This window comes from Hemicordylus capensis, chromosome 11 (genome assembly GCF_027244095.1).
Source record: "Hemicordylus capensis ecotype Gifberg chromosome 11, rHemCap1.1.pri, whole genome shotgun sequence".
NCBI lineage: Eukaryota > Metazoa > Chordata > Lepidosauria > Squamata > Cordylidae > Hemicordylus > Hemicordylus capensis.
Window position 1 is genome coordinate 48,261 of NC_069667.1, and position 273,183 is coordinate 321,443.

At 55.4% G+C, this 273,183-nt stretch overlaps 8 protein-coding genes across 11 annotated transcripts; 2 read left to right on the forward strand and 6 right to left on the reverse strand.

Annotated features, from left to right (window-relative positions):
• Window positions 1-4,910: 4,910 nt before the first annotated feature.
• LOC128335668 (diacylglycerol O-acyltransferase 2-like) lies at window positions 4,911-35,304 on the reverse strand. Of its 3 annotated transcripts, none has more exons than XM_053274303.1 (10): window positions 35,057-35,304; window positions 34,755-34,846; window positions 30,683-30,811; window positions 28,938-29,045; window positions 26,790-26,860; window positions 25,656-25,860; window positions 23,643-23,817; window positions 21,557-21,759; window positions 12,919-13,033; window positions 4,911-5,157 (listed from the first exon to the last, which is right to left on the reverse strand). In XM_053274303.1, exons 2-10 carry the CDS (start codon window positions 34,792-34,794, stop codon window positions 5,007-5,009), a joined length of 1,197 nt encoding a protein of 398 aa, XP_053130278.1. In that variant the 5' UTR covers window positions 34,795-34,846; window positions 35,057-35,304; the 3' UTR covers window positions 4,911-5,006. The 3 variants fall into 3 exon arrangements, with proteins under 3 accessions (XP_053130278.1, XP_053130280.1, XP_053130279.1); XM_053274305.1 differs by having other exon boundaries at window positions 5,066-5,157; window positions 12,867-13,033; XM_053274304.1 differs by lacking the exon at window positions 4,911-5,157 and having other exon boundaries at window positions 12,134-13,033.
• Window positions 8,536-10,781, forward strand: P2RY4 (pyrimidinergic receptor P2Y4). Its single transcript, XM_053274306.1, has 2 exons — window positions 8,536-8,666; window positions 9,642-10,781. Exons 1-2 carry the CDS (start codon window positions 8,643-8,645, stop codon window positions 10,767-10,769), a joined length of 1,152 nt encoding a protein of 383 aa, XP_053130281.1. The 5' UTR covers window positions 8,536-8,642; the 3' UTR covers window positions 10,770-10,781.
• Window positions 35,305-36,809: 1,505 nt separating the features above from the next.
• Window positions 36,810-42,598, reverse strand: IGBP1 (immunoglobulin binding protein 1). Of its 2 annotated transcripts, none has more exons than XM_053274299.1 (6): window positions 42,059-42,598; window positions 40,944-41,255; window positions 39,375-39,570; window positions 37,799-37,872; window positions 37,468-37,580; window positions 36,810-37,272 (listed from the first exon to the last, which is right to left on the reverse strand). In XM_053274299.1, exons 1-6 carry the CDS (start codon window positions 42,265-42,267, stop codon window positions 37,142-37,144), a joined length of 1,035 nt encoding a protein of 344 aa, XP_053130274.1. In that variant the 5' UTR covers window positions 42,268-42,598; the 3' UTR covers window positions 36,810-37,141. The 2 variants fall into 2 exon arrangements, with proteins under 2 accessions (XP_053130274.1, XP_053130273.1); XM_053274298.1 differs by having other exon boundaries at window positions 36,810-37,275; window positions 42,059-42,583.
• Window positions 42,599-43,648: 1,050 nt separating this feature from the next.
• LOC128335665 (protein Wnt-11b-2-like) lies at window positions 43,649-50,878 on the reverse strand. The gene is made up of 5 exons (XM_053274297.1): window positions 50,382-50,878; window positions 49,584-49,825; window positions 47,951-48,231; window positions 46,896-47,188; window positions 43,649-45,239 (listed from the first exon to the last, which is right to left on the reverse strand). The coding sequence occupies exons 1-5, from the start codon at window positions 50,489-50,491 to the stop codon at window positions 45,065-45,067; spliced, it is 1,101 nt and encodes a 366-aa protein (XP_053130272.1). The 5' UTR covers window positions 50,492-50,878; the 3' UTR covers window positions 43,649-45,064.
• Window positions 50,879-55,796: 4,918 nt separating this feature from the next.
• On the reverse strand, window positions 55,797-64,815 carry LOC128335561 (transforming growth factor beta activator LRRC32-like). The gene is made up of 4 exons (XM_053274071.1): window positions 64,678-64,815; window positions 64,009-64,098; window positions 60,399-60,548; window positions 55,797-57,797 (listed from the first exon to the last, which is right to left on the reverse strand). Exons 1-4 carry the CDS (start codon window positions 64,813-64,815, stop codon window positions 55,797-55,799), a joined length of 2,379 nt encoding a protein of 792 aa, XP_053130046.1.
• Window positions 63,842-140,010, reverse strand: EDA (ectodysplasin A). Its single transcript, XM_053274072.1, has 10 exons — window positions 139,738-140,010; window positions 131,253-131,286; window positions 125,595-126,508; window positions 92,613-92,718; window positions 74,100-74,129; window positions 72,502-72,699; window positions 70,153-70,187; window positions 69,190-69,241; window positions 67,155-67,276; window positions 63,842-66,416 (listed from the first exon to the last, which is right to left on the reverse strand). The coding sequence occupies exons 1-10, from the start codon at window positions 140,008-140,010 to the stop codon at window positions 66,165-66,167; spliced, it is 2,016 nt and encodes a 671-aa protein (XP_053130047.1). The 3' UTR covers window positions 63,842-66,164.
• Window positions 140,011-141,933: 1,923 nt separating this feature from the next.
• NALF2 (NALCN channel auxiliary factor 2) lies at window positions 141,934-198,169 on the reverse strand. Its single transcript, XM_053273760.1, has 3 exons — window positions 197,356-198,169; window positions 153,328-153,499; window positions 141,934-150,308 (listed from the first exon to the last, which is right to left on the reverse strand). The coding sequence occupies exons 1-3, from the start codon at window positions 198,136-198,138 to the stop codon at window positions 149,899-149,901; spliced, it is 1,365 nt and encodes a 454-aa protein (XP_053129735.1). The 5' UTR covers window positions 198,139-198,169; the 3' UTR covers window positions 141,934-149,898.
• Window positions 198,170-198,490: 321 nt separating this feature from the next.
• LOC128335563 (translation initiation factor IF-2-like) lies at window positions 198,491-207,579 on the forward strand. Its single transcript, XM_053274073.1, has 2 exons — window positions 198,491-202,203; window positions 204,725-207,579. Exon 1 carries the CDS (start codon window positions 198,491-198,493, stop codon window positions 199,913-199,915), a length of 1,425 nt encoding a protein of 474 aa, XP_053130048.1. The 3' UTR covers window positions 199,916-202,203; window positions 204,725-207,579.
• Window positions 207,580-273,183: the final 65,604 nt, after the last annotated feature.

The following is a 273,183-nucleotide window of genomic DNA, read 5'->3' on the forward strand; positions in this document are numbered from 1 at the left end:
TGCAGCTCTTTCAAAATGGGGGTGATATGTTCCCAACGGGCAGCTCCGGATAAAACCCTCGCTGCCGCGTTTTGCACTAGCTGCAGTTTCCGGATATTCTTCAAGGGCAGCCCCACGTAGAGCGCGTTACAGTAATCCAGCCGCGACGTGACTAAGGCGTGGGTAACCGTGGCCAGATCTGCCTTCTCGAGAAAGGGACGCAGCTGGCGCACCAGCCGAAGCCGTGCAAAGGCACCCCTAGCCACCGCCTCCACCTGAGCTTCCAAAAGCAGAGCCGGGTCCAGTAGTACCCCCAAGCTGCGTACTTGCTCCTTCAAGGGGAGTGCAACCCCATCCAGAACCGGTAAAATCTCCTCATCCCGATTGGCTCTCCTACTGACCAACAGTACCTCCGTCTTATCCGGATTCAATTTCAGTTTGTTAGCCCACATCCAACCCATCACGGCCTCCAGCCCCCGATTCAGGACATCCACCGCCTCCCTAGGATCAGATGACAAGGAGAGATAGAGCTGAGTGTCATCCGCATATTGCTGACAACTCAGTCCAAATCTCCGGATGACCTCTCCCAGCGGCTTCATGTAGATGTTAAACAGCATGGGGGACAAGACCGATCCCTGCGGGACCCCACAGGCCAACGGCCACGGGGCCGAGCAGTAGTCCCCCAGCACCACCTTCTGAACCCTCCCCTCAAGAAAGGACCGAAACCACTGCAACGCAGTGCCTCCGATTCCCATACTCGAGAGGTGGCCCAGAAGGATACCATGGTCGATGGTATCGAACGCCGCCGAGAGGTCCAGCAGAACCAACAGGGACGCACTCCCCCTGTCTAGTTCCCGGCGTAGGTCATCCACTAGGGCGACCAAGGCAGTCTCAGTCCCATACCCGGGGCGGAAGCCAGATTGAAAAGGGTCCAGATAATCCGTATCATCCAAGACCCTCTGCAGCTGGGACGCCACCACACGCTCCATCACCTTGCCCAGAAAGGGGAGGTTGGACACAGGTCTATAGTTGTCCAGGCTGGAGGGATCAAGGGAGGGCTTTTTTAATAGAGGTCTTACCACCGCCTCCTTAAGGCACGATGGCATCCTGCCCTCCCTTAATGAAGCATTAACGATCACCTCCAGCCATCTACCTGTCCCCTCCCTGGCAGCTTTTATTAGCCATGAAGGGCAAGGGTCAAGAGCGCACGAAGTCGCCCGCACACTGCCCAGGATCTTGTCCACATCCTCAGGCCGCAGCAACCGAAAAGAATCCAACACAACGGGACCAGATGGTACCAAAGGCACGTCTGCCGGAACTGCCAAAACTCTGGAGTCCAGGTCAGCACGGATGCAAGCGACTTTATCTGCAAAGCGACAGGCAAACCGATCACAAAGAGCTGTAGATGGCTCCTCCCCCATTGTCTGGGGGGATGTGTGGAGCAAGGTTTTCACCACACGAAACAGCTCTGTTTGCCTGCACTGAGCAGACGCAATGGAGGCGGAGAAAAAGCATTTCTTCGCCGCCCCCACCGCCACGGCATAGTCCCTAAAATGGGCTCTAGCCCGTGTTCGGTCAGATTCGTGACGACTCTTCCTCCAGCGTCGCTCTAGCCGTCGCCCGAGTTGCTTCATCGCCCTAAGCTCCGAGGAAAACCAAGGAGCCAAACGGGCTCCACCAAGCCGGAGAGGGCGCTTGGGGGCAACCGTGTCAACAGCCCGGGCCATCTCTCCATTCCAGAGATCAACCAAGGCCTCGACAGGGTCACCAGCTCTGGACACTGGAAACTCCCCGAGGGCTGTCTGAAATCCAAGCGGATCCATAAGCCTCCGGGGGCGGACCATCTTAATCAGCCCACCACCCCTGCAGAGGGTAGACGGAGCAGTCAAACTAAACCCCACCAGGTGATGATCTGTCCATGACAAGGGAGTGGTCTCAAATTCCCCCACCTCCAGATCATTTATTTCCCGGTCGGCAAAAACCAGATCCAGAGTGTGTCCCGCCACGTGGGTAGGGCCCGATACCAATTGAGACAGGCCCATGGTTGCCATGGAGGCCATGAAATCCTGAGCTGCACCCACTAGGGGGGCCTCAGCGTGGACATTGAAATCCCCCAAAACAATAAGCCTGGGGGAACCCAAAGCCACCTCCGAGACCACCCCCGCCAGCTCAGGTAGGGAGACTGAAGTGCAGCGGGGTGGTCGGTACACCAGCAGAATCCCCAGCCTATCTCGGAGGCCCACCCTCAAGGACAAACACTCAAAATTCTGAGATTGCCTGACCGGGCACCTGGAAACGGGAAGAGTCTCACGAAAGATGGCTGCAACGCCTCCTCCCCGACCCTCGAGGCGGGGCTGCTGCACGATCTGGAAACCTGGAGGACAAAGCTGAGAGAGACCAACCCCGCCCAGCGGATCCAACCAGGTCTCCGTCACGCATACCAGGTCAGCATACTCATCCACAATCAAATCGTGGATAAGAGATGTTTTTGTGCTAACTGACCTGGCATTCAGCAGCAGCACCCTAATCCTCGAAGGAGTGTTCCCAGCCCCACCCGTCCCCTCTTGGGGTGCTCCCTCACAGTGGACCCCTTTTCTCTGCGTCCTTGTCGAGAGGGACGGGGGACCAAGGCAACAGGAGCAGCAGATCAGTCCTGAAGCCGAGACTAGAAAGGCAGGATCAATAAACCTTGAGGCTTCCTGTTTGTATTGTAAGCCACTTTCACGAGGAAAGGGGCTATGCGGAGTAAATCAATGAAAATACCACGCGTGTGTCCCAGAAAAGGGCACCCCTGCGGCTGTCAGAAAGGGGGGGGAGGTTTACCTGCCCCCACCTCCCCCCCCGCCAAGTTTACTTGCTCTGGTCCTGAATGGCCAAAGCAGCAGCAGTAGGAGGGGGGGTGTAGTTCACTTTCACTGCCCTGACAGCTTCTGAACTGCTGCTCTCGTGCCCCTCCCTTTTCATTGTTTTAATTTGTGATTTACCTTGTAGGTTGCTTAGAATGTGTTTAGTGCAAAGGCAGCGGGCTAGAAATATTTGTTATGAATCCCTCACAAATGAAGAGCAAGCAGATCCAGAGGCACCGATCCTCCCAGCCACCTTGCAATACTGCCCGCCGCCCCCGCAGCTCTGGAGAACTGTTGCTCCTGTTGTTGGACAGGCACTTTTGCTGCCACAGACAGAAGGAACCTGCCTCCTTCTCCTCCTCCTCCGCTTTGGCCTACCGCTGGTTTCTGTGCCTGTGGCTCCTCTCCTCCCTGGCCCTCCCCTTCCTTGTCACTCAGTTTGCAGAGAAGAAGTTGCCAGCAGGGGGATGCGCGCATACACACACGCACACCCACACGCACACAGAGGGCAAGGAGGAGATCTTGCTGGGCTCCTGCCAGAGCAGCAGTTCCTGCCATGAGGAGACTAGGCTCAGCGCTGGACCGCCACTACGGAGAGCAAAGGTGAGGACAGGCAGTGTGTGGAGGAGGAGGAGCAGCAGCAGCAGCAGCAGCTCCGTTCTCCACAGCAGAGAAGCCCGAGCAACAACCTGTAGAGAGCAGAGTTGGTCTGGTGGCAGCAAGCAGGACTTGTCCCCAGGCTCAGACTGGCCCATAGGTCAACAGGGCATATTCCCGGTGCGCCCTACCCACACGGTGCCCATGCGCCCCAACTCTCACCCTTAATTACCTATTCTGCTCAAAACCTGGCACCCTCCCCACATACATTCCAGCACCCTCTCGGTGCCCCCAGTCCAGCCCTGCTTGTCCCCTTAGCTAAGCAGGGTCCACCCCGGTTGCATTTGAATGGGAGACTAGAAGTGTGAGCACTGCAAGATATTCCCCTCAAGGGATGATGGAGCCGCTCTGGGAAGAGCAGAAGGTTCCCAGTTCCCTCCCTGGCAGCCAGAGGTGGATTAATATAGTAGCAAATGTAGCATTTGCTACGGGCCCCGCGTTTTTGAGGGCCCTGCATGCCCGGCTTCCAACTGGGAATTAAAGTTAAAACTTTACCTGTTTTATTTAGTCCATGTTAGATAAAATATCCCTTTTCTGCTAAATGTGCCTTTTAAGAGAAGGCCCAGCTCAGCATCTGTCCAATGGCTGTTGCTGGTGCCTACCACATTTTTCTTTTTAGAGTGTGAGCCCTTTGGAGATAGAGAAGCATCTATCCACTGTTTATTTTTCTATGTAAACCACTTTGAGAATTTTGATTGAAAAACGGTATATAAATGTTCACTGTTGTAGTAAGTGTGAGTTTGTGGCTTGGTCTCCCATACTCCAAAATATAGCAAATGGAAAAAATTGAATTACTTTACTGTGCAAGTAAATAATTTACGTTTTAATATTTATTTGCATTTTTAAAAAATTTAGGGCCCCTTTATAACATATGCTACAGGCCCCGCACTGGCTTAATCCAGCCCTGCTGGCAGCATCTTCAACGAGATCGGGCTGGCAGAGAGACTCCTGCCTGCAACCTGGGAGAAGCTGCTGCCAGTCTGCGTAGACAAGGGCTTGGACCCAGGGTCTGACTCAGTCTATGGCAGCTGCCTATGTTCCTCTGTAAACTGGGCTGCTTGGTGTCCTGCATGATGGAAACCACCCCCTGGACAGGGGGAAGGTGGCAGAGGGAGGACGCGGTGCAGCTCCATTCCTCGTCCTGAGCGCAAGGGACTTCCTTCCCTGCCATAGACTTTCTGGCAAAGATCCAGGATTAGCACACCTTTATTTCTTGAGCTAACAGGTCCAAAGTGTATGTGACAGCTTGGTAGTGTGATTTAAATTATACAGGCATTTATCTATCTATCTATCTATCTATCTATCTATCTATCTATCTATCTATCATCTCTGATTTAGTTTGAATACTGGCTTAATAGTTAAAATGTGTCATTATTTATTTATTCTGGAGAGAATCTATCTATGTGGTCGCTAAGAGTTGACACCGACTTGACGGCACTTAATCAATCAATTTATTGGTTATGTAAGCCACCTCAGACATGGAAGAAGCAAGATACACATATTAAATGAATAAGTGGTGCTAGTTCAAGGAGTAGAACCGCATAGAGAGAGCACTTGGACATCACCCACTTCTGAGCTTCTCTCCTGCTGATGATGTGAAACACAGTTTTGGATGGGCTTGCCTTGGAAATTTAGACGGCTTAGTGCAGAAAGGTAGGTTTGCATTTCAGTGCTCCTGGATGGAGAACAGTCACATTAAATCTGAAGCATTAAACAAACAGACAGACAAAACCCACCACCCTCTACCACCATTATGTGGGGCAGGGTGGGGGGCGGAGTTGAACACACTTGAGAACAGCCCTTTTCACAGTTCAACCACTCCTTCCTGTGTGGGGATGTGGTGGGGAAACCTCTTTGCTGTCTGTCCCCACTTCTCTGCTCTCCGCTGAACCTGACAATGATTGCCCTCAATTATTTCCCATGTCAGTTTCACTGAAGGGGCTAGGTAGGGGAGGTGGCTTCATACCCACATCTAATTGCAGGGTATTGTGAGGCAGCAGGTGTGAGAGCATTTTCTTCTGCAGGAGCAGGGCAGGGATACCATAACATATAATGCACAGTAATGCACATTCACTGAAGCAGAGAAGATTTCCCAGTGATCCTTTAGGCACGTGTGATTCCAGCCACAGTGGAGCAGTAGCAGCAAGGCCAGGGGAGGGTGTGGCCACCTTGCCCAGAGCATCATGCAAAGGAGGCACCTGCCTTTCCCAGGCATACCTCCCATGCTCTCCCATTCCAAGGGTACAAAAATGCCAAAGCATAGTAAATGTCAGCATGTCAGTGCACTGAGTGGAGGGCTGCCTGTTCTGCAGACAAGTTCTGGGGAACAGCATCCACCAGCTGGTTAATCCAGATTGTGTGTGAAACTTAAGTATGTAGTGCACCGCTCTGGGCTCCTCGGAGGAAAAGTGGGATATAGATGATGATGATTGATGATGATAAATATAATAATTAATACAGACAAACATTTGCCACACAATACATCAAATGTAACTGTAGTTGAGAAGAAAGAAAAACAAGTTAAAATAATCGACAGAGCAATACCAGGGGATAGCAGAATAGAAGAAAAAGAAATAGAAAAAAACAACAAAATACAAAGATCTACAAATTGAAAGGCTGTGGCAAAAGAAGACCAAAATAATCCCAGTAGAAATTGGTGCCCTACAGTAGGTGCAATTCCAAAACACCTTGAAGAGTACCTTAACACCATAGGGGCCACAGAAATCACCATCAGACAGTTACAAAAAGCAACTTTACTGAGAACAGCCTATATTTTGCGACAATATCTATAATGATAACAACTATATTGATAATAAAATTCTGGCATCCCAGGTCCTTGGGAAGGACTCGATGTCTGGATAAAACAAACCTGTCAATAACACCTGCCTGACTGTGTAAACAAGAAATAATAATAATTCCTGGACTGTGGCATGTGAGCCATTTACTCGCACGCCAAAGTCTTTGCTGGAAATCTGCTAGAGTGTCATTCTGAATGTGATGTTGCATCTGTCACAAAACCTTAACTGAGAGAAAGTATGAAGGGCCTGTCCACTAATCCAGGCCGTGACCCTTTCTGGCTGTGGCTTCCTTTCCTGCTCCGGAGGCAATTCCTCCTCACCACCTCCTAGGTGGCCCGAAAGGGAAGTGCCATTATGACTTGGCTTCAGTGACTCATCCCTTCTCCAGAGATAAGGAGTGGGAGGCAGCTGCCATCTCTCATCTTTATGAAGGCCTCACGCCAGACCCCACCCACTGATGGGCGAGGCCCTCCACAGGCTTGGCTGCTCCAGGGCTGAGGGCTCTGGAAGAATGAAGGCTTCAGGGTCACTCTGGCCGAGGAGGAGGAGGAGGACAAATGGGAAGGCAGACCACTGGCACTGTGGCCACTTCTGCCTCCTTCCAAGGGCAGCAAGAGCCTCAGCCGGTCAGGAGAGGGAGAGGACTTGGCAAAGCCCAGAACGAGACTGTTGCTAGGCAAGAGCTGGGTGGTGGCCAATGCCCACTAGCCAGGCTCAGTGTCTCCTGAGGCCAAGGAGAGGAGTAGCCCCCCCGGGGGGGGGAATCTCAGCCCCAGAGGTGGAAAGATGGCACTCAAGCAGCTGCCTCTCTTCATCAGCTCAAGCTGAGCTCATTGTGCTTATTTAGATGCTGCTTTACAAGGGGGGGGGGAAGTGTTCAAAGAGATGTACATAGCCAGCGAACAAGAACTGAAGATGGTCCCCTGTCCCAAAGGAGATCCCATTCTAAAAAGAAACACGGGGGCGGGGGGTGTGGCATGGTCAGCAACAGCCACTGGGGATCCTGCTCTGATGCTTGCTCTCCGCCTGCTAAATGCATCGAGCGCCTCCTTGAAAAGGTGCCCCCCCCGCCCAGTTCGCAGGTGGCCAATTGATTGGGCCTCTGAATGGGACCAGGAGGGGAAAGCCCAGGGCAAGGAAAGAGGACCATTTCCAGGGTTTTCAGGGGAAGATTCACCCGCGGGAGGTTTGGCCTCTGGTTGCAGGGGAATGTACCCAGTTCCTTGTGTTAATATTTGATCAAGAGCTGCCTGCCTGGATATGCTCGCTGAATAAGGAGCACGAGCTCTTTAGGGACATCACATGGATTCTGTCATAAACCTCAGCAGCCATCTGTCCCTGGAAATTAGTGTGATGTAATTAACTGCATTAGCGGGATTTATTTCCTTTGGGTTCAAAAGAGAGAGCACCAGAGACTTCTCCTATCTCTGAAATGTTTGTTTTGGTTATAAATAGACAAGCAGAGCTCAGGGGAGCCCAGTGGCAAGGTCCCTGCTTTGGATTTAAAAAGCCCCTGTCCAGCCCCTGGGAGCACCTCCAGCTTTGCTTGGTGCAGTGCTGCCAGTTGGGGTAGACATTGCCAAGCCAGAGGGCCCAGAATCCTGCTCAGCAGCAGCGTCGTCATGTATGCATATGTGGAGCAAAGAGACTCTTTCCGCAGGCAGTGCAGGCACAGTTCCTGCCTCAGACTGGCCCAGGGCGGCCACCCTGGCTGGCAGTGAGCCTCAGGGCTGTCGCCCCTTTCTAGCAGGCTCCCTCCTCCCTGCAAGGTGCTTCTCTCTCCCTCTCTGTGAGATCACGCTGACCAACCAACTGCCTCCCAATGGGGGCCACCTTGCCAACCTCCACTCCCACCTCTCCAGGGACTGGCTGGGGCTGGAGTTCAGCAGCCTCCCCCGACCCAGGGCAGCCCTTTAGAGCAGCAACCGTAATGCAGGGCAGGGAAATCAGTTTCCAGATGGTTGCAATCCTTAGTGCAGAGGTATTCCAGACTGGTCTCTCCCACCCTTGCAAGCACACAAACTTCTTCCTTCTAAGGTTTCGAAGGATTTGTGTGGACCACAAAGAGGCCTCTAAGAGATTAGTTCCTCCTGGGCGACCCTGCATTTGGGTGACCCCAATTAAGCCCAGCCATTTCCAGAAGGGCCGGTTTGCGCAGAATCCAGGTCTGGGCACAAAGATCCGATTGTCAGCACAAACAAGCAGGGCGGCGGGAGGTATCCGAGAAGCCGCTTGGTTTAAGAGGGGCTTAGAGGGGGAAACAAGCGCTCCCATTCACTGTGGACATCCCAGAAGGTTGTGCTTATTTCCCAGCACTCTGCCTTGACCATTCTAGCAGGAGGAAGTGACTGAGGAGGGGGCGATGGAGCCCTTTCTGCCAAGAGGGGTAAGTGGGGGGGGGGACCTGCACAGGCACACTTAGTCAGAGCCCTGCCCCGCATGGGCACCCAGCTTTCTTAGGCTATGCCCTTTCTTTAGATAAGCCATTGTAAATGAATATAGTCTAAATGTTTCTCTGAGCGCATCAAGAGTGCCTCAGCCCTAAGCCATGGCAGCCTGCCCCCTACACGGAGGCTTGAGGAAGGGGGCTTCCGTCTGCGGCGTGTGGCGGCAGAGCTCCTCCCAGCAGCATGCCTCTCCTTGCATGAGCACGACTGCACCCTGCTCTCCCATCCCCTTGACAAGATCCCACGAGGCTGAAGAGAAGAGGTCAGGCTGGGCTGGGCTACACTCAGCATCCAAACCCTGGAGAGTTCCCAGCAAGCTTGCTGCTCACCATCGGGGGGGGGGATGGGGGGGCTGCTCCAAGGAGGTGCAGAGGAGGAAGGAGGCCTTCAATAATACCTCCAGGTTCACACCCAGGCTCCGCCTCCCTGCCTGGAGAGCAGAGAGCTTTAAAGGGGCAGCTTCTCCCCCCCCCCAAGTCCCTCTTGGCTAGTATGCAGGCTTGGAGGATGCTTGGAGTGGAAGGAGCTGGTTTGTGGAGGGGCTCAGGCAGGCTCCATTCAGGACTTCTGGCTCCGTTCTCTCCAGTATTTGGGTTTCTGGGCTGCGCAGGATGGGGGAGCTTTCTCCCGGCCAGCTGGGTCCAGCTCTCATGACCTGACTGCTCCCCACTCTTCAGGGCCAGACTTTGTGTGTGTGTGTGATGACACCTATCTGCTTCCCGTGACTACTTTCTAGTCACACCTGGAAAACACTGTTTGGGATTCTGAGAAGTCCTAAGCGCTGAGCAGGGCTAAGAGGTGGGTCGAGACTGTCCCTCAACGTGCCCAGCTCCCCGCCACCAGGGTCAGGTCCACACACACAGGAAAGGAAGGCTCCTGCCAAGGATCTTGTTGACTTCCTTTCCCATCTTCAGGAAATGCCCACTTTCCCAAGAAGAATGACGCCCGCTTCCCCGACCTCCCTGCCCAGCTCGCAGCTGGCTGGAAATGGCACCGGGGCTGCAGCGGAGGAGGAGTCCTGTGTCTTCAACGAGGACTTCAAGTTCATCCTCCTGCCTGTCTCCTACGGGATCGTCTGTGTGGTGGGCCTCGTCCTCAACGCCAGCTCCCTCTGGCTGTTCCTCTTCCGGCTGCGGCCCTGGAACGCCACCACCACCTACATGTTCAACCTGGCACTCTCGGACATGCTCTACGTCCTCTCCCTCCCCACCCTGGTCTACTACTATGCTGACCACAACAACTGGCCCTTCGGCGAGGCCCTCTGCAAGGTGGTGCGCTTCCTCTTCTATGCCAACCTGTACAGCAGCATCCTCTTCCTCACCTGCATCAGCGTCCACCGCTACGTGGGCATCTGCCACCCCATCCAGTCCCTCCGGTGGGTCAAGACCAGGCATGCGCGCCTGCTTTGCTTGGGCGTCTGGCTCACGGTCACGGCCTGCCTCACCCCAAACCTGATCTTCGTCACCATCAGCACCAGGGGCAACGACACCCTCTGCCACGACACCACCAAGCCCTCGGAGTTCGACCACTACGTCCACTACAGCTCGGCCGTGATGGTGCTGCTCTTCGGCCTCCCCTTCGTGGTGATCGTGGCCTGCTACTGCCTGATGGCCAAGCGGCTGTGGGTCCCTGGCGCCCACCTGGGCTCCCCTGTGCCGGCCTACAAGCGGCGCTCCACCAAGATGATCGCCATCGTCCTGCTGGTCTTTGCCATCAGCTTCCTGCCCTTCCACATCACACGGACCCTCTACTACGCCGCCCGGCTCCTCAAGGCCAGCTGCCACACCCTCAACCTCGTCAACGTCACCTACAAAGTCACGCGGCCCTTGGCCAGTGCCAATAGCTGCCTCGACCCCATCCTGTACTTCCTGGCCGGGGACACCTACCGGGCTCGCATGTGCCGGGCCTTGGTCAAGAGGCCCAAGGCCAAACCCATGCCCACGCTGGCACTCACGGGCCCCTGCCAGGACAGCAGCCTGGCCCCCCAGAGAGGGAGCAGCTTCTGCTCCAAGGAGGGCAGGGAGACCCAAGCGGGCAACTAGGAACATGGCACTGAGCCCGGGTGGGGTGGGGTGGGGTAGTGTGTGTGCCTGGCTGATCCCCCCGCCCCCCGTTTCACACCCTGCCAGGGCTCTCTACGGACACCTTGCGTCCTCATCATGGTGAAAGAGGCTCGTCCTCAGGGCGGGGTGTGTGTGAATGGGGCGAAGGCTGCCCAGTAAAAGCAGAGGAGCAGAGAAATGATCCAGAGGGCAGGAATCTCAGGGCTGTGGCACCTTTGCCACCCCACCCCCCGGCCGTGCTGGGCGCCAGCTAGAAAGAGGGACAGGCCCTCTGGGATCAACGTGCAAGCTGGCAGCTCCTGACCAGAGCCTGGAGGAGCCTACCCAGCAGGGGCAGAGCAATGGCAGCCCTGGAGGGGGACAAGGCGCCAACAAGGTGTTGGCCAGTCAGTGGCGTGGGGTGGGCTACACCTGAGCAGCAGCCAGCGAGTGGGGTGGGGGGGAGGAGTGCTTGACTCCCTCCGCCTTCCAGAGGAGAACTGGCGGGGGGGGGGGCAGGTTAGGCTGGCAAGGCGGGGGCTGCCGCTCACCTGCAGGGGCCAAGGGCTGGTTAATCCCCCCTCCCCTCCCTCAGTTTTTCTAGCCGCCACAGCCATGCTAGACGCCCCCCCCACACACACACCCCGGTGAGAGACGGGGAACAAGCGGGGGGCGCCTCGGGCTGGCTCTGCCGGCAGCGGGAGCCTCCCGGAGAGTCAGCGGGGAGAAGTCGGAGCTCGGGGCCAGCGACGAGGCTCCTCCGCATGAGCGCCTGCAGGGCCGCCGGGGCGGGAGGGGGAGCCGGGGACCGAGCTGGCTCAGGCAGGCGGGGGGGCTGCCAGTTCTCCCCCCCTCTCTTTGGGGTGCTGCTGGCAAGGACCGGGGGGGGGGGGCGGGCGGGGGCCGCAGCTCCCACCCCCGCCCGACCGCGGAGGCCCCGCCGCCCCTCCTCGCCGCGCCTCTGGGGAGGGAGGCCGGGGCGGGGAGGACTCCAGCAGAGCGCCCGCTCAGGCGGGGAGGAAGGGGAGGGCCGCGCTCGGCGGCTCCAGCGCTGCTCCTCCCAGCCCCGCAGCGGAGACGCGCGCGAGCCTCGTCCCCGGCGCGGCTTGATCTGGGCGGGGCGGAGGGAGGGAGGGGGCGGCCGTCGTCCATCGCGCCCCTCCCTGCACCGCCCGCTGAGCTCGCAGGGCCGAGAGCCCCGGAAACGCCGCCCCCGGCCGCTGTGGAGCCGAGCCGAGCCGGCGGCCAGCCACCCGGCACAGGGAGGGACCGGCGGGCTCTTCGCACGGGCACAGGCGGCGGCAGCGCCTGCTGGGCACGCATCCCGCTGCGCCCCAAGGAGCCTCAGGCAGGACGCGGGTCAGTCTCGGTCGAGGCTCTTATTTTCCAAGCAAACAGAAACATTTGGGGTCAGGCCATTTCCCGCCCCCGCTTTCCGGTACCCAGAATCCCTCCCCGCCTAAAGGCAGAAGCCCCCCAACTCCTCCTTCCAGCCCCAGCCCAGAGGCATCATGAATGAGGGGGAGGTGGCCAAGTCTGGCAGCTCTCAATGCTCTTGAAAGGGGGCAAACCGCAGCTTCGGGGGCTCAGTGCTTCTTGCAACTGCAGCATGATGAGACCGGTCCAACACCTGCCGCCCCTATTTACCTTCAAACGCACCCAGGGCCAAACTGCCCCTTAGTTTGAGACGAGGAGTGGTTTGGGCCTGGATGCTGCTGCACCCTCCACCGGTTATCAGGCAGGGAAGTGTCCCAGGAGCCGAGGGGAGGGGGCCATGCTGCCTGCAGCACTTTTAGTTCCATGCCCAAGCCATGCCTGGCTGCGGTGCCCCCTTTACTTAGCCCCCCCCCCCTCCACTCCCTCTTGCATTGCCCGGCAGGTTCTGGAGCCCTCTTCCACTCCTTGCCACAACTGTGGGTGGGGGGGGGGAGGAGGGCCTCTGTTTACTGCCACGCCAGTCCCAGCCCGGCAGGGGGCCTCAGCCAGAGGGCCCCCCCGCCCCTTGCCCAGGCAGGCAGGGAGGCTCCATCCCACAGCCCCCAAGCAGGCAGTCCCTGAGGGTGGGGGGGGGATCCGCTGCCTTGCCTCCCTCCACACCTCTGGCCTCAGTTACAGGATCCGCAGCTCATCAGCCGCCGACAGCCCGTACTTGACTTTGTGATCGTTGAAGAGTTTGAGAAGAGCCTCCATGTACAGAGCGTGGTACAGATCCACCGTCTCCCGGGTCGGCTGCTCAATCTTCGGCACTGGCACAGGCCCTCCAACTGGTGGGGGAGGAGAGAGCGGGGGGGGGGGTTAAGCAAAGCTGTGCATCCCCCCTCCCTCCCAACAGCCTTCCGCTGGCAGGAGCAGGGAGCAGCCGCTCCTCTCAGCTGCTGGGCAGGTTCTTGGGTGGAGAGGAGGCTCTGCTTTCTGATCCCCACTCACGATGTGAAGAGCCTGGACTGTCAGTGGGGAGGAAGCCTGGAAGGCGGCAGCCGCAGCTGTAAACAAACGGCTGGATTGCCATCTAACTCTGAATAAAACAAGTTCAATGGTTATTGCTGATCTGTCCTGACGCCCATATATTGAAGATTTGATCATCTCCCGCAAAGTGAAGTAACTCACTTTTGTTTGTTTTTATTTTCATATTGTAATCTGGATTGTGTACACCACCTAGAGATGTACATATCAGGCAGTGTCGATAAAAAGCATAACAGACAGACAGACAGAGTCAGAAATGCTGTGCTGCTGCCTTGAGGATGCCTCCCCACCCTCCCAGAAAGGCCGTTTAGAAGGAGTGGCTCTGGGCTGAAGGGCGAAGGGGGCAGAGGAGACCTGGGCCTCTGCTGTGAGCCAGACCAGCAAGGGGCACCGAACAACCTGTCTGGGGTGGGGGGCTCTGCTTTGCATGCAGAAGGTCCTAGATGAGCCCCTGCTGGCGCAGTGGTAACCAGAAGGTTACAAGTTCGATCCTGACCAGGGGCTCAAGGTTGACTCAGCCTTCCATCCTTCCGAGGTTGGTAAAATGAGTACCCAGAATGTTGGGGGGCAATATGCTAAAAGTCATTGCAAACCGCTTAGAGAGCTTCCAGCTATAGAGCGGCATATAAATGTAAGTGCTAAATGTAAATGTAAGTGCTAGATTCAACCCCCAACAGCATCTCCAGGAGGGCTAAGGAAGACCCTTCTCTGAAAACCACTAGAGAGCTTCTGCTGCCAGTCAGTGTTGATAATGCTAGGCTAGTGGATGGACCAACCTTTATATTCTGCTTTTCCTCCAAGGAGCCCAGAGCAGTGTACATAGTTAAGTTTCTCCTCACAACAACCCTGTGAAGTAGGCTAGGCTGAGAGAGAAGTGACTGGCCTAGAGTCACCCAGCAAGGCTCATGGCTGAATGGGGATTTGAACTCGGGTCTCCCCGGTCCTAGTCCAGCACTTATGAAGCAGCTTCCCATGTTTATTAATTGATGACATTAGCTGGCAGAGCAGATGAGAGCATCCCAAATCAATGGGGTAGTGTTGCATTTTGTCCCTTTGCTCCTGCCGAAGTCTGAAGTCAGAGCTCTCCGTCAGTGCACTGCAGGCACCACGCAGGGTGTGCAGACACCCCACCAGGTCAAGACCCTGAAACGTGGGTTGCTCAGCCCAATGAGCCCCTCCAGCCACAGGCAGGCTCTTGCCTGCCATTCTGCACACAGCTGGGCTTCTCCTGGCCGGATGAGGCCATCTGGGGGGCCCCTCCTCACCCGGTTCAAGCACCAATTCTGCACCATAACGTGTACAGGCGGTCAACACAGGTGGGGAACCTCAGTCGGGGTGGGGGTGTTGAGGCCCTGTTGGAGCCCTTTCCAGCAGCTCACAGCTACATTGCCAGCAAAGGGGCGGGGCGGGGGGGGAGCCCCACCCAAGCAGGGTGTTTTGTTTTGGAGTTAAGTGGTCTGAGGTTAAGCGCCATGGGGAAACTTTCAGCTTCCCAAGGGCATGTATCTTGGGTATAACTGGAAGTGGGTGGGGGTGGGGGTTAGCCTGACTTATTCACCTTCCTATAAGCACCCTTTTTGGTGGGGGAGGGAGGCAGCAGGGGAAGAGGGCTGCTAGCCCCTGGGGCCAACCCCAAGCTCCCAGTAGGTGGCAGCAAGCCTGCACCTCAGAGTAGGTGTGGGAGTGGAATTGGGGGTGGGGGGGAGGGAGGAGGCTGGCCTATCAGCCACCACTGGCTGGCTCAAGGCTGATGATGCCAGGAAGTGGCCACTGGGCAACCTCTCCTGGGAGACAGGCTGACTCTGCCCTTCCTAAGGCCAGGGGTGCAGCTGGGGAGAGGGGCCCCGTGTTCACCCCCCTCCCTGGTGGCCCCTCAGAGTGAGGGAGATAATGAAGAGAAGAGGGAGGAGTGGAGCTGGGGGCCCCTCAGGAGCTGGGGGGGGGTCCTTGAACCCACCCACTCCAGGATAGCCACACCCCTGCCTAAGGCTCAGCAGCAGACGGAGGGAGGGGCTGAGTGCCCAGACAGCTCCACAGGCTTCACCCACTGCTCTGCCCCACTAACCAAGCCCCCCTGCAGGGTGGATCGTGGCCTGCTAGATGTTTTGTGGACCCCAAGCAGGCAGCTGGCCAGAGCTTCTCTGGCTCCTGGGCTGCGTCGGCTTCGGCTTTCCTCGAGGAGCCCAACTATCCTAGTTATGGCCATCCCCACCGTTACTTTAGGGCACCATCTCCCATATTGCAGGCAGGGCGTCCCCCACAGCTGCCCCCCACCCCTGGCAGCAGCATCCAGGGGGCTAAATGTTGGTGTCTTCATGAAGCACCCTGCTGTGGCAGGGAGTGGGAAATATGAAAGGTACATTGGTACTCACCGTGAAGGTGTCTTCTGGCTGGTGTAGAAGAGGTCACCCAAGCTTGGGATTACATCCCCCCCACATGCTCCAAAAGGCAGGAAGTAGTCATACTTGAAGATCCTTAACCCAGTGCATGTGGGCGGATCTCCTCAGCTCAAGCTACGGAATGAAAACCACAGAACACAACAGAGAATATACCACAATATACAAACAATAATGCAGAGAAAGACAGAAAAACTGTCCCCCTACAACCAGATCATCAGCTCCAGCCTAACACAACCCGGGCGGGCCTTGGGTGACCTCTTCTACACCAGCCAGAAGACACCTTCACGGTGAGTACCAATGTACCTTTCTCGGCTGGTGTAGGAGGTCACCCAAGCTCGGGACATACCACAGCACCAACCACGGGAGGGAAAATACCCAAGCTGGAGCTACTGACCCGGAAGGACCTGTTGCAGGACCCTCCGACCAAATGCTGCTCTGGCAGCTTCATGTTCATCCAACTTGTAATGCCTTGAAAATGTAAAAGGCGACGACCAAGTAGCCACCTTGCAAATCTCTTCATGGGACACCAGTGAAGATAACACGGCGGAAGTGGCTGCCGATGTAGTTGAGTGCGTCGTAATCTGACCAGGCACCGAAAGTTTCTGGGCTTCATACAACATCGTAATGCATGAATGAACCCATCGAGCAATAATGGCTGAAGAGACCTTGCATCCCATCTTAGAAGCCTTAAAGGCCACAAAAAGAGCATCTTACTTACGAAAAGCCTGCGTCCGGTTGCACTCCTTCTCTGCAGGGTGACGAGCATCCGGACAAAAAGAAGGTAATTAAATGACCGCCTCACGATTAAACTGAGACTTTACCTTAGGGATAAACGAAGGATCCGGGATAAGTCTCACAGAGTCCTTAGAGAAAATACACAAATTACTCTTAACTGACAGAGCCTGCAATTCAGAAACCCTCCTGGCTGATGTTACAGCTACTAAAAAGGCCACCTTCCAGGACAGCATCTGCAATGATACAGATCAAAGTGGTTCAAATGGCGGAAACTGCAGACCCCACAACACAATATGCAAATCCCATGACAGAAAACGATGGCAGACCAGAGGAGACAACAAAGCTGCCCCCCTCAAGAACTTGCGAAGAGGATGCCACGCCTGAACAAACGCTGATGAGGAAACAACATCTGGATCAGGCACACCGCCTGGTGTTTAAGCGTGTTGGGTTTCAGACCAAGCGCAAGGCCATCCTGAAGAAAACCTAGTAATCCCCTCGACCTGCACTTGTCCAGCTGCAGGGAGAGCTTTGCTGTCCAGCGCAGAAAACTACGCCAAGTCGATTGGTAAATCTTGTTGGCTGAACACTTTCTAGATGCAAGGATGGTATATCGGACCTTGACACAGCAGAACTGGATGGTCTGGCAAATTGAGTGGATGACCTACAGTCAAGTCGACGATCTCGGAAAACCAAGGCCCTCTGGGCCAAAAAGACGCAATCAATATCAGGGATGCCCGGGAACCCCGCAGCTTCCTGAGGCAACGGGAGAGCAGCGGCACTGGAGGAAATGCATTCAGCAGACACGGAGGCCATGGCACCGATAGCGTATCCGTCTCTTCTGCCCCCAACATCAGGAAACGTGAGTAAAACCTCTGAATCTTGGCATTCTGAGGATATGCAAACAAGTCTATCTGGGGACACCCCAGCCGCTCTGTCAGCCACCTAAATACTTGAGGGTGCAGGCCCCATTCTGCCGGCTGGATCTCCTGCCGTCTTAGCCGATCTGCCCGAACATTGGAAATTCTGTTTACATGATGGTCCAGAATGGATATTAAGTTGTTCTGTACACATTAAGATATTCCTTCCCCTCACCAAGGGCGTGAAGGCTCTTAGGGCCAGAAAGACAGCCCGCAGCTCGAGCCAGTTTATGCTATGGAGCAACTCTTCCACTGAACAAAGCCCCTGGGCAGAACTGTTCCAACAGTGAGCCCCCCAGCCCGATAGACTGGTGTCCGTCGTGACCATCACTCTCTCGGGTTCTATGAACAGCTTGCCCTTGTCTAGGTTCCCCGGGCCGTCCAACGAATCGACTCGCGAAGAGACACCTAGAGAGGAATGTTCTTGTCACGTTTGAGGGCAATCCTGTGCTGGTAAGGGAGGAAAGCCCACTGTAACTGGCGTAGATGAAAACCTCGCCCAAGGCACCGAGTCCATAGCCGCCACCATGAGACACAACAAACTTGCTAGATTGAGAAGGCTGGCCCACAGTCTCGAAGCAATCACACGAGCCAGTGACGATAAGACCTCCATCCGATCCTGTGGTAGAAACAGTTTGCCTACTGAGGTGTCCATTACCATGCCCAAATGACGAAGGCTGTGTGTGGGCATCAGGTGACTCTTGCCCACATTTATCAGAAGCCCATGGGCACGTAATACAGACATTGTTCTGGACAGAGCCGACTGAACTGCCCCTTCTTGAGCAAGTTGTGGAGGTAACAATACAGGTGGACCCCCTCAGTGCATAAAGTGGCCACTAGCAGACTAGAACCTTCGTAAAAACTCGGGTGGCTGATGAGAGCCCAAAAGGAAGGGCTCTGTACTGATAATGCCTCCCCATGTAGCAGAAGTGGAGTATATGTCGACTGCGTGGATGAATGGGGATGTGTAAATAGGCCTCCTGGAGATCTATTGAAGCCATGTAGTCCCCCATCTGCAATGCCTCTGAGATGGTACAAAGGGTTTCCATCCTGAACCTCCTTTTTATCACAAAACGGTTGACTGGGCGTAGGTTGAGAACTGCCCTGGCCGATCCGTCCTTTTTTGGCACTGTAAAAATCACAGAATAGATGCCCTTGCCTCTCTGAAGAGGTGGGGCCTCCTCTATGGCCCCTATAGCCACCAGATACTGAATGGCCATGGACAACCCCTTGTGCTTTTCCGGTTTCCTGGATCTAGGGGTAAGGAGGAATCTGTTTCCTGGGGGGCTGGCCAGCTCCACTTCGTACCCGTGTAGGCTAATGGAAAGAACCCACCTGTCGATGGATTCTTTCCAAACGGGCCAAATGGCAGACCCCCACTTTGCCTGAGTGGGAGTCAGGACTGCTGCTTGGGGGCCCTGCTGCTGGTTTCCGAAAGACTGATGGTTCTGCTGAGTGAACCCTTGCCTGCCTTGGCCTCTGGATCTGTTCCACTGCGATCGAAAAGGCCTAAAAGGCTCCCTCTGACAAACTGAGGTCTAAACGCCCTGAAGGTTTGCGTCGGTCTACGATTAAAACTCTTGTCCTCCTTCCTAGGGGCTGATGGCAGTTTCAGTGAGGACCTCTTTCAGGGCCTCATCCCCAATTAGCTTCCCCCCCAGCATAGGGAACAGCAGGTAATTTAGCCCTAGACGTATTATCAACTTCCAAAATTTTAGCCATATGTTGCTTCTTGCCAGGACACCTGCACTGACCGCACGTGCGGAGAACTGAACACTGTCCAGAGTAGCATCCGCTGAAAAGGCAGCCGCCCTCTGCAGACGAAGTAGCTTACGCCACATCTTAGACTGATCAGCGGGAGGGTCATTGGGTAACTCGCCGATCCACAAGACCGATGCTCTAGACACCAAGGACGCAGTGGTGTCAGCTCTGATGGCTACTGCTCAAGCCTCGTGGGCCCTGCGCAGTGCAGATTCTGCTTTTCTGTTTCCTGGCTCCTTAATAGAGGAGTCCCCATCCTTGGGTACCCTATGCTACTAAGTAGGGCCCCGAAGGGAGCATCCCTAAGTGGCACCTTCAGCAAGTCCAGAGTCTCCTCCTCAAAGTTGTACAATTTGCAAGCCAATGCCAACATACGCTTTGGGAGTCGCAATAGCCGCCCATTCCTCCTTGATGGTATTAGTAAAGCCCTCAGGTATCATTGATTTAATCTGTGGTACCTTAGCCTTAGGCAGCACCAAGGAGCCCTTGGACACAGGAGAGATCTGTTCCTCTGTAACTGGCTACAGATCAAGCGCAGCAATAGGCTGGTTAATTAGTGGCTGAAAATCCACCATAAGAGAGAGCCTCTGACTGTGTAGGTTTGCTGCAGAGTCCTCAATCATCTCCCCCTCTTCCGAGGAGGAGGGCCCCTTGTCTGGGTTGCCCAGCAATGTCTCCGACCCACTGACCCTGGGTCGCAATAAATCTGGGGAGTCCTCTCCTGACTAGTCTGAAGACCTCCCCCTCCCCCTGGGCACAGAGTCCTGGCGTATAGCCACCCTGGGCTGCTTAGCGGGCACCGTCTCCTCCTTAGAGTCTGAGGGCGACCCATGGATCACAGCCTGCCTTGCAATGCCTTGCAGGCTTCCGCACTTTAAGCGCCGCTGCCAGGGAGACCTGAACGGCCTCCTGAATCCAGCCCTTTACAGTGGCAGCATCGGGGGGAACCCCACATTCCCTGTAGGAGTAGGCCCTGAGGGAGGGGCCACATAGGGGGCATCTGCACCCACCTCCTCCCCCCCCCCGAGCTAGTCCCGATCTTACCGGGGGGAGCTGTTCATGGCCTTCTGGGTGCTCCGACGCCCTGTCCACGGGCTCAGCACCGCCTGCCTCATCATCCTGCACGTCCTCCCCGTCTGATTCCGACAGGCTCTGGGGCGGCCACTCCTGCTGACGTTCCTTTCGGCGCGGCCCCAATACTCGCTGAGGCAGTCCTCCTCCTGCACGCCCAACTGCTAGGGAAAGGAGTTGGGGGGGAGGCCAAACATCACAGGCTTACCTTGCTCGCGCTGCCGGGCGAAAGCTCTCTCACCAACGGGGCCTCCTTGTCGGGAAGCCTCCGATTCTGGTGCCGCCACCTGCGTCCTGCTTCGGTGGATTGCTGGTGGCATGGATTGCGCCCAGTCTCCTCACCGGTATCTGGCGGCAGAGAGGACCGCTGTGGCCCACAGGCGCCAGCAAGGTCATCTGATACATCTGCCACTTTCCTTACAGGATTTGCGCAGTCCCGAGTTTTTGGCGGGAACAGGCGCTGATGGGCGGATCTCTCCCTAATGGCCAGGAGTCCGAAGGTCTTTTTAGCGGACATCGGCCAAAAGGTCGGCAAGAGGTGAGGAGAGGTAACGAATAACAGAAAGGACAGTAGAAGAACAGATATGAAATTTTTATTTTTTAAAAAAATTTAAAATTATTTTTTTTTCTTTTTTCTTTAGTAACTAGAGAGAACTAATAGTAGTAGAATACCAGGTGAAGAATAGATTGGAAATTGTCAAAAACAATAGGAATATAAGCAGAAGAAAAGAAGAGGCCTAGTTAACAAGGCCAAAGCCAGCGAGCTGTAATGCGAGCCTTCTGGAGCAAAGGCCGGAAGTAGGACTGAGGATGAGATCCGCCCACATGCACTGGGTTAAGGATCTTCAGGTAGGACTACTTCCTGCCTTTTGGAGCATGTGGGGGGGATGTAATCCCAAGCTTGGGTGACCTCCTACACCAGCCGAGAATGGACTGACCCTGCTGCAGGTAGGGGTGTGTGTGTGCTTGTGCGCGTAGGCTGCCTGAGCGCACACGTGTGACGATCACGCTCTTCATGGGATGCTCTCGTCTGCTCTAACAGCCAAGGTCATTCAAATCGATAGACCAGGAGTGCCCCCCCCCCCCGAGCATTTTGCCCACCACCTCATCCCAGACAACCAGGGCTGGGGCCTGCGATTGCTTACTACTATGAGTATTTATTTCCTGCTTTTCAACAAAGGAGTTCTCACAGCGGATTGCAGGGCAAAGGGATGCGAGGACGGCTCTCTCCTCCCCGCAAGAGGCACATGCATTCGAAGAAGGGAGGCTCAGCAACAGCCGCTGGAGAGACACAGCCGTGATACGGAAAGGGACAGCTGCTCTCCCCATGCTAAAGGGAAGGGGACGCCCCCTTGAACAGGACCTCTTGGCCCACCTTGCAGGGGTCCCTGGGCCGACAAGTGAGAGGAGAACAAGGGCAGGGCAGGCAGTGGGTACTCACTGACAGTGGTCACTGGTCTGGGGAAAGGCAGGAAGCCTCGGGAGTGGATGGAAGTGACTCCTCTGCCGTAAAACAAACAGGGAGAAAAGCCCAGAATTCTCCGGAATCTGTTCTGAAGGGCCTTCATCCAGGTGCCTTCCTCAAAGACCACTTGCTGGAAGAGATCGTTCTCTCCGAAAGAGAAGGCTGGAACCAGATGGGCCCTGTGCGGGGTGGGAGGGAGAGAGAGAGACACCTCAGCCAAAGTCTGGATAATTATAGGGCAGTCTCCAACCTCCTTGGGTGGGGGCAAGGTAATCGAGAGGGTGGTGGCTGACCAACTCCAGGCAACTTTGGATGATACTGACCATCTAGATCCATTTCAAACTGGCTTTGGTATCCTTGGGGATCGCTTGGGGGATCTGGGAATAGGTGGTACTGCTTTGCCGTGGTTTCATTCCTATATCTTAGGTAGATCCAAGATGGTTTTGCTTGGAGATAGTTGCTCTCTGAAACAAGAGCTATTGTATGGTGTCTCTCAGGGCTCCATCCTATCTCTGATGCTTTTTAACATCTACATGAAAACGCTGGGTGAGATCATCAGGAGATTTGGTGCAGGGTGTTATCAATATGCTTATGAGGAGGGGAGAACTGGTCTTGTGGTAGCAAGCCGGTTAGGGTTAGGCAGTTTCCTATGTTCCTATGACACCCAAATCTGTTTCTCCATGACATCATCATCAGGAAATGGCATAGCACCCCTAGCCCCAATACCTGCCTACAGCCAGTAATGGACTGGGTGAGGGATAATAAAGTGAAACTGAATCCGAACAAGATGGAGGCACTCATGTTAAAGGCTCATACTTAGAGGGACATGATAGAGCTTCCTGTTCTGGATGAGGTTGCACTCCCCTCGCCCTATCCACCCCCAGCACAGTACTTCCAGTGACTGTTGCTGGTGTGTGTCTTATGTTTCTTTTTAGAATGTGAGCCCTTTGGGGACAGGGAGCCATCTTATTTGTTATTTCTCTTTGTAAACCGCCCTAAGCCATTTTTGGAAGGGCGGTATAGAAATAAAATTATTATTATTATTATTATTATTATTATTATGTAGAGCTTGTTAGTGCTTCTGGACCCAGGCCTCACTCTGGTTTCTCAGGTTGAGGCTATGGTCAGGAACGCTTTCTATCAACTTCAGTTGATATGACAGCTGTGTCTGTTCCTTGAAGATAATTATCTCAATTGTGGTGCACTCTCTGGTAACTTCTAGGCTTGACTACTGCAATGCACTCTATGTGGGGCTGCCTTTGTATGTAGTTTGGAAAATTCAGTTGGTTCAAAAAGCAGTGGCTAGATTGGTCTCCAGAGTGTCTTGGAGAGACCATATTATGCTTGTTTTAAAACAACTGCATTGGCTGCCAATAGGTTTCTGGGCAAAATACAAAGTGCTGTTAATTACCTTTAAAGTCCTAAATGGCTTAGGACCAGGTTACCTGGGAGAGCACCTCTTTCTGCATGATCCCCACTGCGCATTAAAATTATGGAGAGAGGTCCAGCTCCATATACCACCAGCTTGTCTGGCAGTGACTCGGGAGTGGGCCTTCTCTGTAGTTGCTCCTGAGCTGCCGAATGTGCTCCCTACAGACATTCCTGGTTTAACATCTTTACCAGCCTTCAAAAGAGCCCTTAAGACACATTTTTCAAGCTAGGCTTTTAGTAATCTCTGATTTTTTTAAATTTTAAATTGCTGTTTAGATTTTTTAATTGCTGTAATTTCTGAATGTTTTGAATTGGTTAATTCCTTTCTTAACAACTGGTTTTGTTCATCTTTGTGAACTGCCTGGAGCCTTTGGAGTCAGGCCATATAAAAAATAAATATAAATAAATTCCCCCCCGCCACTGCCCTTATCACAAGCTTGATGAAAACTCCACCGCATCGCGAGGCCTGGGCTCTTTGATGGTGCAAGCCTAGCTGAGGGAGAGACGGCGGCCCTCCAGTCCCTCAGAGCTGAGCCTGGGATCACTAGGGAAAGGGCCCAGAAGACCCTGGAGAGTGGAGGTTGCCTGTGGGCATGCCGGGGCCCGCTGGCCCCTGACGAGGGGCACGCACCCATGCTGGAGTGCCATCCGGACAAAGCCCTTGCGCTTCTTGAGGACGAGCGTGATCACGCCTGGCTGGCAAGAGAGTGCCTCTGCCGCGCCTCCAACGACAATGGCCACAGCATTCCCAGTGCCGTTCCTGGAGATCAGGTAGCTTATTGCCCGGCGGGTCACGGGGCACAGACCTAGAGAGCAGAAGCGAAGCAGGAAGACATCAGGTGTAGCACTCCCAGAGAGCTACCTCGGTTCCTCCCATTAGGGCTCTGCTGCTTTACTTCCTTTAGACCTGTAGCAGACACCTGCCACGGCCCTCCTGACAGGCCAGCCCCAGAGCGGCTCCCTTTTCACACCAACGTGCCCCGGACAGTTGGAGGTTCGAGACACGAGACACAGACCAGCCGTGACCAAGTCAAGAGGTGGCTTGTTGGAGCAAAGGGGTTGGGGGGGCTGGGCTGGAGGCGGCGTGTGGCAAGTCTCCACCTCACCCTTGGGTTCCAAAGGAGCTTGGACTTCAGGAGTCCAGGCAGATCTCCTCCCCGCTGCCCTCCTGGGGCAGAGCCCAGCCGATCTCTGCCAAGCTGTGCCAGGCATCCAAGGCTTGGCTCACTACTTGTTGCTAGCCACAAATATGAAGCAGCTGCCCAAAGCCCAGGAGCTGAAGCTTTACACTCCGCCAGTTGCAACTCCTACAACCGAGTCATTCTCCAGACCCGGAGGGTTTGGGATACAGAAAAGCCACATCCAGAGAGAATCGAGGCTGAACACGCCATGGTCTGGCATCAGACTTAATGTCACCATGGTTAGCCTTTTCTAGCCAACAGCCACGGGGGCTGCAACACTTTTGCTGGGTGGTGATCCAAGCAGAGGTGTGCTCACCGGCTCACATTTGCCTCTGGCTTAAGCCATCCCCCTCCCCCACCCGACCCCCAACCTCTGATGCCTATTGGGTGGAAAGGAAATCTTGAAAAGTGCTCAGAAATGCAAGCTTCCATTGCAGCAGCCAGACTCTGGGCTGGGGCTGCCCACAGGGAGCCTCTTCCGCCAGAAGTATTCACTCTGCATGGTGGCCTGTCCTTGCCACGCTCAATTCCAGGCACTGGTAATCAGGGCTTGAGAGGCTTCAGGGCCTGGGTGGCTTCAGGGCCCAGGACAAGCTTCCCCAGACACATCTATGGTGCGGCCACATCTGGAGTACTGCGTACAGCTTTGGTCACCGTCTCTCAAGGAGGATATTGTAGAACTGGAGAAGGTGCAGAAGGGGGCAACCAAGTTGATCGGGGCCTGGAGCACCTTCCTTATGAGGCCAGGCTACAGCATCTGGGGCTCTTTACTTTGGAAAAGAGACGACTAAGGGGAGACATGATCGAGGTGTATAAAATTATGCATGGAGTGGAGAGGGTGGACAGGGAGAAATTCTTCTCCCTCTCTCACAACAGAAGAACCAGGGGTCACCCCAACTGAAGGTTGGGAAATTTAGGACCAACAAAAGGAAGTACTTTTTCACACAACGCATAATTAATCTATGGAATTCTTTGCCATGGGATGTGGTGATGGCCACCAGCTTGGAGGCTTTAAAAGGGGCTTGGACAGATTCATGGAGGACAGGACTGTCCATGGCTGCTAGTCTGGTGGTGGCTGTGGGCCACCTCCAGCCTCAGAGGGAAGATGCCTCTCACTCCCAGTTGCAGGGGAGCAACCGCAGGAGGAGAGAGGGCAGGCACAGACCTCTTGCTTGTGGGCTCCCCAGAGGCATCTGGTGGGCCATTGTGTGCAACAGGATGCTGGACTAGATGGGCTTCCTTGGGCCTGATCCAGCAGGGCTGGTCTCATGTTCATGGACCCCATGCATCATCTGAGTCTGCTCTTGAACCATTTCTTATGTGCTGCTGAGGTTGTTAGTGTTGCATTTTGTTAACAACAGTCCGTATTGTGTGGATGTCTGGTTGAGGCTTTGGTTGAAACCATGAGGGGGAAAGTGGGATGCGAGTCCTTTGAACAGAATAAAACCCGCGTCAAGACTCACCCCCGCTCAGCAGATACTCTCGGAGTGCTGGCAGGTTGAAGTTGCCAGCCAGCGTCGCCAGGAAGGGGTTGATGCCGGGGAACTTGTCGCAGAAGCCGGTGGAGCGAGTGACAAAGTTGCAGAAAGCGCCGACTGAGAGAATGCCGTGGGGGTGGACGCCAATGATGTAGTTGTGGCTGGGGGCCAGATTGCAGGTCTTCACCAGCTGCACAGAGGGAAGCAGAGGCCGGTCAGGGAGGGGGGCAGAACGCGTCCACCCCTCTACACACAGGCCTCTGGGACTCGTGTCTGGATTCCGTGGACAGGCCAGACTGGCTTAGCCCCATTCTTGAGCAAGGCAGGTCTACCACCGGCAAGGGGCGGGGGGCAGGATCAGGGCCCGCTGCTTCCCAGAGAAGTCTGGGCCACCCTTCCTTTTCTACTTGGAGGAGCTTTCGAGTTCTAACCGCCGAGTGCCCAGGAATACAGCTTGCAATCTACTGAGTGAGGAGCGGGGTTGCTGAGCATCTCCAGTCCCCAGGGCTGAGCGCCAGGAGCCACAGGGATTCCTCCCCGCCAGTGCCAGGGTGGTGCTGCTCCTGTCCTGCTGGGTCACCCGTCCACAAGGGAGGAGCCTTGGCTTGCAGGCCCAGCCCTTGGCTGTCGGGGACAGCTGCTCACCCGGCTGCTCCCACCAGCACTGCCAAGTGGGAGGTTGGGAGCCACAAGCGAGTGAGAGAGCCAGAATCGCTCTGCCTTCCAGCAGCCCAGTCGGCTATCAAGAGAGGTGGGAGGCTGCCCCAAAGGCACTGGGGCAATCGCCCTGTCTTAGTGAGCTGGACACAGCAGAGCGCAACTCTCATGCACCAGTGAAGCGCATGGGATGGCGGCACCACCAGGCTCAGTGGGGGAGAGAGAGGGAGTCCAGCCCCTCTCTGCCTGGGGCCCCCTAGTCAGGAAAGGGCTTCAGAGGCCCCAGGAGGAGGCAGGAGCCCTTTGGGAGTGTGTGCGCGTGTGTGCGTGCAGGGGGATGGAAGTGGGCACAGGTAGCCGGGCTCCTTAGCTTTTGGGGCACCCACTTGAACATTTCTAGAACACTAGCAGACTCCATGCTTTGGCTGAAGCTTGGCTGGCCCCTGGCAAAACATCACCTACCTGGACAGGAAAATAATCTCGAAAGTGGTTCCAGATGGACCAGTTCCGGACCCAGGAGGAACTCCTCCCACCTGCAAGGCCCCACCGGAGAGGGGTGTGAAAGGAAGAGGAGGACATGAGGGGGTGAAAAGCAGCAGCAGCAGCAGCAGCAGCAGCAGCAGCAGCAGCAGCAGCAGCAGCAGCAGCAGCAGCAGCAGCAGCAGCAAGGAACAAGGAACAAGGAACAAGAGTCACATGGCTTGGGGTGCAGCTCATTGGCCTCGTTGCTCGTGCATTTTTGAAAACTGTCATCATATGAAGAGAGGCAGCCCTTCAACCCACTAGACTCAAGGTGGAGAACTGCCAGCCAACCTCTCTTCATTTGTCACTGTACACTGAACGAGTTCTTCCCCACTCCAGCTCCTCTCTGCTCTGCCGCCAGGACACACATAACTAAGAGATCCCAGGAGCAGCAAAAGAGGGAGAGAGAAACTCGCGGAGGAAGAAGAGTCAGCCGGGCTGGGGGGCAGCTGGTGGGCATGAGAGGGAGCAAGTGGCAGAAGAGCTTCTGGATGGGACGGAAGAGAGTGGGAGGGGAGGAAGCCGGGGCGCTTGGGGTGCAGCTGGGGGCAGTTCATGCATACATGGCTTGTGTTTTCCAGCTCCAACTTAATCTCTGTGCCTGACATTGCAATGGATGAAGCTGCTCCGAAGCAGTTCACCTCTTTGGTTTCTGTCCTGAGTTTGGTCTGGATGGCTTCTCTGGGTGGCCGGTTTGGTTTTCAGACTAGAAAGCAAAGCAGAGCAGGACAGCCAAGCCTCCTGCTGCTGAACCTCCCCAGCTGGACTTCCCTCCCCGCCAGGGCTTCTCTCCTGTCCTGGGAATGACCCAGAGTCCTCCATGATTGGGGCCTGCCTAGATCATCATCTTCTGGGCAGCTGCAACCTGGGAGCCTGGCTACGTGGACCTCCTGGGGCTCTCAGGGGTGATGCTCAGGAGGGGGCCGTCTGCTGGATGGACTTTGGGACGAGGGCTGAGCCAGGCAAATCTTATCAGCTGGGGAGGGGGCAGCAGAAGCCGACACACCCCGAAGGAGAGTGTTTTAATTATCGACAGGAAGGAGGCCCTGGATGTGCCTGTCCTTGCCCGGTCTCTGCAGCTGCTGGCCTGGCTCCTCCTTCCAGGGGTGGGGGTTTGCCATCTGAGCATTTCAGAACCAGAAGGGAATCTTGAGCCGTTTGCCAGGAGACTCTGCCAAGGGAATTGTGTCTTCGTGGCACCATTTAAATCCCAGCCTTCACAAGAGCAGCTGAAGCCTCCCCCGCAACACACACACACTCCTGACCCTTTAACAAACTCTTGCAATATAATCTGTGCGAAACACCTGCCCACCTCACTTTTCCTCCCCACCTGCCACAAGGACAGAAGGGTCCCAAGGAGGAGCCTTTCATGACTGGTGGCTACACCAGCCCCTGGGAACCATTTCACGCCAACCTACCTGAGCAGCGACTGACAGAAACAGTGCCTGCTGCAATCTGAATGCAAGCAGAAAAGGAAGAGGGCCGATCGATAGGTTTCTGCTGGCTTCTGGGTGCCATGATTTCCCCCTGCCAAGAGGGCCTAGAATCCTGCTAGGAATCCGCCCCCCCCCCCCAGGACACCGGAGCAGGCCAAATCTGTAGCGCAGACAAGCCCCACGCCCTGAATCTGCAGCAAGGCTCTCGGGGGGCCAGACAGAGGCAGCCTGGGAAGGAGAACTGAGCGAGGACATGCTGCTCGTCAGCAAGCACTTTGACTGAAGAGACACTGCACATCTCGAGGATCCGCTCCCCTCTGCCAGGGAGCAGAACCTGCGAAAGGCTGTTCCAGAACTGCGCCCCCCCCGCCATGGGGGGAGTTGGCATCAGGGCCCTTCAGCTATAGCAACGGGGACTAGGCAGCCTCACTGTGGGGCAATGCCCTCTTTGCCCAGTGCCACCAAAATGGCCACATCCCATTTTGAGGAGGGGCCCAGCAACAGCAGCTGCCCACGAAGCAGCCCCTGCAGGTTGCAGGCGCCTGCCCCTCCGGGGCAGGCGCAGCTCAGTGGCCCCCCTGGCTTAATGTTTCACATTTAGTGCTGGCAGGTGCTGCAGCTGAGGCTCCAGCCAGGCTTTACCTTCACTTACCTTTCTCAGGTGTGTCCCAGTCAAAGATGACCCAAGCCAGGTAGAGGGCAGAAATGGGCCAGAAATTGGTGAAAGCCAAGTAGATGAGCAGCAGCAGGACAGCAGCCCCTGAAGAAAGAGCCCAACGAAGGTCAGCCCTTGGCTCAGGGCACAGGAAGCTGCCATCGACGGAGTCAGACCCTGGGTCCACCTAGCTCAGGATTGCCTCCAGAGACTGGCAGCGGCTCCTCCAAGGCTGCAAGCAGGAGTCTCTCTCAGCCCGATCTTGGAGATGAGATGCCAGGGAGGGAACCTTTGGCCTGCAAGCAGGCAGGTGCTCTTCCCCAAGCAGGCCCCATTATCCCCCAAGGGGAATCTCTTGCAGTGCTCACATCATGTAGCCTCCCATTCAAACGCAAACCAGGGTGGACCCTGCTCAGCAAAGGGGTCCATTCATGCTTGCTACCACAAGGCCAGCTCTCCTCCCTTCCAGTCTCAGACAGTCTTGACTGAGCCCCACATCTCCCCACTGCGACACCCTGCGTTTGGAAATGGGGGTGGGGGTGGTGAAGCGTAGATGTGATGCTGGGAGATTTCCTGGCCCAACCTCTGCTCAGTGCAGAAGCAAGTCTGAACTGGCGGTGCCAGTGTGCCCAGCCGCTGCGACAGACACTCCCTTTTCAAAGCACTGTGCCAGGGAGCTGCTGCCCGGCCACCTGCTGGCCACGTGGGGGGGGGGGAGGAGGAGAGGCGACAGCCCACTGCCAGGCAGACACGGGGTCTTCTCGGTGGCAGCTCCTCTCCCACCTCTGCTGACACTCCTCTGCTTGCTGCCCAGCTCCAGCCTCTGGGGCTCTGCCTCCCTCCACCCTCTCTCTTCCTTAATGAGGGCCAGACTCCTGCGCTGGGAAGAAGCTGCTGCCACCACCGCACTGGAGGCGCCTTCGAACACCACCAAAGGAGCAGAGGACTGGCAGCCGAATGCCATGGGTCTGGGCCTCCCCTTTGGGGCAAGCGGGGGGTCTGCCATGGTTCCTGGGGGGGGCGCAGGGGGACGCAACACAGCTGAGCACCCTGGGAATGTCAGCTTCCATTTAGCACCCAAAGAGCAAGCGCCGCTCTCTAGCCCCTCTGAAGGTGAAGAGGCAATGCAGAAGAGTCCACGAGCAGCAATGAACAGTCAGAGAGGCATCTTCTGATGGCCACTGTCCCCGCCCCCCCCAGGGCTGAAGACTCCTGCCCAGCCTCTTTGGCCAGAGACAACCAGGGACCAGAATGCCTCTGGCCAACACCACCCATGCCATGGAAATGGACACCTGCCTCCAGCCAAAGGGGTTCGGGGAGGAGGGCAGCCACGTCACCCGTCCATCCGGCCTCATGTTGGCTCCCACTTGAGGAGGAGCCCAGAGAGCAGCAGCCCTCTCTGCAGGCAACCCATCCCCCCCCCCCGCCTCTCTCTCTCAGCAAAAGCACGCTCTCTGCTTTAGAGCAAGCGGCCCATTTCTCTAATGGCTGCTGTATTCCAAAGATAAGCTGGGAAACAGTTCTTTGGGGTGGGGTGGGGTGGGGTGGGGGGGCTGCCTTGCTGGTTCAGGCCAGAAGCCCACCCAGTCCAGCATCCTGGCTTCAGGATGCCCCTGGAAGCCCCCAAGCCACGCCCCCTCGCCTGCAGGCATCTTGCCTCTGAGCAGGAGCTTTGCCCCAGGACTTCACCTCCCCCCCTTTTCTCAAGGGGGCCGCCCCCCGCCCCCCCCACTCCTACTCACCCATCACCAGGTAGCTGAGAATCCACTGGAGGACGGAGAGCAGCTGGAGGCAGGCCTGCACGTTTCCCCTGGAAGGCCAGGGCGCAGCCGGGAGCCTGCGGAGGGAAGCCTGGACGCGGACGCGGCTCCCTGCCAAGGGAAGGTCAATATGCTTGGCTCCCTCTCCTGGCGACCAGCTGCTGGTCAGGTCACAGCCGCCTGTTGACTCAGCTCTCCCGCCCGCCCAGCCGCCTCCCTCCCAGGCTGGGCCAATCCACAGGGACAGCCCACCCCCAGCTGCCACCCACAAAGCATGCAAGATGCACGTCTTGCCTGGGCCGCCCGCGTCCCCTCTCTGGGCGGGAAGACATGGACAGGCTGCCAGGGCTCCTGCCACTCTAATCCCATGGGGCGTGGGGAAGGGGATTGGGGTGTCTCCCCCCCCGCCAAGAGGAGGGCACCTGCACCCAAAATGGGCCAGCAAGAGGGGCCAGCCAAGCATGCTGTCCTCCACAGGGAGCCAGGCAGCAGCCAGTCTAGTGGGCTTAAAGCGAGGAGAAAGACGCCAATGGGGGGTGGGCCTCTGTGCCATCCGAAACTCAAAGCGGGGAGCGGGGAGCAAGCTGGAGGGGTTGAGGGGGGCATGGCCGGGGGAAGGGGGGCATGGCCTGCCTGGCGCAAGAGAGACCTGGCCGGATAGACCTTCCTGAGCACGTCTGCCGAGAGCTCTCCCTGAAGGGCCCGTCTTCAAAAACACGCCACCCCTCTCCTTATTTGCAGCCCACTCATCCCTCCAAGGAGCTCAGGGCAGCCTAACCCCACCCCACCCCCACAACCACCCTGCAAAGTAGGCTAGGCTAAAAGCTGGTGACCGACCCAAGCAGAGTTGGAACCCAGGTCTTTGTGGCCCCAATCCACTCTATCCACATCTCACAATTGGGAATGTGGTGGGGGAAACCCATCCAAAGAACGTGCACAGCACACTCCATGTCTTGCAGCCCTATTCCCGCTATCCTTCCCGCTCCCCGAGTGCTTCGCTGGCCTCTAATGATGAGAGAGCCCCCACCCCCAGCAAAGGTTACGCTCGCCATTGGCACAAGCAGTGTTTGGGCGGCCTGCCTGCACCCCGGCCCTCTCGGCTGGCGGCCAGGACTGACCCCGGAGCTGACCTCTGCAGACAGGAGGAGAAAGGGACGGGCCAGGCAGGCACGCCTGGGCCACAGAGAGGCTCAGAGGGGCTGCTCTGAGCATGAAAGGCCTTCCGGATCACCAGCGGGGGACAAACTCCAGCCGGGCAAGGCAGTGCCGGGTGGGCCACTTGGGACCGGTGGGAAGGGGCAGGAAGACCTTCTGTGACCCTCTTAAGGCAGAGGTGGGCCTTCATGGGGTGGCGGGGGCGGTCTCTCCTCTTTGGACAGACAAGTATTTTCATCTTCATCATCACAAGCTTGTAACGACGCACTCGCTGGTGCCAAGACCGAATCATATCCTCCAAGCAAGGAACGTTTTTGTAAGTTAGAGACAAAGCTCTGGCTCTTTTCAAAAATCTCCTTTTGGGCCATCAACATGCCCCAAGTGAAGGTGTGGGGCAGGTGGGCCAGTCGCCTTCTGTGGGCTGGTAGCCTTCCCCGGGCTGGCACCACTGCCCTCAGCTCCTTGGGGCAGGGTAGAAACAGGAGACCTGCCACAAAGGTCCTCACTTTGCAGCTCTGAATAGGCACCCCACATTGGCGGCCTGCTTCCTGCCTGAGACCAGGGGCAGGCCCAACACACACACCCCGGCTGTGGGTCAGGAGAGCGATGCCCGAGGCAGCAGCTCCGCCCCCCCCGCCAGGTCTGGGCTGCTGCCCCACTGTGACTGATAAGACGGCTGCAGGCCAAGGTCCTTGTCTTGCCTCAGCCTTGACCCCCTGCCCCCCAGCACTGGTTCTTCCCTTCTGACCTTGGTGAAACATTAACGTTCAAGGCGGCAGCCTCCACTGGCCTGTTCTTAGGAGGCAGCAGCCGGATTCCTAAGCCAGGGAACGAGTCCGGCCCTCCTCCCAGGCCGCCACCCCCCCCGCCAGCCCTTGCCCGAGGCAAGAGATGGCCCGAGGCAAGAGATGGCAGCTGGACCGAGAGGGCATGGCAGCGGCCCAGGACACACACACACAGCCCGCCCATGGCTACAGTGCCCCCTTTGGGGGGTGCCCAAGGAGAGACCCCGGATGCTGCTATCCTGCCCTCACTGGGTTACAGGCTGAGCACAGGGGCCCTAGGAGGCCAGGGACCCTTCAAACCATCCCAGGGCCTGGGGGCGGGGTGGGGAACACCCCCCGCTAAATGAGCATCGAGGCACCTTTTTGAAGTGGGGATTCTTTATTTGGCAGGGGGAGAGCAACTGGCCCTACCCGTCCCCAGCACAGCATCCCTCCAGTGGCTGCTGCTGGTGTCTAACTTATGTTTCTTAAGGATGGGAGCCCTTTGGGGACAGGGAGCCATTTTATTTATATCTATGTAAATATCTTTGGGAACTTTTGTTGAAAAGCGGTCTATAAATGTGTGTCGTATTCATATTCATAGAAGGCAAAGCAGGCTACTCAAGGGCTGGACCAGTCACTGAGCCGGCCCTGAAGCTACTTAGTCTTGGCAAGGGATGGAAAGAATCCCAGCAAGGAGGCCGCTCTGATGGGGGAAGTCCTGTCAATGGGCCCATCGGCAGGGGGTGGGCCAGGCACAACGTAGTTTTCCAAGGAAGTTTCCCCAGTTTCCCTGATGAAGAAGAACTCCCAGCCCCCGCGGATTCTGCCGAACTTTGTCTCAACTGGCTTACATGAGGGGGAAGGGAGATTAAAGGCTCTTGCTGGGGCAGGGCAGACACCCCTTTCCCCAGACCCCCAGTTCTGTCATGAGAGGAAAACCACCACACAGTAAGGTCCCCATCCCTGGCCAGCCCCACATGATTTCCTCCCAGCAGCCGTGACGGGGAACATGGCCAGGAACGGAGCTGCAGTCAGGCGGCAGCCCTGCATGGCCAGGCGTCTCATGGGACTATGAGGAGAAAGGGCTCCTGGTAGCTACCGAGGCAGCCTCACCCTGGGGGGCAGACGCCTGCCTCCCCCAGCCCCTGCTCATATTATGGCTCTATCCTGCTGCTAGCCAGGTCTTCCTCCGGCAGGCTGCTGTGGAGGCAGCTCCAAGGCCAGAGAGGGAGAGCTGAGCAGGGATTCGAATCTGGGTCTCCCCCTTCATCCAAGCCTGGCCCTTCAGATGCAGCCTGTTGCTGCACTGCTCTCAGAACCAGAACACTTTCCCTGGAGAACCTCCTTCCTGGTCCGTCTCCTGCCTCAGGCCCACAAGTTTCTACGTGAATGCTTTAGGATAATGAGCAGGAGCAGAGGACTCTGCTCCTACTAAGTGAAAGCTTATGGGGCACATACAGGCCCTGTCCCCCAACAAGCACAGGCTGAGCACAGGGGCCCTATGTGACTGCTTCAGAGTCAAGGAGGCTCGCGGGAAACAGGGATGCTGAGCACAGAGTCCCTTCAAAGCAAACCAGGGCCCGGGGCGGGGTGGGGAACCCACTGCAATTCACAACAGCCCAGGACCCAGTGGAAACCAACAGGAATCACAAGACACCTATCCGAAAAGGAAAAGAATAACCCTACTTTGGAGAGAGGTGAGAGGTAAGAGGATTGTTTTTGGCAGGTAAACACTGAAGAGTGTTTCAAAATTAACCAGACATATCATTTTAGAAGTATCCGCTCAGCACAGACACACTCATATTTCAAAGGGGGGGGTGGCCTTTAATTCTGAAATCTTTGTTGAAGTTGTGTGCAATTTCCCTTTCATTGCCCTCATTTTAATCACCGCCATCTGATGTGGGAGTGGGTAGCTCTTGCATCACAGCCAGCAGCGTATGGCACCCACTCCTGAACTTTAATAGCCCCCTTTGCTGTCAGAAGGCTGAATGCAGCCCTCCCTCAACACAATGCGAAGGCCCCGTTTAAATGAAACCCCACAACACGGAACCACCACAACACAATAAGAGGCAATAAAGCCACAGGCACCGATCTGGCCGCAGACCCAGCCTTGGAGGGGCTGGCTCTCTTACCGCTCTGCTCTTTCGAGAAGGCAGCCATGAGCGTTTTCATGGTGCTCTCCGCCGCTTGGGCTCTCCTCTTCACTCTTGCTCAGACTTTGGCTCTGCAGGTTAAAAGGCAGCTTTGTAAACAGTGAGCTCTGCAATTAAGCTTTTGACCACTTTCAGGCTCCACCAGCTGGTCATAGGAAACCTGAACAGGTGGGAGGGGAATGGAAAGGATGTGAAAGGGACAAATCCTGACCCTGACTTTAAAAAAAAAAAAGAGTTGGAGCAAGTAGAAATCAAAGGCTTTCGAAGAAGCCATGACTTACTTGGAAAGACAAGGTAAAACTGTCCACCAGGAATCCCGAGAAGTGTTCCAGTCCGAGAAGAAGTCAAGTGAAGTACTGCACGTTTCATTCTTGAACAGAAGCCACCCGTGTGGGAATGCAACTCTCCATATTCCTCTGGATGAGAGTCACTTTCCTGAGGACGGGGCCAACATCACAGTCCCCGTTAGCAGCAGAGCAAAGACACTCCGAGATGAAGCTGACTTTGGGCTTACCTTGTGGGGAGGCAGGGTGGTAGCAGACAATTGCACACACACGAAGCAATCCAGGAGGAGAGCTGCTGAGAGATCCAAAAGGACAAACAAAGTCACACTCCCTCTGCCAATTCCTAGTGAAGGTGATCTGTCAGGGTGACCAGGGCCCTCTCAACCCCATAGCCTGCCCTAAAGTCAATTTGAAACGGGTGTGGAAGAAAACCCATTTCCTCCGAGACTGTTTGAAACTGGTTAGCCATCACCCTCTCGATCACCTGACCCAACCACTGCAGGTTGGTGACTGGCCTACAATCATCCATCACCAAGGGATCTAGGGCAGGTTTCTTAAGAAGAGGTCTAACCTTTGCCTCCAAACAAGCACACATCCTGCCCTCTCTCAGTGAGGCACGAATGGTGTCAGCTCAGTCAACTCCTACAACTTCTCCACACTAGGAGATCAGCCACGATGGGCAAGGATCCACAGAGCAGGTGATAGGGCTGTACCATTCCAAGCAGCTTGTTCACATCCTCAGAAATCGCAGACAAACTGATCCCATCAAATCCTATGAGAAGGATTGCTGGGCACCCAGATAACTGACCCTGCAGAAATACTGGAGACCAGGTCAGCCCAGAGATTTTACCCACAAAGAACTCACTGAAAACATCACAATGAAATGTTTCTGGGAACAGATTGAAATCCTGGGGGCTTGAGTTAGACCCCAACAACCCAAAACAGCGATGCTGGTCATCAACTTGCAGATGCAACACGTGCAGAATTTTTAAAAATCACTTCTTCAGACCTTCAAAATGGGCTCTCTGCTGTGTCTTAGAGAATTCAAGGTGAGCCCTCCTCCACTGCACTGTCGTCATCTACCTTGCCGCTTTAGCTCCCGTAACTCTTGTGCGAGATTGTAACTTGCAATCTAAGAAAGGGCATGACAGACACTGACTGGAGAGTGAGAAGAGAACTCGCCCGTCCCTTTAGAACTCTAGATAAACCAGTGATGCAGATTTGCAGCAGCTGCAGACAAGCAGAAGGAAGCATTCCTTCTCTTTTTTCCAAATTCGATTTTTATTGATTTTAACAATAATATTATTATCATTCATAACAAACAGAATAAACAAAGGAAGCATTCCTTCTAAGCATGAAGGATAAGAGAGTCTGTCAGCACACCACACCATCAGACCTTACAACTTTCCCAGAGGGATACCTGCCTGGCCACAGTGTGGGCCTTGGCCTGATCTACCAACTCTCTCTCTACACACCTGCCTAGGGATGATCATCCCATAGTGGAGGATCGTTTCAGACCACATGGATGAAGCGAGTCCTTCAAGGGCATTTGCCCTTTGCCTGCACCCCACCCCATGGCTGGAGTGGCTGTTCTCACAGTCAACCCACGGAGGGCTGGAGAACGTTTCCTGCACCAAAACAGTTAAATGCTTCCATGGCAAGAATCCAGCTCCCAAGACAGTGGCTCTGACCTTGTCCAGAAATAAGGAGGCAAAAGAATCGTATTGAGAAAGACACACAACACCATGAGTGATGCACTGACAAAGGCCATTTATTTCTTTTTTAGGGAAAAATGTGTCACAGCCGCCGCCACCGCCGCTAACAGGAATTCCCAAGAGACCAGCTTATCAAGTCATACTTTAGGGAAGGGGGACACTGCCAAGTTTCAAATCCAGCCCTCTGTGAGGCCTCCACGGGGTGAAGTATTCGCTGCTTCCAGATCCGTGGCACATGCACAAGTCACGCCTGGCATCCAACACAGCGCACAAGAGCCCTGCCCCGTCCTGCTCTCCTCTGCTGCTTCAAGGGAAGGAGGTCTTGCCCAGGACGGACAGCCAAGTCCCTCGTTTGGGCAAGAGATGGTCAGCCCATGTTCTTCCGGTTGCCGTAGCCCCTGGGGTGTGTGTCCTTCCACTCATCCCATTCTCGGGCTCTCCAAACAGCTGTTTCGCTCTCCTCCTCCTCCTCTTTCTTTTCTTCCTCCTCTTCTGTACCTGCTACAGGCAAGAATAAATCTCAAGAATGCCAACCTGAACACCTGGTCAGGGGAGAGGGGGGCAAAGTCCAGCTAGGAGAGATCCAATACTGAATAAGACCCGCCTCCGCTGCTGCTGCCCCCCACTTTGTGTCCTCTTTGGGCTTGAGATCTGCCTGCAAGCCCCCTTCCACACCCTCCTCCTCCCACATACCTGCTGGTCTTTGTGGGATGCCCTGATCAGGCAAGACCCCTTGCTTCTGGCGCTGCTCGTACCAGTCGTCCACCGTCATGGTCGCCAGACTTGGGTAGCCAGTCCCAAACACCCTGCAAAAAACAGAAGCAAGGCCCACACTCCAATGCCACACAAGCCCAGAATGCCTGTGGGCCTGGAAGCAGCACCCAGCCTTCCCAGCACCTGAAGCCCGGCAGGCAGGCAGGCAGCCAGGGGAGAGGAGGGCCCCCCGGAACAAGCTGAACGGAGCCACCCCCACCCCCCAGCAGAGGGCCTCGCTCTGCCACCCCCACCCCCCCGGGCAGCATACTTGGCCTGGGCAGCATCCCGGGTGAGGATGAAGGGCTTCATGGGAGGCCTGGCCCGAGTGGAAGGACGCTGCACCTGGAGGAAAGAGGCAGAGGGAGAGGGGCGCCTTCTTCCAGCACCTGTTAAGGGCTCACTCCCTGTGCAACAAATATGGACCGGCGGGGGGGCGGGGCGGAGCAGCCTTCCAGATCCCTCCGCCCACCCCCAACCAACACCAGGCCCCTTTTGCTCTCCAGAGCATGATCCCCTCCCACCAACTTCCTCCATTAGTCTGATAACCCAAGTTTGATTTTCCTGCAGAAACGCACACGAAATTAATGCTGCAAAGCTCCGATTCCCCACTTCTCTGACCAGGAGATTCACCCGGCCTTACCCACCCCTATTTCTCCTGCCCTAGTGGGGGCACAGGAGCTTGAAGTAGCTGGTCTGCCTCCCTCTGGCCACAGAAGGGCTCCAAAGCGCTTCGCGGTCTAGTCTGCTCTTCCTCACAGTTGCCAGCTCTTGCTCCCATCACTTGACAGATGGCAGAGGCGAGCAGGAGAACTGGGCCTTCAGCCCTGGACCCCAATTCGGGGCCACACTAACACTCGGGGGGGAATGCAGTGATGCTCTAGGACCCGAGTCATGTGGAACATAGGGCGCTGCCATATACTGAGTCAGGCCATTGGCCCACCTCGCTCAGTATTGTCTTCACAGACTGGCAGCAGCTTTTCCAAGGTTGCAGGCAGGAATCTCTCTACCAGCCCTATCTCGTTGGAGATGCTGCCAGGGAGGGAACTGGGAACCTTCAGCAATTCCCAGAGCAGCTCCATCCCCTGAGGGGGAGTTTCTTCCAGTACTCACACTTCTAGTCTCCCTTTCATTTGCAACCAGGGCAGTCCCTGCTTAGCTAAGGGGACAAGTCAAGCTTGCTACCACAAGACCAGCTCTCTTCCACAGACCAGCTCTCTGGGGGACCTGCTGCGGATGGCACCAGTTCAGCATCTCAGGTGGTGGATTCATCATGTGGACACTCTCCCATAAAACAACAACAACAACTTTGTTCGTTAACTGTCCCTGTCCCATAACAAATTGTTCTCTGGGCGGCTCACAACACAGCATTAAAGCAGAGTAGAAACACATTCATTTATTATTAAAAATGTATTATATACTGCCTCCTCCAAAAACCCTGGGCGGTGACATCACACACATCAAAAAGCCAAACACAAAATACAGTACAAAACAAACTTTTAAAAAACCAAATTAAAACGTTCAAAGGCCTGAGTGAACAGAAAGGGATTTACCTGGCATCTAAAAGAATGAAGTGATGATGCCAGGCAAGCCAGGGACAAAACAAGAACCGCCAGGGCTTGCAGCACCTGAGCTGCATCAGGGAGAGAGATTCTAGCCAGGAGCTCTCCCTGACCCGCTTATTGCCCAGGTGCAGGGATTGTTTTTCCATAGGGACCATTCAAAGACTTAATCCATCACTTGCAGAGCTAGAGCTGTCTATCAGCCAGGCTGTACACCTCTGAGTTCCAGACCCAACACAGGCACAGGATCCATCCCGTCCTGTTAGGCCTGCTGTGCTCTCTCACCTGCTTCAGAGCTTCCCGCCGGCTGAGGATTGCAATTTCTTGATCAATGCTCTCAATCTCCTCCAGGCTCGTGCTGATCCACTTCTTGATTTGCAGCAAGTAGTATTCCCTTATCTGCTCTTCATCGGCATGGCCACCATCAACAGAAGTTTTCAAAGATGCCAGCCTGTTCTCCACCTCCTTCTTCTGCTTGTACCTATTTGTGGGATGGGAGGAAAAATCAGGACAGAGTGAGCTTCTCACATGGGTTGCTACCACCACCACCTGGAGATCCAGAAATGGCATCAAAGATCATATGGAAGAATCTCATTTCCAACTGCTTTTTGCCAGTAAGTAATGTTGGAAAAGTTCTTTTTCAACGCTGAGATGATTTCAAACACTAAAATATAATTAATGCCTCTCTGAGAGAGTGTAGAATGCTTCCTTGTCTCAAGGAATCAAAATGGTCCATTAGTAGACCATTTTTGATGAAACCTACATTGGACCCCTCAGAGGTAGGCAATTATAGGCCTGCCTCCAACCTCCCATGATTGGGCAAGGTAATTGAGAGGGTGGTGCCTTTGGACAGTCTTGGAAGAAGCAGATTATCTGGACCCATTTCGACCAAGGCTATGTGGTTGGGGTGGCCTCAGTTGGCCGGCTGGATGAACTCCAATTAGGAATTGACAGGGGGAGCGTGAACTCTGTCTGTCCTCTTGGATCTCTTAGCAGCTTTCAATACTATTGGCCATGGTATCCTTCTAGAGCGCCTGAAGGGGTTGGGGAGCAGGAGGCACTGCTTTGGTTCTGCTCCTATCTCTCTGGTAGACACCAGACGGCAAAGCTCGCAGATTGTTGCTCTTCAAAACAAGAACTACTGTATGTGGTCCCACAGGGCTCCATTCTCTCTTTCTCTCTCTCTATATATATATTTATATGCAGCAGTATAAATGAATGCTAAATAAAATAAAATATCCTGCTTTTTCTTGGTTTGGTAAAAATAGTTTGCGTAGTTTTTAAACTGAGGTAGTTAAAAGTCCTCGTTTTACTCAACAGAGGAACAGGGCAAGTCGTGCAGTGCAAATGTGCTTTAAACACCTTCCTCACTTAGCATCATCAGCTATGGATGACTCACACTGGCAACCATCCCACTAGATGGGGAATATGAGGAAACCCTGGAACTTGGTAACCCCAGGCTTGGCCACACATGGGAATGCGTGAGAGGAAAGGGGGAAAGTCACATTAATCCAGATGACCAAGCAACCACATGGTAGAGACCTGTGATCAGCAGGTTGTATTACACTTGGAGGCTGGGGAATGAGTTCAGTGCTTTCTCAGAGACAGAGCATCTGCTCTGCATGCAGAAGGTCCCAGGTTCACTCCCAGGCGGCATCTCCAGGTAGGGCTGGGAAAGAAGACCCCTGAACCTGAAACCCTGGAGAGCTGCTGCCGGTCAGTGTAGATGATAATCAGGTAGATGGACTGAGGGGCTGGCTCCTTATAAGGCAGCTTCTTATGTTCCTTTCGATGGCTCTTTGCTCACTGATCATTCAGCCTGGCTTGCAGAGCCAGCTCTGTGGGGCTGCTTACCTCTCAATTTTTGCTTGTCTATTTGTCGCCATGGCAATCAGAGCTGCCTGATCCGAGGTGGGACCAACTCTCTGGGAGCTCCCTGCAGATTGGTCTTCATCCAGGTGGTCTGACTCCTGTGGGAGCTCAAAGTGGCCAATCCCATAGTCCTTGCAGACTTTCAGGAAGTCCATGAAAGAGGCCCGGGCTCTCTGCACGTGCTCCAGGCGCTTGTCTGGGCTGACCTGCTTCAAGATAAGTGCAGCCAGCAGAGCTGGGACCAGCATGAACTTCAGGTCAGCTGATGCAATCTCCTCCAGCTCTTCATTGTGGCTGAAAGCAGAGAAAGAAGTAAGCCCAGAGTAAGTCCAGAGCCTCCACAGCCCCTGGGCACCCCCCCCTCCTCTTTAGTCTGTTCCAGGTGGAGTGGTCACCCAGCCAAGCGTGAGGATGCCTGACTTGCATGGGAGGGAGGGCCTCCAAGGGCCTTGAAGTCCAGGCTCCAACATGGCCTAGGTGCGCCTCTGGCTGTGGGCCATCCTGGCAGCCCCAGTGAGCAAGTCCATGCCCTCCGAGGCCGGATGCCCCAAGTGGGCAGGGGGTACATTTGCAACAGCCCCGTTCTCTAGGCCAGCCCGACCCTCCCCACCATCACACCTGACCGGGCTGAAAACTGGACTTCACCCACTGCAGGCGACAGGCTGCTGCATCGCCTTGTGTGCCCCAGCACTGACACACAGAGGACCGCCTGGCAAGCGGCAGGCCCAGGGAGGGGGGGACTCCGGGGCCAGCACGGGCGGCGCCCCCGCGGCGAAAGGGGCCGGGCGGGCGACCCAGCAGCAGCGGGAAGGAGGCAATGTCGGTCTTCCGCAGCCTCCTCCTCCTCCTCCTGCAGTGGCCTCCGCCGTGCTGAGCGGGAGAACCCCAACCCCTCGCAGAAGCAGCAGCAGCGCAGCCGGGCGCGGGCAGGAGGCGGCGCCGGGCAGTGAGACGGGGGCGGCCGCCCGCCAGCGACGGAGGACCTCTTCTCCTGCTGCCGCCGCCACCGCCGCCGCCACCACCGCGCCCGGACTGCTCAGAGGGCAGCCTGCGGGCGCGGCGCGGTAGACTGCAGCGGCCCAGGGAGGCTCGGGCACCTGAAGAGCTGGAGCTCGGCCACGGCGCGGGCGGCGCGCTCGAGGAGGCGGAGGCCCTGCTGGACCTGGCGTTGGACGGGCACTGCCCCCGAGGAGGGCTCGTGGGCGCTGCCCGCCTCCACCTCGTCGAGCAGCCGCCAGCCGCCCTCTAGCAGCTCCGGGAGCCGCAGCGGGGGCGGGCCCGGCTGGCGCTGGTCCTGGTCCGCCATCTTGGGAAGGGCTCTGCGGGCGGAAGCGACGCCGGAAGCGCCGCCATCTTGGGAAGGGCCGGGCGCAGAGTTAAAGGTCCTAGAGCCGGGCGCCCACGTGTTGCACGCGAGACCCCGAAGTCTGGCTGTCTCTGTTCCCCTGTCTGGAAAAGGACCGGGGTGTCTAGACGTCGGAAGCCCACTAGTTGGGGGGAGCGCCAGCACCGGAACATCCCTCGGGCAGGGTTCTAAGCCGCCCCGGAAGCAGGGTGTTGTGTTTGAAGCTAGGCATCGCGTGTCTCTACGTCACGAGCGCGCTCCGCCAGCGGGATGGCCGGAGCGGCCCCCGCCAGCCGGATCCTCCCTAGAGCTAGGAAAACGCTAGAGGCCGGACAGGCAGCACTGGCGCGGGCGGAGCTTTTCTCTCTGGGGCCTGAGCGCAGCCGCAGCAGCGGGGGCGGCGGCGGCGGAGGAGGAGGAGGGAGGAGGAGGCGGCGGCGCTCCCCGCCCAGGACCGGGCGGCGGTGCGGGGCTGCTGGACGCGACTGCAGACCGCCCGCCGGTCCGAGCGAGGGCTCCTCCCGAAGCCAGAGAGAGAGCGAGAGAGCGCGCAGCCCGCCCCCCCGCCGTCCGGCCTCCGCCTGGCACTGCAGCCCCCGCTCAGGCCTTCCGCGGTGGGGGGGGGCGGCCTCCGCAAGCGCCCTTGCAAGGGGGGGGCAGGTTGGGCTCTGGGAGGGGGAGGCGGCAGCAGCAGCAGCCGCCGCCGGGACCTCACCAAGGAAGGGCTGGGCCGGGCCGGGGGGCGCGCGCGGAGGGAGCAGCGGGGGAGCCACGCCCTCCTCCTCCCCCCTCCTCCATCTGCAGGGGCCGCGCCGGAGGATTCCCACGAGCGGCTCGGGCGGCGGGGCAGGAGGCCGCGCTGGGGATGGCTCCGCTGCTGCTGCAGCATCTCCTCCTCTGCCTCCCGGCTTGCAGCCCAGCCCCGCGTCGTGCTGCTCGGCGGCGGCCTTTGAGCGGGCTCGGGGCTGAAACCATTAAAAATGGGAGGGAGGGAGCGCCGTCGAGTCGGAGTCGGGGGTTTAGCGACCACGTAGCTGGATCCATTTATGATACAATGACACGAGTCAAGATAAAAGATGAAGAAGTGATCTTGGTGAAGTCCATTAACCCGTCAAGGGGGCTGAGGAATCTGCTTTCTGCCACCAGAGCCAAGGACCAGGGTAGCGCCAGACATCGGAGAAGCAAGTACAGAACCAGCACCCAGGAGCCTAGGAAGGGCAGGATCAGGCCGGGATGGAGGAGGAGGAGGGAGATTTCCTAGATGTTGGTCAGCAGGATTCTGCAGAGCCTTTCTTAAGGAATGGGGTGGGGGGGCGCACACAGGCCAACCACACTTCCAACCTGAGCTTAACTGTATTTATTATTTATCTAAAACATTTACCGTATATCCCACCCAAAACACAAGTCTCTGAGCAGTTGTATGCAGCTCAAGATACAAAATGGATCACATTTAATGTTTTATTTTGCAGAACAAAAAAAAAAATCACTTTCATGAGCTTGCTCTGTAAGCAAACTATCAAACAGTTACAAGTTAAGATGGTTACCACCAAGAGGCAAACGTTTCCATCCTGCTCCGCCTAAATTGTGCATGGACGACTCCTGCTTGCATATTGGTGGTGTTTTGTAGGGGCCAGAAGTCTTCGTTGGGTGAAGATGTTGGTATCCTGGGACAAGCACGGATGATCCTGGCAAACAGGTTCCAAGAAAGAGGCAACCGGCGTTCTGAGCACCAAGGGGCAGAAGAAGGTAAAGGACCAGGACATGCAAGGAGAGGAAGATGAATGAGCAGCCAGTCACTAGAGTCCCGCCTCAAAGGCCACCTTGGATTTCCTCGGAGGCTGGCTGAAGAGGCTGAACAGCCCACTGAGTAGCAGATTGGTCAAGAGGCAAGTCTGAAGCAGACGTAGAGGGAGCCCGTCTGGACTCCTAACATTTCTAGCATCAGAGCTTCTGGTATTCTAAGCAAGCTTCTCCTCCCAAAGTCATGGCAAACCGACCAGTTTCTGCTCAGCCTCTTCATCCTACAAATGGCCGCACAAGTTGGCAGGCAGCGTGCATACCTCCCTCCCAGCCTCACCTGGAAAGTGGGGCCCACTTGGCCACTGGCCCTCGTTCGCCTTGGGAGCTGGTGCTTGTGTTCTGCTGCAGCACTGCAGCCGGGCAAGGGGTGGGGGCTTGCTGCCCAGGGTGGGGCTGCGCTCCTGTTTGGCACCCTGCCCCCGCCCAACTCCTTGTGCAAGCGCAAGAGGCTGCTGGCTTGGAGCTACACTAGGCCACCGCCCCGTTCGTCACAGCACATCCGTGCAGAAGGCAGACACCGAATGTGTTTGTTGTGCACTAGAGGGAAGAGAAGCTGTAGGAGGTTCTAGGCCTTCAGAGGCAAACTGCCAACTCCTGGCACCAAAGGGCTCTTGGACTCCGCTCACAGCGGCCTTGTCTGTGATCCTTTCGTGGGGGGCTTGCTCTCGCTCTCCCTTCCCAGCCCATCACTCCAGGCTTAGAGAAGGCATCAGAGTTGTCCTGCTAGGTGACCACCTGAGCTCATGTTCCCATTCACTGGAGAATAATCAAGCTGTGTCCACAGCTGGAGACTTGGGATTTGGGACAAAAACTGGGCCAGCTTCAAGCAGCCCTTTCTTTTGCTCTGGAAGGAAGGCTGGCTGCACATGTTTCCTCGCATGTGTTCTGGAGCACCAGCATGGCGGCAGCCACAGCCCAACTTCCCAGCATGCAGCTGGCTTCAGGGCCCGCCTTCCAGTCACTTGCAGATGTATCTTTCCACCACCCTCTGGCACTTCTTGCACAGTACATAGCAACACCAGTAGTATTTGCATTGGCATCTCTCCTCCATGCTCTCCCTATAGGCGTTGTAGCCTCGCCCACAGCACAACAGGTTGCAGCTGTCACTACCCGCAGAAGACTTGTTGCAGTGTCTGCCGAAGGAAAAGGGAAAGCATCAGAAGGAGCTGAGCACTTGGACCCAGGGCAGGACTGCAGACCTGCGAGCCAGAGGGCAACTCCTCTTAAAGAGGGCCTGCCGGCAGTGGGGCTCTCAGCCCTGGAACAGAGCCCTGCTCAGAGGTCTCACCCTCTGATGCGCCATAGTAGCCATTCGCTTCCATGCACAATCCAAGGCAGGCACCACACCATTGGGAGTGAGCAGCTGAGAGCGACCCAAATGCTTCAGAGGGGGAGATTCTCCAGCAAGAGGGATTGAACTCCAGCTATGGGGCCTGCCCGTGTTATTACCACCCAGTCAGGAATGGAGGGATCCTTCTGGTATTCGTCCTTCTTAAGCAGAGACAAAAACCCCAAGGTGGGGGAATTGCATATCAGGCCCAACAAGCTTGTAGGAAGAGTTTGGTTTGCTTGAAGCTGATACAGCAGGATCCTCCCAGGCCAGAATGCACATTCCTGAAAATCCCATCTTTTATTTCTAAACACAAGTGGCCAAACTTTAAAATATAATAGAGAAAAGGAAAAATACTTGCAGCAGCAATGAGCAACTGATAGCGAGGAAGAAAGAGCTCACAACTGCTCATTCTTGATCTCCTTGGAGAGGAGAGCTGGTCTGGTGGCAGCAAGCATGACTTGCCCCCTTATAGCTAAGCAGGCTCTGCCCTGGTTGCATATGAAGGGGAGACTAGAAGTGTGAGCATTGTAAGATATCCCCCCCCCCCTCAGGGGATGGAGCCACTCTGGGAAGAGTATCTAGGTTCCCAGTTCCCTCCCTGGCAGCAGCATCTCCAAGACAGGGCTGAGAGAGACTCCTGCCTGCAGCCTTGGAGAAGCCGCTGCCAGTCTGTGAAGACAATACTGGGCTAGATAGACCAAGGGTCTGACTCAGTATATGGCAGCTTCCTATGTTCCTAATTCGAAAGGAGAATTCCTTAAGAATCAAGAGCGAGAAAAAACTGGCATTTATGTGAAATGGAGAAATAAATACACTCTCTTAACACATGAATAGAAAAACCTCTTAATTATCTATTAGATGCAATATGGTCCTCTTTGTAGAATGGGTAGATGCTCTCAGTTTCCCTAGCAGATCTCTCCAAAGTTGTTGCATTCTTGCATATCTGCACTAGAACAGGTTTTGTACAAGCACATCTAACTGATCTTTGAACTGCAATTGTAATTTGTTTGTAGTTCATTGTCATTTGCTGTTATATAGGCCTGACCACCTTTTTGCACTGCTGCATATAAAAAGAGTTCTTTAAACAAAACAAAACCCTAAAGGGAGATACTACATTACATCGTGGAATATCCATCTCTCACAACTACTGAAAGCAACCCGCTTCTTCCTTAGGGAGAAAAGAGTGGGCAACGTTTTTGCCAGCCCTGGATTCAATGGGATGGGGCTGCTGCTGGGCCCCCCAATAGCATGGCTTCCTGGGCTGGATGTGACCTGGGCTGGCTGCTGCCCCTGCTCGGGAGAAGGCAACGGGCAGACAGAGCACCACGCATGAGGGCTGTGAAATTCCCTACTGATTCTCAGAAGGGAAGCCGTGGAATGGGGAAGGAGAGGCGAGCAACTTGCTTCCCTTGTCAAAGGGACCTGGGCGCCTGTGGATTCTGAAGGGCCGACTTACCTGTCTTGAGTCCCCAGGGAGCCCAGCGTGGGATTCTTCACACAGTAGTCAGGGGAACTGATGAGATAGATCAACTCGGTCACCTTTAGTGGTCGGAAGTCCAGGTCTTTGGGCACCAACTGCTTCCTGCTGCCCACATGCCGGTAAGTCACTTTAGTGGCGGCCAGGTAGTTGGCTTTCAGCTGCCAGGCGACTTCTGCTAGATCTGGCAAGCTTTTCCAGCAAGTCTGGACCGAGCAAGAGCCCGAGACCCCATGGCACTTGCACTTGGTCTCCATGGAGTCCACCAGGACCTGGATGGTGGGGCAGGAAGGGAAGTGAGAGCCTCAAGGCTGGGGGGGAGCATTAGCCTCCCTGAGACATAACCCACAAGACTGGTTTCTCCAGGACCGAAATGAGGGCGCAGCCACTGGGTAGCTCCTCGCCAGAAGTGCCTCATCGACACCACCTGGCCACAGTGCAGGAAGGGGCCTCTCTGCTGCTGCTCTCCTGCTACTCTGCCCTTTTCCCTCTGGCCTCTCCTCTGGCCTGAAACACTGTTCTGAAATGGCAGGCTGCCATCTTGTGCCCATCTTGTGCCCTGGCAGTCCAACCATCATCATTCAGGCACTCGCAGAACAAGTCTGATGTTCTGCAGCCAGAACATCAGACTTGCTGTGCTCTGCTGGTCCATGCTAGACAGTCCTTCCAGTTGGTAAATGGAGCCCTGCTTGCTGAAAATGCCAGCTGGGTGCACGTCTGTTCGCAAAGGCAGGACTGCTGCCATGGCCTAAGCTCTTGCCCTTGTGTCTGCCTGCTGCCCCCAGAGCCAGCCGGCCTTCGAGACATCCTCCACCCCTCACCTGCAGGCCCACTTCCCCAGCAGAGCCCATCACCGTGGCTGCTCCAGACCCATCCCCACCTGAGCATGCCACACCAGGCGAAAGCAGCTCTCGCCCAAAGAGGCTCAGAGAGCCACAGCAGAGTCGCTGGCCTTGCGGGGGGAGGTCCCAAGGCCGAGCCCCCCTCCTGCCTCCCCCCCCCCCGGCACAGCTCATCACAGCCCCTACACCCACCTGGCGGCCGGCTTCATTGTTGTGGAGGTTCACCTGCCTGGAGACTTGAGGGCCTGCCTTGCTTGACTTCATGGCCCCATCTGCAATAGCAGAGCCCAGCTGGAGGCCAAAGTGAAGGTTGTCCCCACAACCGCCCCATTGGGAGTTGGGCTCAGGCGCCTCCTCGGAGGGAGCGGAGCCGCAGGAGCAGATGGGGAGCTGCTCAGAGGCGCAGGCCCGGGCGATGGCGTGGCTGACGGCTGCTGCCGCCAGAGCGTAGACAAAGGCGGATTCCCTGGTGCCTGCGAGGGGGAGGGGGGAGGGGAGGAGAAGGGGGATGCTTTCACACGTGGTGCCTGTTGGCCATCCCAGTTGCAGCTCATCCCGTGCAGCAACAGCCTGACTGAAGAGAGCTGGTCTTGTGGTAGCAAGCAGGACTTGTCCCCATAGCTAAGCAGGTCCGCCCTGGTTGCATATGAATGGGAGACTAGCAGTGTGAGCACTGGAAGAGATTCCCCTCAGGGGATGGAGCCATCTGGGAAGAGCAGAGAAGATTCCCAGTTCCCTCCCTGGCCTGGGGGCATCTCCAAGATAAGGCTGAGAGAGAGCCCTGCCTGCAACCTTGGAGAAGCCGCTGCCAGTCTGTGAAGACAATACTGAGCTAGCTGGAACAGTGGTCTGACTCAGTATATGGCAGCTTCCTAGGTTCCTATGGGGATCACTGGACTTCTGTGATCTGAGGGGCAGTTCACCAGATCCCAGCCACGGTATGATGCGAGGCCACGTGACAAAACACAGCTCTGCATGTGCAGGTGTGAATCAGTGCTCAGAGGAGTCACCTGAAGAAGCAGCTCCCGGCAGCACCAGCAGTAACTGGATGGCATCCTCCACACAACAGCGGAGACCGAAAGGACTAATTCTGCCCAATCCAGCAGACCCGCCATGCAGCCACCGTCTCCTGGGCCGGCTCCCCAGCAAGTGGTTTGGGGGAGCAAGAGGGGCGGGGTCTCCCACCAGAGCCGCCGCCACCCCTTGCTCTATTGATACCTCGCCCCTCCAGTACACGACTCTAATAAAACAGCTACAGTGTAAAATAAGACTAGTGAAGTTAACCAAACTAAGCTAAAAGCAAACTAACTTAACCCACCAGATAGAAGCAGCCGCCGAAACATTTAAAAGCCTCTTGTAAAAGATGTGTTTTGAGTTGTGATTCAGGGAGCATGGCGGAGCTCTTCTTCGCGGGGAGGGCTTCTCCAGGATTCCCTCCTCCCCTTGGCATGGGGCTTCCGTGAGGGGCCCGGGGCGAAGCAGCCCTTTCTGGATAGGGGCGGGCCAGTGATATCCGCCCCCCACGCCCAACTCAGCTAGCAGCCCTTCACCGGCGGGGGCGCGGGCTTGTGACGCGAGAGTGCCGCCGGGGTGCTCTCGTGGACGCTGCCCTGAACTTCTCGGAGCAAGGGAGAGAAACGTGACCGAGAATCCAAGCCCCACCAGGGGGCAGGCGGCGGCGGCGGCGGCGGCGGCCGGAGCATCGAGGCCCGCCAGAGAGACAAGAAGAGCCGCGCCAGGATGTCCCCGGATGCCGCCGCGGCTTTCTCCGCAAGCGCTGCTGGCCTGATCAAAGGCGCCAGGTGGCGCTCAGTCGCCGCCTTACCTTTCAAGAGCTGCGGGGCGAAGCGCGGCCCGGCGACGAAGGAGCAGTTCCAGCGCATGCCGGCGAAGGTCTTCCGGCAGAGGCCTTGGGTCTGCCTGGCCGCCTGCACCACGCTGGGCATGAGCTCCAGGTGCCTCCGGCACAGCTGCGCGAGGGGCTCCGCCGCCGCCGCCAGCCCGTCCAGCTGCCCGCAGTGCTGCGTCTCGTTCCAGGCCAGGCCGCCCCCGCTGGCCGCCAGCCCCCTGCAGAAGCAGAAAGCCAGCCCGGAGAAGAAAGAGAAGCGGCGTCAAGCGGGCGAGCGCCAGCCCTCCTGCTCTCCGAGGGGGCGCCTCCGTAGCCATTGGTCGTACTGGCAGCCGAGGAGAGAGCCTCCAAGCGCCGAGGAACTCTGCCCCCTTTTCGCACCGCGGAGACTGCTTGTCAAGGAACCCCCTGGAGTGGCAGAGACAAGCTCCGTCGTCAAGCCGCTTGGCGGCCGCCTCGATGGGCTTGCCGAGATCTCCAAGGGGACAGAGCCTCGGCCTGCCGTCGGGCCAGCGCCCCAGACCCCACGAGGGCCCGACCGCCCTCCCCCTGAGCAGCCTCTGCACGACCAGGCCAGGGACAAGCGTCCCGCCGAGGAAGAGAGACAGGCGCTCCCCAGAAGCCCCTACAAGGCCGGTGCCTGGCAAGCTCGCGGCAGGGCGCGAGGTCCCTCCGTGGCATGGCTGCCTGTCCCGCCACAGCCAGGGGAGGCGGGAGTCCTGCCAGCAGGGAAAGCCCCCGCGCAAGAAAGGCTCGCTCACGCCCGCTACTCACAGCCACTGGATAGGCGCGCAGAGGCGTAGGGCCAGCAGCAGCAGCAGCAGCGGCGGCGGCGCCGGCGGCGCGCAGGGTCCGAGGAGGAGGCCTTGAGGAGAGAAGCGCATGGCGGGCGCAGGCAGCAGGCAAGGAAGCAGGCAGGCCCTTCAGTTCTGGGATGATCATGCTGCTCGCTCCGAAACCCGGCTCTTAAAGGGCCGCGGTGGGGGTGTGCGGAGCACAGCCCTCCCCTCCCCGGCGGGGGGGGGTGCGCGCACACAAACCCTCAGGGTGCGATTCGCAGGCCCTTCGCACGTCGGTGGCAAAGCTAGAGAACCGCCTCCTCCCTCCCTGGAAAGGACCGGCGGCGGGGAGGGGGCCAGTGTTGGTATCGTCCCTCCAGGCGCAGACATCCCCCGCCGCGCGCATCTCCGGTTCTGCGGTTCATTCAAGCCTCGCCCTCCCCCGCGGCTCGTTCCTGCGAAGAGTCAGTCACCCCTCCCGGCCGCTTGGAGCAGGTGGGACACGGAAGCCCTGCAAGGCCGTCCAGCTTGGCAGCATCGACCTCTGGAGCGGGGCGAGCCCTGCGCCGCCGCCTCCTCCCCCTCGGAGCCCCTTGGCTAGGGGAAGCGGCGGCAGGGCTGGTGCCTGCCAGGGCCGCCCTTCCTCTAAGATGAAGCGGGCGAGGCTGGTCTCTTCCTTCAGGACTCCAGGCCAGGGAGCGAGCTGGTCGGGGCGGCGAGGGTCCCGCTCCAAGCCCATCGGCCCCGGGCACACGCGGCGGCTTGCACTATTCGCCGCCCTGCTAAACCACAGGAAGAAGAACTTCAGGTGTGGCGCGGCGGAGGCTCCGGCCGGGCAGAAGTGGAGTCTCCGGGAACCGCTGCCTCGCTGAGCATGCACAGAGTGCAAGGAAGGCTTCCCGCTGGTAGTTAAGCAGGCCCGAGCGGGGACTCGATTCCTTGCAGAGCAGAGAAGCGGCAGGGCCTAGGCCAGACCCTATCCCAAGCGGCCTTCCTCCTCTCCCTTTCTCTTCCGCCTCCTCCCACAGCGAAATTCATTCATCCATCCATTTATTTTTACATTTATATCCCGCTCTTCCTCCAAAGAGCCCAGAGCGGTGTACTACAGCCTTAGCTTTCTCTTTCACAACAACCCTAGGCTGAGAGAGGAGGACCGGCCCAGAGTCACCCAGCAAGGATCCTGGCTGAAGGGGGACTTGAACTCGGGTCTCCCCGCTCCTAGTCCAGCACTCTCACCACACCGGGCTGGTTTCGCTTGCGCCAATCCACTTTCCCTGCCGAGGGGCGGGCGGTAGGGAAAGGAGAGCGGGATTTCCATGTGAATGGAGGCAGAGGACGCGAAGCCAAAGGCCAGGCGGGCGGCCACCCCCACCCCCGACCCGAGGCCACCAGCTCCCTCTTGCTGCAGCCTCGCGGAAGAGCAGCGAGCTGGCGCGGGCGGTCTTTATCACAGACTCGCCGGCTGGGAGACGAGCACGAAAAAGGCTCGCGGCGGCGGCGGCGGCAGCGCGGAGCTCCACGGAGCGGGAGAAGAAGCGAGAGCCAGGTAGCGCCGCCGCCGCCGCCTCCCTTGGAACGACGGGACGGACGTGTCAGTCCGGCAGCTCCAGGAAAGCCGCCGCCGCCGCCGCCGCCGCAGGTGCCAGCAAAGAGCCAGCCGGGCGCGTCCCGCGTCAGTCGCCGCGCCGCGCAGCCCCGAAGGGGACCCGGCCCGGCCCGCAGCAGCCCTTCCCGTGTCCGCTCCTCCGGTCTGCGGGGGCCCGGCGGCGGGTTAGCCGCCCTCCGCTCTGCAGCCTGGAGAACCGAGAGCAGAACGAGAACCGCATTTACACATGGAAAGTTAAACCGGATTAAGCTCGCCTTGGTCAGTTTTTAGCAAGAAGGGGAAAACCTCATCTGTGACCTGGAGCTGGGCACCTTAAAAGACAACTTTAGAAAGGGACTCCTGTCCTGGCTGGGGACGGTGACGAGACTGAGGCTTGCAGGAACCAGGAGACGCCCCTAGGCCCGCCACCCTCTTCTCTGACTCTTCTGTAAGGACTAAACAGCCAGTTCCACAGGTGACGTTTCCCTCTGGTGGTGGGGAATGCATCACCTGTGGAATGGTTGCCTGGCATTAAAGGCGAGAAGCTGGGTTAAAAACAACCACCCAAAGGTAGCCCCTGCCCAGCGAAGCAAGAAAACTTCAGCCAGGTTAATGGGCGTGAGGAAAGCCGCTCTTCGGAGCCCTGGTGTTTCTTTCGTGGTGGCCCGCAGAGAGGCAGGGCCAGCTGCACCACAGGCAGAAGATGAACAGGTGAAGCTCTCTCCGAGATGGCCGCAGTGCCATGCGAGGAACGAGCTCCCGGCGGGGGGGTCGTTAGGGTGGGGGGCGCCGCCTCTTCCCCCTCGCTCTCCTTTGCCAAGAGGGTCGCCCTTTGAGGGGCCGTCCCCTTGGCCGCTGCAGCTCAACGCAGTCCCAGCAGATCAAGAAGCGCTGCGTCTCTTGGGTCAGAAGTCCTCGAGGGAGCGGTCCGGCCAGCCCAGCACCCTAACATGAGCAAGGGAGCCCCCCCCACTCCAATTCATTCATTCATTCATTTCATTTGAGAGCCCAGAGCGGTGCACGACATACTTAGGGTTCTCCTCACAACAACCCTGTGAAGTAGGTTAGGCTGAGAGAGAAGTGACTGGCCCAGAGACACCCAGCAAGGATGCTGCGGCTCTTGCAAAGTCTGGGACGTGCTGCTGGACGGGGGAAGCCAGCGAGTTGTTGCTGCTGTGGGGGTGGGGTGGGGGCGCAGGGGTGTAGCTATAACTGAGCAGATGGGTTCAAAGAACCGCCCCCCGCTCCACCCCTCCCTATTTCCTCCATTATCACCCTCACTCTGAGGGGCCGCCAAGAGAGGGCTGAACACGCGCCCCCCCCTAGCTACGCCGGGCGGGGATGATGCGCTCCAGGGAGGAGGGCGCCTGGGGGAGCCAGCAGGGGGGCCACGAGAGGCGCCTCTTCCGGGCAGGGACACCCAGCAGCAGCGAGGGGGAGGGGGAGGAGCAGGGGATGGCCGAGGCGCGGGGCCCCCAGACTCTCCTTCGCGCCCTGCCTGCTGCCCCAGCCGGGAGTGAGGCCCCCCTGGGCGGGCGGGGCGGGGCGGGGGTGACAACTTCCCAGTGGGGCCGCTTTTCTTTTCTGTACCAGCAAAGAGCTCATTTGTAAAACCGATAAAGCCATAAGAAACATCACACGAATAATATCCCAGGAGCATCTCTGGCAATAGGCACACTGAGAATGGGACGTCATTTCTTTCAAAAACCAAAACCAAGAGTGTGGTGGCGGCAGACTGCCTTGGAACACGGACCTTTTGCCGTAGAGGAAGAACTCTTCTGCCTAAGAAGAGGAGGACTCCAAATGCAGCAGCATGGGAACGCTCTTCCCCATAAGAGCTAATCAGATTTCCCTTTTTAAAAGTTTGGAAATTCAGTAGTCCAAAAACCTTCAGGTTACCAGTAGAGTGAAGATGCTTTACATTTTCAGGCATGCTCTAAACAGAACGGAATTGCAAGTTAAGGTGCCCATGTTAACTTCCATGCCATATATGCTGTGAAGACCTTGGACAGGCTGGCTGGTATCTATTGATCTGTTTAAAATGTTTGTGGCCCGCCCCTCCAGTACACTACTGCACAAGCAGCTCACAACATCAACAAAACGGATACAATATAAAGTAAAAGAGTAACAAAGTTGAACAAGTTAAAAGACCAAGCTAAAACCACATTTAAAATTCCAATTTTAAAAAAGTTTCAAATTAAAAGTTATTAATAGAAAGCTAAAAACTGAGAATAACAAACCCCTATCAGATATAAGCAGCAGAAAATACATTTAAAAGCCGATTTAAAAAGATGTGTTTGCAATTGTTGTTTAAAAAACGCGGAGGCAGGGAGAATGGCAAAGGGGGCTAAGGGAGCTCAGGCCCGCTTTGCACAAATGTGTGAACTGCTGCCGGGCTCAGACCCATCCGGGGGCACTGCAGCGGCCTCTGTAGCCTTCCCTCAAAACGGGGAGCGAGCGAGTGCTTGCAGGGGAGGGGGATTCCCATGATGCAGTGCGCACTCCCGGGGTGCATTAGGGCATTTCCGCTGCCTGGGTGCACAGGGGATCGCCTGGGCGCTCCGGTAGCGCAGCCTTCCCCACAGCCCACTCTGGAGCCCTTCTCACGGGTCATGAGAAGAGGCTCCTTGTCTTTAGTCCCCTCCAAGCAGATCCCTGTTAGTGGTGCCATGAGCAGGGCCGGAGAGGCCGGTTTGGGAACCCGAATCCTAACTGGTCCCTATGTGCGGCAAATGCGGCCTGACAGGTACCCCGGCCCCAAGCCATGTAGAGCTTTAAAGGTCAAGACCAGCAGCTTGAATCTCGCCGGAAGGGGGCGGGCAGGGTGTGGCCCTCATGAAGTGCCTCACACCCATCAGCACCCTCCAGCAGTGCTTGGGACCAGCTGAAGCCCCCGAGCCCCTTTCAAGGGCTTAGTACATTCATTCATGCTCTATACCACCCTTCCTGAAGTGGCTCAGGGTGATTAACATTTCTATAAACACACATAATAAAACCATTAAAATGAGAAAACATTGTAGCCAGCTTAAAATTAAAACTCGATATAATTAAAAGCCAGGCTAGAAGGGTGGGTCTTTAAGGCTCTCCTGAAGGCCTCCAAGGAGGGTAAGCCTCTTCTATCCAAGGGTGGATATGATGATGATGATGATGATGATGATGATGATGATGATGATGATGATGATGGGTTTAGAAATGAGGCTCTGTGCACCCACACTTTGCCTTGATCAGAGATGCACCAGGCAGAAATTCATCAGGGGCATCTCTAGGAAGTGAATAAAGAAGCTGCACCTGCTAAATGTCTGCTTGGATGCACGTCTCCCCAGCCCAAGGTCCAACTGAGGCCAAGTGTGGGTGCATGGAGCCTCATTTCCAAAGCCGCCATCATTTACTAGACTGTGCAATGTCTTTACAGCTGATATGTGGTGCACAGCCCATGTGGTGCAGTGGAAGAGCCAGTGTGGTGTAGTGGTTAGAGTGCTGGAACAGGACCGGGGAGACCTTGATCAGAGAGGAGTTCAGATCCCTGTTCAGCCATGATCCTTGCTGGGTGGCTCTGGGCCAGTCACTTCTCTCTTAGTCTAACCTACTTCACAGGGTTGTTGTGAGGAGAAACTTAACTATGTACATGGCTCTGGGCTCCTTGAAGGAAGGGCGGGATAGACATGTAAATTAATAAATAAATAAGTAAATAAGGCATGGAAATGAAGATGGGCACCTTAACTTGCAATTTCCATTCTTTTTAGAGCACGAGTGAAAATGTAGAGCATCTTAACTGTCTTCTTAAACCAAAGGTTTTTGGATTACTGGCTCATCCTCTTCCTTGGACTATACAGTCGTACTGTTGTCCTCTGAGTTTTGTCCACTTGCCGTCTCTGGGCTCAGAGGAGGAGCAGGCTCCACCTGGTGGCTTCTGCAGCCCAGACAGCAGGGCAGGTGCTCCTTCCCCTTTCCCAGGACACAGCAGATGCCACAGGTGAGGCACAGCGTGCAAATGCCAACTGCCCCCAGCAGCGCTGCCACCAGGGAGCCCCCCGGGCGGTGTGCGTCAGGAGGGCAGGGCTGCCCGTGTGCGCTGCTGACCTGAGCCGTGACACTCTGGTTCCCATCTTGGTAAGAGCACAGCGCTTCCTCCCGGTCCAGCACAGTGACGGCGGCAGCTGCCTCGAAGACCTCCAGCCACCCTAACTCACAGCAGCTGAGGGGGTTGCCAGCAACAGACAGGAACTGGAGGCTACGGGACAGCTTGACAGCGACAGCTTCTTCTAGGCTCACGAGCTGGTTCTGCTGCAGGTTCAGCTGCTCCAGAGGAGCACAAGGCAAGCCAGAAGGCAAAGCACTCAGTCTGTTTTCAGCCAAGTCCAACACCTTCAGCTCCCCAAGGCAGGGGAAATTCATGCCAGAGGTTTGCATCTGGTTTCTTCTCAAAGAGAGTGTCTGCAAGGAAGATCCCAAGCCCTCCAGCGCTCCTTCCGGCAGGAACAAGCCCTCGTTCTCCGAGAGATCCAGAGAAGCCAGAGGGGTTTGGCGGAAGAGACCCTTGCACACCATGGCAAGGCTGTTCCCCCGCAGACTGAGGAGCTTCAGCTGAGGGAGGTGGTGGAAGGTGGTGCAGTTCCCTCTTTCTGCGGAAGGAGGCGCTCTCTCACAGGCACGCCACGCCCCACACAGGTGGATGTTGTTGAGGCTGAGGTCCAGGGCCTCCAGGTTGGGCAGAACATCAAAGAAGCAGCGTGGCAAGGCCTGGAGAGCGTTTCCTCGGAGGTCCAGCTTCCTCACGGTCAGCACAGCCAGGTCCCGCAGCAGCTGCTGCCCAGGCGCCTTTCTGTGGGCCTCAGGACCTTGCCAGGGGCAGTGGGTGGGCAGCTCCCCCGTGACACCCCTGAGGCAGTTGCTGGCCATGCTGAGAGTGCGGAGGGAACGCAGCTCACGCAGGAAGCTCACCGGGAAGGAGCTCAGCTGGTTGTAGCTCAGGTCCAGCTCTGCTACCGTGGCCAGGCCAGCCAGGGTGGCATGGAGCCCTCTGGGCCATGGAGGGGGCTGCCCCACCCCAGTGGCCTTGGCAGCCCAGTGGCCTTGGCCTAGGGCATTGTGGGAGAGGTTGAGGTGCCGGAGCCTGCTTCTGCTGGGCAGCAGAGGGAGGGAGGCCAGCTGGTTATGGCTCAGGTCCAGGGCCTGCAGCCGATAGGCCCCTCCAACCTCCCCTCCAGTCCCAAAGAACTCCAGCGCGTTATAGCTGAGGTTCAAAACCCGCAGCTGCCTGAGGCTGAAGCCTGAGATGCAGGGGAGGCAGTTCATGGCCAAGTTCAAGCTGTGTAGGCCCCTCAGAGGCTCGAGGGATCCTTCCGCGATTTCCATGATGTAGTTGTGGTTCAGGCGGAGCTCCCTCAGCCTGGGCACTCCCTGGAAGATGCCCTTGGCGAGGCGGGTCAGGTGGTTCCGCGACAGGTCCAGCTGCTCCAACGAGGGGAGGCTGTGGAGGTACAAAGCGGCCATTTCACTGTCCAAGCTGTTCTCCGAAAGGTCGAGGACCTCCAGCCTCAGCAGGGACAGGAATGCTTTCCCATTGGAGACATGGTTCCGATGCAGGCGATTTGTGGCCAGGAGCAGGGAGCGGAGGTGGCCGAGGGCCTTCAGAGCTCCCTCCGATACTGCCTGCAGCTGGTTTGAGGCCAGGTCCAAGTGCTCCAGGCGCGTTAGGCTGGACGTGTCGCTCTCTGTCAGGCTGGAGATGAAGTTATGGGAGACGTCCATCTGCCTGGCTTCATGGCCAATTTCCTGCGGGAAGCCCGGCAATCCTTGGCCGCGGCAGGACACAAACTCTACACCCTACAGAGGAACAGTGGGGGGTGGGGTGGGGGGGATAGACACACACTGGGGTGCTGCTCATACATTCATTTATGTATTTAAAATATTTCCACCCCCACCCATCCAGTGCACTGCTGCGCAGGGGGGCTCACAACATTAATAAAAGAGTCACCACATTAAATAAGGAATTTTTTTTTAAGTTAGAAGACCAAGCTAAAACCACATTTGAAGTTTACACATTTTAAAATACTCAAATTAAAAGTTATAAGTAAAAAGCTAAAAACTAGGAACAAAGAAACCTACCGGATATAAGCAACAGATAGCCCATAAAAAAACCCTCTCTAAAAAGACGTGCCCTTGATTTTTTAAAGACGCCTTTGGTCAGGAGGGCCTCTCTGTCTTCCTCTATTTCCCAAGCGCTGGGAGAATTGGGGCCCAATCCTCACAAGCAGTGGCTGTGGTAAGGATGTGGCGTGAGGCCCTACGGCGGCTGTGTAGGGAGGGCTGATGCCGAAGAAGCAGAACCCTCCACACTGGCTGAGTCTGGGGTGGATTTCAAGCACTGACCACCCCAGTCACAACTCTTGCCAGGGACGACTTCAAGGGGCAGCCCAGCTTTTTCCCCAGCTCCCCCATTCCCAGGCTGGAACTGTACAGCAAAGTGTCAGAGAATGCAGTCATCATATACCAGTCTAAAAGGCCTCCATTGTTGAAAGACCCCACACTTACTCCCGCCTCTACTCCAGAGCAAGCAGCAGAAGTCCGTGCAGCCAGCAAGAGAGGAGACTCCTCCAGACTCTCAGGAGCCTGGCCAACCCTGGGCTTCCTTCCCGGCCAGAAACAGCTCTCTGTGTGTGCGGGCTGCTGCTGCTGCTGCTGCAGGGTCAGCTCCCGTGTTCTCACTAAATTTGTTCATCTGTGTGAGGAATTAGTTTTGTTCTGGGTGGGAGTATCAAAGCAGTTTGTGTGCACTGCATTCAGAGGGGGGGCTTCCTGAGTCAACCTGAGCGGGATCGAACATTAACTGAGCGGACATCCAAAAACTTGTGAGCGCCGGCATAAGAACATACAAACATGAGACCAGCCCTGCTGGATCAGGCCCAAGGAAGCCCATCAAGTCCAGCATCCTCTTTCGCACCGTGGCCCACCAGATGCCGCTGGAGGCACAGGCAGGAGTTGAGGGCACACCCTCCCTCCTGCCGCTGTTGCTGCCCTGCAACTGGCGTGTGTACACGCCTCGGAGGGAACACTGTCAGCTCCCCGGCAGATTTCGGCTGGCCTGGTACTGACCTCTCCCCTCCACCACAGTTTGTCCAGCCACATGGTCTTTGACAAGAAGAGAAAACAAGCCTAGAAAGCAGGCAAAAAAGTTTGGCCCAGTTCAAAAAGACAGTATTTACGAAGAGGAATCTGGCCCATTTTCTGAAAATGTTTGAAGAGGTCCAGAAGGCAGCTTCATTAATGAGGTCAATAAGCAAACAACATTCCTTCCCTTCCCTCTCTTAGTACTTTGTGTGCAACACCATCTTCATTCCTTTAACAATGTTCTTTGCCACTCCTTTGCTCCCCAAAACGTGTTCTTTTACAGTCACCTCTGCTCCCTGCTCTTCACCACCACCCTGGCTTTGACACAGTCACGGCCTGAAGCCCCTCGGCCAGGCGTGCTTCTCTACCCTCTGAGAGCCAAACAGCCGTTGAGAGTGGCTCTTGGGTGGGTTTTTTTGTTCATGCGTTTGCTTAACTGAGGATGGTGTGTTACGCCAAAACGTTGTATTTATGTATAGCAACGTTTAGTTTTTCTTGCTCAATCAGTCAAGGGTCTTTTTGTTGACTTGTTCCTTGTTGTCAAAAGTAAGGGGTGGGGTGCAATGTTCTATCTAAATTTTTTCATTGGTGTGCAGAATGAGCTTTGTTTTGGGTGGCTGCATCACAGCAGTGTGCGCGGCACAAGTGCATTCAGAGGGGGGACTTGCTGGTTCAAACTGAGCAGGATCTAAAATTAACTGAGTGGGCATCGAAAAGTGTGTGAGCAAGCACAACATGCACACCTTCGAGGGAACTCTGGTGGGGTGTCCGCCATGCCAGATCCAGCCTGCAGTAAGGTGGAAGGAGGCATTTCCCCCCTTCCTTCTGCTGTAGTCCCAATCCAGATCAGGTCTCTCTGCCGCTACAGTTTTCCCTGGAGGGAAGTTTAATTGTCACATCAGTTGTCACCAATGAAGATTTCTCTTCTACTGATAGGCCCCCCGCCCTGTATCCCACCCAATCCAGACCAGGACATCGGCCAGGAGGCATCATCCTAGCATGGCAATGAATTCTATAGGAACAGAACCTGGATGTGGCCACTTTGCCACCAGCTGCATGTCCAGCACCCACCCCTGTTCTCAGCACCTGGGAAGGCAGTTTCTGCTCCCAGCCCCATCCCCACAGCTGTCCAGGACAAGCATCATGTGAGCACAGCCTGTGGGGGGAGAAGTTGCCTTTTCCCAGGACATTTTTGCCACTTCCAGATACATGCTCAATGTCTGAAGTGCCTCCCTCTTGCCTGGGACAGGAGGCCAAGTTTCCTGGGAGATCCACTTTCAGTCCCTGCTTCTTTCCCACCTGTGTTGGGGCTCTTACCTTTCGGCAATGCAGAGGCACTGCAGCCTCCTCCCTCTTGGGCTGGGCTTCCTGAAGGGCTGGGGGCAGCCAGAGGAACAAGCACCCTGCCCCCAACAGCCAGCAGCACCCCTGAAAAGCCATGGATGCTCTCACCACGCCTGCTTCTTCCTGGACAAGGGTAAAGGGAGAAAGCAACTGGGGTATAAATAGGCAGCAAAGGCTGACAGGGAGAAGATAAAGCCACGGAAGCATGAAACATCAAATAGAAGCCAGGAAGCTGGCGGAGAATGGGAAGTCCGCTGGAGGGAAAGAGAAATGGGAGGAGGGGAGGAAGGCGAGGCTCATGAAACCCGTGTCCAAGTGAACCTTTGAGACCCAACAGGAAAGGGGCCAAGTAGGTTAGGGAAGGCCAAGGGCTTTTGCAGGGAATACCCAGGCTGGAAAGCACACGGCTTCCCAGGACACCGTCCTGTGTGTCATGCTAGGGCCACCTAGGGGCGCCCCAAGGAGGGCGTGTTCAGCCACCGCCCTGGGCACGCGCACACACACACACACACACACACACACACACGTTTGCTGGGACAGAATCCAGCATTTTGAAGGCTTTAAAAAGGTCAGCTTGAAAGCAGGTGGGAAGCAGAGAGCTGCTCTGGGTACAGGTGAGGTGCACAATCCTCAAAGCCCTGTAGAAGACATTTGTGTCTCTCCGTTCCCGGCAGGACTGGAATTCCAAAAATAAAGGGCTTGTTTACACCTCCCAGAATCCAGGTTTGGGGATGATCTTTAGTCTGCATTTCCATTTTGGGTGCGTAGCCTGTACACTGCTCTGTTTCTTTAACTGCAGCTTATGCAAGGATTGTGTTAATTAAATTAAATTAAATTAAATTATTTATTATATTTTTACACCGCCCCAAACTTGCATGTCTGGGTAGTTTACATCAACTTAAACAAATTAAAACAGAAATTAACAAAAATAAATATATAAAATGACAAGTCTAGTTAAAAAGCTTGGGGGAATAAATGTTTCTTTAGTTACTTTAAAAGCTGCCAGAGATTGAGAGGCCTTTATTTCAGCAGGGAGTGCATTCCAGAGTCCCGGGGAGAAGGCCTGACCATGAGACAAGCTGGTGGCAGCTGCAGACGAACCTCTCTAGATGATCTCAATGGGATCATTGTGAGGAAGATGTTCTCTTAGGCAGCCTGGGCCTAAGCTGTTTAGGGCTTTATAGGTTATAATCAGCACCTTATCTTTTCCACGGAAACTCTCTTTTAACATAGGTCTCTGAGATGACCCAGAGACCAACCTGGCTGCCGCATTCTGTACCAATGGCAGTTTCTGGACGGTGTACAAAGGCAGCCCCACATAGAGTGCATTGCAGAAGTCAAGCCTGGAGGTTATCAGCACATGACCCACTGCTGAGAGATTGTTTACCTCAAGAAACCGACGCAGCTGATGTGAATGCAGCCAAAGCTGACCAAAAGCAGCTCTGGCCAAGGCCTCAGCCTGAGACACCCTGGCGAGCTCTGGATCCATACTGCACACCTGTCCTTCCTGGGGAAGTGCAACCCCACCCACTGAGTCAATGTGTTAACTCTATGGCCAAGCAGAGAGCAGCAGGCCAGAAGAGACCACCTGGAAGGGGGAAAGAGCAGGCGAAGGGAACAGGCGATACAGCCACCGGGTGAAAGGCACAACTGCTTGCCCCAGAAAATGAAGCCAGAGAGCAGGCAGGCCCCCCACCCACCCCGGGCATGCAACTGACTGGGCTGCAAAGGGCCCCAAGGGCTGCTCCCTCAGTCTGAGGCGGCAGCCCCTGTGCCTTCCTGTCCCAACAAGCCGTGCTAGTCGCCGTTTGGCCGTCCGACGGCACCAGCACCAGATGGCAGGGCGCGGGGCACGGCAGAGAGGCCGAGCAGGCCTGGTGGGGATCGTGCCCCTCGACTCCCGGCATCACTTCGCCAGCCTAGACTGTCATGAGCAGTTGCACCCGAAGCCCAGCAAAAGCCGCTGCAGGGGAAGGCGGTGACTGGCGGCTTGGCTCTTGGCGCTGAGGCCAGCGGAGGCTGGGCTTGCTTCGTCAGTGGCCAGGAGAGCACTCCCTTTCTGGCCAAATGCCTGGCCTGAACCCTGGCCACCAAACCTCTGTTCAGGGCAAGTCCCAGACCGCCTGGTTCAGTTGACACGTCTGCTCTGCAGGGGCCCCAGTCACCTCCTGCAACCTTCAGGAGTGGCGAGCAAGGCAGAGCCAGATTCCCCCCTCAGCTCCCCCTCTCTGCAAACATTTTCCTGGTAGCTTTCCAGATTATCCCAGACCAGTTCATGATCGAACGAGACTAACCAGTCTGTCTCAGAGAAGGGCCTCTTCCCTTTGCTTCCATCTGTGGTGCTGGAAGGCAGGGACAAAAAAATTCCCTTTAACAGCCAGATATATCCCTGCGGTCAGGCCACTGAGTCATGTTCTTTTATATTGCTCATTTTACAGAGATATTTATTTCTCTCATTTCCCCTCTCTTAATAACTATGCCTTATAGAATGGATGATGAATGCTCTTCTTTCCTTTTAGCTGATCACTATGCACCCATAACACTGTGTATAGCGCCAAATTCTGTAAGGCTGCATGTAAGGTTAGGTTTGGGATGGTTTAAGTTATATTTAATGTAAATTGTTGTAGTGTTTTAACTTTTCCCGCTGTCATTTATTTTGCTTTGTTTTAAACTGCCCAGAGATGTAAGTTTTGAGCGGTATAAAAATATGTTGAATAAGTTAATAAATAATAATGATGTATTTGTACTATCTGTACAAATTCTGTGTTGTTGGGTCAAAGACCGTAATGAAGTATTCATTCAGAACACTCTCTGTGCATGATAGCAGTGAAGGTGGATGCCAGTGACAGGCGTCAGATGTAACCTGCCACTGGAGTGACGAGGGGTCCGGCTGGTCCCTGGCACGTTTTATTGTGGATGTGTCTGGAATCAGCCAGTGGCCACTTGGGGGCAGCACTGGCGTCCCAGGAACACTTCTGTCCTCCTCACAGAAAGATCGCAGGGCAACACCAGCGGCTTCCTGCTTTTGTTGAGAGAAAGCAGCCCAGCAGAGGCTTGCGGGTGGGAGTCAGTCATGCACCAGTGAGTTAGCCACAGTGCCGGGCTTCTTGCCCTCAGCGGCATCTGCTTGTGCACCCTTCTCTTACCAGCCCAGGATTTGTGCATCTGTAGACATCCTGGTCACTGCTACGATGCTTCCTCACTTGTGCCATTGAGAGAGGAAGAGGGTTGTTGTTGTTGTTTTTAAAAAGGACAACTGATGCATAATGCTTCATTTCCATTCCAAAGGAAAATGGTCCAGGGAATTTCTTTTCCAAAGTGTTACGTCAGAAATCTCAGCCACCCCACACCTGCGACCCAGGAGCTTAATTTGGGCTCTGACTAAAAACATTCCAAATGTAGCAGTGGAACCGAAATGGGTCAGCAGTGTTTTATTTGCAAAGAAACACTGACAATTTACGTAAACTTACATCCCAGTTTATATACACTATGTATATGTTATATACAGATAATGTTGAGAGGAAAAGGTGCAGACCAACAGAGCAGCAGCAGCAGCAGCCGGCCGCTGAGCTCCGGCTCTCACGCCCTCGGCAGACGGGCTGTTGGTCTTGTGCCGGCAGCTCTCGGGCCACTCAGCGCTCCAGGCCAGCCATAATGAAGCCTGTTGCCAGAACTGTCAGGAGGAGGGAAACCCGCAGAGCTGGGCAGTCTGCAACCCAACAGAAGACTCCCCAGAAGATGCATGCTTGGGCAACCCACACAAGAAGCCCGCTCCACACCAGGTGGAGTGCCGTTTGCAGGTGTCAGGGTAGCCGGGCGGCTCTTTCGGGGCGTGTTCTCAGAAGAGAGCGCAGGAAACGAGGGGCGCTGGCTAGTCTGCCAACTTCCTTGACAGGCTGTGGATAAGCCACAAATGGAGGCAAGGCGCTCCTGGCAAATCCTCCGGCTACATTTCTGCACCTTCTCACTGGGAAACATGCCCAAGACAAGACAGCCGAGTCAAGGCCTTTGGGCACAGCAGCCTAACAGAGCCTCCCTGCTGTCTGCATCCCATCCCTCCCACATGAGGCCTCCTGTCTCACCTCCGGCTCAGCTCAGGACAAGGAGCCCTCAGAGGGCAGGTGCCTCCTCCACACCCCTTTGTGCCAGGAGCTGGCGGTCCCAGGGGCTTCCTGGCCAGTTCAGAACGGAGGCCTCTCTGAGTGGGGTGGCGGGTCTCCGGCCGGACACACATTCCCAGGACAGGCCTCACCTTGCACTGCTGTCCCACCACGGGCACACTTGAGCACGCACCCTTCCTCTTGCTGGGGGAGAAGAGAGGTCTGCCTTCCCGCCAAGACGGCCAGCACACACCACTCTCCGAGTCCCGCCAGAGGACCTGCTTTGCCATGCCAGGAAGGCACTCGGGTCAACCACCCAAAGCAATCAAAGCCTCCTTGGATGGCAAGCTCCCTGCCTCAGCAGCTCTCTTCCAGACAGAGGAAGGCTCTGCTGTGCTGGAGGTTTCTGGCAGGGATGCAGCAACAGACTCCTGCTCTCAGCAGGGGACCAGACCGCCCCCTTCCCACTGTATGATTCTATGGCTTACTTATTTTAAGCTTGGTTGGAATTCACCTGTACAGGTAATTTCCCCTAGGGATGGTCTAAATGGAAAGAGAGAGGTTCATTTTGGACACCCCTTGACCAGGACTTCAATTCAGGTCTCTTTCACCGCTTTCCAAAGCCTGGCATCATGCCAGACATGGAAGCAAAGCCCACGTCAAGCTCTAACCCACAACTCAGCTTGCCCATGACAAGGAAGCAGCGCCAGCAGCTCAAAGGAACCTCCTCCAGCCATGCTGACAGGCCACCTGTCCAAGCCCAGAAGGGAGACAGCAAAGGTGTCCTTAGAAGACGGAACAGCTGCAACATGGAAGAGGCCCAGGAAAGGTGGTCACGGCACACCCGCCCTTGGGAAGAAGCTCCCCAAAGCATTTTGAACCTGGGCAGAGCTGCACTGAACGGGGCGGAGGCAGGCCCCCTGCAGTGAAGCTCCCTCACCAGCAAGACTCTTTGCTACAAGAAAGACCTCCAGAGTGATCTGGGCATGAAGCTGCTGAGGCACAGGATTGTCCAGCCTTGCCACCACTTCACATTCGCTTGTTAAAGAATTAGGTTACTGGAGAGCAATTTATTCTGTGGCCAAAGGTCAGCGCCCTTCTGCTGTCCCCAGCCTCCACGGCCTGCTTCAGAAACCTTGACCCACTTATCCCTCCTGTCTGCAGAACGGGCCCCATCACCACCCCTCCTCTTGTGCTCCTCCACCCACAGGGGGCAGCCCCTCAGCAGAGAAGCCTCGACACCGCGTCCCCCCCCCGCCCACTTCAACTGGCATGCCCAGAAGAGCTCAGCTGCCCAGAGGCATCTCTTCTGTCCTCTCCTGCTACAGGACATTCCTGCTCGTGCCACACAGAAGCAGGAAACAATCACCACAAGTCTCAAGTGTGAGCTGCAGAACAGGTGTCAGTGCTGCCATGTGTGAAACAAGGAAGGAGGCCCCTGGAGGAGTGTCCCCGCCTGCTCCAGCATCCATCTTTCCCCACATGACTCCTGTACAAACTGTAGGAGACCTTCCTCTCCCTTCCTGCATTTACATAAATCTCTCACTGATCAGTTCTCTTGGTGGCTGGGCCACACAGCCACGGGCAACCCTCTGGAGCAGAAGCCCTGTGCAGTTCTGGGTGTCTCCTCCAAGTTTTTTTAGGACGCGGGCGCATCTCCTAGTCGGATGGCTCCAAAGAAGGTGGTATGCCTGCTCATGTTGATGGAGATGTCAGCATGGACCATCTTCACGGCGATCTTCTGCCTGGCCTTGAGGAGACAGACCCCAGCCGTGTAGCAGGTGTTGAAGTTGGTCTTGCCCGTCTCAATGCTGCGTGTGCACTGCAGGAAGGGCTTCTCATCCACCACCACCTCATAGCTGGCAAAGTCCGTGAAGTTGATGTAATACACCTGATCAGTGGGGGATAGGAAGGAGGATCCCGTTAGGAGAAAGTCCGGGGTGTGCAGGCAGACGTTTGCCTATCTGTATGTTCCAAACAACCAAATCCTTCAGGGACTCCTTAAGCAAACAACCAATTCTGTCAGGAGCCCGATTCACACATCCTGTGTACAAATGTACAGGTGTGTGTGTGTGTGTGTGTGTGATCAGTGCATGTGCAGCAGGGATGCTCCCAACCTGTATTCTGCATTGTGTGTGTGTGTGTGTGGGGGGGGTGCATCTGGGGTCTGGACCCAGCAGAGCCGGAATGAGGGGTAGGCAAGTATGGCAGCCACCCAGGGCACAGCATGCAAGAGGCCACAATGAATGCTTCAAGTCACAGGTGTTAAAATGAAGGCAGGTTTTGGTGGGTGGGGTGTTGTTTAGAAGGGACTTTGGACAAACTCTCAACGTGGGGAGTGACCCCACAAGAAGGCTGGAGGGAGAGGGCAGGGAAGAGGCCAAGCCACCTCTCCCGTTGCGGGAACCAGGCTCCAACTGCAGCTGGTCTGTGGGTGGCACCAATGGCACAGAGCACCCCAAAGCTCACCTCTCCTCCCAGGATGACCCCTTAAGCTCTAAAATACCAACTGGGTCTTAGAGCACAGACGTCGCCCTTGCCTTCGTTCGCTCTGGAGCCCCTTTCTGGTCCCCAACCCTCTTTGCATGCTGGACTTAGGAAAAGGAGTTAGGCCTAAGACCGTACTCACTTCTACCTGACTATAGACGAAGTAGGTGCCGTCCACCAGTACCTCCAGCTCTCCACTGCGCGTGTGCAGCTTGAACACTCTGGGGTTCATCGCGATGCGCGACCAGTCATTGAGCACTCCACCTGAAAGATCTCAGTATGAGAAAACGGCAGTCACTCAGTACCCGTCAGAATGAACAACGCAGCAGCAGCAGCAGCAGCAGCAGCAATACAGAGGCGATCCAGACTTCATGGCTAGGATACACAGGCACAGCCAGGGAGCCAAGGGCACACAGAGCCCTCCACTCTCTCCTCCCTGCAGCCCAGCAGAGACTGCAGCGGAGCGGCTCCCACCTGAGCAGAGGCCAAGCAGGGCTCCGAGACAAAGAAGGAAGGCCACGTGCCATTTTGACTGCACAGAGCTCAGGAAGCCCCCTCTGGATGGCGGGAGGGGCCGGGAAGACACCGAGAAGACGCCTCCTGCTTTGGAGGGGGCATGGCTGGCACCAAGAGCACCAGCCACACGGAACTCCAGCAGGATCAGACGAGAGCCGGGGGTGGCAGCCCTACATGTGGAGTCAGGCCTGCTACTGGTTCCTGAGGAGGCTGGCAGAGGGGTGGGGATGGGTGACGCAGAGTGAGTGCAGCACGGACAGTGCGAACCGCCCCCCCCCCGAAACACCTCCCCCCAGTAGCTGGTTTACTTCTGGTGGAGAACCAAGTCAAGTGGGGAGGAAGAAAAGCGGTTCCCAATATGGGAGTTTGGCTCCCCCTGCTCTGGCCACGATGTGCTTTGAACAGTCTCCACCTTCCCCTCTTCCTAGGGAATTGGCAGGATCCCGATTGGGTCCTCCCTAGGTAAGGTCTCACTGCATCTTTAGCCACATTCGTCTGCAGGAGCAAAACCCATGCAGTCCAGCGCCGCCTTCAAGATGGCCTGCGGTCTAGAGGAGCTTCTGGAGGCTTTTGCCTGCTCTGGATGTGTGAAGCACCTCCTGCCCCTGAGCCAAGAGGCAGCTCACAAAGGGGCCATTCTCTGATCTCCAGGAGGGGGCCGGCAACCAGCCCTGTCCAGTCCCCGGACAGCATCCCTTTAGGGGCTCTTGCTGGTGCCCATCTTAATTATTTACCTATTAAAGGTTTCTGAGCCCTTTTGGGACGGGCAACCATCTGATGGATTTCTCTATGTAAACTGCTTTGAGAATGTTTGTCGGGAAGTGGTATAAGTAGCCGTCCTCTGGAAAGTGCCAGCAGGTTGATCAGCAGCGGAGGAGGCAGACACTGGAGCTGCCTCTGGGAGCCAGGCAGGGCCAGGGCGGAGCGGAAGGACACAGAGCCACACAGGGGAGCCCGAGGGAGGGAGGGAGGGTGCGATGCAAGCCAGCTGACGGACGCTCCGCTTTGGGATGAGCCAAACACAGACGGGCCCTCCAAGCTGCTCTGAGGTATCCAACTGGCTGGCATTGAAAACCAAAAGCACTGTGAATAGCAATGGGACACTTTTTTATTTCACACTGGAACACGATGGAGTTTGGAATCTACTACCTGGCTGACTGGCAGCGGGAGGGGAAGAGCATGGAAACAGCCCAAGCTTCACAGCTCAGAGAATGGCGGCGGGGTTAAACTAATTCGAGGTCCCTCAAGAGCCAGAGCGGCTGATGGGTCAGGAGGTCCCTGGGAGTGGACTGAGAAAGGGAAAAGGCTGGTCGGTTTGAGGCTGCAACTTGGTTTGCCACTCACTAGGACAGAAGATGTGGAGAAAGAGGAGGAGGAGCAACTGGGTGAGTCAGCAAGTGCTGCAGCTCAGCAGTAGACCAGAGGCTTTACACGTAGGCAGAAGGTCCCAATCCCTCCAGGCAGGGCAGGGAAGGCCCCATCCAAAATCCTAGCGAGGGGCTTCCGGCCAGTACAGAGCATACTGGACTAGATGGACCGAGGGGCCGACTCCGGACAAGGGAGCTCCCTGCCTTCATGTCTCATGGTGGCATCAAGCAATGCTACGTGGAAGGCGGGGAGGGAGGGGGAGTCTGCAGTGGCCAGTTGCTGGGGATTCTTACCATTCTTGACTTGAATGGCTGACCCTTGTCCTTGGAGATGAACCACAGCTGGCTGCAAATCAGAATACAGCCGATTAAAATGAAGCAGAGGCAAAGCCACACTTGGCCAGACAAACACCATCAAGCTGTCATTTCAGAGACGGAGAGACCAGCAGCCTGATCCGAATGCAGAATTTGCTAGGAGGGCCCGTCATTGCTCTCTCTGTGTTGGCTTCAGGTGTGCTCAGAACTTCATTTGCTTCTCTGAGCTGGAGACATAAATGCCCAGGAGAATGGGGGCTAGATTAAGACCTATCTGTTCGGCCTGGCCTTCCAGGGTTTTAAAATTGTTTTTAAACCATAAAGGGTTGGCCTGGTTTTCCAGGCTTCAAAAAACTGTTTTAATTGTTTTAATAATGGTTTTATGTTTTTACAGTTTTCAATTTTAATAGTTAATTGATTTTAGTTTTGTTTTGATGTAAACTGCCCTGAGCCACTTTGGAAGGGCGGTATAGAAATGAAATCAAATAAACAAACAAACAAATAATAGACTGAATATCTAAGGAATAAGGTGTATTGAATAGGACTGCTACAGGATCCGTTAGAAAGCTACTCAACAGAGCTTCTGAGGGAAATGGCTTTGGGAAAATAGGACCCTGTTCAGTTATTCAGGTATTTATTGATCAAATTTGTAGACTGCCCCAAACCTCTGTCTCTGGGAGGTTTACAAGCATAAAGGCAGATCAGCACAGAGAGACTTGGATGTAATCAAGAAAGCCACCTCTGGTCTAATAAAAATGCACATTTAGACAATGTAACTTTTTCAAAATAGAAAAAAGGAGAGCTTAGATTCAGCTGGATCAAGGTGCGCTCTCTCTCTCTCTCTCTCTCTCTCTCTCTCACACACACACACACACACACACACACACACACACACACACACACACACACACACACACTTTCTCCCTAAGAGAGTCAACTTACTTGGGCATCTCTGGGTCCTGCTTTATCTGTGGTACCTGCAAAACAGAGACGTGGGACATGAGGCCGAGTTCACCATGGCCGTGCAGAACGAGCTGCACCAAATCTCTTCCACAGGCTCCCTCAGGGCTTCAGAGACAAGAGTGTCTTAGTCATACTGGAGAATGATGCCAGCATTTGGGGAGACTTGGCCCTTCCTGTCTCTGGGTTCCCACTTCACACCCCAACGCCACAAGGTGGCTTTCATGCAAAGAAGCAAACTGGAAAGAGAAACTTGGTTCCAAACTGATTCCCAGGATGGTAATAATTTAAGTTAAACTGAAAAAGCCATACAGTCCGTTCACACTGATGGTAGGCTGGGAGGCATATGAAACCAGCCACCTGGAACAACCTTTTGGCAGAGAACAGCCCTTGATGACTCTGCCCTGATCTCCCCCACCGGGAAGAGCCCCTTTCTGAACCCCTTTCCGTCTCTTGCTCGACAGCCACTGATATGATGATCTGAACAGAGGTTGATCCAATGACGACGTGGCTGAGGGCCTCCCATTCCCCCAGAGCATTTAGATAGTGAAAGGACAGAGGAGACGACAAGAAAGCCTCCCCTCTCCTGTAGAGGCTGCATTTGGTTTCTTTACAAAAAGTCAGGAGCTGGACGCAGGTACTTGTCGACTGGATCTTTGTCTCCTTTATTCAGAGTGTCACCTTTGTGACAGTGTCAGCTTCACACCTGGGTTTGGCACCTGGGGTTATGTACTTGCTACTCTAACCTTGTTCCAGCCAGTCAGCCACCTCCAGTCTTCCAGAAGCCAAGAGCACCCCTTTCCCCACAGGCTCTTAAAATGCACTTCACCCCACCCGCAAGCCGTGCCTCTCCCTGCACATCCCTCTTTCTCCCAGTACGGCGCATACAAGCCACCACGAGAAGCTTCCTAACATCTGAGGTTTGTTTCTTGTGGCATCACAAAGATATCCAAGAGAAGTCTCCGTGCACAACAGGGCAATTCATTTCCTGAAGCATTTCAGAGTGCCACAGTCATGCCTTTCCAGAACGCTGATGTGTTTGTGGGTTCACCACGTATGTGTTTAAACTCTTCATGGCTATAATTGCCGTACCACCAACTCTGGACTGAGCAGAACTACACATTCTAATTGTGCATATCCCCACCAGCAACAAAGCAAGAGGGTTATTTTATTTTATTTTTATTTTGACAGTTTGTCGCGAGAGCAGAGGTAGACAACCTGTGGCTCTCCAGATGTTGCTGAACTATCCCCAGCTGCTGATGGGAGTTGTAGTTCAGCAGCACCTGGAGAGCCACAGGCGGCCTCCTTCTGCTCTAGAGAGTGTCCAGGGCCGGCCAACCACCGAGGGTCCCGGGGTTCATGAGACAGACTGAGTCAGAAACCTTTCCCACCTCAGCTTGTGGGGACAATGCTGCACTGAAGTACTTGTCAGTGCAGACAAGCAGGACTCCTTGGAGGCTGCTGCCCTGAGGACACCACACCCACCCCACATCCTCCCGCCTGTCCACGTCAGGTGCGCAGCCTTCAGTCTGAGGTGGCTTAACATGGAAGCACACAAGGGCAGAGAACAGTTACATATCAACAATGCAAAGACAGATAAAGAGCCCTATTCTGTTGGTTCTGAAAAATACCCAACTGCAGATCTCAACCAGGTCCTCCACAACTCAAGTGGAAAGCCACATTCTCCGAATGGATGGAGCCACCTCATCAATCCCACTGTCCTGCCGGCTGATGACAGAGCAGCAGGAACCAGAGAGCCTTGTGTCCGGTGACTGTGCAGAAGCTTCACCCTGCTAACGGAGCCAAGAGGCACCTCTTTAACGCGGCGATTCTCTTGACTGAGCAGGGGGAGGGGAACCAGCCCTCTCCAGCCCCAGCACAACATCCCTCCAGTGGCTGTTGTTGGGTCTCTCTTCGGTTTGTTTTTTTAAGACTGTGAGCCCTTTGGGGAGAGGGAGCCATTTTGTTTTATTCTATTATTGCTTTGGGAACTTTTGTTGAAAAGCGGAATATAAATATCTGTCATGTTCACCACAGGCATACGCCTCAGGAGTATGACGGGCCGATGCAACAGCACAAAGAGGAACACCCACATCCCACAGACAGGCCCACTCACAACCAGGAGGCCAAGACTGCCTGCAGTTTCCTGCCCAGCGCAGAGCTGGGGGCCAGCTCCGGGCTGCTGCTCTGTCGTGGGGGGCAGCCCTCAGAAGGCAGACCCTGCTCTCAAGGGAACTCCTTTCCCAGCCCATTCCCAGGTCTGTGGGGGCCCCCAGTGAAGCTGCACCTCGTGGGGCATGCTTGTGGCAACACACCCTTCTGAGCACTTACCAGATGGGCCCTGCAGGCCAGGTGGTCCCTGGGGGCCAGGAGGTCCAGGGGGGCCGGGGGGCCCCATCACTGTGGTACCGGGAATGCCAGGAATCCCTGGGATCCCTGGGGGTCCTTGAGGTCCAGGGGGGCCAGGGGGGCCTGGTGGTCCGGGTGGCCCTGGGGGCCCGCTGGGTCCTGGAGGGCCCACTTTTTTGCCTGAGGAAACAAACAGGGGAATCCATGATTATGTTTACCTCTTGACTCAGGAAGGCAAAGAGCCCACCCAGCAGCTCCTGATTCTCCCACCCACAAGCAGTTGGAATTTTATTTTATTTTATTTTTTTATTAATTACTATTGTTTACATAGTCAGACAGGTGTTATAATTATAATTAATTATTCAATTTCTATACCACCCTTCCAAAAATGGCTCAGGGCGGTTTACACAGAGAAATAACCAATAAATAAGATGGACCCCTGTCCCCAAAGGGCTCACATTCTAAAAAGAAACATAAGACACACACCAGCAATAGTCACTGGAGGGGTCCTGTGCTGGGGGTGGAGAGGACCAGTTACTCTCCCCCTGCTCAATAAAGAGAATCACCACGTTAAAAAGGTGCCTCTTTGCACAGTTAGCAGGAATTGAGACTGGGACTAATTCAAGAGTTCTCCAAAGACCTCAAGATGCAGATGAATCGGTAAGAAGAGAACCCTTACTGGACCACGCTGGAGAGTAAATACACCGTGCCACCTAGAGATGGATATATCAGGCAGTACTTAAATAGGATGGACAAATAAATAAATAAATAATATAAATGTGCACAGACTTTGGTTTCACTGGGTCCCTTGGCTGAGAAGCTGGTGGCCACATGGGCCAGCCGTTCCTGGGGGAGGCAGACTCTTCACTTGAAGGCCCTGGGAGGACACAGCCTTGCTGGGCCGTGAGGAACAAGCCTTGCTGGAAGGAGGCGAGGCCAGGCAAAGCACCCATGCATGTGGAAGAGGGCGGCAGCCCCCATCCAAAAACTTCATCGAGGAGAGACCATATTACTCCTGTATTGAAGGAGTTACACTGGCTGCTGCTATGTTTCCGGGCAAAATACAAGGTGTTAGTTATAACCTATAAAGCCCTAAACAGCTCGGGCCCTGGGTATTTAAGAGAACAACCCCACCACCCACGGAGATCATCGGGTGAGGTCTGTCTGCTTTCGCCACCGGCTCGTCTGGTGGCTACTCAGGGACGGGCCTTCTCCGTTGCTGCCCCAAGGCTTTAGAGTGCACTCCCTAGTGAAATAAGAGCCTCCCCATCTCTGACAACTTTTAAAAAGTCTTTAAAGATGCATCTGTTTACCCAGGCTTTTAACTGATATTGTTTTGATTGTTTTAATGTTGCTTTTAGAATATTGTTTTAAAATTTTAAATTGTTGTGTTTTAAATTTCTTGTTTTTGTTTTTAACAAATGTTCTACTTTTGTTTTTATCTTGTTGCAAACCACCCCGAGACGTAAGTTTTGGGCAGTATAAAAATATATTAAACAAACAAACAAACAAACATGTTCCAATGCCATGCTGGTGCTTTTCTGTCTGTGTGGTAAGAGGATGGACAAACGCACACTCACCGCCTTTTTTCTTTTTAGTTGGACTTGTGCCTATAAGGAGAAATGGGAGATATTTTAGCAGCTTGAAATTAAGCCTGACATTTATAAACCCCAAAGAGACTGACAGCAGTTTTCACAGGCTAAAGCCTCAGAAGAGAAGGGACCCTCCCCTCCCCCAAGGGCAATTATGGAATCCTAGAAAGATCTGGAAAATGTTGTATACAATTCAACTCATTTGTTTAGAACCAATGATAATTGAAAACCTATGGGAAAATCCATACAAAGGCCACTATTCAGTAACCAGAGAGGCGAACCTTTTTAAATTAAATTTCTGAGTGGAAACCATGCTACCATACCTGCTTTTCAATATGACCATATCTGCCTGCTTGATTCCTTTAAAACATAACTGTTAAAATATTTGCCATTAAAAAGTCACAGTTTGAAAGAGGACTGCTGATAAGAGACTGGACAAGTATCTTGTGGTCTGAAATACAGAATGCAGGAATGTCAAAGCCTTCCCTGTATCGGAGCTCTTTAATCAGTCCAAGGGACACTTTACAGATTCAGAAGAGCAGACTCTGCCAGGTTGATCCAAGGACAAGGAGTACGTGAAAGATGGAGAGGTCAGCTGGGACACCGCTCAACTGGCTCCGCCTAAACAGGTGCCGATTACAGCTGCTGCTGTTCTAGACATCTTTGTAATTGAAAACAACAACCCCCCAGAGTTGGCCCAACAAGGAACCCTGCATCACTTCCGCATTATACATTTACTGGCAGGTGGGTGATGGAGCACCCTTTGAAAGGAGTTTCCTTCTGAGGATGCCAGAGCAACGTTTTTACTCCTTCAGTGAAATGGCTTTCATAAAAGGGCGAAGTTTTCATGGGTGGGGGAGCAGGCAAGAAGTAGAGCGGCCTTGGGCCCAACGTGTGTGTGTGTGTGTGTGTGTCCTTCATGTGTACCTGCAGGAGAGAAGCTAGAGCACATCAGACAGCTGGGCACACTTGAAATCTTTTCAAATGTTTAAGCGGTTTCCTTCCAATTTACTTCAACTCATCACAACAGAAAAGCCACTTACAACCCACACGTGCAGCATATGGGAGCCCCACTGCAGTTTAGCGAAAGGGGACGGACGCGACAAGGAAGCAACCGCCTTTCCCACGGCCGGCAAATCCACAGGCTTCATTTCTCAGACATACGTTCCGAGGAGCCCATCGTCATCGGCCCAATGGCGGCCTGTCTTAACCTGGGGCTCCCCCAGGGCCACCTTTGCACTTCGCAGGGTGGAAAGAACTGGGAAATGTTTTTCTCATTTTGCGAAAGGGGTCAAAAGGTCTCTCCAGTGCTGGGTAATTCAAGCCACCTTCTCTGGAAGGCCGTGTCAAACCCTTCACAAAACGCTCCGCTAAAAGCTCGGTTTACTGCAGTCCACTTTGCCAAGGGGAAACCAGAGCTGGCGCTCAGCAGGCCTGGGGGTGCCAGCCTCCTTTCAGGACGGAAAATGGGAAACATCCTCCCCCCTCCCTTCCAGGGCTGGATTTGGCTCCCTGCTCTTGAAAGAGGAGCAGGGATTTCCTCCGACAGAAACCCCTCAGATACATCCCTAGAGGCGCCACAGGACCACAGCCCGGCCCAGGGGGGCCTGAGCAATCCAGGTGGGCTGTTGATGCATCTGGCCAGGAAAGGCCTCCTGCTCTGGATGGATGGAACTGCACATCCCTCCAAAGGGCCAGATTTGCATTTGGGGGCAGAGTTAGATCCAGTCTTCTGGGATGAAAGCCAGCGTGAGGGAGTGGCTAGAGCACTGGACAATGACTAGTGAGCCCTGGGTTCAAATCCTTAGTGCCAATCCCTGCTCTGCCACGAAGCTAGCTGAGTGACTTTGGGGCAGTCATCATCTCTCAGCCTAACCTACCTCACAGGGTTGTTGGAAGGATAACTGGAATGCACTGCTTCTGAACACTCAATGTTTAGTTGTCATGCCTTTGATAGACTCATTGCCACTTTGATTACCACACAGGTCATTAATTCCACAAACTCATTAGGCTTGCAGAATGTATTTGTCTACACTGAGCTTGCCGCTGTCAGTTTCATTGGATGACATGAAGGCCTAGCACTGGGCCAGTTCCGAGTGCCCGACTGGTGCCTGGGGCATCATTCAAGCCAGCCCAGTCCGGAGGGTGGGTGTGATGGGTGAGGAATGGCCAGGCACTCTCCACAGCCGTCAGAATGTTAAAAGACTGCAGGGATTCTGGGACAAAACTGATTATCCAGACCCATTTCAAAGTGGCTTCTGGCCAAGTTTGGAACCAAAACTGCCTTGGCGAGCCCCGCCAGGAGAGAAGCGGGAGGAAAGGGACCCCGTTAGTTCGCCCCCAACTCTCGGGGCTTTCGTGACCCTCCACAATGGTAGAAGCACCATGGCAAGCGATTCTGTGGGGTCTCAGCCAAGTTGGGTGCCAGGAGACGGCCACCAACCGTTCCAGCCATCCTTCCCGGTACAAACAAGCCTTTAGAAGCCTTGTCTTCTAAACAGCCACGGAAGCATCTGCAGCTGCCAGGGCTGCTGCCTCCTGAGAACAAGCGCGGGAGCGCGCATGGATGGCTCCCAGCCCTGCCCAGCGGCTTGCCAGGTGCCTCTGGGTCATTCCAGCGGGGCTCAGAACCACGTGGCTGGGTGAGGCAGTCCTGGTGTCCCACAGCTGGCTCAAGGGTCTCCTACATTCTGCACCAGCAGAAGTTTTCAGACCCTAACCCTATTTATTCAAGATAGTCACACCTGGCCCCTCCAGGACACCACTGCTGCTTACTGTTAGATTAAAGATTCACAACATTAATAAAAGAGATACAATATAAAGCCCCCCCCAAATCATACAAGTTAAAAGACCAAGCTAAAATCACATTAAAAGTTATAATTTTTAATTTGAAACTTTTAAAATTTGTAAGTAAAAAGCTAAAAACTAAGAACTAAATAACCTAATAGATATAAACAGCAGATAAAACATTAAAAAAAAAAAAAGAATTGCCTTCAATTGTTTTTTAAAACACTGAGGGAGGGAGCTCTTCGGGGAGGGTGTTCCAAAGCGGAGGGGGCCACAAGCAAAGAGGCCCTGTCTCTAGTCCCTGCCAACCCCTCTGCTACCAGTGAGGCCATGAACAGGTCCTGAGATGCTGACCGGAGGACCCTGGCAGGTTCATATGGGGGAATGCGGTCTGACAGATGCCCCGTCTAGCCTGGAAGCAGACCGGTGACCAATGAAGCTGCCGTGGGATGTGGGTGACACTCATGAAGCGACTTACACCCACGGGCATCCTTGCAGCAGCATTCTGGGCCCAGCTGAAGCCTCCAAACCGCCTTCAAGGGCAGCCCCACGTAGAGCACGTTGCAGTAATCCAATCTGAATGTCACCAGAGCATGAGTGACTGAGGCCATGTCTGACTTCTCCAAGTATGGTCGTAACTGGCGTACCAGCCGTCAAGGGCAGCCCAAGGTACAGCATGTGGCAGCAGCCCAGTCTGGAGTAAACCAGTGTGAGAGCCTCTTGGAGGAGCATCATCCTGCCCCGGAAGAGAGTGCTTGAGTTGTATCCAGCCAGGTCTTTAGTGGTGGTGGGGTGGGGGAGGAGAGCAACGGCCATCCTGTCTCCTGCTCCACAGGATGGGCAGCTAACCCCAACTCAGCCAGCGGCACCAGACTAGACAGATTTCAAAGCTCCCCCACCCCTTACAAGGCAGCTCCAATCTAGGATTCTTCTTCACTATGGCCTGGCCTTGTATTCAGCCAGATCTTCCACTCTGGAATCCTGGAGGACAAAACGCAACCCTCACTTTCAGGCCATGAGCTCCAACCTCGGCAGAGGAAGAGGTTCCTCAAGTGGCTCAAGCACATACAGGGCTTAAGAAGTGCTTTGTTGCCTCCCAGCCAAGGAGCCCCCCCAGCAGCAGGAGAACTGCCTTCATGCGGATCAAAGCTGGCAAGATGGGTCTGCTGCCTGCAGGGCGGGGTCTTCGTTCAATCTTTGGCCCCAAACTTCTCCCCTCCCAGCTGGCCCCCCAAAGAGAGTGTTTAGTGAATTCCCAAGAGGCCCCCCCCGCCCCACCGAGGAAAGCAAAATGGCCCACCCCATTTTGAACAGGGTCAAATGCTCAGCCCCTGACTGTGAGGACAGCAGCAGCGCAGGCACAAAGAGGCAAGAAGTCTGTTACACCTCGTCTTCCGGATATGACTGGAAGTCACGGGCGTGTGCAGGTGTGTTGGCGACTTCCGGTCATATCTGGAAGACGAGGGCAACGGGGTGGCAGGGAGGTGCGCTGCCGCCCCCCCGATGGGCATTGAGAAACACGGACGCTGGCGGGGAAAAGCGGCGGGAGGGCGAAGTGCACCCTCCCCCGCTCTCCAAGGGAGACCCCGGCCACCTTCAAACCGGCAGAATCGCCGGTTCTCTGCACATCCCTCTTGCCGGCATTATACGGTGCAAAGCGAGGAACGTAGGAAGCTGCCTTGCGCTGAGCCAGGCCCATCATGGTCCATCACGGAGCTCAGGGCTGTCTGCACGGCTTGGCAGCAGCTTCAGGCACGAGTCTCGAGCTGGAGACGCTGCCGGGGCCTGAACGGGGGGCCTCCTCCTCCTCCCCCCGCCGCACACGCGATGCAGGGGCTCTCGTGTCGGGGTTGGGAGTCCCAGGAGGAGAGCCAGGAGGGGGGGCCTGGGGCTGGGGGGGCCGCAGCCGGGGGGTCAGGCACAGGGCAGGCAGCTGCAGCCCAGCAGCAGTTCCCAGCATGCGCTGGAGAAGGAGGCGGCGGTGGCAGCATCGTCCACGCTCCCTTCGAGACTTCCTGCTTTTCGCATTTGCAAACCATGCAGTATGGAGCCAGCTGGAGCGGGCCGCTGCCGAGAGCCAGGGAGTCCAGCCGGCTGGCGGCGAGGAAGAAGCCCGAGGGCCCAAATCCACGTGGAATCTGATCCCGGCATCCCGGTCCCTCCCGGCCTTCCAAGTCAGGAGGGCTGATTTCATGTTCTATCTCTCACACCATTAGAATTACAAACAGAGTGAAAGTACAAATAGCTGTGGTGAGCCCAACACATCTGAAGTGCATGGAACCAATTACCTTCAAAGACACGCAGAAGGAATGAGAACCGCGCGCCCCGTCCGTGTGTGCCGTCTCCCTGACAAGGCGTGCAGCTGCTCCCTCCAAGCAGGGCCAAGAGACACTCACAGCCTGCACAATGCGCCCCCCCCCAACCCCACACCCCCCCTCCAGTGGTAGCAGCCCCAGAAGCAGTTCCCGAGCCTCTTGCCTCCAGCAGGAGATGGCCAGCTGGGGGCTGCTCCTTCCTCTCTTGTGCCCTTGGACTGGTTCCTGATGCAACCATCAGCTGCTTTGCCAAGCCAGCCGGGGGGGGGGGAGAGGGGGGATCTGCCCTCTTGAGAAGGGGGCCACTGACCTCCACAGGCTCTCATGCCGGGTGTGGGGGGGGGCCAGCAACCAAGTGCCCCCCCTCTGCCAGAGCAGCTCTTCTCTCCGCTGGGCCTTTCCGGCACATGCCCTGCTTGCCTTCCCACAACGGCCAGGGCAATGACGCAGCCACAACAGCAGCTTAGAGTGCCACAGACGGGACCAATGCCTAGCCATGCTGCAGAGGCAACCCAGCACACTGAATAACGAATGCTGGATCAAGCAGAGCTGCACTCAACTTGGCCCACCAAGAACATCCTGGAGCAGCAAACGGTTTCAGGGGACACAGAATGGTTTTTAAAAGACTCAGGCCAACATTCCCTCCCCCTCCTCTTCCCAGAGGTCACTGTCAGAGCCTCTGCCCGCAATCATGACGTCAGACTTTATGAAGCACAGGAGCTCCCTGGGATCTCACTGGACCTCAGCCTGAAGCGAGTGGGTACAGAACGGCCCATCTCCTGGGCTCACTTGGCACTTCCCAAAGATGCCGCTCGGGGCCACAGACAGCCTGCAGAAGAACGGCAGGGAGCTGGCGCAAAGTGAGAAGGAGCTCAGAAATGCTTCTCTGCCAGTGCTTGTGTGCTGGACTTCACCCTGGTTGAAACGGTGCCTCGGCTTTCTCCTTTGTCGGTTCGTTCTGACATTGGCTCCTTCTCTGCCGTTTGCCAGCAGTTGAACTCTTGCATGCCAGATGAGAGCGTTCATAGCAACGTTTTGTCTGCTGAGCAGTAAACAGCTGACAGGACACAAACAGGGCTTGTTGTCAATGGAGCTTGGAGGTGAGGGGAAAGGAGGACTCAGCGGCACCAATGGCAAAAGAAGCCAGGAGAGGCGAGGTATTTGCCTCTCCCAGTGAAAAACTGAAGGAAGAAGCAGCCGCGAGAGACCTTTATGAACGAGCACCATGATTCCATTTGCAGGCAATGCAGACACACGCTTGTTAACAGTCCAATTCCAAGGCAATTAAGTGAGACGAAGGATCCCTGTCCCGTAGAAAACATGCTTGCGTTATGCAAGATAGCACCTGTGGCACAGAAGGCTGGAGAAGACGCAAGTCAGACAGTTCCTCCAACTTCAGAGAACAGGTTCTCGCCTCCAGCTCACACAGACCTCGGCTCTGCTGGAAACATTCCCAGGCGGGTGGGGGGGGGGAGAACAGCTGGTGATGCAAGGCAAATATTATCTCTGGCACCTTTTCACGTGCCAAGCGGAGCAGTTCGCCTTGCTTTGCTAATTGCACTTTCTGCCTGCTACAGCTATCAAGATGTACTATGTAAACTTTCAAAGCCCGTAAGCACTCCTAGGCACCTCTTCGAAAATGTGAGGAGCAATGCTGCTTACTAGAGTGAAGAAGTCTCTGCTTCACTCCCCATCCAGACTGACAGCAGTCGGGCCTTCCGCCTCTCTCCCCTGCCTGTGGAAATGCCAGAGCGAAAGCCCGAAGGCAGCAGCTCCCAACCTGGGGGCCTCCAGATGTCGCTGAACGACAACTCCCGTCAGCACCAGCTGCAATCTATTGTGTGTGTGGGGGGTGATGGGAGTTGTAGGTCAGCAACATCTGGAGGTCTCCCCCCAGCTTGGGAAGCGCTGCTCTGAGGGTCCGACTCGGTCTCTTACAGAGAGGTCCCCACCCCACAGCTACAACCAATGTGGCCTCCCGATATCTGCCCTTCCTCCCAATTTCATGCTGGGAGTCTAAAAGGTCTTCAGAGGGCCAGGATGGGGGTAGGAAAGACTTCGAAAAGAATTGAGTCGTGCTAGCACTCTCCCAACTGGCCCCGAGGAGGGGAGGGGCACAGAAAGCTCAAGTGGGGCTGCCCCACCACACAGTTGTGCCAAAATATGCACAGCTCCCCATCCAGCACCGACAGAAGCTTCTGCTGCTCTCAGGCTGGGGCCAAGGCAGGGCTGTCGTGGGGCTGGCCTCAGACCCAGCCCTTCTCTGGGACCCAGCCCCCAGGCACCCCCACCCCCAGCAGCCACACTCCTGCGCCACTGCCAGGCGGCCCCCAGAAACCAGCCAGCAGGCAGCCGGCTCCTCCGCACGGCCCTCCTGGCTCCGTCTGCAGCTCACGGGCGGCTCTGCTCGCCCTGGGGGGCTGAAGCCCACCCCCCCCCCGAGTCCACCCCAGCCAGGACATGCATGGCGGGCGGCTGGCCGGCTTGCCTTCCCACGCAGCATCCCCCTGGCCCGGCAAGGGCGCCTCCCCCCAAAAGCCTGGAAGGGAGGAGCCAATCCGGCCGCCGGCAGGCAAGGAGAGCGAGAGAGAGAGAGAGCGAGCAAGCGAGCAAGCCAAGCATCAGCCGGGCAGGCTGCCTCCCTCTCCCTTCCCTATGCCCCCCAAGGGCACTGAGGCTGCTCCCTCCCTCCCGCCCGCCCGCCCCAGACACTCCAGGGGCACCAGCAAGCCTGGCAGAGTTTCCAGCAGCAGCAGCAGGAGGAGGAGTTTTGTGCTGTCCTCCTTTGCGCTACTCAGTGCACCTTACAGGGACCACCCATAAGGGGGCTCAGAGCAACTCCTTCTCAGCTCCTGCCCACAAAGTCTGCCTTGGTGGTATTTAGGGCAGTGGGGAGGCTCTGGGGGGTGGTTTGGGGAAGATGGTGGTAGGGAGAGCCCTACCACCATCCTTCTCAAATCCCCTCCCCGCCGCAGAAAGAGCTGACTGGCAGGCAAGATTGCACCAGGTGAAGCTTCACCTTGGTGCAGAGGAAGGGGAAGAGAGAGTGAGTGGACAGCTGCATCTGTTGGATTTCTGCTTGTCAGGCTGGCAGCAACTTACTGTTTCTTTGAGCCAACAAAATGGTTGGAAGTCAGACCATTGATCTATCCCGCTCAGTACTGTCTGCACTGACCGTCAGGCTCTCTCCAAGGTTCTAGGCAGGGCAGGGCAGGGGAGGGCCTTCCCCAGCCGACCCTGGAGATGCCTCTTGTTGTTGTAGTTCCTTGCCTGGCTCTATGCCTCTTTGCAATGAGACTTCAGCGTCAGTGTGCAGGGAACAACCACAGAAGGTTCAAGCTCTGTAGGATTAGGAAACCATCCTTGACTTCTTGTCACTGCTACCTAAGTGGGCGGTGTGGCCATGGGGGTGTGGCTGTCGGCTGGGTGTGGCTATGGGGGCTGCCAGGGAGAGTGCCTGAACTTCTGAATTTGGGATACATCACTGGGCAAAGGCCACTGGACCATGCCAGGCCAAGCCAAGAGTCCGGGCTTAGCAGCCCCCTCCCCATCTCCAGGCCCCCACTTGAAGGGAGAAGGAAAAGGAGAGGAGAGCTAGTCTGGTGGCAGCAAGCATGACTTGTCCCCTTAGCTAAGCAGGGTCCACCCTGGCTGCATATGAAAGGGAGACTAGGAGTGTGAGCACCGTAAGATATTCCCCTTAGTAGGGGATGGAGCTGCCACTCTGGGAAGAGCAAAAGGCCCCAAGTTCCCTCCTTGGCAGCATCAAGATAGGGCAAGATTTATTTTTTTTAATAGGACAAGCTTTTTTTATTGAACCAAGAAACTACCAAAGCATACAGTACATTGCCAAAGCACAATTATATACAAAGTGGTTGTTTGTACATGATCTATCTACAAAGATTTACAAGATGGGGCTGAGAGAGATTCCTGCCTGCAACCTTGGAGAAGCCGCGGCCAGTCTGTGAAGACAAGACTGAGCTAGATAGACCAAGGGTCTGCCTCAGTAGATGGCAGCTTCCCACGTACCTTGTGGTGAGGCTACCAGTTCCGCATGGCCAGCAGCTGTTTGCTTGTCTATTTAATGTTAGGTTTCTATGCTGCCTTTTGTTACAATCATCTCAAGGTGGAGGCCGTTCCCTCCTTTCCCCCTTGTTACTTATCCAGGACTGGGGGCTGAGACTGGTGGGATGTTCTCCCCCTCTTCGGAGAAGCAGCACACATGCCTGGTGCCAGAGACGATTGCTCCTTTTCTGCCTTGCTTTCTCACAAACTTCCCGGGATCAGCCCAAAGGGCTCCTTTTAGCCAAAGAACTGGCACAGGTGAGGGGGACCAACTGGCAGCTGTCCATAAACAGGATTTGGATCCTGGCCTCCTGACACCACCCAAGAAAAAGAGGCCCAGACTAAGGGGGCCGCCCCCGCCCCTCCAGGCCTCTTCCAACAGAAGGCAAAGCCATCTCTCCCTTCAAAGCGCTGGCCAGACAGAGAGCACAGAGAGCATGGCGGCGGGGGGGGGGGATTCTCTCGCCAGCCAAGAGTATTTTGTACTGAGAGGAGGGGGCAAGCCCTTGCTGCTGCTGCCGCTCCTGCCACCAGCACCACCTTCAGAGTCAGAAGGCAGAGGCTGGGGGGAATCCTACCCTCCCTTCGATTCAGAAGAGCAGCTGAATGATGAACCACGTATCACCCCAAGGGCCCCCATTTCCTGTGGAGATGCAAATGCAAGTGATATGGCCGCAGGACCAGAGCCGGGATTTAAGCAAACCAAACACACTCCATTCATTTCGGCCTCCAGTGTGCGGTCACTGTGAGACGACAAGATCTGTGCACTCCGGCGTTGTCATGGGACACCCCCTCCATACTGCCTGAAGCTTCAGGGAGGATTTCGATATCATAGTAGCGTGCATGCACACATCCATTCTTGGTCCAGCTTTTTATAGCAGGATTTTCATCACTGTGTGCCTTGTTCAGTTGAGCATTGTGAGCTTCAAATGCAGACTTGGGAGGTGCTGAGGGAGAGGCTGGTAGAATGAGCAGTATTAATCCATCCAGTGGCTTCAGTGTGGTGCACAACAAATACTTTAATGCATTTCCATCTCCTCCAAACCTGTACAACATCTGTCTGTGGTCATCCACTGTATTCTGCGTTTCCAGAGTGGTCCTTGGTGACCACCAAATATGCCATCCCTTCACATCTAGGACAAGGTACTCAAAAACTGTTGCTTCCCCAAGACTCCCAAAGCATTCAGAGGAATGTGGATGGAAGAGGTGCTTTCTTTCCAAATAGGTGCATGAGGCCATCAGAACAAGACAGACAGTCAGCAGCTAGTTCTGCAGAAGCAGAACTCAGAAAGTGGTCTGGGGTTGCCCTCTGTGAGAGGGCAACAGGTCAGCAGTTTCCAGAAATGTGGACAATTAGAGGTTTTGTGGAAAAGACGTTCCAGAGGCATTCGGTCCTCTCAGACATGAACAGATCAACAGAAGTTTGGCATTAACACATTAAGAAATGACAACTAAAAGAGTGAGGAAAACCTCAGACACGCAACTAATTATGAAATTACTCAAATACTTGTCCAACACGGCCCAAACTTGTCAGGGGAAAAAAAAAATCACCTTGGCAAAAGATGACAATTGTGCAATTCCAAGAACTTAGTTTAGCTCAGGTTAGGGAGCGAGACCTCACTCCCAATCAGGCTTCTTCTAACGGAAAGCCAACTATAAAGCAGAACAACATGGCCACGCTTCTCGTGTATAAACCCCTCCAAGAAGAAAAGAGGCAGGGTCTCTGGGACTGCCTAATGAGCAGCAACACACAGTCCAGAGCAGGTTCTACTCCACAGTTTCAGTGCACCGAAAAGGCGGATGGGAAGTCCATGGCATGTGAAGGTTTCCCAGAAGCCCCTCAGATCATCTCTGCTCTGCTCTAGAAATGGGGGACGTGAGACCAAGAAGCAAATCAAGGATCCTGTGAATGAAGAGATCTTAATTGCATTGCATCAGCTGATTCAACTATGAATGATGAATAGCAATCAAGAAGGGGGGAAAGAAATTCTTCCACACACACAAATCTGGAATGAGGATGGCCACAACTTCAGGGGGTTATGCAGCTTCTGGGCAGGGATCAGAGCTGAAAGAAAGAGGCCCGTGTGCAAGTTAGCCGGCCTAGGAGGGAAGATATCAGCAAGAATCCTCCAAGGAGTCCAATACTGCCTCTGTGAGCCAATCCCAATCACCCCTCAGGCAATTGCATGATCGGATTTCTTGTATCCAAAGAATCGGCACAAGTGAGTGGGGGCCAAGGACGCCTGAGGCCCCCCCCAGACCTCTTAAGGGTCCCTGCTGAGGATCACCCTGCTTCCCACACCGGCTCCCAGGAGAGCCCTCCCTCTCCCTCCACGTCCCGAGAGGGCTCCAGTCCTGCGCCCTCAGCCCCTTCCCCACTCAGCCCAAGCTGGGGCCTGAACAAATGCAGGGGCATCGCCCACTCTTATCAGGCCTAGGGGACGTATTCCACACCTCATCTTTTGCCTGAAGGAAGCGTGAACATTGCACCGAGTCCTGTCTGCATTTCTCCAGAGGAGGAAGACCTGTGCGTCTCGGACTGATCTCTCTCTGCGCCCCCCGCAGCAGCAGCACTGCCTAGGCCCCAAGCATGACTGCAGAATACGAAGAAACACCTTCGCTCATGATCTGCAGCAGGCTGCAACTTGCAAGTATAACCCTTTATTTCTCTCAGCAGTTGCTCCACTTCTCTCCTCACCTGTGAGTAACAAATAAAATATGAAGCAAAAAGCTGCTGACAGAAGTATTAGTCATTTGAGCGATTGCAGCTGTATGTCAAGAGCCAGAAGTGGCCAGGACAGAATATGATGCAGAGCCTCCTTGTTCTCTCGGCCTGACTTCCCAGCTCAGGCGTGTGGGCTAGAACTCGCTGGTGATGGTTTGCTCCCATCGGAGAGACAGCTGCACCTCTGAAGGGCAGCCTCAGACACTGGCTCCCCAGGAAAAATGGGGGGAGGGGAGTGGCGGGGGGGAGAGGGTGCCCCTAACAACCTTGGCTCGGGGCGGAAGTCTCTGAAAAAATGACTCTCTGTGTGTGTGCGCGTGGGCGGGCGGGTGGGCGGGGGGATGGCACCCAAAGGGAGAGAGAGACACTCCTGCCGCTTACTCGGAAGGCCAGGCCAGAGCCAGACCAGCTGGGCCCCACAGGATCCACTTCCGTGGCAGAATCCGCCTCAAGCTGTGGCGTGCAATCAACATTGCAGTAGAACGTGACAGGAAGACGTTCTGTTTTGTAGAAGATGCCCAGGTGTATTCTGAATGTTTGCCAACTATCATTCAGTTACGAACCAGGAGTCTTAAAATAATACCACGCGACTTTAACTTATATAGACAAGCCTATAGTCTTCTCTGCTGGATAAGTGCAATTAAACTGAAATCCGTCTCTGCGGATGACAAAACACCTAAAGCAAGACTCAAAGAAAACAGCAAGGTGTTGACACTCCACTGAGGTTGCAAAAGCAGCTGCTTGAAGCAAGAACACCAGACCAGGAGTCAGCAGAGGCCGGTACGGAGCCAGCAAAGACCCTCCCATCAGAAGCAACCCCCCTTCCTATCGTGCCTGCTGGTGGCCGGTCAGAGCCACACCAGGACGGAGCAGGAATCTTCCCCCCTTCATTTCTTTATTCTCTCCCCCCACCCCACCCCCCGCCCACGAAGACTGCCGCCGGTTCCCCCTGACCGTGACGCCATGGCCACCTCTGTCCCATTAAGCTTGGCTTCTCCATTAGCCTCATTTGTAGCCCAGTCTCCTCCTCAGTGACCTCCCTTATTACTCATTTATCAATCTATGTAGACCGCTTTGCAAACTATTGCTGAAAAGTGGTATATAAATACAGGTAGTGGGGGTTCTTTTCGTTCCAAAATGCTCTCTCTGTAGCTTCAGCTCTGCTGCAATGCACTCTGCACCAGACTCTGCCTGTAGAGTAGGGTGCACTTTGGGCACAGCAAGTCTATAAACTCCAGACCAGCTTTAAGATGAGCTAACCAGAGGCTCACTATTGACTAGTAACATACAGAGTTCCTCTTGTTAACAGTCTAGAAAGTCATTTCCCTTCAGATACAAAGTTCTTGTATAAGGAACTGCTGAGGAACGGAGGCCAACGCTCTTTCTGCATATGGGCGGGCAAAGCACGCATAGGCAGTCTGCTCTGACACCCAGACTGTTCCACCTCTAATGGGACTACTGCTTCACCCTTCCCCATCCCCCGGACAACTAGAGGCACCTCTTTAGTTCCCCCTGTGTTTTTAAACCTTCCGTTTCATTATTGTCAAACAGATTTATGTTTGTATTAACTTACATATCTTATAGTTTCATTTGAAACAACATATTGCTCCGTCACCACATGCCCTCCTTGAAAAATGTGCAACAAGAGACTAAACACAACTTTAAAAACTAAAGCGAAATTAGCTAAGCACACCCAAAGAACTTCACCTCCACACCACCTTGGCCCAAGTCACCAAAAACTAGGCTATTCCTACGTATGCTTACTCAGAAATAAACCATGACATTCAATGCAATTTATACCCAACTAACTGTGCATTAAGATTGAAGCCCAAGTAGCCTCAATATTTCTAGGAGGTTCTCAAACAAAGCTGCATCTGGTTATTCTATTCAGGGGAGAAGTTTGCAGATCTCCCTCTGGAGTGTTTGGTTCTAGTTTCTCCCACACTCTGAAGGTGCAAGAGCATTAATATGCCATCTACTGCCACCAGTGAGACTCACAGCAGACCTTCCAGATTAGAACTGAAAACGAACAATAGGTTTCCTTACAAAACAAACTGAAAATCCTTTTAAGATGTTTGTGATGGCATCATGGTGAAGATATAATTCCTGGGGTCACCTAAACTCCTTTTCTGCCACCAAAATGGGAACATCACCATTCCAAGGAGGTTTGGGAAAGCCGAGGGAATGCTCCCTTGGGGAGGGAGTGACACACCAGCAGGCCCTGTGCAATGGTGTGGTGTGGGAGACTTACTCCAAGTAGACACAGCTGTGATCAGGTGCCCTCCATCCCGGGAGCCCAAGCCAGGGAAACCTCCACTGGGTCAGCCGAATGGGCCTCTTCGTGGCAGTGCCCATCCTGGCCTGCCAGGATCCTCTCCCACACCACACCCAGCACACCTCCACGGGGAGGAGGGTCATCACCATGTGTGGCTCCAGGCAGTGGAGGGAGGGATAGGATGGGGATCCTTTGCCTCTGCCCAGCGCTTTCCAGTGGCGTAGAAGATCAGATGCACCCAATGGAGGGAGGGATGGAGGGAGGGAGGGAGGGAGGGAGGGAGGGGGGACTGGGTGGAACAGAGTCTCCAGCACAACCACAACAGGGAGCGAGCGATGCAGGGTGCCCACCAGAGGCAGCCCAGGGGAAAGCGTCTTCCAACCAGCATACATTTGTTAATACAACTGAGGATTGGAGCTATTTTTAGAGCTGCCCAGTTCAAGATGACTCATCTATCACCAACTGGGACAGATTTTCATATCACCAGTGCCTCAACACAGGTGTCTCTCTGTGGGCAGTGAACGGGGTTTGAGGATCTGAAGCTTAGTTAGCGACCCTAACCCAAGCGCCTCTGGGGGCTCCAGAATTTACACTGAGCTGGATCCGTGGGGCTGGGCTGGGGGCAGGGGAGAAACCCTCGCCTTGGTGGTGTCTTGAGCAGCCAGAGCCCTTGTCAGATTCCCTGTATGATGGAGGAGGAGGAGGAGGAGGAAGAAGAAGGCAGGCAGGCAGGCAGGCAGGCAGGCAGGGAGAGAGCTCTCTTGCACAGTGCTGTTTTTCCCCCTCCAGGGGTTTGGGTGGGAATCCAAAGAGCTCTGTTTGTTGCACAGCTGACAGACATCACCACAATTTTAGCATATGCAGACTAATATGTTTCAATCAAATATCCAGAGGCTTGTTGGCTGGAATTAGAGAGTTTTATTTTTACACACACCGCTGCTCCCTATTGCTTTTTCAAAATCAATGCCACACTGCTGAAGATTCCACAGTCTGAAGTGCAGGAGTACGCAGCTGTGTTTCTGTTTGCTTTTTTATTCCACTCAACAGAAAACATTCTGACATTTCAAGCTGAATCCGACTAAGATAAACAACAACATGTGCCATGAATTCCAGAACCAAACTATTTCCGAGTGGTCTTGCAGGAAGAGGGCGGCTGTTCTCTTAAGACTCGCTTGCCGTGTGCTGAGTGGGCTCTTCTCAAACACGCTGCCTGCCAGAGTGGCTGACTGGGGAAGAGGGTCCCAGGCAGGCAGGTGTCCCCGTCGACTCCACTTCTCCTCTCCCTCATTTAGTGGAAGGGTGCAGATAGCAGGCAGGCAGGCAGGCAGGCAGGCAGGCAGCTGCCACCTCTCAGCTTAGCCTAGCTCACAAGTGTAGCTCACCGTTGGGGCAGGAGGGCGGAGGGCAGTGGGTGCAGCACTGGGCTCCTTGGAGAGAAGGCAGGAGAGAAGTCTACGGAGCACACTGCCCCATGGCCCCCTGCCCCTCCGTCCAACCTGCGCTCAGGAGGTGCAAGGCTGCCCAGAGAACTCTCCACCGTCCCGTTTTCTCAGGAGGGAGGTCTGAAATGCCCAGGTCCCCATCCAAGACATTCATGAGTCTTCAGCATCTTTCGGAGCAGGCCTTCAACTCTGCTTGGGTGTTTGGAAATGAGCCTCTCACGGAGGAGCTCTCCTTCTTGCCCCATCATTCCACAGTTTGGTTTGGTTCAAAAGCAGCTCAGAAGCAAGACGCCTGGGCTTGGTTGGATGAGAACTGTGGCCATCATGGGCATCCGACCCATCTAGCTCAGTCCTGGCATCTTGCTCGCTTGTGCAAATCTTTTGAACCAAAACAAACAGTACCTATCGAATGGAACAAAACGCTTTGTACTCATCCCAAGTGTGATGGAAGAGCAGGCTGTGATCACTCTGATGGATTTCTCCTGCTTTTTAACACAGGCTGTTCTGAAAGAGGACCTGAGCTATTTTGGAAGGGCGGTATAGAAATTAAACACACACACACACACGAAGAGGAGGGAGCCTGCTAACCAAAGGCCAAGTGACCCAGCCTGGAATAACAGCAGTTTCTTGTGGCCTACACTGCAGCACCCCTTTCAGCTGCCCCATAATGGTGGGGCATGTCATGCCTTCAGATTTTCAACTCTAAATGGGGACCCCATCATACAGGACTGGGCACGCAAAATTCACCAGCTAGTTAACATGGAGATGATGAGTGCTGTTTAGGAAGTTATTGCCCAAATGCATTTTATAAGAAAAAGCAAATCCAGTTCTCTCTGGGGGCTCTCAATTTTCTGTCACCACCACACTGAAGCAGAGGCAAAAGACCTTAGAGCAGATCTACCCAAGCAATCGTTTCCTACAAAAATGTCTTTTGCACAGTTAACGGAACCAATTGCTCAATTTCTCTGCTAGCATCTGAATCAATTTTAAGAAACTTGATTTGCCACAGACAACTGGAATATATTTCAGTCATTAGTTCTGAAATGAACAAAGACTCCACAACACTGTAACCTTCGCAGAAAAGGTGTCAAGCCGATTGTTCTCAAGACTGAGTCCCTCTTCACAGGCATTCCCCATCCAGCGAATTCCAGATTAAAAAAACATTTAACAGAGCTTGGGGAACTGAAAGTCCTAGCTGCTTAAGATGTTAGTTCTCAGGAATCTGGCAACACTGAAACTGTTTCAGCTATGAAACGACAAAATATTTAAGGGCAAAGACCGGGGGTGGGGGGGGAAGAGTTACTACAGAGTGTGCTGAGAACACCAACTGCTGTGCACCAGCCTGTCAGGCATCGAGTCCCTCAGGCCAAGGAAGGACTCAGCCCAGCTGACCTTTCTGGAGCAGCACCAGCCTCCTGCCTGAGCCCAGGTGACGGCATCGACACGCACTCCAGGCGAGAGAGGAGCGCATTGCTCCCAAGCCTAGGGTCAACAACTGTGCTCTACCACAGGGCTGCAGCTGCTCCATGGGACAGTCTGAACTTTGACATTTTGCCTCCAATGATCCACTCCAGCGGTCCCTCTAATTTTTTTCATCTGTGTGCGGAATGAGTTTTGTTCTGAGCGGCAGTATCCAGGCCGTGTGTGCGCACACATGCATTCAGAGTGGGGCCTTCCTGATTCAACCTGAGTGGGATCTAAAATGAACTGAGCGGACATCCCAAAACTTTTGAGCTCACGCACATGTGCACGCCTTAGAGGGAACAGTGATCCACTCCCAGGGAGAATTTAGCAGCACGCAAAAATTCCCATGTCTGCAACGGCTTAAGACCAAACTGCAGAGCAGTTCTTGCACATCTGTGATTCACTCATCAGTGTGTCCAAGCTATGCTGATAGCTCCACATGGATGCAACAGATGCAGTATTGTCAGCAGGAAACGGTTTTTTATGCCAGTCTCTACAGAAGGCGGAGTCCTAGAGGAAGCAGGACCATTGTTCCAAAGCCCTGCCCTTCACCTCCCTTCCTTTGCCAAGGGAGGAGAGAGAAGCAGGAGGAGGAGGAGGAGGAGGAGGAGGAGTCCCCCCCACCCCCAGTGGATGCTCTGCTGTCTTCAAGGGTTTTGACCTGATACAGATTTTCTTCTCCACTGTGAGGCAGAGACCAGCACAGATGAAGAGGCATCTGCCAGAGACTTGCACACTGGATGAACTCTACAGCAGCAGCAGCAACATCCAGGACCAGGTACAATCTGCTTCACAAGATGGTGGAGATGGCGACTCGGAGGCCTCTTGTGATCAGTTTGCATTACACTTGCATCTGTTTCCACCTGGACTCAGAATTAAGGGATAGTCTAACCAAGAATCAGCCACTTAATGGCGCAGTGGGGAAATGACTTGACTAGCAAGCCAGAGGTTGCCGGTTTGAATCCCCAGTGGTATGTTTCCCAGACTATGGGAAAGGCCTATATCGGGCAGCAGTGCTCTAGGAAGGTGCTGAAAGGCATTATCTCAGACTGTGCGGGAGGAGGCCATGGTCAGCCTCTCCTGTATTCTCCCAAAGACAGCCACAGGGCTCTGTGGTTGCCAGGAGTCGACACCGACTTGACGGCACACTTTACCTTTATCTAACCAAGGTACCCTTCAAGATGCTGACATTCGAACTGTGGAAATAAAGATTGCTCTGAAGACATCCCTTCCGTGACCAACTTCTCTATCAAGCCTGGAAAACCATCTACTAAAATGGACACCCAAATGCAACGGACATCATGCAGACAAGGAAGGTAAGAGTCAATCTACACCTTTCCAGAGAAAGTAGGGTTCAGGATTCTACCGCTTTGGGCCATAATGCAGTTCTGAGAGAGACAAACAAGGGCAAAATGGCATCACACTCACCCTCTGACCCTTCACTGGTTTTGCTCCTTTTGTTTCGGCGGACCCGGCGGCTTCCTTCTCCAGCATGCAGCCTGTCTTCAGGGGAGAAGAAGTTCAACAAGGCCACCTGAAAACCAAGAGTGCCACAGTACATGAAACTGGCCGCCAAATCAAGCCACAGTCAATAAATGGACGTGTCTTTCCCATTCAATTTTGCTGTCTCTGGGGCTTCCACTTAGCCAGAAGAGGGACCTGAGCCGGACATGCCACAGAACATGTGGCTCTCTTTCAACCGTGTGCTAGTAGCACGGACAAGGAAGGGCTGGCAGCAGCTGTCTGCCTGCCTGGCTCCGAGCAGGAGCGACAAGTGAGTGGACACAGCAGCCTCTTCCTTCAGTCTCCCTCTAGGGCCAGGTCTCAGGGTGCTGGTCATTTCAAGGCTGCCTGTCACAGGAGTCAGAAATCCATTCGGGAAAACACACACCAGGCCGGGCAAGAGAGCAGCAGTGGAGATCAGGAACTCCACTCAGCTGGGCTGCCCCACTGAGGCCCACAAGCGTCTGGCTGAGAGTCTTCCAGATCCAAAGCGGACCTTTTGCAGCCTCCCAACAGAGCCCTGCAATGGATCTAACAGAGCAGCCCAGCTCTCTGGCACACCGTTTGCTTTGCAACCGCGAGGATTACGATTTCGTGTCGCATGGGCTATAAACTCATTATGCAGGTGCTGAAGCCAGTATAAGATTTCAAAAAGACTAGGATACCTCAACAGCAAGGAATGCACGATCCCCTTAGGGAGGTCACTCCACCCCAGATTTTACTTCTTATCCCCCACCTGCTTCCAGCTGCAATACCCCAGTGCATTTCAGATAAAAAGATATTGCCGTCCTCAAAGAGAAAGCCAACATTTGGACCAGGAAACAAGGCCCTGTGGAACAGACTCTGTCTTCCAGTTAACGGAATGGAATTCCTGCTCTGGGAGAGGGGGCCGGAGCCGAGGGCTGGAGCACCTGCTTGGCATGCAGAAGGTCCCAGGTTCTTCCCTGGCAGCTTCCCCAGGTGGGGCTGAGAGAGATTCCTGCCTGAGTCCTTGGAGAGCTGCTGCTGCCAGTCAGTGTGGACAACACTGAGCTAGTGGGACCAATGGTCTGACTCTGTAGGCAGCAGCTTCCTATGTTCCCCAGTCCAAACCCAGCAATGGGAGAATATCCACTGCACCCTGCAGCCCAGCAATGGCATCAAGGGCCATATTAAGACCCCCTCCTGAAGCTGCCTTCTTTGGGTCCCACTTGCTTGCTCATGGACTGCCACCTCTCCTCCTTGCTGAGCCACCATGGCGAGCTTTTTGGGAAGTGGCATAGGGAAGAGCCACGAGTCTGTTTCCAAAGACGGACTCCCCGAGGGAGAGAGGAGCCTCCTCCTGCCCTGCCCCACTGGGCCCCAGCCAAGGGGGCTCTTCTGCAACTATCCAACTGCCGAGACACCCCAGAAGCAGATCTGCCCAAGGACACTGGCAGAACCACCCACCTGGTACTCTCTGGTGTGTGTGTGTGGGGGGGGACATCCCCCCCCACAAACTCTGTTTGGGCACAGACTGAATGTTGCTTAGTTTACAGCTCCCCTGTAAGAAGCTGGACACCTGGGGCCAGGCAAAACCCAACATCTCTCTCTCTCACACACACACAGACACACACCCCAGCCTCCCAATGGTTCTTTTATCCCACTGCACATCAGACAGCGGCAGGGGGGCATGAAGGACGGGGGGATCAAGGCATGTCCCCTCCCAAGAAGGTGCTCTAGAATAGCCCCGAGTCCTAATATGGACCAGTCACCCAAACAGAAAGACAAATGAAATAACAGATTATATACAAATCCTCTTTACTGTGAGATCTTTTGCTACATTGCCTGGGCGTAGACAGCCGGGCATAGATGTTCAACATCCACATGAACTGCTGGGAGAGGTCATCTGGGGATCTGGCCTGCGTTGTCAGCAATATGCCGATGACACTCAGCTCCATCTCCCCTTCTCACCTGATCCTAGGGAGGCAGCGGATGTCCTGAATCGGGGCCTGTGGGCTGTGATGGGCTGGATGTGGGCTAGTAAATGGAGATTGAATCCAGACAAGAGGGAGGGAGGGAGGGAGGCGCTCTTTGCCAGTAGGACAGCCAAGCGGGATGAGGAGATCCTACCGGTTCTGGATGGGGTGGCACTCCCTTTGAAAGAGGCAGCGCGCAGCTTGCGGGTCCTGATGGACCCAGCTCCGCTTCTGGAAGGCTCCGGTCTGGCCACTGTTACCCACGCCCTAGTCACTCATGGCTGGATTACTGTAATGTGCTCTATGTGAGGCTGCCCTTGAAGAATATTCAGAAACTGCAGCTAGTGCAAAATGCGGCCACTAGGATTTTATCCAGAGCTGCCTGTTGGGATCATATCACACCCATTCTGAAAGAGCTACATTGGCTACCAATTTGTTTCCCGGTACAATTCAAGGTGCTGGTTTTGCTCTTTAAAGCCCTCAACGGTTTAGGCCCTGGATATTGGAAGGACCACCTGCTCCCAAGCGTTTCTGCCTGCTTGACAAGATCATCGGAGGGGGCTCCACGTGCCAATGGTGAGAGAGGCTCAGGTGTCGAGCAGGTGGGGCGGGGCCTTCTCAGTCATGGCCTCCAGGCTCTGGAATGCTCTCCCAGCCGGCATCCACTCCTCGGTCTCCTTGACAGTTTTTAGGGAAAAGGTAACGTTGTGGCTCTTCACCCAGGCTTTTAAATGAAAGTATTGTTTTTAATGCTGCTGCTTTGTGTTTTATGTATTATTGTTTTTAATGGGTTATTGATTTTTTAAAATAGAGATATTTTTATATTTAAATTATCTGGACTTTTGTGTTTTAATTATATTATAAACCGCTTTGAGATTTTAATGAAAAGCAGTATATAAATTGAACAATAAATATAAATAAATAAATAGATGGACAGAGTTGTGGCAAGGCGATTCTAGCACACCTGTGGTAAGAGTAACAGCCAAGCAGAACCAAATTATCCTAGGAATCAATCTAACTCCAGAAAACTCTGACAAGTCATAGGAACATAGGAAGCTGCCATATACTGAGTCAGACTATAGGTCCATCTCGCTCAGTATGGTCTAGGCAGACTGGCAGCAGCTTCTCCAAGGTTGCAGGCAGGCATCTCTCTCAGCCTTATCTTGGAGATGCTGCCAGGGAAGGAACTTGGAACCTTCTGCACGCAAGCAGGCAGGTACGCTTCCTAGAGCGGCCCCATTATCCCCTAAGGGGAGTATCTTCCAGTGCTCACACTTCTAGTCTCCCATTCAAATGCAAACCAGGGTAGACCCCTCTTAGCTAAGGGGACAAGTCATGCTTGCTAGCACAAGACCAGTTCTCCTCTCCACGCCACTGATTGCCTGTTTCAGCATAAATGTTCCTAAGAGAGACAGACAATAATTCGAATTCTGCATCCCAGTGGGACACAGACACAGTCAAGCGTGGTCGTTTCTGCTGGGCTCCTCCGGGGTCCTTCTGGAATCCACCCCCACGGGCTACCGCTGGTGTCTGAAGCACAATCCAGATAACCTCCTCCACAGCATGCCCTGACTTCAGATGAGTGAGCGTGCCTGCTGGCTGTGACAACTCTGTATCTATTCAGGACATCAGCAAAACATTGGGAAACGCCAGAGCCCATCACTGGGTGGATTAAGGCAATCTCTGCATAACAAAGCAAGCTCCAGAGCAAGCCCAGCAGAGGCGGAAACAGCCGCTGGTCCTGCCACAGCTCATCCCAGCAAAGGCGAAGAACAAAAGCCAGCCTGCAGAACAGCTCCCCGTCCTTGCAGCGACTTGCAGGCTCCTATCTGGAGAGGCCCATCAGCTGGGATGCCAGGAGAGGACGCAGCCCCAGGCCATGCAAACTGGCAGCTCACTCATCCGACACACCTCACCCAGGGCAGGAGGCGGCCCTCGCTGAGGGAATCCGGAGGCGCAATTCAGCCTCCACTGGACCTGCCGGCCACACAACAGAGAAAAGGTCCTCCCAAGCAGCAGCCCTTCACCAGCCATGCAAAGAGGAGCGCCGCCAAGCGAGACCGTGGGCAGCGTTCAGGCCAAGTCCAATGGAAACGGAGGGCGCTGAAGCGACTCCTAACTTGCCAGGGGAGGGCAGCTGGTCTTCCGGTAGCAAGCATGAATTGCCGACCCCTTGGCTATGCAGGGTCATAGGAACATAAGCAGCTGCCATAGACTGAGTCAGACCCTTGGTCCACCTAGCTCAGTCTTGTCTTCACAGACTGGCAGCGGCTTCTCCAAGGTTGCAGGCAGGAGTCTCTCTCAGCCCTATCTCATTGGAGATGCTGCCAGGGAGGGAACTGGAAACCTTCTGCTCTTCCCAGAGCGGCCCCATTATCCCCTCAGGGGAATATCTTGCAGTGCTCACACATCAAGTCTCCCATTCAGATGCAACCAGGGTGGACCCTGCTTAGCTAAGGGGACAAGGCATGCTTGCGACCACAAGACCACCTCTCCTCTCCTCTCCAGGGGTCCACCCTGGTTTGCATTTGGATGGGAAATGATGATGACATGTGTGAGCACTGCTTGCTGTAAGATATTCCCCGTAGAGGGCAGAGCCAGAGCCCTGCCTGGCAGGCAGAAGGTCCCAGGGTCACTCCCTGGCGGTGGCAGCGGCGGCAGCGGCGGCAGCAGCAGCCTCTCCAGGTAGGGCTGCTGGGAAAGGCTCCTGCCCCAGTCAGTGCAGACAGGATTGGGTGAGACGGACCAAGGGCCGGACTCAGTAGAGGAGGCCTCCGACGTCTCTTGGATTCAGGCTGTGCTTAGTCATAACTGGATGCTGTCCACTGTCTTGAGGCAACCCCTGGGCTTTTCTGTAGAAAGAGGTACATTTATGTTAAGTCATGTTTTTTGCCCCAGGATGTGAGACATCTCACGGCACTTCCCCCATGGAGATTCCTAGCTCTCTGAACGAGCATGTCTGAGCACCACACCCACACCCACACCCACCATGAGTCCCCAACGGTGGCCAGCCAGGTCACTGTCTCTGTGAGCAGCAGAGAGCAGCAGAACCATCTCTGCACTTCTGGAGAGGCGTCAAATCACCGCATGGGCACCACCACAGTCTCTAGGGCAGAGGTTTCCTAATGGAAGTTTTCTTTCCAGGAAGAAACATTATGACAAATGTACTCAATTTACAAGAGAGATTTCAAAAGCTCCCAAGTACTGCAGAAGCCAAGAAATCCCTGCAGTGCAGAAGCGATGGGCCACACCTGCCCTTCTTAACAATGGACATTTCGATAAGGCAGCAGATAATCACATGCCCCAAAGGCAGTCTTCAGTGAGTAAGCCTCTTGAGGGGTTTTCGGGGGCCTCCGTGTCAGATTTTCTGCTCCTGGGATCTCTTTTCGGTTTCTCCTCTTCCCATCAGGCTTTTGACTTCAATCTGGAGGTATCTTGTTCCATGGCAGTAGCTGATGGTCTTATCTTGCTTTGCTTTTCTCCCAGGAGGCCAGCACCATGATAACATCATCTCACTGATTAAGTTTGCTCAGAGTCATCTGTCTCCCTGCCCTGCCTGCTTTGATAGGTTTTATTTCCTATTCACCAGCAGAATTTCACAACTCAAGTTTGACAGGACCCTCTAGAAGCCAACAAGTTAACAGTTGGCAGGATGGTCAATATGAAGTGGGAGAATATCAACAAGGGATTTGTAAAGGCTCAAGAAAGCCTGGATTCCAGTAGTGCTTGGAGGACATGGCAGAAAGCCTTGGTGGAGAAAGTGTTTCTCCCTCTCCCATAACACAGAGACCAGGGGCCATCCAGCGAAACCAGCGGCCAGGAGATTCAAGCCACACCACAGGAAGGCCTTTTCCCCGCTGCACAGAGTTTGCAGTTCACAGCATCATGTGGCAGTGAAGGCCACTGGCCTAAATGGCTCTAAAAGGGACAGTATGGAGGACAAGTCTCCCAATGGCTACTAGCCTGGATGGCTCTATAAGCCCCCCACCCCGGGGGCCAAGGCCGTCTGATTCAGAGTAGGTGGGAAGTGGCAGTGGGGAAGGGCTACGGCTCTGCTTGCGAGGGACTTCCCAGAGGTGTCAGGCTGGCCACTGTGGGGGCAGGAGGCTGAGCGCGACAGACCTTTTGTCTGATCCAGCAGGGCCCCTCTTAGGTCAAGATCATCGCCAGGAGAGGAGAAAGGCAGGACTCACTGTATCCCCAGAGATGGAGGCTTCTTTCATGAAGTGCAATGAGCAAAGGGTCACAGTTGATTCCACCACAGTTGATTCTGTGGCCAGCATCCTTGGGTCAGGACGGTCCCCTACCATCCTTGCATATGCTTTGACCAGAGCTGCAATGCGGACAAGCTGAAGGCATCAGTGTCTTGTGTCTAGTGTTCCCTCTAACAGAGATTCCCAGAATCCCCAGCTGCAATAGCTTTTGCTTGGGGATTCTGGGAGCTGCAGTCAACAACATCTGCAAATCTCTGCTACAGGGCACACTGTTTGTGTCTTGTTGCAGCAGCAAGGAGGAGCAAAGCCATGGAGCCCTCAGCACCACCTTGGCGGACTCTGTGCTACCTGAGGCACATGGCTGAAGGTCCAGTGTGGCAATCCTCATTTCAGCCCCCTGAGGAAGACCAGGCTCAAAGCTGTGTGTGTGTGGCGGAGGGTGGGGGAGGAGAACCCAGATGAAGTTGCATGCTAGAAGCAATGAAGGTGGGAATTTCCCCATCAGCATCCATGGAAGATCAGTCATCTGCACCCAAAGACCTCCGAGCTCTCTATCAAGCAGACTGCTCTGAGGAGAGGAGAGCTGGTCTTGTGGTCGCAAGCATGACTTGTCCCCTTAGCTAAGCAGGGTCTGCCCTGGTTGCATAGGAATGGGAGACTAGAAGTGTCAGCACTGTAAGATATTCCCCTCAGGGGATGATGGAGCTGCTCTGGGAAGAGCATCTAGGTTCCAAATTTCCTCCCTGGCAGCATCTCCAGGATAGGGCTAGGAGAGACTCCTGTGTGCAACCTTGAAGAAGCTGCTGCCAGTCTGTGTAGACCAGGGATTCTCAACGTTGGGTCCCAAGACGTTATTGGACTTCAGCTCCCATAATCCCCAGCCCCAGTAGCCTTTGGTTGGGGATTATGGGAGTTGCAGTCCAATAACATCTGGGGACCCAACGTTGAGAATCCCTGGTGTAGACAATACTGAGCTAGATAGATCAATGGTCTGCCTTGGTATATGGCAGCTTCCTATGTTCCTAAGCTCACCTCTGACTGCAGCACTGGGCCTTTTAAGCATGGCATGCTAGCCAGCCAAATTCCAACACACACACACCATTCCCAAACATTTCTTATCAGATGCTTCTGCACTACAACAGGATGGCTACACCTTTTCTTTGCTAATGCTGACATTCCCTTATAGTGTAAAATGCAGATTACATCCTTAAGAGGCAGTAATTAAAGCATCAACAGTGGTTCTACTGCCAAATCACATAACTGCTCCAAATATATATTATAATGTGCATGGAAAGAGAGAGGGAGAGACAGACAGTCTTTGCCTGAACATGAAACTTACTGAGTTGGGAGCAACTTGTTTGTTTAGAGTGTTGCTGTACACAGCTTTGCCAGGCACAAGAGTGTGCAAAAAGGATACAGGAGAGAGAGAGTGCAAATCTTATGGACACTGATAGAAAACATTCCCCAGCGTGGAGGGTGGGTCCAGGGTGCCTTGCAAAAGAGCAGAAGAGAAGCCAGCCCCTGCTTCTCCCAGTAGTCAGCCAGATGCTCCAGCAAGCCCACAAGCAGGGTGTGTGTGTGTGTGTGTGTGTGTGTGTGTGTGTGTGTGTGTGTGTGTGTGTAGGGACCCGCCCTCCTCGCCAGTGGCACTAGTGCATGCCACCTCTGCCTGTCTGTTTCCGGACACCCGCATTTCCTCCTCCTGGAATGAGTTGGGCTGTTGTGCCTCTGCACAATATGGATGCCAGCCAGGCAGCAGGGGGAGCAGACCTTGAGATGGGTGCGTAAAGTAGCCAGGATGACAAAGCAGCAGTGTAGCTGGATAAATGAAGAGGATGTGGAAGGCAAGAGTGGGAAGGCATGGGGCGGAGAGCTTCTGCCAAGGACCTCAACAGGCAGGCAGCCTGAAGGATCTCTTGGGCCCAAACCAGGGAGGGCTTTCAAGGCAAGAACAGCAGCATCTGGAACTAGGAAGTTGGTGCAGCTGGGACAAAAGAGCAGAAAGCTGCACCCCACAGCAATCTGGAAGTGAACACAGACCCCAGTCCCAATTATCTGAAGATGGAGGCTTGTGACTGGGATTCCACTGAACTGGGTGGCCATGCTTGCTCTGTGTCTGCTCTTGAGGAGGCATGCCAAAACAAGTCTGTTGAGTTTCTGAAGAGGAGCTGTAGAGGAGGGTCTCTCAGATGATCCATGGATTCTGGTCCACTGCAGCTCCCTACAGTTGGCATGCCCAATGGTGGAGCTTTTGTTCAGGAACGGGATGTCTGAAGTTGCTGCACCTGTCCCACAAGGCAGCTTTAATCTTTAGAAAACCACTCTCTAACAGTGAGACATGGTTCTAATCTTCCATGGCTGGGCAAGGTAATTGAGTGGGTGGTGGCCTCTGAGCTCCAGGCAGTTTTGAATGATACAGATTACCTAGATCCATTTCAAAATGGCTTTCGAGTGGGCTGTAGGGTTGAGACTGCCTTGGTCAGCCTGATGGATGATCTCCAACTGGCTATCGACAGAGGGAGTGTGACTCTGCTGATCCCTTTGGATCTTTCAGTGGCTTTCGATACCACTGACCATGGTCTCCTTCTGGATTGTCCGAGGGAGGTGGGATTGGGTGGTGTCACTTGGAGACTGTTGCTCTACAAAGCGAGAACTTAAGTATGGAGTTCCACAAGGCTTCATATAGTCTCCAATGTTCTTTTTAACATGTATTGATATGGACCTATTTCTCCATATCAACTTCATCAGGAAATGGCATAACCTCTAAATGCCTGCCTGGAGGCAGTAATGGGCTGAATGAGGGATAACAAACTGAAGTTGAATCCAAATAAGATGGAGGTACTGCCTGTAGGCATTTGGAACCCAAGAGACGGTTTAGATCTGCCTCTTCTGGGTGGGGTTACACTCCCCCTGAAAGATCAGTACATAGCTTGAATATACTCCTGGATCCAAAACTCTCTCTGGTTTCTCAGGCTGAGGCAGTGGCCAGGAGCGCTTTTTATCAGATTCAGCTGATATGTCAGCTATGTCCATTTCTGGAAGTAAACTGCCTTAAAACAGTGGTGCATATGGTGGTAACCTCTAGGCTTGACTACTACTAGGCTTGACTACTTGACTACAATGCACGTTACAAGGGGCTGCCTTTGTACATACTCCAGAAACTACAACTTGTACAGAATGCAGCAGCCAGACCTGTCTCCTGGACAACCAGAAGGGAAGAGTTGTTTTTTAAAAAACAACTAAAAACACATTTTTTAAAGAGGCTTTTAAAATGCTCCATCTTTGGTTATATCTGGTAGGTTCTTTAGTTTATAGTTTTTATAATTTTCAATTTTTAGCTTTTAAAATAACTTTTAATTTGAAACTTAATTCTGATTGTGGTTTTAGCCTGACTTTTAACTTGTTTACTTAATTTGGTTAATTTTATTAGTTTTATTTTACATTGTATCTATTTTATTGTTGTGAGCCGCCCCAAGCAGTAGTGTACTGGAGGGAGGGGGCATAAATAAATATTTTAAATAAATAAATAAGACATTGATTTGAAAATAATTGTACTGGCCGCTGATATGTTTCTGAGCGAAATACAAAGTGCTGGTTGTTACCTATAAAGCCCTCAATGTCTTGGGTCCAGGGTACTTGAGAGAGGGTCTTCTTTGTCATGAACCCTGTCACCTATTAAGCTCATCTGGAGCGGTCTGGGCACAATTGCTGTCGTTTGGTGGTGCCTTCTCTGTGGCTGCCTCGGGGCTCTGGAATATGCTCCCCCTTGAAATAAAATCATCTCCTTCTCTGTTTGCATTTTGGAAGACACTCAAGATGCACCTGTTTTCTCAAGCTTTTTACTAAAATTAATTTTAAACTTATTTAATGTGCTTTTATCTCCCGAGCTTGGGTTTTTGTTATGCTTTAACTTTGTACACCACCTAGAGATGCGTATATCAGGTGGTATAGAAATATGATAACTAAATAAGTAATAAGAAGGTGAGCAAAGCTTCACACCCATCAGCATGCTGGCCTTAGCGCAAAGGGCATGAAGCAAGGGATGGGCCCATCCGCCAGACAACTTTGCTTGTGCCTCTCTCTCAGTGCAGGGCTAAGTGGGCTCAGCTTTCCAAGAGCCACAAAACACCGTGGAAGGACTGCTAGACACAAGCCCACCAGAACACTCTGGACTTCAAGGAGCCAGGCTTGTTCCACGGCAGCAGAACTGGAAATATGCAGATAAGGCACAAACGCTGCTGCTTTTTGATGGCAGCACTTGGGGAGGAGGGGCACCTTGGGCTCCAAGTTCTTGATCCCATTTGTGTGGGATAACCATAGAGAACTCACTGATGGAGCCATCACAAACCCAGGACTTCTAGACTTCAAGGGACAAACTCTACTCCCACCCTGTCAAACAAGCAGGCACAGTGTTGGACAAGCTGTTGCAGAATAACGACACATATAGACCGAACCACCAACCAGCTAGTGCCTCGGGATCGACCAGGCTGAAGCAACCAGATGTTTTTGACTTTGCAGCCCAGATGGCCTGCAGATGGCCCACAGCTGACTTCGTTAAAGAGCAATTTTGCGCAATAAGCCAGTGGAGGGAAAAATAATTTCCAGTAAAACTTTGGCGTGATAAAAGGAAAATCCCATTAAAGACTTCTACTCTGCGACTGAACTTCGTGTCTGTCGTGGTGCTATAAAACAATTCCTTTTCAAAACCTCAGTGCTCAAGACAAGCTAAGCAAAGCCATGGAGTCGCTGTCCCTGTTGGAGCGATTCCTCCAGATCCCAAGAGACATCCCCTCTTCCTTTCGATTCACTGTAGCCACCCGGAGAGAAGCTGGCCACAAGCAGCCAGGAGAAGAGCAAGTCCGCCCTGCAAAGATGAGCCTGGAGGTAAACATGAGCCGCAGTCTGGAAAGCCATCTCTGCATCTCAGCCATACATGTAAACACTGTGAAGAAGCAGTAACCCGATATTAATCTGAATCTGCCATTCTTGGGAGTCAAGCATGCACTGCTGATTAGAGAGGATGAAGGGGATATTTGTAAGTCTTGGAAGAATCTTAGATAAACAATTTAAGGGATTAGAGGAACAAAAAAACACCAAGCCAAAATAAAGAGGCTTTCGAGCCAAACAACAAGTTGTGAACAGAATACTTCGCTCCAGTCACTAATGGTTTGCAACTCCACCGAGTCTGTATGAGAGAGGTTCCACATCATCAGAAAGCTCAACGTTTATAGCATGCAACAGTTACCAGCAGCAGTTACAAACCCTTGAAAGATCCTTCCCCCGCCCCCACCTTCCAAACGTTTCTTGCAGACAGAGCCCTTTATGGGGAGACCTGCGAGGTGAGTCAGGAGGACGCAGAAGAGACCAGCTGGGTCTTGCCAACTCCCGGTGTGGAAAGTACCCCTCCCACTTGCTTGAATGTTCCGGTTCATCCATTGGTCGAGTGGGTCTCCGCCGGTGGCAGCAGGGCACAGGGGAGCAGAGAGGGTGCCTATCGAGGGGTGACCCCTGAAGTGTGCAGAAGAGGCCTCCATGGAAGACCCCCTCCCCCCTCCAAGTCAGCCCACGCATGGGGTGCTGCATGCAGGCTTGCCTCTGGAACCCGGCGGGGGGCGGGGCGGTTCTGAGATGAGCACCGTTTAGCCAAGAGTGGGAGCCAGAACTCCCCCACTTCCAAGAGAGAGGATGGGCCCTCCCACGCTTCTAGGGGGAAGGAAGGCTGAGCTCTCTGAAGTGTCCTCTGAAGTGAGGTCTACCACCACCACCGATAGCTGCAGAAACATTTACATCACTAGGAGGTGAGGCACCAGTGTGAATGGGAGGACTGTAGGGGCATCATAGGAACACAGGCAGCTGCCTTATATGGAGTCAGAGCTTTGGTCTAGCGAGCGCAGGACGCTGACTGGCAGCAGCAACCCCAAGGTGGTCTAGGGGGCGGGGGGAGTCTTTCCCAGCTCTACCTGGAGATGCTGCCAGGGACTGCAGAGGGTGCAAAGCAGCGACTCTCCCACTAAGCGACGGCCCCACCAACCCCGTCGGATTCCGACACATGAGGAGGAGCTTGTAAGCTTTGCCCTCAACCTGCAATGCAGACAGAGGAGTCAAGACTGTCACTAGCTCTTGCAAGGCTGGGTGTATGGGGGGGGGACCCTTTCAGGGCCCAGTCCTACTGCCCTCGTGCAACGGCGGTGTCTCTTGCACTGTGGATCTCCTTGGCCTTTTACAGCCAATCCACTGCCACTGTCCAATGTATCCGTATCCTGAATATCGAGAAGGGGCTGCCAGAGCCATCCAGAGGACTCCTCTGAAAGCAGGCAAGGACTCAGATCACCACCACAGAGTCAGGCTGCCTGAAGGAACTGGCCGAGCACACGCCCTGGAAGGGGAGTCCTGGCATTCTCCGCCAACTGCTGGAAATACAGACCACTTTGCTCAGACTCGATGCCCACCAGCTCCTAGGGCTCCGTGCACAGAACTGGTTCCGTGCACTCCCGGGAGGGCGGTGGGGAGCTTGCTCGAAGGGGCCAGGAGGGGGCTTCCTACCTGCCTATCCCTGCCCTGCCACTTCCCCCCTGGGGGGCATCGGCCATTTGTGTAGTGACACTGAAGGGGCTGCAAAGAAAGGAAAAGCAAGACAAATGCTCCAACACACATAACACAAGAAAAGCCAGGAAGAGCTGCTACACAAATGACAAGCCTAGAGAGGCATGTAGGAAGTGAGACCATCGGTCCATTTTCTCCAGGGTTTCAGGCAGGAGTCTTCCCCAGACTGCCTATCTGGAGATGCCGCCAGGGACTGAACCTTCTGCATGCAGAGCAGCAGCTTGGCCACTGACCTAGAGAGCCTCTTCCTCCAGATCGGGAACTGGGATTAGAGACAAGAATGCCAGCATATCTGTCACACATTGGGTTCACAAACTCCACTTGAGCAAAATATCAGCTGGCCTGACTGAAGTTTCATCATTCCACTGAGCTTCCTCACAATTTTGTGGATCCCTCTCATCTAGGAGGGAGCCATACATTCTTAAAGTGCAAAACTACAGCAAATATCAACTCAGGAGGAGGAGGAGGAGGAGGAGAAAAAGTCCAAGGACAGTGGAGGAAAACGTGTTTCCATCCAGGTGGTAGTCGAGCCCCCTTCTGGCACTTCCAGCAGAGCGAAGAGCTGGTGAGCAGCCCTACCGTGAGAACACAGAGAGCAGCACGATGAGAGCTGAAGGACATTTTGGCCATGCCAGCCCTTAGGTCCCCAGGGTGGCCCTGGGCAAGCCTCCCTCAGGCCACTCTTCAGCCTCAGTTGTGGAGAAGGAGATCCCCTTTCCAGCCACCCTGCTCCCCTTCAGCGGAAGGACAGGATCCAAAAAGCGCTCGCCTGTTACTTCATGCCCCACAGCCGCACTCATTTGGACCAGTTAAGCTTGCAAAGAGAGTCTTCTACAGAAGGTATCTGCTCCTTTCTTTAACCTGGTGAAGAAAGAGGGCACCATGAGGGCAGAGAGCTCACCAGGTCCTTCTGCCATCAGGTTAATGCTCTCTTGCTGTCGCAGCTGCTCCCGATCTAAAAGCAAAACCTTGTTCTGTAGTGACATCAGACATTAAGGCTGAAATGGTACTTTTTAAAGACCCACCAACTTTTCTCAACATACGAAGGTAGTTTGGGAATTCTGGTTATGAGTTGCATTACTATGAATTCCACCTCACTGTGTGTTAAGAACTCGTTCTTCATCATCTTGCACTCTTCCCTCGAGCCGCATTTTGGCTTCTCTCTGTCGAGCACACACACAGTTAAAATCATGAAAACCTGCCAGGCCAATAAGAAACCAACCTAGGACCCCGAGATCCAGGCTTCACAATCAGCTTGTCTGGCTTGGCAGGCAGACCTTCCTGAGCCCAAGAAACTGGCCCTGTAACTCAATCTTGTTTGCAGCCTTGGGCGGTGGCCACAGCCGCTGCTGCTGTGGTAGGGCTCAAGTGGTGTTTTTCCTCTGCCCTTTCCCCCCCTCTCCCCCCCTCCTTAAAAAAAGGCAGTTTGCCTATTCAGATAAGTAGAGAGAGAATACTTCCTTGTTCGAGACCAAGGCTTTAAAAGACTGCATTGCTCAACAAAAGGAACAAATGTGTGCCTGATATCGTTACAGTCGTGCAATACTCCCATAGGTGACAAAGCCACGAGATGAGGTCTGAATAAGCTGCCCTGGGAGCACGGAGGGGTGCTACTGCAGCAGACGGCCTCGATTCCATGTGCTACTGCTGGCAGAGAGAGTGCGAGAGAGCGCCTGTGCCAGCATGGAGTCATGGCTAGAGTGTTGGGTTAGGACCGCTGCTCAAATCCCTGTTGCCTGTCAGTTGCCTGGGCAATGCCTCCCGTCTCTCCCCCAGCAGGGGTGGCAAGTGGAGGCCTGCTCTTTCCCAAGACTTCCACCTGCAGCATTCGGGGCTAAGTGAAACCACTGAAGTCGCCATAAAATACAAAACTGCACATCCACAAGCAGATGGACAACACTCATTAAAAACATCAACAGTTATGAACACAGCAGCATCTTACAAAGAAGAAAATGAGCCGGGAGTTGGACTGAAGGTTTTCTCAGGGAGTCACCTTAGAAGAAGCCAAACACACCCCACCCCCACCATGGCACAAAGGCAACTAATTTAAAATAACTAGCCCAGTAGTCAGGTGGGTCACTCTAAGAAGTGTTGTTGGCAAGTCGGAAGACCGTTTTAGAGGGAAGCATCTCAGGCAGAATGTGAGGGAAGGTTGATCTTAAAGAAAAATCTGGGAGGATAAGAGTCTTCCAATACTTTTGGAAACAAACAGAAAACAAACTTTTTAATTGGGGGGGGGGCCCAGAGAATGAATGGGTATCTTTTAGACAATGCTAAAAAAATAAAAGATACATAATTTAAAGAGAACATAAGAAGAGCCCTGCTGCTGGGTCAGGCCCAAGAAAGCCCATCTAGTCCAGGATCCTGTTTCTCACAGTGTCCCACCAGATGTCACTGGAAGCCACAAGCAGAAGTTGAGGGCATGCGCCCTCTCCTGCTGTAACTCCTCCACAACTGGTACTCAGAGGCATCCTGCCTTTGAGGCTGGAGGTGGCCTATAGGCCTCCGACTAATAGCCGTTGATAGACCTCTCCTCCATGAAGTTATCCAAACTCCTCTTGAAGCCATCCAGGTTGTCTGTCACCACATCTTGTGGCAGAGAATTCCACAAGTTGATTATGTGTTTTGTGAAAAAGTACTTCTGTTTGCTGGTTCTAGATAGACCTCCTGGCAGTCAATTTCATGGTTCGACCCCTTGTTCTAGTGTTATGTGAAAGGGAGAAGAATTTCTCTCTATCCACTTTCTCCATACCATGCATGATTTTATAGACCTCTATCATGTCTCCTCACAGTCATCTTTTCTCTAAACTAAAAAGCCCCATGTGTTGTAGCCTTGCCCCATAAGAAAGGTGCTCTAGGCCCCTGATCATCTTGGTTGCCTTCTTCTGCACCTTTTCCAGTTCTACAATGTCTTTTTTTAGATGTGGTGACCAGAATCGTACGCAGTACTCCAGGTGTGGCCACGCCATAGTTTTGTATAAGGGCATTATAATATGAGCCGTTTTATTTTCAAGCCCCTTCCTAGTGATCCCAATATGAGACTCCCAATATGAGACAATGCAGCCCCAAAGAACTCTGGGGGCACAGGATCCCCCCCCATGCCCTGGAGTAGCAGCACCCACATTCACCCTCCCACCCCCACCCTGTGACCAACACCAGGGCAGCTGTGCAGCCATATCCTGCTGCAGCCTCTGCTCCGATTTCCATACATTCTGAGGTGACAAGGATCAGGCGCAAAAAATCCCTGCCTAGCTCTCAATATACGTTCAGCACAAGATAGTCCCACTCGGAACACATTTGTTGAAATGTTTGTTGACTTGATTTGTGATGTCTTGGATCAATTTCTGGATTATGCTTGCCCCCCACCCCCTGCCACTTAACTTTTCTACCTTTCTTTACATTCCAGCATTATGGTTCTTTCCTATTTAAAGTTGGTAGATTCCACCCAGTTCCTCCTGGGTTTTGTTTCATGCTCCCCAGGGGTAATATCTCTCAGCTTCCCAGCTCTGCTGCCTAGACTTAATTCTCTCACTATACTGTCATTTCCTGCACATATCTAGGCCAATAGTTCTTCCAACTTCTCCCCCATGTTGTACTCCACCATTCAATGTGTGGCTCTATATGTCAAGCAGAGGAAGGAACGATGCGCCCTCCTGGCCACTCCTCCGTACATGGCTAGACTTAGGAAATTGACCAGACTCCGCTTGGCACCTGGGGCTTCAGACGAGCCACATGTCAGGCACTGGGGTGAGGGTCCTTGGGCTCCGGACAGGGGAAGGGCGGCTTGGGGGCTCCCCTGTGGGCACAGGGTCGTTCTCATCACCATTTCTACTCCACATTCCTTCCAGGCAGCCATTTGGACTCCCTGAGACCACGGCTAGCCCCTCAGTCACCAAGACCCGATGCCTCTGACCATGAAAAAGCTGGCCAAGTGCCCTGTATTATCCGGAACAACCTATTACATAATGCTTGATGCTCAGAACTGCAAAATATTTATAGAAGAAAAAGAGCACAGTTCAAATGTATCCAAAACTGAGTACAACATTTGCATCCGTGTCTCATCTGCCCTGCAAGAGATCTCTCAATAAAGTTTTGAAGTGTTGCTCAAGTGTTACCACTGTTGGCAACCTCAAAATACTAATTTAGACCAGTTCCATAGAGGTTTTAGTCTGCATGTGTAGATATTTTTAGATTCCAACTAACCCCTCATATTCCCTTCTTTAGTTGAAGAACAATTAACTGCAGATTGATTTATTACTTAAAAGCAAGTTGCTGTTTTTCTAATAACAGATTTAACAAATTTGTTCCACCTGTTCAATTATGCACCCAATGGCTTTCTTGTGGTTTCACTGAAGTTCTTCAACCAAACCTCAAAGAGCTTGAATGCCGCATTGAAAACAAACTTTGCATCATTCTTGCCTCTCCTAATGAATCCCATGGAATGCTGCTTCAAATTACGGCAAGGTTTTATTTCTAAGTTGATGCAGACAGAAAGATCATCAAGGTTAAGCTGCAGAGATGCACTGGAACATCTGCACGCTGGGCGAGGCTCTCTTCAGCATCCCCAAAGGGCCACATGGGCAGCGGAGGCAGCACCTCCCTTCTCTCTTGGGCTTACTAAGCGGGGGGTGGGTGGGCATGGATTAGCAGACCCACTCCTCTCTCCCAGCAAGTAGGAGAAAAGTACCTGGCTGTGCCGACAGGAGTGCTTCGGCACCCAGAGGGCCCCCCCCAGCAGCATGCAGTGGAGGCTGCTTTGCACTGAGACACACACACACACACACACACACACACACACACACGGGGGGGGGGAGAGAGAGAGAGACCCCGACTCCGACTCCATCTGCCACTGCCTATGGCACTAATGTCTACACTTTCAAAGGGAATTCCTCAGCAACATTTAGATTCAGCAAGTTATTGGCAGAGGATGTGAATCCCCAGGTGTGCACAAGAGCAGGCCAAAAAAGCCTGTGCTCATGTGAAAATAGTTAACCACAGAAACAATTCAGCAGACATTAAAGCCAGGGCCGCGTGGGACTACTTTTGGCATCAACTCTAGGTCACAATTAGATCACAATCAAGCTGACAAACTTTGGTCACTTCGAATGCTTGTCCAGAACAAGGCGGGGTTCCAACCTGTTTTTAACAGATGCACCCCTTCGGCCTGAACCTGCAGCTCAGGTGCCCCACAGAGAGGTTTAGAGTGTGTGTATGCATGCGCACACAAACTTCAGTGTCACATTGACATTAATCAGACAGGCTGGATGGAAGCCAGTGACTGGCTTACATCCAGACTACATTACTCATGAGTACTCCCGCTGAAACTAATAGGACACAAACCTTCCCCACTAATTTCAGCAGTGCTACTCATGAGTAACTTAATCTGAATGTAAGCCAGTGACTGTAACAGCCAAGTCCTCTGATCAAGAGGCAACGGTGCTGCATCACTCGTTCGGGAGGTGGGAGGGCTCCGAGGCTCCCTCTGGAGTATCCTGCGGGGTTTGTGCACCTCCTCCCGTCAGAAGGTCACAGGAGGGCTGCATCACTTCAGAGGAGGCACGGCACGTTTCCGTGGTATTAGCAACCACTCATAGACAACACCCCTTAATCTGCAAGAATGTTCTTCTTGGTAAGGCCTGCGGGGGCAGCAGTGGCCCCCACTACCCTTAAGTGCACCCCCAATGGTTTATTGGTCCTGTGTGTGGCACCAGATTCCCCCGTGCAGTCAGAGGTGCACCTAGGTAATCTTGGAGCTTGGACCTCAAGGCCATTAGAGCCCGCCTACCCACCCACCGTGACACATGCAATATTGTTAACATGTGGGTTCTTGAGGGCACAAACACCAACTGAACTCACAAGAATGCAAGAATATAAAACTGGTCTATTTTGGCAAATATGCATCAGCAGGATCAGCTCAACACCCAACTCAACATACTCCCCACCCCACACATTTCCCCGCTCTGACTCTAAAGCAGAGGTAATGCTGGGCTGCCCAGCACCACCCAGGACAGACGAAGGAGGCCGTGGGGGCCCTGGGCTTCGGCCCAGAGGTAAGAGCACTGCTGGGCCAGTGGGGCTCTTGCAAGGGAAACGGAGCCCTCTTGAGCCTCAGCGCCATCTTGGGAGGCGTGCACAGGGTGCTGGGCAATGTAGCCCTCCCCAGAGCTTTCCTCCCAGATAGGCCTCCTACTCTCTTAAAGGGCCCTCCCAACACTGAGAAAAGTGCAGTCCTGTGCAGAGGTCAGCACAGTGGGAAATGGCTCTCGCATGGAAGGGTCCCCCCCCCCGAGTGGCCCCTGCTTGAAAAATGGCAAAGAACCCTGATCTATAATTAGCCCCACATCGAGAACCCTGCACACAAGGTGCTGCTATACCAGGCAGGCAGACCCCTGCCTCGCCTTCTGCCTGAGATCCCATTCAGAATCAGGCCCTTGGTGAGTTTAACCCTTAAAAATACACACACTCTGGAGCAGCCGCCAGCGCCACCTCGTTCCAGAAGCAATTAGGGACAAGCCAGGATTGGCCAAGAGTTCAAAACTGACCGATCCTGATTTTATTTTAACTGGAGGTCTTAAAATACACCACAATCCAAACACAAACCCTGGCTACAGATTGCAGATTCTGCATAAGTCAGAATTGTCAGGTCAGGCGTGACAACCAGTGTTCTCGCTAACAAGGATTTGCAGATGTTGTTGACTACAACTCCCATAATCCCCAGCCAAAGGCCTTTGCAGCTGGGGATGCTGGGAGTTGTAGTCAACAATGTCTGTAAATCCGTTAGAGGGAACACTGGTCACAACAGATCCTGGTTGGCTTCTAACCATAACTGGAATCAGAAACCTTAAGAGCTCAGCGCATGAAGGGGAAGGGAGGTGCGCACACGCGTGCGCGCGCACACACGCACGCACGCACACACACACACACACACACACACCAAGGCTCTGAGATGTTCCGTGAGGCCAAGCTTTAATCTGGGCTCCATGAGATGTCCAAACCAGTCCTGTGCCTGCATTTCTTCCTTTCTGCTCAAACATCCTGATGGAAACTGGCACTGCACTCTGCCCTTGAATCTCTTCGTTAGAAGAATAGCTGCACACCATCAGAGCAGAGATTCTCAGTGTTGGGTTCTCAGATGTTGTTGGACTTCAGCTCCCATAATCCCCAACCAGAAGGCCACTGGGGCTGGGGATTATGGGAGTTGAAGTCCAATAACACCAGGGGACCCAAGGTTGAGAATCCCTGGTGTAACAGGTGACCTCCTTCCTGATGCTGGACATGCCTCTCTGAACCAACAAAGGTGCCCTAAAGTTGAGGGGGATGGCTGGTTGATTACCTGTCATTCTATCTTTGGGAAGCAGAGAAATGGGCCAACAGCAAAAAGGTCACTCTAGAATAGGGATTTAGTTGAACTACAATTCCCATCTTCCCCAGCCACAATAAACGGTGGTTGGGGATTATGGGAGTTATGGCCAGGCCTGCTCACCTCTGCTCTAGCAAGAGCAAACAATGTGAAGGCTAAGCTATCCAGATTCTGCATTGCAAGTGAGAAGCAGCAGCCTTTGGTACTCCAGAGGGTTGAACTACAACTACCATCATCCCCAGCCACAATTCACTGGGGATGGAGATGATGGAGTTGTAGTTCAACAACAGTGGGGAGGGGGAACAGTTGCCTATTGCACCATTTAGCCCTGAAGGGGGAGGGAGCTTTGACAAAAAGGGTTCCCGACACTTTGAGGCCTTGAGCAGCAAGAAAACCATACAGAAGACACCTGCCAACTTTATTATTACAACTACTCCTACAACACAGAAAAATAAATAATACATCAAGGAGATTTACCACTAAACTGGGCTCTGACTTTGTGGACATTTTCATTTTTAGTATAGTCCAGCATTGCCTCATCCTGAATTTTGTGTGTGTGTGTGTGTGTGTGTGTGTGTGTGTGTGTGTGTGTATAAACCCAACCCAACCCAACAAGCTCAAAGACAGATGGAAGAGACTGGAGGCTGTATACAGCAATCCACTAAATCAAACTGTCAAGCATGATTAATTAAAATGTATGTTTTCCTCACTGTCAGAAAATTTGGGGCAGGTGAGATCAACTGATGAGAGGAGAATGCAAAACACAGCCCTGCATCGGGAGAGTTGCAAAGAAAATGAGTCCAACTCCCTACTGCTTTCTGTCCAGGGTAATTTGTCCCAGACTAAAACCAAGGGGCAGTTTAGCACCAGCTGCTCTTCATCAAGAGCACTTCACCATTTTGATCCTTTTGGCTAACTGTCAGGGCGCCTGACAGGATGTCAGAACAGACTCAAGCTCCCGGGACAGAGACCTGTCTCCTAGGACAGCTATTGTTTGCTCAAAGCAGCAGTGGGCATTTACCTTTCTTTGCTTTGACAATTGCTACAGAGCATCTAATCAATTAGGATACAGGATGCTCTTAACAGCTACAGTCCACTGCTTAAGTGCCAAAGAAAAAGACTCTGGAAGCGAGCAGCCTGAACTGGGTGGCACAGAATCGAATCCCAGCTTGCATTCCCAAAGCGGGCCAGGGGCTTCAGGGAGTGGACCAGGGACCCTGCAATTCCACAGAAAGCTCAGCAATTCTTCACTGAAGTGGCAGACAAGCTTTTTTGAAGGATGGCCATCCCCAGTCATGAGAGAGAGGAGATCTTAAGAGGCTGAGCCACTGAGGGCACTTTTGGCCAGAGCAGAGGTGCTGAGGCCCACGGGAGCGTGTGTGCACAAGCCAGTGTGGTCTCCCAGACCACTTCCCAGAACCCTCTTTAGCTCAGAGCCCCAAGATCCTCATCTCCTCTGGCTGGGATAGGAGGAGAAGGAGGGCCTTTTCTGGGAGAGTGCTCAGGCTAGAGGGCCCTGCACTCCATGGATTGTTCACCATCACAAACACACTTTAGTGGCTTTTTATTTGCCTGCCTCTGGTTGATGTTTTATCACAGCTTGAGATTGTTTTAATGGGTGGTTGTTTGCATTTAATTTTTTTGTAAGCTGCTCTGAACATTGTTTTAAATGATGGAAAGGCAGGGCATCAATATTATAAACAGCATTTACAGTTGCATAGAGCTGTTAGGTTATGAATGAGATCCTGAGAAGTAACATACAGTTCGCTCCTTCAGAAAATTAACCAGTAGTAAAGTTCTACAGCTCAACTTAATACCCATACTCGTAATACAAAGCAGAAAATATGGCTTTAATAAAATCACTGTAAACCACAAAAGCTCAACAAAACAGAAATCCAGACTAGACATTAGTCCAATCCAAATTGCCTGATTGGTGCAAAACAAGAATCTGGAAGCCATAGCTTGAAACTTGGTGAGCAGGTCTGCTGCTCTTCCAGAGGGTAATGCCGGGGGAGCCAGAGGAAGGCAGGAGCCGCACAGGGACACAGAACAGCTTTCTGCTGGATTAGCCGCACCAGCAGCAAGTTCACCTTCCTCACCATCTGCTGGGATGTCAGACGCTAGTCTATCAAATGCATAGAAAGGGCAAAGATTATGCTCCAAGGTTTAAGAGTTGAAAGAACTTCAGACAAGTCTAAACTGAACCAGCTATGGAAGTCTTGGGTTTGATTTGTTTTTTGTTCTTCTAATTGCAAGGCCAGGTCAATGAAGTGGTCCTTTATGAGTGAAGCAAAACCTCAGGATGTCTAACACTAAAGCTGAAGTCCTGAGAATCTAGCACAAAAAAGGGTAATCGTGGATAATCTCAGAGTAAAGAGACACCAAGGTCCGCAGAGCCTCACTGGCTCTGCTCCTGAGAGAACTCAGGAAGACATGAAGGAGGAAGCAGCCACTACTGAGCACTCCTGAACCGTTGGAGAGGCAATGAGGCTGATCTTTCCACCAAGCCTCCCTTCCTGGCTGAGTTGGAGCCCCAACAAGAGAGGCCAAGACAGGCAAGGAAGGGAATTGGCTACTTTTCTGGGGCTCAAGGAATATCCACATGAAGACTGAACTCCCCTCCCCAAGCATTGTGAAGCTTAACTTGGCTGCAAATTAGGACACATCAAGTCCTTGCTTTCAGAATGCACAGAATGTCCACGTGTGGAAATTCTTAATTAGGGAATGCTCATCAAGCGCACGCAGACACACACATGGCCCAGATTGACAGATGTTTTGATAAAGCAAATATCATCTATGCTTATTCTCAGCTGCATTTTTTACCACTACAAATAGGAAAGCAAAGCCAAAAGGTACTATAAGTACATACAGTACCTTTTAATCAAGCCCTCAATGTGCCAGTTAAAGTCCTGACAAGAAGAGGGTTGTTGCCACATCCAATTCTTTTACCACCTTCTCAGGAGAAATGGAGTAAGTAAAACATGACGTCTGCCTCAAATACCCTCATGTTTAAAGGGATGCAAGCTTCCTCGTCTTTGTGCTGCACAGAGAGTGGATGAGCTTCGCTGGGGCAAGTTTCTGCCAGCTGCTGTTTGGGATAGGACTTGTTTTCTTAAACTCCCGACTTTAAATTTTAGAGAGAGAAAACACAAGTCCCAGGTCATCATGGTTATCAGGACATGCAGATATCTTTGTCTGCAGGGCACACTTTCTTGTCCTGGAAGAAGTCTATTAGTGCAGAAGTGAGATCTTGGAAGGGCAGATGACAGAACTAGGAACGTCCTGATGGCACACTTATCACCAAGACCCAGAGTGAAAGCAGCCACTGATGCAACCCACTGGAAAACCAATAGGCACAGTGTGGGTCCTGCACAGATACACGTGTGAGCGAACTGCAAGATATTCCCCTCAGGAGATGGGGCCACTCTGGGAAGAGCACCCACATGCTTGCATGTAGGAGGTTCCAAGTTCCCTCCCTGGCAGCATCTCCAGATAAGGCTGAGAGAGACTCCTGCCTACAAAATGGGACCAATTGTCTGACTTGGTAGAAGGCAGCTTCCTATGTTCACTAATAGTTTAGTCTAACATGACTGCAGTTTTGAGCAAATCCCTATCAGAATCATAATGGATAAGAAATGTATGATTCCATTTTAAAAAATGAGGAGTCAAAGCAGACTTGGGTCACTTGTTATGAAAAGCTCATTTGTGTGAAACAAATTGAACCAGAAGATTATTTGAAATAGTTTAGACTTCCTTTGGAAATAGGTAATGGCTGGCAAGAATTCAGAACTCTTAGAGACTATGCCGATCTCAAAACTGATTTCCTGGATTCCTTCCATAAAGCCCAAAGGCACCAGAAAGAGTGCCAAGAACTGGATGAACTTTATACACTCAGGACCTGACTAAGTTCCACCTCCACAGCACCTTCTCTCAGAAGAACCACCTCACATCCGCACACGGATCAAGGCCACACTACCGCTGCTGGGCAGGCAGTGTCAGTTACTTCTGTAAACAGCCTGAAGCAGCCAAGAGCCACTGAAACCAAAGAAGAAGAACTGAATCTTGGATCCCAGCGCCAGAGCTTGCTTTGAGACCTTTGGCATCTCTGGTGTACATGAACTATCTATTTCCCTCTTCCACGGGAAAGAAATCTTATAGACAATTAAAACTGGCAGGAATATTTAGGCACTCCTGGTTCAGCAGCAGCTGGAGAACTGACAGGAGGAAGCTCTCTTTCCCACAAGGCATCACTTATTAAATTCACTGCCCTAGGATCTGGCCACCAACTTCAGCGGTTCTTTAAAGAGGTTCCACTGAGGCCTATTGATGCCTGTTAGCCGCAGTGGCTGCCTGTTCACACACTCATTCTTCCGGAGTACCAGAACTACTCAGAAGGGTCAAGCTGCTTCTTTGGTGCCCACTGGGGCATCTCACTGATCAGTGCTGGAAGCCGGAAGCTGCTTGGGACGGACTCTCTCCCCTTGAGACAGCCAGGTTCTCTCTCTGCCTCTTTCCCATCACGTCATGAAATTCAAGATGGCTCACAGAAAGAGGCAATTAAACACACACACAAACCCACCAAGGGCACAAATCATTAGCCAAAAGTGTGGGTCAAGCAGTCAGTCTTCGCTGGACACTTTGAGGACAACTGAGAATCTGCCTCGAGCAGGGGCAAGAGGGAGGGGGTCCCTCCACCCGTTCTGCTAGTGGCCACTTCCACCATGCTTTTGGCATAGTCAGCAGTTTCAGCTGGGGGCACTACTAGAAAGCACTCGGGCACCGTCAGCAGTATTTCAATTTTAAAAAAATATTGAACAGGGCTACTTGATAGGGGCAAAACAACCCCTCAAAGGAGCAGCCTGCACCAAAGGGGCTAACCCATCCATGGCCTTACAATGTGTGCTCTTAATCATTCACATCCAATCAAAAGACCTCAGGAGTCTTACCCAAGGCATCAGGGCTAAGCACGTGTTAGCAGCAGCCTGGAATCAGGCTACCTCTTCCCCACTCTATGATGCTAAACATCAGCTGAAGGAGGGACTCACACATTCCAAAAACATCAGACATTTGAGTATGTGTGTGTGTTGGTCCCTATAATATGGAACTCCTTGCCACATGATATTCACCTGGCTTCCAGGCTGCCTGGCTACTCAACCTCTGGCTAGCTAGGAAGGCCTTTGATGAATGATTCTAAATCCATCATGTCTTGACTTCTCTACCTTTATAATTTTGATTGTATTGTATCTGGTATCCAACTTTAATCCTGTGGGCCACCATGCTTGGAAAGGCAGGCTCTAAAGTCCATAATCATATATAATCACAAGCGCTTTGCGGATTGCAATCCAAGCATGTAGCAGGCAGCATCCTGAATAAGTGTCACTGAAACTCATAGGACTTGAGCTAGTCATGAAACTAGCCTGTTTCACCGATGTCAATGGTGCTCAGTCACAGCTAGCTGGGCTGCATGCTGCCCAGTGTCCATCTGGTACTGTCATAAACAGAGAGAGGAAGCACACCCAATGTCAGACTAGGTTTTGAGGGGTTTCATCCTGGCATTGTCTACTATGCTTTTAGCAGAGGCTTGTGGACTGTTGCCAAGTTTGGAAAGCAATACCTGCAGGCTCAGTAGTAGAGATCATGTCAGCTCTTAAAACTGACAGCAAGTCTGCAAGCAATTCCTTCAGGCAAGCACCTCTTGGATCTTCTGCAAGCATATTAAAGAACAGCTTAAGTGGCAAAGATTCTGCGCGGTTGTTACCAAGTTACTGCAAGTGAGTCTGGTCAGGGGGAATTCTGCAGCCATGTTCCATTCAATCAGAAGACTTCCATTCAGGGCTCAACGCACCATTTAACACCTTCTTGAGCCCTGACCTTCTCCGCTAAGCAGCTTGAGATTTCCAGAAGGCTGAACTTTAACGGGTGTTGACATTTTTCCTGTATTTCTAGAGGTTGTTGGAAGGTTTTTAGAAGCATTTTGAAACGAAGCACCCCAAAGGGAAGCCTGTGTCCATTTCACTGACCAGTTGCCCATCTTAGGGAAAGAAGCATCAAAGAACAGCTGTCCTCAGCCCACCAAATAACTGGGATACTCAGGAAAGCCAGGTATCCATGCAGTAAGCTGCCAAAGATTCACTTGCACGGCACAGATTTATTTTAGGAGTCCCGCAATGTTCATATGCAAGGACTTCTTCTTCCCGACTGGTTTACATCTCCCACCTCATGCTGAACCCAAGCTGGAGGCAGAAACCAGGACCCAGGAAGCCTTGTGTTAGATCAGTCTTTGCAATAAAACAAGGTGTGCACATTCTCCCCCGGGGTCTGTACCTGAAGCCAGGATTACTCTTCAGCCTACAAATTTGTTTCTTTGAAGAATCTCAAAGAGACACCCTGAAAACACACAGCAGACACAGACTGAAGACGAGATGTGACAGTTCCCATTAGAAGCAAATTCTTGCCTGAATGGTAACTGCTAGTTAAGCAGGCGGCTGCCCACTGAAGAGATCACACCAGGCTGCAAGACAGAAACCAGCACTCTGCTTCCAGCACGGCCACCTGGAGGACAAGGCAGACCTCCTCTGAACACGAAGCAGAAGCCTTCTTTTCTGCTGAAGCGGTCTTAGGCAATGGCTCTCTCAAGCTCATCGTTGCTTTGCTGGGCGGGGTGTGAGAAGTTCCCAGGAGGGGGCATTGTGGCTGGAGAGGCCCAGCGTCCTCCAAGCACCGCACACAGGGAGGGGTGCGTGCTCCACAGGCACACTGCCCACCCCCTGCATTTGATCCGCTACTTCTGCTCGGCTGTTTATTGTTCCATTGTCTTAAAGCTGAATTGTTTGAACTTTTGTTAGCCTTGGACTCCTAGTGATGTGTAAAAACAGGATGTGAAAGTAAAAGGCAAGCCATGAGAATGAGACATGGCTGCTGGTCAGACCATTTCAGAACCACGGGCGGCTGTATCGAGTGCCAGAGTCCAACCCTTGCTCCCCCCACTTTGCGCTTTCCAACTTTCCTCCTCAAGATTTCAGCCTGGGCAAGAGGACATCAGAGATTTCTTTGGACTGACATCACATCATGTTGTGGGGTTTTAATAGATAAAGTGAAAAAACAACACTCCAGACTTGGTGGCAGGGCGGAGAGCACATTTAGAACATTTCGTCCCTGGATTCTGGCTTCTCAGCCGACCTGCTCTAAAGGAGCACCCAACCGCTGGGGCCTCCAAGACGGCCCGGGGTGGCTAAGCTCTGGGCCCAGCAGCCCCCTTGCTTACAGTGCTGCTCCAGCCCTCCCCTGCCTGGCCCCGGGTCTTCCTAGGGCCCCATTTCCAGCTAACTGCCTGCAGCAGGACTCCACCCAGAGCTAAGGTCTAGCTACCTGGCTCCGAACCAAGCCGTTGTGCTCCGGTATTTGCCTGTATCTGCCAGATCTGAACACGTCCTCCAAGGGGCTGTCAGCTAAACCGAGTCATCAGAACTGAGGAGGCCTCTTGGCCCAAGAGCACATCTGGGGGCATACTTGCCTGCAGTTTGTGAATCAGACCCATGAACCTGAGGGACAGCAAGGATACTTGGCTGCTGACCCTGAGCCTCAAACGAGATTTTATGCTGGTCTGCCACACGACCCAATCCAGACTTTGCCAGAGTCATATGAAGCACCCAAAGCCACTTTGCCCAAACTGCTTTTTGTTTTAGGAAAATGAAGTTCACTAGTGTGGATCCTGGCACGTGGCCTGGGGAGGAGTCTCCATCACAGCCACGACCAAGTGGACACAGGAGAAGTTCCCTGACCACAGGAGGGTCCCTGGCCCATGAGGGTCTGATCTATCAGGCAGCAGCTCTAAGCCCTCAGGCAGAGAGAGATCCCTTTCACCTGAAAAATCAGCAGAAGACTGAACATCTCCCACCCTACTTTCTGCAGACCCCCCCCCAAGCCAGAAAGCTCTGGGCCTCTGCCTGCTGACACCCCTATCATCTCGCAAGCTTCGGGACAAAGTCGAGCACAACAGAGATCCAGGAGGCAACCGAGAAATGCAAACACACTACACGGCAGCTCCCCTGATGTCTCAAGATGCTGCCAAGGGCTCGCTGTTTATGCAGGCCAAGCTCACAACGGAATACTCTAAAGACAAGCCAATCGAGATTGAAAAAAGGAGGCCCAGCCAAGGAAAAGTGCTTCCAAGCAAGCCACATTGATTTCCAAATAGCTTATTCCGTTTCAACTCTTGTCTGCCCCAAACCCACCACCCAACTACTTTCCGCCCCAAACCAGCTGCCAATCAAGCAACCATATCCTGCGGTTGCTCTCGGTCAACAATGAAACACTTCCAGGCTTCCCCCCTTCCCCCCCCCCATTGAAGTGGCCTGTTTATGGGGGCGGGGAGAGGTAAAGCCTTTCTTCTGCTTTCTGTGCCAGTTCCCCGGCATCTACAAGCTGGGGCATAAGAAAGTTGCACAGCGCTGCAGAGCATTTTTGTGGTGGTGAGTCCTTTGCATGTTGCCAGTTGTGATCAGCCACCAGATGCCCACCATGGTCTCCAAAGCCCTTTTCCAGTGGCAGCAGCACAGAGGCCCAGTTCAGATGGACTGAGCAACCGTGGCCTCCCAGCCCCTGAATGAACTTCTGCAAGCCCTGGGCGGGTGCATTTCCCCAACTGCCTCTTTCATGTGCAATTGGCGGGGCAGGGTGGTGGTGGTGGGAGGAGTTGTTGCCTCTGGTTTGAAGCAAGCCACAGTTTTGCCTTACGCACAAACTCCGGGCTCGGAGGCTGGCTTCAAGCCACAGCCTCCACTGAGCTGGCAGAGCCTGCGTAACTCAGGCTCCCTCCAAGCCAGAAGCAAAGGCTTCCCGGCTGCTCTTCCTGTGGCCAGTGGTCCTGGGGCTGGCCAAGGCTCACTCGCCGCATGGGAAACCACAGCCTCCGCCGACACTGGAGCACAGAGAGTCTCCCTCGGTTCTGCACGCTACGCCCAGGGCGGCTTCTGGCAGGCCCTTTTCTCCCCCTGCGGCAGGAAAAGAGCAGCACCAGCCTGATGCCACGGGAGAGCGGGAAGCACCGTCAGGCTGGGCTCAGGCAGCAGCTGCTGCTGCAGAGGGCCACTTTCTCCCCATTTCTTCTCCAGACAGCACAGGCAGGCGGACTCCGGGCTTGCAGGGCCTCCTCTTGTCAATTCGGAGCATCCCCAGGACCCAGCAGCCAGTGATGGGCTGCAAGGCCAGTGGGCACAGCTGGCACCCAGTGATCTGCTCTGGCTCGGGCACAGAGTTTGGCCCCGAAGGCCAGGGCTCACGCGGCTTCCTGGGGGCTCCGTCTCCCTCACCCTCTCACCCAGGTAAGCTGGAGAACACGCTCATCCACTCTGGGCTGCAGCCCCGCCCCAGCCCCTCCGAGGGACATCCCAGCTGGACCCACAAGGGCTGCCAGGGAGAAGGCAGCAGGCCGAGTGGCAGAGCAAGGACTAGGCCAGGAGCCAGGGAGACGAAGCCGCCTGGCAGCTGTGGGCAAGGAGGTGGCACTGTGGCTGCTAAGCCAGCAGGACAGGCGGCCCCAGCATGGCTCCAGGCAGAAAATATCCGCCGGTGGAGGAAGAGCGATTAGGTGGGCCTCAACCATCCCCGGCACCCTCTGCCATGGTCAGGGCAAGGACGGCTGCAAGAGACAATGTCCCTGCAGTCGCGGTCCAGCACAAGCCATTCTGCTGGCGACCTCCATCAGGACTCACGCCTCTTCCAGACAGACAGGATGTTTTTCTTAAAGTCAGTGCAGTGATTTTGTCATCAATGAATGGAAAGATTCCCCCTGCTCTTCCAAGACCTGTGCAGACAGTGGCACGCATCACCCCAGTACCATGATGGCTTTTAAGCTACAAGCTACTTGCCGCTACAGACGTCTATGCACAGCAACGGATCCAGCACAGCCAAGGCACTCTGCCCTGTGGACCCGATGCATCTTGAGTGTCCGTTGCTCAGAGTCCACCGAGCAGAGTCCAGAGGGAGCCCACGAGAGCATTTCATGAAGCCACTCCTGGCAGCTGCTGCTCGAGCATCCTGTAAGCCTCCGTGGCAAAGACACAGACAGCTATGGAAAGCCTGAGGATGCCCCAAAGCATCACAGGAGGTGCATAATGCAGCAGAGTTCTCCACAAACGTGTGCCCATGAGAGAGGCACTGATGCTTCCCTAGGAGTAAACCTCCACCCGTCCTCAAAGACAGCTGCACAGATCTTAGAACAAACAGGACACATCCAGGTCTTAAAAGAAGCCGACAGACAGTGACCGAAGGCCCACATCTCACTAGAGCATGAATCGAGCCACCACTCGGATCGCAAGGTGGCCGGAAGACCGAGAAACCCCATTCCCAAGGGAGATATTGTTGCCGGTGAATTAAGTGAGGAGAGGGAGAGGAGACCAACTACTTTCTAATCTAAGGTAAGAAAGCCAAGTGCTGTCAGGCCATTAGATCACACTCCTTTCATGATATCATTCTTGAAACTCTGCCAAACAGTCTTCGGTCAATAGAATCGCTCTGTCCAGTTACAGAGATCTGTGCAGACTGTCACTGCAGACTCACTCACCCCTAAAAAAGGCAGGAAACTCCGTTTGAAGTATCGAATTGCATATGGTAACAGACTTCTGCTGGCAAGGTTGCTGGAAGTCAGGCAAACAGCTACTCCAGACCCCTGCTAAAAGCAAGCTCTGCCTAAGCGTGGGGGATGAAAGCCATTGGTATATTCTCACCACAGTGTTAGCTGAACAGCAGTTGAATCGCAAAACACAGGCGGGCATCAAGGTCTCCAGAGAGATGATTAGCAGATGTCCCAGCAGAGGCAGTGGAGTCAAGCAACAGGACTGGTGCAAAAAAGCACAGGAGGACGACCCCCTCCACACCATCCATGAAGTCGGCAATCCTGTGCACGCTCACCGGGAGTCCACCGGGACGGACTTCTGAGTAAACATGCACAGGAGTCCCGTTGGTCTCTGCTGGGAGCAGGCTGCCACTGCTCCTACTTGGCCCAAAAGCAAAAGCACTCTTGGGAAGCCAGATGCCCTGCAAAGGACTTGAATTTGGGCCAGCAGAATGGAACAAAACCCTGCTGGTAGTTGGGAACAAGCATGCCAGGAGGACTGGCTGATCTTTACTAAGCAAATCACTATCATGTGCACAACGTTTGACAATTGGAAACCTTAACCACAACTTAGCATCCCAACCTGCAGACTAGTTTACGTGGTTAACATCCTTCCGCGGGGGGGGGAGAAGAGCACACACTCAGCCACTTCAGTCTGTTCCTGCGTCCAACTGCCGGACATTCCTGCACTTGTGCAAAGCATTTCATGCCCAGTGGCTAGAGCAGACACCCCCACACACACACCCCGCCCCACTGCAAGGCAAAGCCCTTTTGCCCCAGAGACGTGGCGGCAGCAGCAGCAGGCACACCCCTTGTGCCCAGACGGACTCAGTCCAGCACTGGGGCTGTGGGAGCCACCCCAATCCCCAAGTAAGCAAGGAAGTGTGTGTGGGGGGGGGCAAGGGTGGAGGGCGTACTCCCCACCTGGAGAAAGTGCTTCTTCAAGTTGAAAGGAAAACCCTTGGAGGATCAACAATGATCGTCTTCCAAACAGCCACATTTGTGGACCAAAGTAATAGCTGCTCCTCCTAATGGGGGGGGGGGGTTTGCATCTGCCTCCCCAGCGCAGGGGAGCGAGGAGCCTCCAGAGCCGCTGCTGGGAGGCAGATGCACCTCCTTTGGCGCAAGAGAGGAGCCTCTCTCAGCAACGCCGTCTCCAGGATGGACCCCTCCTCTCTGGGCTCACGGCACACCTTCAGACACACGCTCTTCGCCCATCGCCTCCTGCTTGGGAAGCCGCACGTCTAAACTCATCGCAGGCACTTGCTTCCGAAGCCACTGCCTGGAGAGGTCGGGGAAGGTCACCTCCCGCTCACTTTGCATCCAAAAGGCAGGAAGCAGCAGGCAGGGCCGGCGCGCTGAGTGGGGGCGGGGGGGGAGGTGCCGGCCCGAAACTTCCAGCCAGCTGCAGGGAGGCTCCCAATCCTGCCTCCCGAGAACGCAGCAGCAGCAGCAGCAGCAGCAGCGAACCCTTCCAAGAGCGGAGCCTTTCCACGCTTGTGCCAAAGTGGTGCCACTTTGTCGTGCAGGTGCCCCGCAGGGGGGCAGTTGGAGGTGGGGGTCCCTGGTCTGGCACCGTGGGCCTCTCTCCCGTGCTTGTGGGCTGCTCCCTCCAGCCCGCGCCTCAAGGTCCAGCTACTGGAGATCCCCCCCCCGCGCGCGCGCGCACCGGGCTGGGTCTCCCGAGGACGCCCTTTCCGCACCCTTCTTCTCACTGCTTGAGAGATCCCCGCCGGAGGAGGAACTGGAGCGCCGAAGCTTCGACCAAGGCCCCCTCCCCCTCGCCTTTAAGGTGCCCGGAGGCCCCATGACGGGACCCCCCAACCCTCAAGGCAGGCGCGCGCGCCCCACAGCCCGAAGGGTCTCCGCAGCCAAGTCAGCCTAGGAAGCCACGCGGAGGGGGGTGCTCAGAGGGCCGAGTCCGAGCGGCGGGAGGGCAGAACTTCCCGGAGAAAGGGCGGGGGCGGGAGTCCTGCGACGAAGCCACGGAGGGTCCTCAGACGGAGGCTTCCGAGCCACTGCCCTGCCGGGAAGGCGAGTCCTCCGGGGGTGGGGCGAGGGGCCAGCCAGGCACCCGCTCCGGCCGCGCGGGAAGAGGTGGGCTAGCTGGCCTCGGCAGCAGCCACGAGAGTGAGCCCCGGAGGAGGAGGAGGAGAAGCGCCCGCGCGAGGGACCCACCTGTTGGCGGCCGACGCGCTGCTGCGGGGGCGCCGGAGGCGGCGCGGCCGCGGGGGCCGGGCTGCAGCAGCGGCGGGCGGGCGGCGGCTGGGCGGGGCGGCGCAGCTCGGAGCGCAGCTCCAGGTAGCAGCCGAGCGTGAGGAGGTGCAGCGCCAGCGAGAGCGCGAAGAAGCCCAGCAGCGCCCGCCACACGCCCCAGCCCCGCCGCCCGCACGCGCAGCCCTCCGCCCCGCTCCCCGCCGCTGCTGCTTCGCCCGTCGCTTTGGGCGGCGGCGGCGGCGGCGCCTTGCTCCGGTCGGAGCCCATGGCGCCTGGCTGCCGGCCGCGGCGGCTACTGGTGCTGCTGCCGCTGCTGCTGCTGCCGAGGCGCCCGCCGCATCCTCGCCTCTCGCTCCCTCGCCGTCCGTCTCCTCCTCCGCGGCGGCCGCCTCCAGATGCCCCCGCTCCCGGCCGGAGGAGGAGCCCTGCGCCCGCCCTCGCCCGCCCTCCAGGAGGAGGAGCAGCCGCCGCCGGCCCGCCTGCCGGCCCAGATCCCTGCCCCGCGCGGCCTGGAGGCGCCCGTGTGAGCGGGCACGCGCCTCTCCCCGGCGGTGCAGCCGAGCGCGCCGCCGCCTCCTTGGCTTGCCCCGAGCGGGCGGGCAGGAGGGCACGTCCAGCCCCGGGCAGTGGGATGCCAGCGGAGGGGCTCCGGAGCGCGTGCAGAGCGCTTGCCAGTTCCGCCACGCCGAGTCCGGCAGCAGGTCTCCTGGGCGCCGCCGCCAACTGCTGCGCTCCCGACTCTGCGGGGATCGGGATCGGAGAAGTGCCCGTGCCTGGCCCTTGCTGCCCCCGTGGAGGCAGGGAAGGAAGGCGGGCCTTGCCGTTTGCAGGCAGCGGGGCGTGGGCGACGGGCCGGTGGCTCTGCTCTCCTCGGCCTGTGTGTGTTGGGGGGCGGGCAACCAGAGGTGCCCCTAGGTCCTTTTGGAGCCTGGACCTCAAGGCCTTGGGAGGCCCCCCTGCCCTGCAAATTAAGCATCATCCACTGTGCAGCCACACCACCTGGGACAAACAGAAGAGGATTGGGGGGGCCCCAGGTGGTGTGGAGGCCCTGCACATCGCCGGAAGTCCTGGGGGAAGAGTGCCTCTGGGGCAGCAAGGAGGGGAAGTGAGGGGCGCTCCAGGCCAGGGCCCCCCGCCCTCCAGAGGGTCCCTGGGGGCAGGGCCCTGGGGGGGGGTCTCCGTGTCTTGCACACTTGGGTTGCTGAGATCATTCCAGCCTCCCCCCAAGACGTCTTGGCCCACCCCAACTCCCCAAGTGCTGCGCATGGCCAGCCCTGCCGGGGCCTCCTTAGCTACTGTTCTTCTGCTCGCTCTGTCACTGGAGGGTGGAGGCCACTCCTCAAGGCAAGCTCCCCAGCTGCGCCCCAAGATTTGTTCTGGCAGTGCTAGAAGAAGAGATTCCCAGCCTTGGGGCTTCAGATCTTGTTGACTAATCCCCACCACACCCAGCCATCATGGCAGAACCCTTGCGGCAGGGTGTGATGGGAGTTGTAGTACAACAGCATCTGGGGACCTTGGAAGCAACAGGGTGGAAGTGCTTTGAACTGGTCAAAGGCCAGAGCTGAGGGAGGGGCCGTCACCCCTAAGTGATTGTAGGGCCCCTCCTTCCCTGCTTCTGACCCACAAGCAGAAGGAGGCCCCGGATAGGCTCGGAATCAGGCCAGACAGGAGGGCTTCGAATCTGGCCAATTTCAAATCAGATTTGACAGGAATGGACAGAGGAATAGGTGGGGTTTAAAGGGCTCCCTCCTGGCCCGATTCTGCCCATGGGTGATGTAGAAGAGGACGTGGTGGGAGGGAGAGACCCCCCCTGCCTTCTACCCTGCCTTCTTTACAGCGTCTACCTTGCTTTGTGTCCACTCTTACGTGGCCCTTGTAGAAAGAGCCCTGCCTGCAACCTGGAGAGTGTGGCTCCTGAGCATTGTTGATGCTAGACAGAAAGTGGGGAAGAGCTATTTCCAGACCTCATGCTGCTCAGTCTAGCGGCCAAGGGGGGGGTTTCTGTATGGGAGCTGCAGGCACAAGCAGTGCACAGGCTGGTCTCAAGGAGACCCCTGCCAAGCAGCCCCCTTTCTTTCGCTCTGGCACCGAATAACACCCAGCACCCACAACACGCTCCAGGCACACATCCAGACTCCAGGCAGGTTTTCTTAAAAGCGAGACCCACTGTGGTCAACAGGGCAGCTGGATGAGGCCCAAGGCATGAATGGAGACCTCAGAGGAGGCCTGCCTCAGGGGGAAGGGATTTTGCTCTTTCAGGAGATGACCATATCTCACACCAGCTGAAGAGAAGCTGGACGAGAGGAGGGAGAGTGAAGGCAGTGCCTCTGGCGGTCCGGAAGAGGAGTCAGCAGACTCAAGCTCCTTTGGCCAGTGAGCCATTCGCTCTTGCCAGGGGGCTTGTTCTCAGCTGTGTCTAGGGTCATGCCCTTCGGCACGAATCCCTCGCACTTTTGTTGGGGAGTCAGCTATATCAGACACTTGAGTCCAAGTCCACATGTTTAGGACCAGGCTGTGAAATGGTGCAAAGACACCTTCCAGCCCTTCAGACTGCAGAGGCCTCCAGTGATGCCACTTGCTCCGGTGGGAGAGTGGCCAAGAGGGGTCACCCCTGGTGAGGCCAGGCCCTTCCTGCTGCTGGGAACAGGCCCATCATCCTGGCCTCCTCCTCCTCCTCCAGGTGGCATCCCTCCCTTTTCCTGGCTGCGGGCAACAAGGGATGTGCTGCTCCACTTGTGTGAAGGGCTCTTGCTTGCTGCTCCTTTTGAGCAGCCCAATAGGCAGGATGAGGAGGCAGCAGACGCCCAGCCCTCTCCTGCCAGTCTCGGACTCAGTCAAGAGTTTCAAAAAGGGATTCTATTTGAGGTACGAATGAAGGTTTCGTAAATATGACAATTACTCAGACTACTTTCAGCACCTCATTAAAACACAATTTGGCACCCGACACCATTGAGTGTGCCAGCTTCCACATTTTGGGGATTTCAGCTCAGCCCTCTGCCTAGCCAAGAAAAGCGACGTCAGCACATGTTGAGTCAGATGCCTGCAGGCCTCCCAGCCAGCCCTTTGCCCCGTGACCCGCCTTGCGCCTCGGAAAAGAACATGGCTGCTGCTTCCAAGAGCAGAAGAGCCATTGGCCTGAATGGCCCCGGCCTGTCCTAATCCCAGGGCTGCTCTCCTCCTCCTCCTCCTCCTCCTCCCGGCGGGTGAGCTGAGCTGGTTTGTCTCATCAGCACCCACCGGCAGTCCAGGCTTGTGCCCTCTGTGCTTGAATGTCTCAGCCAGAGGCACTGGGGATCCTCGGAAGCCGGCCTGGGGAGCCTTCCAGTTCGTTCCAGATATGGGGGCTGTTGATGTCTGGTGTGGTGAAGCAAAGGCACGCTGGGGTTCGGTTTGTTCTCTTAGTGAGAAAGGAGCCCTCGAGCCAGAGAGACCAGAGGCCACAGAACAGCTTTTTTAATTTAAACAAGCCAAAAGGAAATTACTCATGATAGAATGAGCATTTTTATGTTATTTGGTGATAATTGGAAGCAACTGGAAAATGCAGCTACAAAGAGATAATTATGCCAGATGAAGAATTATCTTCGTTCTGGAATCTGTGAGAGACTGGATCTTCTTGGTCACTTGTGGCAGCCCTGTGGCTGTCTGGACTAATGGTGCCCGCCAGAAATTGGGTCTGAAGCAGCCGCTTCCATAGGATGAAAGATGACAGAGGTGCTAATAACTTTGCTATTTCTATCCCAGCCACCTGGAGGAAGATGGAGAAGTTTATGTGGGCTAGTTTACCTTCATCTTCTGTGAAATGCCAGCAGGACCTTTTCAGAGCTGCCATGCTGTATTGGTGAAAGAGTCATGTGATGTCCAATGTGTGTTCTAGACCAGATCTCAACCACCGGTCCATGAGCAGTTGAGTACCGGTCCATGCTGGTCCATGAGGATCTAATGCCCCTCCCCCAAACAATTTTGAGCTGGTGGGGGCCTCCATTGCTGGGAGCTCTCTGGAGCTCATTTCTAGGCAGGCAGCCCTTGCTGCTGGGATAACGTTCATTTCGGAAAAGCTAAATGAGTGTTATCCCAGCAGCAAGGGCTGCCTGCCTAGAAATGAGCTCCGGAGAGCTCCCAGCAGTGGTGCCCCTCCGGCTTGAAATGGTTTTGGGGGGTGCCTGTGGGGGGTGACCCCTTTACTAACTGCTGGCCCGGGAAACCACGCACAAAGAATGTACCGTTCCATGACTCCCAAAACATTGAGAAACACTGTTCTAGACAATGCCAGTTATATATTTGAATGACAAAATGCAAGAAGCGCTTTTGGTATCCAGTGCAATGCATGCTAACCTTTGCCTCAGCATCCTGCATGGAGCTGGGGCAAGATTTCTATGTACTCTACTTTTATTTTTATTATTTCTAACTCCATCCAGCTTCATTCTGGTCTGGTGATATTTAGTTCCTTTTTCTTCTTTCTTCCTATGTTCCCCAATCCCTTACCATCTCTCCACTGGAAACCCCCCTCATATTTTTGCCTGCACTGTGTATGCAAAACCATTCTCTGTCTTGACCAGAGTGTCTGCCATCCTGGGCCTGCATTCACAAGTGCTGTAAACTCCTTTCCCCTCAGCATTCCCGAGGAAAACCAGAACACTGGCTCAAGCATATCTTGGAGGTGGGAGGAAACCCCACCCTTTTAACTTTCCCCTCCAACTAGCAGGGGCGACTTTAGAGCATCTAGTTTGGGAGAGCAAAGGGATGGCAAAGGATGTTATTTGGGGAGCGAGGATTTTGCTGTACATGAAGTACTTCTAGAGGGAAGGTAATTCATGTTGTTTCCCTTATTAATGAGACCTGTTGTTGCTACAAGAAGCAAACCTGACTACACCTTTCTTCAGATCAAGACACTGTGACAACTGGTTTTGTTGTTGTTGTTGTTTTTGATATCATGAAAGCCAACTCCCTTAACTGGACATTTGCCATGGTGCAGTTTAAAAAATGGGTTAGACTCTTCTCAGAAAATACTATCTTTTTGGATTAGTCCACACGGTCTGCTTCTCAGGCTAGTTTTCTCTTCCTGTTGAAGACTGTGTGGCAGGAAAGATGGGTGGTGGTGGTGGCAGGGAGGTCAGCCCCAGGCCAGCTGAAATCTGCAGAGGTGCTGACCCTGCATTCCCCCTCCCCACACACATGGCCAGGAAGGGAGCCCAGGGTTGGCCTGGCTGCTGGGAGGCCGGAGGAGTCTCCTCTCTTGCTGGCTGCTCTGGGGCAGAGGAGGGCGTGGATGGGAGTCTTTCCACCATGGAGGCTTTTCAAAATAATAAATTCAAGTGATAGGACCATCATATACAGTGACTGTATCATATTTTGCAGGGAGCTCCTACTTACTATCCTTTGGAATAATCCCTGGCAACCAGCCAATTCCAGAGTACAAACTGTCATTAAAGAGTCACAAATGCACATGAAGTGGTTTTGCGAACATGCTCTCTCTGATCAGACTCTCCACTTCCATTCGTGGGCATGGAAAGGAAAACCCAGCCTTCAACTCTTGGCTGGGTAGTGGGTACCCAAGGGCTGCTCAGGCTCTCCCTGCCTTCCTGATGCGAAACCCCCTTCTTAACTTTGGAACTGGCTTACTCAGAGCCTGCTGGGTCCAGCACTCCTCTTCCCCCTGTCGAGGAGGAGGAGGAAGAGGAGGAGGAGTGCCCCAATAGATCCTCTTCCACCTACCTCTCCTTTGTTCACACCCCTGTTCTTACTCAGACTCAGACATTCCCACTGGTTTTGACATGCCCCTGCGGTGGCTTGCTTTGACACACGTTCCTAGGGCTAGGCAGCCTGGAGGGCTCTATCGAGGAGCTTTTCTGTGCCCCAGATCCTTGTGACACAAATCCCTCCCCATTTGGCAGCAAGAGCTCTCAGCCTGTCTGTGTCCCTTGAGGCTTCCGCTGCTCCAAGGAGAGAGCAGGGATGGAAGTGAACTTGTCCTCCCCACCCCCGCCACTCCAAAAAGTGGGCTAGAATCCATTTCAGATGGCTCAAGCCTTTCACAGATGCTCCTGCGAGTTCTCCGAGAAGGCGGACCGACTGCAAGAAGGAATAGTGTGGACCTTGGAAGATTGGACTACGGCAATGTGCTCTACATGGGGCTGCCCTTGAAGATGGTTTGGAAGCTTCAGCTGGGTCCAGAACGCTGCTGCAAGGATGTTTGTGGGCGCAAGTCACTTCATGAGTATTACACCCACCTTGAAGCAGCTTCGTTGGTTACAAGTCAGCTTCTGGGCTGGATTCAAGGTGTTTGTCTTGACCTTTAAAGCTCTCCACAGCTTGGGGCCGGGGTACCTGTTGGACTGCAGTCACCCACATGAACCTGCCAGGGCCTTCCAGTCGGCATTTCAGGCCCTGCTCATGGCGCCAACACTAACAGAGATGCAGTTGGCAGGGACTAGAGACAGGGCCTCTTTGGTTATGGCCCCCTTGGCTTTGGAATGCCCTCCCCGTAGAGCTTTGCCAGGTTCCCTCCCTCAGTGTTTTAAAAAAACAATTAAAAACACATTTTAAAGAGGCTTTTAAATGTTTTATTTCCTGCTGGTATCTGGTAGGTTCTTTAGTTTTATAGTCCTCAGTTTTTAGCTTTTTATTATTTTATAATTTGAAACTTCTTTTTTTTAAAAAAGGAATTTTAAATGTGGTTTTAGCCTGGTCCTTTAATTTGTTTAACTTTATATTAAGTTTTTATTTTACATTGTATCTATTTTATTAATGTTCTGAACTTTTGTGAGCAATAGTGTACTGGAGGGGCAGGTTAAAAATATTTAAATAAATAAATAAATAAATAAATAAATAAATAAATAATAAAGCTGGCATTGATTAGAAGTGGTGTTTTATAGGAGTGTGAGACATGAGAACAGCCCTGCTGGGTCAGCCTGAGTCCGGCTGTTCTTGTCATGTCGACAAGATCCCCTTTTTTCACGTGCTTGTTGTTGACACTCTCAAAGAACTCCAAGAGGCGAGTGAGGCAAGAAATGCCCTTGCAGAAGCCATGCTGGTGCTCCTTCAGCAAGACTCATTCTTCTATGTGTTTAACCATTTTGTTCTCAAGTATGCTTTCCATCAATTTAGCCAGCACAGAAGTTAAGCTTCCCAGATCCCCCCTGGGTCCCTTTCTGAAAATAGGAGTTACATTGGCTACTTTCCAGTCCTCTGGTACATCGCCTGACTGTAGGGACAAGACACTGTTTGAAAGAGCAAGGAGGGTGTCCCCCTGTGTAGGGGCCGATGCTCCCCTGAGACCCCTTGTCTCTGCCCGTGTCCTTGGAGAGCTGCAGCCAATCAGTGTTGACAATCCTGGGCTGGGTGGCCTGTTGGTCTGACTCAGCCTATGGGACAGTTTTGCTGACCTTCCATGATGTCACTCAGCCAACTCTACTTGGTGCAGTGACAGCGTCAGATTAGCGACCTGATCTCTGGTTGGCAGGGGTCATCTAGTGAGGAAGAAAAAAGTCTTCCACCAAAGACAGGATTTCAGCTCTCCAGAAAGGCACAAAAGGGATGCAGGTTGCTCAGGCATTTTACAAGGGGCTTCATACTCCCTGAATGTCCACTTTTCACATCAAAGACTGACCCTCCTGAAAATTCAGCACAACACTTTCCAGAATCCCCCTTCCACACATAAATTCCCATGAACCGGAAGGGTGGGATCCGATGCCAGTGGAACGGACTTCAGCATTCTTAGGTTATTGGATGCTACCTGAGGGTAGAAGAGAGAGGGGAGGATGCGTGTGGGGTGGTGGTGGGGATGCAAGTCTGGATGTTGTTTGGAAACCCCTGCAGAGGGACCCTCAATGTGAGGAAGTTCAGTTGATTTCAGATTCTGGGGTGAGCAATGCAACCCTCGCAGCCCCTGGTAGGAAGATAAGCCTCACTCTTCATTGCTTCAAGCCATTTCTCACATTTGAATGCTCACAACTCTGCTTGGAAAACCATATCCTCCAGGCAGAAAATTTATAAAGCACCCATTTCCTTTTCAGCTCTCACAGTGGACCAAGAGTAAAAACAATTTTCTCAAATGTCCCCTTTGGACATTCTTTTTTGGAGAGACAAAGAAACCTCCAGACAAGGTGAGTAATGGCAAGCTATCCACACAAGCGGCTTATTTCCAACAAACAACGGATACCAAAAATCTAAGTGGAAGGAGGAGGTGAGCATGTGTCTGCTTTCCACTCTGTTTCCCTGCTTTGCTCTGGATTTCTAGAGATGGAGCTTCCTAAATTTCTGGTCTTGGCTAGGCAAGGAATATTTCTGCATTCCACCCCAAAACAAAAGCTGTTTCCAAAGGACAAAGCAACTCAGTTGTGATGATTACAAACGTTGTCTCAGACACAAGAGCTGGTCCTTTGAGTAGGCTCCTAGGGACGGTTGGCCAAAGGCATCCATTTCCTTTGCAGGTCTCTGAAGGTAAGCAGAGCTGACAATGTCTGGTAGGAACACTCACGGTTGAAAAGATTTGTAATTATAGGCTTGGGCTCTTTTAAATTGTTATTATAATAATGATGGTTTTTATAAATTTATTGTGATGGCATCTGGTGATTTTAAATACATTTTTTTAAAAAAAAGATTTAACTTTCTTTTATAAGTATGTGGTGGCATTTCAAACATATTACTGAACCTCATCCTTTTATTCCAGATGAACCACCTTTTTCCCATCACTGAGAAGCATGTGTGAATCTGCTCCTTGAGGAAGAGCAGGAAGAGGAGAGAAGAGCAACCAATCAATGTTCATTTTGATCAAAGATCAAATACAGAGTTTAAAACAAACAAACAATAAATACATAAACATATGACAACCAACTGGATCATGACTGTACCAGCTGTTGCCTTAGGAAGAGCATGCAGGGAGTGGTCTCTCTGCGTTTGGGCCTTCACTGTCTTCTGCTCGTGGAGAATGCAGACCACTTTCCCTGAAGTCAAGTTGGTAGCACCAGAATCTCTCTTGAGTGAGGCAGTCCCACGCTGCTGATGCCATGGGGATCGCTTCCAAGAGGTCGCTCTGTCCAGGCCGGATCCAGAGCACATTTGTTCCACTGACGACAGTTCAGATCAGTTCTTCCCCAGTTCCACAACACATCAAGAGCACTTTCTAGTCTGCACAGAAAGCACTGGGGAGACAACATGAATCAAGTTCAAAGCCTGCACATCAGCCCCCACCTTCAGTTCAGCAAAGTGGCATCACTTTGCTGCTTCTCGGGCAGTTCTTTGGAAAAAGGGAAAGTCCCGGGAAAGGCTCAGGTGTCGGAAGGTCCAGCCTTGGAACAGCCAAGCCTGAGCCAGCTGGTCCTCCCAGGGCCACTGTTCCTGCTCCTTAGCAAGAGCTTTTAGGTTCCAAGATGCCAACTAGCCATGCTGTGCTGTAGAGCCCGTATGGCTAGTGATCACGATCAGTTGAACGAAGAGCTGTTCAGCCCACCAGTTTCCAAAACAAACCCTACCAAAAGCACTCTGCTGGATGTCTGGGAATATTTTGGAAACTTCTTGGATCTTGTTTCTTTTATTAGTGTATACAACCTTGCCTTTTTTTCTTTAATCAAAGAAGTTCTATGAAGCTAACTTGATGTGAAAGCAAACAAGGCTTTCTTCCCAAGGTCTTCCCTGCCAGACGGATTCAGTCCAGCACAATGTAATCTTTTTTACTTGATTGGAACACTTACCAAGAAGGGAGTTGTGTGTAAAACCTTTCCCAGTTATCAAACAATTGTGCCATCTGGGAAGACAGGTTCAATTGCTTTAGGGTGAGAAGAGACATCCCAGCACAAGAGCAGCCAGCAGCAGGCCCCTTGGGAAGCAGCAGCACCCTCATTGCTTAGTAAAAAAAAGAACACACCCTTTTCCTGTCCAGGGCTGAGAGGTTCTGCAACAAGATCCAGCTGTGGACAGTACTAACTGGCTAGCACATGTGACATCACGTCACAGACACCTTCCCTCCCAATCTCCAGAGAAGAGATGCACCTTTTAAAAAGAAACTGCAGTTTTTTAAATTGATCAAGTTAACATGGTGCTAGTAGCATCACATTTGAAGCATGGGGGAGGGGCAGGCCTGATGGATGATGCAGCATTTGTGCCTCACAAAATGTACATCTGGCATGGCAAGTGTGAAGCTGGGAGAAAGCCAGTCTCACAGCACTCACAGAGATCCCACAGTCACATCTCTTGACATCTGGTCCCAGCTTCTCCCTCCAGGGTACTCTGTTGAGGAGCAGGTGAGGGGACGTGGGCGGGGAGGTGGAGTGGCTGTGGTCTAGAAGAATAACCCTGACCAGGATCCTTGTTGAAGTGTCTGACCATATTGAATGTGTGTACTTGAGTTTGGGGACCAGGGATAGACTGGGACTTCTGTTGGTGTATTGATCACCCCGCTGCCAAAACAGAGTCCCTAACTGAGCTGACGGACATGGTCTTGGGCTCGGTGTTGGAGTCTCCCAGGCTTGTGGTGGTGAGGGACTTTACTACTACAGGACCAATTTGTCTGGGGCAGCTCAAGAGTTCATAGTGGCCGCCATGACAGTGATGGGCCTATCCCAAGCGGTCTCAGGCCTGATGCATGATGCAGGTCACATGCTTGATCTGGTCTTTTACTCTGATCTGATTATCTCTTGGTGGAGCACGGGGATATTTAGCTGGCTGTCTAGCGTTAAGGTGAGAGCTCACGTTTTTTGGCTGCTGGTGTTCTGTCTTCCCTCGCTACTGTGGTTGCTGTGATTGCCTATCTTGCTTCTTCAAAGTCCAGCCTTCACATCCATATAGTGTCACAGGAAAAACCATTGTCCAAACGATTCTAATCTTTGTAGGTGTAGACACATCACAGCATCAAAATATCCTTTCCAAGGCCTTCATTGCTACCCTCCCAAGTGCTAGTCTGCGGCATATTTCTTGACTGCTGGATCCTTTACTGTTGACAGTCAATCCTAAAAGGCAGAAACTATCCACCACTTCAATGTTTTCATTGTCAGTTCTGAGCCTGGTTGCTGGACCTGTTGTCATTAGTTTAGTCTTCTTGACATTTAGTTGTAGTCCAGTTTTTCCACTGTGTTCCTTGACTTTCATTGCTTGAACTTTCAGATCATCCGCATTCTCATCCATTAGAGTGGTGTCATCAGCGTAGCGCGGTTATTGATGTTTCTTCCTCCAACTTTAAAACCACGCTCATCTTCTTGCAATCCAGCTTCTTTCAGTATATGTTCAGCATATAAACTGAATAAAGAAGGAGAAAGTATACAGCCTTGTCTTACTCTTTTGCTGATCTGGAACTAGTCTGTTTCATCATATTCTGTCTGGATCGTGGCTTCCTGTCCTGTGTATAGGTTTCTCATGAGAACAATGAGATGTTCTGGGACACCCATTTTTGTTCTAGGACGCCTGTTTTAAACATCTTAGGCCTTGGATATTTAAGAGAACATCTTTTTCACTATGAGCCTCACCACCCATTGAGATCATCAGGAGGCGTTCGTCTGCAGTTGCCACTGGCTCATCAGGTGGCTACACAGGGAAAGGCCTTCTCTGCTGCTGCCCTGATGCTTTGGATGCAATCTGTGCAGAAATAAGAGCCTCCCCATCTCTCATAACTTTTAAGAAGGCACATTTGCTCACCCAGGCTTTTAATTAGACTTACAGTTTTTAACATTGTGTTAAATTTTAAATTAGTTTAATGTTTTAAATGTTGTTTTAATTTGTACTGTTTTATTGTAAACCACCCAGAGACATACATTTTGGGCGGTATATAAATATGCTATATTAATTAATTAGTTAAATAACATCTCAATTCTTCTTTGCCCTAATCTGTCCTTTATAAAGAGAGAGAAAATATTTTGGTGGAGGAAACAAAGAGGAGGAGACAAAGTACCTAAGAACAGCTAGGCAGCCAGGCATGTTTTAGAATCACCAAAAGCAAATGCACTCTATGAGGCTCCTATCCTGTTGTGTGATTATCCTCTTCAGGCAATAAAAGGCCAGTTCAAATGAGGGGTCAACCTAATGAGTGATTTTGGCCTTTTGGTTTGGTCTTCTAAGTGCCTGTGCTGGGCTCACTATCTGCATTCCCGAGGCAGGACCTGATAAGATGCAGAGGCTTCTCAAGAATGTTCACAAGATTGGTTCAGCCTCCTTGGATTCCACTTCAGAGATCATCCTGACAATGCCTGACTAGTTCCCTGGGCTTTGGATTGAGTTGTGTACATGATGATCAGTTGTGCAAGAGGCAGGTTGTCAGAACTACAAGTTAGGATTTACAAGCATATATACCAAATAAGCTCCTAACTCTAGTTTTTAAATTCTGACAGTCAATCACATTGAGTGTTTAATAACAGTAGTAACTTCACATTTCCATGGTTTTTGGTGTACAATTATATTTGTAAGAGCCTTAACTCTTTGCTTAATGTTGATCTACACACACACACAGCCATGCGGGTCCATTGAGCTAAGTGGATGCTACCTTTTCCTTGAGTGATGCTTAGCAGCTGTTCTATACCACAGTGAGGAACAGCTGTTGCATCTCCAAAGGTCTGTTTCCCCTGCTTTTGAAAGGAACATCAGTGCCACCCAGTGGACTATGATGAGAACCATAACTAAAGATGCTTTCTTGGTGAAGGGCCTTTTGTGCATCAGGCAAACGCTGGAGAAGCCCCTTCCCCATTGCAGCTTGGCATTCTTCCTCCTCCTCCTCCTCCTCCTCATCCAGCTTGTTGCCTCAACCCCACAAGCAAAGCCTGAAGATTTCAAGCCAGGGGGCTCTTTCACCCCACCTTGCCTTCAATGGATGTCCTGCCTTGACAAGCTGAAAGCAGCTCGCAGAAATGGGTGGGAAGTCACCTTAGCAAGGACAGGTACTATCCAATATGTGCCTATGAGACTCAAACAAGCAACATTCCAGTCAGGGTCTGAGAAAAAATTAAAAGGCAGGGGGATGGCTGTTTGAGTTTGTGCAGCAAAACCAAAGAGGTTTCCTGGGGCCCTGCCCCCCAGGCCAGAGGCTTTTCTTAGGGAGCAGCCTTCCATGGGCCAGAGGCAGCTTCTCAAATGCTCACAACAAGACTGATCTTGTGCTTCGAGTGCTGGGATTCCTGGGAAAAAGAGATCCTGCCCTCAAGAGAAACACTTCCTCCTGGAGCAAGATCCTGGGAATTCCTGAATCAGGTGAGGAGCAACAGGGCATTCATGGCCCTGAAAATGGGCGGTCTGGAAAGGTGGTGGAAGCTGAGGAACATAGGAAGCTGCCATATCCTGAGTCAGACCCTTGGTCTATCTAGCCCAGTATTGTGTCTACACAGATTGGCAGCGGCTTCTCCAAGGCTGCAGGCAGGAATCTCTCTCAGCCCGATCTTGGAGATGCTGCCAGGGAGGGAGGGAACCTGGAACCTTCTGCTCCAGTGTTTCCTCTAACAGGGATTCCCAGATGGTGTTGACTACAACTCCCCAGCTGCAATAGCTTTTGCTTGGGGATTATGGGAATTGTAGTCCACAACATCTGGGAATCCCTGTTAGAGGGAAGACTGTTCTGTTCTTCCCAGACTGGCTCCATCATCCCCTCAGGGGAATCTCTTCCAGTGCTCACACTTCTAGTCTCCTGTTCATCTGCAACCAGGGCAGACCCTGCTTAGCTAATGGAACAAGTCATGCTTGCTACCACAAGTCCAGCTCTCCTCTCCCCTCCCCCAGGGCTGGCAGTCCCACTTAGGCTTCTTCCTCTGCCCCAATTAAACTCCATGCCATCCAACATCTGCAGATTGCCACATGGGGGGAGATGGGCAGGATGGAAGGCAAGAGAGGCTGTGCTCTGTGCGTGTATTTCCTCTCTTGGAATCCCATGACTCACAAAGTCCACTGACTGGAACATCATCCCCAGCTGTGGAATGGCTGCCCCTTTCTCCTTGTGGGAGCCATCTCAACATGCTCCTCTCCCCTGACCCATCCTCCTTGAGAGAAATGCACTTTCCCCAGAGAAAGCACTGCCAACCTGCCCCACTTGGACTCATATTAAATCCCTAAAACCTTGCCAAGGAATCTGTTGCAGGCAAGGCATGCGAACCCAGGAATGGATGTAGATGTTTTCAAAGCCACCCTCAGGCCTTACGCTGATGGCCTTTTCTGTGTCCAAGGAGTCCTTGGGGAACCAGAAGAAAACCGTCCCAGTGTATGACTGTGCATTTGGGAAGGGAGCTGCTCTGCCGGCGGCGGCGGCAGCAGCAGCAGCTGCAGCCACCTTTTCCTGGACGCCTTCCATCTCCCTCACCTGCCCCACCAGCATCCACATCCATCCCGCCTTCCTCTTCCCAGTGACATACCAAGCCAGGCTTTGTCTGGTCTTGATCAGGTTCTCTTCCTTGATTTCACTAACAAGCTCCATGAAAGGTTCCGCAATTAAGGCTCCAGTCAGACTGGGTGCAGCTCATTCTATCATCCTTCCTAATTAATTAACTAATTAGGATTGTACAGTTGTGCCAATCTGCTCCTCTAGGCACACTAGGGAAAAGTTTGAACAGCACTCTCAAACAGGAGCGACAGCTCAGCTCCTGTCTTAGAAGGCCCTCGTTGACTCTGGGTCGGGGCACAGACTCCTCGCCTAACTGGGCTCAGGTGCGTGTCCTGAATGCCTTGGATGGCAGGACTGGGGTTTTGTTTTCTGCTGAGGTGGCAGCCTTTTCTTCTGGCAGGGAAGAATCTGTTTTTAGCCGCTGCGTGACAGACAGAAATGCAACAGGTGGAGCTTCCCAAGTCCTCAAGGGGTTCCGGTCCACAGTAGGAGTTCAAGAATGGTGCTCAGATCTCCTCAAAGGTTTCATATGTGCTTCCTTTCCTTCCTAAGAAACAAAATGACAAAAGCCCATCTTTGCAGGGAAAGTTATATAATGGAATCTAGGATGGTAGTTGTTCAGTGGTTCTGCTAATGCACTCATAATACAGAAGGTAATGATGCCTGTGCGTGTGTGTCTTGGAACACCCTGGCTAAAAGGGGCCCTTTCAGTAAGGATGCCTGGGGGTCTTTTCTCCCCCACCGAGGGGGCTCAAGGCTCCCTCCCTCCGGACAGCTCGGACTGCGTGGGGCTGCCCTTGCCACATTCGCCTTTGCAGGCCCCATTCTGTAGCCAAGGAGGAGGCAGGCAGCTGTGTTGATGCTTGCACCAGAAGGCAAAGAGCACAATGCCAGGGAGCTTAATAGAAACATCCAGGAAACAAGAAACATATCTTGGTACAGGATAAACAAGAGGAAGGATCTGAGGAGCATGTTGTTTCCTAGCCAAAGTGCAGCCTGAAGCATCGCTTTTTTGGCTTTGGTCTAAGAGGCCGAGCTGAACTCCAAACAAGGCTTCCATTCTGGGCAATCCGGGCAAAGCAGCAGCCCCTGCAAAACAGCGTCTGTGCCGAATGGGGCCCCAGTGCAGGAAGGCGGCTCTTGAGGGGCCCCGGAACGAAGGCAGGCTGTGGCTCTCCCTTTCCAGCCCCAGTCCCCCCCCCCCTCCGCAGTGCAAACCGTAAAACAGAGTTGCTCCTTCCCGCCTCAGCTTGGCTGGGACAGGCTGACCTTGGGTAACCTCCAAGACACCAATTAAGGTAGGATCCCGTCAGATCCGTCACTGTACCCTGCCAGGCAGCTGCTAGTAAAACAAACAGCCTCCTTTGAAAGCGGGGCGGGGGGGGTGAGAGGGAGGGAGGGAGGCTGAGGGCTGAGGGTTTCCTGGGGCAAGGCATGAAGAAGATCGAGATCAGGTGCCAGCCCTGTTGAGGCAGTGCTTGCCACACTTGGGGAGGAGTGTGCGCATGTCCACACCCACGCATGTGAAGCTGGCCACACGCCTGCCAGGGCAGCCTTTGTGCTTGGTGGGCCCCCTTTTGCACACCCAGGCCCACCCCGCCTCCGCCTCCTGAGCAGCTGACGGGCAGGCTCCTTCCCGCCGGGCTAGGATGAACAGGCACTCGCTCTGGCTGCCGCACTGGCCGCGGCAGTCAGGTGTGGAGAGAGCAGCACCCTCTTGCTTGCTTGCTTGCTTGCATGGGGAGCTGCGGAAGCTCGGGCAGCGGGAGATGTGGCCGGCGGCGGGGGGGGGGAGAAGACGGCAGCTGCCTGTCCTTCGGCCCCCCCTGCTGCGAGGGAGGGGCAGCCTGGCCCCGCCCCCTGGGGGGAGAAGGGGGCGGTGGGGCTTCTCCCCGCTCCCCCCGCCACGGCCTCTGTCCGCCTCTGCTAGCTGGGTGCCGGTTCTGGGGCCGCCTCCGCGCCCTGTGCAGGGGGAGCCAGTCCACGCAGAGTGGAAATGAAACAGCAGAGCAGAAGTTATCATCAATTCTGAACATTTTATTTCTTTATTGGGTTAAACAAGGAGCAGAGAAAACTGCCTCTGGTCCAAAATACAACAGAACTGAAAGCATTACAGGTACAGAGACTATTGAAACACAGAGAGTAGTTAGGGTAATATTTTAATACAACTGAATTATAGCATGGTTTTGTTGTTGGTGGGCTCCCTCCCCCCCTTTTTTGTCAAACCATCTTGGAAAAGAAATGTAATAGGAACTAGTGCAAAAAAGTTCTAAACATGAAGCACAGTGTAGAAAAGGGCCTAAGAAAACTGCCGCCGCCCCCCGGACCGGGGTCACTTTCCGGTGACGGAGGGGAGGAGAGAGAGAAACCAGGAGGGGGGGGGAGGGCAAGGAGAGCGCTGAGAAAAGAGGGAGGAGCTGGAGAGAAAGAGGAGGAGCAAGGGGCGGGGCTAGAAAGGAGGTTTTCGAAGGTGGACTTGGCGCGAGATGCCGGCTGGTTTCCTTGCAACCTCGCTGCCGCCGGCCGTGCCCTGGAAAAGGGGCTTTTCGCAGCCCGGAGTAGCACAGTCAGTGGCCGGCAGCGCTTGAGAAGGGTTCAGCAGCAGGCCCGGTCCTGCTCCGAGCGGGAAGCCTCTCTGGGTGGAGCCTCGCCCTCCCTGCGGCTGCCAGCGGCGCTTGCAATGCTTGCGGGGGCGGGGGGGGTGTCGCACAGCACTGAGGCTGGCGGGGGCTTGCATGGCGGGTCGCCAGAGGCTCCTTCCCCACCACCGAGGCCCTCAAAGAGCCTGAAAATAAGACAACGGGGTTGGGGGGGGATCCGAGCATTATAAAACCGCATTGAAAGGGGATTCGTGCGCCGGGGGCGTCGGGACTGCAGAGGTGCCTCCTCCCCGTCGTTCCACTCTCCTGGCCCCCCCGCTCCCCACCACCAGTCTGGGTCCCCCTTTGGTTTTTGGACTCTCTTCTCGCCAGAAGTCCGCTCAAGGATGGGTGAGTGAGGCCTGTCAGAGCCCTGCTGGGCACCCCGCCCCGCCCCGCCCCTGGCAATGCACTTCTGGCCAGAGCTGGAGAACCTTCCGCGGTCAAAGAGGAAGGCCCCCCCGCCCCGCTGGTCCCCCCCCCCCGTGCTGCGTCTCTCAGGTCTGTGGAGTACTTCTTTAGGAGCAGACAGGGGACGATGCATTGCGAGTCGATCCAGCCCTTGCTGTGCCAAAGAGCGGGCAAGACGGCCCTGCATAAAGCTCAGATGGGGATGTGTGATGGGGCTGGCTATGAGATGGGGCTGGGGGCTTCTGGGCTTCAGGCTGCCGTCCTGCCTAAGCCAGCATTCCGCCTGCCTGCGAACAGGCAGAGAAGCTGCCAGGGTGCCTACAGTCAGGCCCGGAGGGGTGGGAGGGGGGCAGCGTCATGGCCAGGCTCTCTCGGATACTGTGTCCACTCACGGTTAGGTTTGCTGGGCACTCAGGAGACGCTCTCCTGTGCCTGCCAGAACCTCAGCATCCCCCACCTCAGCATCCAACACGAGTTCCATTCCACAGACAGACACCCCCCCCCCACTCCCTGCACTTTAAAACATGACTTTAACACACTCTGTCAGGTTTTTGTCCTAAGGTATCAGTTGCAGAACAGGAGTCAGAGGGGCCCACCCAGCGAAGGAGAGCGCCATCCAAAGTGTCTCTCCCCCAGGGACACGACTTGCCCCGGCCTCCTACTTTACAACCTGGAAGGCGCCAGGGCGGCCCCCCCCATGACCCTTCCTTCAGCTTACAGTCCCTTTGTCTCCACCAGAACTGCTGGTTTCTCTTTCTCTATCCCAACCCCCCCCCCCGCCCCCGTGCATGCAAATATCTGCTGGGCGTGACACCTGATGAAAAGGCCTGGAGTCCATGAAAGAGCTGCTCCCAGACATGCAGAGGCCCACGTGTCCACATAATGTGGCTGCCGTGCACACTTCCTTCCTGGAGAAGTCAGTGCCAGCACCAATCACAAATGACATCAGAGGCTTGCCAGAATTCAGCGCCAAGTCTGCTCACTGGCTCAGGTTTGGCTTCCCTTCAGAGTGGGGTCCTGAACTCCACACGGGTAGTTGCCCCTGGAGAGTAACCCTTGAACCCACTTCAAGCTCCCAACTTCTTTGCATGGTCAGAGGGAGACGCAGGGCTTGGACTGGGACCCCTGGACTCTACACTTTGGGCAGCCTGCTTTGCTTCTCATCAGAGACGGAAGAAACGGTTGCAATGGGGAACGATGCAGCCAGGACCATTTCCTATGGGATGGACGGCTCACAAGGGAGAAAGGTCTGGGTGGATTTGCAGGACAGAGGAAACACTCGCCGGGCCTTTTGTCCAAATGCCAGCTATGTCCAGGAGTGCGAGCCTTGGAGGGCAGCTCTGCCGGAGGCTAGGGGGAGACCGTCCAGGTTCCTTTTGCTCACATTAACCGTGCAGCTGGTTCAGGTCTTTCACTTTGCAGAGAGATGCCTCTTCTGACCCTCCCAGCTTATAGCCACATCTTTCCCCCTTTCCCCTTTCAGCCAAATCTTTCCACTTTTGCTGAAACCAGTGCCAGATCCCCTGGCAGAGAGTTCCACAGGTGAGATGCATGAATACGGAAATATTTTGCAGTGTCTTTGCTACTCACAAATCGTGCCTCTCAATACTATATTAGAACCACAACAGAATCACAATTTTATAAGCTGCAGTGGAGAGAAAGTAACATGTTGGATAAAAGTTGCCACCTCTATCTTCTAAACTTTGTGGGAAATAGTATTCTAGAGAGCTCTTCCTAGAATTTGATGTGAAAATTCAAAGATTTTATAGAAAAAGGATCTTCCATTGAAAACTACACATCTCCATCCTTCTTTCCGAAGAGGTCTTTCATGCCCAGGGCCAGCCCTAGGTGTCAGGCGGCCCCTGGCCAACTGCCCTCCATGGGCCTGCTCCTATCGGGGGGGGGGCCTGAGAGAGCCACTCTGCCACGGCTGCCACACGAAGACTGCAGGCACAGAGGTGGCCTCGGGCGGATGCCCAGCAGCCGCTCACTGGTGCTGGTCTCGGTCACTGGCCCTCTTCATGTCTATGGAACTCCACCAGCTCCTCCCTTCCTGAACTATCTTGTTTTTAAACTTTAAGATATTCTATTCTATTTTCATAATATAATAAAGGTAAAACAATCTAAAAAACATTCTTCTGCAATTGTAGACTCTGCAGTTTGTAAAAAATATTTTTTTCTAAAGTAGTGCTGGATTTGTGCCACTGTACCCATATTTCAATCATCTGAAAAATGCACTTGGGGGACAGCCTCTTGGAAATGCGATTGTGACGGACCTGGCTTCTGCTCAAAGAATCAGCCAAGAGCTCAGCTGCAAGGCGGCGGGGGGGGGGGGCTCTGAAGAAGGCACAAATGCAAGCATTCAAGCATGTGGGACAGGCCAAGCGGGAGGACGAGGCAAGACGTTTGTCCAGATCAGTTGAAGGAAGTTTTGTAGCTCTTTTGAAACACACATTTTTGCATAAAAAGAACCCAACCGATGTTTGACATCCCAGGCTTCTGTGAACACCCCTGCCTTCTCGTGGAGATGTGCTGGGGTACAACCTCCCACACTGCTAGCCTGCTGCATTACTGGCATCTGGCCACGAGAAAATTTTGTGACTGCAGCTTGTTTGGGAAAGAAAAGCCGTGACACTTTGAGTTCATGTCCACTTTGTGGGCCAACTGAGCCCCGAAGGTGGGGGAGAGAGCCCTGGTGTCCATCGACAATAGCAAGAGGAGGGGATGGATGGCAGGGAGATGCAGCGAAGCCCCTGTGCTCAGTGGTGGGAAACCTCTGGAGAAACATATTGCCTGCAATGACTGTTGTGTGTGTGAGGGGTTTTTTGTTGCTGCTCAGAGTGAATGTATCTTCCAAAATACTTAGCAAGACAAAGTCGGCTTGGATACGAACAGGAGAGTCCGAGCAAGGAGTCAGACTCAGTTCCACGTCCACAGAATCTCGCATCGTCTCTTGGCCCAAGACGATCCCCGGGACCAAGAGCCTTCAGGGTCCCAGTACAGGCATACACAGCTAGGCAAACTCCCAGGAGCCTAACTCATAGCTACAACCCTCTTTTCGGCATCAACAGCCTTCTTTGGGCCTCACTGTGCTCTCCCATTTGATCCCACCTGTTGCAAAACATGATTGCAAAAACAAAGTCCAAATGAGGTTTGCTAAGCCATAGCCAGCATCCAAGCAGGCCTTTTAGTGCACAAGATAGGCTGTGTCCTGTGCTCACCACCTGGAGGGGCCAAAACATGTGGCGGAGAGGAAGCTTGCCACGTGCAACATCCCCGGTCAAATCCCTGGCATCTCTGAGCGGGGCTGGGAGCTGACCTTATCGGAGCCTACACAGAAAGTGAGTGCCAGCCAGAGCAGCTAGTGAGGGCTCCGATGGGCCAGGGTCTGCCTCATTACCCACATCACCAAGGCCAAAGCTCCTTTGTGAAGATGGCTGCGGGTCTGGAGGGGGTCCACACACACTCATATGCTGCCATGTTGCATAGTGTCCAGCGGGTTCTGGGACTGTCGGGAAGGAGCACTGTGGACGCACTCCATGCATTCAGGACTTTGGTAACGACACATCTGGGTTGCATGGGATGTAAACGTCACCCAAAGGGTTTGCTGAGGTTCACTTCACAGAAGCATCCAAACCTTCAGCTGCCACTTTGGTCTGGGACTGGCTGGAAAGGTCAGGGAGTCTTACCTTCCCGTGACCTTTTGCTCCTGTCCCATCCCAACTAAGCAGGCATCATGAGCACTTTTCCCCCAGCGGGGGCTGGGTGGAATTGTGTTTTGGCAACCTCTGCTCTCCCCCGCAACAGGAAAGACTCTGCTGGGCCACAGTAAAGGCCCCTCTAGTCCAGCATCCTGTTTCTGGCAGGGGCCAGCAAGATGCCTCTGGGACCATCATGCAAAAGAGTGCAGAAAAATGACACCCCGCCCCGCCGGACCCCGTTCTGGAAGAACCCAAGAAGTTGCATTAGGATGAGAGTCACTCCTTCAAGCCTGCTCAAACCACTCAGCCTGCAAAGGGCATCTACCTGGTGGGCTCCCACCTTCACTCTCTCGCAGTGTGACTCCTAAGGAGCCAGGCAGGTGCTGACAACCCCCTTTGCGACCAGAGAAGCTGCTCGTTTCTCTCTTGCACCTTTCTCAGGACCTTCCCCAGCAGGAAGAGGTCCGGCCTCTCTCCAATGCCCTTTCCAGCCTGGCCTCTCAGGGATGAGGCACAGCAGCACCTCCAGCGGGGGAGGCCAGGCTGGCTCAGGCCTGCCGGTGCCCTCCAAGCCCAGGAGCCTGCCGCAGGAGGAGCCACCCAGCAAGGCCTGGGGACCTCCCCGCTTTGCTCCCTGCCGGCATCGGATGCTAGTCGCATGCCCGGCTCTTGCACCAGAATGGGCTGAGCTTGACAAGGCCCCTCCCCTCCTCAAAGGAGCTGCTGCCCAGCCCCCTGCTGGAAAGCAGGAAGCCCAGAGCAGCAGACAACCTCCTCTGAAGGGAGGGGGGTCTCCTGGGTTTCTGCACACCCAGCAGAGGGGGGAGGCGGACCCAGAGCTGTGACTCAAGCAGAGGAAGGAAGTGTGGCCTCTCTCCCCTTGCAGGGCGGGCGGCGGGCGGTGCCTTGGCCTCCCAGCTTACAGGAGGGGCAGTCCTTGGGTGTCAATGCGCCCATTCAGTGTACCAGGAGGAACTCAACACCATGCGCAGAAACCTGTCCAGATGGGGCCTGTCTGTGTGCATGCATGGGTGGCTGGGTGTGTTGGTCCATGGAATGAACTGTGATGGGGAATTTGGGCACTGTCCTGTACAGTGACATGGCGGGGGGGGGGAGCACCCCTCAGACAAGAAGCTTGCGCCCGCCTTCCCCCATTTCTGTTTCTGACATCCAGCATGTGGTTCACAGCTTGCCCACCCAGAAATGCACTTGGCCTCTCCTGCGCCCCCCCATCATTTCCCCCTAGGGCTCTGCCCTTTCTCTGTAGGGCTGCTGGCCACACCTCTGGCTTAGTGCAGCAGTGCAACCGGGAAGCTACCTGCAGGACAGAAGGAAGGACGCCAGCAGCCAGCCCCCAGGATGCCCGACTGGCAGAAGGAGCGAGTGGCCGCTTGGGCAGGCAGAAGAGCCACCACTATAAGACCCTGCAGGGGCTTGAGGGGGGCTGACCTCAGAGCTTTCTCAGGCTACTCCTTGCTTGGGAAGGGACCCCCCCCCGCCACCGCCACCTGGAAAGGGACCCGTCAAGCCACAGCCGGAGAGGCCAGCTGCTTTTCTGCACAATGGAGCCCCCACCCCTGCTGCTCTCCGATCACGCCTGGGCCCTCCTCATGGAGCCTGGGGCGGCTGCAGGGAGCAGGGACGGTTCCCCATCCACAGGTGGGCTTCACGGTCCTCACTGTATCAGGTCCACGCCGTCACTGCGGGGTCAGGTCCCTGCCTCTGGCACTTACCATCTTCGTGAGCGAGAGGAACTCTCGCCAGGTGCAGCATCTTGTGTGGGGGTGTGTGTGTGTGGAGTTCCCTGGGGCGTGGTGGTGGTGGCGGCGGCAGCTCCCCCAGGAATGTGTCTGGACATGGCGTACCTTGCATTCCTCTGTGGGTGTGGCTCAGGCTCCGGCTTCTCCTTGGAGCCTGCTTGGCCAACGCACCTTCCTTTCCCTCTGGGAGGGGCAGGGGGACTCCTGAGCTGCAACTGCAGGTACCCCCCCCCCCGGACAGCCCCACTCACCATGCTCTGTAGGGGAGCCCAACACAAACCAGCCTAGCAGCCTTGGCGCTCCATCCGCCCCTCGGTCGGTCTTCCACTGCCCCTGGACCCCTCGCTACGAACATTTGTCTGTCTCCTCCTCCTGGGGCTGAGGGCTACTCTGGGGTGGGGTGTGGGGTGTGGAGTTAATGCCATTTCAGGAAACCCAGGCTGAATATGCAGAAGACTGTGGTGCAGAGGGCATGCCCAAAGGAGGAGGGGAGACCTTGGAATGTCTCCAGTGCCCAGAGGCCATCACTGGTGCTTTGTGTCTGGCTAGAAACACAGGCTGCCCTCCAAAGGGAGAGGAGCAGCCTGTCTAGGGAAGCTGTGCACAGGGGGATTGGTGCACCAGCCCCAAGCGGAAACGCCTCTTGGGTGGAGCAGTGGGACCCTGGCTGGCTGGCAGGAGGAACCTGCCGTGGGGGTGTGAAGCCAGAGCAGAGGCTGATGCTGCCCTGCCCGGGGCAGGAGTACTAACTTCTGGCCAGGGAAATCCGGAACTGGGAGGAGGTGCTGCAGCCTGAAGGCCTCTCCTTGGGAATCAAGCCCTTCTGGGAGCAAGAGAGTCAGGGGGCGCCCCCCATGGATCCTGCCATGACCGAGAGCATGGCCAGGTTTCTTCAGAAGTTATCAGCTCGGGGGCTTGGTAGAGGGCCGGGGGGGGGGGGGGGGAGGCCACTGCATCATCATGATGTCATTGGGGTTGCAGAAAAAGATCTCCGCGAAGCCACTGCTGTCACCCTCCGCCCAGAGCCAACCCCCTCCATGGGGAAGAGGCTGCTTTTGCCCCAACACACCACCAACGGCCCAGGGCAGTGAGGGAGGCGGCACTCCCCCCCACCCCCGCAGCCCTGCCCAGCCGCTTGCCTCTCCCAGAAGGCGGCCGCTCGCTTCCACTCCCCTCTGCCATGGACATCCCACCCACGATGGGCCTCTACGAGGCCAGAAGCCAGCAGCTGACGGCCTGTGGCTGGCTGAACCCTTCTCAAGGCCGAGCTCCCACAGCCCTGTGTGCAGGAGAGCCGCTTCATCACGGCCCCACGGCGAGCTGCCCTGGGGGGGATGCCACGTGGGGGCGGGCGTGTGTGTGTGTGTGTGCATCACCCTAACCCCGTGCCTCCCACTGACGGAAGAGCATGGGCCCCCCTCGATGGAAAAGAGCAGGCGCCCTGCCTGGAGGTTTCCTGCCCGCTCCGGGTCACTCGTCTCTCGCGATGCTCTCATCTAAGGCGGGCAGGGCCTCCAAGCGCAGTGCCCCGCTGCTGCCGCTGCCGCCGCTGTGCACACTGGAGAAGGACACCATGGTGTGGAGAAGCATCAGGACCAGGACGCACAGTCTGATTTTGCTGTTGCCAAGGCGAGACCCTGCAGAGACCGGCAGCAGAGATGGGTGGGGTTGGTGGTACTGGTGGTGGTGGTGGTGGTGGTAGAGGTGATAGTGCTGCTGTTGCTGGTGACGGGGGGCGTCATGGCGTTGGTGGGGGAAGGACCCCGACTCCGTGGACTTGGTGGATGCGTTGGAGCTGCTGTCTGGGGGGTGGTCGCAGGAGTCCCACTGCACATCACAGCACTTGGCCTCCTGCTCGGGGAGCTGGTTCTCTAGCAACCCTGGCAAAAGACAGCAGCAAAGCCCTGGCATCAGAGCAGGGGCCGTGCCAGGCAAGGCCACGGGGGGAGGCAGGGGGGCTGAAGGACCCCCTCCGCCTGCCCAGCCAGCCCAGTCATCTTCAGGGGCCCGGAGGGGGAAAGGGCCTTTCTGAAGGGGCCCCCCACCCCTGGCATTGCCTCCCAGGACTGGTTTGCCTGGCACTGCCATGACTGCCTTTCTGGACGCGGGCAAAGCCCCCCCCCCCATTTCTCAGGCTTAAAAAAAAAAAGATATGATGGTGATTGGGTTTTCCTTCTCTTTTGCCGCTGCTTTATTTCTAATGGGAGTTTGGGATGCCGCGGTGGTTGTTTTGCTGTCCTGGAATACGAGTACTATTTCTATCTCATGTCCCCACAGCATTGTGGTGGGGGTGGAGGAGGAGGGCCCCAAGCTCTGCTTTGCCCCTCTGGGGCCCTCCCCTCCTGCAAGCTGTGCCTCGCCAGCGAGGGCCCAAGAATCCCCCTCCCTCCCTCCCTGCCTCCCTTGCCCCAGCTCCTGGAGCAGGCTGCTCCTGCTGAGTCCCTCTGCCTCAGCTCTCATGCATGTTGGGAGCTGCAAGCCCTCTGCAGCCCCCTTGCCCCCATGCAGCTGGACTCCCTCACTCTCTGCCCCTCTGAAACGGCCCTGACCACAAGGCACAGGAGGGGAGCTCTGCACTGTCCGGTGATCCAAAGCCCTGCCCCCCATGTGCCCCCTGCCCCACCTCGCGGCCTCCCCGCTTCGTGGCCTGGCTCCTTTCCCACCCCCTCCGCATCTCCGGTGCTTCCCTCTTCTCGGCCTCCTTGGCCTGCTCCTGCTGCCCCCTTCCTGCCCACGGTCCATCCCTGTTGCAAGGAGGTCCCGCTCTCCACTCTGGCCCAGAACCCAAGCCCAGAGCTGCGCCCCTGTCCAGTCCTGCCTGCCCCACTGCCTGGCTGCTTTCCCACCCCTGCCTGAAAGAGGCCAGCCTGCTCACCCTTCCTCTTTGCACGCCCTGACCACCTCTCCCTCCACTCTGTGGATCAAGCGCAGAGCTGCGCCCCACTCTCTCCCACCTCCAGGCCGTGTTCTGCTCTCCATCCCTTCCAGGAAGGCTCTTCTGGTTCATGCCCGGCTCCTCTCACCTGCTGGACAGCTGCCCTCTCCTTGATCCCGCTGCCCCCTTGCTCTCCCCAGGGACTCTCTGCCAACCCCACCCCTCTCTCTAGACCACGGGGTGCCCCGGGTGCCCCTCCTTCAACCTCTGCTCTTGCCCCCCACCCACTCCCTGGCCAGAGCCGCCAGCACACGCTTCCCCCTCCCCTGCACAACCCAGCCCTGGCTCTCCTCAGCCCCTGCCACAGCCCTGAGGTGCCCACTCCTCCAGCTTCACCACCCTCTGCGGTCTGAACCTCTCCTCTCCTTCCAAAGACACGGCCCCTTCTCCCTTGCTGTCCCCACCCGCCCCATGGCTGGAGCTGCTGTCTGGAATGCCCTTCTTCACATCCTTCCATAGGTGTCCGGTGGGGGGGGCAAGAGGGTGCATCCCTCCCCTCAAACTGATCCAGTTCCCATGGAATTCAATGGGGCATACTCCCAGGGTACTCCCAGGCTGACTCCCCCCCCCCCCCCCCGCCGCAGAATAATTCATGCAAACACTAGAGTTTCCATATGCAAGCTCTCCAAATCTGGGCACTCTAAATTGCATACTATGCAAATTAGCTTGCAAATAATTTTCAAGTTATGCAAATTATGCCAATTAACTGCGGTGCTGTCCCATTGACTTGTATTTGCTCTAGATATTTACCAGAGCAAAATAATTTTCTACCAGAAAATATCATGAAAATAAATGGAAACTACACAAAGTCTGAGATACTAATAGCAGCAACAGAACAAAACAACAACAACACTGAGCTTTTCAGATAGGCTGCAATCCTACACACTTACTTGGTAGAAAATCTGACGGAAACCAATGGTACTTGCTTCTAAGTAAGCATGCATAGAATGGATTGCACTAGAAAGCCAAAAACCTTAAACATGACAATGCACAGGTAGGCAGCCATTTACATCAAAACCTCTCAACTGCCCTCTAGCAATCCCCTGCTGATAAAAGACAAAGGCAACATTCCTCAGGGGGTGACTTATTGTGACTCTCTCCCAGGCAGCTCCCTGCGCTTCACCTGCCTTACTCAAAGTCCAGCGGCTGAGCAGCAGAAGAAGCGTGACTGCAGCGCATCGTGCTCAAGAGGGGTTGGAGGAGCTTCGCTCTTCCATTGAAAGGAAAGCTGGAGATCCGGGCGGCTAAGCCACCTGGACGACTAAGGCTAAGCAGTGGGTGGGCGGAGGGCCGGGTGGTGGTGATGGCAACCTCAGCAGACCCCCATGCTCCCTCCAGAGCCCAGTCTCCCATGAACCCCTTGGGAATGAAGGGGACAGAACTCCCCCCACCGCCCCACTTGCTTCCCTCCCCGTGGAGAGTGCGAGGCTGGGAGCTCCCACCGGTCTCCGCGTCATGCACACAGAGGATGGTGCCTACAGATACACCACCAGCTCGGCGCCAGTGATCTGGAGTTGGGGGTGAAGAGCAAGGCAGCTAAAATGCAGGGGCCGGAAACTGATGCTGGGCTGGCAAAATGCCCACGGCAAAGATGGGCTGACGGTGTGCAGAGGGAGGGAAGGCTTTTGGCCTGGGCTGTGCCTGGCGTTTAGACTCACCCAGCCCATACCCTTTGCTCCTCACTGCAATGGTCTCCTCAGGTGCAGGCCTTCCTTTTTGCCCAACCGCCCGCCTATGGGGGCGATTTCAACCACCTCCTGGCCCTGGGGACCCCCCGCACAGCCTCTGACGGCCTCGCTGGCTTCCCTCTGGGCCTGCAGCAGCGGCACCCCCGCCCGCCCGCCCTCCAGAGCAGAGGCAGCGCCCTTCGAGGCCCTGCCCGTGGCTTTCCTGAGGGCACCTGGCGCTCTGGCCGGCTGCTGTGGGCCCCGCATGCCAGCCGGCCTGGGGCCCCGGGGCCTTACCCGTGCAGAGGAAGCCGGGCAGCCCGCCATAGATCAGCTCGTCGTTGTCTGGCAACACAAAGGGGCAGCGAGTCTGCACCTCCAGGCAGTATTGCTTGCACGGGATCCGCTGCTGGCACTGCTGCTGCGTCACCTTGAAGTACTCCGAGCACAGCCAAGCCTTGTAGACAGCCTGCAAAGGGGGGGGGGGACAAGAGGCCAGACGAGGCGCTGTCAGCTAGCCGAGGCCCCAGCCAGTGCCGACAGGACTGGGGGGCGCGGCGAGAGCCGTGGGGCACACCCCTCTGGAAACACAGGGCTGCCCCCGCTTGAGGTGCAGGGCATGTGGCTTCGGGTCTGAGGACTCCATTTGGGACAAGACCGGTCCAGGGCTTGGCCTGAGGGACGAGAAGCCTGCTTGAGGCCCAGCTGGAAATCACAGGGAAGGCCCAGGTGGGGAGTGGGGAGTAGTCAAGCCATGTTCAGTGCCAGGAGGGGGGAATAGTCCAGGGCAGGGGGGGGGGGCTCAGTGGAATGGACTGCTGTGGGCTGGGCCATGGATTGACCTGCAGAGCTCAACAGCTTTACCAGCCTTCCAAAGAGCCCCTAAGACATTTTCCCCCCTTTAGCCTGGCTTTTAGTAATCTTTGAATGGTTTTACATTGCTCTTTCAACAGTTTGTTTTATTTTGTCTTTATTGTGTTTCTTTTTGTTTATTTACTCCCAAGGCCACCTAGAGCCTTGGGAGTGGGGGGGGGGGTGGTATACTAACTAACTAACTAACTAACTAACTAATGTAACTAGCGGCCTCCTCCCTAGGAATCCGCCTCCTGGGAATTCGGCTCCGTCCTCCTGTCCCTCCCTCCCTGCTGCCTGCACACTGCAGGGGGTCTTCTCCTGGGAGGGCAGAAAGGGCCGCCAGGCCTCAGGAGGCAGGCAGCGTCCGCCAGCCCTTGAGCAGGGCCCGCCTCTGGAGTCAGGCGGCATATACATTGAATCACCAAGCAAGCAATAACACAGAACACACTCCCTGCTTCTCCCATCTCTACTCTTCTTCTCTGCACCTGAGATGAAGCCCATCTGTGACCACATTTCAACAGAGGCTGTTGCTCAAAGCAGTTTTCACAGAAAAATCAACCATCAAGGGACAATTGATTCTTCGAAAAATCTCCCTATCCACAGCCACTGGAGGGTTGCTGCTGCTGCTGCTGCAGGGCTGGGGCTGGAGATGACCAGCGACTCACCGCCACTTGGAGAGGGGCCTCTTGGCTGGGCTCGCAGGGGGTTCCTCTGATGTCTGCCCTCAGGCACTCCCCCTCCGCCCCCACCCGCCTCAGGGAGGAGGGCTGGGCCTGGGGTGAGGGGCTGCTGTTTGCCCCATAAGAGTATTGTGGGGGAAATGACAGGTGGCGACAGTGGATTCCACCCTGGCAGTGTATGCAGCGGGGGGAGGGGGGGGCTGGCCTGATTTCACAGGGCCCGACTCTGTTGGTGCTGGGGAGGGGCTCTGCTTCATCTGTTGGGGTCCTTGAAGGACTCCTCCAAGTCAAAGGGCAGAGCCTGATCCGTGGGCTGCAGAGGGGCTTCTGGATCATCTGCCTGGTTCTCCTGATGCAATGGGGGGGGGGTTTTCCCCCTGACTCACCCCTTGTGGTTAGAGTGCTGGATGATGATGATGATGATGATTACATTTTATATCCCACTCTTCTTCCAAGGAGCCCAGAGCTGTGTACTACATACTTAGGTTTCTTTCTCACAACAGCCCTGTGAAGTAGGCTAGGCTGAGAGAGAAGTGACTGGCCCAGAGTCACCCAGCAAGTCTCATGGCTGAAGGGGGATTTGAACTCGGGTCTCCCCGCTCCTAGTCCAGCACTCTAGCCACTGCACCACCCTGGCTCCTAGGACTGGGGAGACCCGAGTTCAAATCCCCATTCAGCCATGAGACTTAGGGGTTAATGGGGCCGCTCTAGGAAGCGTACCCGCCTGGTTGCATGCAGAAGGTTCCAAGTTCCTTCCTTGGCAGCATCTCCAACGAGATAGGGCTGGGAGAGACACTCCTGCCTGCAACCTTGGAGAAGCCGCTGCCAGTCTGGGTAGACAATACTGAGCGAGATGGACCAAGGTCTGACTCAGTAAATGGCAGCTGCCTATGTTCCTAGTAAGCACACTGACTTGGAAACGAGGCCCATGCAGAAGGCAGGGATCCATCCAGCTGTCTCCTCTTCGACACAACTCCTAAGGTCCTGGAATGTGCTCTGTCTGGTCGCCTTATCACGGCATGGAGAGCAGGGAGCCGGCATGGGCAAAGCTGGGGGGGGGGAGCAAGGGCGAGGGACTGCGCCGTGCTCTGCCCATGCTCCTCGAAAGGGCCCAAGGACCTGCCAGTCCGGGAGACGGGAATCCAGGGTCAGGGCTTGCCATCTCTCAGAGCATGCCCCAGGGAAAGGCTGACAAGAAGCTCCTTACAGCCTCCCAAATGAGCAGCTCTAAGAACTCCCCAGATGCCCTTCCAGGGAAGAGAGACCCCGACCCTAACCCAGCCCAGAGCCTGGGGCCAAGTTGGGGGAGGCATTTATGATCTCCACTGCTGCTGCTGCTGCTGCTGCTGCTGCTGCTACTGCTGCACATGACCGACGGGTGGCCGGTGGAATCAGAAAGCAGCCCCACAGACCCCAGCCTGCTCCGCAGGAGGACACTTTTGGCACTGATGACCCTTTGGCCTCAGCGCTTCTTGGGGAAAAGGGCATTTACTTGGGAGCAGCCCCTGATAGCTTCACCACCACCACTACCACATCTGGTAGATTGTGTGCAAATAGCATCATCGTCGTCGTCATCATCTGGTTATTATACTGATGGTGATTTCTGTGGCTCCTATGGTGCTTGCACCTCAACACCACAGGGGCCACAGAAATCACCATCAGCCAGTTACAAAAAGCAGCTTTACTGGGAACAGCCTATATTCTGCAACGATATCTATAACAATAAACTTCTGGCATCCCAGGTCCTTGGGAAGGACTCGATGTCTGGATCAAACAAACCAGTCAATAACACCTGCCTGACTGTGTAAACAACAACAACAACGACAACGACACTGATTGATGTGGCTATAGAGGGGTTAGAATTGAGTCAGATCAGCTCCCTGGGCAATGAAGCAGACAGGACGATGATGATGCCCAGAATGCAGACGGGGACTCCCAGGAGGCTGGCTAGAGCCCAGCCCAGGGAAGCAGTGGGCCTCACTGGATCGGGCACAATCTCCTCGCTAACCTGCCTCACAGGACTGCTGTGAAGATGAGGAAGGGGAAGGGGATCCGGCCCCAGAGCCAGGGAGTGGGGGCGGGGTGGCCAGAGGCACTCTTCCCCCTGGACTTTGGGGCCAAGCTCCAGGACCACCTCCAGACCCCCTGGAGACCCCCAAATGCTCTTCAGTCTGTCCTGGGGTGTGTAGTTTGTGCCCTCAAGCGGGGGGGGGGGCTCCAAGGACTTTAGGTCCAGGCTCCAAAATTCCCTAGGTGCACCTATGGGGGTGGCTTCTTCTCCCCACAGCTGCACTGGGGAGCTCCCAGCACTCTCCTGTGTGGAGCTGGTGGGTAGGGCTGGGGGCTCACTTGTCACACTGCACTTCTGAACTGCTCCAAGAGCCGGGGAAGCTCTGTGCAACTGCAGGGTGTGCTCCCCCCAGCTCCGAACAGGGAATGCCGCTGAGAGTGGAGTTCCGCGGTGTGGCCCAGATCAGGTTAAGCCTCCACTCCCCGGGGAGGGGCAGGGTCTTGCCAGGCCCATTTTTTGGATGGCTACCAAGGCCGTCCAGGCTGTGTGGCTGGACCCCTGCTCTAAACCCCTCCTGCAGAGAGGCCCAGCATAGCGATGGTGATGGCTGAGCAGGGAGCAGGAGGCGCTCTTGTAGGAGGACCAGTGATGATGGCGGGAAATCCTGGTGAGTGTTCAGGGGCAAATGCTCCAAATGGAAGAGAGCCTTTCCTGCCCAGAAGATCAGAGCAGGGGACGGAGAGAGAAAGAGGGAGGAGGAAAGGACAACCACAATGCCCTCTGGTCTCCCACCGGCAAAGGGGATGGTTCCCATCTTCTCCATTAGAGGGCAGAGGCACCACACTGGATCGTGGAGGAACAACAAGTGGCATCTGCAGAGCCTTCCCACCCTATGAGCGGAGGAGGAGGAGGAGGAGGAGGAGGAGGAAAGCAACAGCTGTAGAGCCCCAAACAAGGGGCAGGGGATGCCAGGCCTCTCCCCAGGAGCTGAGTCTCAGTTCTCCCCCCTTCCTGAGCTGTTTTCCTATTGCAGGAACCGGGGCAGGGGGGAGAGGGGACTGACGCTACATTTGCTGGCCAGCTGGAGGGTCAAACAATAATGTGCAAGTCTGAGGCCCCTAACCCTAACCCTAACCCTAACCCTAACCCTGGAAAGAACTTGTAGGCACAAGAGCAGCAGGGGGGCCGTCCCATTCCTCTTAGCCGGGTGTCTGGACAGAACTCTTCAGCTGAGCTGAGCTTGTCACCAAACACAGGATCCTCAGCAGAATGTGGGCAGCAGGCCCCTCCCTCCCTGCTCCCTCCCCTGCTCCTCCTGTGGGCATGCAGGCAGCCCACCCCACCTCAGCAGGCCACCCTGACTCACTCCCCCTCCTGCCGGGCCCTGGCATCACTCTGGCTCTCCACTGGGGCTCCCCACCAGGCCAGTCCTCTAAGAAGGAATGCCTCATCTGGGGGTGGGGGTGGGGGTGGGTGGGGGGCAGCCAGCCCACCTGTGGCAACGTGCAGGAGCAGCTGGGCGCCAGCAGTGCCAGCCAGCGCAGAGCCGCGTCTCCTTCTTTGCCAGGACGTCTGACGCAGCAGCAGCAGCAGTGCCAGCTCTGCCCCCCAACGGCAGGGAGCCCAGCCCTGCCTGCCCCCAGGAAGCACTTTCAGACTCTGCACATCCAGCTGGTGAGGGCCACAGAGAAATCCTGCCTGCAGCCTCTCCTTTGGTGTGTGTGCTCAGGGAGGTTCACATTCAGATGAAAACCATATAACACAACAACAACAACAACAACAACAACAACAACAACAAAACACATTTAAACGGACAGAAATGAAGGCGAGAACTAGCCGAGCTAAACAGAGGGTCTTGAGAGGGGCATGGGCAGTTGGTATAACGCTCTGCATCGGGGGCAGGATGAGACAGAGGGGGCCTCGCTAGTCCCCCGCATGAGCTGAGAAGAGGGGCTGCTGCTTTGCGCTCCTCGGAGGGGCTCCTCTGCCCAGCTTTAGGAGGGGCTGGGAATGGCCCCTTGTGGGATCAGGGCCTCAGTCGGCAGCACAGGACCCCCCACGGGCTACCCTGCCCCTCTGCCTGGGCCTGTTTGCAGCACCAGCTATTCTGGGGTAACAGCTCAAGACCCAGGTCAAACCCCCTTCTCCCCGCCCCACATACATGCCAAGGGGGCAGCTTCCCATGGACGGGGCGGGTCCCTTGATCCTGGTCTTGCTGGACTCCCCTTCCAAGTCCAGAGGCAGCTTCATGGGAGTTGGCGCGAGCTGGAGGTGCAGCTGAGGAGCCCTGCCTGTTCTCCGCCATGAGGCACCACCGTCCTTTGCCTGCCTCCCCGAAACGATGCCCCCCACCCCGCAAAACCCACAGCTACCAAATCCCACCAAGATGGGACGACCCCCCCCGCCCCCAACACACTCCTGCCTCATTGGCCAGGCCACAGGGGTGGAGCCTCCACGTGTGCTGCCACCGGATCCCCTCCCAGCCAGGAACTCTTGGGCTCTCTCTTGCCAGACCGAGAGCCCACCTTTAACCCCCAACGGCAATGGTTTGCCCTGAGAGCAGAGCTTGATCGCTCTTTACCATCAGCCCAGATCTTGACCCTTTTCTCTAACTCCTCGCCTTCAAACAACGAAAGGAAAGGAAAGGAATACCCAACGCTTGCATTGCGGGAATGACCCACCGCCTTAAGCGGGAGTGTGGCCATCGAGCTCCTGTGCCTTTCCTAGCCAGGCGGAGGAGAACGGCTGCTGGCAGACGTGGCAGCTGCCCACATGGCCTCTCCTTCACAGCTGCTGCTGCTGCCCCCCTTTGCACCCAGCCAGCCTTCTGTGGGAGGCTGGATCAGGCCCAAGGCCTGATAAGGACAGCCCTGCTGGATCAGGCCCATCCATTCCGGCCTCCTGTTTCCCACAGTGGCCCACCAGATGCCTCTGGGAAGCCCACAGGCAAGAGGGGAGGGCAGGCCCTCCCCACTTCTGCTGCCCTACATGCTGTTCCTAGCCTGCTGCGACCGGTGGCCACCCCCTCCTGGGCCGGCCTCCCCCCCCACAGATGCACACAGGCAGCCATAGCTGTGACTTGCAGGGGAGCATCTGCTTCTCATCACGGCAGGGAAACTCCCCTTGTGCTCCTAGGACCAGCGAGACTCTCGTGAGCACCATTTGCCCATCTGGAAGTCAGCAGTGCATTCTGGGATATGTTGGGGCAGCCAGGCTCCCCCCCGCCCCCCGGCCAAGTCTCTGCTGGATGGGAAAAGACAAACACAGGCATCGTTTGAACAAGCTAACCTGTCTTCTAATGCAGGCTGTCTTCCAGGTCACCCCAGGGACGGCAGGGCAGAGGAAACAGGCCATTTGTCATCTCGGTCTGAGGGACGGCTGCAGCAGCCATGCGACCAACTCCCGCTCTGGTGACTCAACACAACACAAGCCCAAACTTGTAGCCAGCAACACAGCCCGGGGATCTTCCAGCCAGGCCACCCTACGGGGTGGGGGTGGGGGGCATTTCCTGGCCAAGGAAGCCGACTCAAAAGACGCCCAGAGAGCACCGGTGTGTGGCAGGAAGAGCCGCCTCCCAGAGAGAAATGCAGGGCAGAGGATGAAAGCCAGGTGGTGGAACAACAACATCAAACAGCGTCCTTGTTCCCAGCAGCAGAACCGGAGGATAAAAATCCTGGGACGCCCTTTGCCCTTCCTGAATGAATCTTTGAGGCTGCCCCGTCACACAGAGGAGTCAAGAGCCAAGCCACCCCTCCAGATAGATGCCCAGCGCAGAAGAAACAGTGTCCCCTGCAAGAGATGGCTCAAGGCCTGGGGGGCAGCCAAAGGCACCCCCTCTTGTGCTTCGGCCAGCCTCACCTTCTGGTCTTACACCACAGAGGCTGCATTTCCTCCTCAGGAATTAGGAGGAAAAGAAGCCCAGCGGGAGGGGGGGGAGGAAACTCCCCTTTCACACTGATCACTGGGGGAAAGAGAACAGCTGTCAACACAGATTTTCCATGCCATTTTTAATTTTCTCCCAGTAAATTAAGCTTGGTGCATATAGTTCTGGAAGTTCTGGAAGGCCACCAGCTTGGATGATTTTAAAGGGGCTGCTTAGACAAATTCATGGAGGACAGGTCTATCCGTGGTCGGGATGGCAGGCTCAGAGGCAGGATGCCTCTGATTCTCAGTGGCAGGGGAGCAACAGCAGGAGGGAGGGCACACCCTCCAGGGCACACCCTCCCCTCTTCCCTGTGGGCTTCCTGGAGGCATCTGGTGTGGGCCTTTCTGGCAAACTGGATGCCGGACTAGAGAAGCCTCCTTGGGCTTGATCCAGCAAGGCCCTTCTCAGTTTCTTTCATGATCAGAGGGTGTCACAAAGAACATCAGAGCAGCCCACCTCAGCCTAGAGCAGTCTAGTTTGAAAAATGCAGGACAGGCAGAAATCCAACAGGGTGGATATTTCAACAGCACCCCACATGTGTCTCCCCCCTTCTCCCAGTCAGTGTGAGTGGCTGATTTCCCTCCTTGCAATGGCAAAAGTGGCAATATAGGTGCCTGAAAGTAACAAATTGACCCTTTGATCTTTCCATACAGACAATGACAGTAAAACGACCTGATTGTTACAGGTGTATAAATCAAGGCACACCTGACTGTTTCCTGCTTGCTGCCTGCACCCCACTTTCTCCCAAGCAATTGCATGGACTGCTCTGGCCACATCATCATGGCACCTGCAGATATTTGAGTGCAACAGAACATTTACAAACAAAGCAGCCGGTCACTGGCATGCAGGGGGGTGAAACTAGCCAGTGCAGATCGGGGGCAAAAACTTCACAAAAGGTCCAAGGGGCCAGCTGTGGAGCTGTTAGCAGGAAGAAGATGGAGAAAGAGACACAAGGGCTGAGTTGGGCAGGCAGTCAGAGGAGCTGGGAGGGAAGGAACTGGCAACGGGCTGAGAAGCAGCAGAGACCGGGGCTGGGTGTTGCAATGGTGGCAGCAGGATTATACCCTCCCCGCCCCCCCCCCCCCGCAGAAAGCAAAGGGCTTGCAAATCTCACCTCTACAGATAAAGCAACCTATAGAAGGCTTCTCCCCCCCCTCCTCTATGTAAGTGGATTCTCTGCATACCCGCTTTTGTGTCAGCTGGGCACAGAGACAGACAAGGAGAAAAACTCACAGATACATCAGCTGTCTCTCTCCATCCAAACAGACACGTAACTCAGCTAAGTTGTTTCTTATTCTTAAGTACAATTTCCTACAGTTCTTAACTATGGTTCTAAGCGGCTTCTTCAAAACCCAACGCTGCTAATAAGGGGAGAGGAGCAAATGGAGACAGGAGGCAGGGAGGGGGCACAGAGGAGGCAAGAGGCTGGGGGGGGAGGGACCCCACAACCTCCTCATGGGGGTGCACTGCACATGCGGGTGGGAGAGCGCACTGCAGTGCAGGCATGGGAGAGCGGAGCCCCCTGCCCTGTGTCTGCCTGCTTCTCCTGCAGCAAGACCGGTGGGGTCAGCACTGGCAGCGGGGGAGACCCAGCTGGAACTGCCCCCTCCCCCCCGCCGGGCCCTTCTCTCCCCCCATTGCCGTGTCCTCTCTGGCAGCAACCAGCCTACCCTCCCCCGCCCCGCAGACCTGCAAATCCCGTTTCCTCGGTAAGCAGATGCTGGCCCTGTGGTTGCCATGGCACCCGTGACCCAAGTCCCTGTTTTACAGGTCCGGTTGCACACTTTAATATTAATTCATCATAGTAATGCTTATAAATATAAATGTGCTGGCACTTAGGCAAACTGAGCAGTGCTTTGGTCAAGGTGTGGCAACTGAGCCAAACCAAGCAGGCCAGAAATGCTTCCGAAACCGCTTTCCACGTTGTGCCTGGAAGTGTGGCACAGGCCTAGAGCGAAGCAGCCGGTCAGTGGGCCCTTGAGGTGAGGGGTGCTTGTGGGCAGAGAAGCTGGCGACAGCAGCCCCGAGAGGCCAAGGGAGGGGAAGACAGGAGCCCGCCACAGGCTGGGGGCAAGGGGACCGGCCAGTGGGACCGCAAACAAGCACATAGATGGGTGGGATGCTGGGAAGCTGAAAACACATCCGTGACGTGGAGAGAGACATCCTATCCCACACACTTCCATTCCTGGGCCACTCTTGAACCTGAACGCCTGCCTCTAATGAAATGGCAGGGGGTTGTTTTTGCTGGGCTGCCCCCCTTAGATGTCGACCCACCATTAGGATTCCCCAGAGGAGATTTCCTGACCCACTTCCTGCTTTAATGGGGGAACTACAGCTGGTTGAGTTAGAGATGGAGGGCTCTCCTCATCCCGCCAGGTGCTCACTGCATTCAGGGCTGCAGCAGCAGCAGCAGTGGTGCTGGGCCACCCTGGAAAGGTGCTAAGGCAGAGCTGTGGAATGGACTCCCAGGGAAGAAGGGAATCGAAGGGGGAAACTCTCTTTTCTGACACCCAAGAACAGCAATGTGTAAGATGGACAGGAAGGAAGAAGGGCTATCCTTGACAAGATGACAGGAGTTCCGGGGGGTGGGGGGCACTGAGCAGCAGGATGAGGGATCAGGCCCCCAGTGCTGGAGTGCGTGGGGCAGGCGGCCCCTTTCCTCCTGCACAAATCCCCCCCCCATCTATGTTGCTCCTCAGAAGCTGCTCTGTGGCTCATGGCATAGAGCATAAAGGTCCTTGGCAGGATTTCCTGCCCTCCTTTTTCATTGCTTTCCATTCGTCTTGGTTGCTTCTCATAAACAATGGGAGCTCCAGGCATGCATCGAGTCCTGAGACCTCATCTAGTGGTCCGGCCCCAAGACAAGGAGAAGCATGTGGGTGTCAGGTGCACAGGGGTCGACAGGCCGGGGGGGGGGGCTCCTCTGCCTCCCCCTAGTGCAGAAGGGCCTAGCAGTCAGCCTGGAAGAGGGCCAGAAGCTGGCTGCTTTTCGCCTGGCCGCTCTTGGCTGACCTGCTCGGGATTCCCAGTCAAGCAACCATGAGCCATGCCGGCTGGCGAGAAGTTGGAGTTTCCCAGAAGAAGAGGCTGGAGCAGAAGGCCTTCTAGAAGCCTGCAGAAATACCTGGCTAGGTACCTATGGGGTACAGACAGAGTGGACTGGCTTAGGCCACAAGTCCTAGACAGCCACAAGACAGGCCAGGAAGAAACAGACAGGCAGCTGGAGGCATTTCAAAGGCTTGCATGGTGGCAACCAACTACTTGGTGGAAAAAGAGGCAAGCGGGGGGGGGGGGGGCTTTCTGCCATGTGCTGGGGGGGGCAGCCAGCACTTCCAGAATGCCCCCCTGGCTTCATGCCCTACTCCTCTGCCTACACCATGATATCCTTCACATTGCACAGAGATCTGGGATGGTGCAGGAGTTCAGAGCCTGCAGGAAGCCCCCGGAGCGCCCATGCCGTCCCCAGTGTAGCTGTCGACCTGCTCATGACCATCCTCACCCACCGTGACGGGCGCCCACAGCTCCAGGATGGGTGCTCCTTAATCCGCCCCCCCCACCCCGCTCTTGAGCTTTGCTGTTCTTTCAGAGATGATGTACGCAAAGCATTTTGAGCACGGAGGAAGCACACGTCTGTAAGTAGACATCCTACCCTCCATGAGGATTTGAGCTGGCTGCCAGAAAGTCTGCATGGTCTTTAAGGGTCTTTACTGCATAGAGACTTCACAACAGAAATAGAGCCAAGCAAGAAAGGAGAGGTGAATGAAGACAGCAAATTTCAAAACAAAATTCCATATGTGATTTCTCAGCAGGGAAGTAACGTGCCTACGGAGGAGCAAGAGGTTGCTGGTTCGAATCCCTGCTGGTATGTCCCCCAGACTAGGGCAAACACCGATATCGGGCAGCAGCCATATAGGAAGATGCTGAAAGGCATCATCATCTCATACTGCACGGGAGGAGGCAATGGTCAACCCCTCCTGTATTCTACCAAAGACAACCACAGGGCTCTGTGGTCGCCAGGAGTTGACACTGACTCAACGGCACAACTTTACTTTGGGGGGGGGGGTGAAATGAGCCAGATCCACCTGATTCAGCAGCAGGTGTGAAAAGGATTTTTTTTTAGACACACCCACACACAGCACGGGAAGCTCAGCAGCTTTGGAGGACCTTCAATTTTAAGCTGCCCAAAGCCTCTTGGTATTTCAAGAGGGTTTGCTGCGATCCCCTTTCTGGGTCTTCTGGCAGCTACAGCAATACCATTAGCCTAAGTTCCAGCAGTCATCCGGATTGTCTTTGCTTTCTGTGCTAACCAAGGGCCTTCTGCCTCCAGCATTAATTCTTCCAAGTGTCCAGAGCACTTCACACCTCCAAAGGTGCTTTACAAGGAGCCTGGAAGGCAGGTCAGTCTCATCCTCATCCTCATCCTGTTGCAGGACTGCCTGCGTCCAGACGAGCCAGGCCACTTGCAGACCCGCTGTGCGCTGTGCCGACATGCAGCCACGTGGAGCGGGGCCTTTGTGAGGTGGCCCCTCGCTCTGGGACTCCCCTCCCCCTGCGCCATCATCATCAGACATCCCACCTCACTACATCCAGGGAACAGGTGGAGATGCTTTTAAGGAAGGGCCCCGGACCCCCCCAGGAACTGGCCTACCCACTGAGGCCCCCTCCCACCCGACCCACGGGGGAGAGGGAGCCTTTTTGGCTGTGGCACCCTGACAAGGATCCCATCCCACCAGCTGCCGACTAGGAGAAAACGGGCTGCAAAATGCTGCCTGCGCTCCTGCCGGGCAGCTGCCGCTGTGCTGCTCCTCGAGGAGTCTGCTCCCTGCTGTCTTAATACGTTTTATGGCTTGTGCAGAGAGGCCGTTTATTGTTTTAACTATTTATTATTGCTTGTTAGCTGCTCTGGGAGACAGAAAACTGAAGGGCAGGCGATACATCTTCTAAAACGAGGGACGGAAGAAGTGATGGCATCTGATTCCATTGCGGGCTTTACTGCTGCCTTCTGAGTGATTTAGTGAGTCGTTGCTTTGCTTGTTTTAATTTTTGCAATTTAAATGTAGTAATGGTCCTAATTGCTGTCAGCCACCTCAAGAGCCCTGGAATATTTCTCAAGTGCAAACCGCCATCAGTGCCGTGGAGAAGCTGCAGCAGCTTCCCTTCAGCCACCCAAGGAGATCCCTGGCCCTTCCGGAGGGGCTGCTCAGCACTTGACTCATGGCCACCGGACACCAGCAATGCAGGCAGCAGCAGCGGGTGACTGGAGGGAGTCGGTCCCAAGTTTTCTTGTGGGCGGGCAGGCGGGGGGTGGGTGGGGCGGCTGGGGTTGTGACCGAGTCCTTCCACTCACTCACAGCGTGCGGAGCTCCAACCGGGCAGGGATCGGCGGGGCCCTGCCTCAGGAGTGTCCCAGGAAAGAGCAGGGAGGGGGAGTCAGCTGATTGGCAGACCTGGGGGACGTGGCCTGCAATCTGCCTGGACCCCTGAAGGTGTCCGAGCCCAGGCAGGTCCTTTGGAACCCCAGGGTGGGGTGGTGACCTCTCTCTCCCACACGCCTCCTCAAGCCCTCGGACCCCTTTGCTCAAATAAGCCACCTCTTGACTTTGTCATGGCTAGTCTGCGTCTCTGTGTTGAACCCTCCCCCCCGCCCAGCTGTTTGGGGCATGTTGGTATAACAGGGGGGCAGCTCTGGGGCTGGCCACCCTGCCTGGTCAGGAGGGCTGTTCCAGGAGTTAGTACTCGGCCAGCTTTTAAGTGGTTTTGTTGCTTTGGGTGTTGTGATTCGCTGTGATTCTCTGGGATATCCACCTTTGCTTTTACTAGAAAGAAATATGGGATTAATGTTATACACACACTGCAAGGATTACTTGAGTCTCAGGGACAAAAGTGACTCCAATCAGCAAATTGCCCAGGATCCTGGGTGCTCCATCCTGAGGAATGATCACATGTGGCTGTCCTGGTCAAAGCATGTCGTATGTGCAATGCCCTCCCCTGACAAGCTCAAGTGGCACCACCACGGATGTCTCTTCAGCACCAGGCAAGAAGATTTTCCTCTTCACTCGAGGCTTCCCAGTATGTTTCGCAGATGGTCTTAGCCGTATTTGGATTTTGCTGGTTTTTTGGCTGCTGCTGGCGATTGGTATTGATTTTATTTTGAGCTTGATTGTATTGCTTTCATTGCATGCCAGCCTGGGAGTCTTGCACTAAACAGCCTCCTAGAAATCTGCCACACCAATCAGCCAGCCAATCAGCAAGGCCCGCTGCCTTCTCTCAAAAGCACCCTGGGGATAACGTTGACTCCAAGCCCCATGTCTAGATCGCCCTGCAGCCACCAAGCCAATGGCACATGGTTTCTGCCCACAAGCCCGGGAATACCCTCCGCTTCTCTGAGGATGGCCCAAGCAGAGGCAAACTTTTTCTGAAATGAACTGACAGCTTCTTGGAAGGGAACTAGTGATGGCAGCATGACTTCTGGTCCTCTCCCCACACCGCTCCCTCATGGTCTTGTACTACTCCTTAAGCATATAAGCACACTTGAGGCTGTTCAGATGGTTCTGCGTATGCCATCCTTACAATAACCCTCCTGGGAATTAGGATCCCTGTATTGTGGGAGGGCTCAGAAAGAGGGGGGCCATGGGTTCAGGGCCACCCAAGAAGGCCAGGAAGATGTAAACCTGAACCCAGGAGCTCCTGGCGCAAAGCCCAGTCCCTGCGGAGTCTGCTCCATTGCAGCCCAAGGATGCAGGGCCACCTCCTCTGCCTCCAGAGCCTGCTCCTCGCCCAACACGGCCCTCTTGGCTTGGCTTGGCTGGCCTACAGTTGTGGCTGGGACAGGTACCCCAGTCCTCCCCTGCCACCCCCGAGCAGGAGGGCCACCTCCTTTGCTGCTGCCCCCCTCCCCACTTCTTCCCTGAAGGCCTTGCATTGTTATCCTGGTTGGAGAGGAACATCTGGACTGGACATGCCTCATTAATCACGGATCCAGGGGAATGAGAGCTGCTAATGAGATGCTCGGGCATCTCGCCAAGGCCTGACACACAAGGAAGCAGAGCCAGAGGAGGCAACGTGAGGAAGGGCCAGAGGAGAGAGGCAGACAGCACGACACGGAGCCGTCTAGGGAGTCCCCCCAGGAGTCCAGGGAGGCAGGCATGGAGGAGGCGACAGGAACAGGCAGCCTTGTCCTCCGCCAAGACAGAGGGTCTCGAGGGGTCTCACCACGTGGATGTCAGCATGCAGGGATGACCCACATCTCGTCCTTTCCTAGGGCCACACTTTCCCAGCCCTGTCTGCATTTAATCTTGTAAATCAGGGATCCTCAACGTTGGGCCCCCAGATGTTCTTGGACTTCAACTCCCATAATCCCCAGCCAAAGGCCACTGGGCCTGGGGATTATGGGAGTTGAAGTCCAAGAACATCTGGGGGCCCAACGTTGAGGATCCCTGTGCAAGGATTTGACCATGAGGCTGCCGTGTCCTGAGTCGGTCCAGCTAGCCCAGTACTGGCTACTCCCAATCACCGTGGATCTTTTGCATGCAAAGCAGGCCGTCTGCTGCCACTGAGCTATGGCTCCCCCCGTCCCGGCAGATGCACACAATGCCTCCTCTGTCCCCCCATGGAATGGCCTTCTTTTCAGGTGAGAGAAAAGTGGCTCCTAATTTTCTTAATATGGCCAGAGGTTGTTTGTTTTGTTGTGTTGTGTAACTGTAAAATCTGCTCGTGCTGACAGTTACAGAGGTGGTTTCTCAAGAGCCTGCTCCTGTGGGCTGCAACATGGTCTCTTACTCAGCATGGATGCTTTGGTATGCACCAGCCCCACCCAGGAGATCTCTGGGACCCCCAGGCCCCCAAGAGGGGCTCTGTCTCTGGGGCTGGTTGTCTTAAGCCTCCCCAGGGAGGCCAACTGGGGTCATGTGATTGGCGGTGGAGCTGCTGACCTCAGCCTAGCCCCTCCCCTTGTGCCTCAGGTGGGCAGCCCATCCTTTTGGCCAAGCCAAGGGATTCCAAGTGAGCTCTACGCATCGATCTTCCACTGACAAAAAAGAGGCGTCAACTTGGTACCCTCCCACAGTCCGCAGCTGAAAAGAGGGAGACGCTTGTCATGCCAGTTCTCCCGCCATGGGCCACTGCACAGGGCAGCCTCTGGGCCCCATGGCAGCGCTACCATGCCTGCTGTATGGACGGAGTCTGCAAGAGGGTCTCTTCCACTGACTGAGAAGCGGGGGGGGGCGGCTCTTTCGGAGAAAGAGATATCAGGAAAAACAGGAGGGTCCTACCAAGTGTTCTCAGTGGTTCAAAATGCAGCTCAGCCATTCTAGGCTGGCGGGGAACACCTTTGCGTTTATAGGAACATAGGAAACTGCCATATACTGAGTCAGACCATTGGTCTATCTAGCGCAGTCTTGTCTTCACAGACTGGCAGTGGCTTCTCCAAGGTTGCAGGCAGGAATCTCTCTCAGCCCGATCTTGGAGATGCTGCCAGGGAGGGAGCTTGGAACCTAGTTGCTCTTCCCAGAGGGGCTCTATCCCTTAAAGGGGAATATCTGACAGTGCTGACACTTCATCTCCCATTCATATGCAACCAGGGCAGACCGTGCTTAGCTACGGGGACAAGTCATGCTTGCTACCACAAGACCAGCTCTCCTCTCCAATGCACCTCCTGCATTGGAGAGGAGGTGCATAAACCTCCATTGCAGTGGCAGGAGGTTTATGCACCTCCTACCACTGCTCTGGATCTATGACTTCTACGGCAGGGGTGGGCCACCTTGGCTCTCCAGCTGTTGCTGAACTACAACTCTCATCATACCTAGCCATAACAAATTGCAGCTAGGGATGAGGGGATGTGTAGTTCAGCCATAGCTAGAGAGCCAAGGTGGCCCACCACTATTCTAGAGAGGCCATGGAAAGAGACCTGAGCCCTGAAGGACGACCAAGGCTGGCAGCAACTCACACCAGCCAAATATTAACCAGGCAACAATGCTAAAAGGCAAAAATGGGGACGGAGATTTACTAGGGGCTGAAAATAGGGGCTGTCTCTGGTCAATAAGGGTGCAAGCGAACAGCTTTAAAACAGCTGCAAACAGGCTCCAGGGCTTGGGCAGGGGGCTTTGGTGTGGGTGGCTGGAGCACAGGGACCAGCCAAAGGGCTTCAGAAACTCTGGCTGCATTCAGACGTACAGGATAACTGCAGTTAACTGTGGCCAGGCTTACAATTCCTAACTCCAATTCACACTGCAGATGGTCAACAAACTGGAGTTGAAGTAGAAGGGAGCCCTTCCCCACCACTTGGCTTCCCAGCCCGATCCCAACCAGCTCTGCGGCCAGACTATGGACTGTGGGCAAGGCGTCACCGTGTCACTGGGGTGGCCATGATTTGCTATGATCTGGAATAGGTGTGCTGAGCGTGATCATGCATTTTTGGAGCACCCCACCCACGGCAGGGGAAGGTTATCACATTTGAGTTCCTTCAGAACTCTTGGGTGGATGACATCTGGTCCTGGTGATTTGTTACTTTTTAGTTTTTCAAGACAGTTTAGAACATCTTCCCTCATAACCTCAAACTGGCCCAGTTCTTCAGCCTCTAAACCTGAGAAGCTCAATTCCAGCGAGGGTATATGGTCAGTGTTCTCTGCTATGAAGACAGATGCAAATAACTCATTCAGCTTTTTTGCAATCTCCTTATCATCCTTAATCCCTTTCATGTCTTCATAATCTAAGTGGCCAGCTGCCTTCCCGGCAGGTTTTCTACTTCTGATATATCTAAAGAAGTTTTTGTTATTCCCTTTGACACTTCTAGCTATATGCTCCTCGAACCCTTATTGTTTCCTTGCATTTCTTTTGCTAGAGTTTATGTTCCTTCTTGTTCTTTTCACTTGGGCAGGACTTCCATTTCCTGAAGAAAGTCTTCTTCCTCTTTATAGCTTCTCTGACTCTACTTGTTAGCCACGCTGGCGTCCTCCTGAACTTGGTTGTACCTTTCCTCCTTCTTGGTATACATTCCAACTGAGCATCTAGCATTGTGTTTTTAAATGTCACATGCTTTCTGGAGTGATTTGACCCTCCTGACTTTCCCTTTTAAGCAGTTCCCTCATTTTTGAGAAGTTTCCACTTCTGAAGTCCAAGGCATCTGTGTTGGACTTCCTTGGCAATTCTCCACTCACATACAAGATGAATTGGGTCAGGCTGTTCCCCAATGGTTCTGAAAATCTGACAACTTGCACCAGGTCTTGGGCACCACTCAGAATTAAGTTCTTCTCATGAGATATGGCCAATATTGCATGCGTGCACCTCAGGGGAAGGGGATGCGCCCCTTTCCCCACACTTTCTGTGTGAAAATTTGGTTGCTTCAGTTTCCCTGCTTGGGCCTGCCTTTTATACCCCCCCAACCATTTGCCCCCCCTCCCAGCATGGTGATGGGGTGCCCTGCCCATGTTGCCACTTGGACTGCTTGTGCTTGTGAACATACATGACTGTTGCTCCCTTTGTGGGGAGCAAGGCACTGAGTGCCCATCCTCTCGTCCCATGCCCTCACCCTACTGCTTGCAAGGTGGAGGAGCAAGGGACGGAGTGGGAATGGGGAGTGCCCACAAGTGGCTGTGCAGCTTGACAGGCTGGCTAGTCCAGGATGGGGTGTGGTGGTGTCCCTGTAGCTGGGCAACTCCATAGCTGCATGGCTGATGGGGGCGTGGCCAGTTTCCCCAGAAACTGCCAGCGAGAAGTGCCAAAAGCATGGAGCAGCCATATCCTCAGGTGGGTCTGGACTGCCGCCTCTATGATTTGGGTTTGGAAAGGGGCGCGGAGCCGTGGTTATTGCTGAGTCTGCAGTTGGGAGTAATGCTTCAGCAGCAAAACCACAGTTGTCAGCGGTGAAGCTTAGAGAAAACCAAAGGTTCCAACTGCAGTTTGGTGAGTCAAAATGGAATTAGCTTTTGCCCTGTAACTGCGGTTTCATGTGTCTGGGCGTACTGCAGTTACTACCTTGGTCAGCTATAACTGTGGTTATCCTGTACGTCTGAACTCAGCCTCTGTCCAAAAGGGAGAGTTTTCTTGTGCATCTTTAACCTAAGGAAGAAACAGCTTTTCCATCAATGTTGGAAAGGCCACTGCACAGCATGAACATAAACAGCACAGGGTGGGCACTCAGGAGTCTTCAGCAACGGGGATTACGGGGGGTGGGGGTTGTGCAAAGTGACCCTTGATGTGAAAATTAGGGTGCAAAAAGCAGGTGCCCCTGTTCATCTGTGGGATATGGTGGGGGGCGCACCTTTGGGGAGCCGCACTGGCCCTTGTCACTGTGCCCTGCCCCACAGAGAGGGCCAGCCAGCCAGTGCAGCAGTCTGGAGCTCTGCTTGCCAGTCAACGTGGGGCCCCCGGCATCCCCGTGCCCCCCTTCTTTACCCCAAGCGTCTCCCCCGTCCTCCTCGTCACACGGCACAGAATCTCCCACTTCGTCTACGGCAGCATTTCCCGTTGCAGCCTTGTTGCCATAGGAACCTGTGGATGTCGGTTTTCCAGGGGTGGAGAAGGGGGGCGGGAGCAGCCGCAAGGAGGCCAGACCAACTGGCAGTTGGGACAGAGGTGACAGCTGATCTGACAGCTGATCTGCGGCAGAGACAAGGCAGGCAGTTGGGACAGAGGTGGGGGGAACCCCCTGCTGTGGGGCACAGTCTCTCTGCCCCGTGGCAGAGGCAGCTTGCTGCAACAAGCCAGCCACTTTGCAAAGGGCCTTCATGGCAGGGCTGCCCCATTTCCCACCCACGGACAGACGCGATGCCCCATGGCCATGACAGGGCTGCCAGTCTCCCCCCGCCCAGCGGCTCTGCTCCTGAGGCTTGACCAGCAGCTTGAGGCCCAAGTGAGCCTTTTCCTGGCCCGCAGCTAGCGTGATGGCAAATGCCTCGGCTGCATGTCAGGCTGGCAGCAAAGGCACAGGAGCCGGCTCAGTAGAAATGTTGACAACCCGAGTGACAGCTGGCATGCAACACCTGAAGCTTTGACAGTGATCGGGGGGACCGTCACCTTGAGAATTCCTGCGAGGAAAAGACTGTGGCGATCCCAAAATCAATGCAACGTGTGTGAACAGCATAGAAAGAAGCACCTTGAAATGGTCTGGAAGCTCACCAGCCCTGCAGCTAGTTCAGGGGGCCACCTCTGCTGCGTCTCTGTGCCAGTCAGGAGGTGAGCAGGGCCACTGGAAAGAGCTCCTGCTCCAGCTCCAAGGGCAGCCCCATGGAAAAGGGGCTTGCAGAAGGGTGGGGAAGTGGGGCAGGAAGAAGATCCCTGGGACCTCAATGCCATACGGAGTCCACAGACTTTTTGTGCAGCTGCCACTGAACCCTGGCTCCTCCCCACGTTGAGCGGGAATCTGTGGGTTGTGATCTCTGGCAAGCCTGCTTAGAAGCCAGGGAAAGGACCAGAGGAGAGACCACAAGGAAACCCTTTCTCTGCCCGAGAGCTGGGAGGGGCTGCTGCCTGGCGTCAGAAGAGAGTCTGCTCAAGAGACAGTGGCCCCCAACCTGGGGGGCCTCCAGATGTTACTGAACTGCAATTCCCATCATTTCCAGCCACAAGAAATTGTTGCTGGGGCTGATGGGAGTTGTAGTTCAGAAACATCTGGAGGCCTCCAGGTTGGGAACTACTGCAAGAGACAATACAGGGCTAGAAGGACCAAAGGTCTGACTCAGGACAAGGCAGCTCGATCGAGCGGTCTTGAGACGCTGTTCTGCCAACAGATTTTACTGAGCCAGCATGAGTGCTAGAAACGTGTGCATCCTTTTCAAAAATGAACATGGCCATACTCAAGGGGGTGCAGCAGCTTCTGCTGGACTCCCTCCCATTCAGGCCAGGAGAAGAAAACAGGGAACCTGAAGGGAGGGGACATCCAGCCCAGCCCACCGCCCTGCTCCCATACAGTCTGGAAGATCTGCAGCCCTGCGGGGTTTGTGTGTGGTTTGGATTCGGGCCGTGGTCCAACACCCAGACTGGTGATCCACTTTGGACTCTTCACATTTGTTCTGAAACCACCGAAACCTTCTTATGTGACTTAGACTCACTTGCAAACTGAAGCTGGAAACTGCTGTGGCCGCAGACAAACCCTTCCTAAGGAGGAGCTGCTGAGCAGTCCGGGGGGTTGGAGGGCCGGCCTGTATCTGGCAGGGGGGCCCAGGGCAGTGCTCTGGACACACTGAGCCCATGTGATGGGGAGGGCAGACTTTTCCTCCACACCCATATGCCCCGCCACACGAAGCACATGCAACCCTTTATGCGTAAGGGAGACAGCAGCGGGCCCACTGCAGGGAATCCCAAGTGAGGGTGGGGTGAGGCTCCGGTCCTGCCCCAGCCTCCAGCTGCCCCACAGACCTCAGGCTGGGCCATGGATCCCACATCCCGCCTGCTCATGGGCGGAGGAGAAGGAAGCTGTCACCTGCTGATTCCTAAAAGCAAGCAAGGAGGGAGGGAGGGAGAGCTGCCGTTGCTATTACAAGCACAGTCATCTTAATAAATGTTTTGACCAATCAGCTCATATTGGAGGTAACACACAATGAGCATCTGATGGAAATTAATTCAAGAAACGTACGTGGGAGCTCTTGTTGAAGGGATTGTCTGTCTGTCATTCATTCCCTTGTGGACTGACTGACTGCAGCGGTTCCGACTCGGAAATGCCCCCCCCCCGCAGAGGGCCCGGTTGGGCTGCTCTTCCTCTCCCAGCGCCTTCCTTTGGCTGAGCTGCAAGCCCCTCTCCCCTCCCAGACCTTCAGATCTGCTCCATCCTCCACACTATCGCCAAGGCAGAGCAGGGCCCTGCCCAGCAAGCAGAGAAGCCAGAATAATTCAATTCTACCCAGTGGCCTCACTAGCGTCAGTGGGACTTAAAATCCATTTACAGCCAAGTGCAGCCTCTTTAACGGATTTGTAAATCAGACCGTCTCCCTGCCCTACTTCCAAATCACTTCGTCTCCTCCCCAAGAGATCATTTGTTATCTCTTAGGACAGCGCCACCCAAATGTCTCCAACTTGCCCAAGCCATTCATCCCGGCATGCGGGAGTCCCGGAGTCCCTGGCGGGCAGTTTCTCCAAAGCCGCAAGGCACCGGCTTCCCAGCATGGTATCCGGAGGGGCGGGGTGGATCTGTGCTCTGCCACAGCCACAGGGCAGAGAAGTGAAATGAAGAGAAGGCCCTCAGGCCCCTCCAGAGCCCCCTCCCCCCAATGTCCCCATGAGCATGGCTGCTGCTTTGTCTCCAGATTCTGGATCAAACCATCTCAAGGACCCCGGCTTCTCCCCGCAACTGGAGAGTGAGACCCCAGACTAGCCAGTCTGTTGCCAACAAGGCCAGTGGGGGTGGGGGGCTCCACCCTTCCTCCGACTCACCTGGCCATCTCCAAGCACCGAATCCCCTCTTTGTTATGAACAGTTGCTCTGTGATTGACAACGGCCCCCACTTCCCCCAGTCTCCCCCCCCCACCCTGCCTGCACCTCTTTTTAATTGTTGTTAGCCGCCCAGAGACGTAAGTTTGGGCGGGGTATAAATTTAATAAACAAACAAAAACAAACAAACATATAACTAAATAACGAACTAAATAAAAGCTGCCGCCCCCCCCCCCCGATCAGCGCTCCTCCTCACAGCACGGTCACATCACCAGCAGCCACAACCCTCCAGCCTCAGGCAGAAGGACCTGCTCTCCAAGGAGGCCACCAGATCAGCCACAACAGACAAAAAAGGGGTGGGTGGATGGGTGGGTGGCCCTTTTCTTTTCTTTTCTAAACCAGAGTTTTGCAGGAAGCTGAATTCTGCAGCGGATGCCATCTGGTGGGCTTCTGCCTCCTCCTCTGGAGCCGCCGCAGGGCGGCACACACAGCCCTGGGCACGGTCAGAGGGTGCAAGGAGAAGGGCAGCCCGCTGAAGCCGGAGGATCTGAGCCATGAGGGCTTCCCACGGAGCCCCACCCCCTAATCTCCAGGTGAGGGGTGTGTGTGACTGGATTCTGGGGACAGGAGATGCTGGGTGGCCCCATGGAGTGGAGGAGAGAGCCCAGCTCCTTAGCTTTTCTGAGTTGTGCAGAAGGTGGAGTGTGCAGCTTCTCATATGGAGAAAACTGGCCTCTGCTGGAATTCCCACTGCCAGACAACTCTGCTAACTTCAAGTCAGATGGCCAACAGACCAGCACAGAATAACGGAAGCTACCTGTATGTATAAGAGGCCCAGAGGACACAACCTGAAAGAAGAAAGGGACTGCCAAGACCACACCCACTCCAGCTGTGGAAAAGCCGCTAGCCATGAAAATTACATACCATTCCTGGAAACATACAACATTCACCATGGCCGAAGATTAGTGAGTTGATTCAGTTGGTTCAAATATAGATTATCCGTCAACGAAAACCTCATGATAGGTGCCGTTTTGAGAAACCAAAGGAAGTGTGGAATCATTTATAAGTTAATAAACACAAGCTATTGATTGGGGTTAGACCGGAGGAGGCTCCTCTCTGAAGCCTCCTCTTTTGCACTCAGAGCACGAAACAACTTGCCCTCTCCATCTAACCAGTCAGTAGTGGCTTGTCCTAAGGAGCCAGGGGGCTGTGCTGCCTGCAAGTGGCCATTCATCAGGTAGAGCTCTGCAATTGACGAATGGCCAGTCTGCAGGCAGCGTGGCTCTCGGGTGGGGTGGGAGAGAGAGGGGCAACCACAACCAGAGGCAGTCCCCCCCCCGCTTGATAGGATGAGCCACTGCTGTATCCAGTGCGAGGTTTAATCCATGAAGTGCAACATTTATAGATGCACACAGATCCTGCACGCACGGAATTGGCTCAAAAGCCAGCACGGGTCCAGAGATGTGCCTGAGAAGGGCTCAGAGGGGATTCTTCCCCACAGGAGGGAGGCCCTGCCACAGAGGCACAAATGGGCCCCACAACGTTTCCCAATGGCTGAAATCCTTGCCCATTGCAGGGCGGTCAAAGGAAGCTCCCATCACCAGTCCTAGCATGGGAACAATGTATAGGCCGTTTCCTGAGTGAATTGCCTGGAGAAGCTGGTGAAATGGCAGTGAGGAGAAGAAATGCTCCTTGAACTTCTTGGGTTTCCAAAGCAAGGACCGAGTGAGCAAACCTGCCGTGTGGTTTCTCAGCTGCAAAGCTAATTTGGAATCTCCCCTGGATGCGGGGAACATCCCTTTGCCTTCCTCCCCCTCCCCCACTCCTGCGGGGGGCGGGGGGGGGAGCCTCACCATTCACAGGCTTCTGCTGCATGAGAAGGAGAGGTCAGGACAAATCCAGCATCCCTGGTTGTCTCCATGGCAACGAGCAAGTAGTGAGAGACACTCAGGCCAGTGACTACCTGGATCTGCTTGCAAAAGCTGCAGTCAGACTTGGGTGGGCTGGGCTGGGCTGGGCCTGGGAGAGGACCCCCCCCCCAATCTCACATGCAGGAAGGCAAAAGGCTGGCAGCCTGTGCCGTGGGGGGCTGCGCTTTGGCGATGTCAAGGGCAGCATTGATGGGTGGGAGGGCTGCTGGACCGTCCCCCCCACCCCACATTTCCTCCTTGAAGTGCGTTCCCTCAGCAGTTTTGCCCCAGAGAGGGCTCGGAGGTCAGAAGGAACCCCGGCTGAGAGAAAAGCAGCTGGGGTGGAGAAGCCGCTTCGAGGGGCAAGAGGGGGCATGCCGGAGCTCAGCTGCCCGTGCGGGACTCTCCCACATGAGGAGCAGGTGGCATGGCCTGCATTCTCGCACGCGTCTAGGCTGCCCCTCCGGGTTCCACCCTGCAGAGATCCTGAGACAAGCATCTGTGGCGGACAGACAGCTCATCCCCTCCGCTCCCCCAGAAGGGGCAAGAGGGAGGCCTGCCTGGCCTGGCCAGCGTGACTCTACAGGGCCAGTGCACACACTTGGACATGCCCTGGGCTTCCTGGCAGGTCAGCAGCGGAGGTGGCTGTTAGGGGCACAAGCGGACTCCCCCAGCCAGGAGTGTGCGGAGTGGAGATGACCAGGGATGCCTTAGTCCTGCCTGGCCCCCTCTGGTGGACCCTTGTTCCAATGGCGGCGCCCCCCTGTCTGAAAAACAAGGCAGAGTGGAGGGGGGGGCGAGGAGACCCCAGGAGTCCTGCCTGATGATGAATGGCTTCGTAATGGGCTCCTCATCCTTGGGAGACATTGCGTGAATCTCGTGCCAGATTCTAAGCTGGTGTGGAATTAGGCCAACAGAGAGGCCGCCGGCTCTGGCTGCCCCTTTCCAAGGACGGGTGGCCAGCCCCTATGGATTTGCTTATAAGGGCACAGAGGAAGCCACTGGGGTGGTTGCTGCCTGCGTCCTTCCCAACCCACCATGAGCACTGCTGTTCCCTGGGTGCCCCTGGAACAAATCATAGCTACCTCCCACTTTAGTAATTTGCTCGTTCTGGCTGGGATTGCTCTTGCACCAGGCAGGTCACCACGGTGGGATTGCCCTGTGAAGAGAAGGGCCTTGGCTGGATGGAGCGGGAAGAGGTGGTCTCCTCCTCAGCAGGAGCTCTGCTGCTTGCAAACCCCCTCGCAGCAGCAGCTGTGCCGGCAGGCCACCCAGGCTGGTCTTTCCAAGCGGAAGATGAGCAGGGAGTGGTCCAGCGCTTTCTGGAGAGCTTCCCAATATTTGTGGACTCTTGCTTGGGTAATCTACAAGGGTTTCTGTTTTTTTGTTTTTCCCGGGCCACCCCGCTGCCCAGGGCTTCCTTGGGTTCACTGCTCACTCTCCTTCCCTGCCTCCCAGAGCTGCTGCTCTCCTTCCACCGGAGCCACTCTCCTGCTTGCCGGCCGCTCTGGGCCCATCTCAGGCCGTGGGGTGCTTGGCAGAATCTGGCCCAGCAGGGGCCTGAGGCAGAGGCGCTGATGGTGGAGCAGGAAGCTGAGCCTGCCCGCCTCTCCCTGGTCCAGGCCTTGCCCTCCAGCACGACACCCCATCAGCAGCCCACCCAGCAATACGCCTGCCTGCTGGCTGATTACCTTTCGGCAAGGAACTCAGGCCGGCAGCCCTGTAATCCCCTCCTCAACTACCCTGTGAGGCACCAGGTTGGGCGGAGAGGTGGTGAGTGGCCCAAGACCATCCCAGGAGCTGCCCGGCTGCCCAGGGATCGGAACCCAGCTCCCCAGAGCCTGACAGAACCTCCCAGGCCCAAGTGACCCCTTCAGGCCGCATGATGAGGTGGTCTGCTGGCTTTGCTCCGGGGAGTCCTTTTGCCTTCTCCTGCATCCCTCCCTGACCCACCAAGCAGGGAGGGAAGAGGGTGCTTGAGACCCACGGTGGGTGGAAGTTCCCAGCATGCCCCCCCCACTAGCACATAAACAGCCCTCCCCTGAAGCGAGCCCCCCCCCGTTTCTTTGAGGCCAGGTTGGCACCACCGATTTCCAGAGATGTCACTTGCGGGTCTTTGAGGCAGGCCTCACAAGTGTCTCTTCAGAGGAGGATTTTAACAGACACACACACTCTGTCTCTCTCTCTCTGCTCCCACACGCCTCCCGGGAATTGCTTGAAACTCAGGCACAAGACTCTCTCTCTCTCTCTCATCACCACAGAAGGAGCAGCAGCAGCAGCAGCAGCAGCAGCAGCAGCAGCAGCAGCAGCAGCAGCAGCGACTTATGGTGGGGGGGGGAGCGGCAGCTTGCTCTGCCCCTCACTGGCCACGGCCTCATCACTACCGGACAAGCCCTGCTTGCTGCCTGCCTCGTGGTGGGCAGCATCTCAGGCAGCTTGAAGCGGCAGCTCCGCCGCGGCCCTCTCCCTGCCCTGAGCCGGCAGCCCCCTGGGCCAGCCCCGGTGCTTCTGGCGCCGCCGCCTGCCGGGCTCCCTGGCTGCCTCTGTGCCTCGTCCCCAGACTTGCCGTCCCTCCCTGAGTCACTGCCCTTCAAACGACAGCTGGGCCCAGCGCTCTGGGCACGAGCTGCATCCTAATGGCCTCGGAGTGGCAGCCAGATGCGCCACTCACCGCCGAGGCGGGGACAGCGGCTTCCTGTCCTGCAGGGAATCCTGAACGCCCAACAGCAGGCTCCGTGGCGGGGCAGCGGGAGAGAAGTTGGTGCTTCTTGCCCTGCAGTGCCTGTGTAGGCCCCTCCCAACCTCTCAGCTGGGCCAAGCGCCTTTGGGGGATACCGAGTGGCTAGAACCAAGACCCTCCCAGGCGCTGACCCGTTGAGCCACTCAGGAGCGCCTCCTTCGGGAAGATCTTTCCCCAACAGCAGCTTCTTGGGCAGGCAAAGGGCCAGCTCCGGGGGAGGGCCTGGTCCAGACAGGGACGTGGCAGGGCAAAGGGCTAAAGGCTCCTCTTCCACCCCCTGCTCAGCTTCCCAGCAGGATTCCCACCCCCTGCCCCACCCCAGAGCTGCTGTCATTGAAAGGAGAGTCATCATGGCCTGGACACCCCATGTTTACTTGGCCCCACCCAGACTCCTCTGGCTTAGCCCAGCCAGGTGCCAACAGCAGGATCCGGCCCTTCTGTGAGCAGGATGCCCTGCTGCCACTCCAGGGTCCCACCTCGGCACCCAGCGTTCCTGCCCAGGCCCTTCCCCCATTCCAGATCCCCTCCAGGTCCCCCCCTGTGCCCCAACTGGCCCGTTCCTGATGGCTCACCCATAACTCCAGAGGTGACAATGGCCACTCGCTTGGATGGTTTTCAAGAGCGGAAGTTGTGCTCTCCCAGTCTCCCAGTTTAGGGAAGGGAGCCCTCCAACCAGGTTCCTGGGGAGGCTAACCACAGGGAGGGCTGTTGCCTTCATGCCCTGCTGATCAGCCTCTCAGAAGCTTCTGGCCAGCTGCTGCTGCCGGAGACAGGATGCTGGAGACAGATGGACCCTCCCAAGTCTGATCTGGGACCTACTTCTGTTTGAAACAACGATTGTCCAGTTCACAAACATTTCTCTGCCTGGTCACCACATCTAAAAGTGTTTAAGTGGACACAGCTTCCCTGGCCACCATGATGGGGCAAAACATCCCCGCCCAATGCCTTCCCCTGCTGTGCTCCACCCTGGACTCTGGAAGAACCTTGGATCACTTTGGGCAAAAGCATGAGGAGAACAGCTGGGAGGCTGGGCAGTGAAATGTGTCCTGGCCAGCACGCTCCCCGCCGCCCACCGGCTGCTGCAAGGTCATGGCCCTCAGGACACTTGCACAAAGCCTGTAACTCTCCTGGGAAGCAGAGCATGGAAAGCATGGAGCAGCCAGCCAGCCACTGGGCAACCCCGCTCTTCCCTGGCAAGGGACTTCTCGCAACCCTTTCTTCGGGTGCAATGGAATCATCCAAACCACAGGAAAACTGACTGAGCTGTGGGCAGCATTTCCACTTGGAGCAGAGTTTAAGAGGGCAGCCTGGACAAGCTCCTACCACAGGGCCAAGTGACTCTCCATTTGGTGTTGCTTTAGGGTCGCCACATCCTGGATCTCCAAATCTGGGTGCCTAATTTGCATATTATGTAAATTGGCTTGGAACTAATTAATTTTGGAGCAGAATAGTGACTGCACGTTTTGCTCCATAGCTCTGCTTCTACAAGGGCTAGAGCTTAGCTTTTTTTTTTTTTTAAATGAAAGCTGAAATCTGGGCTAATCTGGGTGGGCTAAGCAATCTGGGTAAGATGCTTGAAATCCTGGTGAAACCCGGCATTCCATGGGTCATGGCAACGCTATGTTGCTTTCATTGGATGGTGTCTTAAACACAGCAACCATCTCTCTTTTGGAAACCCTTCAAGAAGCCTCCCAGCTCCAGCCCACCCCGTTCCAAAGTTCAGAACTGGCAGGATAGACCCGGACACACTGCTGGAGCATCAGGTATGTTCCATGGCAGGCCATCTGAAAGGGGCCTTTTCTTTTCAAGCAGAGGTGGTTCACTCCAAACATCCCCTAAGCAGCTGCAGCTTGGGGCGGAGCACCCACGTTGCACTGCTGCCAAAACAGCTTTATTGGGGGGTAGCAGACAGCACCCCACCATATTCCTGGAACCGTGGGACCACAGCTTCCATTCCGAATACTTGAGTTCATGGGATCACACGCCCCTCTGTGGCAAGACTTGCAAATGGTCGCTTAGCATATGCACGGCATGGGGCAATGCTACCCGGAGGTTATGACAACAAAGACTGAAAGGGAGTCATCTCCATTTAAAAAGCCTCTCTATGTCTCTCTGTCAAAGAGGAGGAAGCCAGCAAAGGAGATCCCAGGCCAAAAGCATCCACTCAGAGGAGAGTAACAAGCTCCCTGTTTAAAAGAGAGATTGCTCCACTAATCTCCGCAGTAACTCTGAAAAACATGGCAACTCCCCACCCCACCATCAACAGTGAATGAGCTGGCAAGGATGCACTAGAAGGAGATAACTCATTAAAACTTAGGAATTCTTTATCTTTGCACCTGGAGAGACATCTCCTTTTCTAGATAAGTTTGAAGGCCACTCATTCAGATCTCCATGTACCCATCTCCCAAAGCATTCCAGATTTTTGTTCAGTGATTCTCACCCAAGCCAGCCAGTTCATGCGTGCAACTGTGAACTTCATTGTTCAGTACAAGTTCCAGGCCCTCCAGGGAGGGAGTGTGACCCATGCATTGCCCCTGGCCAGAGGCACTCTTACCCCTGGACTTTGGGGCTGAAGTCCAGGGCCTCCACAGCCCCTGCCTCCCCCCCCGCAATCTTCTTTAGTCTGTCCTGGGTGGGGTGGCTGCCCGGCGGAGCATGATGATGCTTAATTTGCAGGGGAGGGGGGCCTCCAAAGGCCTTTTGGTCCAGGCTCCAAAATGACCTCGGGGCACCTCTGCACCCGGCCATGTTCTGGAGTACAAGAACTGCTGGCCCAGCCACATGGCCTCAGAATCAGAACTGGAATCCAGATCTGCATGGCAGGCCACCTGCCCTGGTTCTCAAGCCTGTCTCGAGTGGTCGCTCTAAACCATTTCCCCTTTCTTCTCCCTGATTTTCTGCTGCCTTCCCCCTGCAAGGAGATCTGCTCGTGTGCCCATCTACAAGTGCACCAAATAAAGAGAGTTAATACTAATCTTCTGCCCTGCTAAATCTCCTCGCCCCCAATTCTTCCCTCTCGATTTCGGCATCCAAGCCCTTTCTACGGCAAGCCTTAAGCTGATTTACAATTTATTTACAATTTGGACCTTAAGCTAAAATTCCTTGAAGTGAGATTCTTGCAGAGACTGTAAATTAAGAGCTTGTTGCCCTGACTAACCAATTTTTGCTTTCCTGTGCCTCATCTTCATCCCTCAATGAATCTGTTGTATTACCAGAGGCGCTCTTATCGACGGACCCTGGGGACCTAGTCCGCAGCCTCCAAGGTCCAGGGAGGCCTCCAAAGGCCGGGGGGGGCAGGGATCCTGTCACCGCCCCCCCCCCCGCCACTGCCCTGCAGTGCTGAAGAAGTCAAGAATTCTAGCTGCTCCACATGTACGGCTGGGGGGGGGTGAGCTGAGCAGGCCTCCCCCCACCCCAAGGTGGCAGTGAAGGCATCAGCGGGTGGAGCGGGAGTGGCCACTGAGCCTGACTGTCCGGCCCAGCAGTCCTTGAGAGCTGTGAGGAAGCTCCGGAGCACCTGTGTAGACACCCTGTCCTAATTGTGCCGGATCTTCCTTGCAGCTCTCATGGGCTGCTGGGCCAAACGGTCAAGCCCAGCGGCTGCTCCCGCTCCGCCTGCCAATGCCACCACTTCCAGCACGGAGGCGAAGGAGGCCGGCTGGGCTCACCCGCCCCCACCCCAGCCGCACACACGGCGTGGCTAGAATTCTGGAAGTTTTCGGTGCCGCGGTTTGGCGCCATGGGGCAGCGGCCAGGTGGGGTGGTGGCAGGAGGCCCCCCTGGGCCTTTGGAGCCCCCCCTGGAATTTTCATTGTCACAGTAAAATGCAGGTTTGACTTTTTTTTTAAAATGACTTTTTAATTTTGACTCACAGCCGGGGGGGTGGGGGCGGCTCTGAAGCCCTTCAGGTCCGGTCACCAAAATTACTCCGATGCATCCTCATCATTTCTGGCCCCAAACTTTGCTCAGGTGGATACTCTATTGCTGCTCCCCCACAGCCAAGCTGATTCACCACGATAACCCTGAAGCACAGTCACAGTGTCCATCCAGCCAAGCCCTCTGGAGCAGATCTCCTCCTCACAGCATACGAACTGAGCGAGATGGTCCACGAGTCTGCCTCCTTAGGGAGCAGCTTCGTGTTTTCATCCACAGCAGGAGGACACCAGGCCAGTCCCTTGCTTGGGAGACCCATTGCCAGCCAGAGAAGACAATACTGAACAAGGGCATCAGCTCCAGGATAAAACCCCAGTACCAAGATTTCAGAAAGCACAAACTCTAAAGGAGCCCCCGCCCCAGGGTCGCCTGAGAAGTCCCTGCCTCCCCTGGCATGCTGGCAGGTGTGGCGGCCCACGGGGGTGGCTGGGTTCAAGGCAGCCCTTTGATGGTGCCTGCCTGTGAGAGCCCTGGAGGTCTCCTCCAGAGCTGGGGCGGGGGGCGGCTGCAGCCGGGCAGCAAAATGGTGTGCGAGGAAGAATGCACACTTGTTGCCGTCTCTGCAATGAGGCGAAGAACTGGCAGTCCTGGAGATTAGCTGGGAGGCAGCACGGGAGGGAGATGGCTAGTCCATATTCCAGAGCGCCTTTCCTGGGAGCAGTCAGCGGAGAAACTCCCCGTCAGCTTGCAGGATGGACCAGGCCACTCAGAGTGGCTGGCTTTGCAGGCCTGGCCCAAGACACCCCCACCATGGCCCTTGCCTCCAACTTGGACTGGGGGAGCAACTCTGCAAGCCCCGTAGACGTGAAGGGGAACTGCACAAGAGCACCCCCCCTGCTTTTGTACAGCCCTTGGTCCATCAGAACTGGGTCCAGAGCCGGACACCTACACCGGGGACTTCCCAGAAGATGAGGCCGCCCCTAGCTGGCCTCCCTCCCAGCCTGATCCAGACAAGATGCCGGACACGGAGGAAGGAAACAGCCCGGTGTGGTTTCCTGCATGGCGGCCACTCATTCAGCTGGACCGCCTCCAGTCCTCCGCGGCATGAAGGCTTCTTGGTCCAGGAGGTGTCCCTCCAGCATGCTAACTCTGCCTGCCTAGCAGCCGAGGAAGGGTCCCGTCTCCGTGGGATGCCAAGCTCCTCTTCTGTGAACCCGTCCTGCAGACCAGGTGAGCCCCAGGCTCCAGGGACAAGTCGCTCAGAGAGCAGTCAGAGGCCGCCCCTTAAATCCAGCGGCCCCTCCCTCTCCCTGCCTGGAGAGTGGGAGTCTTCAAGCACCAGCCGAGCCCGGGCCAGGGGCTGGCATCCCTCCTGCTGCTCTCCATCTGGGCCTGCCTAACCTGCTGCTGGGACTGAGGTGCAGCCAGGCATCTGGAACTGCAGTGGTGGTGTGGGAGTGCCTGGCCCAAGTCCGGGGGACTCGGGGTGCTGCCGTGACTGGGGCTTCTTTGGGGCTGGGCCTGGGCCTAATTCTGGTCCCACCTCCTGAGGATCAGGCTCAGATTCACTGTGCAGAGCAGGGTCCTGAGAGGCCACCGAGGACGCTTTGTTCGGCACGCTTGGTGGAATCCTTGCCTCTGCAAACGCCATTGAATGCGGCTGCCCCAGAGGGACCCCATGCAGCCTCTCTTGGGGCCCCTGATCTCAGAAGGGTCGCTGCCCAAGGCTTCCCCTCCGCCTGCCCGCACCACTCACAGGACTTCTGGGTCCCTGCTAGCATCATCATCACGCCTGCCAGGCTCTCAGGCCCAAGGACACCGACACCTGTGCCACAGAGTCGTCATGATCTCTTCTGGGAGGCAGTGGTACTCCAAGTCTCTTGCATGACGGCCAAGCCAAAGAACGGCACCTGCAGTGGCGTCTGACTGTCCTGGAAAGCTGCCTTGGCTTCTCAGGAAGGGAGGAGATCTTTTGTGCACCACTTCCTAAAGGCACTGCTGCTGAGGGGGTCCAAGGCACTCAAGCACACAGACCAGGCTCCAGCCCTAAAACTGTCACACAAAAGGGGGTGTCAGCAGAACGCCCCACCCCACCCCTATGCCTCATGCTTCAAGATCCTTGACCCCCATCCTCCCGCCAGCAACAGCCCCCCTATGATCCTCTCCCCCAATCGCAGCATTAACCCAGGCTCCCCCACAACTGCTTTGGCCTCCTGCCCCACACCGGAGAGTTCCTTCCCGGCTCACTCACCTCTGCCCACTAACCAACTCCCGAAAGCAGGAGCATTATTTTTTTTTTATATCGTGCCTCTTTTCCTCTCTTCATCCAGGGGCCTCAGAAGAGCATCCATTTGATCCCACCACACCAACCTTGTTCGGTAGACCAGGCAGAGAGATCGGGTTTGGCTTAGCAGGGACTCAGGAGTCCCTCTCCTTTGGAGCCCCCCCCCGCCCCCCCCACCTTGGTGACCTCCTTGTCGGATCACTCTGAGCCACGGACTGCAGGCTCCACGTGCCTGCTGGCCAGCGGAACGGACTTCCCAGTCGCCGGAAGTGGCCCAGGTGAGTCACAGAAGGCTCGCTGCGCCGGAAGGGACCTGGGCATCTCTTCCTTGCCCCAGCCCCCGCCTAGTGCAGGGACTGATGCTCCAGCATCCTGGACAGATGCCCGTCCAGCGGTCTGGGAGGGAAGCCTCCAGCCAAGGACAGGCAGGCAGTTCCACGGCCGAGCAGCCCTCTCGCTCTGGCAGCGCCTCTGTGGGTGGCTCCTGACTGATGAACTCATGAGCTGCCCAGAGGGGGTTCCTTTATCGGCCACTTCCTGAGCAGTGGCCCGGCCCCCTAAGCTCCTTCTGCTTTAATCGCTGCTTCCGAATCCATACAGAGACCCTGGCAGGTGGTGCTTTATCTTCCCCACTAACTGGGGAAGGGCCTGTCAGCTCCCTGCTCAAACGCTGCTCCTCCTCCTCCGGGCTGGGTGTGCAGTGGGCACCTCTAAGAGGCAGGCGGGGGGTGGGTGGGCTCTCCCAGAGGAGCGTCTCTGTGCGGCTCCAGCACACCACACAAGCTTGCCCCAACGACGCGCCTGTGCTTGTAGCGGCTGCCCAGCCAGTAGCAATGGCACCACCGCACCAGAAAAGCGCCCGGGGGGACCCTTTGCCTGTGCTGATCCTGCAGCCGCAGCAGCCTCCTGAGAAGGGACCATTGAAGACCGGGCAGTCCGAGCAGGGGCCCTTCTCCGTCTCTGGCCCAAGCCCCAGGAAATGGGCCCGGCAAGGTATGCTCAGCAGCAGCCAAGCAGGCCTGAGCGTTGAGGGCAGAGCTGGGGCTCCCCCAAGCCAGGGCACCACTGGCCCACCCAGCCACCCCCACATTCATACGGACAAGCAGCAAACAGCGGGGGGGGGGGGGAAGGAACAGCGGAGTAGCAGCAGGGTGTCCCCCTCGTGTGTGTGTGTGTGTGTGTGTGTGCGCGTGCTAGCTAAGTGAGTCTGCAGTGATGATTACGGGCTGCCGGGCCTCTCTGTTCTCTTGCAATCCTGGGCTGCCACGTGCTTTCGCTCCCACCGCCAGTTATTGGCTCTGCGCTTCTAGGGGGCCCTTCCGAGAGTTAGGCTAGGAGCACGCACAGCACAGTCTGGAGCAGGCAGCACTGGGGGCAAGCCCAAGCTTTGGAGATCCGCCCCCGCCCCCCACAATTTCTAGGCCCTATGTATGGGAAGGGCTTACGGGAAAGGGGTTCTCCCGACCCCTTGGAACCAGCACCTGGTTTCCTGCACAAAGTGAGGGAACTACAGCTGCTCCACAGATGACGCTGGTCATGGGTGGGCTTCAGTTGCATGTGGTCTACCCCCCCCCCAAGAATTCCAGTGTATCCTGGTCATGTTTTGTCAAGAGTGTGCTCTCAAGATGTCTTTTTAGTGAAGATCTAAGTCATCCGGGCTCTGACCTGGTCAGTCCAAAGCAGACCTTGACCAACGTCCTTTGCAAGGATCTCAGCAGCCAGCCAGCAGGTTCTCGGTGGCCCACCCAAGGCTAACGAGGGCTATGCCGGTGAAGGGTGTCTTATCTTCTGCCCTCCCTGAGAGAAGGAAGATCTGGGCGGGGCGGGGGGAAGGGGCAAAGGTGCTAGGGGTGACCAGAGGCAAAAATGCCTGCCTGGAGGCACTGATGGGCTGGATGAGGGGTAACAGATTGGATCCAGATAAGATGGAGATACTTATTCTGCAGGATCAGAACTCGGGAGATGATTTTGATCTGCCAGTTCTGGGTAGGATCACACTTCCCCAGGAGGAACAGGTGCACAGTCTGGGAGTGCTTCCAGATCTAAACCCCTCCCTGGTGTCACAGGTTGAGGTGGTGGCCAGAGGTGCTTTCTATCAGCTTTGGCTGATACGCCAGCTGCACCTGTTTCTTGACATAAATGACCTCAGAACAGTGGTGCATATGCTGGTCACCTCCAGACTTGACTACTGCAGTGCGCTCTGTGTGGGGCTGCCTTTGTACATCATCCGGAAACTGCAGTTGGGACAGAATGCAGCAGCCAAGTTGGTCTCTGGGTCATCTCAGAGGGGCCATAGTACTCCTAGACTAAAAGAGCTACACTGGCCACCAATAGGTTTCCAGGCAAAACACAAGGTGCTGGTTATAACCTATAAAGCTCTAAACAGCTTGGGCCCTGGGTATTTAAGAGAACGTCTTCTTTGCTATCAGCCCCCCTGCCCATTGAGATCATCAGGAGGGGTTTGTCTGCAGTTGCCACTGGCTCGTCTGGGAAAGGCCTTCTCTGTTGCTGCCCTGAGGCTTTGGCATGTGCTCCATGCTGAAATAAGAGCCTCCCCATGTCTGACAACTTTTAAAAAGTCCCTAAAGAATCATTTTTTTCACCCAAGCTTTTAAACTTGACTGTGGTTTTAAATTGTTTTAAGAGTTTCATTTTAAATTTGTCTTATGTTTTTGTATACCACCCAGAGATGGAAGTCTGGGGCGGGCTACAAATTTGAGAAATAAATAAATAAGTGAGTGAGTGACTCACACACACACACACACACACACACACACACACACACACACACACTTACTTTGCAGGTCCTGGAAATATGAGACACACTTTTATCGCATCCAGAACTTGGAAGGGGCACAATGAAAGTAAGGCCAGCTGTGCCCCTGGTATAAAAGACTAGCCTGCCCTGGTGGAACGCTTCAAGGGTGGCTTTGGCTACAAATGGAGCAACATCTCTATGGAATGGAGAAGATGAGAGCGAGTTGAGTTCGGATCTGAGGGGGAGGTTGGGAGGGGGAGGACTGCCAGGACAGCTGGCCAGAAATGCTGGTGGCATCGAGTAGGGCTTTGCTCCTCCCTTTTCACTCTGCTCTGGAGCTGGAAGCCAGCAGAGACCTGACCTCCCTGGGAACTGCCTGCCTGGCAGTTTCCCCTGCTGCTCTGCTGCCATCCAGAGAGGCTGCCAAGGAATCCTACATGGATCCTGGATCTACACTTCTTCCTGTCATGCCTACATGCTTGACTTCTTGCTCTGGTCCATCTTGCTTGCGGGAGCCACATCCTACCCCAAGGCAGCATCTCTCTTCCAGTGCCTTCACCCTCCTCTTTGCTGCTACCATCACGGACACTCTTTTTGCATTGCAGAACAGAGACAAGGGAGTTAAAGGAATGCAGTCATCACTGCCTTCTCTTCACTCTGTTGACTGGCAGCCTTATGCATAGGTGGGGTCAGCACATCGACCCTCTTCCAGCACCAGGATCCTGGTTAAGGGGATATCCCAGGCCAGTTTCCGTCTGCTGCTGGGGCACATGCAGAAAGCCCTTCCGCCCTCCAGCTGATGCAGACTGCTGCCTATTGGCCTGTTGGGATGAACTGCTCTTTGGTTTTATTTCTTTAAAACTATTTATTTATTTAGTATCCTGCTCTTCAGTCCTGGGATTCCCAGAGCAGCTTACAACATAATTTAAAATTCTGCAATAAAACCAATAAGCAACACACACAAAAGTTAAAGTTATCAGCAGTCTAGTAAAACAGAGCTAAAATATCAGATTTTAAAATGCTTGAAAAATGAAAAGGCCTCCACTCGATGCCAAAAATATATCAAAAACTAGGAGGCAGGCAAACCTCCCTAGCGGATGAGCATTCCAGCATGGGGTGGGGGCATCATCCCCATGGGGGCCCTCCTTGCTCTCCTCTCACACCACATGTAGGCTGCCCCATTGCCAACAGCAGAGAGGCCTGTAGATGGAACTCCAAAGCAGGCTTCAAAACTCCTGCGGCTGGTTCTTTTGGAAGTGCTCCAACACTGAATGCGGGTTTCTAAAAGCATTTTTGAAAAGCAGGATATATAGCCCTGCTAACGGGCAAAGAGGCACCTTTTACTGTGGTGATTCTCTTTATTTAGCATGGGGAGAGTAACTGGCCCTATCCACCCCCAGCACAGGACCCCTCCAGTGACTGTGGCTGGTGTCTATCTTGTGTTTCTTTTTAGATTGTGAGCCCTTTGGGGACAGGGAGCCATCTTATTTGTTTGTTATTTCTCTTTGTAAACCACCCTGAGCCATTTTTGGAAGGGCGGTATAGAATAATAATAATAATAATAATTATTATTATTATTATTATTATTATTATTATTATTATTAAAAATATTCATAGTTGTGGCAGTGGTTTCAGTGAGGCTTTCTGTGTGATTTTGTACTAATTCAAATGTGCATCTTCCTGAGTACCTCTGGGAGAGAAGGTGCCAGACAACTGTTGCAGGAAAATAGATATATGTGCAGACAAAAGTATTCTAAATCTGTTTGGAAGAAAAAAAGCTGAGATCCTGGGCAGCTGAGTCAGCTCTCACATTCTGGGGGTTTCCTGCGCAGCCACAGTCCAGAAGGGCACCATCCACCCAGTCCTGCCCGACTCACACGCCAGACAGAATTCCAGCCCCCAACTCATCAAGCCGCCTGGAAAACCGTCTACCTTTTCCAAGATTGGCACACGGCATTGGGACTCGGTGGGGGGGGGAGTTCTGTTTCTAGCAATATGAATAAGCAAAGCGGGGGCAGGGGTGGGGCGGAGTGCATTTGAAAAGTGCCAGCAGCCGTCTTCAGATATTCAGAACCCAATACATGTGTGAGGCCTGTCCTTTGGGGCTCAGGAAATATTCAAATGCCAATATGACAAGCCTAACTTTTCAGTTGCCCTCAGAAACCGGCATCTGGGGACCTCCCAGGCCAAACCTCCTGAGCAATCTTTGATTTCAGCTTCTGCTGGAACTCTATGGACAGTGGACATGGAGAGCCACCTTGCCGAACGCATCTCCAGACCCAAAGCCCACCTGCGTCAGGTTGGCACTAGATGCCTGCCTGCTGGGTGGCTGGCTCCCACATCCAAGGCAGAGGGGGAAGGCTGCCTGGAAGGCCAGGACAGGAGGGGCAGATAGGCCAGGATCTCTGTGAAATTATTCATCCATTTATTTTACTTAGCAGATGTAGTGACTGCCTGACTTCCATAGGCTCAAGGCGGTTCACATAAATTAAAACAACAACAATGAAAACAAGAGAAAAAGGGGAAACACACACACACACACACACACACACACACACACGTTAAAAACTAGAAGTCTGGCAAAATAAAGTGAGTTTGCAAAAGCTTCTTAAAGGCCAGAAGGGGGGTGGCATTGCGACCCTCAGGAGGCATAAATCAGCGTCTGGGCTGCATGGGGGTGGGGGGCGTTGGGGGGCTCACATGGCTAGGCCTGAACCCTTTCCCTCAACAAGCAAATTGCATCGGTGGGGAGCGGATTGTGGGGGGCAATGGGGAGCATCCATTGTGCAAACGAGCCTCCACCCGCCCTCGGAAGGGAGCGGCCCCGTCCAAAGCAGCTCTCCACTGGAGTGTTTTGTCCGCACCACTTCAAGTGGCTGGTGATGGGATGTTCCCCAACAAGACGCCAACGCTCCAGAAAGGGGTCCACAATAGATCAGTGTTTGTACCTGCCGACGGTGCTGCTGCTATTTTCCCAAACTGCCCTATGGCACATGCTGCCTGGTTATCACATTTGTATCCTGCCATTCTTCCCAAGAGCGGAGTGGAGCATGAAAGGGGTCATCACAACCCTGTGAGGTCGGTTAGGCCGAGAGAGGCTGCAGTTTGCCCGAGGAGTCTGCCCAACAAGCCCCAGGGCCATGGGCTGGAGCGGGAGGGGGCTGAGCGCTCTGCATGCAGACCTGCTGGCAGACCTTTTGGATGAGAGGGCCTTGACAGCTCAACGTGTGAGTGTCCATTCTTGCTTCCCGCCCCCCTACTTGTGTTTCCAAGAGCTTTACAGCCTGGAACTGTTGGAGTGTGTGTGTGTGTGTGTTTTGTGGGGGGAGCATCTGCCACAAACCACCCAGCTGTTCCCCATTTGCTTTTTTCCCACTTTCCCCTTTAATTTCCTCATTAAAAATAATCTCAGACAGTTAAGAGGAAAAAGGACAAGAGCTGTGCAAAGCTGTTTAAGTGCAGATATTCTCTCCACAGCCAGACGCTGGATTTCAAAAGGAAAGGCAGCCAGAGACATAGACCTTTCCAAGCTCCAAATGCATTGTGGGAGAAAGAAGGCCCTTTCCCACCGGAACCTGGCACAGGGGCTGGCGGTTGGCTGCCTGGAAAGCGGAAGAATCAAGAGGAGGAGGAGGAGGAGGAGGAGGAGGAGGAGGAGGAGGGCAAAAGGTGTTTCCTAGGACTTCTAGGAGGAAGAGGAGGATGAGGAGTTTTGCTTATTAGACATGGACTGAATGCCCCTCAAGACAAGTTCTCAAAGTGGTTTGTTTATGAGATAAAAATTTTAAAACAACAAAGCTTAAGGGCATTTGGTGTTTTTGTGGGGGCTGCATCTCCATTGAGGGAGCATCCTTCTGGCAGACATGCTGGGTTGGTTGTGCGGTGGTGGTGGGGTGGAGGAATTGAAGCTGACAGGTGCTGAGAGGAACACCACAACTGTTGCTGCGTAGCAGACAACATCAGCAAAGAACCAGGGAAGGGCAGGCAGGGGGCAGATTCAGCTCTTACAGGCCCTTCCCAGTTGCACACCCCTGCAGACACAGAGAAGACACTGTCCCCTTTCCTCCCACTTCCTGCCTTCTGTGGGTCCTTGACCCAGGAGTGGCCATTTTCCTTTTGGGAAGGGGCCTCACCTGAGGGGAGTCAACTAGTCAATGAGCCTCCCAAGCAGTGCCCTCACTTGGCTTCCAATGGGAGCTTCAACACCTCAGGAGTACCCAACAGACAGACCATGGCAGCCTCTAGACTGCAACAAGGAGAAATGGAGGACACAGTTTCTCTGCCCCTACCTGGAGGGTCGTACTCAGAAGGTGGCGCTGAGGGATGCTGCTCCACCCCTTGGCCTTTGGCCTCTGGGGTGCCACAGGGATCTGTGCTATCCCCCACACTGTTTAACATCTACATGAAACCTCTGGGAGAGGCCATCTGTGGGTGTGGGCTGCGGTGCCATCAATATGCTGACAACACCCACCCAGCGCTACTATCCTTGAAGTCTCTTCTGGACTGGAAGGGGGCAAACAAGCTGAAACGTAATCCAGACAGGACGGAAGTGCTCTGGGTTGGTAGGACGGATCATCTGAGTAAGGAGGTAAATCTGGTCTTGGACAGGGTCACACACCCTCTGAAAGACAAAGTCCACAGCTTAGGGGTGCTTCTGGACCCAACTCTGTCCTTGGAGGTGCAGGTGGTGGTGGTGTGCAGAGGTGCTTTCCACCAACTACGGCTGGTGCTCCAGGTGTGACCCAACTTAGAGAAGTCAGACCTGACCTCAGTCACTCAAGCTTTGGTAACATGCAGACTGGACTACTGCAATGTGCTCTACATGGGGCTGCCCTTGAAGTTGGTTCAAAGGCTTCAGCTGGGTCCAAAATGCTGCTGCAAGGATGTTTGTGGGCGCAAGTCACTTCATGAGTGTTACACCCACCCTGAAGCAGCTTCGTTGGTTACAAGTCAGCTTCTGGGCTGGATTCAAGGTGTTTGTCTTGACCTTTAAAGCTCTCCACAGTTTGGGGCCAGGGTACCTGTTGGACTGCAGTTGCCCACATGAACCTGCCAGGGCCTTCCAGTCGGCATTTCAGGCCCTGCTCATGGCTCCAACACTAACAGAGATGCAGTTGGCAGGGACTAGAGACAGGGCCTCTTTGGTTATGGCCCCCTTGGCTTTGCAATGCGCTCCCTGAAGAGCTTCGCCATGCTCCCTCCCTCAGTGTTTTAAAATACTATTTAAAATACTATTTTAAAACATATCTTTTAAAAGAGGCTTTTTAATGTTTTATCTGCTGCTTATATTGGGTAGATTCTTTAGGTTTTTATAGTTTCTCAGTTTTTAGCTTTTAAATGTGTTTTAACTTGTTTAACTTTATTAGTCTTTTATTTTACATTGCATCTATTTTATTAATGTTGTGAGTTGCCCCAAGATACTGGAGGGGTGGGAAATAAATACTTTAAATAAATATTTTAAATAAATAAATAATGCCTTTTGTGTGTACAACACACGAGTTGCAGCCCGGGCTGCAGAGCAAACTTTTAAAATGACTGCATCTGAAGCAGGTTTTATCCGGCTCTCCTGACACATGGCCCAGGTAAGCCTCTTGCCTGTGTCTATGTCTGTCTGTGTCTCCTTCTGGGGACCAGTCATCCCTCTGGCTAGACTGCCCTTTACCGCTAAGAAATCTCCTCTTGCTGTTGCTCCGAGGAATGCCTCAGCCACCTCTGGGCACAGAAAGCCAAGCAGCGGCAGGGGTGGGTGGTGGTGGAGAACACGCTTGAAGGCCCCAAAGGGAGCGTGAGGTGCTGGGAGAAGGGTGCGGCTGTGGTGGGTGGAAACAGCAGGCTAGGCTCTCCTCCAGTTCCTCCCCTCCACAACAGGTGACCCAGCGACCTGTTACACCGCCACCGTTTCCCTGCTCCTGGAAGTGGCAGCTGCAGCCGCAGCCGCCTTTGAGGGAGGGTGGGGAAGCACACAGCGCAGTGATGCAGGGACCCGCGAGACAAAGTGCACTACCCAGGGGAGAGACGCTGACACAAGGTGGGTCCCCCTCTCCTGCCGTTGTGCCGAGGACTGCCCTGGGAGTGACACCACTGGTGAAGGACCTTTGCTAAGAACCTGCCAAGAAACCCACCACCACCCAAGAGTATCCTTTGCTGGCAAGAGGGATCAGGCTGGCTGGACATTGTGTGAGCATGGTAAGACACCCCCTTGGGGGACGGACGGGTCCATGGCTCTGGGAAGAAGAGTGCCTGCCTTCCTGCATGCAGAACATTCCAAGCCCCCCCCCCGCCCCGTGGCATCTCCAGGAAGGGCTGCTGGTGGGGGAGACTCCTGCCAGCAGCCTTGGAGAAGCTGGGACTGCCAGTCTGTGCGTAGACAAGACGGAGCTAGACGGACCAAGGGCCGGACGTGGCCTAAGGCAGCTGCCTGTGTCCCTGTGACAGAAGGGAAACATACCACTGAATGACCCAAAGAGGCCAGGAGGGAAGGTCCCGACGCTGCTCACCCACTCGCACAGCACAATGGTTTCCCAATGGCATTTAGCCACAAGCTCCTCTCTAGAAGTGGTACGAGATGACCAAGGCTGAGCACTAACACTCTGATCACTGCATTGCTTTGAAAGTGCAAATGCTAAGCTCAGAGCAGGGCCACGGAGCCAGTGAACCCGTACGAGCCGTGTCCCTCTCATCTGGACATGGAGCCAAGGGTGCCCCCCCCATCATCCTTGTGCTGGGCAGATGCATAAGACACTCTCTCTCACGGGTGGCATTTAAGGGTGGCCGGGGGGGCAGGGGAGGAGTCCTCCCCACTCCCTGTGCCAGACCTCATGGGATATCGGGCCTCAAGGGCACAGCCCCCTCTCTTGTTATTACATTATCCTGGCTGAACTGATGGATTTTACATCACACTTCTCTTTGTAAACAAGAAATCTTCTATTACACATGGTTGCTACATTTTCTGCAGCCGCTGTTAAGATCTGCCAACAATTAATTTCTACCTTTTAGATTTTACCATAAAACGTTCACTTTGTTGGTGTATTGTATGATAGATTGTGCATCTGAATTTTTAAATAATTTGTTGTGTTTACGTCTGATCCATGATCGTAATAAAGCTATTCATTCATCCATCTATCCAATCAACCAATCACCCATTCCTTGTGTCTTCTGCCACATCTCCAGCTTGGGAGCACGGACCCTGGGGACATAATCGTCCACCTGCTAGAGTGGCAGTGAGGGTGGGCAGGACACATATGTCACTCTAACAGCCATGGCCTCCTCCAAAGAATCCTAGGAACTGGTGAGGCCCTGGGAATTTCATCGGAGGGGTGCTTAGCCCTTTCCCCAGAATTACAGCATCCAAAGTTCCCTGGGTAGGCAGAACTACGATTAATCCAGTTTAAGTCACAGATGCAGATGTGCCCCATTCATGTGAGAACACTGCAATGCACGGCTGGCTACCCGCCTCAAGCGGCTTCTCCCCAAAGCCCTCAGGCATCTTACCACACTGCAGACACTACGGATGGGTACTGGCCACAGGAAGAGTCCCTACATCTTATCACGGCTAATACGGAGCAACGTCTCTGCAGGCAGGCGCATGCGAGAGCCAGCATCATGTGCAGTGCCCCCTCCAGGGATGTCATTTGAGATGGTGGCATGCAATAAACACCGAGTGAGTAAATCCCAGTGGGGCATAATTCACATGCTTCTGTCAAGAGACTTTAGCCAATAGCATTCTCATCACCAGCTGGTTTTTCTGATAATCAGGGCCTAGCAGCAGTGCTGGAAAAACCTCATGTACCCCTCCCCCCTGGGGGTGGGGGTTGATGCCTACAAAGGGCTGGCATCCCAACATGCAATGCAGATGGGAATCCGGCAACTAGAAATGTGATCCCCCCACCCGGCCACCGCCACCACCACCAAATACTCCAGCTATGCCCTACACTAAGGCAACCTGGACACTCTGAAGCTCAGGCAGGAGGACTCCCACAAGACAAAGAGACACACACCTGCACACATCCCCCTGCCTTGACTCCTCCTCCTCCTCCTCCTCCTGACACATTCCTAGGGGATCTGTCCATGCTGCAGACCAAAGCTGGTTTTTCAGCCCTTCCTTTCCCCTAGGAACTCTGGGAATTGTAGTCTCACGAAGGATCTTTGGACTGAGCCTTCTCCACACCCAAATCATCATATCCAGGATTATTGGGGAAGCCTTCAGGGAAAGTAATATACAAGGGAGATAGATTTGTAGCAGGAGCAGGCCAGGGGGGCTTCGACCCACCACAGGACCCCCAAGGACAGAAACTGGCCTCACAGAGAGAGATGGGCTGGAGACAAGCGAGACTCCCAAGAGCCTGGCTTCTTGGTGGGAGCTGTATGGAGGGGCTCAGATCTGAGGACGCCTCCTGCGTCCCGCCACCCCAGAGTCACTCTCCCAGCCAATGGGGCCCCAGCCATGCACTCGGCCTGCTTCTTGTCTCAGCCCATCCTGACACCGCCTCCGAGGCCTCCACTGCCCGACACCACTTTCTGCTGCTTCTCTCCCCCTTTCTGCTCCTCCTCCCCAGCCTGCTCCACGGTTCTGCCTACAACTAGGGCAGCCACCCCACACCTGCCCTTCTCTGTCCTCTCTGAGTGGAGAGCTAAGAGCCACTTGCCAGGTTACCTGGGGCGAGCAGGACCGACTCACCTCCCAGGCCAAGGCAGGGGAGACCGTGGCCAAGGGAGAGAAACGCCGCGGCACCTCTGTCCCCCTTTGGGCACTGCAAATGGCTGGCACAGACCCATCATGTGGGCAAGCGGGTTAGGAAGCCTGTGGGCCAGTTGGGTGGCTTCCAAAAAGAGAGCAGAGCAGGAGGGGTGTGTGTGTGTGTGGTTTCCCAGGCAGGAGGGCTCCCGGGCTCCCCGCCCCCACCCCCGCCCGCCAGCCCCGCTGCCTACCTTGCAGTCTCTTATGCAGGAGCTCACGGAATAGTCTCCCGCTTGCAAATATTTATCCAGCAAGAGGTCGAACTCCTCGTATTTTTCCTGAGCGTGTTGGTCCAGCCGCTGATAGGCTTCCAGGCAGCTGCTGCAGGCCTCCCCTTGCTGGGCTCCTCCGGCCGCCGCGGCGCGGAGATCCTCCCGCAGGTGCGCCAGGCTGCAGTCCAGGCTCTCCGGGCCGGCCATGCCCAGCAGCAGGTCCCAGATGGTGTAAGTCTCGCAAAAGGAGAGGGTGAAGTTCCGAAAGTGGCTCTCCAGGAAGTCCTCCTTGTTGGAGGCGTTGGCGGCCGAGGCCGAGGCGGCGGCTCCGGGGGGCCGCAGAGGCACGGCGGGCAGCAGCGCGGCCAGGGGGCCTTGCAAGAGGTGCCGTTTGGTGCAAGCGGAGGTCAGGTCCGGGCGGCCGGGCGGGCAGGGAACCTCCGACGAGGCGGCGCTCAGGTTGTGTGTGGGGGGCCTCCGCGAGGAGGAGGAGGAGGAGGCGGCCCCCTCCCAGGGCGCCCCCAGGGCCGCCGCCGCCGGCATGGCTAAGCTCCGAGCCCTGGAGCGCAGCTTGGCCCCGGCGCACAGCCACAGATGGTCGGAGAGGAGGACGGTGAAGAAGAGCAGCGAGGCCAGCGAGAGGCGCCATCGCTGGGCCCGCTCCGAGTCGGCGCACGGCTTGTCCAGCTGGCTCGGGGGGATGCCACGGATCTGCAAGGCGGCCGCATCTTCCCCTGGAGGCATCCAAGCGCCGCTGACCATATTTTTGGGGGGCGGCGCGGAGGGGGGAGGGCTCTGCGCGCGCTGGGTGGTGGCGGCGGCGGCGGCTCCTCTCCGCCCCCCCTCCCCAACAATGTCACCTACCTTCTCCTCCTCCTCCTCCTCCTCGCCGGCGGCGGCATGGTGGCACGGTGATGGGCGGCAGCAGCAGCGGCGGCGGCATCGCGGCGGCGGCAGCAGCGCCAGCAGCGCCTTCCTCCCCCCGTCCGCCGCCGCCTCCTCCTCCACCGCCGCCGCCGACCACGCGGATGCCCCCAGCCTCCCGCCGCGGGGCTGCTAAGGGCTCCCGCCGGGCAGGGCATCGTGCTGCGCCGCCGCCGCGACGCCCCTCACCATGGCCGGCCCGGGCGAGGCGAGGCCGCTCCGCGCCGCACCGGCATCACCCGCTGAGCTGCCCGCCTTCTCCCGACGGCGGCGGCGGCGGCGGCGTCAGCGAAAGCAGTGGCAGCGTCGCCCTCGCCCCGTCCTCCTCCTCCTCCTCCGTTCGGCGCTCCGCCCGTCACCGCTTGGCCCTCCTCATGCTCAGCCCCGTCGGGCCGGCCTGGCTGCTCGCTGGCTCCCGATGGCCTCTCTCGCGCTCCGCCCGCCCGCCCGCGCGCCTGCCTCACTCGGCTTTCCTCTTGCGCTTCTGGGGGGCCACGTCCTGGCCGCTCCGGAGCTGCATCCTGGCGCGGAAGCTCTGCGCGTCGCCGTCCATCCCCCGCCCCGCTCCTGCCTTCAAGCTGTCGCCATCTTCAGCTGTGCAGAGAACACCTTGAGAAATCGATCCGCGAGGGGAGGGGGCTGCTGCGCGGGGGGGAGGGGAGGGGGAGGCGCGTGCGCGCTCCTCCCGCGCCCCAGCAGGCAGCAGCAGCACTTCCTGCCCGTGGCCAGTCAGCGGCCTCCGCGCTCGCCTCTTCCTCCTGCTCCTCCCCGCTGCGCCCTCCTCCTCCTCCGCCTGCGCCCCGACGCCACCGGCTGCCTGAGTCAGGCCCGCCCGAGAAGCGTGGCTCTAAGTCGTCGCCGCGCCCGCGCCCTTCGGGGCCCCAGAAGAGAGGGCCGGGGAAGAAGGGGCAGCAGAGGCCCGCTGCGGGTGGGGGCGGCGGACGCCCCAGTCTTTCCGCCTCTCTCGCCCCACGCCGCGCTGGCACTCGGCGGAGCTCGAGGAGGTAGGGGGCTCCGAGAAGGGGCGGGCGGCGGCGTGGGCTGTCGAAGGGGCGCCGGGGCTCTGCCCGTTGCCGTGGTGCTGAAGGACAGCTCCGGGCGGGCGCTTGGCCGGAACCCGCTGGTGGCGGGAGGGCAGTCGGAGCTGCTCTGCAGAGAACGGGCGCGGGCTGCTCTCGGACCGCTGCTCCTAAACCCGCCAAGCCCCGGAGGAGCCGAGCAGAGCCGCGTCGGTTCCCGGTTGCCAGCCGGGGTGGACTCCGAGCCTGGAAGCGCCTCTCCGATGGCTCCTGAGGCGGCTCATCCCAGGCCTGGTGGTCCCCCGCGCACCTCCAGCGACTGCCGCTCTTCAGCCGCGGCGCGCTCTGGTTTGGCTGCGGAAGGTGCCGCCGAGTCCGGTCCCCGCCAAGGGCCCGCTTGCTGCGAAGCGACGGCTTCTGCCTCGGACCCTGCCTGGACAGCGGCTGCCCCTCGGAGGAAGCGGCGGAGGGGGGCTGGCTGGCGCAGGGGGGCTGGCTGGCGCCCGAGGCCGGCGCTGGAGACGAGGCCCGCGCCGGGCGGCACAGAGAGCCGGCCGCCGGGTCGTAGGTGGCCTTGCGCGCTTTCCCCAGCCTAGCCCGCTTCACAGGGCCAGGGGTGTCGTGGAGGAGGTAGGGGCGCGGCGCGGCGCCGGGACTCCTCGGCTCCTCTCTGGCTGCTGGGCGCGCGTGGCCGGGGGGCTGTCCTGAGAGCGAGCGCCTCCTGCACTGCTGCGCTGGGCAGCTACATCACTGCGCAGGGCCGCCCTTGTGCGGAGGGAATGCGAGAGGCCCCCAGCAGGCACAGCATTCTCTGGCTTGAAAAGCAGCGGCGGCGGCGGCGGCGGGGCTGTGGACTAGTTGACCCCCCTCCCCTCCCTTCCCGGTGTCGCACTTCCGAGCGGGTACATTCGCTGCAGCTGCCACAGAGAGACCCGCCGCCTGCACTGCCAGACCAAGAGCACTGCTGGAGTCTTGCAGGGAGACAGACCATCTCGTCCGACGCCGCCGCCGCTGCCTCCTCCTGGGCGGGGAAGATTTCGCTCTGGCTCCTGCACTGGGGTCAGACCTGCCTGGCCCCCCCCTCCGTCTCCTCTCCCCACTGCCGCCGCCGCCGCCACCGCTGCTCCAGGGGCTGCGTTGGCGGCTCTCCCCTTCCCGGCGCCTCCGTCGTCCACCTCTCCTCTCTCTCAGGCTGTGGCGGCTCCCAGGCAGGCTGGGCTTGTGCCTTCAGCTCCTTCCCCAGCTCTGCTATGCATGCTCTGTGAAGCAGCGTTTGGCAGGGGCACAGCATTTGCTTTGACCGATCCCGTTCTCCAAGTCTGTGCCACCTCCTGGACCCCAGAAGGCAATGTCCCAAGAAGGGGCCTCTACTCGCAAGCAGAAACATGTGGGGAAAGGCCAGGGGAGCATTCAAGCCATTGCTGGGGGTGCCAGCAAGTGCCCCAGGTCGTTGGGCTCTTGACCACAGGCAGAGTTGCCTTGTCTTCTGGCGAACTTCCATTGTGGTCATCATCATCATCATGAGCTCCGGCCGCAGCACCAAAGTCCGTGGAGGCTGGAGACAGGGCAGTCGGTATTTGTAGGACCGCAGAGGCACCATCGCCCTCAAGATACACCACGTTCCTTTCCGGCAAGCAAGTGATGAGGCTATTTGAACCACCTCCTGATACTGTGAAAAACCACCCACCCCTGCCAGGCATTGGGTGCCTCTTGTGAAATGCCTACTTCATTGCTTTTATTTCCAGCCGTCAGCATGTCTTCAGAGGCCTTGGAATTTGGGATTCATCTGAAAAGGCAAGCAATGGCCCTGTTTGTGAGGAGGAGTGCTTGAAGAGGCTCCATTGAGAGCTGAGCCATGCCTTGGAAGTCCTTCAGCCTCCCGTGAAAGGGATTCCTGGTGCTTCACAGCTTCTTTCACTCTCTTAGCTGGTTCGAGAGAAAGCAACTGCAACAACCTGTCACCTGCACCGTTGGCAAAAGCTGTGGATTCATCAAGGGGCCATTGTGTGTCCTAGGCTAGGGGTTTTTTCGGTCCCTTGCCCATTCTTCGACCGCTTTGGGCTTCTCCACCTTCTTAACAGCATGCAGAGCATTGGGCAGCTGCCCTGCTTCCCAGGAATCCATCCATGAGGGCGTAGAAAGCCAGTTCTGAAGAGATTTGCCTGGAAACCAAACCTACCCAACCCAGCAGTGGTCACGTCTCTCACCTCTGAGCCAGCCGGCTGCTTAGGGGGCTGCTGACCTGGCGTCCTGCTGCTCGCTGGCTCTTACTTTGGGGTTGGGGTTAGAGTTGGGGAGAGGGAGATGCTGCCACACAGAAATGGAGCTCCTCCCTCTCTCTCCTCCAGTGGTTGCTTTCCACGTTTCCTCTAGCCCCTCATGTGTATGTCATGACGCCAGATGTAGCCCCCCCTCAATTGGGAGGCAAGTGAGGGGATGAGACAGGGTGGGAGTGACCCAGACCCTGGATGGCCCCTATGCTGCTGCCCCCACCTCCACCCACAGCAGGAGGACCAGGGAACCAGAGACATCACCCCACCGCAGTCTGAGGACATCACTCCGCCTTCCTCCTCGGACTCAGAGGAATCCTTCCGGGAGCTGCTGCCAGCCCCAATAGAGCCTCCACCTCCCAGCACCACTGGAGTCAGTGCTTAGAAAACCAGGCAAGGCCCCTTAAGAACAACAGAGCCTTCCCCAGGGAAGGGAAGGGGTGGGGCCTCTCCCTCCAGGAGCAGCTCTCAAGCCAGCAGTCAGCTCCAGGCATCCTCTGGGGCAACCGTCTAGCTCATGCTTGCTGTGCCTCGCTCTCTTGATGGACTGCTTGGAGGTATCCAAGGTGCTCCCCTTGGAAAGCTATCCCTCCCCCCCCCCCGAAGCTGAACAGGTACAAGTGCTGGGATGCTGAGCAATGTGGGTGGAATCTGCACAGGTGTCTGACCTGACTGGCATGGAAACCACCATGCAGGGGGCAGCGGCCGCAGTGGGAAGGCCAAAGAGGTCTTAAAATCAGGGGCCTGAGGCACGGGCCGCACTCTGCATGCACACACCATAAAAGCCCCAGGCGGGGGCAGGATTTGAAGTTGCGGGGGGGGGGGACGGGACACAGCACCTCGGGGTGTGTGTGTGTGCACATGTGCACATCCAGGAGAAGTGGAAAATCAGGTGGAAAGTGGCTGCATGATCTGGTCTCAAGCATGTCCTGGTGATTTCAGCCCTTTGGATATTTTGACCAGACATAAAGATGCCTTCCTCTTTCTAAAAAACAAGCTTTGCTTGCACTTTGGACAGTTATGTATTTTTATTTTTAGTTAGTTAGAAGCACTCTTGGTCAGTCTAGGCATTGTTGGGCTGGGTTGGGGGGGGGTCTTCACGGTCAGGCCTGGGCTGCCCCCCCATCAACCCTAAATGCTTTTATTTTAGGATAGCTTTTAGTCTGTGATGTTTTAAAACTTTCAAAGTGCCTGTCCGGGTATGTCCTAGGCCCCGTAAAGGGGGCTGGTTGAGGTCCCTGGGCCAAGCCTCAGAGCATGGAGGGGGCGGGTTAGTGGCACCCACATCTTGCTCCTTGGCAGTTTCTAGTCTTGGGCTGGCCAAGCCTCCCCAGGAGCCCAGAGCCCTCTCCCTCTCCTGCTCTGCCCCTCGTCACGGGCTAGGCCAGTTCCGGGTGGCTTCATAGGCTGATCACTCCAGCCCCCCCCCCGTCCTGCTCCCAGCGCCAGGCCCTTTCTTGGCCCCCGCTGGGCCTGTCCTCCCTGCGCTGCTCCTGCCCAGCCCTGGGCCGATGCTGGCTCCGCCCAGCCCCCCCCGCCCAGGCTCCCTGCACCTGCTCTGTCTCCGCCCCACTCGCAGCAGGCCGGGCAGGTCGGCCAGACGCAACATTTTATTGATGGCGATCTTATTCTGCTTGATACGATGCTTAGGCTTTCCTTGCTGTTTGTTTAGCTTGTCAGCTGCCCTGAGATTTCTTGATAGGGCGGTATAGAAATGTGTGAAATAAATCACTTTTAAAAAGTTATTAAACCTCCTTGATGAATAGTTTATTGGGCCCTGCTGGCAGCATGCAGAGAAGCCCAGACTCACTGGGCAGTGCTGTGCTTTCTCCAGCGCCTGGAAGGACCCGTCTGTCTCCTGGGTGAGGAGCAACTGCCCTCTTGAGCCCCGCAGGCTGGGGAGTTAGGGTTGGGGTTAGGGTTAGGGTTAGGGTTAGGGTTAGGGTTAGGGTTGGGGTTGGGGTTAGGGTTAGGGTTAGGGTTGGGGTTGGGGTTAGGGTTAGGGTTGGGGTTAGGGTTGGGGTTAGGGTTGGGGTTAGGGTTGGGGTTGGGGTTAGGGTTGGGGTTAGGGTTAGGGTTGGGGTTGGGGTTAGGGCTAGGGCTAGGGTTAGGGTTGGGGTTGGGGTTAGGGTTAGGTTTGGGGTTGGGGTTAGGGTTAGGGTTGGGGTTAGGGTTAGGTTTAGGGTTGGGTTTAGGGTTAGGGTTAGGGTTGGGGTTAGGGTTAGGGTTGGGGTTAGGGTTAGGGTTGGGGTTAGGGTTAGGGTTGGGGTTAGGGTTAGCGTTGGGGTTAGGGTTAGGGTTAGGGTTGGGGTTGGGGTTGGGGTTAGGGTTAGGGTTGGGGTTAGGGTTAGGGTTAGGGTTAGGGCTAGGTTTAGGTTTAGGTTTAGGTTTAGGGTTGGGGTTGGGGTTAGGGTTGGGGTTAGGGTTAGGGTTGGGGTTGGGTCTGGGTTGGGGATCGGGTTGAGGTTGGGGTTGGGGTTAGGGTTAGCAGAAGGCCGCTCAACCTCTCTCGAAGGGCCCTCAGCATGCAGGGAACCATAGTGCTGTGTTGAGCTCAGCCGGGTGGACGCTGTCTCTCGCACAGACCTCCCCCCCCCTTTAACCACGGGGCCCTGGCGGCTTCAGGAATGGTGAGGGTCAGTGCCACACAGCAGGGTTCTGCCGTGCCCAACGGGAATTGATGTGGTTCTCAGCCTTTGGCATATGCAGGAGAGAGAGAGACCTTCCAGTTCTGTCTGCCGTAGCTCAAGAAGGCAGAGACTACCCCACTCTTCACTGCTCCAAAACCATAACGCGATGACAGGAGACTCTGTCTGTGCTCAGCATGTTCCACAGGGTTATATTGCTCAGTTTATTGACAATGGAATCTGTTGGTTTTCTGTGTGGGTTTTCTCTCACTTGCCTACGTGTAGCTCTGAAAGTGTGTCTTTTTAAAATAATAATAATAATAATAATAATAATAATAATAATAATAATAATTTAAAATTGTGGTTTTATCCCCCTCACAAAAGAGACATACAGTTTCAAATTACATCAGATAGATAGGAACAGAATAAAGCTTCTTCCTCTGCCCCTGCCACTTTTCAAAATCGATTCCAAGATCTCTCTTTTTATTATTTATTTCTCTTTTGCCAGCACATCACAAAAGTACATGAGCAGAACCCAGTTCCATGCCCCAAGGAGCATGCACTCTAAACTGAAGACGGAGGTGAGGAGAGGAAGAGGCCAAGGGCAGAAAGTGATGGAGAGGCTGGAGGTGCTTCCTCATCCTCCGAAAGGTCAGCTGCTTGCAACGGTCCCCACCGAATATGCCGCTGAAGGGGATGGGATGTTTGATGTGGTGCTCGAAGAAATGGTTGCCTGGGCTCCTGGTGGCCATCACTGGCGTGTGCATGGGGTGGGAGCACAAGGCCCATGGGGGCTAGCCTTGTGGCCAGCCAGGGGCCTGCGGGGGGGAAGGGGGCTGCCTTGCAAGGCGCGAGGGGCAGGAGGGGCTGGGGTGAGGAGCCCCACATCACACCGTCTGGGCTGGCCATAACTTTGGGAAGGGCACGTCGCTTCCCCACCTGTCTCGAAAAGCCAGGATGCCAGAGACACTTTCTGGAGAGCAGCTGCTGGGGAAAGGAGGCTAGTGCCAGGCTTGGCCAAGCGGGGAGAAGACCAGCGGTTGTCACGCATGGTTACATCCGGCGAGTCCAAATCCGGGGCCACTGGGAGGTGTGAGAACTCCCCCCACACACACCTGGCAGGATGATGCAGGTTGTCTCTCCCCCCCCCTGCCGCCTGCCGGTTACATCCCCACTGTGGCAACTTCCCATGTGAAAAACGTGTGTGTCTGAACTGGGGAGGAAAACACCAGGGGCTGAATGCCAGCTCTGCGGACCCATCACCGGCATCACCGGTAGGCTCTCTCCCTGCTTTGGGCACCAGGTGAACGACCCCTGATGGCTCCACTGAATAGCCCCCGAGCCGCCCTCTCGTTCCCTCCCTGGGCAAATATCAGGCCGCTGACCTGGCTGGGAGGATGAGGCAGCCTGTTTCCAAGTGACAGGGCAATGGGCGGAGCCTGTCTGAGCCCCCCCCCCCACCTGGCCGCTTTGGGACAACCTGGGCATGGCCTCCCTCTTGGGCCTTTCCATTCGGCACATGCGCCCCAAGTGAGAGCACGGCTGTGTTTGCTCAGAGCGCGCGCGCGCATGCACGCACACACACACACACACACACACACACACACACACACGGCTTTCTGCTGTGTGCTTGTGGCTCAGGAACAGGAAGTGGCCGTCTCTTTCATGAGCCACTCTGCGTCCGTCCCCAGGAGCGGAACTGCAGCCTGCTGGCGGAGCAGACAATGCCCTGGTTGTGCAGCTCCCAAGTCTGGGCTCTGGTCCAGCTGGTGGCTCTGGGGTGGGGGTGGGGGGCACTTCAGCCGCCCAGATCTCCTCCTCAGTAGACATGGCAGCATCCGGAGGGCCCTTGTGTGGTGCTGAGCAGGGCAGGATTCAGGAGGGCAACACCGTCCTTTTTGTTTGAGCCCGGACAGCAACAGTGCCAGAGTGGAAAGATGGCACATTAGTGTTGGAGGCGGCTGGCCAGGGAAGCCAGCAAGGCTGATTCATGGCAGGTGCTTCTGCAAGTGGACACACCCTTGGAAGCCCACCATCGAGACTGTGGTCAAGAAAGGAAGGGGGCTCTGCATCTCGGGAGGGGAGCAGGGCCTTGCTGGGTTGGACCATCGGGCCCAGTGTCCTGCTTTCAGCCCTGTGCCTCTGGCTACACACGGTCAGGTCAGGACACTGTTGGCATCTGGGGACCTAAGGTCTGCTTCCTGTGTACATGGAGGTTCTCTTTGGCGGTCACGACCGAAACCCACCGATAGGCAGATCTCTCCTGCGAGGGGCCAGCTTGGGGCAGAGAAGTCTGTCCGTGAATTCTGTGCTACGTGGAGAAGTGAACAAGCTCCCTCCCAGCCCAGGGTCCTTCTTGTCGGCCAGGGATAGAGTGCCAGTTGTGGCCTGGGGGCCCCCCTCCTCCTGCCAGTGTGCCTTCCAGCCCTGTCCAGGCAGAGATGCTGCCAGGATAGGCAGGCCCCTGAAATGCTGGGCCGAAACGGGTCACCTCCTCACCCAGATGACTCTCGGTGGCACAGTGGCACTCGAGAGCTCCCTCCGTTCTGCTGGGGAGGGAATGGTCATGAGCGCATGAGACTGGAACAAGAAACCAGCCCCCCCCCAAGGAGCGGCCAGCACTTCTATGTGTGGAGGACCTGCCCACAAAACCAGCCCCCCGGGGCGGAAATGCTGCCATCCTCAGGGAAGGCCAAGGGGCCGGCTGCCCAGTATTTCATGCATTTGTGTGCCCCTGTTTAGCTCCTGGCACGAGAGGCCCTTCTGCGAGCCTGCCTCGAAGGGGGAGCTACAGACCATTCATGAAAGGTGCCAATGCTGCCTGAGTAGTTGGCCCAATCCAGACCACCCTAACCCTGCGTGACAACAAGCTGACAGAATTGGGTCCGTGCGCCTCTCCGCTGACTGCCACACACCTTGGCTCCTTGGCACAGAGCCTGCATGCAGACACGGTGGGCCCTCCCCCCCACTCCTAGGGTTAATTGCCCAAGGAAGTTAATGACGAATCACGTGAAAGTGCCCAACTGTGCTGGACATTGTATTGGGACCCATTCATTGGGTTGCCCCTGCTTCAGAATGTTTCATGTAACCCCAGCTAAATGAGCCAAGAGGCACCTTTTCAAAGGGGTGATTCCTTTTATTGAGCAGGGGGAGAGCAACTGGCCCTACCTGTCCCCAGCACAGCATCCCTCCAGTGGCTGTTGCTGGTGTCTATCCTGTGTTTCTTTTTAGAATGTGAGCCCTTTGGGGACAGGGAGCCATCTCACTCATTCATTCATTCATTCTCTATGTAAACCACTTCTGTTGAAAAGTTTCGTTCAAATGTTTGTTGAAAAGTGGTACATAAATATTTGTTCTGGTTGATGAGAAGTGTGCAAAGAGGGCGTCTGGAGCTGCCTCCTTCCCTGTCAATAAGGTGAAGAGGGTAGCCTCCCCCACCAGGGCAAATCCCAGCATTGTGGGGTATGTATGCTCTGGATCAGGACCATGGGGGGGGCAGAGGGCAATAGCCCCACCCCCATGCCGCTGTCCCCTTCTGTGGGGGTCGATTCGGCTGCTGTTAAGCAAGCTCACTAGTTCCAATCATGTGCTTAAAGGAACTTCTGATTGTGCCCTTGACCCCCATGGGCTTGAACCTCCGAGCAAGGGGGCTCTGTGCAGACCAGCACCTCATTTCTGCCAGCAGTGACCTGAGGCCTCAGGGAAGTCCACAAGCAATGCTTGAAGGCAGCAAGTGGCTTTTGGCCTTGGGGGCTCCACACAACCATCATTGCTAGCCATGGATAGGTCTCCCCTCTCCCTCCATGAATTTGTTTAATCCCCTTTTCAAGTCATCTGAGCCAGCGGCCACCACTACACCTTGTGGCAATGAGTTCCACAGGCCAATGGCACACATGCATGGAAGGCACTCTAAACAATGCCATGAATCAGCACAGGATTGATGCCAATCAATGCCAAGAATCAGCCCACCCTTACCTGCTGTTTTCCACTGAACTGCCCCATTTGCTCCAGCCAGTCAAGCTCCAGGACGACACCCCACCACCCACCCTGCCCCAGGGCGAAAGCACTGCTGTCATCTGAAGTCACCCCAACAGCAAATGCACTTGGAATATGAAATGGCTTTTCCCACCTTGAATTCTGACCACATCAGGGAGGGACTGCACCTTGAGGACCTGCTGAGGGTCTCGCCTCCCTCTGCCACCACGGACATCTGGAATGACACCCTGGCCCCCCACCTAGGGGCCCAAGGCGCGAGCTCTGAATTCCTGCAGATGCATCCCTGGTGTCGGGGTGTGTGTGTGCCCATTTTGGAACAGGGTGCGGCCAGCTGCCTCCTGCGCTGGCTGCCTCCGGATCTGCTGGCTTCTCTGTAGTATTTCAATTCCCCTTTATTCTATTATTGATGGAGGAAGACTTTCATTTCCATTTCTGTCTCATATCTGCATGAGAAAGGCACCACCACTGCCACAAACCTGCCCCCCCCCCGCCTCTCTCTGCCACAGAGACAACTTCATCTCTTTGATGGGTGTCACCCTCCCTGAGGCCTGGCAGAGAACTTCAAGGATTTCCTCTGGCATGGCATCTAATCAAAGCTGATGGGGAAGGGTCCCCCCCCACGCCCGCCCCACCCTCTGGCTGGCAGCTGCTTTTCCTCTTTGATCCCTGCTACAAACCAGGGATGTGCTCAGCAGCGTGCCTTGTCTCAGGAGTCCTTCTTTGTCAAGCTGGGGTGGAGTTCCAGCCAGGGACATCCCGGGCCACCTCTCCTCCTCTCCCTCCCTCCCTCCCTCCGCCTCTCCAAAGAGCAAGAAGGAGCACGGGGGTGGGGGGTGGGGAGCTCTCCTCGGGTATCCCTCTTTTCATCTGTGAAGGGCTGGAAGGTGCGAGTGGGGGTTGGCCTCCGGCAGGTGGTGCTGGGCCTGGGAGGTGCTGCTGCCACCGCCCCACCAGAACTCCGAGCTCTCCTGCTCCTGCTCCTGCAGCTGGAGGCCTGGACCATGGATGACCCCCGTCTCTGCCCCTCTCCCAGGAGCAGCTCCAGACCTTGCATGGCCGCCCTTTCCGGAAGCTGATTCTGCAGACACATCTGCTCTCCTCTGCAATGTGTGTGTGGTTTCTAATTGCTTGATGATCCCTTATGATGCCATTTGTTGCTGTTTCATATTGTACACTGCTTTGGAAATCTACAGATGAAACTCGGAAAATTAGAATATCGTGCAAAAGTCCATTAATTTCAGTAATGCAAATTAAAAGGTGAAACTGATATATGAGACAGACGCATGACATGCAAAGCGAGATAAGTCAAGCCTTAATTTGTTATAATTGTGATGATCATGGCGTACAGCTCATGAAAACCCCAAATCCACAATCCCAGAAAATTAGAATATTACATGGAACCAAGAAGACAAGGATTGAAGAATAGAACAATATCGGACCTCTGAAAAGTATAAGCATGCATATGTATTCAGTACTTGGTTTGGGCCCCTTTTGCAGCAATTACTGCCTCAGTGCAGCGTGGCATGGATGCTATCAGCCTGTGGCACTGATGAGGTATTATGGAAGACCAGGATGCTTCATTAGCGGCCTTCAGCAATTCTGCATTGTTTGGTCTCATGTCTCTCATCCTTCTCTTGGCAATGCCCCATAGATTCTCTATGGGGTCAGGTCAGGCGAGTTTGCTGGCCAATCAAGCATAGTACACTGTATACTTTTCGGAGGTCTGATATTGTTCTATTCTTCAATCCTTGTCTTCTTGGCTCCATGTAATATTCTAATTTTCTGAGATTGTGGATTTGGGGTTTTCATGAGTTGTACGCCATGATCATCACAATTATAACAAATTAAGGCTTGACTTATCTCGTTTTGCATGTCATGCGTCTGTCTCATATGACAGTTTCACCTTTTAATTTGCATTACTGAAATTAATGGACTTTTGCACGATATTCCAATTTTCCGAGTTTCACCTGTAGATTGAAAGGCAGTATCAACCTTTTATAAGGCCAATAAATGCCATGGACGTGGTGGCAGTCTTGGCTTCTGGGTGTGACGGCATGGGTGGCACCCTCCCTCCGCTGCTGCCTCTCCCCTGGGTGCCTGGTCCTGCTCAGAGATGCTGCTGTTACAGCACATGGAGAGTAGGATTCATGTGGGATGGAGGCGCAAATGCTAGGAGCACAACCCATTTTGTTCCGGCCAGCGTTCCTCGTCTGAGCCAAGCTCCATTGGCTATGAAGCAGCCCTGTGGAAGGAGGGCTCAAATCCAGCATTCAGGTCTCTGCTCCATTCACTCAGTTTTGATCCCCACAGCCAGCCACACACTCATGACAGAGAGAGAAGGCAAGGCGAAATTTGGCCACAGAAGCTCTCCAGTGACCAACTCAGACATCTTCTCTCCCAGGTGCTCAAGAATAGGATGCCTTCCTGAAGACCTACTTGGCAATCAGAGGGGCAGGGCGGGGTGTGTGCAGAGACACAAACCCCACAGGAGACACATGGCCTCTTGGTTCTCCCATCCAGTTGCCTTGCAGGAGGTGTGGGGAGAAGTGCTGGACCAGGGGCTCGGGGCTCGGCTCGGGGTTCCAAGGGCAACTGGATCTGCCTGGGGTTTGGTTTTCTCTTGTCCTGCCCCAGCCTGGGTCTTCCTGGTATTCTGACGTGGTTCTGAGTTTGTGAGACTGCATTGGTCTTGGGTTGCTTGACTTTGGGTGGGGGTCTTGGCTTTTCTGAATCTGTTCCTTTGGAATCCCTTCTGGGGCTGATTCGTCTTTCCCAGAAGACTGGGGGCTTGGGGGTCTGTGGCAGCTGGCCCTTGCTCTAGCTGGAACAGTTCCTTTGAAATCTCCTGTCCCAAAACGGGACCTGGCACACGCATGTGCGCACGCACACACACACGTCCCCCTGCCACCTCTGGTTTTCTTCCCCACAGCAGATTGGGTGCAAGGGCATTGCTGCTTGCTGGGGGCGGGGGGGCCACTTCCTGCCCTTGTCCTTTGGAAGGGTTTTAGCTGAATAAATGTGGCTAGCCAAGACACCACTGGAACATAGGAACATAGTAAGCTGCCTTATGCCGAGTCCCACCCTTGGCCCATCTAGCTCAGTATTGTCTACCCAGACTGGCAGCAGCTTCTCCCAGGTTGCAGGCAGGAGTCTCTCTCAGCCCTCTCTTGGAGATGCTGCCAGGGAGGGAACTTGGAGCCTTCTGCATGCAAGCAGGCAGGTGCTCTTCCCAGAGCAGTGCCCATCCCCTAAAGGGAATCTCTTCCAGTGCTCACACATGTCTCCCATCCATATGCAAACCTGGGTGGACCCTGCTTAGCAGCAGCAAGTCATGCTTGCTCCCACAAGACCTGTTCTCCCCCCACCGATGCAGGTTCACCGTCTACCTCAGAGCTGTGTGTCACCATACCAAAAATATCAGTCGCTAATGGCTCTGCTGCTGGTTATGGGAATGAGTTCTTAGTGGCCTCCTCCTGGGAGAACCAGCGGAAAGGGAGCAGGCAGGGATGACGGGTGTCTGGGGCCTCCATGTCCAGGCAGTGTGCCACTGAGTAGTATGGTTTGCTCAGAGAGCGGCTCAAGTCATGCCCTGCTGGAGGGCCTCTCAAAAGCAGCTGGCTGCTGGCCGCTGTGGGTGAGTCCTGTTGGGTAGCACCAAAGCTTCATCCAGTCCAGCCTCCTTGCGGTCTCCCGGGTCTGCGTCAAGGGGCATAATCAGCGGGCGGTGGGTGGGGGGGCCACAGGCTGAGGCAGGCAGGGGACTCTCCTGCTCTCTGGGAGCTGGCAGCAAGAGTTCTCACCGGACTCCAGCAGGCAGGAAGCCGCGAGGCCTGCGGGTAGGTCGACGGGCCCCTCCTCCATGCTGGGTATGTTGGCGGAGCCGAAGGCAGAGAGCAGGTGTCCACCCTTGGCCCTCCTCCCTCTCCTTGGCTTGAAGCAGGAAGAGTCGCCTTGGGTCAGTCAAAGGAAGCACCGCCCAAGCCCTCTGAGGAGAGCAGCAGGAGTCCAGCTTCCCGCTGAAGCATTCCTTCATCACTCCCTGGCTGGGGGCGGCGGCAGATGCCTTCTCCTCTCCTCTCCCCCTTGCCATGGGCTTCCAGCAGCCTCTCCCTCTGGGCCCTGCCTCATCCTCCATCCCCCGGCTCAATCTTGCAGAAGCAGAGGCTCCTGGGAAAGAGAAGGCCAGGAGGTCGGGGAGGGGAAGCAGCTCCTCTCCTGCAGGGCAGGAGCAACAACCTGGCAGAAGAGCTGCTGCTGCTGCTGCTGCTGCTGCTGCAGCAGCAGAAGGCCTTGACTGAGGGGGCTTTGTCCGGCTGCCTGGAGGGATGCAGGAGCTGTGGGGCCTCCCATCCCTTGTGGAAATAGAAGACTTTCCTTGCCATCTGCTGCCCCCCTGTGGACGGCCTGTGGAAGGACAAGGCCCCAGGAACATTGCTGCTGCTGCTGCTTCAAGTCGGTCCACTCTGGACTAGGGGAGTCAAGCGCTCCCGGGCTCATGGTCTGCTGCAGAGCACACCACTCAGCAGTGGCACAGCCAGCAAGTCTCCCCTGCGCCCACCCCACACATGAGTCCCCCTCAGGAGAACGCTGTGCTGCCACCACAGGCCTGGGACGGACTCCCAAGTCAGTTAGCATTCCGTTGGGAGCGGTGGCTGCTGCAAACCTGGGCGTGCTGCGGGGGGGGGGGGGGCAGCCGAGCGCCTCCCTCATTCCCTGCTGGAAATCCGTCCAGCAGGAAAAGAGCCGCCTGAGTCTATCCCATTCAGATGGGCTCCTTGGTTTCTTGGGCACAGGTCTGACGGCCCCTTGAAGGGCAAAAGCAAAGACACCTCCCCCAAGAAGACCTGTTTGCTGCTCTGGCTTCCAGACCTGGTGACGCCGAAGCACGCAAGCAATCGCCTGCAATGGAGACGAGACCCTCCCTCAGAAGGACCCCAATGCAGGTCTGCTGGGTTGTGGTGCCAATATGCCCAGCCGTGGCGGCGACCTTTTGCCTCCTGTCCAGGGCCTGGCACCGGGAGCAGCAGAGAGCAGCAGCCCAACAGACCAGCCGAGGGCCGTTGCTGCCACACGGAGAAAGCCCGGTCCGAGTCCGGGGAGAAGGCACCGCCCAGAACTCTGCGTGCTGCTGCAGTTTGGCTGCAGCCAACTCCTTCCGTGCTGGAGAGAGGCAGCCTCCTCCTCTCGCTGGCCACTGCTGCAGGCCTCTTGGGCGCCCCTCGCGAGACCAGCCCCTCGCCTGCAGAGCTGCAGCCGTGCTACTAGAAGAGGGCTCCTCCTGGGCCACAGCTGGTCAGAGCCCCTGGCAGGCACACAGGCCACACCTGCCTGCCTCTCTCCCCCCTTCCCAAATCAGCTGTCAGGTGCTGGGATTAGTGAGCCAGGCCGCACCCAGTGCTGATAAGAAGCTCGGGACAGGTTGGCAAACAAAGAGCAGCAGGGAAGGCAGGCAGGCAAACAGGAGGAGGGGGCCAGGCCAGGCCACAAAGGCAGGGGTGCCAGTAAGGAGGGGGCCGGAACTGGGCTCTGGCTGCCTGCAGAAAGCCCTGCCTTTGTGCCACAAACCTGCCCCCAGAGTCTCCTCTGCAGTGCCGAGGCAGGACACTTTCTGAAGACCAACCAAACAGAGATCGGCTGCCTTTATGTACATTTTATTTATTTATTTATTTTTGTTCAGTTTTTATCATGCATCTTTCATCATGCATCTCAGAGCGGTTTGCAAAAGTTAAAATACAATAAATTCCATAAAAGTTACATTTAAACCCTTACAATCAAACAAACATCAAAACCATAAAATGCCAAGAAACAAAAAGAGACAAACGCAAGGAAGTGGAGAAACCTGGAGCCTCTAGGAAGTAAACACCTGAGTAAATTATAAAAGCCTTGAGTTGTTTTTAAAAAGCAGCCACAGTAGTCACCGAGGGAATGTTTGCTGGGAGAGCGTTCCAGAGTCTGGGGTCAACAAGGGAGAAGGCCCTCAAAAGGGCTTGCAGATTAAAGCAATTTCTTAGAATCGAACAGATATGGCATGAAAGGGGGAAAGAAGGAGGGGAGAGGAAAAGAAGGAGCCCTCTGGGGTGCTAATTCTTTTGTGTCACATCGTAATGAAGCAAGTTACATGGGGGGGGTGATGGTGGTGGCACTGATGGAGGGTGTTCCTGGACCTGCAGGGTCTTCTTCAGTGAGGGCCTGTCCCAGCCCCAGAGGCGGCCTCATGCCCTTCAACTGGGGGGGGGCATCCACTCGATCCCCCCCTGGCTGAAGTTGACCCTCCAACTGCCCCTCATTGCCTGGGCTGCCCCCTTGCCTGGTCCTCCTTTTGCCTGGTTGGCATGTTTGGTGCAGGTTGCCAGAATTCTCCTTCCTCAGGGTTCAACTCAGAATCTCTGGAAGCCGAACTTGGGCATGGGGAGTGGATGCCTTTGGGGCCCAGCCAGGGCGTGGCCCTTTGTGCGTCCAAGCTGCCGAAGTCTGCTTTGGAGGAGATGTGGCTACTGGCAACTCCGTAGTTCCCCAATAGGCTTGCCAGAGTCTTCTTGGCACAGTGGGGCACCATGGAGGAGAACTGCGGCTTCTTGACTCCCTTTCCTCCGCTCTCTGTCACCCTTTGAAGCAACAAAAGCAGGAGGTGTGTTCCAGGCAGGTTTTTTAAAGCCCAAGCGAGGCCTGTGGGAGAGGCAGAGAGAGAGAGAGGGGAAAGCCTCTTAGAGACTTGCAGACTGCCTACACAGCAACGGTTGCTGCCTGAGAGCTGCCGGATGAGCCTGGAATAGTCCCACTCAGCATCCTTCCTCCCCTTGGGCAATGCTGCCTCTTCCCTCGCTCTGGGCCTGGCTGGCAGCCACGTCACTGGATCTCTCTCCCCCCCCCCCACGCCCTTCCTGGAATGATGCAGAAATGCATTGTGTATCCACCCCACATGCCTCCCTACCCCTGCAACACACACAGCGACAATCGTTGGGGGACACCTGAAGTGGATAGGTTGGCCAGTCAAAACTGGAGTGGGCCATTTCCAAGAGTGAAGTTGGGATGGGAGGGCTCCCTTCTTCACACTTGAGGCGGTCTTGTTCCTGCAGCTGTGGGCCTGTGAGGGGCCCAATCCAGTCTGTGACAGAGAGGCAGCCTTTTCTTGTAAGCAAGGGGCTTCTTGAAGAGAGAGAGAGGCCAGGTGTCCCAGAGGGTGGGCCGAGGGGCTTGTGTGTGCCTGGACCTTCTGCCACCGGCTCACTCTCCCCTGCAATGCCCCCCCGATGCTGTTAATCACCCCCCCTCCACCCCGGCTGGGTTCCCAAACTGGAGCTGAGCACATCTGGGGTAAAAGGAGCACATGATCCGGGAGACACCCCCCCTTGCTTTCCGCCCACACCTGTATTGCCTTGGCAAACACAGGTTGAGGTGTATCTTCCCCCGCTGTTCACAAATGTAATACTGAAAAGGCAGTTCACCAGCCAAGCAAAACTGCAAGCATACACACACACACACACACACACACACACACACACACACACACACACACGTTGTGTGTGTGTGTGTCCCATCTTCTTCCCTTCTGCCTGGCTAGTGCTGAGAGGGGCTTCTGGCACTCCCTTCACCTCTGTGTTTTGAAACAAAGAAAATCCAGTTCCCAATGAAATCAAGTTCTCCAGACAGTTTGGACACTGTCCGGAGAAGAGCAGCAAACCAGAGGTGGGCCCAGCCTGGAGGAGGGTTTCCATGGCCTGACCTGCGTGGATGCCCTGAACCACGGAGGCAGCTTCATGCCTTTCCCGACGGGTGAATCTTGTGCAACGACCTTGGGCAGGGCAGGTTGTGCTGGGGAAGAATGCCCTCAAGAGCCTTTCCTTCTCCTGGAGGGGCCCCCACTTCTCTTCTTTCACAGGCACAGCGCCCTCCTCCGCCAGCAGGCACAGGGTCCCTGAATGCAAGGACATAACAGTGCCTCTCCGCAGGTGCCGGCGAAATGGAGAACCACCTTTCATGTGAAGAAAACGCAGCCCTATATCTAGGACCAAGTTCTGGCAAGGGCACTGGCCCCTACTGCTTCAGGTGGGGCTTGCAAGAGGGTTTGGGGGGCCACTCCGTGCAGCTCTCTCCCATGAGCTCTTCCCTCCTGTTAAGTCAGCCTGCTGAACCTCCTCCTCCTCCTCCTCTGTGCCCCCCCCCACCGTTCCTCTTTGCTGAGTCACTTCCCTGTTGAGCTTCCCTCTGTCTGGGTCTTCCCTGGGTATGCCACTGAGTTGTGCCTCCTGTCTGCTTCCCTCTCGCTGTCTCTTAGCGTGGCTCCCATGGAAACATCTTCCTCACAAAAACAAAGTTCTTGCATACAGACCAACCAGAAGCCAAGGAGAAGGGCTCTGGACTCGCCCTTTCCCTGACGGCTGAGCTCTGTGTTCCATGCAGTCAGGCCAGGGCTTCACCTCCTCGCGCACTGCTGTCTGTGCTGGCTCTCCCGGGGTCTCTTTATCGGAGGAGGGAAATGAAGATGCTTCTAGCTTCTCCCTTGCTCTCCCGCCCTCCCTCCCTCTTCCTCTAGGATCATCTCACCACTACTGAAATGCAGGTTGGAAACTCTTGGGGGCAGGGCTTTTGCTGATATTGCTCTGTGAAGCACTATACTAATATGTTGCCCTACTGATGTTATTTGTTTGCTTGTTTGTTTCATTTATATCTATACGCATCATTAGATCTATTCACCCACGCGTGCAAAATCTTCTTTCCTGTCATCCTGTTCTGGCAGCTGGCCTTGGAGATGAAACTCCTCCTGGGGAAATAAAAAGTTCTATCTGGTAAATCCTTCGGTCATGTTGTGAGCAGGCCAGGAGTTGCAGAATCCACACATCCTCCGACCTTGACTTCGTGCTAAAAGCCTCCCCGCCCGTTTCCTTTCTGAACGGCAATGCCAAGTGTAGGGCACTGGAGGGCACGATCTCCCACTCACCCCCCCCTTGGGAATGGGATGCTGCAGGGATGCCCCCAGTGCAGGCGGGCTGAGCCGGAAGCTGGGAGGTGGTGGGGCCCTGCTGGCCTCGTCTCTGGCACGCTATACGGGCCTCCAGTCCCTGGGCTCAGTGGCCTCCGGGCGGCGAAGGGAGCCTCTGAGCTCTCGCGCTCCCTCTTTTTGGGGGGCTGCCCACCTGCAACCACAGACAGACCGCGAGAAACCGCAGCAGGCTCTCCACACTCCCCAGGAGGACACAACCCCCCCCCGTCCTCACTCTTTCTTCCCACAGAGAGTTCATGGATGGTGGTGCCTCCCTGGTGGTGCCCAACACGGATGGCCCCTCCGTGTTGGGGGTGGTGCTGTCCCACTGCTCCTCCTGATTTCGGAGGGGCTTCAGCTTTTGAAAAAACAGCACCAGGCTTGCCAATAGCCAGATGGTGCCCCATCAGGAGGGTGACAATTTGCTGAAGTGCACCAAGGGGGGGAGGGGGACACCCAATATGAAAAGGGGGGGGGTCTGGGAAAGACCGTAAGGGGTTGTGGAGGAGCAGCAGGGGGCCTATTTTGCTTGGGGGCATCCATCATTTAAATGGTATAAGGTAATATCAAACTCTGTCAGTCAGGGTGGGTGAGATCAAAGGGAAATGGCTCCGCTTTATGAACGAAGCTGCTGGCACTGTTGTTAAGCTATTTTATTGCAAAACATTAAAAAATTCAATTAAAACAATTATATACAAAGAAAACTAGACTGCATGGGCCTCTTGTTCATAAAGACTGCTGAGCAGCACATGTGTGAATTAGGATTAAAAAAAAACAATTTAAGACACACACACACGCCCCCCCCCCCCCCCAGCAGAGGCACACCTAGGTGATTTTGGAGCCTGGACCTAAGGACCTTTTGCCCCCCACGCCTGCGGCAAGATAAGCATCGTCCCCCCACACAAACACACCCAGAAACAGTTCGTAACACAGTTGAACCAAGCAACAGATCCCTCTTGGAGTCCCAGCACATTCTCCCTCTCCCTCTCTCTCTCTCTCTCTCACACACACACACACCCACACCAACTCCCAGCATAACATAATAACTCAGTTAACTAAGTTTACCTGTTGTTTTTCAGAAGTTCTCACTCACACGTGGTCTGGTGTGTGTTTGTGTGTGTGTGCAGTTGGCCACGCAGCAAGGGAGGGAGCACTGGATGCTTGCTGGGGGCCAAAAGGCTAGCTGCTCCCTCCCTCCCTCCCTCCCTGTCTGTCTCTCTCTCTGCTGCTGCCTGTGCTCGCTCTGAGCTTCCTCGCAGCAGCCTCTCATGCTGCCCTGCCTTACCCCGGGCAACGCGCATGCCACGTGCACCCTCACAGCACGTCACATGCATCAGAGCTCGCTAGCAGTGACTGCACAGGAGCGGGCAGGCCCAGCCACCCTTCCCCGCCCTGCAACAGAGGAGAGCAGGTGGGCATGTTGCATTGGCAAGCGGGCTGCTGGCTTCGGCTCCCCACTCCTGGCAAACAGGAGGGGCACGGAGTGCTTTGCTCCCTGAAAGTGAAGCCACAAAGACCTACCTTCACAAGCACTCCAGGTGTAACATAAGTAGGGCACCCCATTAGAGCACTGGGTAGGGATACCCTGAGCTGGGTTCAATGGGCAGCCCCAACCAGGGATGATTGAAAACTAGACTCTCCCTTCCCCCTCCCCCCTCTTCCCATTAGAGACCCAAGTGGAGCCTCCAGAAAGGAGGAGGGCCAGGGCCACCTACTGGCTTCTTGTGTCCTGGACTGAGGACCACCTGGACAGAAGGAGGGCAAGTGCTCTGGGCTGAGCCAGTGGCCTGAGCCGGTGTGGTGTCCACCACCAGGTATCCTCTAACCACAGCTCCTCCCAGTGCTTTGAACAGGAACCAGTGCACAGTTAAACAGGGACTCTGTTTCTCCCTAGAAGCAACTCAGGGTCCCATTGAGTTTGTCTTTGTGCCCCGCTCTGGAAAATGGCTGCAGGCAGCAAAGAGCTCGGCAGTCAGACAGGAATGGACTTTACCAGAGCACACGGAGCAGCAGCAGCTTGTTAGAGGTGCTTGCAAAGGACTGGATGGGACCTGGCTCCCTCTTGCCCTCTCCCGCTGCAAGCCAGGGGGTCCTGGGGGAGTCTCCTTGCGCAGAGTGCTTGTTCTGATGGCAGGCAGAGTCCCTGCCACGAGTGCCAATAATAAACAAGAATAAGAAATTCAGGCAGCTGGGGAAAAGCAGGCAAGGCAGCGGCAGCATTCAGGGTGTCACTGTGATTGTTGGTCAACAACAGCGCCCATGAAAACACCCCGGGCACAAACCAAGGCAGGCCGGTTAGGGTTAGGGTTAGGGTTAGGGTTAGGGTCAGGGTCAGGGTTAAGGTTAAGGTTAAGGTTAAGGTTAAGGTTAAGGTTAAGGTTAGGGTTAACCCTAACCCTAACCCTAACCCTGTGTACACAAGCCAGAAGGCTGAGACAGACAGCTCTTCAGCCATCACAGCCACTGGGTGCCCTTGGCTGAGTTGCTCTTTCTCAGCCCTTCACTGTACAAACAAGGGCCTCGACAGTTCAGGAGCTGAAGAGCTGAACTTGCTGGATCAGAGCTGAGCAGCACTTTGCAACCTAGCTTAGCTCAGTTTCTTCATATGTCTGAACTTGGAAACTTGGTCCATGTCCCTATCAAACATGTCAGGCAGCAGTTTTGCTGCCAAATGGAGCCACTTCTTAGGTCTCCCAGGTAGCTGGCCCTTTTCAGCCGCCAGTTAGCTGCACTGCAGGCTAAACAAATATTTTGAGAAGGAGTTTGCAAAGGAGCTGAGCTGCCTTGAGCAGGACTTGACTTGGATCTATCCAGTTCCAGACCTCTTTGGACCTGATGACGCCATGTCAAATCCGGTTTCCCAGCAACAGGCGTTTTGAGGAGGGGATGCAAAGGGGGAGGGGCAGGCCACCCCTTCTGTTCAGGGGGCTGTTAGAAAGCCTCCCCTCTGATCACTCATTTGACAACTGGGGTCTGGCATCAGCTCTAAGGGGTCTGGCTTTGGCCCCGGAGTCTCCAGTTGCTAAGCAGGAGGTTGGATCAACTATATCTGGGTCACAGTGATTGTCTGTGGCTTTCTGGAACAAATTGGGTCCCCTCCCCAGCTTCTCCAGCTTGTGACTCCTGCTCCTCAAGCCAGGCATGCAGCAGAGCCCCCCTCCCCAGCCCACAACCCCCAGTGATTGCTCAGGCCTCCGGACTGCACTCCTCACCACGGAGGTATCACCACATTGACCCAAACCAGCCCGGCCAGCCCATTAAGAGATGGAGGGAGGAATGAGGAGCTGGTGTCCTGCTCTCTCTTCCTCTCTCTTGGATGGAAGATGTGGTGAGGTTTATCCTTCCGAGGTGGGCAGCAGCAGGTACTGACTGTTAATGGACTTGCCAAGCTGAGCAGTACCGTCAGCTTCCCTCTCTGTGCCAGCTCTTGAGGAGAAGGTCCCTTGTGCTCGCTGCCTTGGCATCTTTCAAGGGGGGAGGTGGAAACCACGGTTTATGGGGCGGCACTCTGATCGAGTTTCCTATCTTATTGAGTGGGCTGCCTCTTGTTTCTGCAGTGCAAGGGAGTGGCTCCATCCTGAGACCCCCACAAGCTGCTTCTTCACCCAGGAGACTGAAATGTTTTTGTACTGCCCAGCAATGGCCCATTCCACAGCCACTGCCGCCACCGCCGTGCTCTCTTACAGCCTAGCCGCCTGGCAGACAGACTTTCCTTGGGGCCTTGAGCCTGAATCATCTTCAGTTGCTGGCTGGCAGTGGCGACCACAGTGCTCCGACAGTGTTGACAAAGGTTCTCTCTTTGGGGCAGGATGGAATGACTTGAGAAACCATTCTGATGACCAACCTTTGGCAAAGCTTATCTGGACACAACCCCACAGACAGTTGTGAGCAAGGAGGATGTGCTTACGGTTTACATGGCGCGGAAGATACGGCAGGTGCCTTCATGACCATTTCCTCGCTTTTTGGTGCGTGAGTGAATTAGTATGTATCTTAATTCTTCCCTTAAACAGAAGGCGTTTTAACCCTATAGCCGTTTTCCTAGTATCTGTCATTCATTTTCTTTCTTATCCTTAGTCGGCTCCAGCTCTTCACTCACTCCTTGTTCAAATGCCTTCAAGTTGCCAGCTAGTTTAAATTCTTCCCCATATATCCTCCAATATGGGCTCTTCCTTAGTGCTGACGTTTTCCTTCTGATACGTCTTGTAAGCCTGGATGCATTCCATTCTATTTTCTCTCTCAGTAATAACCAGCTTATTGCAGAATAAAGTATCAGGTGCATCCCGCAGTGGCTCATCCTAATGAGCTGGGGCAGGGGATGCCCAACTAGATCATTCCCACCCTAGAGCTGCACTGACTGGGGGCTGGCCGCCGTTCATCCGGTAGAGCTGTGCAGTATCCACACAGGGGGGAGAGAGAGAGAGAGCAACAACCTCAGTGGCGCCTCCCTGGCTCGACTGGGTGTATCCCTCTTGTTCAGTTCAATGGCAGGCAACCCAAATGAATGCCAATAAAACAGATCCAGCTTTTGAGCCCTTCTCCTTGCATCGTGCCTTGCTGCATGATGGTCTGCAGTCCACCAGGTGCTGGACTGCAGGAGCAGCCCCCTTGGGTAAAGCCCACCAGAACCGGGGGGGATATGCTCCTGTTGCCTCTCGGGCCCATCTGCAACCCAGTCCCTGCTTAAGGAAGGCCCTCTGAGTCAGGCCGGCCATGGGCAATGCAGGCCGCTGCGTCAGAAATGCGGGTGTGCTGAGCAGATTTATTCAGAGAAGAGCCTCTGCAAACAGCCGTGGCCATGTGAGGGGGAAGACACTCGCCCTCTTGCAGTGGGTGGTATTCTGCAGAAAGTCCTGGGATGCACATTTGTTCTCCTTCCCCACCCGGCTCGGAGGGAAGCAATGATTTGGTTTGGAAGGGAATGAAAGTCAAGCCTGCGCATTCTTACTGTGCTGGCTCTGACAGCAAGCCAAGAAAGATGAATCTCCCCTTTGTTTCACGAACCGTCCTCCTCTGCAGTGGGTCTCTATGTGTTTGTCTTCACCCAGAGCCACTCACCCCAGCCTCCCTTCTCTCCAGAAAGCGCACTTGCTGCCTCCATGCGGACAGGCCTCCTTCTGCATGCCTCACTCGCTTGCAAAGTGGCTGCTGTTCCAGGCTGGACCCGACCGCTTCCAGACCTGCTTGGGGCTGTGCCAGGAGGGAGGCATCTTCCAACCTCTAGCTTGCCTGCAGTACTGCTCACTGCCCCGGCTCTGGGGTCCTTCTTCCTCTCGGTCAGGACTCAGTCGGATGGGTTCCTCGTTTGCTTGGCTCTGATCAAATGACCACGTCTCAGTTTTGAGAAGCCAGAACTGAGTCAGAAGAAGACCAGCAAGGCGTGCCCACCCTCCCACTCCCAGCCCAAGTCAATGTCTGCACAATGAGGGGAATCCTGGAAATGGAAGGAAGAACCTCCAGTTGTATGTGGCCGGCAGTTTTTAGCTTGTATGCAAACGAGGTGGCTTGATGTGAACATCCAGCACGGCCAGTGTTGGAGCCCTCCTTGTTGAGGGCTGCTCTTTTCTCCAGACACCTGTCTCGGGCTGGAGCAATCCCAGCCTCTGTGGATGGCCAGTTCCATTGCTAGAGGTGGACTTCTCAAGCAGTGAGGGCTTCACGGGTTTGCAGCTCAGGAGCTGGGTGCTGGGATGCCATGGACAGAGGCTGAGGCAAGGAACTGAGGAGGACCTTCCTGAAAGGCCCCCTTAAGAGGCAGCTGGCCATGGGCCTTCCTGTTCCTGAATGCACATCAGAAAGCAACACAGGCACCTGCCTGTGGAGAGCCCCATGGATCTTCTCCTTCCAAGTGAAACAGTCGGCAACTTTGGTAAGGGAGCACTGCTAATTAATGTTGTCTGGAGACATGGAGTGAAAGTTCCAAATAAAGTAGCTTATTTAGGAAATCCATCAGGGAGATAGTTAAGGCCTATCATGGCTTGCTGCTAGCTACATACAGGATGAGGGGAGGGAGAAGAAGGAAGTCTCTCTCTCTCCAGGGCGCTTTCCAGACGAGACCCTACAACAGGGTCAGGACGCATCTCGGAAGGGTGCTTCCACACTTCCTGCATTGTGACACCTCATTTCCTACGCAGACAGCAGGGTGCCGTTTACATTTCCAGTGCCTTGTTTCAAATTTAATTGCTGCGATATATTTATTTTTTATTTTACATTTTATATCCCGCTCTTCCTCCAAGGAGCCCAGAGCGGTGTACTACATACTTAGGTTTCTCTTCACAACAACCCTGTGAAGTAAGTTAGACTGAGAGAGAGTGACTGGCCCAGAGTCACCCAGCTAGTTTCATAGCTGAATGGGGATTTGAACTCGGGTCTCCCCGGTCCTAGTCTAGCACTCTAGGATGCCGTATATCCGGCGTAAAGAAGTTGCTCTTTTTTCAGGTTGTTAGTTGCTGCGAGACTGCTCCCCCTGCTGTTTACATTTCAACTGTGACTTGCCTGAATGGAGGCATTTTGCTGCTGTTGAGCAGTTAGTCTGGAAAGCACCCAGGGGTGCTTTCCAGATTACCTGCTACAACTGTGGTAAAATGCTTCAGCTTGGCAGGATTGAACTTAAAACTATCCCCAGAATCTACAATGGGTGAATACAGCTACTTTTTTGCAACAGAATATAACGTTATAGCACTAAATTGCAGTGATAAAATCCAAAACAAGGCATCTGAAATGTAAACGGCACCCTGCTGACAGCATAGGGACTACGGTGTCACAAGACAGGAAGTATGGAAGCACACACTTCGCAGATACGTTGTGACATTATTGTAGGGGTTAAGCTGGAAAGCGCCCAGGTGAGAGAACGAAACCTGAGGCTATCCGTCTAAAAAAGGGGAATCAGAGTAGAGAAGGCATGGTCAGAGGGGGAATACCCTGACTGGCTGTCTCTACCCCTAATGGATCAACAGGGGTGCTGGTGCTAAGAGCCAATGCCATCAGGAGATGCATCTCCAACATGACCTTCAATAAAACTGGGTAAAACTAGTCAAGATGGGCTTCAGCCCTTCTTCCTGGTGTAAGGAAAAGCAGACTGCATTCTAGAGCATGAGGAACAGCCCAATCCTCTCTGCTTTTCTTACTTGACGTCCAAAAAATGTAAGATCTATAGACTGTGGGCTGATAGCAATGGCAAGAATTCTGCATATGAAGTCCCTGGGTACAGGGAAAAGTTTCCATTCTTGAGGCATCAGGGGGTAGAGCTTTGCATGGCGTTTGGGTTAAGGAAGGAAGAGGAAAGACCCCTGCTTGGTAAAGTATGAATCCCACTTATGAATCCCAGTTCCATGAATGTGGGGTAAAAATTCAAATGGATGGAAATGTATTAAAAGTCTTCTTTATAATGGCTATACTGAAATTTGCATGTACAGTAATGTTTCTTACATGTTACAGTGAGAATCTAGAAATGAATTTGGTCCACTTTGCTCTGATAGATCTATTCTAGCTTTATTAGAGTCCACTAATGGTTTGATAGTGTTTGTGCTTTTAAAGCACACAAATACCAGGATTCAAAATGCTCTTTCTGACCAGAAGAGAGAAACATCCCAGTTCATATGTATATTCCCCTCGCAGCTGCAGTAACAGCCTCCCACCGCAAATATTCGGAAATTCCAGATAAAACCATCAGTCCTGGCAAAGCTATTGAGATGTTCAAGCATTTGTTTATCTCAGCAGAGTGTCTCCTTTTTTGTCCCATGGCTGTGCATCCGGCTTCCTCTCTTTCCCGCCTTGGGTGTTGTTGTTGCAAGGGTTGTTTCTGGGCAAAGAGTCTCCAGGGTGGTTGATTCCTCTGCACAGACAGATCCTCTCCTCTTCCTCCCTGGCCAGTGTGGGAGATCTCTTGCTGCTGCCAACCGCTCTTGGGCCAGAAGGATGCAACAGGCCCCTCCTCCCCGCTGACCTCCCCACTCCCCTGCGGACACAGATGTCAGGGTTGCACTGGGTGACCAGGCCTTGCTTGACTGCTGCCCGCTTCTCAGGCAGCTGCTGACAGAGTGGGAAGAGGGGGGCCAAGCTAAACAACCCTCCCAATTAAGTGAAAACAGAACCTCCATGTTGTGCAGCAGGAAGGAGGCATTTCGTGCCGTTTGAGAGAAAACAAGTGCTGGCGACTGCCTAGAAAAACAGACCTGAAGAGTTGAGGCGGGTGGACCTGCTGGTGGGTCCTGCTGCGGCTGCTTTAGGAAGTGCTGGATGGAGCCGGCAGCCGTGTCCTCCTGGTTTCGTCAAGCCTTCCAGCTTGCCTCAGGAAATGGAGGGCCTCTGGCCTGCTGGCCTCCGGGCCTTGTGGTGTGCATGCCGAGGCCGGCTCTGTGCACAGAGAGAGCCGGGCATGGCTGGAGGACCCCAGAGAACGGCCCTGGGCTTTAGCAGACCTGGTGCAAAGTCAGTGATGCCACCATCCTGGGGGGTTCCACATACCTGCGCAGCGGCCTGGCTCAGCTCAGCCGCGCACTGGAACCTGCTGCTGACTGATCACAGCAAGCCCCGGCTCCCCTTTGGAATCACTTCTGCTCCTGTTGGACCAGCCCTTTCTGGTGCAAGAGCTGCCTGGGAAGCATTCCGGGGATTCCCCCGTGGATTCCCGCCCGTGATGATGAAGAGGAATCCAGCAGGAATCTGTTGCATTCCGGAATGCCCCCCCTGACTTGGGTGGGGGGCTGCTCCTCTGCCTCTCTCATGACTCCCTGGTGGACCCCCCCCATGTGAGGCCCCTTGAGTCAGTCGCTCAGGCCCCAACAGCTAGTGGAGCCTTGGATGAGCCACACACTTGTGAACTGTTCTGAGGACTCAGTGGCCTTGTGTTTGAAATGTTAGCGCCATGTTTCCTGAGGGACCTTCTGCTCAGAAACACCTTTCGGGGGTGGGGAGTGGGGGCTTGCGGCTTCGCGAAGGCATGGTCTTCTCAGATTTTGATGTTAGGCTTTTGTTGGGAGTCTTTTTGTAAACAGCCGTGCCGAGAGGTGGGCTACAAGTGTTAGAGGCACGGAGATGGGCTAAGGTGCCAGACATCTCTCCAGGGCCACCACCAGGTCTGTGTGCTGCTGTAGAGGCAACCCATACCCAAAGGATTTTGCTTCCTCCTCCTCCTCCTCCTCCTCCTCCTCCACCCTGAGTTCTAGTGATGATGAGTTTGTGCCATTCAAATGCAGCGTTTCTTTGGGGTGCCTCCAGTTGCATTTCCTTCCCTGCATGCTCGGCCCGTAAGCTGGATGGGGCTTCTCCTCACCTCGGTTGCTATCCCAAGAAAGAATGCTGCTGATGGCAACGCCGTCTCTGTCTGTGTCTGACCCACTTTCAAGGCAGGAGAGCAGCTCACACTAACCGCCGCCAGCCCACTGCAACATTGCCTTCCAACACCCTTAGAAGAGCTTGTAGCCGGTCGGCACTTGCTTCCTTGCTGTGCTTTCGGTTTATCTTCAGACTCCGTGTGCAACATTGGTTGCTACAGACTATAAAATGGTGCCCCAGAAGACTCAGCTGTGTGGCACAAACAAACTTTACTGAACAGTGTGAAATTCTTCCGGCCTTGACTGAACTCAAAATGGACGCTGAGTCTCTGCTGGTGCTCGACCCCAGAACTGCCTCCCGTCCCTTCCCACCCACTCATGGAATGCTTTGTTTCCTACCATGACTACAGGAAATGGACTTCAAATATGGGGTCATAACCAGTGTTTAGGGTCTGTTTTAAGAAGCTGATTATGTAGTATAAAAGTTGGCCTCCTGACATGCCTTGAGAAATCCTTCCTGGCTTGGAGACAGCAGTCAGGCGGCAGATCTGTCCCTGATGTCACCACCGGCGGGGCTGTGGATTCACTCCCAGTGCTTTTGGCCCCAGTTGCCAGCACTGGCCGCCTTGCCCTCCTCGCTCCATGCCTCTCCCTGGCCTTAGGTCTCTGGGGAGCTGGCTGCTCTGGAGCTGCGGCAGGGAGGGCAAGGCCACCAGCTTCTCCTGACGGGACTGCCCATCTGCTGTCCACCTGGCATGCAGACTGAAAAGCTTGCTGTGCAGAGCCACTCCCGAGGAGGAGGGAATGGCCGGAGCCTTCCGTTCCTAATTTTCAGCAGACTAGTAAACTGTAGTGTTTTTTATGGATCCCAGAACAAGAGTTCAGCTGTGGGGAGCTGTTGGGGAGAGGAAGCGACAGGACAGAACATAAACAAGGCCGGATTCCAGAGCCCTATGCAGAAGCCCCATCTCCAAACAGCCCCCTTGGAAAAAAGAGCCGCCTTCCACCTTCAGCTGCCTCCGGTTTGCAGAAGGCCTGGCCGGCCAGTCAACAATGGCTGAACACGGGCCTGAAGGTAAACAGGATGTACTGGGCTGCTTTGGCCACTGGAGGCCGGCTGGGGCTGAGCCCGACATCTGGCCTGCTCAAGAGGAGGATGCCGAGCTCTCCTGGCAGGCCTGCAGGCGCCTGCCAGGAGGCCGTTTCCCTGGGGCACCTGGCCTCCGCTAGCCAGGGCCGAGCCAAGAGCTCGATCCCTTTTGTGTCATGGGGGAGAGGAGGAGGTTCACCACACCACTGATCCTCTGCTGCCCCATCATAGCTCTGGTGGCCATGGTGCCCCTTAGGCAGCTCAGTCCCCCAAGACAGCAAGACTACCCCCAAGAGTGAGGGCAGGAAGCATTCCCTCACCGGGCGGGTTTCATAGGGACACTATGGCATCATATTGTTGTTCAGCCAGTTCCCACCTTGACACTGAGAAGGGGGGGGGAGGCAGGTAACCCTCCACCCCCAAGACTCCCAGGAGCACCGTCACTGGCAATGGTCAGTTTGTGGCTGGCTGGGCTTTGCCCTCTCTTGTAGCCCCTCACAAGCAGCTGAGACGCCAGCCAACACTTCACACCACGCAAAAGGGGTGGCAAAATTGGGGGAGGCATTTGGCCTTGCCCTAGTGCCAAATGGCCAAGAAGACACACACACACACACACACACACACCCTTGGTGTAATAATGCACTTTTATATATCACTAGAACTCCGACTCTCTTTATGTGCAGGCAACCCAAACAAGCTCTTCATTGCTGGGACAAAGCTGGAGAAAAACGGAAAGGAACTGGGAAGAAAAGTGTGGAGTCTGACTCCAGATCATCATACTACGAATTGGTTTCATAATGCTTTCCAAACTGGCTCACCCAGAGGAAGCCTTTGCTTGGTGAGCCACACGGCTGGGAGGGAGGGAGGAGGAGATGAGGAGGCAAAGACCGCTGGATGTTTGGGATGGGTTGGATTCCCAAGCTGTGTCATTAGATTGTGTTTAGGGTGTTCTTCTGTTGGAATCCCAAGCAGGTTTACCATCCCAGGCCTTGATCTTCAGATGTATCATCATTTACTCTCTGCCCTGTATAAAAATTCTGCAAAACAAATTGAGAACATATCTTTAAATTTATCCAGTTTTTGCACTTTTTATGGAACCTGGGGTAGAACAGGAAGGGTAAGAAGCAGAAGCATTGCTAGACCCTTAAAAGTTCCAGGCCCTGGGCCCACAACAGACCCCTTATGATACTTAAAATCCAGTCACCACCCACCAAGAACAATTACGTATGTGTCTGCAAGTTTCTGATAATATACTACTCAGCACCTGTGGAGGTGGATGCAGCCGAGAGCCAGGCAAGGTGAGCGGAGGTGCACTGAGGTCATTTTGGAGCCTGGACCTCAAGGACCCCCCTCACCCCCACTGCAAGTGATGCATCATTAATAATACATAAGTTCTTGAGGGCACAAACCACACCACCCAGGACAGACTAAAGAGGATTTGGGGGCCTCCTGGTCCAGGGGTAAGAGCCCCTCTGGAGGCGAGGAGTTCTCTCTCCATCAAGTTCTGTGCAGGTGCCTCCACTGTGACACTTCCTTTCTGGAAGAGGTCATGGAGGAGGGAGGGGGCTGATGAGATTTGGGGCTCTGAGCAATTGGGGGCCCTTGGGGGCATTGCCCCATGGCTCACCCCCTGATGATGCCCCTGGTAAAAGGGAACTGTGAAAAGACTCTGGGGATGAGAAATCCTGAAGTTGCCTTGGAAGGAAATTGCCTTGGGTGTGCCTCAGGTGCCTGGCCTGCCCTCAGCATCCCAGTGGAAGTCTTTGTGCAGGTTAGGGACCTTTGAGAGCAGACAGGATCTTTGTCCTGTGCATGAAAGGAGCCTCTCGGACATGGCCTGCGCCTTGGGAGACCTAGTTCTAAAGCCATGAGGGCTAGCAGCATCCTTCCACAAATCGAAGCTGGAGCTTCCACCAGACAACCACGGCAAAGTGACGGGCTGGAAGTCCTGTTTGTGTCCCTTGATTAGAAGACAACACAAGCAGAAACATTGAAATGACTCCTTCTCTCCCCCCCCCCCACTTGTTTCCTATAGGCTCAATGAAAGCAAAACCATTAAGGGTTTTGAAAAGGAAAGAACAACGCCAAGGGTCCAATATGGGCCTGAAACGCCCAGGTCTGTCCGTCTGCACTGGCCTGGTAGAGCGGGGGAGAAGTGGCGGGGGGTGGGCTGGGGGGCCGCGCCTGCATCTGGAAGCACTAAGGACGGAGCCTTGCAGAGGGAATGGATTTCCTCTGATGAGCTTCGGTTCCTGCCGGTCTTGGCGCTGCTTTTTCTGCAGTGAAGCATTTGCGGGCTGGATCATCCGCCTTTCGGACTGGAGCATCTGGGGGCTTCTCCTCTTCTGCCTTCTGAAACTCTTGCTGCTTTCCACACACCTGATGCAGCAAAGTGGTCGTGATTCATCTGGTGGTCTCCGGAGCACCAGCAGTAAAGCCACAACGTGAGGATGGGAGCCTCCTGCTGGAGAAGCAGGTCTGGGGTTGCCGCTGGACAGGCATCAAGCGGGGGGTGGGGGTGGGGGTGGGAGCAAATGCATGGGGAGAAGAAGGGGCAAGAGACGGGGGGTGTCTGCGTGCCCACGAACCCTTCTCCCCTGGAACGGTGAGGTTTCCCAGACAGCAATTTAAGCAGCTGGACTAAAGCCACAGGTGTTCACATGGCAAAGAGTCCTTCCCAGCTCCTCCGCCCCCCCCCCCCGATTGGCCCTTCAATGCATGGAATAACTGCCTTTTAAAAGTAGCATGTTTAAACTGTCCTGAAAATTAATTTTTTAAAAAATGACTGTGTGGAATATGGCCAGTGCTAGGAGCAGCCATGTGGAAAGATTAAGCACCTGAGCTGGAGGAAGAGATGAGCCCGTGGAAGAGATAAGCTGGGGTGTCTCCCTGGCAGGGTGCATGTGTGACTCTGGGAGGGTCGGCTCCACCCGGCCCACCTCTCAGCTCCTCCACACCTGGGCTCACCTCTGTCTGCTGTCCCTTTCCCCTTGGCACACAGTCTGCATCCGGTCACCTAGCTGGCTTGCTGGAGGCGGCTGAGTACCCTTGGTTAGTGATCAGGAGAGAGGCTGGCCTCATCCTCCTCTCCGCCAGGCCAGCAAGGAGCAACCGAGAGACTATGAGCACATCTAGACCCCCAAGGAAAACCAGCGCCTGTCTGTCAACATTGACCTTCACCCGCCCCCCCGACATTGACCGGATTCACTTCTGGAGCAGGAACGTCTTCACTGGGGCCGGGCACCGTTCTAGCAAGCCATCTCTTGGGGATTTCTGTTGCGGTTTGGATTGCATGAGTCGGTCCAAAGGGCAGGAAGGCGTGGTGGGACGGGCATCAGGCCCCATCAAACGTCCAGCTTTCCCTTTCACCGTCCTTGCAAGTGGGAGCCTGACTCAGTCTTTCTCGAGTTGCCACTTGTCTGAATTTGACCAGGGAGGCTGCAGTGTGTAGATGTGCATCATGCCTCCATCTCACTGCTGTTGTGAGCAATATTGTACTGATTTAAATATTTTAAATCATCATCATCATCATCATCATCATCATCATCATCATCATCATCTCTGTTGTAAGATGCCTGCAATTCGTACTCAGGTGCCCTTACCTAAGTGCATGCTTCTTGTGGGAACCGTTTCTGAGACATCCAGGGATGGAGGGGTCCTGTCAGGCCAGGAGGGGGCCACGGACAGTCATGGCTGAAGCTCAGCCTGGAGCAGCTTCTCCATCCAGGGGAGGAGGCACCACTTGGCAGACGCGTCACAACATGGATCTGACCTGCTGGTGGTTTGGCTCCCTCCTTGTTCCTCTTCCTCTCTTGTGGCTACTTCACAAGACCAGACGGAGAGTGTTGTTGTGAGCAGGGCTGGGTTTCTGTGCAGTGTTTGAGCTGGTTGCTCTGCAGGTTGGTGCGCCTGCTGTTACAAGATGCAACCCTGTGGAGAAAGGCTCTCGGGAACTGGCCTGTGCGAGTGGCGCAGAAGTGCCACAGCTGCAGCCGGGCCCACACTGGCCTTGCTTGGAATGTATGTGGAGCAGATGGATCGTCTGCACCAACTCCCTTGTGAGCATGGTCCATCGTAGACATGACAGAAGCCCCCCTGCCCCCACCAGCCATAAAGAAACCAACCCTTCAAGCAAGGTGTTAGGACCAGGCTGGGTCTGTGAGCAGTTGTGCCCCAAACCAGGCCTGGTGCTGGAGCCCCTGAGGAAGGTGCTGGGGAGGGAGCTGCCCTGGGAGAGAATCGGGCCCCTCTTGGCCATGGGCAGGCTCTTCCAAGGGATGTCAGGTTCCCTTTCCCACCTGCCAGCCACTGCGTGGGGAGGCCAGAGCGTACACGCAGGCCCAGGTGGCTCACAAGGCTCAGGCAGCAGGTTCAAGCCCCAGGACCCCCACCACAAGGCAGTTGAGTTCTGGCCCTCACTCTCGATGATGTCTTCACATGATGCTTCTCCATACGGGCACTGAGGCGGGGGGGGGGGAGTAGCCCTCAGCAAATCTCTTGGGGACAATTAGCTCAAGTCTGAAAAGTGTTGCAGATAAATCAATTTGCCCCTTGCTTGTTCGTGACCCTGAGGGTCACTCTGTTGATTGGCTAAGAGCCCGGGAGTTCTCTGGCCTAAGAGGATGAAGAAGAGGAGGTCGCGACTCATTCATTGGGAAAGGCAAGAGAGGCGTCTGTGCTGAGGACTGAGGCTCCTGGACTACTGGACAGAAATGGGCCGGGGGCCAGTTTTACCAGGACTAAGAAGGGATGTTCGTCCAGGGGCCAAGAAGCTGCCCTGCCACACGTGCCACGCCAGCCCGAGAGAGCTTGGTGGCCACCAAGGCTGGCAGCTGTTTGAAGGTGTTCAGGAGAAGCCTCAGGCTGGCCTCAGTCTGGAGAAGTGGGTGCTTCCTTGGCTCTTAAAAGCAGGGAGAAATTGTGTTGCACTGGGCCTGGCAGCAGGGAGGTCTCTTTCCTGAAAGAGAGAGGAGAAGAAGGAGGAGAGGAGGAAAAGAGGAGGAGGGGAGGAGGGGAGGAGGAGGGGAGGAGGAAAAGAGGAGGAGGGGAGGAGGGGAGAAGGAGGAGAGGAGGAGGAGCGGAGGAGAGGAGGAGGAGAAGAGATGGAGAGGATATGGGGAGGAGGAGGAGAGGGGAGGAGGGGAGGAGGAGAAGAAGAAGGAGGAGAGGAGGAGAGGGGAGGAGGAGAAGAGGAGGAGGAGGAGGAGAAGGAGGAGGAGCAGAAGAGAAGGAGAGGATCTGGGGAGGAGGAGGAGAGGGGAGGAGGAGGAGAGAGGAGGAGGAGAGGAGGAGGAGGAGAAGGAGGAGGAGAAGGATAAGGAGCAGAAGAGATGGAGAGGAGATGGAGAGGAGGAGGAGAGGGGGGGGAGGAGGAGGAGAGAGGAGGAGGAGGAGAGGAGGAGGAGGAGAGGAGAAGAGGAAGAGCAGGAGGAGGAAGAGAAGGAGGAGAGGAGGAGGGGAGGGGAGGAGAAGGAGGAGAGGAGGAGGAGAAGAGATGGAGAGGAGGAGGAGGAGAAGGAGGAGAGGAGGAGGAGAGGAGAAAAGTAGGAGAGGAGGAGGAGGAGAGGAGGAGGAGAAGGGATGGGGAGGAGGAGAAGAGGGGAGGAGGAGGAGAGGAGGGGGAGAGGAGGAGGAAGAGGAGGAGGAGGAAGAGGAAGAGGGTCTCCACTCCGGTCTCATGCCAAGCGCCTCTTTGCCTTGTGACCATGTGCTGCTGCTTCATGTGAGTAGGTAGCATGGCCACCCTTCAGGAATCACCCCCCGCCACTAGTCCAAGGCTCCTATGAGCTGGGTGGGCTGGTGGTTCTGGACACAGCTTGTCTCTTGCACAGGTAGATGGCCTTGCAGCTTCCAGCTGGGAGACACCCACCGCCGCCACCCTGAGCATGTTCACGCTGCAAGGCAGCCCTTGGGACTGTTGAGGTGCAGGCAAGGGGAGGGAGGCCAGGTCTGTGGGGTGGAGTGAGAGCTGGTGGATCCCTTCCTCCTTGCACAGGCTAGGAAAGCCAGCATGGCCTGGGGGGCTGTTGCCGGGCGGGGTGGGGGCAGCGGCCCTGCCTCATACTCACTTGCCCCCCTCTGGCTTCCGGAGAGGTCTGCAGCGGGACAGAAACTTTGTTGGGACTGGATCCCAGATGGGCCTGAAGTGAAGTGACGAAGGAAAGAGGGACAGAGCCAGCAGGCAGGCAGGGAGGAAGGCAGCCCCCCAGGCCCCCATAGCCCCTCCACCATTCTGAAGAAACCCCTCAGAAGCACAGTTAACCACTAGAAGGAACTTCACTCCAAGCTCCACTGAGTCACACATGTCTGTTGGATGGAGAGAGAAGGCGGAGGGGGGGGGAGTCTCTCTCTCTGGGTCTGGGTCTCAGTGCCTGGCCTCTGGCACAACCCCACCCCCCACGTCCCTTCAGCTCCGGAGGTGAGATGAGCCCTGTGCTTCCTGGCTGGGAATCCTCCCGGCACCATTGCAAGTTCAGCCTGTCTTGTCGCCCCAGGAGGAGTCCCAGCTGGATGCCGCTCAGGCCTCCTCCTGACAGGGTCTCCTGGGTGCCCAGCCATGCAAAGAGACCTGCGGGCGCCTCGGAGACACGGCTGGGGGCTGCTTACCCAGCAACTCCACACCTCCAGGTCCCCAGAGGGAGGAGTCAGCAACGCGCACACTTGTCGTCTCTGCCTGGAGCAGCCACAGTAGAAAGGGGGCAAGGCGGCTGGGATGCTGCCACAACGGGCTACCTCGGTCCTCTCCACTCTCCCTCTTGGGGAGGGGAAGCTGCTGTGACCTGACGCTGACACCGCCTCCCTTGCAGAGCGGACAAAGGAAACTAGGCAGACGCAAGCAAATTCCTCCGAATTATTTTTTCATTTTCTCCTTTATTAGCTTTTTTTTGGTCAAAGGGAAAAATAAACAGAGGCTGAGTCTCCTGCAGCAGAGGCTTAGCCAGGAAAGCTCCTGACTTCTGCAGGCTGCCCTTCCAAGGGCCTTGCATGGTTGCTGATCCTGCTGCTGGGAGGAGGGATGTGCCCCCCCCGTGGCCACGAGGTCCCATCTCTTCCTCCTTGTCCTGCTCCCTTGCAGTCCAAGAGCTGGCAGGAGCCCCCGTTCCTCCCAAATGCCCCAAGCATCTGGCGGCAGCACCAAGGCCACTCTCCCCCCCCGCAAAAGGAGCCACCCCTGCCCCTTCCTGCAGCCCAGTCCAGCAGCAGCCTGGGTTTGCGCCAGCGACTTTCTGCCCTCTGTAGGCAAGGCAGGAGCCCTTCCCCAGGCCACGACCCCCCACCCCACTGAGGAGCTGGCTTCACCCATTTCTTCACAGCCTTCTGGGATGGCGACCAAGCCGGAAGCAGCAGCAGCAGCAGCAGCAGCAGCAGCAGCAATTCAGCCGAAGATCCTTTGAGCTCCCAGGACAGCCATGGAAAGAGCAACATGTGGGGAGCAGCGGAGCAAGTGGAGAGCCCTGCAGATGTGGCTCCCCAGGCGGCCCTCCGAGCCCTGGGTGAGATGAGTGTTTGGGGACCTCCTCAAGCCTGGCCTGTCATCACCAGTCCAGCCACACAAAGAGGCGTCAGGATTGGGCACCCGCCCCCCCTTGTCACCTCCTCGAGAGGCCAAAAAGGTCAGCAAAGAGAGAGCTTCCTCTAGCCAAGCAAAACCCCACTTCTGGTGCGCCAGGGACCTTTTTAAGCCCCCCCCCCAAGATGGAGGAGCTTGACTTAGGAACAGCCAGTGGGTTAGGGTTACCAAGCAGCGGCAGTGGCGGCAGCGGCTTATGAGGGCCTGTGAGTCTGGCCTGCATTGGCTGCTTTCGCCAGAGTGGCACATGTGAGACCTCCGTTGCAGATCGCGGAGACAGAAGGGTCCCTCTGCTCACGTTCCTTGTCCTTGCTTATTGCAACGTTTTCTTTGAATATTCAAAATACACGACACACATAGATGTACACTGGGGTTTGATCACTGCCCCTTTGCTGCTGCTCCTGTGCATTATTTTGGTCTTTCCATGTCTTGTGAGCTAATCGGAGAGCAGCGAATCAGTCCCTTAGGTGGAATAAGTGAGTTCAGGAACCCAGTCCCAAAGTGTCCAGCAATCAAGGGCAGGGCAATGAAGTCGGGTGTGTGTGTGTGTGTGTGTGTGTGTGTGTGTGTGTGTGTGTAGGGGACTGCCAGCTGCCAGCACCCCAGAATAGGGGTTTTCATTGCAAGCCCTTTAGGGCTGCAAAGGTGGACTCGGGAGCAGGTGGACAAGGCATGGCAAGAAGACCCCAGAGCCGGGCTTGGCTTCCGTGCCCTCACCCACAGCTACTCATTCTCTCCGCAAAATGGGGTCCTGAGGGCCAGTGGCTGAGACGACCAGCCGCTGTGAGGGCAGCACCACTGGCTTCTTCGGCAGCCTTTCCCCTGGTGGGATCTCTCAGGCCTCGAGTCTGTCCGGAGGCCAGCAGCTGGGGAACCGACCAAGCAGCCACTCCACCCTGGAAGGGCCTGCCGCGCTCAGCGGGCACGCTTCCTGGGCAGCAAGGCCAAGGGGTCAGAGCCTGTCACCTGGCCAGAAGGGGTGGACACTTCTGGGTCGGGCGGCTGCTCTCTGGCCAGCAGAGCAGGAAAAGACGGGAGTGACACAGGAAGGAGTGAGCGACGCTGCTGCACTTCTTCAGGCCAGACCGCAGGAACGCCTGGACTTGGCTGCCACAAGACACTTCCGTGCCTCTGATGCCTGTAAAGGGGCACGAGGCAAGTGGACGGAGGGGGCAGAGAGGGGCGGTTCCCTCCGAGGCTGTGCGTCCAGGCCCAGAGCAGCAGTGGGAGAGGGCTCTTGGCTTCCAGCCCCGCTTGGGAGCTCCCCAGGGGGCATCTGGCTGGCTGCTGATGCCGATGGATCTTCCCGGGCCCTTGGGGTGCTCTGGTGAGCGCCTGGTCCCAGGCAGGAAGCCCCTTCAGGTGGCCCATGGCGGCACCCTCCCCCCTTCCCGGCGCCATGGGGCACCGCCCCCTCCGTCACGGGAAGCACACACTGGCTGACCTGAGAGACAAGAGCAGAGCTGTCCTCTGCCTCTGGCTCGCCTCCCCAAGTGGTCTGGGAGACTCTTGCCAGTGGGGCAGCTGCTGTGAAGCTCCCCTGCCCCACAGGCAGCTGCTTCCCCCACCTTCTGCATGGGGCCAGCTCCCCAGTGATGAGGAAACGCCTTGGCAGGAGGAGACAGGCCGCCTTTGTACTGGCCTGGTTGTTATTGGGGATTGGGGGTGTTATTGTTGTTTCTCGGAGAGCTGCCCATAAATCTCCCCCCGTGGCCCATCCTGCGTAATTTATGCTCTCAGTGGGGCCCTTGGCACTCCTTTATCCTTTCTCTTTAATACAAACCAGAAATTTTCTTTGGCTTGAAAAGGCCTGCTGTGTTTTCACCCCCTCCTTCTCGCTCCCCACTCTGTTTCTCCTTTTCTTTGCAAGATGCGATAAGCAAAGAAGATTTATACTGGAGAGGAAGGAGGTGGCAAGCAGGGGGTTAAAGACCTGCTTTTTTGAGGGGAGGGCTGAATGGGGGGGGGCGTCTTTGAAGACAAATTTAACTGCATCTTATCTTTTGCTTGGGGCCCTCAGGAAAATGTTAGCACTGCGGGGTGGGGGGAGCTAGCTAAGCAAGTGGAGACTCTTTTTAATCATGAGCCTGTTCCTGTTTTGTGTTCATTAGAGAAATGTTTATCAGGCTGGATCGGTGGTGGCCCCCAGGTAAAGGACTCCCCACATTGCTCTCCTCTCAGGCTCCGTGGGGCTTGCAGGCTCAGCAGCACCCCCCCGCCCCACACCGCCCCACAGCTCATGGGGAGGGGCACCAGAAATGCTTAGGACAGGCTGCCAGCCCCAGGGTCCTCCACAGATCACCCATTAGAGGGAGAGTGGAGGATGCCGTGTGTGCTGGAGCCCCAGGGCCTCGTGAGGTGGTTGGGCCCCCCCTTTGTGCTCTCTTCTTCTGCCTCCCCTTTCACAAAGCCCAGAAATATCCTTGTGCATCCAACTGCACGTGCCTTCCTCATGTCCCCCATGAACTGGCTGCTGGAAGGAAGGATTTGGAGCCCAGAGGGCCAAGTGGGGGTCTTAGAGGGAGTTACCCAAAACCTGTTGCTATAGCTGGGCAGGTGGGATCGTCTACATGCATGCGCGGGTGGAGGAGGGCAAGATGCCTTGGCACCAGCACCACCTCTCCGTGAGAGCAAGACACGCTTGCAGTGAAAATGCCACCCCAGTCACTCCGCTGTTTCCACACTTGGTGGGAAGAACTCTTTCTGCCTCTAGAAGCCTCTAGCCAAAGGGCAGCAACATTAGAACATGGAGGGGAGAGAGAGAGAGAGAGAGAGAGAGAGAGAGAGAGAGAGAGAGAGAGGGAGAGCTCTCCTCTTCCTCCTTCCATCTGCAACGGAACCTTTGAGGGCCGCAAGATGGATTTACTGGTCTGATTCCATGTGTCAAATGGGCAGATCAGTCAACTCCCTTGACTGTACAATACAAACAATGCAGCATCTGTCAAGCACTATATTGGAGGCTGATTTCTGCTGCGTTTCGACCGGGGCTGGAGGCTCTGTGCCTGAGTTGATGCTGAAAGACAACAGCATGGTCCCCAACTCAGCGGAGGCAACTCTTCATCCTTCATCCTTTCAAGAAGCAGGCTGGGGGTGTGGTGGGGAGAGAGTGCAGTCTCTTGGATGAGAGAGGGCAGAGAGAGTGGTGGTCCTTTTCTGGCCGATACTGGAAAAGGAACCTCTTGTCAAAGTGACCCTGAAAGCTGGACCAGAACACAGGGGGAAATAGCTGGAGGTCCGGTTCACACACAGAGACCTGTCCAGATGACTGCAGCATCGAGAGATGCCATGCATGTGTGAATGGGTCTCTCCACAACCAGCTGCCATAGATAGAACTTTCTGCCTGAGAACGAACCTGCCTGGCTATTCAGCCTTTCTCCAAGCTCCCCCCCTCCTGACCACCATCAGAAGTCCAGTGTGATGGAAGAGCTGCACCCCAACCATCATTACCTTAAGCAGGGACTAGAGTGGGCTCCAGCCTGGAAGCCCCTCCTTGTGTTAGGTTCTTACTGCACCAGGCTAGGAACTGGGCAAGGCGAGGTCTCAGTGCAGCAGTGCGAGTGGCGGCTGGAGATACGGGGCCTAATCCGTGGTGGCAGCCCGGCCCAGCTGTGGAATTGCCACCCAAGCAAGGCTGGCCTGGTGCCCTCACTGGTCTCCTTTGGGCGCCAGGTGAAGAGCGGTGCATTGGCCCTCCCCGCTCCAGGGCGCTTTCCAGATCACACGCTGTTCAGAAGTGAAATGCTTCAGTTTGGCAAGATCGCTTTGAAAACACAAATCGCTTGCCTTGAGCAACCCTCCTACAATGGGAAAATACAGCTACTGTGGGGGTTTTTTTGTGATGCACATGCAAGTTGTAGGGCTGCAATGCAAGGATAAAACCCGAAAGAAGGCATTGGAAATGTGAAGGGCACCTTGCTGACAGCGCAGGGACTGCGAAGTCCAAACACAGGCAGGACGGAAGCCCACTTACCGGACACGCAGTGACACGGTTGTAATCTGGCCAGTGCCCAGGTCAACATCTCCTGGAGGGGGGCAGCTCCCTTCCCCCAGTGCCCTTGCAGGGCCTCCTCGCTCAAGGCACCACCACACTGCCTAGCTAGAAACCCAGAGGGGCTTGTCAGCGCCTCTCTCTTCTTGCTCGGAGGAGGCCCTCCACGGCTGGCTGCAGGGAGAGCTCTGGATTCTGCAGGCTCCTTTTCGTGGTGGGGACTGATGGCTGAAAGGGAGAAGAGCCACCTGGGAAGGGCTGGGTCAGGCTGCTGTCAGGATGCCTCCGCCTCTCATTCTTGGGCTGTTTTTCTCTTGATCTTGTTTTGTTTTAAATAAATAAGTCATTTTGGGAGACTCTTTATGGGAGAAGTGGGATGAAAATGTTTTAAAATGAAACAAATGCAGAAGTGTGTAAATTTCAAATCAGTAGAAAGAGCGCCAATGCCTTTTTGAGTCACCCTTGTCAAACTGTGCGGAGGCTGGCTGGCTTGTTGGCTTCTTCCCTGATAGTCCTGCCCGGGGCTTCAAAGCCCTCTCAGGCAGCTCATGGTCCAAAACAATGAAAGGCCAACTTCTGTCTGAAGCCAGCAAAGGACACTCACTCCTTCACCAAAAACCACTTGACTGGGTCACCATAAAAAAGAGGGGGGGCCTCCCTCTCTCAGGAGTAAGACCAGCCCGTTCTAGTCCCCAAAGGTCTGGTGGGATGAACAGATTTTCTTGCCCATTTCCAAGCAGGAGGAGCTGGAGGACCTCACCGGAAGACGGCCGAGCCTGGTGGGAAGGTAGCCAGGCTGGTGGTGGTGGTTGGTGGTGAGAGTGTTGGGCTGGGCTGGGCTGGACTGGGAGTCTGGCAGTCTGGGTGTCGGTCTCCAGCCCCCCAGGAAGCCCATTCTCTGCCTTGTAGGACAAGGGTGGTGGGGTAGTCAGCCCGACCCCCTGCCTGCCCGGCCTTGGCTGCCCAGTTTGCTGCTCTCCATGTCATGAAAAGGCTTTGCAAAGCGGTTTGCGCTCAGCCAGCATGAGCCCAGCAGGGTCAGGCAGTCACAGGACCAGCTCCAAATCTCAGCTGCACCTGCGGAGCTGTGGGGAAAGCACGGTGGGATTTGCCCGCCCAGGTCCGCAGAAGCAAGGAGACCCGCACTGGGAAAGAGGCCCCAGACGCACAGAAAGGGAGGGGTGCCCCTGGAGGAGCCCCATGCAAAGGCCTGGGGAAGGAAAGCCTTTCAGGCTGCCCCATCCCGTTGGTGGCAGCAGCAGCAGCAGCAGCAGGAGACCAACTTCCCCTCCATGCCTGGAGTCAGAGGTTGTGCTCCGCATCACTGCAAAGGCCAACCCCCCCCCACCCAGGAGGCTGGCGAGGAGGATGAAGGCCCAGCCTCTGACCTCTGTGTCAGCAGGGTGCTCACGGTCTCCTCATGTGCCTCAGCCAGGCTGACACAAGGGCGGCGTTTGGTAAAAGGAGCTGATTGCTGGGACTACATACATTTCTATCCAGACTGTTCCCCCCCCCCCATGCCACTCTTCCAGATGTCCAACACCCAGAGGACAACAGAATGGAGCCTCAGCCGCTGCTTCTCGGGGGCCTGCGGTTGGGAGGTGCCTGAGCGGTGCTGGTACCCAAGGCAGGACCTTCCCCCGCCCTGCTCTTGAGAAGAGGAGGCATTTCCCCCAAGTGAACCTCATGGAGCCTCCAAGACCGACACCTCTGCCCCCCCCCCCCGATGCTGTTTGTGCATCCTGAGCAGCCGCCGCCACCGCCGAGAGAGAGGTCTGGCCCGTCTCTGCGCTGCTGGGAGCAAGCAGCCCGAGCCACGGGGGGGGGGGGGCAAGGGTGCCTTTGGACTCTGCCTTGCGCACGCACAGCTAGTCAGTCTTGGCCTGCTTCAGTTTGCCTCCTGGGGATGGGAGAGCCATATATCTGCCAGAGGGTTATCTGGGAATGCTCAGCCCAGCCTCTGCTATCTCGCTTATCTCCAGGAGAGCAGCCCTGGCCATTGTGGCTGCTTGCCCCCTCTCCCAGACCAGGGTCCTGTGTTATCAGCAGGCAAGAGCCAGCCTCTCCCCCCACCCTCCCCTTCAGGTCCAAGGGGCTGGGGGGAGGAGAGTGGGGGGGGGCCTCGGCACCAGATGCCGGGAGGGGGAAGGCAGCAGGGGATGGTGGCTGGGAAGCCTGGAAGGGGCAAGAAAGAGTCAAGGCTGCCTGGGGGGGCCGCGTGGCCAGCCTCTGCACCTGCTGCCTGCTCCTCTTCCCCAGAGTTCCTTCTCTGCCAGTAGAAGGTTGACCAGGAAGAGTCCAACACTCACCACATCATTGCTGACATGTTTCCATGCATGTGCCCCACAACGGCCCCCTCTAGAAGAGGAGAACCCAGAAGGCCCCAGGATGAGACAGGGCATGTGAACGAATGGGAAGAAACAGTTTCCGTTTTGCTGCAGAAGCCGGCTGGAGTAGTGGCTGGGCCCGGATGACTTCCTCAGGGGCCTGAACAATTGATGAGGACCCTCAGATCCCGTAAGGGAGGCAAAGCACAGCCAGATCCTCCAAAGGGAGCTGGGCAGTGAAGGACAACAGCCTATTGCGGGGGGGGGGGGAGAGAAAGAAAGACGCTCTTGGACTAAGATGGGGACCCCAAGGACAGGGAAATCCCATGCAGCCTGAAGCCACGAGGACCTGTAAGCGGGAGAGGGAAGATGGGGAGCCAAGGATCAAGGCAAGCGCAGAGATCACCCAGAAGGAGCCCGTAAGACGCTCGGGGGTCCCAAGGAACCCTTTCTGAAGAGTGGAAAGAGGTAACGGGGATTCCCCCTCCCCATATACCCCTCTCCAGGGCTGTCCTTCGGGCACGGCAAGCAGGGTGACCGCCCCAAGCCCTGCTCTTTTAATCCCCATTAGAATCCATTGGAAGGGGGCCCCGCACTGGCTGATTGGCCCCGGGCCCCGGGCCCCGCCAGGGCTCTCTAAGGACGGCCCTGCTCCTCTCACACTGTGGATGTCGGGAAGATTGTTGTTATTCCTCTTACTACTCTTCCTTAAGAGCTGCCTCATGGCGCAGCGGGGAAATGGCTTGACTAGCAAGCCAGAGGTTGCCAGTTCGAATCTCGCTGGGCTGTTTCCCAGACGATGGGAAACTCCTATATTGGGCAGCAGCGACAGAGGAAGGTCAGGGGCTTAGATACTGGAGAGGTGGCCCGTGTTCCCCCTCTCTCTGGAGGCCCCTTGGAGCGAGGGAGATAACGAAGAAGATAGGAAGGCGTGGAGCTGGGGGGCCCTCAGGAGCTCGGGGGCCCCGTGTCCTTTGAAGCCATCCGTTCAATTATAGCTACACCCCTGAGGAGGATGCTGGAAGGCCTCATCATCTCATACTGCACAGGAAGAGGCCATGGTCAGCCCCTCCTGCATTCGACCAAAGACAACCACAGGGCTAGTCTGTCGACACCGACTGGATGGCACACGTTACCTTTACCTATATATTGCTTTTCAACAAAGAGTTCTCAAAGCAGCCGACACAGAAAAAGAATCGGGGGAGAAGAGGGTCTCCGGTCCCCAAAGGGCCGCCACAGCCTAAACATCTCTTCCCCAGGCCTGCCCTTCGCAGGTTATAAAGACGAGCCCTTATCAGAACTCAGGAAGAGGAAATTCTGTGGGAAACTGATACCTTCCAGCCAGTTATGCCCTTGGGATTAAAATATATGGCTACAGAGGGGTTAGGAGGGCCTTCAAATAAGCCCTCTAAGCTGCAGGCAGATAGAAGCAGCTGCCACAAACCAGACATTGGACCCTGCAGGGTTGCATGTCAAACGCCTGCCTGCTTTCCTCAGCCCGGGTGTCATCTCCTCCTGGCTTCAAGGTCTCGCCTGCTGGCCTCTTGCTGGGTTCAAAGAAAAGGGGAAACCTCTGCCCCCTCCCTCCCCTCCCCTCCCCTCCCCTCCCCTCGCCCCAGCCTCAGCCTTCACCCAAACTTCTCTGCCTGAGCTGAGCTGCTTCATCAAAACGGATAAAGTACACAGAGCCTGCAAATCATGCAAACATGCTGACTTGGGCACTACCACAACTAATTCTGTGCTAACTTGGCACTACTGCATTTCCTCTCTTAGTCCCAAAGAGGAAAAACTGCTGTAAGGTTGGTCATTATGCAAATTGAGTGCATTTGCATAATTCATTTTTGTAAGGGAGGAGGGGTAGCTGCTGTTAGAAGGTTGTCCACATGTGAGGGTGGTTGTGGGGCAACCCAGAGCTCAGTTTGTCTTGAGGCAAAACTCCAGCCCCCCCCCCCCGGCCCTGGTTGGGATGATGCTCCTAGCCTGGAGTCTTATGTGTGCAAATCTATTTGGAATATTTGGGTATGGAAGAATAAGAGTGCTGGACTAGGCACCATTTGTGTTTCTTTGAGGCATATATACAGTCATCCCCTTTGAAGAAAATAAATGTAATGAAAAAGTCGGCATTATTTTTGTAAAAGGAGCAATCCAGACTGCCTTCTAGTTTATTCAGTCTACAATCAGAATCAAGAAGTAAAATGGTGTCTATCCTTTGCATTTTATAAGGCTGCAAGATGCAACCGTTCATCCTTTGGGGGGGGGGGGGAAACACCACGGGCATAAAAGCAGCTCCGTCCAGGGGTGCAGAAGGAGCAGCCTCTCTGCTCTTCCATGGTGCAGGAGACCCATCCTGACAAGCATAGTCATTGTGAGTCACACCCGGATGACTTCTTGTGGGTTTCCGATTGGAGGAAATAAATGCCGTTTGGTATTAATTCCACTCCCTCGGTATTTCGCGGAGAACCATGTAATGCTCTTTGAGACACTGCAAGGGGTGAAAGGTTTCGCGAAAGATGGTGCAGCTCGGCCCTGAAGTGGAAGAAAGAAATGGGAAACGTTGAGCAGAGCTGCAGAAGAGAGACCCCTCGGGAGCCTCCCGGCAGCTCGCAAGGGGCTGAACAGCAGAGCGAGACTGGACTGGCTCTTGCGCGAAGACGGCTTAATTGCTTATTCAGATGAACCAGCGGCGGCAGCGGCAGCAGCAGCAGCAGCAGCAGCAGCAGCAGCTAAATGCCCACTTGGCCATGCGAAATGGCTGCATGAGGCATTACTGCGGGGACCATTCTGCATTTGACAAAACTCTTCTACATGCACCTATGCTCAATAAGCCCTTAAGAGCATTGATGGGAAAGGATATGTTTGAGCCCTGGGAAAGGAGTTGAGAGCAGTGGGGTGCATCAGGGTCAGTGTGGGTTGTGCCTAGAGTGTTGGACTGGGACCAGGGAGTCCCGAGTTCAAATCCCCCTTCAGCCATGATCCTTGCTGGGTGACTCTGGGCCTGTCAGTTCTCTCTCAGCCTAACCTACCTCTCAGGGCTGTTGTGAGGAGAAACATAACCATGTACACTGCTCTGGGCTTCTTGGAGGAAGAGGAGCAGGATCTCAGTGAAGTAAGAAAGTAAAGTAAAACCACAATCAAGTAACGCATTTCCCAAGAAGAATGTAGTCGGGTGAAAGCAAGGGAGTTGTGGGGCCAGAAGCCAGAGGGTGTACTTGCAAGGGAGGCCCCTCCGGGCTGCAGCCAAACTGCCAGAACAGATTCTGAGTCCTCCCTGGTGCAGGATGTGGCAGTTCAGGGCCCCTATAGATCTCTCTCTGTGATGTCCATCCTTGGCGCTTGGATTTTGTGCCTGGTGGATTGGATGCTTCCTCCAAGGACCTCAGAGCAAAGTCCCATTCAGGGGTCTCCTCCTGTGGGACCTCCCATGGGGCCTCTGGTGCTTCCGAGATCCAGGCCACATGTCTGGTGCCTTCCAGCTTCTTCTTCTGTGGCCCTTTGAGAGGAAAGGGAGGGTGGAAGAGTCTCCCACTTGTATCCAAAGCCCTCCCCCATCTTTGTGGGGAGGAGACTCCATGGGGTTTTGTGTGGGCTGTGCTTGGTGGGCATTCGGCTCTTGGGGCAATGCAATATGTCACACCCACCTGCCCACTGATGAGGCCGGAAGGGGTCTGTCTGTGGCTCAGTGGGGCCAGAGAAAAACCAAGCAGTTCTTCCTTCTGGAGCTTGGGTGTCCAGGCTGCTGCCGCCGCAGCTGCTACTCCTTGGAGAGACTGATGCCGCTCAAAGGAAGCCTGGCAGCGTGGCTGCGACCTGCCCAGCCTGTATAAGCAGTTGCACAGGAACGGATCTCAGAGGCACCCCTGGCGTCTCTGTCCACACTGTGCTCCAAAGGACACTGCCTGGTCCCGGGAAGGGCATCAGGCAAGCCTTTGCTCTGAGCTGGTTAGAAACCCAGGGGGCTCCTCTTGATGCAGGCCTCGCCCGAAGAAGGCAAGCCAGCCGAGGAGGGGCCGTCTCAGCAAGGAGACTTCAAGCCATGACCGGCTGCATTCAAGGGAGATGGCTGGGGGCGGGGCTCCTATAATAATGCCCCCCTCCCACACACACCTCTGCAGCTCTGCCTCTCTGGTGGCGGCCTTGTTCCCCTGAAGCAGCTTTGCCCGTAGAGACATCATGCGTGGAAAAAGGATTTCCCGTGCATGATGTCAGAGGCCAGTTTCTTGTCTCATTATTCTGTGTGACAATGTTGTCCAGGTCGGTTTGCATCTGAGGTGGGGCAGGGTGGGGGTCAGGCGTCTGACACTATAAAACAAAATGCACCCCCTTCTGTTCCAGGGTTGGTCCCTTTTCACTCCTCCTGTTGCTTTCAAGGAGGGACCCCCCCCTCCTTTCGCCTGGCCCCGACTTGTGGGATTCCCCCTCTCGGACCAGTGGGGGGGGCAGTTCTGGTCACATGGGCTCCCCCCTTGCTGTAACTTCGCAGCTTCCCAGCTTTGCCCCACAGAACAAACAAAAACAGCCACCCTCTAGCAAAGTAGAAGGAAGGGGAGGAGGGAGGTTGGTTGCACTAGCAGTCTGTGTGTGGGGCACAGGAGGCTGCAGCCTCTTACCTGGGGGCAGAGACGCAGTGGTGCCCCCCCCGCCCAGAGGGAAAGGGCTTCCCCCTGACTTCAGGGAGCCATCCAAGCGCAGCAGCAGCGGCGGCGGCCAGCATGATGCCACCCCCATCTCAGCCACAGGCGGTGCCTAGAAAGGGATGGTGCGCCTCCTGTGCTAGGGAAGGGGGCAGAGGAGAGGGCCAGGCTCCGGGCAGAGCCCCTGCTTGGCTGCCGAAGAAGGTCGCAGGACCGTCTCTGCTGCCAGCAGCCTCTCAGGAGGGCGGCGGCGGCCGGGCCGGGCCGGGCCGGGCGGGGGGGGGGGCGGGCGCTGGGAAAGACTCGCTGCTGCCTGCAGCGCCCATGCCAGTCAGCTAAGCCAGCCCGGCTCGCTCTCCGAGGCGGCGGCGGCGGCGGCGGCAGCAGCAGCAGGAGCGAAGCGGCCCCCCGCGCCTGATGCTGCTGCTGCTCCCCCGCCGGCGCTTGCTTTCCCGCCGCCGCCCGCTCTGGCGCCCCGAAGCACAGCTCGGTTCTGGTGAGGCGGCCTGGCAGGTGCGGCCCCCGAGTGCCCCCCCCCCACGGAGCGGCGGCGGCGGCGGCTCTTTCTTCTGACAGTGAGCCCTGGGGCTGCTGGGGCCGCGAGCAGCCTCGCTTGCAGGAGACGCCCCGCTGCGGGCCGGCTTCGGCGGCGCATTCTGCAGGTAGCCGCAGCGTGGCGCAGGCGGGAGCCACAGGTGAGGCCGGAAACCAGGGGCGGGCCTGAAGGGGGTGTCAAGCGGAATGGCGGTGCCGATGGGCAGAACGCGGGGCGGGGGGGGGGGGGCTCAGTGAGCCAGAGGCGGGCGAGAGGAGGCAGCCGGCGGGGGACCCGGAGGCGGAGGGGCCGCAGCCCCATCAGCCGGGCCCCTGGAGCGGGGCGGAGAACGCGAGCCCTGCCCTGCGCGGGGGATTCAGGCGGGCTGCGGGAAGCGGAGAGGGCTGAGCAGGAGAGGCGCCGGCTGCAGGCTGCCGTCTCTCTGGCTTGGAGGAGAGCGCCAGCCCAGGGCGTCGCCGCTCCCGCCCCGGCCCCGGCCCGTGGTTTGGGAGACCGTGTCTGTCGTCCCCAGCGGGGAGGAGGAGGAGGAGAGGCTTGCCCGGGTCTGGGTGGACGGCAAGGCAGGCAGGGGAGCCAATGTCCCTGCCACCTTCCAGCACCCGGGAATGACACCTTGGCGGGCCTGCTCCGGGACACCTGCCCAGCCCTGCCGCCTCCACGAGGATGCCCCCCGGGGCACCAGGCAGCCCAGGAGGGCGCTGGCAGCCTCCCATCCCTTGGCCCTGTGCCGGCTGGGGAAGCCCGGCCCATCGCAGCAGTCCAAGACAGGGCCCAGCAGCGGAGGCCACTACCGCAAGAGATCCCCCGAAGTTCGGCGGGGGGGGGTTCTCAAGGTCGGGGAGTGGGTCTTCTTCACACACACACACACACACACACACACACACACACACACACACGGGTTGAGTCTGAGAGCCACAGACTCCTCCGGCAGCCTTCAAGCCCTGACCTGGCCCCGGGGCTGCCAGCCAGGCTGCTGATGACCGCTGGGTCCACCTGGAGCAGGCATGCGGGTAGTAGAGGAAGGCTCCTCTTGCCCAGGAAGGCCCTGCCTCAGTATCAGGCTTCTCCTCCTGGGGCTGGTGCCCCTCTGAGGCCCCTGCATGCCTTTTGAGCCCTGCCCTGGTCCAGCCTGATCCCAGCCGGCCACTGGCTTCTTGCTCAGCTGGTGGGGCCTGGCTGGGGCGCCGCTTGGAGCCTCGCGGGCTGGAGCCTGGCTCTTGGGAGCCCGGCTCAAGGCCGCCCTCCCTCGTGCCTCCTGGTGGCCTCGGCTGCCACTCAGCGGAGCCTGGCAAGTCCCAGGCAGAACCAGGAGCTGACTGGCTCTCCAGGCCCAGCACCAGCCCCCTCATGGTGGAGTTGACCGACTGGGCCAGGGGAATCTGGCTGGGCTGCTGCTGGGCTCCCTGGCAACCCCTGGCTTTGCAGGAGCTTGGAGGCGGTTGCTGAGCACTGAAGGGGACCTGGACATCGGGTCACGCATTGGGCCACGTGGCGTGTGGCCACTCATCATCATCATCATCATCATCATCATCATCATCATCCCACTGTTCAACAAAAGATAAGGAGGAGGAGCAAGAGGAGTTGGATTTGGTGGTGGTTCTCCCCCCCGCCCGCCGCCCTTGGCTTCGCTGTCTAAGAAGAGGCACAAGGAGGCACCAGCAGCTGCCACTGGGGGAGCTGTGATGCTGAACAGGGACAGTTGCTGCCTCCCTGCCTCTCAGTCCAAGGGAGAACCCCTCCAAAGGCCCCTCCCGTCCTGTGTCTGTCCTGTGGCACAGTGTGTGTGTGTGGGGGGGGGCATCATTCTCCACAGCACTAATCTGGCTGGGGGTGGGGCGGAGGGGGCAGCTCCTTGGGAAGGGCTTGCTGCTGCTGCTAGGCAGAGCGGGGTTCCAGGCAGGCTCTGCTGCTGCTGCGGTGGTGGCTGCCTTGAGGCCCCGGCCCCTTCTCTGCTGCCTCCTCCTTGCAGGTGTCAAAGCAAAAGCGCATGTTAAAGGGCCCAAGAAGTTGGGCGGCATCCCAGCCGGACCTCTGTGGACCGGACCGATGACCAACCAGCTGGAAAAACATACGAGGGGGTTTGCAGGCACAGAGAGGAGGGCGGCCCTTTCCTCAGCCAGATGCTGCAAGAGCCCTGCGCCAGAAGGGACCCCGGAGTCCTGGCCCCGCTGCAGGCCTCCCTTCTTGTTTCCTGGTGGAGTGACCCCCCTCCCATGAGGGGCTCATCCTCCTCCTCCTCCTCCTCCTCCTCCTCCTCCTCCTCCTCCTCCTCGGGTGCCCTTCCCTCCTGCCTGTGGTTCTGCAGGAGGACAACAGGCAGCCTCCTGGTGCGGTGGTGGGCGGCTGGGCGGCTCCTTCGCTGTGCGCAGGCTGTGCAGATGTGGCTTCAGAGTGACGCTGGATGAGCACCAGCCTCTCTCTTCCAGGAGCCATCATCACACCTGACTGGGCAGCGCTGCTGTGGCTGCAGCCCTTTGCCCCCCGCAGGATGGGACAGGCTGGCCGGCAGCAAGACGCGGGCAGGTGGGCCTGAGCTCAGAATAAACACCAGTCCAGCTGGGGGGCTGGGGGCCAGCAGGCCATGCCGGCTGGGGGTCCCCTCCCTCCCTGGCTTCTTTATCTCAGGCGTCTGTTTGGCAGAAGATAAGACTGGAGCCAGCCTGGCCCAGCCAAGCAGGTGGCTGCAGAACCAAGCGGGCCAGCCCTCCCTGCCCCCCAGAAGCCATTGCGGTTCCCCGGTTCGGGGAAGGGGGTGGAAGCCCAACGAGGCCTCAGCAGGAGGAGCCGTGCCTGCTGCTCCACTGCCTTCAAGAGCTGGCCTGTCCAGAAATGGGAAGAGGCAGCCTTTGGCCGGCATGGAGGTGGACCTGGCCACCTCCGAATGTCTGCAGACCGTGCTGCTGCTGTGAAAGGCACAAGAGCATGGGCCAGTAAAAAGTTGGCAACCCCATTGGTAGACTGTTCATAAATGTATTGCTGCTAAGACTGCGAGCCCATCAACATTTCTAGATGCTTAGTTATACGAGTCCTTAATTGATTAATGAGTGATTAAAGCTTCGAGGATTGCAGATTGAAGTTCTTCACTGAATTGCGCCACTTGAATATTAATATAGCTTTATCCTGAGAGAAGCTGGTTTCAAAACCCTCCTTGGCTCAGGAGTTGTTGAGGGCGGCTGCTTACCCTGGAGCAGGAATGCCGCTCGAAGAAGCCCCCCACCCCCACCCCAGGGAATGAAGCCCGGTGGCTCCACAGGCTCAGCACTCAGTAGGCACAGGATGCGACCCAGGCCCAGAAGGTGGCCGGCCCCCGCCCCCAGGAGGAGGCGGCCTCCTCCAGGCGGTAGGAGCCACTTGGCCCTGGGATCGGTCAAGGGGTCCTGGCCCGCCTCAGTCCCCGCTTGGCCCTGCAGCCCGTCTTCTTCCTTCCCCTCAGGCCTGAGGACGCCGGCTGCCCCTGTTGCTCCACGGATCCTGGGAGGTGGGCAGCAGGGGCTGCATCTCTCTCTCTCTCTCTCTCTCTGTGCATTTCTGGCCTCTCCTCAGCAGGCCGTGAGGGGACTGCCCTGCACGGCTTGGGCTGCATCATCACGGGGCCCTGCAGAGCCTCCGTCCACAGAGCTGGCGACCGGGCTGCCCACTGGCCTCCAGCAGCCGAGGCAGGAGCCCGAGGGCTGGGCTGAGACTCCCCAGAGGAGGAGCGGCCGAGCCAGCCCCAGCCAGGCCCGCTGGCTCTGGGGGCTCTTGTCGCCAGCCCAAGGGCCAGCCACCCGCTGCTCCCCAGCAGGCCTGCGAGCTGGCTTCCCCCTCCTCCCGAGGAGACCCACTGCAGGGCAAGCCTGAGAGGCCATGAGCTCCACTTCCACCGCGGGGACTCAGTCCAGGTTCAGAGGGGCGTTGCAGGGCACGGGAGCCAATGACACCCCCCCCACACACACACAGGGAGCCAGATCTTGCAGCCGCACTGAAGCCTCCAGGGGGGCGCCAGCCGCTGGTGGTTCTGGGGGTCCAGTATGGGAGGGGCCACTCCTCTTCTCCCACATCTGCCTCCCGGGCTGGGATGGGGCCAGAGGTGCTCCTAGCCAATTTTGGAGCCTGGACCTAAAGGCCTTTGGAGCCCTCCCCCCACTGGAGGCCTCCTCTGCAAGCTAAGCATCATTCCCCTACACACACACACACACCCGTGACAAACACAGTATTTTTATCAGGTCGGTTCTTGAGGGCACAAACAGCAACTGAACTCACAAGAATATCAGAATAGAAAACTGTCGTATTTATGCAAATATGCACCAGCAGAAACCTTCCAACACACAACTTAACATCTTCCCATCCCAGGTATTTCTTTTCCCACTCCCCACCCCCTCTGTCATTAAAGCACCCAGCACAGGTCACAATTGCACTCAACTGCCCAGTGCAGTGCAGGGACCACACTACCCAGGACAGGCTAAAGAGGAATTGTGCCGGTGGTGGTGGTGGTGGTGGGGGGGCCCAGGGGGTGTGGAGGCCCTGGATTTCAGCCCAGTGTTTGAGTTATGGTTTGTTGCCTTGATAGTGGCCCAGGGCCAGTTAATGAATAATGGCAGGTCACTGGGACATGTTTGGGTGAGATGGCGGCTGGGAGGATTCTCCCAAAGGTCAGGCTGAGGTGGGAAGATAAAACACGGGGTGGACTGGTCAGCTTTCTTTTCCGGCGTGCTCCGAATTCTTTCTGTGTCCAGCTCAGGAAAGGCTGCAGAGAAGGGGGTGGTGTCTCGGGCTCCTGCCTCTTTCATGGGCAAGAGGCAGCAGGAGCGGGGCGCGTCCTCCTCCCCCCCCCCGCAGGACAACCGGCGTGGTCTGCCCAGATTCCTCTCTTGACCTGGATGCCGCTGCAGGACCTGTCCTTTCCCTCTGCTGCCTCCGCTCAGGGGAAGCCCCGGAAGAAGCCCCGAGAGAGCAGAGGCGATGGCTCGGCTGAGTCCGGAAGGCCCTGCAGAGGAGCTGCCAGACAACTGGCAACTAGAGGTCTGGAGGTCTGATGCCATGGACGGACACCTCTGCCAGGGCGCCCCTCCCCCTCGGCACTCTCCTCCTCCAGGTCGGGCTCGGGGCTGATCCTGACAGAAGCAGGAGAGAAGCCCTTGGATTCTATGTGTCAATAAGTCAGTGCTTGCATGCATACGACTCCCTGCCCCGAAGGGCTCCCAAGAAGGGAGATGCCACCAGCAACGGCCACTGGAGGGATGCTGTGCTGGGGCCAGTCAGTGGCTCTCCCCTGCTAAGTCTAGGAGAGCCTCTTGGCCCCCTTCGCAGCTGGGGTTCTGCAGCCAGAGAGACGGAGAGGACAGTGCCTGCTCCTCCCCTGCTGGTATGGTCAGCCTCATCAGAACATCAGAACAGCCCTGCTGCTGGATCAGGCCCAAGAAGGCCCATCTAGTCCAGCATCCTGTTTCACACAGTGGCCCACCAGGTATTGAGAGGCGGCCTGCCTTTGAGGCTGGAGGTGGCCTATAGCCCTCCAACTAGTAGCCCTTCAACTACTAGTAGCTACTAGTAGCTACTCCAACTAGTAGACCTCTCCTCCATGAAGTGATCCAAACCCCTCTTCAAGCCATCCAGGTTGTTGGCTGTCACCACATCTCGGGCAGAGAATTCCACAAGTGGATTATGCGTTGCGTGAAAAAGTACTTCCGTTGGTTGGTCCTAGATTTCCTGGCAATCAATCTCATGAGAGGACCCCTGGTTCTAGTGTTGTGTTCTTCTCCACACCATGCATGGTTTTATAGACCTCGATCACATCTCCCCTCAAGTCATCTTTTTTCTAAACTAAAAAGCCCCAGATGCTGTAGTCTTGCCTCATCAGGAAGCTGCTCCAGGCCCCCCCCCCGGTCATCTTGGCTGCCCTCTTCTGCCCCCTTTCCACTTCTGCTATGTCCTTTCTTAGATGTGGCTGGCTGCTGCTGCCCTCCTCACCTCCCTGCCTCCCTCCTCCTCCTGGCCCTTCTCTGCCCCGGCTGTGGCTGCTCCTGCTGATTCCATCACCATCATGGTGGCTTTGATTCCTGCCTCCCAGGGTGTGTTACAGCAGCAGCAACCCTTGACCCCCGCCCCAAGCCCTGGCTAGTGGGGAGGGGCCAGCCACCTCCCCAGGCAAGGCAGCAGATGCTGGCCATCCCTCCACTTGGAAGAGAGCAGGCCGGCTGTGAATCCCCTTTCCAGAAAGGAAGCGCAGGAGGAGGAGGAGGGCCCAGAGGAGGACCCAGGTGGGCCCGCTTGATGCTGCCTTGGCCCCCACAGCGGGTGCTGCTCACAGAGCAAGCCTTTTGGGTGGCAGCCAAGAGGGATGTGGGGTGATGCTTTTGGCTTCGCAGCACAAGCAAAATGTCAAGGAAACTCTCCGGCATTTCCCAGGTGCCCAGAAGGGCCCCTGAGAGACCCAGTCTGCTCTTCCTCATGCCCCCCACCCCCATCACTTCTGGCTTGCAAAGATTCACAAATGCCTCCTCCTGAAGCAACACAGAAAGACTCATTTGCAGTCTGAGAAGAGCTGCCACTCGGGGCCACCCTGCCACTTTGGGGGGTGGGGGGGTGGGGAGAGGCTGCTGGGGCCAAGCCCTGCTGCAAGGCCCATTGGGGTCAGAGTTGCTACCTGCAAGGCTTCAAGGCGCCACCAGGTGGTGCATTTGCCAAGCGGCATTTCAGTGCAGCCCAGCGGCACCGGCTGCCTTACTTTCTCCTGGGTGCCCCTAAAGTTGATGTCTGTCAGCTTTGATGAAAGGGGATTGTGAGCACTTGCAGCAGGACACATCAGGTGGGAGAGGGAGATGCAGCCGCTCGTTTTACTCTCAGAGCAGTTTCCAATAGAGGCTTTAAATGCATAAACATAAAACCAATGAAACAGCAGCAACAGTTTCCCAAAGCAAAGTGTAAACCAAAAGGCCTGGGAACATTCAGAAGGGAGTCCAGCCCATGCCAAAGTGGCCCCAGAGTCGGGGCCAGGGCCGGGGGGGGGGGGGGCTTCCTAGGGGAAGGCTGCTCCTCACCTGGAGGGTCCCGCTCCAGCCGCTCCTCCTCCTCCCTGCACGGCCACTGCAAGGGGCCCCCACCCCTGGGGAGAGTGGAGTCACCCCCTCCAGGCAGGCCCCGGTGAGGGCCAGACCAAGCAAGAATGTCTCTTGCTGATGCCGGGTGCGGTGCTCTTCAAGGGCCGTTCAAAGCGCAGGTGCAGCAGCAGAGAGGAGCGAGACCAGACCCCAACGTGCGTAAGCAGCAGGTCCCAAGCATAAAGTGCAGATGCTGCGCAGCTGAGGGAGGCGCCAACTACCCCAGCAGTGGGAAGGAATCCTCTTTTGCGAGCATCCAAATGGCAGTATTTTCATCCCTGGAAGAGGCAGCAGCCTGAACAGCACCTGCTTCTATTACTGTGGTGAACACCAAGACCCATGTGGGTCTGGACCGTCACTGGGCCAGCATCTCACACAGGCACTCACCTCGTGGATCGTGTCCATGAGAGCTGCTGCTTAGGGACTATTCAGACTCCCCCTCTCCCTTCCTCATCCCATGATCTCTCTCCTCTCCTCTCCTCAAACAGAGAGCCTGTTTGGGGACTCCCTTGAAGAGCACCCCTCTATGCCAGAACTCCAAGCCTGTAGTTACCACTGTTTGCATTCTGGATCCCAGGGGACCGTGAGATCTCCATCTGGTTTCTCCTGTACCTAACTCCTTTGGGTCACGTCACTTTGGCACAAGCCTGGGAGAAAGAACTCTTAGGTTAGGTTCACAGTCCAGGACTGCAGGAAGACCCCTCTGCATTGTCAGCCCCTGATTACTTGCAGGTGAGAAGCCAGAGTAGACGTGATTTAATCAAGCACTATTCTTTTAAAGAATCAGCCAAGCATCCTTCCTATGTTGGCACAGCTGATCAGGTCAAGATAGCACCTCCTCAGGAAGGAGCAATAAGAAAGCAACAGGTCATCTCCTCTGCTAAGGAGCATGTGAATGGCTGGCTCAAGGCACGGGAAGCTATCTTGTTGACAACTGAGCTACCCCCAGATATTCTAAAAGACACAAGAGATAAACTTTGCTGCCTCCATTTTGTTTCTCCCTACATGGGTCTTTTGGACCTTTCCCAGCCTTTGTTCAAGAAGAGGCCCACTCCTCACAACTGAATAGGACAATGAGGCCTCGCCTGTCCTTTGCCCCCCATTGCCCACCTTTTTGAGGTGTGATCAGCATAGTGCTTTCAGGCAAGAATTTCCCTATAAGAGATCAAGACACAATAAATCAGGATGTCTGCTGGGCCACTCATTTCTCTGCCCCAGATTCGCCATGTTTCTTCCTCGGACCCTCCAGCTACTTTTCCCTATGTCTTGGCATAGGCACCTCCATTTTGCCCTGCCCCAACTCTGACTCCTGCTTGTCTTTTTGCCTCCAGACCAGCCCTTTCCCTAGTCCAATTTGCACAGCACTCCTAGCTGTGAGATTCTGGTTCATTTTTTTTTTATTTTGCCTGGTCCCTGGGATCTGAATCCTGCCCCTGCCTGCCTCAGAGGAGAGAAGCCTCTTGGTAATGACTGAACTGCAAGGGTTCACAGCATTCCTCTGGAAAGGACTGAGGTAGTATATAACCCCTGTTCTCAAACCTCTTACTTCCTTTCCTCCAACTCCTTCTAAAATCCAAAACTATCCATTCCTCTCTTGTCAGCTTGGAGTGAACCTCATTTGGAAACTCAAGCCAAATTGCCTCTTGTGAGTGGTAACATTGTCCTTTGTAATGTGTTGGTCTTGCTAGTCTAGTTAGTTTAATATTTTTGCTCATTTAACCATTATTTTTCTCTTCCTGTACCCCTAAAACCCTTCAATAAACTATTTTGAAGCTTAAACTCTCTGTTCAGTTCTTTTTGCAACCAAAGCTCTGCTCAAATTTATTCTGAAGATGGGACTGATCCATTTCAAGCTAGCTAATTCCACCCCCAAAGCCTAAAACATTGCTTGGGGTTCCTGTCAATTCCCTGGGAGCAGTTCCATTAACTTCTCTTCTCTTCTCTTCTCTTCTCTTCTCTTCTCTTCATTCCTTCCTTCAGCTCTTACAGCAGCTTACAAATAAATTAAAAATGTAAAATAAAAAAATCCATATAAAGCAAACTAGAAATGTTGCAGACCAGCAGTGATTGAAAGGGAAAACTTGACACAGAACGATCAACAGATCTAAACAGTGATGGGCAAATTAAGGCTTTATTGATGCTGAGAGGGCATAAAACTCTGTACCAGGCAATGCTATGGCTATGACTGTGATTCTTTATACATCATTTTCCAACAAAGGTTCCCAAAGCGGTTCACATAGGAGAATGCATGCACGCATGCCTGAAGATGGTTCCCTGTGTGCTGGGGCTGGATGGGGCAGTTACTCTCCCCACTGCCAAACATAATCGCCGCCACCACCACTTTAAGAGGTTCCTCTTTGCTCAGTTAATGAGGGTTAACCCTTCTGGGGGCAGAATCTCAGAATCAGGGTGCCACAGTGGGAAAGTCCCTTTGAAGAAGCACGAGGATTCCTAGAGCATCTCAAACAATTTCTAGACACATGTCCTGGAGGAGCATAGTGCTTGCTTTCTTTTGGCTAACATTTGTGAGAAAATGTGTTGAGTCAACGCGCACCCCTCTCCCACTGCCCATGCTGCTGAGCTATTGTTGTGTGAGTAAAGTTTGCACGAATGTGCCCTTTGGGCCTTTCAGAAGTATCAGGGTCTCTGGTGCACACCCAGTCTAGGAGACAGAAGGACTGCATCCCATTGGCATTGGTCTCACTCCCCCTGGGTGGGGCCAGAAGCAGACGTTGCCTTCTCCCCATCATCTCCAGGCCTTAGCAAAAGGCACTCATTGGACCTGTCAGTCTGGAGGCAGTTGGGTGGAGTGAGAAAGCGGACCTGCTGCATATCCAGGAGTCAGGGCGAGGTCTCAGGCCTGCATCTGAGCAAGTGGCTCCTCCCCCCTCTGGTGATGGTGGGGGCTGGTGAGGGGGGAGGCGGTGGGGTGTGTGTCCCCCCCAGGCTGGGCTCTGATTCCCATCCCAGTAGGGACATTCCTCTGACTTCGCCTCCCAGTGCTGCTTTCGCGAGCTTCCCATCTTCCTGCCAAAACAAATACTTGCCTGGTCCTTTCAGCTCTGAACAGCCACCCAGGCCTTAATCAACAGGGAGGAAATAAATAATGTTCTCCAGATAAACAAAGTCAATAGAGATCTGGCTATTTCGTTTCAGAAAATGTTTGCACATGGCATGAATGTGCAGTGAGGTAGCTGCCAGAAAGTGGGTGAGTCTGTGAGCAGAGTGTGGCTGGGCTGGGTTGCCTCTGTCTGGATCGAAGTGGGCGGGGGCGGAGTGCAGGTCTCAGGCGGCTGAGGAGGCAGAGGAGACATCAGGGAGAACCTTCTCCAGCCCGGCACATCCTTCTGGCCCCCTTGCCTGCCAGGCCTGCTGTGGGGCAGCACGGGAACCACTACAGCAGGCAGGGGGTGAGGGTGCCAAAGGTGTCCCAGCTGCACCCTCATGTGCCTTCTCAAGCACTGGGGGGGGGACACCCACTGCTGCATCTCCTGGTTGCCATCTGGGGGGCTTCCTTCCACACAGAGATGGATGGATGGCTCTCCAGCTTCTGTACCCCACCTCATGGCTGTTCTATTCACAGCGAGCCCTCCAGTCTGTGAGAAGCTCCACCCTCCTTTTGCTTGGCCTATTACTGATTAGCCGCTCAAAGTGCCATTTGGCATCTCTTGGGGTGGGGGGATAACATTGACTCCACCTCGGTGGCAATGGGTGGCTTTGACTTAATTGAGCATTGTTCTGCTCTAGTGTGACACCATTCTGTTGAGAGCAAGCGAGAGAGAAGCCAACATTTAACAGTGATTTTCCAAGACTCAGTGGATATCTGGAGGAGATTTGTTCCTTATGAGCAGCAGCGTATTGAAAGTCTGGGATATTAAAGGCATATTAGAGGTTGCCTCCAGAACCCCAGTGCAGCAGAAGAGTGAACAGAACTAGACGGGGTGGGAGGGGTTGCGGAATCTCCCCCACAGTCCAGTGTCCTGGAAGGTCACTCTTGTGCAGCAGCCACAACCAAAAGAGCAGTAGCACCCTGGATTTCTAGGCACGTGTACAGAAAACACCTTGGCGGGGTGGTTGAGGGAGGGTCCCTTTAGGCAGCTTGAGGCCCAAACCCAAACTGGCCCAGAACAAACTAGAAGCCAGTGAAGAACTTTGACATGGGGGCCATCTGGTCATGGCAGCTGATGGCACTTCGATCTGGCTGTTGGGTTCTGCTGTCCCATTGGAGCTTCCCTGACTTTCCCCAAAGGCAGTGCAAACTTAGCATTGCACATCATCACAGCAGCCCAGCTGCAGCCCAGCCCATTCTCTCCAAGGAGGGGCAGCACAGCGGGGACACCCTCCACGGTTGCTGAAAGGCACTCTGAGCAATGGACACCACTCCTGAATCTATCCACCCATCAGTAGTGCTGGGTGATCCAGAGGCAGCCCCCAACTGCTCTCTGAAGGTGAGTGGAGCTCTGCACAGGGCAGGTCAAACATGGGCTCCATGATCTGCAAACCATTCGCCCATGGATTTAAGTTGCTCTATTCAGACTTGAGAAGCCCTGAAGGGCAGCCAAACGAGAGATGCTCATCTTCCTCTGGCTGCATTTCCATGGAATGCAGAGCCAGAATTTAATCAGCCAGAGGTTGCCAAACCATTCATGTGCAACTCTCATTCCGTGATGTGAGCAACCCGCAGTTTTCTCTTTTTAACTCCAGTTTGAACCTGCGGGTTGCAGTCAGTTTAACTGCCGGACTACCTGAGTTTCAATGCAGCTTGCATTGCGACTGAATTTGGAACGGCAGGCTGTGTCCCCTTCTACCGGAGTTGAGGGAGGAAGCTCCTCTCTCTCTCTGGCTTTGACTGGCTGTGTGGGCTGTCCTTCATGCAAGAAGGAAGCCCACACACAGCCAGTTCCTCCTCTCTGCAACCTCACTGACTGCAGGCTCCCTGTTCTCTGTTACATCCAAATTCAGACAGGAGAGTGGGGCTGAGGGTGGGGAGTGGAACCGCAGGTCCATTGGACCGATGGTTCCGCGTTATGTGTGAATGCGCCCCCCCCGCTCTCTTGCTCCACCACCCGAGCAGCGCAGGGCCTGGAGTGACTCATTGATCCATTGTTTAAGTAGCCACTCCTTGGACTGCAGCCTCGCCCTTGCATGGTGGAGGGGAGGTGCGCCTTGACACCATCCTGGTTGGAGGTTCGGGCTGCCGCTGCTCCATCTGGCACCGGGTTATGTTAGACACAGCCCAGGTGCCTGAAGGCATCAAGGGTGCAGATCCATATTTGGCAGGCAGGCAGGCAGGAGAAAAAGCCGCCTGGGATTAGGAGACGTGGAGGTATCCATGGCTGCCAAGGAACAAAGCGAGGGAGAAAGATGCGCACCAGCTTTGGGGAACAAACACAATCTATCTGTCAGGTGTGGGAATCGGCAGTTGTCCCATATCTCAGTCATTTTATTTTAGAACTGTCAAGTGCATAAAACTTTGGAATTGATTACTTGGGAAGCTTTAGCCAGTGGCAGTGATTGGCAGCCGGCTTGGGGCAGACGAAAGGAAGAACGTCTCCCACAAATGCAGCACTGACTTGCAGAAGCCGGGGGGTTGTGGGGTGGGGGCGGGGGCACACAAGTGCAAGGGACTCTCAGGTGGGGTGAGACCAATCCATGGGCAGAGCTGCAGAGTGGCAGAAGCCCTGGAGGGATGCAGGGCAAATCTGCCAGGGCAGGGCCCCCTGCCCAGTGATGTTGAGGGGGGTTCAAAGAGCCAGCCCTGCTTGCCCTGCCCGAAGGAGCCAGGCGGAGGCTTGGTGGGCCAGCGTGACCTCAGCTGGCCTGTGTGTGTTCCTGGGCATCTGGTCAGGGGAAGCAGGCCGCGGCTCAGCCCTCCTGGGCTCTCCCTTGCAAGAAGGGCCCACACGGTCCAAGCCACTGAGGGCCTGCTGCTGTGCTTCAGGGTTGGGCTGCCTCCCCCCACCCACCCCGCTCTCCAGCACTGGCAGGATTGACCCAAGGAGGAGCTGTGCTTGACTTCGGAGGAGGTCAATGCCAGGCCGGCTCAGACCCCGGACTGTGAGCTGCGGCAGCTCCCGTCTCCGACCCGGGAGGGGAAATGCCGCTGGCTGGAGACGGGCTCTGCCCATCTGCTGCGGCACAAGCTGTCCTGTGGGGCCGTGAAGACTCACACAAGAAGCCTGCTGGTCTTTGCGGTGTTGCAAGGCTACTTCTTGTCAATACAGGCAAAAACACCCGGCCCAGGGCATGCTGGGAGGCGCGCTCCCCTTCCAAGTGCCATCACATATTCCAAGCCAGAGCAGCTCTTGCTCCTCATGTGGGGGCCAGTGGGGGGGGGGAGAAGAGGTGCTCAAGGAGACTGCTCCCCCTCCCCCGCAAGCAGGCACATGCCATGGAATCAGGCCCCCTTCGAGCGGTAATTAAGCAATGAATGCTAACATCAGTGGTGCAGTGACTTGCCAATTGGCCAAGCTGTCCATCTGTGGGAAGCTCCCCTTTAGGTCGCCCAGCCCAGGAGAAAGTGCAGCAGGCAGGAGAGGCCGGCCGTCTGCCTGTGGCGCTCCAGTCCTCCTCCTCTCCTGACATCTGGCCACATGTGCGCCCCAAACAGCATTGCTTCTGCAGCCAGCAAACCCACCCGGGCCACCAGGTGAGCCTGCCGGCCAATTGGCCATGATGAATGGGAGGAGGGGCAGGAAGCATGTCCTCCGTCCCAGGGTGAGGGCTGCAGCGTGACAGGGACCAATGGGTCTCCGTGGGGAGGGCGGGCAGGCTGGGCTCAGGGCCCAGGCGAGAGCCCCCCCGCCTGTGCCACCCATCTCCCCACAGAGAAGAGGGGCCCAGCGGCAGACTGCCATGCCAAGGCGCTCCACTCATTCCAAGCTCCGTTCAACCCAGCAAGCAAGTCACAAGGAGGTAGCCCTTTCCAGGCCATTCGGATCGGAAAGCCCCTCTCCTCACTGAGAAGAGGGAGGCAGGAATCCCAGGAGGCTCCCTGGCCCCACGGCCCACCTGTGGCAGCTCCATACCCAGCGCGGCGCTCCTGGCAGCTCCCCTCCGGTGAGCGCCTCCGATGCCTGCCACTCCGCTCCAGGGGCGCAGCCAGGGGAGAGGAGAAATAATGAAGAAAACAGGGAGGGGTGGAGCTGGGGGGCCCTCGGGATTAGAGCTACACCCCTGCTCAGCCCCCCCCCCCCGCCGCCGTTTTGGTTATCCCTTCATACGGCCCCCTTGGAGACACCTATGTCCAGGGTGGTGGCTTACAGAAATGATCATGAAACCATCCCCAAAGCGGCGACAGTGCCCTTAGCAAGTTAGGACATTCCACAGAAACCGAGGCCTTCTGCCTGCCTGACCTGTCCTTCTCCTGGAGGTCCACCAAAGCCCTAGCCGGAGCAATTTTCCGAAGCTGCAGCAGCAGCAGCAGCGCACAATGTTTCCGTTGGGCTCATGTTAGTACGGAGGAGACCCGGCTGGATGGGGCAGGTTAGGGTTCAGGTGCCAAGCAGCATTTCCCCTACAACCATCTGGCTTTTAATAAATGTATTGTCCATCGATATTTTGAAATGGCAAGTTTTATCTTTGAGCTACAATCTGCGTAAATAAACAAACTAACTGCCGGTTGGTGCAAATGGCCGTTTTGGACTCTACAGATGGGCGGCTGAGCAGAGACGGAATTTGGCAGAATTTCAAAATCTGAATTTCAAATGTTACTTTTGGAATTCAGTACTAGAAAACTCATCAGAACAACTTAAGTTTGTTTAGAGCAACGGGATCAGCTTCCCTCCCGGAGTACTTTTAATCTCTGTTTATTTTCTACTCCTCCCCTCCAAATCCAACAGCATTAGAGCGAGGAATGCGAAAACAAAAAACCAGAGCAGGCAATTTCGCATGAGGAACGCGGCAGCCCCCTGAAGTCAGGACGGGGGTACTTGCTGCTTGGGAGGAGGCCGCCCCCCCGCCCCCCCCTTTGTGTTTCCCTGACTGCTCCCTTCCAGTTCGGCTTCCAACATGGCGATGCACCTCTCCGGCTGCCGGCCGCTCCCCTTGGCAAGCAGGGCTGGGCCAGAGGCACCTCCTCAGCCAAGGGTTGGGGCCGGGGGGGGGGCTTTTGCCTCCCCCTTCTGGAGGGCAGCAGCTGGGCTTTGCTCGCTGTGGGGCCAGCATTAGCGGGGGGAGGAGGAGGCGCGCACACGGGTTGGGTGGCCCGGCCGCTCTCCCTGCCGGGGCGGCTCTGCCTTCTCCCTTGCAAGGTGCCAGCAGCTGCTCCTCGCTGGCTTTTGATCTCTTCCTCCTCACCCTTCGCTTGGCTTTAATCGCCGGGCTGAGAGGCTCCCGCCCACACCCTGCAGCCATGGAGTCAGGCAGGCCTCTGCTGCTGCCGCCCCATTTTCCCACAGGAGTGCAGCAGCACCCCTGACAGCATTCCTGCCTGCCTGCCTGCCTGGAGGGGCCCCCTCCCTGCCCCACCCTCTTGGCAACTCCTGAAAGCTGCCAGGGCCCAGGCTGGGTTGCTCCTGCCTGCCAGCCTGGGAGGTGGTGGAAGAGCTTCACGGCTACCTGGAGGAGGATCTGGGAGCGGAGGAGCTGCAGAGGGCGGCTTCCTGTGGGCCCCTCCCTCCCCGCCTGAAGCAGGAGAGCAGCTGGGGTGGTGGTGGTGGTGGGGTGGCTGGCTGTGGGTGCCCGGCAGGGAAAGGGGACAAGCCAGAGCCCTTTCCCCCTCCCCCTCCTCCTCAGTGGGCAAAGGGCTTCTGGCACTCTCTCTCTCTCTCTCAGGGATCCTGACAACAACCTTGTAAGGTAGGCCCACACAGTCCGGACATTGGCTTGCCCAAGGCTGCCAAGGGCATTTGGGCTGAGAACTGAACCGGGATGGAGGGGAGGGGGGCTCTTCTCCCAGCTCATGGTCTGCACCCAAATGCTACCCTGGCTCTCACCCTCTGACAAGCTCGTATTTTAGCGTGCACGCACACACACACACACACGGACATAGAGGGAGCCAGGGGGCGGGGCAGACGTCCTGCCCGCGGCTTGCCCGCTCCTTTTGATTTTGGATCATGCCTGCGGGGTGACTGCCAGAGTGGCCCCTGGCTCCCCTGACTGGCTCGCTCTCCAGGCTTGCAGCACGGCAGGCCGGACCGGGCTTGGCCTGGGTGGCAGCAGGCGCTCCTGGGCCTAGCTTCTGGACCTCAGGGTCCCCTCGAAGGCCTGGGCACGTGCCTGCGCTCCCGCGGTTCTGGAGGCCCGCTCCGTTCATTGCAGATCCCGCTCAGGTGGAATCCGGAAGGCCCCACTCCCAACGCACGTGGTGCGCAGCACACGGCCCTGCCTTGACCCTGCCGCCCAGAACAAAACTCCTTCCCCACACTGGGAATTCTGCAGGCCGACAGCTGCACTGTGCAGCCCCTTCGTAGTCGACCCCAAGCTGGGTGTGCTTTGGGGCTGAATTCAGAGCACTCTCGCTTCCAAGTCACGGGATATAGTTATTCCACTTCATTCGATGGTCAGATCTCATTCAGGTCCTGTGTCCAGTTCTAGAAAAACTGGGACAGATTCAGAGGCAGGTAATGAAGACGGTCAGGGCTCTGGAAAAGAAGCCCAGTAGGTTCCCTGTTGACGGAACTGGCTCTGTGTAGCCTGGAAGAGAAGGCTGAAGGGGGACATCAAGAGACCACTCCTCAGATCCCGGAGGGTCTTGTCGCATAGCAAAGGGCAAAGACGTTCTCTGCTGCCCTCAGGAGTAGGCCAAGACTGAAGGGTCTGAAGTTACAGGACGGCAGATTTTGGATGCGCATTAGGAGAACCTTCTTAGCAAGCAGAGCAGTTTAGCAACTGAACCTGAGCCTGAGGTGCGGGCGGGGGGGGGGGGACGACATGATGGGCTCTTCTTCCTCCCTGCAGGTCTTCAAGCAGAGGTTGGCAAGTCACCTCTTGGGGAAGCTCAAGCTCTGGTTTCCTTGCAGTGAGCAGGGGGCTTGCTTGGGGTGGGGGTGGGGGTCCGCAAGCCCCCTTCAGCTTGAGGACCCCATGATTTCTTCATGGGGAAGAGACTGGTCTAGGGAAGAGAGCTGATCTTGTGGTGGCAAGCATGACTTGTCCCTTTAGTTAAGCAGGGTCAGCCCTGGTTGCATATGAATGGGAGACTAGAAGTGTGAGCACTGCAAGATATTTCCCCCCCTTCAGGGGATGGAGCCGCTCTGGGAAGAGCAGAAGGTTCCCAGTTCCCTCCCTGGCAGCAGCATCTCCAAGACAGGGCTGAGAGAGATTCATTGGAGAAGCTGCTGCCAGTCTGTGTAGACAATACTGAGTGAGATGGACCTGTGGTCTGTCTCAGTATATGGCAGCTTCCTATGTTCCTATGTTCTGCCTGGGAGGTTGTGTCAATTCTCATGGCTCGTCCTGCTTATCAGATCCTCTACCTGGAGAGTAAACTCTGATGCAATTTGTCCTGAAGGTGGCACACACAGAGTTTCCTTTCAAGAGACTGTCCTGTTGTTGGCTCCAAGGGTTACGTCAAGATTGGCCCAGATCTGCAGGCTGCAATGATCTCATCCTACTCGCAAGTGGTTTCAGACAGGCCCAGGTGTGGCTCTTGAGAGCTCACCCTGCCACCACCAGCAGTCCCTGAAGCATCAGATGAGAAAGTGCCTCCCTGAGCGGGTGGGAACTGGAGCCGAAGCAGCGCAGAACAGAAGCAGAGAGCCAGGATCGGGGCGGGGGGTGGGTGGGAGGCAGCAGGGGCACTGTGAGGCTGAAGGCAGCCCTAGGGCGAGATTGGAGGATGCCCCTGGCCCCACGCCTGCCTTTGTGGCCCTGCAGGAGCCACATATGCACACCTGAGTCACCAGGAGAGAGGAGCCTCCTGGGGGGCAATGAGCAACGGAGGGGGGCACCCTCCTCCTGCCCCACACACAGGCTTTCCCAGAAGTGAATTTGAATGGACGCAGGGGGCAGAGCAAGGGCCCTGGGTGCCCCCCAGCCTGCCCTCCCTAGGCACAAGCGTTGTGGGTTTTGAAGAGGGCTACCGAGTCAGCACTTTGGTCGACCTGCCCGAGGACCATCTCCTCCCGGTCTGGTGTCGGCATCCTAGGCCTTCCCCTGCCTGCCTGCAGCAGCAACGCTGCCCTCAGGCTTTCTCCACTGGGGAAAAAGAAGAGTCCAGGGGCTCTCCCTGCCAGGTGCCATTCTGCCCCAGGCCTTTCCCTAATCTGGCTGCGGGTGAATGTAGTTGGCCTCCGTGGCAAGGGAAGGAAAGGAGCAGAGGCAGCCAGGCCCGGGAGAGCAGAGCCCCTAAGTAGGCTCCCTCTGCTGTGTGACATCCCAAATCCCTCCCCCTCCCCCTGTGGGTGACCAAGTCCAGCCAGGAGACTCGGAAGGATGCCCAGAGACCCCCGTGGGGGCAGCTGGCTTGCTTGCCGTGGCAATTACGGGCTGCCTCTGAAAAGCCAGGAGTGGCCGGGGGAATTCCACTCCCATCGCCAAAGGAAAAGGCTGGGAAGCCACCCGGCATCTCCTCAGCTCTCTGCCTGGCAGGGTTCGCATCAGGTTAAAGACTGTGTGGAGTTGAGCAGATGCAAAGGACTCCTAAGGCGCTCCTGAAAACTGCTGCCTAAGCCTCTGAGATGTTCCTCCTTGGCTCCACTCCCTGCAATGTGGGGTGTGAAGAGGGGTGGGGTTGGGAGTTGGAATGGCGGAATTAGGAACGCTCTGCATGAACACCGGAATGAGGATGCCACTGAACTCAGGCGCCTCCTTAGGCTAGAGCACCCAGATCTGTAGCAGGGAGTCAGGGCTCCGGATGCACCCGGTCACGTCCCGCACAACCCTGGGGAACCACAGCCCGAGTGGCTCCTCTGGAGAGGCAAAGGAGGAGATCATCTTGGCAGGTGCCGTTTTACTCTGCTTGGCATGACCTTTCAGGGTTCACAAAGAACCTGTGCCATATTGAAGCCTTTCTACTGCTAAGGCAAGAGTTGTCGATAGACACACTCCACATCTGGCCAAGGGAAGGCAGCAGAATTGTTTGGACTGCTCGCTACAGCCTGGTGTGGCACTTGAGCAAGCTGCCTGTATGTGGTGGTTGAATGGACAGATCCAGCGACTGTCCAGCAGCTGTGGAGTCATGACCCCAGCCCTGAGCAGCAGTGCAGAGTCTGACCCTGAAGAGGAGGGAGCTGCTGGGCTGCAGCAGGCAGGCTGGCACCAGGTTGGAGCCTGAGGTTGCCAGCTGGGAGACCCCAGAAGTGGAGACCCCAGAACTGGCTCTCACTGAGTCTGAGCCTACCCCCTCACCCCAATAAATGACCCTCTTCTGTACCACATACCTGCTGTTCCCTCAAACCTGCACAAAAGCTTGAGAGGGGCAGTCTGAACTTGGGGATATTTAATGGACATGTACACCCATCTATTCACAGACCACCAAACCAATTCGAAAGACTGGCATTCGAGCTGGTTCAGAGCTGGGGAGGGGATTGCTTTTAGGTGTGGGGAGGGTGTCCTTATCTCCCCTGCCTCATTTCCCCCACTGGTGCCACTTCCAGTATTATGCTGACCGAGGCGGCAAGAGGGTATACAACTGCCCCGTGCCAGCAATTTTGACAGCAGTGCTGGTTGAGGAAACACGGTGGGGGAGGTAAGGACACCCTCCCCACACCTTAAAGCAACCCCCCTCCTGGGAGTGCACGGAACCAGTTCCATGCACATCCCTAGTATCTAAGACCTCATTTGAGGAGCTGACCCTTGAGACGGAGGCCTCCCAGCACCATTTGTAGGAGTCAGCATCTATGAAATTGAGCACGACCCCTTTAAGCTGCAGGAACCTTCTCCAGGGAGAGCGGGGTCAGGCCACCCTACCTACTCAGAAACTTACAAAGGGCTCTATTCAGGACCTTTGCTGGAGCAACGCCTTTCTGGGTTCAGTGTGACTATCCAACTCAACTTTGTCTGCTTGGAGCTGTCCAAAGTTCTGAACCCTGGCCTGACTCTTGCGCTCCCTCAGAGCTGGCCTAGGTCTGCATCCTGCCTGGAACTCTTGCTTCCACCCAGGCCTCTGCCTCAGTTAAAACCTTGGCTTGGTTGGACCACAACCCCGACCAAGAGAGAATTGAGTGTGAGTGTGTGTGTGTGCGCGCCACTGGAGGAGAACATTGTACAAATCTGTTGATGGACTTGTCCACACAAGCTTCTGCCACAATAAATCTTGTAATCTTCCAAGTGTCATTCTTGTTTGTTTGTTTGTTTGTTTGTTTGTTTCAACAGGCGAACGTGGAGCCTGGCTCCCCCTGTGGAGGCTCTCTTTGCACCCTTAAGGTGGCTGCAGCACTCACATGAAACTGTCCAGCCACTGGGGCCTACTGAGGTCCCCCCGGGGTAGCCAATGGCTGTGCGGGGTGGGCGCCATGTTGCCCTGAAGGTTTCCTGCGGGCAAGGGGTGGGGGCTGTGATTGCCAGAAGAGCCACAAAGTGATGCCAAAGTGATGTGTTTGAATCAGCACCTGGCCACCCAGCTGGGCTGCTACTGTGCTATCGCCTAGCCCTTTAGCACCCTACCCACCTGCTGCTACCTGGACAGCACGGACCCCCCAGCCGCACTCCACTCTCACTGGCAGGGATGCCAAGGACAGAGCCTGCTGCCTTGTCGCAGCTTTCTGCCTGGGCCTGTGTCTGCTTCCAGCAATGCCTCCTCCCATTGTTCCTCCCTCCCCCCCAACCTTATCATTACCAGCGCTGAGACCTGCCCAGAGAAAGGAGAACAAAGGGCGGCCGTGTGTCTTGCATGAGAGAAACAAAGAGCCTGGTGGAAGGCGGCTGGCCGGCAAAAGCAGCCAGCAGCCACTCGGAAGCCAGCCGAAAATTATAAACCTGAGGCCGGGAAGACAACCTGCAGAGATAAATGCTGGGCAGGTTTCCCTTCCCAGTGTCTAGGGAGAGCTAGGCTCAATTACACTAATTGGATTTGTATTACAGTCCAAGCACCGTTGAGCCGAGGAACTGCAGGGCATGGGGAGGTCTGGGGTGGGGTGGGGTGGGGATGTGTGTGCACCTGTGGCAGAAGCAGCCAAGGACCAGCGCAGGAGAGGAGCAAAGCCCAGTCGCAAGGAGGAGCAGAGGGGACTGCCACGCTCCTGTGGCCCGCAGACCAAGGCTGGCCAGCCACAGGAGGAGGGGTGGCTCTTCTGGCAGAGAGCCAGGCGGGGACAGGGAGGCCCAGGTTCAAATCCCCTCCAGCCGCGAAGCTCACGGACTGATCTTGGACTGGTCACCCTCAGCCTAAACCGCCTCCCAGGAATGTGGTGGGAACGGGAGACTGTGAGATAGCCTCCCACATTCACTGATGGGACACAAGTGTTAAAAGTCAGGGCTGGCCTACCAGAGGCTCTCCAGTGGTTGTGGACTACAACTCCCAGCATCCCCAGACACAATTTATTGATTCGGGTTGTAGCCGGAGGACCTCAGGTTGTCCACCACAGCCAGAGGCAATCAAGGCCTCTGGCGTGCTCATGGTGGAGCACGCAAGCCAAGCCAGATGAAGAAGAGCATTCCTAGTTGCCCATGGTCTGGAGCCCGTAACTCAGATGGCTGGAGTGCTGCGGGAGGGAAGCATGCAAGTGCTGGGGCCTTTCCCAAGCCATGGCTGGTCCCTCTGTCTGCACCGACCCCATAGCCAATGGTGGGAAGCCAGCACCGCCTCAGTGCCCCCCTCAGTGTTTATGAAAGAGCTGCAGGAAAGGAAGAAGATCAAACCTGCTTCAGAGCAAGGAGGGCTTTATCGGTAGTTGATGAGGTGACCAGCAGGCCTTGTCTGGGCTGTTTGGACTTGTTTTGAAGCCTGCTGGTGCTTTATGAGTCGCACCCGGAAATGTTTTGACATCACCACCAGGCCTGTCCTGTCTGGGCTTCATCTTGCTGGAGCTTCCCTCCCACCACATCAGGGTTCCAGGGCAGGGCGCAGAGGTGTCTTGGAGCTCTCCCAGCCTGTGGGCAGGAAGAGGCATTTCTGAAGGTGGAGCCTTGCCGCTTAGGCCCGTCTCAAGATCCTGGGAAGCCAAAAAGACAAAAAGAGAAGACATGTAGAAATTGTGTGTGCAGCTAACAATGTCTCCTTGCCTCGGGTGGATGGGTGCGAGGAATACTGTCCTATTGTGACACACTTGCTTCCAGCACGTTGCTGTTCAGGGCCCAAGAGCAGGGTGAGGAAAGAGAGGGGCAGCCCTCTATGGGCAAAGGACCATCTGCCAGGGGGCCCAAGGGCCCAGGCTCGCTAGGGCCAGACTTGAGGGGGCTGCTTTACCTGGAAGGGAAACTTCTGCTGGAGGGACTCTGTGATGCTCTTACATCCTCTGAGGGTTTGGAGATGGACCCCCGAGGGGGAAGCAAGCCAGGAGGGCAGATGCCCATCACAAGCGGATGTGAACTGGAAAGCCAACAGTGCTGGGATCGGGACGGAGACATGAGGTCCAAAGGCAGACCCAGGGCCAGGCTGTGCCTGGGTAGCCAACGGCACTCGCAGGCAGGCCTGAGGGAACCGGACGGTGGGCAGTGGTGGCTGGCCTGCCCTGGCACCACTGGGGGCGGGGGGCGGGGGGGGCAGGGGGCTGCATCTCCGCTCCTTGCTGCCTACTCACGACCCCCTCCCCTCGCCCTCTGGTACGGGGCTGGGAGCGTGCTTCTTCCCATTGGGGTGGACACAAAGCCCCTCCCGACTTGGGCAGAGTGGAATTAGCCCCACACAAGCTGCCTCCACTTCCCTGGAGCCTGGGCCAGCCTGGCCTCCCCTTTCACTCCTCGGCGAGGTCCCATTTGGCAAGTACCGGGACTAGCAGCTTAACAAAAAGCTGAACTCTAGTGAGCAGCTCAGCACAATCCTGAGCGGCGGCTGCTGCCCTCACCAGCTGGCTGTGCATGAATGGCCCCCCCCGGACGGTTTCACATCTTCTGAATAGGGCAGGAGGAAGGAATGCTGGATGCCCAAACATCACGAGGCAGATGTTCACGGACAGCTCCTTCTGGGGGGGGGGCAAAAGGAGGGGCTCAGGGGGCTCAGGCGGTGTGATGGGGGGGGGGGGAGAAGGCAAGGAATAGCTCCATGGCATTTCCCTCTGTGCAGCTGAGAGAGTTGTTCTCCCAGAGCATTCAGTATTCATTGTACTCCCTGGAGGAGCTCTGCCAGGGCGGGGGGCATTCCCGCCCCTGGTCGCGCTGGCCATGTGGAGAGCCAACAGCTACCCAGGGGCCACCAGTAGGGTTGTCAACATTTCATTGCCAGAATGAGGGACACACGTGATTTTGGGGGGGGGGTCTGGCTGGGGGGTCGGCAGGTGTATGCACAGTGGTATTCAAGAGCCTGAGGATCATTGACATACATGTAATTGAATTAGATGCTATGGAACAGTGCCGGGATGGTTATTATTTAGAACATATTCAAGTTATAGCACTTTTCAACCAAAAACCTCTCAAAAGAAGAAGCTGCTTGCCCCATCACCAAAATGAGGGGCAAATGCTGTCACTAAAGGGACCAACGTTTCATCCCTGAAACGAGGAACGTCTCATGTACTGAGGGACAGTTGGCGACCCTAGTCATGGGGTGGGCGAGCTCAGAGGAAGTCTCCCACTCGCCATCCCTCCGTTAGACCGAGGATACACGGTGCCCTTACACACCCGTGCTTGGCGAAGGCCTGTTGCTGCTGCTGCTGTTGCGGCTGCTCCCCAGGACGTGGCTTCTGATCCTGGGTGCAGACCAGCTCCTTGTGCTGTGTGCGTCTTGCCCCTGAAATGGGGGGGCTTTGCTACAGGAGCCCCCACTGCCACTGGGCAGCCCTGGTCTCCTCAACTGCTCCGGGAAAGAGGGCCCCTTCCCTCAGGGGGAGCCTCCTTTCCCAGCTGTTTCTCCTGCAGATGCTGGGCACGGAGCATGAGGCTGCCAGGCTTGCTCCAGCGGTTAAGAAGAGAAGCACAGCCCTGCTGCTGGATCAGGCACCTCAAGGAGGCCCCTCTCGCCCAGCCTCCTGTCTCCCTCAGTGGCCCACCAGTTGCTTCTGAGAAGCCCACAGGAGAGAGGCGGGGGAGCCCCCTCTCTCCTGCGGCTGGGATGGGGAGGCATCCTGCCTCTGAGGCTGGAGGAGCCCGATGGCCACCCAGCTCCTCGCCACTGACAGCCCCGCCCTCCATGCATGTGTCCTGGTGAGCCGCCAGGGGCCAAGAGCACATACGGAAGCAGGAGGAGCAACTCCCACCCGCCCAGCTTCCTCCACAAAACTTCGCAAACTCCCTCGTGCCCCGCTGACCATTTGCACAGGAGGCCTTGTTGTCTGCCCCCATAAACGGCGAGGTGGTGTGCGAGTAGCCACTATTCAGTGTGCTAATTAATAGGCTGCACCCACCAGACTCCATCTCATCCTAGAGCAGAAACACTTTGACCGGTGAGGGGACTGTCTTTGGCTGCCTCTCCGCCAGGGCCTAGAACTGCCCCGGCCTGTGAGGAGATCATCCAGGCCAGCCACTCACACAGGCCTCTGCTGCAAAAGTGAAACTGTCCTCCAGAGCTCCCCTGTGACCGGTCTCATCCTGAAGTCTCCTTGGCTTGCCTCCTAAAGAGGCAAGGAACAACAGCGACAACCACCTCTGAGCTCCAGGACGCTTTTTAGTGCTTTATTGCTATGCTGAATAATGACGTTTTTATGTTGTGGGTCACTCTGAGTGCATGCCAAACTGCAGGTCGGGATGTTTGACTATCACGGAGTAAAACAAACAAGCCATTCCAGGGCTGACTGTGACACCAGCACCTTCATCTCGAAAGCAGGCTGTAAAGGGACATCCCACCACCGGCACTGCTCGAGCGGAGGGCAAAGGTACCTGCCTGTGGCGGCCGATCCAGCTGATAGGGCCAGATATCCCGGGACTTTAATCAGGCATCTGATCAACTCCTTTATCTGCTTCCCACAATGTTACCAAGAAGCTGGCAGTGACAGAGGGAGGCAGGGATCAGGATTGCCGTTTAACCTTTGAATGGGAAGGAAGGTGGGAGGCAAATAAACAGCTGTGGGGGGAAAGGGACACCGTCAGGGAGATGGGCAGCCTGCAAGGGCTCTGCCGGCCACTGGGGCCAGGGCTGGCTTCTGGCTCTGCTGAGGAGAAGAGCCTGCCGGGCTGGGGATGTGGCCGCCGGAACACACGGCGCCTGCTGAGCCAGTTAGCCCAGCCGTTGTCCATCCTGCAGGAGGCGGGCCGGGGGAGTCGGTGGAGCACCGGAGGAGCCCCCCGACGTGGCCCACACAGGGAATGGCTCTGCCATGAGACTGCTTTCTAGGGGGGGCATTGAGGTGGGCGGCTGCAGAAGGGGGGGGCAGGGATCTGACCCACGGAGCATAATCCGCAAGGAAGGTCTCTTGCACAAGGACCCAAGGGATCTGCCCCCGGGTCAGGTGGGTGGCAGTTGCTGCACCAGGGTACTGCTGCTACTTCCAGTGAGGGCTGTGATCGGGAGTGGGAGTGGGCGGGAGGGAGGGCGGGTTTGCTGCTTCAGGCACCAAAATGTCTTCCGTCACCCCAAAGCCCACAGATCACACCCACCAGCTCCTGCAAGCCCACCTCTGCTCCCCGAGAACAGCAGCACACATCCCAGGGCTTTGTGGGGAGAAGGCCTATCCATAGCGGCATGCCTGGGGGTGGGGTGGCTCCCTCCCAGCCTCCCTCCGCAGAGAAGAGAGGGGCTTCCGTTTGGGCTGAGGAGCTCTGGGTCACTGCTGTGCCTGGGAAACGGCCCACTTGCAAACGACTTGCAAATGCCAGGGGCTCCTTCTGCGACCAAGCTGGGCCCCTTGTCAACAAGGCAAATGCTTTCTGCATTTCAGCAGCTCCTTATCAGAACTTTAAACAGTTGCAGTCACCTGGAACTGAGCTGCTCTCATAGATTTACACCTGAGCTGTTCTGCTTTAGTCGGAGTTTCTGTGGAACTCAACACTTCCACACCAACCTAGGTGGGTCCAATTAAGGAGACTGTTTGACCTAATCTGTAATTTCTCCTCTCCTTCGGGACCCACCAAGAAGCAACAGCCAGGACTCGCCTGCTCCCGGCTTCCTTTGCACCACAGCTGGCTGCCGCGCAGGCCGACTGCAGCCGGTGTTTCCCTCAGCAAACATGAAATGGGGTGGGGTGGGGTGGGGTGGGAGCCTCCACCTGGCAGAAGTGCCGGCAGGTGCGCCAGAGGCCACCTTGGGCGGAGTTCAGCACCAGCACTCTGGGCACCTGAAGAAGCCCCAGTGAGACTCGATGGAAAACAGAGGGACATTCCCGAACAAGCAAAGCGGGAGGCCTGCAAGGGAGCCAAACAGGCTGCCGGGTGGTGGGAGTCACTCTGGGTCCTTTCCGTGCAAGCAGCACTCTCTGGGGAAGCCACAGCCAGGGCAGGGTGCCGCTAGAACTGAGCGAAAGGCCTCCAAGAGCCTGGCCCCCCAGCTCCACCTCCCCAATCTCCTCCAT

What these genes read in the sequence shown, in the direction of transcription:
- NALF2 (XM_053273760.1), bottom strand. Translation starts at nt 198,138, where the DNA reads ATGGTCAGCGGCGCTTGGATGCCTCCAGGGGAAGATGCGGCCGCCTTG. An exon ending in CCTGCATAAGAGACTGCAAG is followed by an intron (nt 153,500 to 197,355) that starts GTAGGCAGCGGG and finishes CCCCCTTTGCAG; the next exon opens with GCTGTCTACAAGGCTTGGCT. An exon ending in GCCCGGCTTCCTCTGCACGG is followed by an intron (nt 150,309 to 153,327) that starts GTAAGGCCCCGG and finishes GTCTTTTGCCAG; the next exon opens with GGTTGCTAGAGAACCAGCTC.
- LOC128335668 (XM_053274303.1), bottom strand. Translation starts at nt 34,794, where the DNA reads ATGAAAACGCTCATGGCTGCCTTCTCGAAAGAGCAGAGCG. An exon ending in CGGATGGCACTCCAGCATGG is followed by an intron (nt 21,760 to 23,642) that starts GTGCGTGCCCCT and finishes CACCCCGCACAG; the next exon opens with GGCCCATCTGGTTCCAGCCT. An exon ending in TTCAACGATCACAAAGTCAA is followed by an intron (nt 5,158 to 12,918) that starts GTACGGGCTGTC and finishes TTCTCCATCCAG; the next exon opens with GAGCACTGAAATGCAAACCT.
- EDA (XM_053274072.1), bottom strand. Translation starts at nt 140,010, where the DNA reads ATGGAGCTTGTTAGTGAAATCAAGGAAGAGAACCTGATCAAGACCAGA. An exon ending in AGCGCGTCGGCCGCCAACAG is followed by an intron (nt 92,719 to 125,594) that starts GTGGGTCCCTCG and finishes CTTGGTTTTCAG; the next exon opens with GTGGCCTTGTTGAACTTCTT. An exon ending in AACCAGTGAAGGGTCAGAGG is followed by an intron (nt 74,130 to 92,612) that starts GTGAGTGTGATG and finishes TTCTCCTTATAG; the next exon opens with GCACAAGTCCAACTAAAAAG.
- LOC128335665 (XM_053274297.1), bottom strand. Translation starts at nt 50,491, where the DNA reads ATGCGCTTCTCTCCTCAAGGCCTCCTCCTCGGACCCTGCGCGCCGCCG. An exon ending in CGCCCCGCAGCTCTTGAAAG is followed by an intron (nt 48,232 to 49,583) that starts GTAAGGCGGCGA and finishes TCCCCCTCGCAG; the next exon opens with GCACCAGGGAATCCGCCTTT. An exon ending in ACAATGAAGCCGGCCGCCAG is followed by an intron (nt 47,189 to 47,950) that starts GTGGGTGTAGGG and finishes CCCACCATCCAG; the next exon opens with GTCCTGGTGGACTCCATGGA.
- P2RY4 (XM_053274306.1), top strand. Translation starts at nt 8,643, where the DNA reads ATGGAGCCCTTTCTGCCAAGAGGG. An exon ending in AGCCCTTTCTGCCAAGAGGG is followed by an intron (nt 8,667 to 9,641) that starts GTAAGTGGGGGG and finishes TCCCATCTTCAG; the next exon opens with GAAATGCCCACTTTCCCAAG.
- LOC128335561 (XM_053274071.1), bottom strand. Translation starts at nt 64,815, where the DNA reads ATGGCAAAGCAGGTCCTCTGGCGGGACTCGGAGAGTGGTGTGTGCTGG. An exon ending in TGGTGGGACAGCAGTGCAAG is followed by an intron (nt 64,099 to 64,677) that starts GTGAGGCCTGTC and finishes TCCTCCTGACAG; the next exon opens with TTCTGGCAACAGGCTTCATT. An exon ending in ACAGCCCGTCTGCCGAGGGC is followed by an intron (nt 60,549 to 64,008) that starts GTGAGAGCCGGA and finishes ACCCTTGTCCAG; the next exon opens with GAAGAAGCAGGCGTGGTGAG.
- LOC128335563 (XM_053274073.1), top strand. Translation starts at nt 198,491, where the DNA reads ATGGCCGGCCCGGGCGAGGCGAGGCCGCTCCGCGCCGCACCGGCATCA.
- IGBP1 (XM_053274298.1), bottom strand. Translation starts at nt 42,267, where the DNA reads ATGGCGGACCAGGACCAGCGCCAGCCGGGCCCGCCCCCGCTGCGGCTC. An exon ending in AGACAAGCAAAAATTGAGAG is followed by an intron (nt 39,571 to 40,943) that starts GTAAGCAGCCCC and finishes TCCCACAAATAG; the next exon opens with GTACAAGCAGAAGAAGGAGG. An exon ending in CGGGATGCTGCCCAGGCCAA is followed by an intron (nt 37,581 to 37,798) that starts GTATGCTGCCCG and finishes TGTTTTTTGCAG; the next exon opens with GGTGTTTGGGACTGGCTACC.